At 35.2% G+C, this 239,572-nt stretch overlaps 1 protein-coding gene across 1 annotated transcript; it reads right to left on the bottom strand.

The window, feature by feature from the left end:
* Window positions 1-32,472: 32,472 nt before the first annotated feature.
* MPP7 (MAGUK p55 scaffold protein 7) lies at window positions 32,473-210,009 on the bottom strand. The gene is made up of 20 exons (XM_044678939.1): window positions 209,837-210,009; window positions 204,879-204,934; window positions 194,474-194,592; window positions 162,572-162,649; window positions 159,649-159,729; window positions 116,475-116,606; window positions 100,686-100,767; window positions 98,087-98,172; window positions 93,998-94,072; window positions 93,572-93,768; window positions 92,995-93,059; window positions 85,481-85,501; window positions 85,367-85,378; window positions 84,408-84,449; window positions 68,966-69,136; window positions 49,316-49,396; window positions 39,030-39,123; window positions 37,855-37,963; window positions 34,426-34,569; window positions 32,473-32,652 (listed from the first exon to the last, which is right to left on the bottom strand). Exons 1-20 carry the CDS (start codon window positions 210,007-210,009, stop codon window positions 32,473-32,475), a joined length of 1,998 nt encoding a protein of 665 aa, XP_044534874.1.
* Between the last annotated feature and the right edge of the window lie 29,563 nt (window positions 210,010-239,572).

The following is a 239,572-nucleotide window of genomic DNA, read 5'->3' on the forward strand; positions in this document are numbered from 1 at the left end:
CTCAAATATAATGATATATATATATATATATATATATATATATATATATATAATTTTGCAACCTTAAAAGATGAGCATTTGAATCCTGGTTCGATTACTTGTACAACCTTGGGCAAGTCTCTTCAGTTCTCTGCACTTCCATTTCCTCAACCACAAAATGAAAGTGTTGAATTCATTTATTCAACAGGCATTGAACTAGATATCTAAGATACATTTATGCTGAAAAGCCTATCACCCTGTGTATCTGAGATGAATGGAAAAATTAGCCTGGAAAAGTAGCTACAATAGCTTTTCTTTTAGATCCGCTCCTACTGGAGTACAAACTGAAATGAAAAGATGTCTGGGTTTTTTTTTTAAGATTTTATTCTAAGGGCAATGATGTGCTATGTACACTTGTCCCAAATATCGCACATCCGGATGACTTAGCCAAGTCTCTGGTATTCCTCTCAAGTTGTGTGCCATGAATATTATAGTGTTCCATATGGCTACATTTAGTCCCCTTATTTTTTCCATTTCCTTTTCTGGTAATAACCTAAGTGTTTTACTTGAAATATGGAGGCATTATGGTTGGGACAGTGGGAACTTCCAATTTCTAATAATGATATCATTTATTATTGAAAAAGCTGAGCCTAATTGTTTTCTTTTTCTTTAGGAATGTTTGTAGTATTATAAATGTAGGTCGTAATTGAAAAGATATTTCTAGTTGGATTTTGAGCTCTTTCTATTACTCTTCCTTTTCCCAAAGAAGCTTTGTTATTACATATTTTAAACAACCCCAAGTAATTGTAATGTGCAACCGATTTTCAACAGATGGTCTCATCTTCATCATTTATCTAATGAATTTATATTTAGCAGCAATTTTTGGAAGGAGATAATAGTGTTGTTGGAATTTGAGGTTTACTAAGTTATATTTAAATGTTTTGGAAGATTTTTATTCTTCCAAGTTGTGTTTAAATCTCTGTCTCATAAATTCATAATTGGTGTCTTCTAGTTTTCTTGGACCATTATTTTTATGTAAAGTTTCTGGGAAAGACAATTTTTATACCAAGCGCAGAACCCTAATTCTGTAGCTCTTTTTTGTCCATTATTCAGTTTATTAGCTCTTTCTTGTTCATTTTATTACACACACACACACACACACACACACACACACACGCATACACACACAGGGATCCTTGACCTTTGAATTGAGACTTGAGTACAGTAGTTGGTTATACATTTTAAAATAAACAGAAAGGAATTAGAATTTTTTTCCTATCGATGCTCACTCATTAGGCAAAAAACATACCATACCACATGAATGCAAATGTTGTTGTTCAATGATTTCAGTGGTGTCTGACTCTTCATGATCCCATGTGGGGTTTTCTTGGCAGAGATGCTGGAATGGTTTGCCTTTTCGTCCTCTAGCTCATTTTGCAGATGAGTAAACTGAGACAAAAAGCCCAGCTAGTAAGTGTCTGAGACTGGATTTGAACTCAGATTTTCCTAACTCCAGGTCCAGTACTCTATCCACTGTGCTACTTAGCTATCCTGAATAAAAATAGATTGCTATGAAAAACAAGTAAATAACTACTTCCTTCTGTTCTTTTGAAATGTATTCACTTCTGAAATACCAAATATATCCTGAAGCTTAAAAATTGGAACGGCATTTAGGAGAGTTAAGTGAAATGTCCCAAATAAAGATAATATGGTATAGTGGAAAGCTCTAGACAGGAAGTTTGGTAGCAGCATTGGAATTGGAAAAACATTGGAAAAAAAATTGGAAGGAGCATTCAAGAACCTCAGCTCAAATCCATACTCTGCTACCTTGTGACTTTATCTCCCTGGGACTTGATTTCCTTTACTGTAAAATAAGGGGTTGAGATTCTCATGCAAATTAGCAATAAATATAACAATAATAATGATAATTTATATTGTACTTTAAGACTTGCAAAGAACTTTGTATATTATCTCATTTGAAGTTTCAAATAGCTCAGTAATTTAAATATTAGAGGTATTATTACCCCCATTTTACATATAAGAAAAAGAGTGTCAGAAAGGTAAACTTACATGGCTTGTTAGTATCAGAGAAAATATTAGAATCTTGGTCTTCCTGATTCCAAGGCCAGTACTCTATTCACTACTTTTGTGAAAATTTAACCAATAAAAGTAGTAAAAATATACATTTCTAAATAAATTTTGTATTATGAAAAACATCTACTTCATCATTTTTTTCCTTTTTGTTTATTTTCAAAAATGTAATAGTCATTTTAACATTGTGCAGAAGCATTATAATGTACATTAAAAAGAACAAAAGTTTTAAAGTATTTTAAAGAATGTACTTCTATTTGATTATTCAGGGTGAATAAATGAATGCACTAAAATATCTTTGATTCTGAATCAGTAATTTATGATCATCTAAATGAGTTAGTGTCCTTACCCACATAAATTCCTCAGATTTATTAGAAATAAGGGGGCAAAATACAGATCTAGAATGCATGGGTTGCTACCAGAAAGAAATCACAGACATGGCATACTGGAAATGTCATTGCCAAGATAAAGAATTTCTATGTGAAAGAAGAAAATATTGCAAACAACTAGGAAAAGACAGACAACATACTATGGAATCCTTCCATGCTAGGTTATATATGGACAACATAAAGGAAAAAGTATACTATATAATTGTAGTTTGGTAGATTTAGAACTGGAAGGGACCTTAGTTGTCATTAAGTCCAATTCCATCATTTTATAAATGAAGAAACTGAGGCATAGAATAGCTAAGAGACTTACCCAGGATCATACATGTAACAAGTGTGTAAGGTGGGATTTAAATCCAGTTCTTTCTATATCCAAGTTCAACCTCTCAACATTACATCACACTGCCTCTCGTAATATGATTTTTTGAAAGACAAAAGGAAAATAGTTTGCAACAAGGAATAATCTATCCTGTAGGGTTGAACACTATCCATGGGACAATGACAATTTAATAGAATTAATAACACCCATATGCCAAGATAAGCATTTATAATGGAGAAACACTAAAAACATTTTTAGTAGGATCAGGGATAAAACAAGGATCTTCCTTCTCTCTTTATTTGTCTCTGGAATATTTGCTCTTGTCTCAAACTATTATTTAGTATTGTTGTAGAAGCATTGGCTATAATAAAATTAGAAGAAAATAAATTGAAGAACAAGCATAGGTAAAGAGTGTAAATTTATCTCTATTTGCAGATGTTATGATGATTTACTTAGAGAACCCCAGACATTCAAAAACCACAAAATTAATCTCAACAATCAATACTTTCAGAATATAACAGCATACAAAACAACCCCACAGAAAATCAACTTTCTAAAAAGACTAAGGAGAAAACCAAAAGAGAATTCCATTAAAAATAATGTTTAAATGTATAAAATATTTTGATGTTAATGATAGTGTTGACTTTGTTGTCTCTCATACATATATTATTCTCCTAAGAACTCTCTGACATAGACATTATAGTTATCTTCATTTTACAGATGAGGAAACAACTTAAAGGAGATTATTTTCTCAGCATCACCCAGTAAGTGTCAGACTTGAATTCTTCATTTCACTTCCAGCACTATCTGCTATAGCTCCTAGATCCTTGGTAGAAAGAGGGTAGACTAAAGATGTAGAATATTTCATACATCATTAAATGCGGTTTTCAACAAACCAAATATTAAATAAAGATAGTCCAACTAAAGACTATAAAATAAATTACATACACTATCTCATTTCATCCTTACAACAACATTGTGAATAAGGTGCTATCGTTATTCCCATTTTATAGATGAAAAAACTGAGGCTTGGTGAGGGCAAATGAGAAAAATTACATGATAAAAGAGATGAAGGGGGATCCTATGTAGGTTTTTCTGACTCCAAGTTAAACACTGTATAAGTTACATCAAGCTAATTCTTGAGTGGTGTGTGAGTGAGAGGAAATTTATATGAGGAAATAACTGATGAAAAAATTATTGATAAGAAAGCTAAAGAGTAAATTACTTATTCTCTATGATACTTGAAGCATCTTCTCCTTCCTTTTTTGATTAACATCTCTCCAGCTCATGGTATTCTATGTTAGCAAAATTAGATTTCTTTTGCCACTGTTTAGTCACTTATGGGGCTCTACTATACTTACCTAAGAGACAAATACATCTTTCTTTCAATTCCATTAAAAAAAACCCGACTTGGTGAATTTATGATTCACTGCTGGAAGACAGAAGAGATTTCAATAAAATGAGAATAAAATTCTTTTCACCTTGCTAAGCAAATAACTCTTTCAGCACAAATCAACACTTTACTTTGTTTAGATCCAGCCCCCATTTTTTAAAAAACAAGGCAGTGGCAAACTATTACATATGGATACCCATAAAACCACCTCCTCTGCTTCCAGACCTCTTTAAAGTTTCCACCAGTCTGCCTTCCCCACTGACCTATTACTCAGAAGGAAGTGATTTTATGATTTTGTGTGTTGCTTAGGTCAGTGTATGGATTTATATTTTTGCTTTCAAAATAACTATATATTGCAAGTGATTCATCTCATATACCAGTTAGTACTCAATAAATCAGTCGCCATATTCCACTAGAGAGGAAATCAGTTCAATAAGTCTTCCATTGTAAAACTCCCTGCTGCTGAAGTATGTGTCAGCTATATTTAGCTATCTTTTTAAGTGCTTCTTTAGAGTCCGAGTTTCTACAGAACACATCCCTCATCCGTCTCCTGGATATATGCCCTCAGCTTCTGGTGTATTGATTACTCTCTTCTCCCATCAGCAATAGACTTCCTCCTTTCCTATTAAGGAGATGATCTCTGAGCCTTTTTACCCCAACATTTCCATCAAAGAAATGATGGTGTTAATGCTTCTGTGGTCTGGCCACTCTTAGATGCACTCACTCTCAAAGCTCTGTATGGGTAGAAAAGAGATGCTATCTAAGAAAAACTTGATTTTTAATAGTGTGAATAAAACATTATTATGATGAATTTCCATTTATTTGAGATTGTGACTCCCTACCTCACCCAGACTAGAAGTTCAGTGACCACTCCTAGGTTTAACCCCAATACTGGCCAGCACTGACCTGATTCTTTTTTTTTTTTTTTTGGTGGGGGGCATTGTTTTTTCCTAGCCTTAGCTTGTTCACTCCCCAACTTGGGCAGCCTAGTGGACCTCTATCTCCCAGGATCACACCATTATGAAACATCTGAAGAAGGATTTGAATTCCTGATTCTATGTCTTATATTCCATCTACTATATTGCCTACCTGTTTTTGTAGAGAGATGGGGAACCAAGGATGTGGTTGTCTCGTGAATCAGTTTTACTTAATTCTTTTTCTTTAATAAATAATAATAATTCAATGATATGTAATGCTTTAAGGTTCCAGAAGATCACCATATTGCTACTGGACAGTATAGACACTTAATGGATTGTAATTCTACTGGAGCTCAGAACTCCTGTACTCAAGCAATCCACCAGGCTCCTCCTCTCCAGCAGCAGGGACTATGAGTATGTGCCACCATGGCTGGTTTAATATTTTAATTTTAAAGGAAAATATTGTATCTCTACTTTTAATTTGACCTATGATTCCATGGATTTAACATTAGGGGCTAAGTGATTCAATGGATAGATAACCAGACATGGAAATGGGAGGTCCTGGGTTCAAACCTAGCCTCAGGCACTTCCTAGCTGGATGACCCTAGGCTAATTACTTAATCCTAATCACTCAGCCCCTATTGCTCTTGTATAAATGGCATCCCCCAGAAGTCCCTTAGTATTTCCCAAAATTCCCTTTAATCTCTCCTGCCTCCATGTTTACATGGTCATGTTATTATTTTATAAGTTCTATAGCTCCTCCCTCTTTCTCTTTTGCTCTTGGGATCAGGCTGGTTAGTACCTTTTAGTTGTTTTTTTTTTGTTAATTTATTATTAATAAAACTTTATAAAAATATATTTAGTTCTTGTATATCTATTTTAATCTCTACATTTATGTCCAAACACAAAGGGCTAGAATTCTCAAATATTTTTAAGATAGATTTTCAGTTAAGTTAGTAAGTTTTTTCTCTGGTCACGCCTGCTCGCCTGCTTTCCACCAACCCCAAGCTGCTGCTTTTTGCGTCCATCCCCTTAAACCGGCATTCCTCACCACTCCTCACCCAGCCTGCAGCCTCTGCTTGCCACAACTAGTCCCACCACATGAACTTGCCATTCCAAGCTGCTTTTTTTTTCAAGAGGGTAACATATAAAAATGTTTCTACCCAATCCCTTCTCCCATCTCACGTGGGTTTTCCAGCCTGCACTAGCCATTTTTTAAGCCTAAATCTTAAACTGACCAATGGGATCCTGGCTGAGATAGAGTTGTAACTTAGGATTTTTTCACAAAAGGGAATTTCTCTGCAGTCTTTCTTTTGAGGGCAGAGAGACTAAATCAGTAGATTTGAAGTAGAAGTTTTTTGGGATTTTTGTCTCTACCTTTTGGCCTGTCTTTCATATGCAAATACCCTATTGTGTAATTTTGCCTTTCTCCCTTTTTACTATAAACAAACTCCATTCAGCCTTTTTTTTTTTTTTGAGGAATAATGCTGTTTCAAAGCATGCTTGAAACTCTGAAACAACAACTCTCTGAGTTGGTAAAGTTACAAAGTGCAGTTTGGATCTTCTTAATTCTTTTCCTGGGATTTTTTTGTGCTGATTGAACTCCTTGCAGTTGAGAGCTTGACTAATCTTAAGATTCAGGGGAGAAATTCATCTCCTCACATTTTGGCATTTTGGTCTACCCAACCTCTACACCATACCCATTATGAGGGTCATCCACACTATGCTCAGAGCAGAATTCTTTCTCACTATGATGAAATTCAGAGCTCTGACAAATCAAATCTGAATGGTTGATTTATACGGAGGAGAGAAAAGAACCTTAAAAGAGATCTGGAAGTTTATTGCTTACTAATCATTCTCAGCTTCTCCCCTTAAGATAGTAAACAAGTCTATTCTGTTTGGTAAAAAAGTTTTTGACTGCCCTGCCTGTACCTTGCTATTTGCTTATATTATTGTATTTCCTGGTTTCTTTAAGGTTTAAATTTTTTTAGGTTTATCTCTATTAATCAAATTAATATCTATTCTGTCATATGATTCCTTATCTGTACCATTTCCCTATAATTTTATTGAACAACATATCATTGTAAAAAGCCCATAAGTCTTAGGTATCCTGGATTTGTCATCTCAAATATCAAGGTCACATGTTGCTTATACAGCCTTTTCTTCCTTTTTGCCTTTGTTAATTGTCCCATATATGATTATGAATGGACTCTTATCAAAACTGGTTACAGCCTATATAAAACTTTGGAGAATATGATGACTTAAGAATTTAAATTTTAATTTTAAGGAGTCTTAAGAAATGACTTCAGATATCTATTAGTTTCTGAATGGATGATATATATAATAAAGAATACTGTATTAAAGGCAGAGAAACAAATAGAACTTCCTACCAAAATTTTGTATATATAAAGCAGGAAGCCAAAAAGAGCTCCTGAATGCATGATATTTTAACTCTTTAGTTTAATTTACTTACACCAGAACAATCAAAATTTCCCACCAAGGTTGAAAGATTTCCTACAGCTATAGATTTGTGACAAGTATACATCAGTTCATAGGTTTTTTAAATATCACACAGCAAGTGGTTATATAGAAACTCATGTGAATCCTATATAATAATGGGTTTATTTGCTATTGTCAATAACTGGGCTATTGTGAATTTTGGGAATTTGGTACTTTATTTGAATGTGCATTATCTACTCTACTATCGTTTTTATATATCTGTTATCTTGTAAAAATCATTTACACTCACACAGTGATTCATCGCCAAGTTTAAAAAGGAAATGGATCTCATTTTTTCATAAAGAACCTTTGTATTCTATCTCTCCTTGGCTGACACAGTGTGTCACTGATTCTAAGCTATATATTTTTGATTTTTAAAACATTTTTAATTATTTTTCCTTGTCTTTGCAATATAGTATTTGAGTACTTTGAAGTAGATATAATCAATATTAATCTTTTTTTTTATTTTGCAGTAATATGTTTTAAAATACATTTGTTCTAATATTAATGCATACCCAAAAAACTTTAAACTATAGAATGATGCCATTGATTGTTTAAAAAATTATGAGACTTTGCTTAATAATTCTGTCTGATTCCAGAGCAAGAAAATATTTAAAAAGCCATTGTAGGGGGCAGCTGGGTAGCTCAGTGGCTTGAGAGCCAGGCCTAGAGACGGGAGGTCCTAGGTTCAAATCTGGCCTCAGACACTTCCCAGCTGTGTGACCCTGGGCAAGTCACTTGACCCTCATTGCCTACCCTTACCACTCTTCTGTCTTGGAGTCAATACACAGTATTGACTCTAAGATGGAAGGTAAGGGTTTAAAAAAAAAAAAAAAGCCATTGTACAATGCCAAAGAAGCACAAAGCTACCTGCACAGTGCCAATCAAATACAAGGTCAAAGAGATCAACCAACTCTAGTGGGATTGATGTAATTTTGAGCCAAGACCAGAGGACTTGAAGTTGTTTGGGGTTTGAGGTTGCAGCTGTTCTGACATATGTCAGAGGCAGGTCTTCCTTTGAACCACATTCTTTCAAGCATCTCACTTTGGCTGCCATTCTGGCTCCTATAATCTAGTCCCTTTTCTGTTTTTCATTGGGTAGCAAACTTTCTGTAGTCCTGGCTACTGATTGGGTAAGTGTATAATTGCTTAAATTAATTAGGTCCTGATTCAAGGACCTGTTATAGTTTTATTTTTCCTTTACTTAGATTTTTTTAGACATAAGATTTTGACATTTTATATTTCATCTACAAGTTATTTTTTCTCTTTTATGTGAGTTTTTTGATGTTTTTATTTCTTTTGCAATTGATTCATATACCTTATGACTTGACAATGTATCCCTGTGTGATTCCTATGTGTATCCTTCTATCTTCCTCAGGGGAAAATGTGTTATTATTCTCCTCAAAGGGGGACTATGTTATTACTGTGAATTTTTATTTGAATTTGACCCTAATTTAGAACAGAAGACTACCTCCCAGATTCCATAAGGTGCCATGAAGATGCCTGCAGAGACCACACACTGCACCAGAAGATCCAGAGTTAATTTAAGATATGGTGAATTTGAACTTTTTGGGGGGGGTGGGGTTGGAATGTATTCATCTTGAATGTACACTCTTATGCCAAAGGGAACTGCCATCTAATTGGTTTATTGTCAATGTACTAACTTTGGTTTTATTCTTTTTCTCTTTTATTTCCCTTTTATCCCCAAGTTATTGTAATTTCCCTTTAGAAACTGTAATATTGTATCTACCTCTAGTCAAAGTTATAAGTTATTTATGTTTAAATGATCCAGTGGGGAGACTAGTCTCCCAAAGGATCACAGGGGGGGTATGTATAAATGGAGATTTTGAACCTTGGACTGCATCCCCCATAAGTCCCTTAGTATTTCCCAAAATTCCCTTTAATCTCTCCTGTGCCTCCACATTTATATGTGGTCACATTATTATTTTATAAGTTCTGTAGCTCCTCCCTCTTTCTCTTTTGCTCTTGGGAGCAGGCTGGTTAGTACCTTTTAGTTAGTTTTTTAGTTAATTTATTATTAATAAAACTTTATAAAAATATAATATTTAGTTGTTGTATACTCATTTTAATCTCTACAGTCTTCTGTATTGGAACCAATACCCAGTATTAATTCTAAGACAAAGTAAGGATTTTTTAAAAAAGCCTATTAGAGAAGAGGTCAATCATTGATTTAATATTTTATTTATTCTCAGTAGGTGCTGTTTGAGTTTTAATAGTGTTTTGTGATCATTCATAATTCTCTTGAATCAGGGAATACAGTATGTTGGTTAAGTCTCCACGTTGTCCAAGGCTGGTTTGATGAGTATGACACACAGATCAAAGAATTATTAAAGTGAAATAATTGGTTCTTAAAGATCTGGAATGAAAATAACCCTAGGTTTAGAGTCCAAGTTGAAATCCTTACTATCTGCCATTTATTATGGCAGGGTGTTCAGGAAGTGACTTCCCCATCCTGGACCTCAGTTTCCTTATCTGTAAAATGAAGGACCATAGGATCATAGATTTCAAGCTAGAAGGAACCTCAGAGTTCCTTTCATTTTTCAAAAAGAGGAAATTGAGAACTTACAAGGCCAAGTGAATTGACCAAAGTCACATAGGTAACAAGTGAAACAGCTGACATTTGAACTCAGGTCAGATGAGGCCAAATTCAACCACTTTCCATGGCATCTATGCTGCTGCTGACACTGGAAGAGAGACTGAGGCTGATAATTTTGTGTAACCTTGCCTCAATTAAATCCAATTTATATACAAGACATCACCCCATGGTGACACTTGTCATCTTTGAAATGAAGAACAATAACAACAACATGCTATGCTACTTAAGTTACTTTCCATCTCTAAATTTATAAGGGAAGGATTCCACTCCTACCACAATCAAGGAATCAGTTAACAGAGTAAACTAGGTATTAAGAAATTTTCCTATAATTTCATCATAATGTGAAAATGAGCCCCAAACTTTAAATCATTGGATGAAAGGTGGATGATTTCACACAGAAAACATCTTGGGACTGGTTGAGAAAATCAGGTCATACATACTTCAGGCTCTCAACCTAGACATTATCCTCAATTCCTTACTCTTTGCCACCCTTATATTCCATCAGTTGCCAAGTCCTGTCAATTCTACCTTCACAACGTCTTTCTTATAGCATTTTCTCTTCTCCAATATTGCCACCATCTTGGTATAGCTCCTCACGAACTCATGCCTAGATTGGATATTTACAAATAGACTTCTGATTTGTCTCCCTGAATCACTCCATTCCAGTCCGCTGCCTATTCAGATAATCTTCACAATAATCTTCCTAAAGTGTAGATCTGATTATGCCACCTCCTCCCTGACTCAATAAATTTTCATGGATTTTACTCCAGGATCAAATATAAAATAGTTTCCATTTTAAAGCCCTCAATAATCTACCTTTTCAATATCTTCATGTTTTCTTCCTCTCAAAGTATTCCATGGTCCTTTGATGTTGCCTTCTTGCTATTCATCACACAGACCACTCAGTCTCCAGTTTCTTTTCATTGGCTATCTTCATACCTTTAATACTTTCTCTTTTCATCCTAGGGTCCTGGTTCCTTGACTTCCTTTAATCTAAGCTAAAATTTTACCTTCTGCAAGAAGTATTTTCCATTAAATCCTTAAAAAAACAACCTTACTTTCATCTTAGAATCAATATTGCATATTGGTTCCAAGGCAGAAAAATAGTAAGGTCTGGGCAATGAGGTTTAAATGACTTGCCCAGGGTCACCTAGTTAGGAAGTATCTGAGGCCAGGACCTCATATCTCTAGGACTCCCTTCAAGCCACTTAGCCATCTTGCTGCCCCACCATAGCCAATTCTTAATGCTGACTAAGTGACCTAATCCAAATACAAAAATAAGCCTATATAATTTGACAAAATGAAATTAATCCATAAAGGAGCATTGACCTCCTTCTGTATGACAGGTCCTGAGTTAAAAATTCAAGAAATAAAGTCAAATGTGAAACAGCCCCTTCCCTCCAGAAACTCACATGAAGACCAAACTTAGAAGGAGACAAAAAAAACTAGATTCCCTGCAAATACTGAAGAGCCTCAGAGCTAAGAAGACCACAGTTAAACCAAACACTAGAAAGTTAAGAGTTTGACCCTATATTTTGGATCTCGGACACCATTGAAGAGTAGAATGACTCAACCCCCATCACAGAGGAGTCCTGAGGAAATGTAGCAAATGGTGAGTGATTATCCACTTTCTAAACTAAAGGAGAATTAGGAAGTGTGAAGGATAAAGGGTTTAGGCCCTTTGGCAGTGAGGACAGGTGGTGCTGATGATTGGCTGGTACCTCTGCCATAGCAAGGAGGTGGATGCAGTCAGAAACCTCTGTGCCTGCAGTCAGGAGCACCATCTGTGTAATTTGTAGGCTCATACAGAGCCAGGTTGGTAGCCTTCATGGTGGCAAATTGGGTCCCTCCCATCCAGGGAAGCTTAGATGGATTCCCTTGTACTTATGGCAGGTATCCCTAGTCATGCCAACCTCATAACTCAATGTTTGCCCTCTCTGACTCAAATGTTTAAAGGAGCTGGAAGGGCTGACTTTCTCAGACAATATTTAACAAGTTTGCTTTCTCTGATAGTACGAAAAAGGTCCACTTTCTCTGACCCCAGGTACATGTGAGTTATGGGCTTTCCGGTTTGTTGATCTGGTTTTATTCAGTTCTGTCATTATGCCTTAGAAAATTCAAGCATGTACTTAAAAAATACCACCTGGATGCTGTCCTGTTTCTTTCTGAAAGGACTGTAAGATCCACCAATACAAAGGATTTATGAAAGCTCTTCTGTTTCTCTTCCACTTTCCCCTCCCCACCTCCAACCTCTTTTTATATGTCTGCTAAGCTCCATTCCACACACCCCCTCAACATTACAGAATAAGCCACTGGTGGAATCACAAGGACAGAAATCTTTGTAAAACTGCAACCACTAAAATTGAGTTAAACCAACATTATACTCATTGTACCTCTTAATGCCCACATTCATTCCAAAGGAATTGTGAAATGAAATCATCAAAAAGTTACCAGCTGCACAAGTCTTTTGAAACTCTTCTGTCGTAACAGTCTGCCTTACCCATTACAAAAACATGCAAAGGGGCTTAAAGATAGTTTAACCAAAAGAATAGAAAGCGAGAATATCCAGGTGGCTTTTTAAGTATAGACTACAATAAAAACCAAATTCTCGGAAAGTATTATGCCAAAATGTAATAACTAGAAAACAAGAAGTCAGTTTACAAGTTGAAGTATAATCTTAAGTCATAAATAGGTGAAATGGGGAAGAATGCTAGGAAGGGGAGCAAAGAGGAAGAATTTATGAGTATTTATTAAAAGTGAGACAGCTTACAGGTTGTAAATGCGAGACAGGCTAAAACAACTTCAGGGATTGAGTCAATATTAGAACACCTTGCCGAAAAGTCATTAATTTACTGGAAACCAAGATCTTTTGGCCCTGAAGTATCCGTTTTCAAAGACAATGTTGCTGATAGCATCAACACATTTGTTGGCAAGATTAAAAAGACTGATGTGAACTCCTGTTCCTCAGCACCTTCTCAGAAAGCCTGCTCATGCTTGCAAGGTTTGAGATTATCCTGGCTTTCTTCATTTGTAGATTTTTTTTTCCTCTCTAGCTCAGGTTGCACAATATATTTGGTCAAAGAAAGCTGTCCCATTCTTGACTGGTTCCTTACCCTAGTGGTTGGGAAATGGCTAGCAACCCTTGGCTAACACACGTGCTTTCACAATATTTCACAATGAAGCCTCAGAGCAATTTTTGATCTAACTTGATTATAGTAACTGCTTCATCTCATATATATCAACTATCTTCATACTTTCATTCATCCTTAGCTTATGGCTTATACAATGGACTTCAATGGTGGCAGTCCTTTTATTTTCTTATTTATTTTTCAAGCTTTTAATTTTTTGGGGGGTTATACATATATTATCACACAAACATAATTCTATATTATTCATTTTTGTAAGAGAATAATCTTATAAAAACCAAAAACCCCAAACATATACTCAAATAAACAAGTGATAAATCATATGTTTTCATCTGCATTCCTATTCCAACAGTTCTTTCTCTGGAGATGGAGAGCATTCTTCGTCATGTCTCTTGGAATTGTCCTGGATCATTGTATTACTGTCAGTAGCAAAGTTTATCACATTTGATCATTCCGCAATATTGCTGTCACTGTGTGTAATGCTCTCCTGGTTCTGCTTATCTCACTCTGCATCAGTTCACATGGGTCTTTCCAGGTCTTTCTGAAATCATCCTGTTCATCATTTCTTATAGCACAATAGTATTCCATCACTATCATATACCACGATTTGTTCAGCCATTCATTCCCCAATTGAGGGGCATCCATTTGGTTTCCAATTTTTTGTAGCAGCCCTTTTAATAGTGGTCCACTGACTATGCCTAAAAGAGCGGGTGCTCAAAAAGCATTGTTGGCTGATGGAGGGTATGCCTTCAAGACAAAAGTCACTGCCCATTTTGAAGCTCACCTTTTCCAAGTTTTCCCAGACTAAATCCACCTTCTCCCACTCTTATTATTTCTTAACTCCATATCCCTTCAATATTTTATGCCTTGCAAATTATGTTAAAGTTTATTATTAAAAGTATATGCTTTTTAATATTTACTATTAAGTATTATTCATTTTATAGCCTTTATTGGGGGAGGGCAGCGAGAGGGAATTCGATTAGATCAGGGGTCGGCGACCTTTTTGGCCGTGAGAGCCATAAACGCCACATTTTTTAAAATGTAGTTTCGTGAGAGCCATACAGTGCTCACAGTGTGGCTCCTGTAACAGTGCCTGAAAAAAAAAACTGACTTTATGGCTCCTGCAGAAAGAGCCATACGTGGATGACCCCTGCATTAGATTATAAGCTTCTAGAAGGCAGTAAATAGTTCTTATTCTTAGAATGTTTTTTATTTTACTTTTAAGTGTTAAAAGACATCTTCGAAATAATTTGTTGCAGTTCTCACATTTCACAGTCAGCAATTTAGTTAAATAGTGAGGTCAGAAGCCAGATTGCCAAGTTAAAGATCAAAGAAGCAATATATAATGTATATAGCTTTCTCAAAATGTTTACCCATAAAGGAGAAGAGTGGTATAAGACAATAATACCTGACAGGGATGGATGAATCAGGTAGGGTTATTTTTTATTTATTTGTTTTAAGAATAGGAACTTCATAGGAACATTTTTAGATGGAATAAAAAGATCCAGTGGAGAGGGGAAGGTTAAACTCTAGATTAAGAATAAGGATCATAGAGAGCAAATCTAGAGAAGATAGGAATCAGATCAAAGGCACATGTAGAAAGGTTTGCCTTGGCAAGGGTAATGATCACCTTTTTATGGAAGACAAGGGTCAAGAAAGTAATAGTAGGAGATGTTACAGTGATGTGAGATAAGGAGGATGGAAGAAGAGGGAGTTCTTACTAAATGACTTCAATTTGTTTCTGTGAAGTGTTAAGTTGAGGTCATGAGATGCCATGAAAGGCTTGACAAGAGGTGAAAACTCTGGTCAGTGGGATAATGAATCAGTTAGGGAGGCTTTTACAAGGATTGCCGTGCTTCAGTGAGGGCTCAGTTGAAATTATATAAAATTAATTTGTAGTGGAACCAATCAACAGCATTTTGTGATTTCTGTAATTGTGTTCAGCAGCATACAAGTAAGAGTTGAAGGAAAATCATTTCAAGAGCTTACCCAAAGCCATAGACAACTTCATTAGTAACAGAGCTAGAACTCCCTCCATATCCAGAGCTTTTTCTACCTTAGTAACCTATTTCTTTTACATATCTATTCATTTACTCAATCAGTAAACTTTTATTAATCAGGCACTGAGCTAAGTGTTGGAAATACAAAAAGAGGCAAAAGATAGTCTCTGCCCCCAAGGAACTCACAACTAATGAAGTAAATTCCTTGAGAACCAGGGCTATTCACAAAGAAAACACCTAAAAATGTTTCTCGCATGAGTGAATGATTTGTAGTCAGTGCCAAAACACTTAAGATCTGCAGTGAGATTCCTATTTTGACAAGTTATTTGTATCTTGTAGAACCACAACTATGATGCTGTGATAGGACCAAGATTCCCCTGTTTTTTTCCTAATTGAGATTAGTTTTCCTTAAATGATAGCAAAGCTGCCCTTGGCACCTGATTTGCTTCTGATGCCCTCCATGCAGCTTCCTAGTTACCTAAGGGCATAAAACATTCCATCCATGTGGAGTTTGTGGGACCCCTTTGATGTAGTAAATTTCCGAAGACCAGTTGAGCCACCATATCCTATCCTGCAGACCAGACATTTCTACCTGGAGAAGAGTGGAGCTGTCTAGAGGAGCTTAAATGGCTCTATGCCTTTTGCATATCCTTATTACTTAAGGGCAAAATAACCCCTTTCTGTTAACTAGTCACTGACTTTTAAGAGTCTCATTTCCTCCCAAGGTGCTGGCATTAGGCCAGCCTCTAATAGACGCTATTAGGAGTATTCAAGAGGTCACTGGCATACCCCTACTATATGCTAAGTATGACTTTTTAGCTTTTTATTGTTGTTGGCAAAGATACTGGAATGTATTGTTGCCGTTTCCCTCTTTTTTCTCCTTCATCATTTTATAGATGAAGAACTGAGGCAAACCAGGTTAAATGACTTCCCCAGATAATAAGTAGCTTGTCCATAGATTGTGAATTGCCTATACACATAATTTCTTCCTTCCTTCCTTCCTTCCTTCCTTCCTTCCTTCCTTCCTTCCTTCCTTCCTTCCTTTCTTCCTTCCTTCCTTCCTTCCTTCCTCATTTACCTTCCCCTCCTCTCCTCATTTCTTTTCTCTCCTCCCTACTTTTTCCCTTCCCTCTCTGTTTCCCCTCCTTTACCCTCCCCTTCCTATTTTCCCTTCTTTCTTGACTTTCTATATCACCTAGGCTAAAAGTACAATGTCCACTGATGGCTTGATTGTGATCAGCATGAGAGCCTCGGCCCATTCTACTTTTTTCTTAGCTAGGCTGGTTTGTTGCTCCTTAGGCAGCCAAGTGACCCTTCCTTTCCAAGGGCTTGCTATATCATTGCTGAACTTAGCAGACACCCCATTGCAGCTCAGATTTCCCAAACTAAAGGGATTCAGTAGCCTTAGCCCCAACAAGGAACAAGGATCACTCGTGTAACAGGACACGTCCTTCTAATTTATTAATGTTCCCAGAGCAAGAAGTAGAAAGGGCAGGGGAAGGGAAAACACATATTGTATCAGGGCAGATTGTAAGAAGATAGTTGAGATAAAGCATGGTCAAGTATGGGGCTGGCTAGGCTGAGGGAAGTCTTGATAATCAGGTCAACAGTGTATCAGACTGGGAGTTCCAAAGTGTAGCTACTCTAAGATGTTCAAACGTGGGGCTGGCCAGGCTGAGTGAAATCTTGATAATCAGGTCAACAGTGTATCAGAGTGGGAGTTCCAAAGTGTAGCTACTCTAGGATGTGATCTCGGAGGGTCTGATTAAGAGGATAAAGCAGTGGCAAGACAGACAGCAAGAAGATGGTTGTATATTGAGATTTAGTTGTTACACAATTTTCTTTATACATGTTATGAAGACCTTGAAGGAACTGGTTGAAAAAGCAAGTCAGTTCTGTTTTTTCTAAATAAATTTTTATGGATTTTTTTTTAATCATCAGAATTCCTTCCAGTATCCCTTATCCTTCTGCTTCCCAGGGGACCATCCCATATAACAAATAATATTTGTAAAGAAGAAAGAAGAGAGAGCAGCTAAGTAGCCCAGTCATGAACAGTTTGGAAATCTTTTACCTCGAGTTGCCTAAATAGTTTGAGTACCACCTTATATCACTGGGTCGTCAGTAATGAGATTTCTTAGTTACAGAATTTTGAGTGTTGGAAGCAACCATCTAGTCCAGGGGTCGGCAACCTTTTTGGCCGTGAGAGCCATAAACGCCACATTTTTTAAAATGTAATTTCGTGAGAACCGTACAGTGCTCCTGTAACAGCGCCTGAAAAAAAAAATGGACTTTATGGCTCCTGCAGAAAGAGCCATATCTGGCCCTCAAAAGAGCCAGATATGGCTCGAGAGCCGTACGTTGCTGACCCCTGGTCTAGTCTAACACATATAGGAAAATAATTCCTACTATGATTTTCTAGAAGGTGGTCTTTCAGCCTCTGTTTGAAAACATCCAAGGAGGAAGAATCCATCACCTTGTGCACCAGCTCTGATTGTTTGGAATTTCTTTTTCTTGGTATCAAGCTTAAATTGATCTTTGTAATTTGTACTCATTGCTCCTAGTTCCATTTCCTGAGTTAAACTCATCCCCCACAGAATAGCCATTCAGGGAATTAAAGATAGTGATCATATCCCTACTGTGTTTTCTCCTTTTTATGTATGATACAGATGTCCAGTTCCTACAACTCACCTTCAAATGTCATGGACTCGAGCTCTTTTCACAAATCTGGTCGCCTTCTTCTGGACATTTTCCAACTAGTAAATGTGTTTCATTAATAGGGGTACCCAGAACTAAGTGTAATATTTCAAATGATTCTGACAAGAGCAGAGCACAGTGAAACTACTATCTTAAAATCAAGGAAGCTCTCTACCTTTTAATGCAAGCTTAAATTGAATTTGCTTTTTAAGTTGTCCCATCACATTGCTGCCTTATATTGAGTTTGTAGTCCATGCAGACTCTCAGACCTTTTTCAGAACTGCTAGGTATATTTTCTTCATATTATACTTGTAAAGTTGATTTTTTAAAATCCAGGTGAGAGACTTTGCATTTATCTCTCTTGAATTTCTTCATCATGTTAGATTCAGTCTTGTCATCATATTAGATTTTGCCTGTCAAGATCACTTTGGATCTTAACTGTCATCCAATGTTATTGGATTAATTAGATATCTCTCCCAGCTTTGTGTCGCCTGCAAATTTAATAAACTTACCATCTAGTTCATTTATATAGTAATTAGAGATATAGAGGATCTTGGGAAATAAAATGGGCAAATGAAAGTAAAAATTTCTGCACAAATAAACAGAATATATAGTAGCGAATGATCATAAATCTAATGTTAAACAGCACAGAGCCAAGGACAGATCCCATGGGAGATCTCCCTGCCAAACTGTGAATCATTAAGAACTACCAATTCTGAATCCATATCACTGTATTACTGCCTATCTTCTCCATGAGAATAGTATGAGATATTCTATGAAAAGGTTGGCTTAAAAAATCTAGGTCCATTCTATCCATAGCATTCCTTTCGTCTACTACTTTAGGAATCCTCAAAAAAAAACCAAAAAACAACCCATCAAACAAACAAGTGAGAGTAATTGAGCATGACTAGTTCTTGACGAATCCATATTAGCTCTTTTATTGTTTAAAATTATTTATTTTAAACATTCATTTAAAATTTTTTTGAGTTTCAAATTTCCTCTCTTTCCTGCTCCTCCTTTCCCATAGAGAAGATAAACACTATATTGATTATACATGTGAAGTCACACAAAAAGTCCATATTAGTCATGTTGCAAAAATAAAAATAAAAAACAAGAAAAGTAAAGTTTTAAAAGTATGCTTCAATCTATACTGAGACTCTGTCTGGAGGTGGTTTGGTTGGTATTTTTCATCATGACTCCTTTGGAATTGTCTCTGTTGTATTGAGAAGAACAGCCAAGTCTTTCATAGTTGATCATCATTCCAATAGTGCCATTACTGAGTACAATGTTCTCCTGGTCCTGCTTACTTCACTTTGCATCACTTCATACAAGTTTTCCTAGGCTTTTTTAGAAACCTTCCCCCTTATCATTTCTTCTACCACAATGGTTTTCCATCACAACCATGTACCACAATTTGCTAAGTGATTCCCAAATTAATGGGTAGTCTCTCAATTTTTAATTCTTTGCCACCACAAAGAGCTGCTATAAATATTTTTGTGCTTAAAGGTCATTTTCCTTTTCCTTTCATCTCTTTGGGATATAGACCCAGTGGTAGTGTTCCTTGGCCACAAGATAATGTACAATTTTATAGTTTTGGGGGCATAGTTCCAATTTGTTCTCCAGAATGGTTGTATTAGTTCACAGCTCTAGCACATCTTTTCCAGCATTTATCATTTTCCTTTTTTGTCACATTAATCCATTTGATAGTTCTTGTTCTTGTCCTTTGACCATTTGTCAAATTGGTGAATGGCTCTTATTTTTATACATTTGACTCAGTTCCCAATATATTTGAGAAATAAATATATTTGAGAAATAAAACCCTTTCAATCAGATAAATTTGCAGTAGCACTCCCACCCCCACTCTGACACTTTCTTGCTTTCCTTCTAATTTTGGCAGCATTTGGTGCAAAAATGCTTACATTCATGTAATTACCCCTTTTAAATTACCCCTTTTATCTCCCAGGATCCTCTATATCTCTTATTTAGCCATAAATGTGTCCCTTATCCATAGATCTGATAGGTAAATTTCATCACGCTCCCTTAATTTACTTATGATATCACCATTTATTTCTAAATCATTTACCTATTTTGACCTTGTTTTGGTATATGGTGTAAAATGTTGGACTATGCTGTGAGATGCTGGTATATGCCTAGTCTCTGCCAAACTGACTTCCAGGTTTCCCAGCATTTTTTGTCAAATGGTGAATTCTTGCTGCAAAAGCTTGGATCTTTGGGTTTATTAAACACTAGGTTATTTTTATTACTTTCTACTGTGTATTGTGTACTTAGATCCACCATTTTATCTCTTAGTCAACATCAGATTGTTTTGATGATACCTTTTTGTAAAATTGTTTGAAATCTGGTATTGCTGGATTACCTTCCTTTATATTTTTTTTCCCTTGATTCCCTTGATATTCTTGACCTTGTTCTAACTCTCTAAAATATTTTTTGGCAGTTTACTGGCATGGTAATGAATAAGTAAATTAATTTAGGTAGGATCATCATTTATATTATATTATCTCGGCCTATTCATGAGCAACTAATATTTCTCCAATATTTAGATCTGACATTATTAGTGTGAAGAGCATTTTGTAAGTGTATTCATATAGACTCTGTGTTTTTCTTAACAGGTAGACTCTCAAGTTTTTATATTGTCTGCAATTATTTCAAATGGAATTCCTCTTTCTATCTCTTCCTTCTGTGTTTTGTGGGTCAGATATGGAAATGTTGATGATGATTTATATAGGTTTATTTTAAATTCTGCAATTTTGCTAAAGTTATTAATCATCTCAACTAGTTTTTTAAAGTTGATTCTCTAGGGTTCTCTAAGTATACTATCATTTTATCTGCAAATAGTGATAATTTTGTTTCCTCATTGATTCTTTTTATTTGTTCAATGTCTTTTCTTGTCTTATTGCTATAACTAGCATTTTAGATGCAAAATAATAGTGGTGATAATGGACATCCATGCTTCACCCGTTACTATTAAGGCTTCTAGCTTATCTTAATTACAGATGAAACTTGCTTTTAGTTTTAGATAGATATTATGGGTCATTTTGAGAAAGGCTCCATTTCTTGCTCTGCTTTCCAGTGTTTTTTTTTAAAGTAGGAATTAATGCTATATTTTGTATTTTTCTGCATCTATTAATAAAACCGTATGATTTTTTGTTATTTTTGTTATTGATATGGTCAATGATTCCTATAGTCTCCCTAATATTAAAGCAGTCCTACATTCCTAATATAAATCCCACCTGGTCATAGTGTATGATCTTTGGGATATATTAATGTAATCACCTTGCTAGAATTTTATTTAAAATGTTTGAATCAATATTCATTAGGGAAATTGACCTATAGTTTTCTTTCTCTTTTTATGTCCTGCCTGGTTTAGGTATCAAAGCTATAATTATAGGGGTAGCTGAGAGGCTCAGTGGATAGAGTGTCCAGCTTGGAGTAGAGAGGATCTGGGTTCAAATCTGAACTTAGACATTTCCTAACTGTATAGCCCTGGGCAAGTCACTTAATCCTCATTGCCTAGTCCTTGCTGCTCTTCTGGTTTAGACTTGATACTAAGAAAGAGGACAAGAAGTTAAAAAAAGCCTTACATGTCACAAAAGGAATTAGCTTATAAAAGGAATAGTAAGATGCTTTCTTTACCTGATTTTTCTAATAGTTTGCATAATATTGGGATTAATTTTTCTTAAACGTTTAGTAGAGTTCACTTATAAATCCATTTGGTTCTAGCAATTTTTTTTTTCTTAGGGAGTTCAAGTATGGCTTATTCAATTTCTTTTTCTAAGACAAGGTCATGTAAGTATTGTATTTCCTCCTCTGTTAATGTGTGCACTTCATCTTTTTTGGCGAATATTCATCCATTTCCCTTAGATTGTCAGTTTTATTGGCATGTAATTGGATAAAACAACTCTTAATAATTTCATTTCATTTTCATTGGAGTTGCAATCACCCTTTTCAGTTTTGATACTGGTAAATTGGCTTTTTTTTTTAAAACCAAATGAACCAATGCTTTATCTATTTTATTGTTGTTGTTTTTTATAACACTAGCTGCTAGTTTTTTTTTCTTTTACTTACTAGTTTTTTTTAATTTTCAGTTTTATTCATCTCTCCTTTGATTTTTAGGATTTCTATTTTGGTGTTTAATTTGGGGATGTAAAATTTATTTTTCTTTGTTTCCTTGTTTATTTATTGTTGTTGTTTTTTTAACTTTCATGTCTATTTAATAAATCTGCTGTTTGTCTGATTCTAGAGACATAAATTTTCCCCCTAAGTACAACTTTGGCTTCATCCAACATATTTTGGAATGTTGTCCCATTTTTGTCATTCCCTTTAATGAAATTATTGATCATTTCTACCATTTATTCTTTGACCTATTTGTTCATAAGGATTAGCTAACTTTAGTTTTCAATTAACTTTTAGTCTATGCTTCTACAACCCTTTACTGAATGTAATTATTTTTACATATTATTATTATTATTATTATTATTATTATTATTCCTATTGACTCCCAGAGGAGCATAGGGCTGCAACCATCTCACGCCAATGGACTCTATTCTGGGCAACTTCCCCCAACTGGGCATCTCACGCCAACGGACTCTGTTCTGGGCAACTTCCACCAACTGGGCATATCTTTGCCAGGTCTGTTTTGGCCTTCTGACTTTTCTCCTCCCTGGTGGGTTCCATATTTTTTTTCATAGCGTCCTGACTGATGGGATACTGAATTGTTCTTTCCCAGAGTCTGGTATTGGAGATCTTTTCAGGCCATCTGATGTTCAAGATTTGATGTAGGCCTGGAGTTTGTTGGCTTTTGCCAGCACGCATCGTGGACTTTGTTGGAGAGCAATCTTCCAGACTAGGCGATCCTTGGTTTTGTTCATATTACATAGCCTGAAAAGGGTGTATTTAATTTTTCAGGATTTGTTAGGTTTTAATGCCCTAAAACATGGTCAGTTTTTGTGAAGGTGCCGTGTACAAGCTGAGAAAATGTATATTCTTTTTTATTCATATTGTTTTCTCCAGAGTTCTATCATATATAACTTTTATAAAATTCCATTCATCTCCTTAACTTCTTTCTTATTTAATATATGGTTAAATTTATCCAGCTCTAAGAAGGGGAAGTTGAGGCTCCCCTACTGGGATAGTTTTACAGTCTGTTTCCTCCTATAACTAATTTAAATTTTCCTTTAAGAATTTGGATGCTATGACATTTGGTTTAGTATTGATATTACTTTGTTGTCTATGATGCCTTTTAGCAAGCCCCTACCCCTGTGTCAAAGATCTTTCCTTCTTTCCTTCTAACTACTTAAGTTGTCTGGAGCAGGAAAAATGCTTAACCCCCAACCTTTTGTTGCCTCTCCTCCAAAATTTGACTTGATGTGTTAATTTTAGAGTTATTCGGATGGGAATGTTGAGAGAGCTCAGCAGCTTCCTGTATCTCTCCATGAAACTTTTAATCTAATTTTTGTGTGTTTGTGTAGCTCTTTGTAATCTCTTTTGTCCTCTTTAGATATTTGACAATCATTTCTTTAAAGACTCATCCTAGAGTTTTCCCAAGGACCAAAGTTTTAAGTTGACTGGCCTACTTTTCACAGCCTCTAATTCTCATCTGTTTTGAAAATCAGAATAGCATTTGCCTTGACCCAATTTTGTGCCACTTCTCCCATTTTCTACTTATTGACACTCTAGAATCTAAATGGAAATCAGTGAGTATTTAATGAACACATCGCTACGTTCCTGTCACGGTACAAACTCTGGTAGCTCTTAGTAAGGTAGAAAGGCTCTAGATATAAACCAAGGTAAGTCCTTTGTCTGAGGGCCAATCTAAGTTCAAAAAGCATCATTGCCAGGTTAGCTATGAGATGACAGATAACATTTTTTTGGCCCTACTAACTGGAAAACCACCAGAAATAAGTCATGGAGGACATGCAACTGTATGGGGAGACAGAACATCCATACTGATGAAGTCATAGATTCTCAAATTGGGGTTGTTTCAGCAAAGGCATAGTGACCCAGAAAAATCATGTCCTGCTTTAGAGGTCATTTCACACTTATTTACATTATAGGATTAGGAACTGTAAAATTATTATTTGAGTTGGCTGAAATCTATTCAAGTATGAACAGAAAAGATCATAAGCATATTTGGATTTTAATCCACTTGGAGCTGAAATGACAAAATGTGTACAGAAAATTATTTCTGCAATCTGTTTTGGCTTCTTAAAATGTCAGCTTGCTTTTGAAAGTATACAGTTGGAAATACATAAGACAATGTCAGATTTCATCATCTGGTAAAGACAGGCAGCTTTTTAACCTGATAATGGGAAAAGAAATCAACACACTAGGAATTAAAAAAAAAAATCATTCTATCATTCAGCTACTGGCAACCAGCCTGGAAAAGTTCTTCAGAAACCTTGATTGTGAAGAAAGGAATTGTCTTACATTATGCCTGTCCTCACTTTACATTTTGGCCTTTACCCTTGCCCCCCTCCCCAATTCGTTGTGTTTCAGATTTTCCAGAAGGTTTTTTTTCCAAATAACCTAAGTAGGCCAGACCATTCTGAGGGGTAAAAGTATATTTCACCAGTGCTTATAATAAACTCCATTCACACAGGACAAACAAAATAGAGTCAAAAGGCCCAGGTACTTCTTTTATTTTTTTCCTTGTGGTTTCTAAAATTTTAAATGGATAGATTGTAAAGGAGGGGGGAAGAAAACCAAAAAAATCTCCCATAAAGGAGTTATTCCAATGAATTTTTTTTTAAAAAAGTGATCTCTATCATGTGCATGCTAAGCCTTACAAGTATATTCTTTTCAAAGTGTAGAATGATCAGGAGAAAAAAAATATCATTAAAGGAAACCTATTACCTTGAGGAATCAAGGGGGGGAAAAAGAACTACTTGTTATAAAAATTTTTGCTTGGCTCAGATATCCAAAAGGTCTGCAGGCTCTCTCACTGTCTTACTACTGCCCCAAAAAAGAGGTTGTAAAATGGATTTGAGCATTAGAGGCTGGGTTCTCACCTTCTAATTCTTTAGGAGAATTTAGCCCAATGTTTTTCATTATAGTTGGTATTTCTAACCCATAACAGGAAATGATCGTCTACTGGAAAATGGCATGATTCTACCCCGCCAGCAGAAGACCTCAGTGTAACAGGCCACAGGTAATTTTCCATCTTGCTCAAATACCGACCCAATAGAGCAACTTTACAGGGTAACACCTTGAAAGGCTGTCAAAGGGCCTGCCATCAGGGCTGCAGACATCTCTGCAGGAAATTTATCAGTTTCACGCAGAGGCAATTATTGCTCTAAAACCAAGAACTGAAGTTTCAGGACAGGCTGCATTCTAAATTAGCTACCTATCAACCAAAAAAAAAAAAAGTGTGGAAAAGAAGGGAAGAGAGAGACAGAGATAGAGAGACAGGGAGAGAGAGAGAGAGAGAGAGAGAGAGAGAGAGAGAGAGAGAGAGAGAGAGAGAGAGAGAGAGAGTTTGGACAAGTGGGAGGACACAGTTGTCCCAAAGGCTTAGGGCTGTTTCAAAAAAGCTTAAAACTGTTCTAAGACTTTCAAGAAGCTTTTCCATACAACTGGTTACCCTGTGAATGGATACATTTTCCATAGAAAAATCACTTTTAGTTGAAAGGTGGTTTTCTGGTTTGTAGTTGTTGAGGCTTATTTAACCCTGACTTTGTCTTAGTATCAGTTCTAAGACAGAAGAGCAACAAGGGCTAGGCAACTGGGGTTAAGCGACTTGCCTAGGATCACACGGTAGGAAGTATTTGAAGCCAGATTTGAACCCAAGTGCTCCCGACTCCAGCTTAGATATCTATTCTCAGTATTATCTATCTAGTTGCTCCTAATAGAAGTTCTTAAACCAGTGATGGGCAAACTATGGCCCGTGGGCCAGATGTGGGCCCTTGCTCTATCCTACCATGTGACATTATTCCTAATCTGATGAATACAATGAGTAGGACACAATAGGATGGAACTTTGAAAAACTTGCCTTAGAAACAGACTGACAGGTGAGCATTTCCTTTCCTTTGGCCCCCTCTTTAAAAAGTTTGCCCATCACTGTCTTAAACAGTATCCTACAGTGATTTCTCCCTTTTTCTTGGATCAGATACAAATCTAAAAGTGGTCCAGAAAAAACGGGGCATAGTCCCAGAACGCTATAATATAATGTATATAATATATATTATGATGATATAATGCATATTTTACATATATGAAAAATGATGACGATGATGATGTAGAAGTGGGGGCTGAAGAATGGATAGAATTTGGCTATGATCATGGGAAGGACAGAGAATATTCCCAGCCAGATTGGGACACCATATGAGTAAAGGAAGGAAAAAAAAAAAAGGAACAGGATGTGTTCTATACTACAGTGTTCAGGTGTCAATAAGATTTGAATGACTATAGCAGAAAGTTCTAGTTGGAAATAAGGATATCTACACAGGGAGCAGCAAAGCTTTGAAAAACCAGTTTGGGTGGGAGCTTGATGGCATCAGGGAATCAGGAAGGAATTTTTGTTCTGGGTAGTAACCCTGAAAGTGGTGTTTTGGCAAGAATGGAAAGGACAAAATTTAAATAGGAGACAAGTTCAATGAGTATTTTGTCTTGTGTGTAGAGGTACTTCCATATAACCTAAATAAATTCTGATTGCTAGATGCCCAAAACATCGCATCTTTTTTTAAACAAAGTTTCACCCCTAGTTGGAAGGACTTCTATTCAAATCCTCCCCCATCTTTTGAGGTCAGATCTCTCCACTTCCATGAATTCCTCCCCAACCACTCCAGCTGGAAATGATCTTTCCTTTTTGTGAAGTCCTGTGGTGCTCACTGTTTCTATTCTACACGTGGTATTTACAGACGGTAATGATGTTGTAGTTATTTTTTTCATGTGCATATTTCTTATCTCTCCAGCTAGATTACAAACTCCTGGAAGGTAAGGACTTTTGTTGAAAGAAAAAATCTACCTCCCATAGCATCTAGGATGGTACCTTTCACGTGATAAATCATTCAAGAAATATTTTTTGATGCTTATATGTTTGGGATCCAATCAGGATTGCATTATTTCCACAAAGTAGATGACAAAATTCCAAAAGAGGCAGCTCTTTCAGGCTTGATAGCAAACATTATGAAAGATAGTTTTTTTTTTAACCCTTGTACTTCGGTGTATTGTCTCATAGGTGGAAGATTGGTAAGGGTGGGCAATGGGGGTCAAGTGACTTGCCCAGGGTCACACAGCTGGGAAGTGGCTGAGGCCGGGTTTGAACCTAGGACCTCCCGTCTCTAGGCCTGACTCTCACTCCACTGAGCTACCCAGCTGCCCCGAAAGATAGTTTTTTGAACTATTTTTAAATTTAAATTTTAAAATAAAAAATAAATTACTTTTGATAACAAAAACATTGTTTTGGATAGGAAGAAAACAAGTTCCATCCTCCTACAAAAAGCCTTACTGGGAAAAATATTGAACCACGCGAGTTCTGACTTCAACATATGGGACAATCTTATTATTACTTTGAGGTGCTCAGATCTGGTACTCAGAATCACTCCATTTTCCCCAGATGGAAGTTGTCCCTAGTAAAAATGCCTCAAAGACTCTTGATTGTGAATGATGATGGCTCTGAGGTTCCCCCAATCCTATAAATGGTGATCACAGAAACTACTCCTCCATGATTGGAAGGAATCCTTAGCCCTGCTGGCAGTTATTCTAGTATTATTGCTGGCTGCTCCCTGAAAGCTCCTATTCTCATTCCTGTGAGGTTAATGATTACTTAATAACTGAAGAAGTCACGACCTCTCTTTGGTCCTAATCTGGCTAAAATTTGGACATCTTTCAATATTATGTTTACCCATATGATGCCAGCTGAGAGTAGCAAAATTATTATAACCATGTTTATAGAAAGCTGGCTAGTCTCAGAGACTGGTTCAAGTCCCATTTCTGACAAGGAAGGACTGGGTGACCTGGGGCACTTAAATCACTTAGCTTCTCAGTGACTCAAGAAACTCTAAAACTAGAAATTGCAGAGGTGTCAATAACTATGGAATTACAGATCTGACCCCCCCCCCCAAATAAATGGAGAATATTGTCTCAAAAAATAATCCATGGAAACATTCTCCAGTATCATGAGTAATTTGCATTTCTTTAAACTAGAAAGCACAAAATACTTTAATTTAAAAATTTTTCCCCATAGTTACTTGTTTTTTGCCACAAAACCTTTATTTTGATAACAATTATGTTAATCTCATGTTAAAAGAAGCCAGGAGATAAATTCTGAATCTGAATTTGATCACTCAGCACCCACGATATAAGAAATGCTCTTAACTATAACTTCAGATCCAAGACTTCCCGATGCAGCCTTAATAAGTAGTTCTCACTCTGTATAGTCCATAAAACTATGCACAATGTGGGATCTTTACAAATGACACTTTTTTGATAAACACTTCCCTTTTGGGGAGATAAAACCCCAAATACATAAAATTTGGTGTTCATTAGAATTAAGACAATTGCTCAGCAGCTTTTGATGATGATTCCAAAGCCCCAAGATAGATGCCAGTTGTGTTTTTGAAGTAATAAAGCATAATAATTCAGAAGACAGCATTGCAGAAATTCCTGTCACTCTTCCCCCTAAGCCTCCCCCAAAATTACAGTTGAAACAAAGGTGGAAAGTATGGAAATTGGACTTAAAGCTTGTCACCTTTCACTGGTACCTGAATTCCCCTTAGAAGAACATCAATTCCTGCCCAACAAAGTCAATGGCGATGTTGTTCCAAAGTAGCAGGTAGAACTCAAGGTTGGCTTGTTTCTTCCCTAAAGAGATGGTCTTACTAACAAAGGAGAAGGGACACGAAGGGAGCAGCCTATTGGGGCAAAGGATCCACTCCTCTTACAAACTACTGACACCCACCACGAAAATCAAAACGCCTAGCACAGATATGTTGTGTCAATAATTTATTTTTCAGTGAGAGAAAGTAAATTTATATTTCAGTCATGGCATCAACTAAGAAATTGATGGCAAGTTCAAGTATGGTGCCGGATCCAACAGTACAAAATGCGAATGTCTGTTCCACTACAGCAATCAGCAAAGGACAACGAGATTCCAACAAAGTCAGACAGTTCTCAAAAAACTTTACCCACCACAAATCGCATATACTTTAACGTTAAAGTCTTCTCTTGTATTTATTGATAAAACCTTACTAGTCAAAAAGAAAAACGGAAATAGTGTCTTTATCTTGAGAGGCTTTTATAACAGCAGTGCAGATCAGAAAAGTGAAGGTCCTGCTACCATGATCACAAATGGCTTTTGTCATGGCAGCCTCACAGACACCAGAAGCTCTCCTATGTTGGCGGAAGGCCCCAGCAATAGCCCGTTCTAGACTACCATGGTGAATCAATAACTAAGGTAAATCTCTTCAAAATACTTTATTTCAAAAGCATGAATAAAATCGTGGCCAACTTTTTACTGCAGAAACTCTGAGTGCTACATATTCCGTCCTAGTAATGAGAGCATGCAGTCATGTGTACATTGTAGGGAAAGGACGTCTAGGAAAAATGAAAATTCGCTGGAGTTAGTGCCTCCTTCAGATTCCCTCTCACCCTCCTCCTCCTTCAAAACAACAACAAAATCTAGTATCAACTTGTCAGTCAGAGGAGTGTAGATTTTCCATCTTGCTCTTGGATTGTCTTTATACCAACTTGTTTTTTTAATGCACAGACTTTTAAAAATTTAATGTTCCCTGTGCTCTCTGTGCTGGCTGACAATCCAGCCTGGGAATTGGGATATGTCTGTTAAGCTACTGCCAAGAGCTACAGTGAGGCTCATAAAGCCATTGTCGTGTTAGGAGGCAAAATACAGAATCAACAGCCTCTTGCTACATGATGTCGGCAAATCCCTTGTGCTCTTCTTAGGTCCAACAAATTCGGATTAAATTTTAATTAAAGCTGTTTTTAAGATATAGGATTGTGGTCTAAAAGTAAGTATGCTTAACTGTCATTAGCTGACATTTTTTCCCCCCAAGTGCAAACCTTTTCAAATTGCCATCATCTTTAGTCATTAAAAAATTAGGAATGGGCTGCCTTCACATACAAATACTGCCTAGGTCGGACCCCAAAAGCAAACAGATCAGAATATATCCTTTAGGATATGTGGTGGAATTATTTTCAATTATCCATAAAAATAATCACTTTTTTTTCTTCAGATTTATAGTAACTAGAAAATCTGGAAGGTTTTCTTAGCAATAACAAAAAGACTGAACATGTACCAAATTAAAGCTTCATCCACAAACAAAATGACTTGGAGAATCAGGGCAATTATTTGGACAATGGTATTCTGAAAAATCAAATATTGCCTTAACTCACTGGATATTCTAGGTCAAATTTTGTTGTTGTTTGTTTGTTTTTTGGGGGGAGGGGTGGTTAAGAAGGTGAGAGACAGTCCTAAATAATACATATTTTATACAGATACACATGATATAAAGGACATTTTCATGAGTGTACAAAAAAAGAAAACATTTATCCAGAACTCCTGTTTCTTTCAAAGGCTGTCAGGGCAGCTTGAGCAGCATCAGGCTTAGTATCTATGTGAGCCCAGAACAGAAAGATAAATAATACAAATTTAGACAGAGAATTCATTGATCATTGTGATGACTTAAGGAAAATTTGTGCTCTAGCTATCTGTGGTGAGAAACAATGTGTCAAGTTTAGTAAATATTGGATGTTTCTGTCCTTAATATTTTGCTGGTTTCACTTGAAAAGCCTGAAACAAATACAGAGGGAAACCAGGCTATTCGACGAGCACTCAAAAAATAACAAACTGGTGGCTCTTTCCACCTGTCAATGACCCATGGTCAAATATTTACATGGAATGTTGAGCCTGATTTACAAAACCACCATTTCAACTTTTACTTTCACATATCTATTTTATGAATGACTATACTGACAAGGAATTTAAAAAAACCCTACTATCCCTTTTGACCCTTTCATAAATATATAAAGTTTCACTAAATTCTTTTTTTATATAATCAAGACATAAATTCTTCTTTACACATCAACATAAATAAATCATTTCTTATTCAAATATCACAAATATGGTGGGTTTTGGTTAGCAAGGTCTACGGCACTCTGTAGTTGCAGGGCAAATTTACTTATTTAAGTGATAGGCATGTTAAAGCTTTTTATTGAATTTCTGCCTATCAGTGGTAAATCAGGAAAAAGGGAAAAATCACATTTAATTTTTGTGTCTAATCACATAGTTTGTTCATTTACTTTTACGAAAATTGAAGTAAGTTGAGATGGAGTTTAATCAATATTAAACATGGATCTTTGTCTCAAAAGTGTAATAAAAGTTAAAATTAAATGTGAAGTTTTATAATTTAAGTGAATTGAGTGTTTTTAAATTAAAGTGTACAGTGATAAAATGCTCATAATTTTAAATAAATCAGTGCAACACATTTACTGTGTTTGCAACAATAACTTGTGTATATCTGGTTTTTAAATGTGAAACACTTCTCTAACATTTATTGGAAAAATCTGTAACCAACTAAATCTACTTTAAAAATGACTCCAGAATTTTTTGCCAATGATTTAAAAAAAAAACATTGTTGTTTCTTATCTTAAGATACCAATTAACTTATAAAGGAAAATTTTGTAGAATTCCATCTATAATATTAAAACAAGAACCCACTTTTCCTTATTAAAGCCTTTGTTATACCACCTACAAACATATGTAAAGTCTGTTCACAGCATGCAAGTCCTTCTCAGAATATGTTTTATAGTTCACCGGGCAATTCATTTATGAAAGAGTTTAAATATACACACTGTGAATATATGGTCTGGGTTTAAAAAAAGAACCCCCAAAACCTCAGACTTTCAGGGGACAGCAAGAGAACCCATCTTGATAGTTAGACCAGTTAAAACTGTGATGATCTATCCAGAAAAACTTGAGCTGTCCTGCTTGTCTCAATGACTGCAATTTAAAGTAATGATATTACCTTCGACTGCTAACATGCAAACTTTATGGCAGTGACCACATCTGAGACTATTGAAGCACTGATCTCCAATATATATTAAAGTCTTTAGCGACTTCTCTTTTAAACAAAAATTTAAACCTCATCGTGGATATATAGCTATATTAAAGACAACCAGATGTTTCAAAGCTTAGAACAGAGAATTGGGCAAAACTCCATTTAAATTAAATTTAGAACTTATATGCACACCTTAAGTCTGGTAAAGGACTTTAAGGAAGAAAATAATATCAGCTTTCAACTTAATCAAAATTGTAACTGCATTAGTGATATTGATTTAAAAAACAACCACCTATCAGTGACAGAAATTTAAAAGCCCTTTCACCAAAATGGCAACTACTTTCTTACTAATCATAAACCCTGTTAAAAGATGACTCTGAAACACCTTGTTCACAGTCTTATGAATGTAACCAGCTCACTGGAACCCAATATGTGTCTGTCTCCAATTTATCAAAAGTTGCTTTTAGCTCATTGTAAGCCACAGTGAGATCATCATTTACTATAATTTTGTCAAAAAGATGGCCATATTGACTTTCCATTATCTGTGCAGATTTAATCATTTCTTGAAAGTCTTCTTCCTGCAAAAAATATTTTAAAGAATTAGTCAATAAGGTAATTATATCCCTTCATATCAGTATTAAATATAGACATTCTGCAAGCATTGTATTTAGTTCTGAGTTAACATTCAGTACTGTTTAACTGCAATTTTCAGTAGCCATCACATTTCATTATATCTGAATCTCCTTGTAAAGGTCATTTTTCTACTAACATTCAGATCTTTTCCTTTCCCTTTTTAAAAAACATAAGTAATAAGTGATTAATACAAGAATATTTCTGATTAGAAATACAGGGAAGGAAAATGTTTTCAGCTGTTTATTCTAAAAATGTTTTGACTAACTGCATTACTTATACTCACTATTAGCAGGGGAATCATAACTAATTTTAAAGAACACTAACTTTACTTCAAAGTTTGGTACCTTTTCAAAAGGAAGGTTCTTGTTGCTTTCCTGTCTTCTCATGTCTAATTCAGTAAAGATTTTCATTTGCTTTTGCAAATAACAACAACAAAAAAACCCATTTAGCTTTTATATAACTCATGTTTATATAAGGAAATTTAAGTATACCAAATCCCAGTATTATGTTACCATATTTTTAAAACATGGAAAATGGTTTAAGTTATAACTAATTTCAGTGTTCATTTTAGTGCTACATAGGGTTTTGTAGCAGTAATACTGAACCATAAAATTTGGACATGGGCAGATTACGAATCAAAAATATTAGGCAATGTGAATTAGATCACGAAAACTACTAAACAGTGATGCCTGGATTTTTAGAAAAATCATTCTCACTAAGAGGAATCTTAAAAATCAGTGGTGGGTTTTTTTGGGGTCAACTGGCTGTAATAAATAAAGAATATATTTATGAAGTTTAATGAAAGCTTTGGTGTAGCTTTCCCCATTTTAATTTGTTTACTTTTTTGTTTAGGATCCAATGGCAGAACTAAAATATTGTGCTGAGGCAAAGAGAAACAATGAGTGGTCCTGCCAGAAGCCGCTGCAGAAATTATTGGTGAGAGCTTGTGTAGGTCCTAACTTGTATGTGGTTATGCTGCTGGTCAGGCTGTGGGTCTTTCTAATCCCACCTACAGGGCATACACACAGTACCAACATCTTTGCATATGAATGACAAGGATGTGCTTGACTTTCCAGCATTTCCCTACATTTCTACTGGTGTTGAATAAATAAAATAGTTGTTTTTCCAACTACAATTTTGGAGTACTCTCGTAGATGCCATTCTACTAAAGTTTTATGTCATTGTGATAAATCTGGTTGGCAATAGAAAAAGAAAATAAACGGCAAATTATAGTATTTTTCACCTAATTTGTCAACTTCTACAAGTAATAACAAACAAAAGCTTTATTTTTTTTTTCATTTTCCTTGTGAGCGGTATTAGCTTGGAAAATTTTAATTTATTAAGAGAGTTATAAAGTGTCCTGGGTAATTAAAAAGACTAACATCTACATAACAAGATCCTCAAAATGCATGCAAAGCCACGGTCTCAAATGAATACTGATCTTCTAAAAGAAATAATTTGTTCTTTTCACAGGTAGATTTTACTTTGTACTATGAAGATGAAATGGATTTGTAAAGTATATATTATAACCATCCCTGGAAGCAGGAGAGGCAAGAATTGTTTCATCTTTTAGCATCTATACTGAAGGACTCCTCCACATTTTTACAGAACTGAAGTTATATAATCTGATAACATTCTGTTCTTTCCAAAGCTGATTGCTATAGCACAAGCCCTCTGAGGGCTGCTCACACACTTCAGCGGACTGTTAACATACTTACTGTAAAGGGCTTTGCCGTTCCCTGGTCATCTCGACTTGAAATAATCTTTGCATTTCTTCTGGTCTCTCTCAGACGCTCAATGGATGGGGGTTTTATAAATATAACAAATGGTTTAAATTCTAGTGTTCTTAAATGCTTCACTGTCTGAGAGAAAGAAGAGATTGTGACCAGTTTGCTACATTTTAAAAATTATACCCTTGGCAAATGTGCACGGCAAGATGCAAAGGAGATAAACGCTCAAGTTCTTTTTCAATTCAAGATTACTTGTCTTTTAGTGCATCCAAATTGTTAAAATTCTGTTGGCTGAAAACCACAAGAGGCCTCTAAAAAGATGATTGAAAATCTACTTGGTTATGGAGAAAGACTCATCTTATAACATGTTTTTGGGGCAGCTGGATGGCTCAGAGGAAGAGACCTAAGGTTCTGGGTTCAAATGTGACTTCAGACATTTCCTACCTGTGTGACCCTGGGCAAGTCACCTAACCCCCATTGCCTAGTCCTCACCATTCTTTTGCTATGGAATCCATACTTAGATTCTAAGATAGAAAAGTAAGAATTTAGAAAAACAAAACAAAACATGTTCTGATTTGTGCACAATGCAAGCATCTAAGGCAGGGGTAGGCAACGTGCTCTCGAGCCATATCTGGCTCTTTCGAGGGCCAGATATGGCTCTTTCTGCAGGACATAAAGTCAATATTTTTTCAGGTGCTGTTACAGGAGCACCCTATGAGCACTGTACGGCTCTCACAAAAGGCGTTTATGGCTCTCATGGCCAAAAAGGTTGCTGACCCCAGCTCTAAGAGATGCTTTTCAAATTCGATGCTCCAGAGAAGCTCTTCATTGACTAGCTCCTTACTCAGGGAAAATTCAGTGTGCATCTATCTCAGTTCCTTGAAATTCCTTCGCAAGCATTTACATGTCTGTGTACAAGTTCCTGGAAGGCAATATTCTCTCTCTGGGCCACACTGAGCTCTGCACACAGGCAGGACCTGCTGGGGGTGATTAGGAGGGAGGCCCCCTGGCACTTTTTCACAGCCGCATGCCCAGAGGCACTAACAGAGCCCACACTCACCCACACAAAGTGCTAACAGGGACTGGCCAGGAGGGGTTCCTGTGGGGAATGGCAGATGGGCAAAAATGTCCGTGAAGGGGGCAATCCAAAGTGAAAAACGGGAAGGGAAGGGAGGTAGGAAGCGGGCCACGGAGGGCTTTAAATGAGGATGGGGGCAGGGGGGTTGTGATGCAGCTGGCTCTGTGTTCTGAGAAAAGCCCTTGGAGGGAGGAGATGGACAGCAGGCCCAGGAGGGTCCTACTGCTAGGGTGCAGGCAGGAGGCCATTAAAGGCAGAGGCTTCCCGAGTGGAGGGAAGGAGGGCAGGCCCAAAGCCATTGCTATCCAAGAAGGGGAAACTTTCATTCCCGCAGCCATGCTCCTCTCTCCCTGCTCTCCTTCTTATGGCTGGGGGCACCCCTGTCCTACAAGGCACCAGGCTTGGAACCTGGCTGCTGTCGGGCCCCTCCCTCCTTCGCACCTCCCACCACCAGCTTGTGCTCAAGTCCTGCCGGTAGCCTGGGGTCCTCCCTCTGCATCTCCCCGGCCTGGCCCTCCACGTGCTGGGACCCCTGCCCATCCCCCACTCCCATTGGAGCGGACTTCCCAGGTGCGAGCTCTCGAGTTCCTTCAGGATCAGATGTAAGAGCCCATTGTCCTGCCAATCGTGATCTCCGCCTAAGTTCCCTCGCCATGAGCCCATGTGACCCCGGCATTAGCCCATGTGACCCCGGCATTAGCCCATGTGACCCCGGCATTCCGTTCTCAGCCCGCCTTTACATCCGCCATCAGAACGGGCTCCTGGAGGCCAAAGCTGGCTTGGAGGGTCGCTTCTTTGTCATCCCGGGCCATAGCACACCCTGCACATTGCTGACGCTGACTTAAACCCCCGAGGACCGGCTCCTTATGGCCTTATGGGAGGGGAGGGGAGGGATTAGGGATGGACACACGAGTAGAGACAGAGGCACAGACATGGTGCTGCCTCAAAGCGCCGAGGAGTCACTCAAGCGCAAAGTACAGAAGCCGCCACACTTCAGTCTGGTGGGAGGCTAGTACGGAATGGGCAGCTGGAGGGAAAGTCTGAGATGGAACAGTCAGCCAGGCACATAGAGAACCATTGGAGATTTACATGCAGGGAAATAACAAGCATTTTTATGTCCCCAAGGGCAAGAGGAAAAAAAAGGATACCTTAGATTCCTTTTTCTTAAAACTAAGTATTAGTTACAAGGCAGAAGAAGGGTAAGAGCTAGGCAATGTGGGATAAGTGATTTATCCAGGGTCTCACAGCCAGGAAGTATCTGAGGCCAAATATGAATGCAGGACTTCCCCTCTGCCTGGCTCTTTCCATTGAGCCACCAAGCTGCCAGCCCATACTCCTTAGATTTTAGTATTTAATCAACAGTGATCCATGAAAAAAAAACACAAACACAATTATATGGTCATTGAATAACTAAGCTAATGTGACTACATTTTCCTTTAAAAATATATTGATCCAAATGCCTATTGCAGGTGTCAGTAAATTCTGATAGTATGCAAAAGTTCCTTGAAAGTAAGAACTGTGTGTGTCTGTGTTTTTAAAATTTGTATTCCCAGGACATACTACAACGTCTGCTGAAGAGTTTATATTTTATCCAAAGGACAAGAGCCACTTAATAAATGCCTGTTCATTGATTAATTCACCACAAAAAATGAGAATAATACTCTTCAGCTAAACGTTTTGTTTTAGATCATAACATCTCTTAATAGCACAAAAATAAATAGCAAATAGGGCTGAATTCCACGGGAAAACCAAAACACCTTTCATTTACTGCACTATTTGTAACATTTAAAAGAGTTAATTACTATATGAAAAATTGATTTATTTTTAAAGGTTGGAATTTGCAAATCAGGCAGCTAGGTGGCATGGTGGATAGAGTGCCCGGCATAGAGTCAGACAAATTCATCTTCCTGAATCAAATCTGGTCCCTAAAGCTTCCTACATGTGTGACCTTGGGCAAGTTTGCCTTAATTTCTTCATCTGTAAATGAGCTGGAGAAGGAAATGGCAAACCTCTCTAGTATCTTTACTAAGAAAGCCTCAAATGGGGTCTCAAAGAATCAGACATGGACTGAAAAGCAACTAGAGGTATAGAAGCCAACAAAAATGGACCAAAACACTGAAATTATGAAAGCTGATTTTCGAAACTATTAATCTAAGAAGTTTGTTTTTAAAATTAAAGTTTTCTTCATTTATTTTTAAATGTTTCTTTCTTCTCAGACAGGCTATAAATGGCCACAGAGAGTGTGGAATACAAATTCAAATGATACTGTTAAGTCTCTATTAGTTTTTCTCCTGGAAGCCTGACATGAAGGGACACTGAAAAGTGTATTGCTTACTTACATGTGGTTGAACATCCAACAGACAAACTTTGTTTTTAGCCAGAACAGAGCGAACAGAATCTATACTTGTGCCATAGTAGTTGTTTTTATATTCTCCATACTCAATAAACCTGTAGGAAATCAGAAGTAGAGCTCCATCAGGCGTATTCCCAATTTTTCAAAAGAAATTATACTTTGCAAGATATAATTCATATGTAAAAGAGATTTTTGCTGAACATATGTGATTTTTGCCATGTTTTATAAAAAGAAACATTGCCAAGTACTTCAGCATGTCAATCTTAAAAAAAATCTTCTATTTTACATTTTCAAATCAGTAACACCTGCTTGTATTACAGTTAAACAGAAAAAAGCACTTTCGTCCAACAGCACACTAATGTTTTCCATCACCTCCTTTTCTGAACTAATGCAATGTAATAAAACAGTGGATAAGCTAAACAATAGAAACTACTGAAATTTCACTGCATGCCCCAGAATATCCAAACTCAGCTTTAGAACGAGAGGAGGAACTAAGATGGTGGTTAATGGAACCAGGGCAGCTGATTATATGCTATAAAAATACAAACAGTTTGCCAAAGAGAAAGGAACATTTTGAAGTTTCAATAAAATCCCACAATCCTGTTTTAAAACACACATTGCTCCCTGAAATATTTAGGGTCAAACAGTAAAATTGGTAAAAAAAATATTCAAGTAAATGGTGCTACCATAATAGTTTCTGTAACTTAAATCTTTGAAGAGTAGAGAGTGCAAGAGAATAAAGCAAAAAGTCAGGTTGCAGGATCTTCATGTAAGCCACGAATTTAATGAGAACAGGAAGTGTCTGTTCAGAACCTAAATATCCTAGTATAAAATTTAAACACACCATTGTAAAGGAATGCTGTCAAAAATGTAATATTAAATGAGTAGGAAGTATATAAGATATTAATCTCCTCCTCTAAAACTGTTCTTATGCTTTTAATTTTATAAAATACATTAAAAATGTATAACATAAGATATTTTGGGGGTACGTATTTTCATTTTTCTTTTCAGACTATGAAAAATCACTTATTGAAATACTTTTTTTAGATTTCATGTTTTGAAAATTAAAACAAATTTCAAATAGAAAAAAGATTTGGTTATCAAAAATGAAAAATAGTATTAGTCAAGTGCTTTTAGACTTCTAAAAATTTTTATACATACTTGTTATTTTGTACATCTGTCTCAAACAAATGCTTGGAAATGAAAATATATTCAACACCATCACTTTCTTGGCTTCTTCTTGCTCTGGTAGTGTCTGTAATTTAATTAAAAATAGTTTTAGATAAGGTCCATATTATTCACCATCAGAAAACACACACACACACACACACACACACACACACACACACGCTCAGAATTGACTATTTTCCTTAAACAATCAATTGACAACTGAAAATGGAAGCATCGCTAATAAAAAAAGAATAGTATATTTTAAAATATAGTAGTTTCAATAATTCAGATGCCATTATAATGGTATTTATAACAAAATATGATTTTTGAATCATTTGTATGGGTTTGAATTTTAAATTTAATGAAGTAACTTAACTCAATAAGGGAATAAAGATTACATAGAAGGAGACAAGGGCCCAAGACAAGCCATAACGAATGCATAGGCCAAGAGAGGGAGGGCAGGTGGACTCTAAATTATAGTTATACAGCTCAAAAGGACTTCAGAGACCTTCTAGTCCAAACCCCTCATTTCAGAAGTTAAGGAAACCAAGACCTGGAGAAACTAATTGACTAACCCACAGTCATACAAGTGGTAAATAACAGAATAGGGGTTTGAATCTAAGTCTTTTGATTCCGGAGTTAGAGTTCTTCCTGTTACATTAAGCTGCCCACCAATCACACAATGATCCATTCTTTTTCCTTAAAGCAAATCACAGACCTTTAGCACAGCCATGTTCCAAGTCCTTAGTTAATAATAGATATACTTAAAGTTAAGACTATATTTCTTTGAGAATAATCAAGAACAGTTTTTAGTATTTCAGACTAACCTTTCAGTTAATTCATGTCAGTAAATTTTACTAATGGGAAGAAATACATGAAACTAACCTATAATTTGGCACTTCAGGAATGGTGAATTCTACACTCAGATTTGCAAGTAAAATCTAAACAATCATTATTTATTTGCAAAATATGACACTAAAGGAAAAGACCACCTCTAGTAAGAATCTTAAAAATGATGCAGACAGTATGCCTGGATTTACCAAAAGAGAATTTATGTGAAAATGGTCATGTTATGTTAATTGCTACCCATATGCAAACATTTCAATTTGGCTAACTCTAAATAACTCAAAATTCTCACGTCTGGTATAATTTTATACATTATACAATTTTGTTTCTGCCTAAAAAGCAGGTACCACAGAGATTTTTTTAAATATGCTTTTTAATGTCAGGAATCCATTACAATCCCTTTCCAAAAATTTAGGTCTGGTAAGATGTGGTGTGGAGGAAGGCTCAGAGCAAAAGCCTTCACTAATTCAATGCAGGTATCTGAGGCATAAGTTGTCACAGTGGCAAATCAATGGTATTCAGTTCTGTGAGGTGACTTAATTCAACAAATATTTATTGGTTACATAATTATATATTCTCCACTAAAGTCCTATCCATGTTCCATGTGGTGGTGTGGAGGTGCTCCTGGGTTCTTGAAGACAAATCAGCAGAATGGAAGTTTTAGCAATCCCTTCCAAGAAAAAAGCAGCAAGAAGGGGCCAAGGGGCAGACTTTATGTCTTACATCTGAAAGCTTACTAAATTTGGAAAGGGTTGTCACTAGGTTAACTGCAGGGATTATATATTTTTCTGGCCTCAGAAATTCTACAAAGGCACTGAAAGGACTGTGTTTTGCATCTCTGTAGATAGAGAAGGCCTACATCAACAGAATCAGAGATCCTTGAAACAATTATGCCCAAGGATCTGAGTTTATAACTTAATTAATGAAGAGACAGAGAACATTACAAATGTAAAATGAATAATTTTACCATATTAAATTAAAAAGGGTTTTGTACAAATGAAACCAATGTTACAAAGATTTTCTGAAGGGAGACAACAACCTGGGAAAAAATTTTTGAGAAAACGAGACCTTTAAGTCAAATTTATAAGAATACAAATCATTTCTCAATTGACAAGTGGTCAAAGGATAGAGATAAGCAATTTTCAGGTGAAGAAATCAAAGCTATCAATAACTGTATGAAAAAAATGTTCTGAATCACTCTTGATAAGAGAAATGCAAATTGAAACAATGCTGAAGTACCACCTCACACCTATATGACAATGGCCAATATGACAGTAAAGGAAAGTGATAAATGTTGGAGGAGATTTGGCAAAATTGAGACTCTAATGCATTGCTGATGGAGTTGTGAACTGATTGAATCATTCTGGAGTGCAATTTGGAACTATGCCTAAAGGGCTATAAAACAATGCATAGCTTTTGATCTAGTAGGTCTGTATCACAAAGAGACAAAAAAAGTGGGTGGGAGGGGAGGTAAGAACCTATTTGTACAAAAATATTTATAGCAGCTCTTTTTGTGGTGGCAAAGAATTGAAAATTATGGGGATCTCCATCAATTGGGGAATGGCTGAGCAAATTGGGGTATGTGATAGCGATGGAATACTATTGCGGTCTAAGAAATGATAAACAGGATGATTTCAGGAAAAGCTCGAAAGACTTACATGAACTGATGCAGAGTGAAACAAGCAGAAGTAGGAGAATACTGTACACAGTAACAGCAATATTGTACAATGATCAACTGTGAAAGACTTGGCTACTCTCAGCAATACGATGATCCAGGACAATTCTGGATTGTCCTGATCTATTGTCCTGAATATGACAAGGAACACTAGCCACCTCTAGAGAAGATCCATTAGAATCAGAATGCAGATCAAAGTATACTATTTTTCACTTTAGTTTATTTGTGTTTTTATTTTATGTGAATATTCTCTTAAAACAATGAACAACATGGAAATATGTTTTGCATGATAATATATAGATCAAATTGCTTACCATATCTGGGTGGGGAGAAGAAAGGGACAATTTGAATTTTATAACTACTTAAAACATATGTGGAAAATTGTTATTACACATAATTGGGAAAATAAAATATCTTTTTAAAATGAAATAAATAATAATGTAAATAATAATATAAGAAATACCAAAAAAAAATGCTACAACTTATTTTATAATCTGTCAACTGGATAGTGAAAATAAAAGCTGAGTTTGAGCTATGGAAGAATGATTTCCCTAAAAGAAAAATCTATGAAAATTATTCTCTTGCTTAAAAATATTTCTCAGAAATCTTCCCCAGATATTCTCTAGATAGAGTAAAATATATAGATTATTAGACTTTTAAAATCCTATGGCATAAAAAAAAACCAAGATATTTTGGTTACCAGGTCTACTTTCTTTTTCTGAAGTGGGATATTGGGGAGAATACTGGGTTGGCGATTTCTTCTGTGGAGGCAATGCCTGGTGTGGAAATGTCTTTTAATGTTGTCTATTACTTAAAGTATTTTAGAATTGTCCAAGGCACAAGAAGTAAGCTGACTGGCTGATGGCTGATAGAGTTCTGATGTATCCTAGGTAGGCCTTAACATCAAGTGTTCCTGACTCAAAGACCATCCCCCTACAATATGTATACAATAGCATAATATATGCTAGGCTACCACAACTCCACTCTATGTGGAAAATTCAAATCCTAAGATTCTTAATGAGACAGATAGAATAAATATATAAATAAAGCTAGATAATAAGTGACAGTGAGGGAAGAGTCTAAAGATCGTGATAGTGAAGAGGAAATACACTAAAGTTTAGGAATTAGGGGAAAATGAAGCCATGGCTTTGTACAAGGAATAAAGGACAGGGGAGAATGTACAGAAGCCCGAGAAATCTCATCTGTTGAACAGAAGATCAAGCAAGCATAAAGTAGCAAATGAGATCACAATTGTCCTCCTGTTAATACCTGATGCATAGAAATTCTATGGTCTCAGTATGAAAAACCTTAGGGTTTTGTGGGGAGAAAAATGCATTAGACAAACATCAATATATATGGGATACAGTTCATTTTCACATCATTAAGCCACAAATACGATCCTCCCATAAGCAAAATGTTCAGTAGAGTGGAAATACTACATTGGATTTTGTATGAAAAAGTCTTAAGTTTGAGACCTAGATCTGATACTTATTATAAGGAGCTGAGTGGCCATTAGCTTTGATGAGTTTAAATTTCCTTATCTATAAAACAGGGATGAGTCCCCTCATTTGCTGCCTAATTCACAGAATTGTGAGGATCAATTCAATTTAATAAACGTTTTGTAAGCTGCCTTATAATTTATTAAAAGCATTCAAAACTAAATTATCAATATTTTTGCTACACTGCATACCAGAATTTACACTTGATTTCTGTAACAAATTCAGAACATTCAGATAGTATATACTGAAATGTCTTTAACTCATAAAGTAATAATAACAATAATGGAAAAGGAAATGGAATGAAAATATTATGCGCCTTTGGTCCTCATTTCCTTTTTATGCCAATCCTATATAAATAAAAAAGAAAAATATCTTAAAGATAATTCAGGATACTACCAGAGCAAGCACAGGGCAGGCACTCTCAAAAGCTCATGCTTATTTATTGAACCATGATTTCATCTAACTTGAGAGAAAACCTCTTTGCTTTTTAAATTATACACAATCCATAAGAGAATTAAAATGGAGGAATCAGATGTAGTAGATTCAGTCTACTTGTAAGGGTATCTATCTTTGATTAATTAAAACTTCTGATAAAATTTTCAGTGTGTGGAAATTATGAAACTAAAATTTGCATCAAAGCTATGGATTAGTCTTTAAATGATGACTATAGGGCATTTGAAAAGTAAAAACTATCATGTATGGTCTCCCAAAGACATTCTGGGAGAACTGTAGTCTTTTATACTCTAATTTAACCAAAATATTTCACAGAATTGGAAAAAAAAATCAAAAATATGTTGTTACATGAGAAAGTATTTGCTAAAGATATTGGAACAAGAATGCACTATTTGACATAAATTGCTGGGAAAACTGAAAACTTGGCAGAAACTAGGTATAGATCAACATTTTACACTATATGCTACAAGTCAAAATGTGTATATGATTTAGAAATAAAGGGTGATATAAACAAAAAAGGGAAGCATGGAATTGTTTACCTGTCAGATTTAATGGATTAGGGAATAATTCATGAATAAACATGAGAAAAAAACATTAAGGTTTGTGCACAAATAAAACCAATGCAGCCAAGATTAGAAGGAAAGTAGGAAAATGGGGGGGTGGGGAATTTTACAGCAACTTTCTCAGATAAAGGTCTCATTTCTCAAATATATAGGAAAACCGAGTCAAATTTTTAAGAGTACAAGTAATTCCCCAATTGATAAATGATCAAAGGACATGAACAGGCAGTTTTCAAACAAAGGAATCAAAGCTATCTATAGTGATATATGAAAAGATACTCTGGATTACTATTAGAGAAATGTACATTTTTATAATAACTTGAAGTACTTACTACCCCATATTTACTAGATTGATATTTCAGAAAAGGAAAATGATAAATGTTTCAGGTGATGTGCAAAAATTAGGACACTAATGCACTGTTGTAGTAGAGTTGTGAACTGGATCCAGCCATTCTGAAGAACAATTTGGAACTATGCCTAAAAGGCTATAAAACTGTATATATGCCCTTTGATTCAGTATTCCACTATTAGGTCTGTAGCCCAAAGAGAACAAGAGAAAAAGAAAAGGACCAATATGTACACAAATATTTATAGCAGCTCTTTTTGTGGTGGTAAAGAATTGGAAATTGAGTTGACATCCTTCAACTGGGGAATGGCTGAACAAGGAGAATGCTGGAGAGTATTGTAATGATGAACAATTGTGAATGCCTTCACTATTCTCAGCAATACAATTATTTAAGATATTTCTACAAAACTTATGATGAAAAATGCTATCCACCTCCCCAGAAAGAACTGATGGAGTCTGAATGTAGATCAAAGCATACTTTTTAAAAGTTTCTCTCTCTTTTTCTATCTCTCTCTGAGGGGAGAGAAATTGGAACTCAAAATTTTAAAAAACAAATGTTAAGAACTGTTTTTACATGTAACTGGAAATTTTATATCTAGCTATCTAAATAAAATTTCTGAAAAAACAAAGTATTTGCTTTAAAAGTCCCAAATTATTTATATATTTATGTAAATGATGTAAATTCATATCCATTCATATAAATGTCATAAATCACCCTTAAAAGTCTCAGTTGCAAAAGACTTGTGATCTTGCTGATGGAGATACTTCCTCAAATACCTTCTCATTCAATGCAACTCTTACTTATATCCTTCTATAAATCCTCTACAAGGAGTCCATCCAGTGTGCTGGGGTATCCTTTTTTGATCATGAGTTATAAACCTGTGGGTTAATGCCTTGCTTTTGGAAAAAATATTTTAGTAACTGTATTTCAAAACAGTTGTTTGTAATCCTATATATTTTGTTCATTTAAAATCATTCTGAGATGGGGTCCATAAATTGGATCAAACTCTCAAATGGGTCCATGAGACGCAAGAGTTTACAGAGGAAGGGGTCTGAGTTACACAAAAATTTAAGAACTTTTGCTCTGGATTGACTCTGATAAGGAAAGAAGGGCTGGAAAACTTTGTGGTGTTTTTAATATAAACAAAAGATCTCAACAAGCTAGGATGACAGACAATTTAAAAGTTGACATGGTTTTAAAAAACCACAATCTGAGAGGTACAGGATAGGGAAGGAATGGTTATTCCAAAATTTCTATGAAAAAGATAAAGTGATTTTAGTAGTCTTCAAGCCAATATGAGTTAATAGAGTGATGACATGCAAGCTTCAACCCTTGCCAAAAAAAAAAATTTTTTTAAAGCTAAATTTTTTCCTTCTTTTTGCTATCTCCTAATCTATCATTAGCTTTAAGAAAAGTTTTGCTGAAGGCTTTTAAAATATATATATATATATACACATATATATNTCTGAGTTACACAAAAATTTAAGAACTTTTGCTCTGGATTGACTCTGATAAGGAAAGAAGGGCTGGAAAACTTTGTGGTGTTTTTAATATAAACAAAAGATCTCAACAAGCTAGGATGACAGACAATTTAAAAGTTGACATGGTTTTAAAAAACCACAATCTGAGAGGTACAGGATAGGGAAGGAATGGTTATTCCAAAATTTCTATGAAAAAGATAAAGTGATTTTAGTAGTCTTCAAGCCAATATGAGTTAATAGAGTGATGACATGCAAGCTTCAACCCTTGCCAAAAAAAAAAATTTTTTTAAAGCTAAATTTTTTCCTTCTTTTTGCTATCTCCTAATCTATCATTAGCTTTAAGAAAAGTTTTGCTGAAGGCTTTTAAAATATATATATATATATATATATATATACACATATATATATATATTTGCCTGATCTTTATTTTTTCATTTTTTACCAATTAAATGTAAAAACAAATTTCCACATAAGTATTCTGAATTTATATGATCCAAACTTGAGCTAGCAAGCAATTCAATCTGGGTTATACATGTATTATCATGCAAAACATATTTCTATATTGTTTATTTTTTAAATGAGTAATCTTATAAAACCAAAACTCTAAGACATACACCCAAATAAACAAGTGAAAATTTTTACTTCAACAGTTCTTTCTCTGGAGGTAAACAGCAATCTTTTTTATAAGTCTCTCAGAATTGTCCTAGATCACTGCATTGCTAAGAGTTGCTAAGTTGATCATTCCACAATATTGCTGTTACTGTGTACAATATTGTCTGGTTCTGCTTATTTTATTCTGCATCAGTTCATATAGGTCTTTCTAGCTTTTTCTGAAACCATCCTGTTTGTCATTCCTTACAACACAATAGTAGTCTATCACCATCATATACCACAATTTGTTCAGCCATTCTCCACCTGAAGGGCATCCCTTTAGTTTCCAATTCTTTACTACCACAAAAAGAGCTGCTATAAATATTTTAGTGCAAGTAGGCCCTTTCTGCTTTCTTTTTATCTCTCTGGGATATAGACCTAGTAGGGGTAGTACTGAATTGAAGGATATGCATTGTTTTATAGTCCTTTGGACACAGTTCTAAATAACTCTTCAGAATGGTTTGATCAGTTCACAACTCCACCAGCAATATTAGTGTCCCAATTCTGCCACATTCCCTCCAATATTTATCATTTATTTTCCTTTACAATCATATTGGCCAATCTGACCTCAGAGTTGTTTTAATGTGCATATCTCTATCAAAAGGGAAAAAACAAACACTTTTCTAGAGTTGACTAAGAAAAGTATCCAGATTATGGGAAAGATGCTTATATTCTTGTACAGATCACATCTATATCAGTGGTGTCAAACTCAAATAGAAATGGGACTACTAAGCTATATGTAAGAATCCCTGCAGGCCACATATTTTCTTAGAAAACCATATATTAATATTATCTATGTTCTAATACACTTACTTTGTTAAGTCTTTCCCAAGTATATTTTATATGGTCCCCTCATTTGAATGCTGTGGGCTGCTTGTTTGACACCTCTGACTTAGAGTACTGTTTTAAATTCTGGTTGAAGCATTTAGAAGGCACACACACAAGCAGAAATATTTCTTTAAAAAGATGAACAGGATGATAAGAGGACTCAGGATTATGGAATATGAAGACAGAATGAAGAAAGTAGGGGACATCTGGCCTGCTGAAATGACAGTAGTCTTAAGGAGTTTAAAAGGCAGTCGTATGAAAGAGGAATTAGAAAGGGTCAAGAAGGCAGAGCTAAACATAATGGGTAGAGAATTCATGGAGCAGATGACCCCTACTTCCTGAGAGAAGTGATAAATTGATTGATCCAGAGTGCAAATTGATAACATATTTTTTTGGACACAGTCAATGTGGGAATTAGTTTGCTTGACTCTATGTGCCCATTATACATCCTTCTCAATAGGGGTAAGGGCATAGAGATGGGAAAAAGAGAAGAAACGTTCTTGATAACTGAAAAAAATACAATTTAATTAAAAGAAAAGAAATAAAAGAAGCTACAGAGAGGCAAAGGCTTTCTGTAACAATTAGAACTGTCCAAAAGTGGGCTAGGCTGGCCTGAGACATGGTGTTTTCTTTTTCATTTGGGTTCTTCAAGGAGAGAGCTGCATAATCACTTACTAGGAATGCCACAGAATGGATTCTTGGTAAGATGTAGGTTGGGCTAGAAGATCTTTGAAGTTCCTTCCAATATTTAGATTTCATCACTTTATGATTTCTCTAAAAAAAGAGCTGATCTTTACAATAATTTCATAAAGTAAGCAATCACATCTTCTAAGAGAGAGTTCAAATTTAAACATTTTTACATCCTATGGAAATTTTGTAATTCATAAAAGGAAAATAATTTGATGGTTTTATTGAGCATCCATAATGAATTCATGCCTTACGACTTTTAGAGCTGCAAAATTAGAGATTCATGCTTCATAAGGCAGTAGGAGACCTATATGGACTAAAAATATTTGAAATTGCCAACCCAAAGTTAGCCTTGAGCCATTTCCCAAGTTCACTAATTTCCCAATGCCTTGGTTTTCCTTGGCACCAACTAAGCTATTAGAGAGGAAGGAAATAAATGTAAAACAATTTTTTAGACCAACCTTTCTATTGTCTTACTTCTAATCAGCTATGTGGTAGAGAAACTGACTTGAGGAAAACTTGAGGAAAGATTTTGTAATTGTCCAGGTCGTTTTCTTTTACCTTCCTGTAATGTCAGCTGCCCTGGAATTTATGGCTGAAAAGGATTTTAAACAATTGCTTGGAAAAAAAGTAGTAATAGAATAACAGGGTAAAAAAAAATACCCAGAATTTTAAAATAAATATGAACTCTTCCACAATAAGAGAACATTACTAATGGTAATATATAAACAGTATTTTTTATTATTGGTAGTACTAAAACTACTTGAGAAAGCCAAAATTTCAATTTAGCTTTTTAGACAGCTTTCTTAACATCAACATATTAAGTAGTCAAATGACATTTATTCTGGAGATAGAAATGCTTCTAACATCACATTTCATTTGTAAGAATGCCTGTGAAAATAACACAGTTGTTATAAAAAATAGATGTAAAAATATGCTGAAAAGAAACTACCACATTTAGAGTCAATGACTTAAAAAACTTTATTTAGCACCATTTGCCAGTCTGTTAAAGAAATAATTAAGATAAGTCTATATCACGTGAAGTCTTTTTGCTCTTTCTGTAGGTTTTATTCTTAAAATAGAAATCTGGTGAAATACCTGAAAAATTTTGGATTTTGCCCAAGGAAATGATTTGAAATGAGATTTTATTTAGAAGAAAACTGTAAGTATATTTGAGTCTAGAAAGTTAGTGTAATTAAAGAAGCTAAGAAAAGACTTTTAAACATTCATTACAGAGAAAGAATACTTACGTGGCACTGTCACACCATAATGTTGTGTATCGCTAATCAGTAACTTTCTTTTCAGTTCATTTAATCCTACTCCCACAGGCCCTGAATAAAAATAACAATAATAATATAGTCAGCCAAAGCACCAAATAAAAATAATTTCTAAGATTAATACTAGCTTAAAAGAACATGACAAATTAAACAGGGGTAAAAATCCATCTATTTTTATTTTTTTTAAACCCTTAACTTCTATGTATTGGCTCCTAGGTGGAAGAGTGGTAAGGGTGGGTCATGGGAGTCAAGTGACTTGCCCAGGGTCACACAGTTGAGAAGTATCTGAGGCCGGATTTGAACCTAGGACCTCCCGTCTCTAGGCCTGACTCTCAATCCACTGAGCTACCCAGCTGCCCCCAAATCCATTTATTTTTGCTGATTAAAAGCAATGACTACTCCCTCAAAACAAATGCTGTGAATATTTGTTTCAAATGCACACAACTCACTTAGGTCACAACATATTCTCAAACGAATGTTACTCCTGAGTGCTTAGAAGAGTTATGTTTTTGAAAATATTTATATAATTTAATTGCAGTTAATAGTTCATATTTTTAATTTTTTTAAATTTAAATTCCAAGCCAAAGGAGAACTATGAATCCTCCTTTAATTAATGGTACTATATTCAACTGAGGTTATATACTTTAACAAGTCACTAACCACATTTGAAGAGTTTCTCCCCTTCAGGGACCTGGAAATTTTTATGTAGCTCAAAGTACTTGTATGCATATATCTTAGGTCTTTGGTTCTCGATAGAATTGTATTTTCTATGAGATACAATGAAGGACATGGAACATCTCTGTTCCTTACAGAACTTGAGATATATACAAATAAAGATACAAAGTAACATATGTTAAGTTTTTTTTGTTTTTGTTTTTGTTTTTAAGGCTAAAAGGAATTTAATGAAGAGAAAGATTACTTCCAGTTGGGGTAGTCAAAAGGTTCATGGAGAACATAAGATCTGAGTTGAGTCTTTAAAGATGTCTAGAACTGATTGGCAGAAGGAAAGAAGGTAAAATTCCATGTTGGAATGAAGAGCTTAAATGATCAAGGCACATTTGGAGACAATAAGTAAACCATTGGGGTTGGAATGGACGTTTATATAGGGAAGATAAAGCAGAAATGATAGAATAAGGTGAGAACATAAGAGGCCTAAAATACTACAAAGAACGGGGGCAATCTGAGCAGGTAAGTGACTTAATTCAGGTGGAAGGTTATTAATAAAATACTAGACTGGTTAACACTGGAAAAAAAGAGAGATCTTTCCACTACAACCTACAGTTCTGCAATAGGGTAATATACATCTAGTTCATGGTGGTAGCAATAAAGACATACATTAAGAGGATGACAGTAAAGATGTAACAAAAGAAAAATCAACAGATTTGGGGAAGAACATTATCAAAGATGACTCAAATGTCTTCAGACTCAATAAAAAGAATGGGAGTATCATTACTAAAAATAAAGAAGCCAGGAAAAGAGTCTAGTTTGGTGGTTTGGGGAAAATTAGGGGAAATATTTTTTGTTTTAGGAAAACTGGATTGTAAGTGGTATCAAGATACCCAAATGAAAAAATCTAACTGGCTGTTGGGAATAAGGCCTGGACCTTGAAAGGTTAGGATGAGAAGGACAGAGATGAAGAAGTTACCTATACAGACATAACAGTTGAAGTTGTGAGAAAATAGATATGATTAATTTAACTCAAATTTATTAATCATTTACTGGGTGTCTGAGGATACTATGAGATGAAAAGCATTATGACATATACATAAATAAGTATTATTATCTCAGGACTGGGGAGGAGAAAAAGAATAAAAAAACTTCACAGAGGAGGAAACACATAAGTTTGATACTAAAGAGAAAAAATCCAGTTAGAGCTATGGAAAGAGTATTTTGGGGGGGGATGGGAAACAGCTTGAACAAATGGGAAAGTATCCCCCAGTCATCCAGCTTGGCAGCAACAGAGAGAACAGTAAGGAGAGTAATGAAAAATAAGGTTAGAAAGGTAGTTTTTTGGAGGGTGAGGGAGGTCATATTATAGAAGGCCTTAAATGCTTTGTGGAAGGGAGGGAGTCACTAGAGGTTTCTGAACTGGAGAGGAACATGGTTACACTAGCCTATCGATGGCTCATGTTTATAGAATACATTATGATTTAAAAGAATCTTCATGTTATTTCATTTGATGTTCACAAAGATCTTACAGTGTAGATAGGGCAAGTATTATTAACCTCATTTTACAGATGAGAAAGTTGAGGATCAAAGAAGTGACTTGTCCACTGTTAAGTGTCAGAACTAGGTTCCAGCCAAATCCAATGAATGTTGTTCCCTCCAAACGCCCACCCCATTCTGTCATGCTATAGAGCTGTGCAAAATGATGGCTTTGGAGAGGCTGGAGTCAGGAAACCAATTAGGAAGTGATATATTATAATTTAAAGGGAGCAATACAGATTGCATACTTTTGAAAAGCCCTGACTACCCAGTCAGACGACCTGAGTTCAAATTCCTATTCAGATACTTACTACCTTATATAATCTCAGGCAAGTCATTTGGACTGCATGTACTTTAGTGTTCTCACCTGGAAAAAGAGGGGATCTTGGGCTAGATAGTCTTTGACTATCCAACTCAATCCTCCGACTCTAGAGCTATGATCCTAAAGGCGAAATTCCTGAATGAAGTTGGTGAGATGGGGATGAATGCAAGAGAGAGTGTGGAAGCAGAATCAACAGGAATTGGGGTAAAGGGAAAAAATGAGGGAAGAGAAAGAGAGGAAAAAATTCAGAGAGAATACTGGGGAATACCAAGAGTTAGGATATTTTAAATGAAATGCTTAGTCTTTTTACTTTATTTAAAAATTCTTACTCTTACAAATAAATAGTAGCAGTTTCTGAGCAAAGAGAACAGAAAATGATTACATGCCATTAAAATAATTTCAGCAATTCTAGGTAATTTTCTCTAATGTAAAAAGCAAAGTCAGACAAAACCCAAACTTTCATACATCTATATTCTGTCTTGTTATCACCTAGGGAACCCTAGGTTTTCTGCATTTGCCAATGGTTAATTTTATTGTCTCTACCTAGGGGACTTCCTCTTTTTATCTTATCTTTGGGATTTAACTCAATCTCTATATGCCTGTTCTTTAATCTTCCTCTACTGTGGGTCATCCAATTAAATCCAACAAATATTAAGAATTTATTACATTAAAGGCACATTAACGCTTGCAATTGGCTGTTTTTCAGAATGCAAAATACTCAATACTAACTAGAGATAGGTAACTCTTCAACCTGATTTATGAAGACGTTGGATGAGCTCACTAAAAGACATTAAGCCTTTTATTGATCTCCAAGTACTTGGCCTCTCTCATTTCCCCTGACAAATTCAAAACTGCTTTGTACCTTTCTTGATCTATTTAGTCTTAGGACAAAATCCCCCACACAAGAATATTATGAGTTAATTCAATTTAAACACATAGTAGTATATTCTTAATGTAACAATGATGAAAATAATGTATTATTATTTAATCCCACTCTTTATATATGATTTACTGTCTCAACCTCTAGAGTGTTAATACCTACATGCTTAGGGAATCTTAAGATTACTCTAAACCACCTAGTTTAGATATGCTGTGCCTGCTGACATGAAGTTCTTGCATTCTGATGTACTTTAAGCAAAAAAAAAAAAAAGTTGCCATTTGATCATTTTCTTAGGAAGGACTTTTAGCAGTCATATGCCCAATCAACATGTTTTACAAATGAGGAAACTGAGGCTCAAAGTGGTTAAGTGACTGGCTTGTGGTCACACAACTAGTGGGACATAAACCTCAGCTTTCCTGGCTCCAAGATCAGCACAATTTACACTCTCTGTAGAGCTTTCATTCTGACCTGGATTCATTAAAATTATTTTATTCCAGGTTTCTATATACATGCTATTGCAAGCTGTTATAATATTTGGGGGGGGGGGAGAGAGAGGCAGTGAGTCCAGGCTAATTTTGCTCATCTTCTTGGATTCTATTAGTAAACCCTATAGTGCCTCTATGGAGGATACCCAACGTAGAGTTTGTATTTTCAGGTATTTATATTAGAATAAAAGTATATATGGCAAATGTATACATTTTCCCTGACAAGGTCTATCAGTCAGTTTGTCACTAAGTATTAAATGTATAAGTTAAATTAAAGTTGTATACTTTAGGTATTATTTTTATAAAGTTTATTATCTGACAAAATAGAACCATGTAACTAAGTTTTTCTACCTGCTCAAAAAGCCTGCTCCACCAAAGCCCATGACAGGAAGGAAAAGAGCCAGATACAAAACTCCACCCAATTTATGTCCTGTCTACATCAGCAGGTAATGACAGGAAGTGAGTGGGGGTACTGAGAATACTAGTTTTGCTGGGGATCGCAGCCCTACTGGGGATCATAATTTTTAGGGTAACAGATTCCAATTTCACAATCCCCTCGAGATCCTTTGGAAGACTAGTCTCCCCCAATGGATCATGTAAACATAACCAACTTATAAATTACAATGGTTTGTGGACTTATTAAAAATGTAATGGATTGGGGGGTGCAGCTGGGTAGCTCAGTGGACTGAGAGTCAGGCCTAGAGACGGGAGGTCCTAGGTTCAAATCCTGCCTCAGACACTTCCCAGCTGTGTGACCCTGGGCAAGTCATTTGACCCCTATTGCCACTCCTTCCACCAAGGAGCCAATACACAGAAGTTAAGAGTTTAAAAAAAAATTTTTTTTTTTTAAAATGTAATGGATGAGACGTCCGAAGTGATTTTCACTATTTAGTTCTTAGCTCCACATGAAATGGGTGGGATATATTGGAGACAGGTCTGTTACACTGTTACAGTCTCATACCAGAGGGAGTGAGGTGCCCAAGCAGCTTAATAACCATGTAATGGGTTATAATCTCATCTGGGAAGTGTGAAAGATTTTTCCTGTGAAGTCTAGTAGCTTTGAAATGGGTTTTTAATATATGTAATTCTTCAGCTTACTCTATCCTTCCACCAGAATGATCTAAATTCTTGGTGACATTTTAGACTCAAAAGGTTTTCAACATAAGTACAGAGGTTGGTGTTTTGTTTTTTTTTCTGGGCTCCTCTGCCAAATTTTGGAATTACAGCAGTAATAGACTTTGTTAAAATATCTTTGCCAAGGTTGAAAGATTGTCTATATCTGAATAACTTGTGACAAGTATCCATTAGCTTCTAAGGTTTAAAAAAAAAAATGTCACATAGCAACTCATGTAAATCCTATATGATAGTGGGTTTGTTTACTATTGTCATTAACTGGGCTATTATAATTTCGGGATTTTGGTACTGCTGGAATCTGAATTAGCTGTTATACTACTGTTTTGAAAAGCTGTTAACTTGATAAAAATCATTTGCACTCACACTAGGAATCATGACCAAGTTAAAAAGGAAATGGACCTCATTTTGGCATGGGAAACCTTTGTATTGCATCTCTCCTTGGCAAAAAAAATGCATCACTGATTGTGAACTAAATATTTTTGATTTAAAAAAATGTTTTTATCATTATTTTCCTTGTATGTGCAATAGAGTATTTGATCTTTCTTTTTTCTCATTTCTTGTACTTGTAAGTATATATAATGTGATATTGGAAATTTGGAGGCCCTTGAACTAATCTTGAGGTCTCCAGTCTAAACTTCCTATGGACATTTAGACTCTTAAAAACTACATTTCCCATGATTCCTCTTGCATAATACAGATGGGCAGGAAGTGTAAATTATATAAACAAAGGTATAAAGATTCAGGACAGAATTTGGTACTTCCTCTTTTCCTGCTGAAGGCCAGGTGGGAAGGTATGGCGCAGCATTTGAAGTAGCTTTTATCAGGGACGTGGCTTTAATTATCAATATGGCTTTCAATAAAACCCTTATATATATATATATATATATATATATCCATTTTATTTCTTACAATAATCAATATTAATCTTTTTTGATTTTGTAGTAATTAGTTTAAAATATATATTTACTCTAATATTAATGTATACCCAAAAGCTTTAGACTATGGAAATCTGCAATTTATTGATAAATATTATAGGATTGTGATTAATGTTTGTGCCTGATTCCAGGAGGAAGGAACAAAAGAGCCACTGCAGTGCCAAGGAGAGAGAGCTAGGGCTTGCTCTCTCTCGCGCTCTCGCTCTCGCTCTCTCTCTCTCTCTCTCTCTCTCTCTCCCCCCCCCCTCCAATTTTCCTTTATCTATATCTTTTCCTCTTATTTATAACTATTGTAGTTTCCTCTTAGAAGGTGCAATATTGCATAAACCTGTAGTTAGAAGGTTTTTAGAGGTATAAGATGATTATGTTAAATGATCAATTGGGGAGACTAGTCTCCCAGATGATCATGGGGGGATTGTGAAGATGTGATTAAATCTTCCTTGCCCATTTTTAGATTTAATCACCAGAAGGCATATACACTCCACTTATCCTTAAGTGGGGTAGGTCTGTGACCCACATGTGCAATAGTGGGTGACGAATAAGAATCAACCGACTACTTCCTGGACAATCCTAAGCAAAACTTTAGCTGTAATTGGTCCACATAAAGTGGCAGGAGGAAGACACAGGAAGTGATGAAAGGAATGATCTTTAAAAGTGGCAAGAACTTCCTGTAAAGAGGTCTTTCACCTTCAACTTGACCCTGGAGGAGCTCCAGCTGAGGACCTTGGACTGCTTTTCTATTTTCCCTTAGAACTACCATATGGGTGAATGAACAAGACTGACTCCTTTCCCTGGCTTGTTCTGGAGGTACTAGCCTCTGGAGAGGCCCCTCATCTTGGAGGAGGCTTTGTGGCTAAACCCCTTGTTTAATTTACCTCTGGGCTCCTTTTGCTGGGGCCTCTTAAGCCCTGCCTGGTTTGGACAGGGCTGGAGTAAATATCTACTCTCTTTGAATTTCATTACTTTCACTCTCTTTTTATAAATAAACTATCATAAAAAGTCATTTGAAATTGAGTAATAATTCCTGGTGACCACACTTTTATAAATTTAGTCCAACCCTTTTATTTTTATCCTTTACATCCTGGCCCTTTAGTAATTTTTAATCTTTATGTAAGCATGTAAATAAGCACTGTTCTAAGCCTCAGTGATCCAAAGAATGGCAAAAGCCACTGATGTTCTTAAGGAGTTCACAGAGTAGGGGAAGAGGCAACCTGTAAATAACTATGCACAAATAGGTTATATACAGAAAAAATAGGAAACAATTAATAGAAGGAAGACACTAGAGATAAAAAGGACTAGGAAAGGGGGCAGCTGGGTGGTTGAGTGGACTGAGAGCCAGGTCCAGAGATGGGAGGTCCTGGGTTCAAATCTGACCTCAGATAATTCCTAGCTGTGTGACCTGGGGCAACTCACTTAATCCCCATTACCTAGCTCTTACCACTCTTCTGACTTAGAAGGTATACAAGGTATTGATTCTAAGATGGAAGGTAAGGATTTAAAAAAAAAAAGGACTAGGAAAGGCTTCCTGTGGAAGATAGGATTTTAGCTAGGATTGTACTACGGAAAATGAGTCCTCAAATTATTGGCATCTTAAATTTGTTGCTAAAACCTGCTTATTAAAAGATAATTTGTTCAATATGGAAAATTCTAGAAAATTAAAGGAGTCTGATCATTTTTGGGGATGAGGAGTGGGGTGGAAAGCATAAAAATATCTAGGTTTGTCAAACAATCTCATTTTTACAATAAGGAAATCTCCATTGTTAGACTTGATGTTAAAGATGCTAGGAGACAGACATACCTAAGAGAAATAAATATAATTCTGAAATTTCACCTCATACCTAATAAAGGAAAATTATAATTGTTGGGTGTGCTGTGGGAAAAAGTTACACTGATGCATTGTTGGTAGCCTGTGAACATGTTACAACCACTCTAAAGAGTAATTTGGAAAATACTCAAAAAGATATTCAACTGTGCATACCTTTAGACTTGGCTATACCACAATTAGACCTACACTCAAAAGAAATTTAAAAAGGGAGAAAAAGTCCTTTACGTACAAACATATTTATAGTAGTTCTTTTTCGTTGAGGCAACAAACTGAAAACTAAGAGGTCGGCTATCAAATGAAGAATGGCTGAATAAATTGGACTTTATGAATGTGAGAAATGAGTAAATAAATTATTTTTTAAAAACATGGAAAATAAGACTTACGTGAACACATGCAGAATGACGTAAGAAGAACCAGAAGAACAATTATTAACATCAATATTATAAAAATGAACAATTTAGAAGAAATCTATAAACTCATGAAGAATGAAATGAGCAGAAACATAACACAATGACAAAACTGTACAAATGCCTGACAATTTTAAGAACTATGATCAATACAATGAATTCATGATTTCAAAGTAGAAATGATGAAACAATGCTATACATTAGAGAGGTGATGGATTTAGGGAGCAGAATTACACGTGTGTGTGTGTGTGTGTGTGTGAATGTATTATATACCTAGCGCATCATTAGAGGAATCTGTCTTGCTTCGTTATATACATTTATTTAAAAAAATGTTTTCTTTTTTTCTCCAATGATGAACAAGTATGTGAGAAAATTGATTTTTATTAATTTTTTTAAAAAATAGGTAAGTTGAGGGGCATGAATTGTGAAATGTTGCATATATTTTCACATGAAGTCATTGAATTACTAGTTTTACTTTGTTATAAGACATAGCTCTTGAAATGAGAATAATCTATAAAATTTGATCATATAAAACAAAATAAAGAAATAAAGCTTTTAAAAATATATACTGAAGGGGGGAAGAAACTTCTCCATACCAGACATTAGGTTCAGGATAAGCTCAATGAACTTCCAATGTTGTAAATAAACCAACCAAGCATTACAAGTTGTGTTTGATATTATGAAAAATTTATAAAATGTGTGGGTAGTGTAAGGTTTTTTTAAAGTAGTGTAAAATTTAAAAAAATTAAGTATTTATTAAGTGAATATTAGCAAATTGATTTGTGACTTCAGAGATCTTTTAGTCTAAACCCCTAATATTACAGATACTAAGTACTATGTTGAGAAAGATATAAGATATAGTCCCTACCTGGGTAACACTCATTGCAATTTGGTGGGAGAAATGACTTATGAGAAACAATGGGAGGGCAATTTAAATAAGACAGTACACAGCTAAATTATCCTGATTTGCATGATATTCTAAACAAATACGCCATTCACTGCCTAAGAGACAGAGACAGTTGATTTACTGTACACTATTTCAAATAGCTACTAGTTCTATACTAAAGGGAAAAAAAATTTACAACTTGTTTCATAAGTCAGAAGATGCTTTCCTTGTAGTATTATTTTAAGATAACACTGTATGTAGGTCACATGCTTTTAGGCTGTGACAATACTTTAAAAAATGTTCATGTTCATTTTATACCCAGAGACAAGATTATTAGTAAATCATCTGAATCTCTGAATTAAGTTCTTATTTATATTTACATTACATTTTAAATCAAATATTCTATCACCACTAAAGCTGTTTTCCATTAACATATGTATTTTCCTACTGCTTAGCCCAGAGTCTGACACATAGTTTGCTGTGAAACAAATGCTCACTGACTGCATTTCACACCTCTGACATCCATATTCAAGCTTAGTCAAACAGTTAATCTAAAGATTATCTTTGCAACAGAGGCCTAAATATATCCCCATTCATGAGTTTAACTTTCATTCCTATCTAGAATCTAGCTGGACTTTAGTTTTCAGGCACTTCATCCTCTCTTCCTCTCTTCCCCCCCACCCCTCTCTGTCTCTCTGTCTCACTCCTTCGTTCATGCTATTATTCCTACACCAATTTCTATGTTCAAACTAGCTTTACATTTATTTTTTTAATTATATTTTTATTTTGAATATTTTCCCATAGTTACGTGTTTCATCTTCTTTCCCTCTCCTCAAACTCCCCTAACTCCGCTTAGCCAAAGCACAATTCCACTGGGTTTTACATGTATCATTGATGATAGCTTTATATTTCTTAAATGATTAGATGTCCATCAATTCCCTTAGAAGATTACTACATTTTCTAATTAAGTTCACTAACAGAAATCTCTCTCAATGTTTACTATGAATTTTCTTTTTTCTTAATTTTGTCGTATAAATTCTAGCTACAGCCACTTGGGCAACATTAAATACTTTCTTTGTTTCTTTGGGTGTTTAGACCCATTAAGATATTTGTAGATGGCTATCGTATTTCCCTACTAGTTGTCACTTGGCCAAGTTCTACATATTTAGTTCTTTCAAGCTTTCCTTATAAGTCAGTCCCTCTGAGTTCTTAATCATCTTTATAGCTCTGGTCTGAATGCTGTCCAGTTTGTCTACATCTTACCACTAGGAAGGTGCTTACATCTGAACACAATGCAACTAAGGAACCTCATTTAAAGCCAACCTTTTAATAGTCTATGAATTAATCCACTAGTACATGTGTACTTATTAAAGTATAAAATAACCTAATTACCAGCTTCAATCTACTGAGAAATGCATGACACTTGGATAATTAATAATTAGAGTTTTTTTTATTTTTGATATTCATTACTTTAATTAGTAACCCTTTAATGAAATGCATGTCTTATTTTATATGATGTTTAGAATTAGGATCACAGGAGTACAGTATATCTAAGTAGTTAACAAAAATAAATTAGAACAAATATGATTTTATAATTTTAATCTAAGAAATAAGCATAGTGAACATCTAAAATCAGATTCTTTTAGCCTACATAATTATCCCCTAAATGAAAGGTGTACAGCTTAGTTCTATTTATATATAGACTGTCTCAACAAAGGTAGTGGTGGGGGAAGGATTGGGGAGTTGGAGGACTGTTGTATACAGGACAATCTTTTTTCTAACTAAAAAGAACTCTGCTGTCTGTCATCTTTATTGCCTCATTTTTTACACTATCCTGAAAAAATATAGAACTGGAATGTTTTGATTGCTTCATTTCCAATTTTTTTTCTTTTTCTCCCCTGAAAATTTGTAACTGCTTATGCTTTGTGACAATACTTAATTATCACTGGCAATACAAGTACATTTTACTAGTATTTTATTACTACATATTTCCTGAAAGTAATACAAAATTTACAATCCTGAGTTTTCTTCCCCACCCCCAAATGTGGCCAAGAAAGGTGTGAATATTTTTCTGATAATTAAATTCCTGGCCATACACATTTAAAAACAAAAAAGGGATAAAAGGGTGAGAAACTGCCCTAAGACCAATACCTAGCTTAGCAATGTGAGTTGTCAGAATTTTGAAACTAATTTGATGAAAGTTTTGCTTTTAATATCAACTTAAATTCCTTCCAACAGAATGATACACTGCTATTTGTGAGAATAGTTTAACTTAACAGTCATTTATAATTAAGGCCTAATAAAAACTTTTATTTTTAAAAAGAATCATAAGGAAGCTGATGTAGAAAAATATTTGTAAAGGAAAAGTGTAAATACTAATACACTTTTCTCTAAAGGCTGAACCAGACAAATCCAGGTTACTTAATATTTTTTAAGTTTGGTGAGTTAGCATTTTTAAAACAGCATAATGTGTAATATCCTGATTATGAATAGGAAAAATGCTATAATCATCACAATCTGAAAAAATTAGCATCTATAGGATATTGTTATTGCTGGGATAACATCATGATAGCCAAACATCAATAGTTTTATCACAATGCTAAGATTTTGGACAAGACTAGAACCAGACTTTTTATGTAACTTTAATTATCTATTGACAAAACATTTTTTAGTTGGGAACAACTTTAACAAATTCTCTCCTAATGTTAAGTAATATATCATAGTATAACATATGAAACACTTCTTGCTGTTTTTATGTACCATCTATCTTAGTGCTTCCTAGAAATAACATTAATGTGAGCTGAGCACAGGAAAATGAATGCTACTGGCATACTTGCAGTTTAACATGTGCTCACTTCCAAAGTACCTGTGTTGCTTAACACTGCTAGTTTTTCCACATTTCACACAAGACATTTTTATGGGATTGGCCAGACTTAAGCTACTCTTAATATCCAGAGGAAAACATCAGAATTACTGAAGTCTGCAATAAATTTCTGAACTGCTTTTGTTATTGAAAAAGCACATTTTCTTCATCTGATTTATTGCAAACCAAATCAAATGAAATCTTTAGGTATTCCACAGATCAGACAGGTGTAATCTGTTAAAAAAAAAAAAAAGTTGGCTTATCACACTAGGTCTGCTCTATTTGCTGATGCAGGTGTAAAGTTAACTCAACCATATTATTACATGTATTTGACCCAGAATTATACTATGATCACACTAGTAGGTGGCTGAAATTTAGCTCTGGCAAATGACAAATCCATTCATTGAGCTAAATTTAAAGTTCTTTGGACTCAAACTGTACAAAAATACAGCAACAAATTTGTTCATAACAAATCCAGATAGATTTCCCTTATTTTGCTTTTATACTAGATGAAATACTCTGCTAATGAAGCATCAATTTATATACTAAGATAAAATGAAAGAAAAGGAGTCAGAAGCTTTCTGAAAGAACAAAATTCTTCCAGAGTTGCTATTTAGAATGAATTTACAGTGTATGTGTTTTCCCTGGATAAAAAGGTTCCCAGCCACATTCCACCTCTGTTTTAGAGGCATAGACAGGCAGAATGTGGATCAATTAAAGGGAAAAAAAAAAAACAAATTTGGATCTATCAGTGAATAGAAAATGAAGATAAAAAGAAGAGTTAGTGAGGGGGTACTTTAGAAGACAGGAAATGTTGTGGGGTGGGCTATGGAGTGCTAGACATGAAACAGAAAGGAAGCGATCCTCATCTTGGACACTTTCTCCCTGTATAACCTTTGGCCAGTCACTTAGCTTCTGAAGTGTAGATCAAGGTCTAGCAGGTTATTATGAAGCTCAAATGAGGTAACCCACAGAAAGCACTACATAAATGTCCTCTTTCCACGTGTGGAATAAGAGAAAAAATGAAAAGGGGGCAGAAGCATATCTAGCTGGATAATTTCTTACTACGTGTTTATCAGTTAACGTGGATTTTGATCATAAACCATGATGGGGTTGATAGCTGGGTGGCACAGTGAACAGTGTTGGACTTAGGAGTTCAAATCCTACCTTGGTCAGTTATCAGAGAAGTCACTTTACTCTTCTCAATCTTAGTTTCTTCATTTGTAAAGTGATTACTGTACCTATCACATTGGTAATAATGAGGATAAAAGCATTTTGTAAGGTTTAATGTGCTATATCAGAGCTCGCAACTATTAAATCTTTAAACTACATTCTGTGATAAGAACTTATAGATCATATAATCTTTAGTGCTATTTCAAATAAAGTTTGAGAATACTAAATTGATTATAGGCATTTAAAAATTATGAATCCAAACTGCATCCAATTCAGTTTACTTTAATATTTTCACTAGTGGTGAAAAGGCAGCATTGTATAGTGGGCTAAAAGATGATCTTAGGGTCAGAAAGATCTGGGTTCAAGTTCAGCCTCTGACACTTCTTGGCCAGACAGCCCTAACCTCTCCAATTTTCTAAGACCAGAAATTGCAGAGAAGGTGCCTACCTGCTTTGGTAGAGGGAGTTTCCTCATCTAGGAATTCTCTCTTCTATCTAAATCACACATCTAGTCCTTATCCCTATTTCTTTTTTTTTTTTTTAAACCCTTAACTTCTGTATACTGACTCCTAGGTGGAAGAGTGGTAAGGGTGGGCAATGGGGGTCGAGTGACTTGCCCAGGGTCATACAGCTGGGAAGTGTCTGAGGCCGCATTTGAACCTAGAATCTCCCGTCTCTAGGCCTGACTCTCACTCCACTGAGCTACCCAGCTGCCCCCTCCTATTTCTATAATCAGTGAAATAACATCAAACTTTGTTATAAGAGTACTCACATAATCATAAGATTTTTCAGAGTAGAGTATGACTATAATCTCTTTAAAAAAAAAAAAAGAACCATTACCTTTCCATCTTAGCATCAATACTGTGTATTGATTCCAAGGCAAAAGAACAGTAAGGACTAGGCAATGGGGGCTTAAATGAACAGGATATGACATATGGCCTAAACTTTGCAGTCAGCTAGGACTGCCAGAGGGTGGTACTGTGAAAGCAAGGCTCCAGGGGGCAGCTAGGGAGCACTGTGCATGAGCACGAGCCCTGGAGTCAGAAGGACTTGGGTTCAAATTTGGCCTCTGATCGTGTTACCCCAGGCAAATCACTGAACCTCTCAGTGCCGTCCTAGTAATTCTCGAAGACTACCAGTAAGATATCAATCTGAATTGGTCAAGGGAGTCTCTTACACCAATGAAATCACAGACCCAGGCCTCATCTCTATCTTTACCTGTAATTTTTGTTAATCATAAGAAAGAATGAGAGTTCACTCATGAATGTGTAGTTATTTAAACTAACTTTAAAAAACAATTTTCATGTAAAATATGTAATCACAAGATACAAGTGGAATGAATGCAGAAGAGTATTTAATGTTCAGGTAAAATATTTTAAATATACGGAAAGAATTTTTTTTCCCCTTTCATGCCTTATAAACTATTGGAATAAGTCACAAATTTTCTCAAAACTCACAAAAATAATCTTAGGTTTGTTATTTACTAGCTTTAGCAAAAAAGGTATACTGATATTTTTATTTTTACAAAAAAGCTTTTTTTCAAAGCAATATTAGTATTTCAATTTTTACAAAATGTTAGCTATAACTAAAAACAAAAATTCAACTTATGGTACTCAATATCTAACAAATTATGGTATTTCCTTTGTGTACAATATACTTCTTAACAGAGAAAGAGATTTCACTGAATTTGTCATGGGACAGTCTGTGGCAAGAATGCTATTAAATTTAAAAAATTTTAAATTGTTTAGAATGGGATATTTCCAAAACCAAAAGAAAATTAATAATTTGGATGAAAGTTTAAGGTTCCCCATTGTCCTATCTTTTCCCAAGTTAATACTCAGTCTATTTTGATTTCTTGAATGTTAAACTGAGCTGTGAAAATTATATTTATAGGTATTATATATTTATATAATATAGAATGATGAAGAAAGCAAATAGCACTGCATTTACTTGTTCAATGGCATTTGTCTGTTTTAAGACTTTTTCCTAGCATTTAAATTTTATTAATTGTTATAGAAATTATTACCTCCAATGTTCCCATGAAAATAAAGGATGCAGGGAAAATAAATTGCAAATAAGGGAGTCATTTTTCGTATTTGCTATGAACAAGGTAGGGGTTTTACTTAAAATTCACTGAATGGACAAAGGCCCCAATGGCACCATAATTCACAGAATGACAATTATTAATTGAACTAGAAGTCTTCAATGTCTGATGACTCCTGTCAATTACTACCACACAACTAATCCAACTTCCCCTTTTGTTTATATGTCATAACTAAGTAGCTAAATATGAGTGGTCTAAATACAAATGCTGACACTTAGAAAATGAAAACTTTCCTTGATTCAGCAAAAAATATCTACTCTAGATACAACCTAATAGAAAATATGGATGGATGCCTGCAGATTTCTAACTACATTTACACATCACAAATGCAATGAATTGGAAAGATCAGAATCATAAGCAATACATTTAAAATACCCTGTATAAACATTATGAGTTCAGACTTAACAGAAGAAAGCAAATATATGTAAGTTTAAAAGATAGATTCATAAAATAAGTCCAGGTGTCACAGGATTAGAATGTATAATGTAATGCTCTGCAGAATACCTGGAATGGAATAAAAAAACACTCTAATCATCACTCTCTGACAGTCTAAGGCTGACATTTCCAAGTCCTACATTCATACAAGTCATTCCAGATCTTAGCAGTCTTATAAATCCTTAGCTCATAGATTACCAAAAAGCCTGCTTTAGTTTCCAACTTTGTAATATTATTTTATATCTTCTAAATTCTATGAAAGCAGATGTTGTTAGCTGCATAAGTGAGGTTATTAATTTCATAAGTAAAATGAAGCTTATAATGACATGTGAGAAATAGCCAAAGAAATTAGGATGAGACCCTCTATTATATTCAGATTACAATGTTAATGTGGAGAGATATTCAAGGCCCTCCACAATAGTGCTTCCAAACACAACAGAAACATAAGGATCCCTGAGGACACACCCTGAGTTAGAAAAACACATATTAACAATATCTATGATCTGTTGTATTTTGAGGGAGGGGAAAACTATTTCCCAATTACATTTTAATGTGGTTCAGGCCAGACTCTACTGGTTTGGGCAGTATGCTTCCACGGGCTAGATATTTGCCATTTGTGTTCTGTAACTAGGGATTACCATAACCTTTCTCATTTTATTATCCACTTCCTCATACTCTATGCTTTAATTAGACAATGTTCTGTCTCTTTAGCATAAATGACACTCTCATGCCTTTGCTTAGACTCTTTCTTCTACCCAAGAAATCTTTCCCTTCATATATTGGCCTAATAGTCTCCTATCTGTTGGTTAAGACCAGCTACCAGAGAGACTTTTATAGGTATTACCCACTCCCTCTTCCAGGAGCCATGCACCCCTTTCTGTCTGCCTGGGCAACTCCACCCCACCTTGGTTTCCATCTCTCACTCTCAGAACTGTTACCTAAACATAAGTATTATTGCTTCTAGAAAGTGTAGGTAGATGGGCATAGACAGGGAACTACTGGTCCATCTCCATCACTCCCATGCTCCTTGCCACCACTTTCTGGGGAGGGTTCACTACCTCTACTAGAAAGAGGCCCATTTTCAGGCAGGGCCACACCACATTGCACCCCTGACTTTTCCCAGCCTTTTTCTTTTCATCAGTTTTTTTCCAGGAACGTCTTTAATCTAGTTCAGAGCACCTTTGGAATTCATACATCAGAAGCCCCCTCTGCGTCCCTGAGGCCTCTCTCTCTCATTGGCTGGTTCCCGAGAACCTCCACTTCAAGGTGGAGGCTCAGGCCAGTCATGTCTTCATTCCTCTCCAGGCTTTATGCCTGATTTAGTCCTTTTCTAGAAGCTCCCTCTTGTTTTCAACTCTTTTGTGTGCTCTTTTTCCATCCAAATGCAAGCTCCTTGAATAAGTTAATAGAGACATTTATTAAGCTTCTACTCTAAATAGGCCAGGCACTGTGCTAAGTGCTGTGTCCCCGCCTTCCAGGAGTTTATAGTCTAATGAAGAAGAAAACAGGCAAACAAAGACATGCAAAGCAAGCATTCCGCAGGATGTATAGGAAATTTAGGCAATAAAGCACCAGAATTAAGAGGGGCTAGGGAAGGCTTCCTGTAGATGGTAAGATTTTAGTGAGGACTTTATTAAAGGAAGCCAGGGTAGTCAAATGTTGGAGCAGGAGGGGGGAGAACATTCAGGTACGGGGCACATCCAGAGAAAATGCCCCAAACCAAGTGTGTTATTTGGAATTTTTGGGGTTCCATTGAGAGGTATTTGGGGCTCATTTGAGTTTTAAATATTTAAATATGACAAACTTCCTATGGACGTTTAAGGACTCAGAAACTACATTTCCCATGATTCCTCTTGTAATGGAGGTAGACAGGAAGTGTGATTACATAAGAGAATGATATAAGACTCCTGAGGTCATTGGAGGCGGACTCTTTTTGGTACCGGTGCTTCAGAAGGAGCGGGGCGCATGGTCTATGGGGAGAAGGTATGGCGCAGACTTTGAATTAGATCTTAGCAGGTGCGTGGTCATTCTTTATTTTACCAATATGGCCATAATTAAAATATTAATGCTTCTTTTAATATCAGTCTATATTTATTATAATTATAACACAAGTGAAGGAGTGTCACTGGATCTAAGAGTATGTGATGCAGAGTAAGGCAGAAGACTGGAAAGTTAGGAAAGGGCCAGGTTATGAAGGGCTTTGAATGCCAAATAGAGTATTTATTATTTGCTCCTGGAGGTGATGGGAACCCCTGGAGTTTACTGAGTGAAAAGGAGGAGGGGAAGATCTGATCACATCTGTGTTCTAGGAAAATCACTTTCGTGGTTGAATGGAAAGTGGATTAGAACAGGGAGAGACTTGAGGCAGGCAGACTGACCAGCAGCTATATCAGTCATCAAGATGGGCAGTAAAGAGGGCCTGTACCAGAGTGGGTGACAGTGTCAGAGGAGTCTGGGAGCTGCAAAGGTAAAAATGATAGGCTTTGACAACAGCTTGGATGGGAGGGTTAGGGGGATAGTGAGGAGGTAAGGATGACTCCAAGATTGTGAGCCTGAAGGGAGTAGAGTGATGCCATCTACTGTAATAGGGACGTTGGGAAGGAAAATGAGAAGTCCTTTTTGTACATGTTGAGTTTTTGTTGGCAATTGGACATATAGTTGAGATAGACAACAAAGAGGGCCAGCAAAGATTGGGCAAGAAAGGTAGATTTGAGAAACATCAGCAAAGAGATGGCAATTAAATCCATGAAGGCAGGTACTTACTGTCTTTCTACCTGCTTGTGCTTGTATTCAGTTCTTAGCACAATGCCTGGCGAATGCTTAATGAGCATTTATCTACTTCTCTTGGTAATATGTTAATTTTTTAGAGGGAGAGAGCTTACCTGTATTTTCAGATGAGCACATTAATGCTCTGTGGGAAGATCTGTAAATTTGTCCAAAGGTTTGAGAAAATAATTTGAAGTTGTTACTCCCCTCCAAAGTCACTAAATTATACTTAACCTTTGATCTAGTAATAGCAACACTAGGCATTTTCCTCAAGTTGGTCAGAAATACAAGGAAAGGTCTAACATATATGAAACTATAGTAACATTTTTTTATAGTAGCAAAGAATTGAAAGAAAATGAGTTTCCATAGGTGGGAGATTATATCCATAGGGATACAATCCTAATGGAATGTTATTGTGCTACAAAATGGGGAATATGAAGAATTCTGAGAAATTTGGGAAGAGGAACTGATAAAAGAATGAAGTGAGCAGTGCTCATTTACACAATGAATATAATAATGCAAAAGAAAACAAATGAAAGACACCAGGACTCTGAGCAATGCAATATCCAATTATGACTTAAGTGAACAGTAATGATATGAGCTTTTTGCCTCTCAGAAGAAAAGTGGTGGAACATGGGTATGGAGTTGGGACAAATATTTTCAGATATGGCCAGTGTGTTGATTTGTTTTACTTGATTGTACTCAGACATTACACAAAAAGTTTCTATTAAGCTAGAGAAGGAAGTTTTGGGGAAGTGACGATATTATTTTTAAATTATCAATAAAACACTTAAACTCTTCTTTATTAAAAGTAAAGATTATATTTGAGAGAAATCACTGAAAAGTGACAGCAATGTAGAAAAGAATTTGTGAAACTTTTTTCAAAAAGGATCATTACATTTGTTCTAAGGATTAAAAAAAAAAAAACACAACCTTATTTGCCATATATCAAAAAGCATTAAATAACTAAATCTTCTAGGTTTAGAGAAAAAGTTGAGAACAAGTTAAATTGAATATTTGCTTAAAAAAAAAAAAAGAGGGTCATGCCTATATGTAAGTAGCTTGATGCCAGGAATTTGTTTTTTCATTTTTGTCTTCATATGCTCAGTTCTTGGAAAAGTACCTTACTATCCATAGGTGCTTAATAAATAAATGTTTGTCAAATTTTGTTCATTTCTTCAGAATTAGATAGAAGTAAACTTACCAACCAAAACAACTAGTCTGTATTTCTCATTATTTTGTCGTCGATAGGGTGAAACTTCTTCATATGTTGGGACATCTGCTGTATCATATTGATCACTCTTCTTGCATTCATACATAGACTTGTTTGTCTTCTTATCTTTTCTACTAAGACGAAAACTTCTTCGAAAACCAGCTGTAATTTTAAAAAATCATTTTTATTGTAAAGTACAGGAAAAACTTCAGATCCAGGAAAAGACCAATGACTACATTGTTACAAATATGTCTGACAAGAAAAAAGCAACATTTTAAATAATCTCATCCAAAGGACTCTTTGGAAGGATTCATGCTTCATTTATTTATACAATTTACATAGACACTTAAATGTTATGTTAGTCTTCGAGTCATAGAACATCTTTTTCAGTAAACCAGTACACCCAAACAACTTAATGAACCAAAGGAAAAAATACTTTAATAAGTAGATTAGCCCATTAATCATGGCTCTTATGTTTAATATATCTGATGAAAAAGGTTTTACATATAAAGAAAAGGACTTCAAATATTAACAGACATAAAACCCCTTTTCCATATATCCTAAATTACTAATAACATCACTGTGGAATGGGTATAATGAATAATTTCAGAGGAGAGAATCGAGAGGGAAAGTGAAGTCTTATAATGAGCCTGTGGCTGAAAGAGAGTACAATTATACAAGTTTAGAGAGCATTGAAATCATTTTAACCTGTGTAGTGTGCTCTCATCACTATAAAGATGATCTTTAAAGTACACAAAAGAAAGGTTACGAGTTATTTAAAAGGACCCGTGTGTCTCCTACAATATGAACATTCAGAAACTTTATGCTGAGGTTCACTGAATCAAAATAAAGTCATGGACAGACTGATGGGCTGAGAGGGAGGAAGACGCGAGTTTAAATTCTGCCTCAGACACTTGTTACCTTTGTGACTTTGACAAATCACTAAAACTATCACAACCCCAACTTCCTCATCCTTAAAGTGGAGATAAGATACATAATAATGCGGGAAGCCATCAAACTCGTGACATTTAGCACAGCTCCTCACTAGTTCTGAAACCCATATGGCAAGTGCCAGTAGGATGGTTATTCAAATCAGTTTCCCCTATGTGACTCTTTTTTCACTAACATTCCCTTTTATTGAAATTATTATCATCAGTATCCTTACTCAGCCCTAGGGAAAACACAGAAAAACAATACAGGCTAATGTCAAGGCCATAAACAGACCTCTCACAAACCCCTAAGTAAACCCCTAAATAAATAAATCCCACCTTTATATGTTATAATCCAGAAATTCCCCTAGAATTTACTTCACAACAAACCAGCATATAGTGAGTTAATGTTAAAGATTTTAAAACTCTAACTTAGACTCTCATACACAAATGCCTGCAAAAACAGACCAGAACAGTCTCCACGTTTCCTCCTTTCCTGATTCGATAGTTAACAATGGATGATAAATGGAGAAATTGCCCTCAAAGGTTGGTAGGTCCCATTCCACTGACTGGACTGCTTTCTCCGCCCCATAGCCAAGGAGACAAACACACCTTGAAAAGTTGTTAGTAACAAGGTTGGTGTATGACTTGTTCACTATCTTCAAGAAATGGTGTATGTTGATTATGGAATATCCATACCAACCTTGTATCTAACCATAAGAAAAGAAAAGGCATAAGTCAGTGATTCCCAAAGTGGGCACTACTGCCCCCTGGTGGGTGCTGCAGCGCATCCGGGAGGCGGCGATGGCCACAGATGCATTTATCTTTCCTATTAATTACTATTAAAATTTAAATAATTAATTTCCAGGGGGCTAAGTAATATTTTTTCTGGAAAGGGGGTGGTAGGCCAAAAAAGTTTGGGAACCCCTGGTATAAATAAAGAAATCAGCAGATGGCACTAGGACAGCCTCTGTGAATACCATCTGAATCTCTGGCTGTGCTCATTCAACTGAGCTGATGCTGCCACGCCCCCAAGTTTCCTGTCCAACAAAAGCAGGTCTTTCTCCTATAGTATGAACATTCAGAAACTTTATGCTGAGATTCACCAAATCAAAATAAAGTCATGGACACACTGATGGACTGAGAGGCAGGAAGACACAAGTTTAAATTCTGCCTCAGATATTTGTTACCTTTGTGACTGACAAATCATTAAAACTATCAAACCCCAACTTCCTCATCTGTAAAATGGAGATAAGATACATAATAAGAGATAAGATAATGCCTCACAGAGTTGTTAGTGTCAAATGAATTAATATGCAAAGTGCTTTGTAAACTTTAAAGCTTCATGCAAACAAATAAAATTTCTGGTCAACTTCAGAATATACAAAATATTTTTTTTCTTGGAACTAATTTACCATTCTAAACAGAAAACAAAATTAATTTTTCTTATTGAATGTAAAGAATATTTTACTGGTTGGTGTAAATTTAAGTTTATATGAATAGAAGATAAGAATATTCAATATTATGCCTTAGTCTAGACCTCAAAAAAAAGTACTCAAAGGAAACTTTATGTGTATTTTTTTTTAAACCCTTACCTTCCATCATGGAATCAATACTTTGTATTGGTTCCAAGGCAGAAGAGTGGTAAGGGCTAGGCAATGGGGGTTAAGTGACTTGCACAGGGTCACACAGCTGGGAAGTATTTGAGGCCATATTTGAACCCAGGACCTCCTGTCTCTAGGCATGGCTTTCAATCCACTGAGCCACCCAGCTATCCCTCTTTATGTGTATTTTTAATTATCAATGATTAAAGGCAAAAGCCATAGAACTTGAATAAGGAATTATAATCTAATATATTCAAATGAATTAAAACAAATACAACAAAAACAAAGATATCTGATTTATGCAGGTATGGCGCAAGGATTTTAATTTTGGCCCAAGAAGAGTAATTTTTGGTTTAAGAGATAATCAAGTGGTTTGGGGCAAAGATTTATGCATAAAACAGTTTCTGAAGAAAGACAGCTATCTCAGTTTGACAAGGTGATTTAGGAAAACTGCTTTGGCTACATAGACATTTGGGAAGACATCACAGAATTAGGATGGAAGGGACATGTTAGAAAGCTTCTCTATATACCAACTTTACCAGTTGGAGGAAATGAAAAGTAATTTAAAAATTAAGTGGAAATGAATGTGGAATTTGACAGGAAAAATTAGACTGGGGAAATTAAGAGGAAAAAATGATTATCAAAGTATTTTAAACAACAGGAGGAATGGCAAAAAGGTAAAGTACTTGAAAGCAGTTTCTCATTTTGGAGGCAATAAAATTACTCTGGATATAAGAAAACAAGATTCTAGAGATGTAAATTGGCATATATAAGGACAGTGGTAATATGAATATAAGACATAAAATTGAAGAAGGAAGGAAAATGAGAAGAAAAGGAAAATATGCATTCAAAAATTCTCTTTAAAATGATCAAAAATTGCATGCATGTACTTTGTCACTTTTTCTTGTCCTAGTACTTAAGTTCCTTAAAGAGTTCCTACTCTTGTAGATATCCTACTGATGTTCAAACTAAGGCATTTCTGGCAGCCACGCTTTCTGGAGCTCCAGCAGTTTATCCTTTACAAGATCATGGGAGTTAATCTTGGAAGGGCCTATGAAGATATATCTAGTCCTATTCTCCCATTTTAACATGAGAACACAGAGAACCAGAGGTTTTAAGTGACAGACCTAGGTCAGGAGATCAGTGACAGAGATAGGACTAGAATATTGCGCTCTTAAACCCAGGTTCAGTACTCTTTTTCTGCTTTCTGGCAGCAGGAATGGGAACCGAATAGAGGGTTTCTAATCTACAGCTACTATTCTGACTCTGGGGGAAAATGAAGAATGAGGGAAAAGAATTATAACCACTCTCAAGAGTTTAGGAAAATCATGAACAAAATTATTACAAAATCAGGTAGATTAAAATTTTTATTTATATTTTATATACTTATGTTAATTTTTAAAGCACCTTGTCATATTTAATGAGATAAAAATTAGTTCTTTAAGTGGTTATTCTATATCCTTCTACAGTAGAAGTTAAAACCCTAAAAGAGTTGTACCACATGCCCAACATATGACACTTTGCTTCTACTCCGAAATAGCATAAAGAGTTAAGCATTTCTTGTTAGACCTAGTTGAGCTCTGTGATTAAATAATTAAAATGATTATGTCCATAAACTGAAAATGAGCAGAGTTCTCCATAGATGACCCTGAGTATACAACCCAAGAACCACATAATTCTATTCCATCTCAAGTAAGAAATTCTTAGTGGCATCTGGCTTGAAGAAAAAAAGAGTTCAATGTAAGAATGCAGTTTTACATAAAATATATTTTCCTTATATTTCTTTCACATTTTTATAATTTATAATTGGCTCAATGTTTTTTGGACAGTATTTTTCCATAGTGCTTACCCACAGCTGCTAGAAATTTCCATTTTTTTGAAAGAAGAAAAAATAAAAAGGAATGGCACATTTACTTTATTACAATAGGAGAGTGATATTACAGCACAACTTCAGCTGCAGATCAGCACCATTAATCCCAAGCAGACATAAGAGATTTCTCTTTCCTAAAATGTTTTTCCATTAAGAATAATTTATAATAAATGTTAATTATTTGGGGGGGTTACATTTTGTTTTACAACCTTTTTGCTCACTTAAAAATAACTTTAAAATTTCACAGAGAAGGAAGGAAAGAACAAGGTGATCTTGAATGCTTTAATTGGGTTGAGTTCCTTAATCACAGTAATGAATAACAGGGATCAAAGCCCATCCTGGAGGCAAAATAAAATATTTAGTTCAAGAGTAGGGTATGCCGGACAGATCCAGTGCTGTGACTGGCACCAAAGGAACAAAGTCTAAGAATAATCAAATGTCACACTGGAATATTCCTAACAGCAGGAAGAACTGGTGAGGCCTTTAGCTTTTCTATTTTGAACTACTATTGTAGTATTGTACCTTTTTAGAGCAGCATTGCGACTGTTTGGAACTAAAAATCTATAATGTTTTGGTAGGATTTTGTTGACTCAAATTATTTGCCAATTTGTTTATTCAAACTTGCATTTGTACCTTCAATAGGTTTACTGGAAGCTTATTACATTAAAAGATAATGAAAGATACAAGGTTGTAAAGGACACTCAAAGTAGTTAAAATATAAAGACGATAAATGTGTATACACAAAAATTTATAATACAAGGAAATTATCTATTGAACACCATCACTAGATACTGAAAAATTTACTAACCAATATCAAAAGGCACACCTGTGTTTAGTCTATGAAAATCAAAGACAGAAAAGGAGGGAGGAAGGGAGGGAGGGAGGGAGGAAGGAAGGAAGGAAGGAAGGAAGGAAGGAAGGAAGGAAGGAAGGAAGGAAGGAAGGAAGGAAGATAAAGACCACCCCCTAAGCAACAAGAGTCAAATGAATAATTTTTCATTTAAAATTGAGAAGTCTCTGGAAGCACGCATTTATATAAACACATACTACTGGAGGCGGGGGGAAAGAGGGGGCAGATTTTCCTTTGTTTTCTATTCAGGAAAAAGGAAAAGGAATACATTTTTACCAATGCTTTAAAAAATAAGTTATTCTATTACGTCTGGTAACAGTTCTTTTAGATATCTAATCTTTTAAAAGAAATCTTAGGCAAGATGTAAAGGAATATCATTATTAGACTTTTAATGTTTAAATATCATACATGTTTAAGCATCATGTAGGATGCATAATCAAAAATAAAAAGCAACTTGGACAGTAATTTGTGTTATAAGTGGACATTTTTACACATATAAGACTCCACAGTTTATTCCCTCAGACTGCATGACTCCTGAAAAAATGAAAATCGTAAAAAATTTTAAATTCCTCTTTCAATTCCAGGATCTTTCCAAGCCAATTTTCTGTTTTATTTTGCAGTGGAAGATCATAACTGTGATCAAAATACAACTGCCAAAAATGTGTAAAAAAAAAATTACTCATCTCTAAAATAATTTGATTCTTTTGGTGAAATAGTAAGCATACTCTAGTTTTAAACAACTTAGTGCCTGTCACGAAAGCTGGAAAATTCAAGAAATGTTCATCAAAATTCTTATTTTAAAATATTTATATGAATTTATCTGGTCATTAGTAAAAAAAAAATTCCAAACAGATTTAAGTTATTATGGTGCGTTGCCACAGTAAAACATTTAAAGTTTCAATATAAAAATATTCTTATTGCATTCCTTATATACTGTCACAATAACAGAGTCCTAAAAGATACAAAAGAAATCACACAATGAAAAACAAGTTACAAAGAAGCTTATGAAATACACGATAACACTATTTGAGATATGTGGCTTCCAAGATGCTTAGCTTCTATCCTGAAACTACTCCATGGAAGAAATATTAAGTAAAAATATTAGTAGTAGCAGCAGAGGGAGGAAGAGGAATGAAAACCTGTGAAGAGAGTGTAAAGCTAATGGAAGAATGTGTTATATGCAAGTCTGAACAAATTAAACATCTGAAGAGGCTAACTAGCTTCATTACTTCCTATGTACACACTACCAAAAGACAGAAATAACCAATAGAGTATAATGTTTTGACATAAATTAAATTTCTGAATGTGTAGCACACAAAAACATCCTCAAAATACCAGCTAGTTCAAAAGCTCTAGTTTAGTGTAGAAATGTAAAGAACAAGTATTCGTAAACTACAAATATCTTAAAATCTTATTAATTTTGCTCTCACACTAGTAACAAAAACAGAAACTCAAAAGGTCTAATGAAGTGTTGGAAACTACTATATCATCTAGCCCAGTGATGGGCAAACTTTTTAAAGAGGGGGCCAAGGAAAGGAAATGCTCATCTGTCAGTCTATTTCTAAAGCAACTCTTTCGAGGTTTCATTGTATTGTATCCTACTCATTGTATTTGTCAGATTAGGAATAATGTCACACAGCAAGATAGAACATTTCAGAGGGTTGCACCTGGACCGTGGGCCGTAGTTTGCCCATCGCTCATCTAGCCATTTCAGGAAAAAGAGGAATAAATGTAAATATATGCAGGCATGCACAGGTAAGCATAGACACAGCTCCAAGTAGAGAAAAGTTTCAATTATAATAGCAAAAACTGTCTTCACAGCAGAGCAGAGTGCCATCAGATAGCCATGACAAACTGTAGGAAAAGTAAATCAGATGAGAAGTCAATGAAGCAATACCTTCCCTTGCTTAAAACCTTCAAAATGAAGGGAAAAAATCCATGGTATGTTCATGCAGAATTAAAGTTTTAGCAAATTAATTTGAAAGTATAGTGGTTCTTAAATACATATTTTCTTCAAATGACAATTTGCTAGGCAAACACTGGGTCTTAGTGTCAGAGGAAAAAAATTCCACATAGTATGCCAGACTTTTTTAATTTATCTAGAGGAGGAGCTTTTCTAGATCAAGAGAGAGCTGGTATATTGGTGAACAAATTTCTCTGCATATTTCCAAGTAAATTCTTTTAAAAAGTAATATAATATCTACTCAAAGGTAAACAAAAATGCATTAAGGAAAAGATTAAATATTGTGGCAAAATGAGATAATCATTTATTCTAGTTCTTAGATGATTATAAGCTAAACAATTTGGCTTCTGACTGAATATACTAAAGGACAAAATTATACCTAGCAAACTAGCCTTAAACTATGAAAAAAAGAATAAATAAAAATATTTTAGAAGGAATAACAAGAGAAATACCTTATGTGTACACATATATGGTAAAAATAAACCAGTTAAACACAATGAAGACATAGAATGAATTTAAAGCTTTTAAAACTGATCTTGTATTGAGAAATACAAAAGCACTTCCAGTGGGAATGAGGTTGGGGAAAAGTTCATATGAGAGTAAAATTCTAAACATAGTTTATATGGTGGTATTTACTTATTGGATTAAAATTAGTCTAAGTACAGGTAAGAGAAAGTACCATTTGATAAAATGCTACAAACACATAGCAAAACATCAACTCCAAGATAATCCTGGATTCAAAGAAAGTATAGTTAACAAAAAATTCCAGTGATCACTATTTCCCCAAACAACCCATTGTACTTCAGTATGGATTGAATTGTTTTAGGAAGTTTTTCCTTAAATTAAGCCTAACCCTACCTTTTAAAAGAATGTTGATCTATTGCTCCTACTTATGCCCCCATGGTACCACATATCTCCTCTTAGTTTTCTCTAAGCTAAACAGCCACAGTTCTTTCAATTGACATGGGATGAATTTGAGGTCCTTCACCTTTGCTTCTAATAAAACTCTAGGAACACACATTTTATATTAAGATTTGCCTGACTTCTGTACTAGCAACAATGCAATGATCCAGGACAATTCTATGGGATTTATGGAAAAGAATGCTACCCACATTCAGAGGAAGAACTACAGGAGTGGGAAACACAGAAGAAAAATAACTGCTTGAACACATGGGTTGATGCAGACATTACTGGGGATGTACACTCGAAATGACCACACCAATGCAACTATCAATAATATGGAAATAAGTCATGATTGATGACACATGTTAAAACCAGTGGAAATGCACGTCAGCTATGGGGGGTGGGCATGGGGGTGCAGGGAAAAGTAAAAATATGAATCACATAATCATGGAAAATTTTTCTAAAAAATAAAATATTTAAATCTAAAAAAAGTTTTAAAATTAAAAATAAATTTAAAAAAAGATTTGCCTGTAATCTTTTAACTTTTTACTGTACCAAGCTATTGACTCAATTCAAGAACCACACTCTGTCAGCTCTGTGTCCTGATTTTTGGTTTAGAACATGACATTGACGATTATCAGGAAATTTCCTGTAAGATAGGACTGTTCATTGATTGAATTATAACAAATTCTCTGCAATGAAGAATCCCTTACTATCTGTAAATGTTGGATATGTAAAAAAATCATTCTAAATTCAAAAACTCTTAATAGTGCAGAAGAGAAGAGATCTTAACAGTTCTACTGTTTTGCTATCACAAAGTAATTACTTTCTAATTATTCACCAAACACATTTGGGAAAAAAATTAAACTTGATTTTACAAATTCATGGAGGAAAACCACAACCCGATAAACCAAAAATAAAGTACAGGGCAACTTAGGCCAGGAAATAAGGTGTGAGGAAAAGGGTCCAAATAGAAATTCTCTCTTCAACATCCATAACAAGTATATATCTAGCTTCCTTTTATTATTCTATTAAAATTAAAGAAATATTTTCAGTGAAGGGGCAATAACTACTTCAATAGGTAGAAAATTTCACATTTGATGAGCTATAATAATCAGTTATAAAGAGAAAGCTGTGTTGAATGGATATAGAGTGGGATCAGAGTCAGGTAGACAGGTTAAAATCAGGCTATGTGTTAGCTGTATGGGTTAACTTCTATGTTCCTAAGACAACTTTCTAGACATTCACTGAGTCACAGAATTTCACATAAAAAAATGCTTGTTGATGGACTGACTTTATAAGTGCCTACTACGTGCTAGGAAGGCACCAGCATTAATGGAATCATTGAGGGTTTCTTGTCAAAAATGAGATTTAGCTGGGACTTGAAGAAGTCAGGGAAATGCTAAGGAGATGAAGAAGGAGAGCAATCCAGGTAGGAAGGACAACCAATGAAAATGGCTAGAGTTAAAAGAGGGAGTGCTCTGTGAGAAGAGGAGGCAGGAAGCCAGTGTCCCTGGATCACAATGCACATAATGTGCAGTAAAGTAGAAGGCCAGAAACGTAGGATGGGGCCAGGAGCTCATGTATGCTCTTGGAGGTAACAGGAAGCTACTAGAATTTACTGAAGGAAGGGATGACGTGACCAGACCTCTGCTTTAGGAAAATCCCTTTGGCAGATGAGTGAAGTCCTTGCTTAAGGCTGAGCCTTGAAGGAAGCCCAGATTCTGATAGGAGCAGGCAAAAAGGGAATGATGATAATGGGGAGGAAGAGGATGCTAATAAGGATAGTTATGTTAATAAGAGATAGGATTTCTTTAGAACTTTAGGGTCCGCAAAGCAATTTAACATAGATGATCTCACAGGAATTCCATGAGTGAGGGGATAATCTGTATAAAGGCACTGAGCTGGGTGACAGCATGTCTTGTTTGGGGAATAAGGTGCGATTAGACAGAAGATGTCAGTCAAAACCACACACTTAAGAGACAAGTATCAAACAAACTAATCTGTATTTTACCTCTAATTAAGCTTCTTGCACAAAGGAGCAACATGTTTAGACTTGCGCTAGCACTGCTTTTTGGTACCAAGCAAAGCCAGTCTGCTATCTCCATACATGTCATACATACTTCAAGGTCGAGATGATAGATATTTCATAGCTCCTAAGTTTTCTTTTTCCCATTTCTATCAAAAGAATGTCTGGTAGGTTTCTAGTCTTCTCACAATTTTGCTTGCTGTCTTCTGTAACCCGCCTATGTATTGCCGAACAATGTGACATCTAAGTAAGAACACAACTCTCTTGAGAGAATCTGATCAGGAAAGCCAAGTAGGATGGTTACCTTCCTTCATTCTAGATGCTGGCCCTCTAAGTGAGGCAGCCCAAGAGCCTATTAGCTTTCTTTTATTGCTATGGAGTTCCATTGTTGATTCATTTTGTACCTGCAATCAACAAAAGCTCTCAGTCCTCCTTGACATTAATTATGCATCCTTCATCCTATATTTGTACTATTGACTTTTTTCTTTGAAGCCAAATGCATTGACATTTAATCCTACTGAACTTCTTGTCAGATAGGTCCCTCTTTTAAACCTTTCAAGATCTACATGAATTTAGATTCTGTTCACAATCAGTGATCCTCCCAGCTCTGTCATCTGCAAATTGGAGAAGCATGCTATCTATTTACTTCATGTAAGTCATTGATAAAAAAAATTTTCAACAGTGCAGGGCCAAGGAGAAATCTGATTCTTCTACTAGACTTACTTTTACGTTGAGTAATTAATTAATTATTATTTTGGTGTGGTTACTTAAGTTTCAAATATATTTGACACTATCATGTTACTATATAATACATACTATTCTCTCTCAGTTTTGCCTACAAAGATAGATGGAGCCAGAAAGATTTGGCTAAAGGCTTTGCTTAAGTCAGGTACACTATGAATCATATTCTCTTGATTCATTGGTCTAATAAGTTAAGAAAAAAAAAGTGTGTGTATAAAATAAGGATTATAGAGGACATCATATTTGAATTGCATGAAATTGAAAACGGTTTTGTAAAAGAAACTAATGTAATTTGGAAAAATCGAGAAGCAGTTCACTGGAAAAAAATCTTTGTATTAAATATCTGATATGGGTCTGATAGTCAAAGATATATAGAAAACTTAAGAGGAATATATGACTAAAAACCATTCCCTGACACACAAGTGGTCAAAGGATATGAACAAACAATTCTTGAGAACTCCAATAATATCTATGTGAAAGAATGTTCTAAATCAATTAATATTAAGGGAAATACAAATCAAAACAATTCTAAGGTTTAACCTCACTCCCAATAAATTGGCAAAGATGACAAAAGATAGCAGCATACAATGTTGGAGGGGTTATGGACAGATGGTAATATTTATGCACTGTTGGTGGAACTATGAACTGGTCCAACAATTCAATTCTGGAAAATATTTGGGAATTATGCTAATAAAGTGACTAAAATATCCATACTTTTTGATGAAGAGATCCCATTGCTAGGCCCCCAAGAGATTCAATGATTTAAAAATACTGTATCCTTCACCTCTGTGCAAAATCAAAATATTTATAGCAGCAGAAAGCTGTAAGCAAAGTAGATACCCAATGAGGAAAGTCTAAATAAGTTGGTAATATAGAATAGAACAAAACTGTTATTAAAAAAAAAAAAAACAACAACCAACCTCCCTCTATTCTTTGCAGAGGTGTATAACTATGAGTGTGGAAACCAATTTGAGATTTTTTGATGTTGATTTTTTTCCATTTTAAAATTTTCTGTATGAGATGACTCTCTAGGTGGATAGAAGAGGAAAAAGATACATTGGAGAATATAGATATTTGTTAGTTAAGTAATAGAGTGCTGGGCCAGGAGGCAGAGATCTAAGTTCAAATCTGACCTCAAGGCATTTACTAGTTATATGACCCTGGGACAAATCACTTGATTTCTGTTGGTCTTAGTTTCTTTGACAGTAAATCAAATCACTTAACCCCCAATGTCTAGCCTTTACCACTCTTTTGCCTTGGAACCGAGGTAAGGGTTTTTTTTTTTTTTGTTTTGTTTTTTGTTTTTTTTTTTAAACAAGGTAATAGAAGACTAGAAGGGTAGGAGAGGGCCAAATTATTTTAAGTAAGTTTGAAAGTGCTAGGAAATCCCTGTAGTTTACTGAAGAGAGGAGATGACATGTTCAGATGTGAGCTTTAGGAAGATCAATGTCAGCAGGAGGAGGGGGAGAATAGAGGCAGAGGCACCAGGCAGCAAACTCCTGTCATAATTAAGCCTGGAGGTGATGGCGCATTGGAGAGGAGGGGGAAGGTAGAAAGACAAGACCCGGCAAGCACCTGGAAGCCAGAGCCGAGTGAGTGAGGGGTTGGAGGACACTAAAGCCACAGGCTTGGATGCCTGGCAAGATGGGGTGTCCTTCATGTCTAGAAGAAACTTTGGGAGAGACAGTGCTGGCGGGGGAGGAAAGACAGTGCAGGCGGGGGAGGAGAGGCGAGAAGGTGCCAAGTTCAGCTCTGGATCCAGTCCCCTATGTGGTTTCTGGCCTGTCTGGAGCTCAGCTGTGCTGCTGCCTGGGGGTTTTTCCCAGCACCCCTTGGGATAGGTGGACCTTCAGGACAGAGCCTCTCTTCTTACCTCTGGACTTCTCAAGAGTACCTTTGCTTCCTCTAGTTTCACACAAAAACCTGCCTCCCGGCTCTTCTGACCCTCCAAGTGCTGCACCCCATTTATCTCAGCACCCAAGCATCATTAACTCACGATCCCCAGGCAAGGTGTACTCTGGCCTCTCTTCATTCTCAAACCCTGAGTTCTGCAGGAAGTCTGGCTTCATCCTCCAACTGCTGTTACTGTTGAGCTATTTTTTAGTTAAAAGCTAGCTCTCATTCTGCTTCCCTACTGACTAGTAATTTAAGGTAGCCAGCCATCACCATGGACACCTAATAATGTACTGTTACAATCACATCATTAATAAATGCTCCAAAAGGATACTAAATGTTATCTGCCCAGGTTTGGAATGGTTCTAGCTTGTTTTTCTTACCGTGTCTCTTCTATCATTGACCTATTCCTCCCATATCATATTCACAGTATCATACTCACAGCCTCCAAATTAATTTTCCAAGAGTATCTGTCATTTAAGGAGAGTATCAGAGTGAAGGCCCAATGCCCTACCCACTGTACCACCTAAATGACTCAAAAAATGGACTAAAAATCTTTCAGTATTTCTAATATAAAATACAAACTGGCATTTAAGGTCCTCATTAAGGTCTTACAATATGGTTCCTACCTACCCTGACAGCCTTATTTCATATTTCTCCTCATCAGGTATCTTATACTCTGGCCTACTAGTATGAGACTCAAAAAGAAATGAGGCTACTAATCCATATATAAGGATTCCTGTGGGAAACATATTGACTTAATTTTAAAAAATGTTATTTGTTTCATTGTATTTTATCAAATATTTGGGCTTACTCAAGCATGTTGGGGAATCACCTCTGTTCCAGCCAAATGAAGTTTTAATCCAACAAATATTCACACTTCTGTCTCTATTTATTCATGAACTGGTCCATGCCTGAGAACCACTAGTCCTTTTCTGCCTCTCAGAATCTAATTTATCTTCCTTCACGACTCTCTCTGTGTATCAGGTCAAAAGCTATCGCTGAAACCCAATTTAATGATGCTTCTCTTCCTTCTCAAATTATCTCATATTTATATCTGAGCATATGTTTCAGTTCTCCCTTTCCCGGGTGATACAAGATCCAAGAACTGTTTCTTCTGGACTTTTGTGTCCTTAGTACCTGGGATAAGTCCTTGCAATATTAATCAATTTGTAGATGTTAATGGATTGACATCATTTTTTCTATCCTCACCACTTTTTTTCTGTCCACATTTAGCTAGACCTAGGGAAGAAACTGAATCTTGGAAGAAAAACCAGATAAAAACAACCCACTTTGTTAACAACAATTTTACAATAACTATTAAGTCAAAAATAAGTTAAAATATCTCCTATCAAGCAAGGTCAAAGAATTTATGATGGTTATTTTTCTTGCTGCTTTTTTCCTTACTTCTAGGCAAGAAGATTGTTACTTATCAGATGTCTATTTCTTAAATATAGTGTGACTGGGATGTTCCATCAATTTTTACCTCTCTCTAGTATCTTCAGTATCCCTTTGTGTGAAGTCCCTCCCCTTACTTTACATGCATGCTCAGGTTTCACATAAACAAACAAAAAATATTACTGGCCCAATTCCCTTGGTCCAATTATTATTCCCTTGCTTTCAAATCATAGAATCAAGGGCCTACAAAGGACCTCAGAGGCCATTTAGTCCAATCCATCCCCAAACATCAATCCTCCAAAATACTGAACCATTCATCTTGCCTGTGCTTGAAATCTTGCAGTTGAGGGGAAACCCACTAATTTCAAAAGCCCATTTTACTCTTGGACAAGTCTAATTATTAGGAAATTTCTTATGTCCTGACTAATGTTCTCTGTAACTTCAATTTCTCTCCCCTAATTTAGTTGTTCAGGACCAAACTTATAATATATGATAGCTCTCTTAATCACTGAAAACAGCTAACATATTCCCTGAAAACCTTTCCTTCTCTAGGCTAAATATCTCCAATTCCTTCAGCTGATCACCATATGGAATGGTCTCCAGTTCTTTCACCATGTAGGTTTCTCTCTTCTAAATAGTTTCCACTTTGTCTATATCCCTTCTTTAATATCCATTTATATTTATATTTACTTCTCTAAAACATCTGATGGCAAAACTGGAATATTTTATCACTGCCAAATTCTTACAGATACTATGTTGAATTTCTATCATTTTTTTAAAATTAGGAATGTAGACGGGCAAAATCACTGATTAGCTGGGGAGGGAAAAAAAACATAAATTATAAGAGGTCTTAAAAATTTCAATATAACCTTGTAATTTTTAAAAATTTTATTTGAACACAGGATACTATAGATACAATAAAACTTCTTGGCACAAATATATTTTTTTCTTCAATCTACTCTTTACAGCTATTTAGAGCTTTTGTACTCTGAAAATCATAGGTATTAACTAAAATATGGTGAGTGAAAAGGTTCTGGAATAGTAACAAATGTAAATTGTTAAAATCTTTTATGTCAAATCCACTGAGCCTGTTTTTATATAGTTTCATGCTCTTTCATTCAACAACAGGACATGCAGATGTGTTTCTTAGCTCCACCCCCAAAACAAAACAAAACAAAAACAAGTGTACTAGTAGTTCTAGAAAAAAAGCAACTGAAAGAAAAAAAAATTTTCTTTCATATCCAATTGCTCACCTATATAGGTTCCACTGTGGTTACCAGCACATTCAGCATCTTCTAGAGTGTAAAAGCATACAGAACAAAAGCCAAGAAATAAAGCAGAGGGGTTAGATGCCCAGCCACAGATGCAAAAAAGGAAAAATTTAAATAAAATAATAAGTTTCTTAAAATAACCATGTAAAGCACAGCATAGAAAAGCCCTTATCATAACACTATTTAAGCATAAAAGATGTTTTATAATCTCAATTGGAAAAAAATTTAAAATTATCATGCAAACTGATGTTTTGCAATTTATATAGTATTTCTCTGAAAGCAATCCTACTGATTTTAAAGAATTGCTTTCCTTTTCAAATTTAAGAGAATTTTGGCACTTAAAAATTAACTTTCATAAATAAGGGTTTTTAAAATCATGAGACAGCAATTATATTTTGGCTCATTGGATTAGACAGAAAGAGCATGATTATAAACACATCTTTTCAGTTAATATTACATGTAGTGAATAAAAACTTAAAAGACAACACGTTAAAAAGTGAATATTTTAATGTATTTATAGGAAAAGATGAAATAATCTACAATAATCTTGTGCTAATATTCTAGTGAATAATAGGCCTAGAAAAAATAAAACTAACACATAAAATGTATTTTAGCTTTAAAAAAAATCAATGTTCTTGATGACTATATAGGTGCAAAAAAAATTAAATACTCATAGTATATTGACTAATATTTATTTGTGAATATTTACCCTTTCCCTCAGATATAGGACAAAAGATTAGACAGAAAAAATTTTCCAACTTCTTTCTAAAAACATAAGGATCTACCCTCAATATGCTTGGTGTTACAAAGATAATATAGAAATTGTATATGTATAACACAATAATCTCCTATAAACTTTGAACCATATTCAGTTTAATCCCAAACATATGTTCACCAAATAAAATTACTGGGCTATGCAGGGAAACTTTTTATACAAGTACCTTCAATTTCCTCTGAGAAGCACAAAAAAGAAAAGGGAAGGAAATGATTAAATGTGCTGAAATACAATTAAAGAATGAAGATGTTATAACTAGAAAGAAAAAAAATGCACCTACCATACTCAACTGTTTCCTCATCTTAGATGAGCCAAAAAGGAAGACAAATGTTTTTAAATTTTCAATCATCCAACAAATATGCTGAAGTTATATAAAAGCAGGAATAAGAAAAAATTTTAATGTTCTAAAAAGACTGTAGAGCTTAATAATAAAAGCACAAATTTTTATATGGAATATATATAATGGAATTAGCCAGAATAAAATAAAATAAATGAGATGCCCTCATAAGGCTTCTTCAAAATATTTATCAATTAAAGGAGACTATAGGATTCCATTCATTGCCATTTGGCAACTTTGGTTATCAGGAATTTCTGGGTGTAAAATTATAAGAAAATTATAGTTAAAAATAATGAGTAGCATTGTAGGAGCAGAGAGTCCAACCATTTCATTTTACAGATGAGGGAACTGAGGCCCATAGTAGTTAAGACTTGGCAATAGTCATGAAAGTATTAAGTATCAAAGTCAGTGTTCTTTATACTGTTTGTTGTTCATGCTACAGAAATACACACACACACACACACACACACACACACACACACACACACACACACACACACACACACAAACTTAATATTCTTGAGTATCCCAAACATTTAATAAAATACTAAAAAAAGTCAATTACTCCAAAGATCAAAAACTAAAGAATTATTTTTACTGTAACAGTTTGAGTTTGTATATTGTCAAAAGGAAGACAAATTGCAGTCTACAATTCCCAAATTACTAATATTAGAACTATTAGAAGTAATACAAGTAAGTAATCAAGTTTCTCTCTGGCCTGCAGTTGTGGGAGCCTCTAATAGGAGGTTACAAGTGAGTTGGTCAGAGGTCAGATTTGGTCATTAAAGACAATAGTACACAGTAGGACATGTGGAGACAGGAGAAGATATCAAATTAACAATTCTCCCTTCCTTTGACTGACAATTGTACTGCCATGTGATAGAACAATGAATTGCTTGAGAAAATGAAATGAATGGTAACTCCTAGTAAGTATATTCTTTTGGGAGTACCTGTCCTATTAGTCAGTCAAGATCCCAGATGGATCAAACTGGCATAAGTAAATTACCAATTATACTTAATATTACAACATTAAAATAATTTTTCTTTTACCTTTTAGAGAGCAATAAAATGCTATATTAGCATAAAAATTAGCTATTAGGGACAAAACAGAATTGGTTTTTGAAGGTTAGGAGCTCCAGACCCAAAGGCGAAAAGAAAAAGATATGCATGTTCAATAAAGCAAATTTAAGCACTTTTCATTTTTGTGCTTTTTTTGAAAATCATGCCACAATCATCATGATGAAGCAAATCTTATTTTCCCATAGGAAGAGTGCTGTATTCAAAAGTTCTCTTTTGAACTAAAGATTCAATATCAAATAAATTAAGGATACCCTCAACTATTTAGCAGAACAAAAGATATAAGAACTAGAAAATTCTATTTAATAGTAAAATTAGAATTTAATGGACACAAATATATTTTTTGCATTGAACACATCCCAATATACTACAAAAATATGCCATGTTACATAAAAATAATGCTGCTTTATTACAAGTTTGACAATTAAATTAGAGCACTATGTAATGCACTAGAATTTTGCTCTTTATCTCAGAACTTCTCTTTTAAATTTTAGGATTTAAAAACTGAATGCAGTATTGGAGTAATCTGGATGGCCTAAGGTAGTTTAAAGAAGTTGGTCATGGATCCCAAATCTAAACCCATAAATGGTCAAGGACACAAGCAATGATTTCTCAAAAGAGAAAACACAAATGTCTAATAATGGAAAAATTGGAGGTTTCAAATTACCCTCTTACAAATAGTTAACAGCAACAAAAAATACCCCCCAAAACTCTAAAACCAAAATATGAAGAAAACCTCAAGTGGATTTACAAAGTTAAACTTAATTCTCTGCCCTTGAACCCAATGTTCACTGCACACACCTTTTCCAGCTTATCAGATCTGTGTAACTTGTGTCTAATGTCTTTAAAACAATCCTCTTGTTTTCCACTTGCTAATTTTGTAAATTCTTATGAGAACACATTTTATGTCCTCAGGTAAGCATCTCATTTTTAAAAATTATGCTGCTATTGATCCATTACTACATGGGAAAGTCTATATTACTTCAATATAATAGACTGTTAATTCACTGTTATTAAAATTTATATTACTATGGTATTGACAATAAAAACAAAGAAATTGATAGTACCGTTTATTTCATTTCATGGATACTATCAGAGCACTGTAGCCAACCAATGTCTATGACAGCAAGAATGAAAAAGCCATTGCCCATGGAATTTACTGCAATGGTTGTAGTGTTTACATTCCATGTTGAAAGATACATCTGGCATTATTGGACAGTGGAGTGATTATTTCCTCTAAAGTTTCTATCGTCTGTCTGGGCATATAATGTTACTTATTTGAACAGAGACCATACTACTCAGAGTCATGCTAACAGGTCAAGATTAAATATTCAGTTTCCATATGGGCCCATAGTTTCTCAGATAACAAAACAAATGAAAATAATTTTAAAAAGAATTAAATTAAAAATCCAAATTATTTCCTGGTCACCAAATATACAGTTAATTCTGATAAATTATTTCATATGTACCCAGCATTGGTCACAAATAGGACTTCACCAAAGAATATATGTCTCAGACTGAACCATCGCAAGCATGGAAAGTCACAGTGCATATCCCTTAAGAGTGACTCAGAAGCAGCATCTTCAGTTGTTTAGGACAACACTGAGACTTAACATAGAATGAAGAAAATCTTTCCTTTTGCTCTCTATTAGTCTATCTCCTTCTACCCCAAAATGTTTTCTTAGAATGTATTTCAACTGGTCCAACAATGGAAAAAAAAACTTAACTGAGGTTATTTCTTCTCAAAGAAAGTTACATACTACACAAAGATATAAATACACAGCAATAGAAGAACAAAATACTAAGTAGACAAACCTGACACTATATTCTAAATGGTCATTTATTTGTGAATTAACTATATGCGTGAGAATACAAATGATCTTAAGCCAAGATGCTGGCAGCAGGGAGCTGAGTAAACTTGAAAAACCTTATTGCAACAAGCTATAAAGTCCTGCTTTATATTATACTTAAGTGCTTAGTCTTCCAAAAAATTGTTAACATGCACAATACATTCATTCTTTTACTGAACGTTTAAATTCTTTTGTTAGCAGAATGTGGTCTTCAATCCACAAAATGCTTGTCTTTGGATAAACTGGGTTACATCTTGTTTGAATGAACACCATTTGGCTGCAGTTAAATATTTCCTCTTACCCATGTGGTGCTGATCACATATGGTTAAATCAAAACTAAAATAAGATATTTTATGTTTTTGCTTTTGAATCCTCATAAAGTCAATAAAGTGATGCTTTTGTTATAATAATTCCAGAAGAACTACATTTTGCAACAGCAACTCACAATGAACATTTTGAGGCACCATATTTATAAATTTTTTTCATTTTGATAGTTTCCTTTATTAAGTGAGCTAAGGACTGAAAATAAATCCATTGTAGAATTTTTTTGCTCTAAAATATACCATATGAAAGTTGTATATTTCTTCCTGAAGACCACACATATTGGGGTTTAAATATAAAGTATATGCTTTTAAAGAAAAAATGTTTATACTATAAGGAAAGTTAAGTCTCATCTGATATAGTACTTACAAATTAACATGTAGAAACAAAAATAATATTTTTTAGAATTTTCTAAGTAATCAAAGAAACTAATACTTCTTTTAAAAAAAAGGATAGATGGATATGTAACTTTATAGACACAAGTGAACTGTAAAAACAAATAAACTTCAGTAAGGCAACCATAAACAATGTATTTTAAATTATATAAAGCCCAGGAACATAAGCCGCCAAGTTTTCCATCTTGAAGAATTTCTACATGCTACTTGAGACATAGGATATGCTTTTACTCATTTCCAGAACACAAGTTATATCTTTAAGTAACACACTTCAAGCTGGTCCTTTCAAAGAACATTATTACCTCACTGTCTACAAGATTGGCTATAGCCAAACTCTTTAGTGAGTTATCATTAAATTGCTAAAATAAAATCTAAGCAGAAATGTGCTTGAAACACTTTTCTTTTTGGATAGCCAATTCTTACTTTCTCCAAAAATTCAATTCTTTTGGAATACCAAGGAACACATTTCTAAGATTTAGGCTTGTTATACTTTTTAGAGTCCACAATAAATTGCAAGTAAAATTCTACTTTAGATACAAATTTGTCATTTTTATAATTATATCCACTCTTTTTTGCACAAAGGCAAAAAGGAGGAACAGTTGATTTTATACTTTACTGACTTCGTATTCGTAGAGTTGCTAAAGACACCCTTATATTTAAATATTTGGACAGGTGGAACCTAAAACATCCAAATGAACCATAGCAGAGATTATAATACCTGGAAATACAACACAGGCAATAAGCTGATTAGTCATTCTTTACTTTTTACTGCTATGTTGATATTATTAATTGCATCATCTAAGTAACATAATTTCCCAGTTTATATAGGATTTAGCAGCCAAACTTTAGCTGAAAGTGATATATTTAAATCAGAAAATTTTGGATCATCTTACTCATAAAACAAATGGCATTTCAGACTTAATGGCACTGTTAATTAAAGCATATACACACACAGATACCCACACATATACATATGTGTCTCTGTGTGTGTATATATATAAATATATATGTATATATATATATATATGCATGAATGTGTGTATATATATACACACAGAGATAAAGCTAGACCTCAATATTTACATGCAAAATATATAAAGATATAAGTAGATATCATTACAAATTCATTTTTCAGAAACTTTTAGGCATAAACAACACAGAATCATATCCCTGCCAATAATTATATAGTATATACTTTGAAGGATTTTAAAATCTCTAATGAATGTTTTCAAATGTAATAAAAATATTCCATGAACAATGGGCATGTTTTCATATTACTATACCAATTATGAAAATGAATAAAAGGTATAACATTATGTGAAAAAGGCATGATGTTAATATATTAATTACTGCTAAAATTAGTACTTCAAAAATTCATGTTGAAGGACATGAGAACATTTAGTAAATGAATATTTAAGAGAAGGTCTCACTATATGAAAGTAAAATATCAACTGCAAAAGTTTGAAAATTAAGAGTTCTCAAATATCCTTATCAATAATATAAACCAGTGCAGAAGTTGTAGCAGTAGGTTTTTGGTTAATTTATTTTTAATTTTAAGAAAGTTTGGTATAGAGTAAAAACTTCTGGTATTCTACTGTAGGTGGACCTTCCTGTTGACATTTATAGAAAATCTCTAAGATTATCAGCAATTTGAGAATAAAGATAATTTTTCTTACCTGTTTATTGTTTTTAATTAGATACATTTTCTGTGTTCTGCATAAAGTGGGCACTCAACAAAGGCTGAAAAGACTTACTTTTACTCATCCTGACTGCAAATGATCAAACAGAATAAGATCTATATTTGATAACAAGGGAGTCCTCCAAAGAAACATTATTAGGAAAATAGTAAGAGAATATAAATGATATTCAAAAAGGAAATATGAGAGCACCAGAGGCAGCAGGGCACCAAGAATAAGGCAGAGTAATAATACTGGATCTTTATTCCTAATACCAGAACAATGAAGAAGTAAAAAATAAGATACTGAATAAAATCACATATGAAAGGCCTTCATTATTGACCTTTCTCTTTCCCAATTATACTTGATATTATATTTACAAACTGATGATTAAGTCTATACTTTTTTAATGATAATTTGAACAACTAAATGTTATCAAAGCTACATTAAAGATAAGGAAAATCAGCAAATATCTGTTAATCTCTAGATTTCACACTAATTTAGATCTAAATGTAAATAGATACTAAAAATCAGGTTTGTTTTCTAATATAAAAATATATCATAATTCAGATACCAAAAACAAGTTAAAATTTTTTTGATGATGAAACCTTAAGAAACCTTCCGGCCATTTGATTTACCTTGGTACCAACAGCTTTCCAATGTGACTCAAAAGGTAAACAAAACTGAGGCCCTGAAAGGAAGAGAATTCCAGTCATGATAATTATGTTAAAAATTCTCTTCTATTTTGTTAGCAGGGCATTGCTTGATGACCAATTTCCTGAGATACTACTTAAGAAGTTATTTCTAAAATTTAAGTTAACCTTTTGTTCAGTGGAAAAACAAGATGTAAATCAAAAGTAGTAGGAATGCTTAATTTAACTTAAAACATTTAAATGTTTTTGATTTCAAAATACATATGGCAGTGGATAACAGGTACTTTTCCATTTGGCTTTAGAGGAGCAAGGAGAAGCAAACTTGTATATCAGTGCATTTAATTTTTAAGCACTTTTTTACTTGTGCGATTTCTATTTTAAGGTATGTAATTTCATTCTGTCTAATTCTGAGGTCCCTTTGTTATCAGGAGATGAGAAAAAAATGAAATGATACTTAATGAGGTACTAGTGCAAAAATTCTGGGTAGAGAACATATTTACCTCCATTTGTTTATTATTTCACCTCAAAATGTGCAACTGCTATTTTGAAACAAAGATTTTGGACTAAAGGCAGGGCAGGAAGTACACGATTTGGGAGTAAAGAGACATACATTCTATACTTTTCAGCAGTCACTTTTACTAATTCAAAAAATATAAAATTAGTAAATTTGGGTTTGGAAATTGTCAGAGGTCAGATCTAATCTTCCCATTTTATGGATGAAGAAACCAAGGCTCCAAAAGGTGGTATGCTCAAAGCCACATAGGTAGTTGGGTACAGGACCAGAATCTAATTACCTTGGCCTCCAAATCTAGCACTCTTTACTATATCACTATGATTTTTCATTATTTTACTATGAAGGGTTGGATATGATTGAATTATGGTCAGTTATTAGAAATAGGAAGAAAGTTGGGAAAGATTAGTAAGGAAAGTATGTATAAAAGTTATCTCCTAAAGAACCCCGGGGGGCAGCTGGGTAGCTCAGTGGATTGAGAGCCAGGCCTAGAGACGGGAGGTCCTAGTTTCAAATGTGACCTCAGACACTTCCTAGCTGTGTGACTCTGTGCATGTCACTTGACCCCCATTACCTAACCCCCCCCCCGCAAAAAAGAACCCTAAGGCTTTTTTTTTCACTTAACCTATCAGGAAATACCAATTATACCAACACCTTTGTAAGAAATTATATTTTATAGAACATCAAAATTCAAAATATAAGTAAATATTATTGTTTAAACAAAAATTCTACCTTTATCAGTTATTCTGAAAGGCACATCCTTTCTTCACCTACCTCTCCCACTTGCTACTATTACCACTATAAAACTTCAAGGATAAATAAATACTCTCGGAATGAATATCACAACTGAAAAAGGATTCAAAGAACAGGAGCTCTTAATTTGCTACCAGAACTTGTTTTTAAAAGTCAGAAATAATCAGCAAAGTATAGTCTCCCTTCACTCCTACATTCCCCTTCCCCCTCAACAAACTTACATGATTTCCGGTTCGAAACTTTCAGGGGCTGAAGTAACACTTCTGGTTGCCTTACTGCAAATCTCCTGAAAATGGGGAGAGAAATATAAACAAACTCATTCACTTTCACTATATATTGAAGATAAATAAACATAGTACCAGAATATGAAAATTTTTAAATAAACAACTTGTAGTTACAAACAAGAAAAATAATACAAATTATTCAAGTTGAGAATTGAAAGCCACCAAGTTAAAATTTTATTAAATAAGATAAAGTCTGGAGAATTTACTTTTACTTAGTATATCATTATAATTCTGATAATGATGTGGTATTTTCCACATGATTCTACATTTCCAATTGAACAAGAAATAGCTGTTCATCTTAAGTTATTATATATTAATACTGGATTAAGCAAATCTAAGCTACAAAGACAACAACATCCAAACTGAGTATATAAGATCCTAGAAATGATTTCTGAATTTACAAAAAAAATTTTATTGAATTAACAATTCATTCCAACTATGGAGAAATAATATATTTCAGAGAAAGCTATAGGGCTTAGTATAATAAGAACAATTGTGTCCCTCAGTAGCTCACCTTTCCTGGAAATGTTTTGAAGGGATCAAGCCTGCTCTGGGATTGGCATCACCTTCATGTTTGGCTTGCCACCAAGTTGCATCATCCTGGCTCATGATCTGAAGGATATCTCCCTTTTTGAAAGAAAGCCCAGCTTCTTTACATGGAATTGCTTTGTCCTCAAAAGGATCATAATCAAACAGAGCTTTGATATACATCTGTAAAAAGGAAAATATTTCATTTGAATATTGTTTGAAATAGAGGCATGAAATCGGTCACATTGTTCTTGCTCTGATTTTAAAGCCAGAATAAACTAGGAAAAATATAAACAAATCATAATGCAGATTTGCTACTCAAATAAAATAACATGTCATATGAAATGTATTGATCTCAATAAGAAACTTTCCGCCTTCCCCTCCCCATCTCAAGCTATAAAGTAGTAATTACCTTGCCTTCTTTAGATGGTACATCCTCTTTGATGCTTGGTATAATTTTAAATGTAATTGCACCCTGAGACTGAGCCTAATAAAGAAATGAAAGAATTAGAAGTTTTAAGTTCTTAGGGGAAAAAAAAAAAAGGATGAAACAAAGAGGTATTACACAAATAAAATCTAAGAGTTTGGGCTTTAATACTTTGTTTTGCCGTAAGTAAGGAAAATATTTTTATAGAAATTCATAACAAGAAATATATTAAAGATTTCCAAAAGATAAAAAACACTGACCATATCACCCCACCTGTATCTACTCTTCCATATGTGAATTACTGTTTGTCTGACTACTTTTTAATCTTGAAATAGCTATAAAGTATAAAATATTCTCAACTTATAAGAGAAAGAAAATATTGAATGTAGCTAAACAGTGAGTAAATTTAATATTATTGAAAACAGCAAGTAAGTTACATAAAAGTTAGTTATGGTGAGCAATAAATCTGAGAATCAAAGACTCACTACAATTGAACAGAATCCACAAAAGCTCAGTGATAAGCATCTACAATATGTCTCATAGTTGTTATGATTACATCTCATTAAAGTAAAAGTGATCGTATCATCAATGTTGAGAGTTCAACCAATATGATTTCTTATCACCAAGGAGAAAAAAAATAACACAAATAGGATAGGTATTGTTGTGGTACACAGTATTTCTATAACAGGACTTTAAAGAATCATTTGATTCACAGGATTTTCATAATTGAATAAAAAGTGTTTTGATTTCATGAACCTTTTAAATGAGGCATCCCAAGTTTAGATAAAAAAAAAAATCACAAATGATGGTATGTGATTACATGATACTACTGTATTAAATATTTCAAGTGAATCAAATTTTAAACAGTCAGCAAATATTTCTATTCACTTCATATACATTTCTATTGAATTTTAAAATAATTTTGTTACTTATGTGAAGATGGGATCAACTCTCTCCTTGTCTATTTTTTTTTAATTTAATCAACCAAAAGTGAAGACACCCCTACTATTAAGTAGGAGAGGTTCACAAACCACTTGCTAAAGTTAGATACAATTCCAGAAGTGACTGACTGCCTCTTGGGCAGTGTTAAGCAAATTTAAAGACTACTATTGGTCCCCATAAAGTGGAGGAGAAGGTACTAGAAGTGATGTTAAAAAAAAAAAAAAAAGTCTTTAAAAAGGGCCTAAACTTCCTATTAGGAGGTCTTTGAGCTCTTGAAGGATGGTGGACTGGGGCTGCAACATGGAGTTACTACTTGGGTGAGTGAAAAGATGACTCCTTTCCTGGCTTCTAGAGACATTAGTTTCCAGAGAGGCCTCCCCCTTCTTGGAGGAGGCCACATGGGTGGAACCCGTGTTTTATTCACCACTGGGTCCTCTGACTGAGGGTCCTCTGGCTGAGGGCTGACTATTCCTACCTGGGTTAAGCCAAGGACTAGAGCAAATATTTAGAGTGTTAGGTTGGATATCTTAGTAAATAAAGCTGCTAAAAGTCATTTTGACTTGACCTATATTAATTTTTTTAAATCAGCAACCACATTCCCTTATATTTAGTCCAACAATAAATTTAATCCCTACAATGATTGTCACACAGATGATGGATGGACTCCATCAAACTGGTTACAACCTGTATACAACCTTTGGAGAATTTAATGACGTATGAATTTAAATTGATTTTAAGGGGTTGTCAGAAGTGATTTTCAGATATCTAATAGTATCACTACCTCTGACTGACCATTTGCCTACCTTTGAGTTATTTGTAACAAATGGTAAAGGGTCCATTTAGTAGTTGAAGTGAAGTACTATAGCACTATTGTATTCCCCACTTCCACATTTATAAAAATGTAATGGATGAGACATATAAAGACATGCCTTTTATGGCTGTTACAGTCTCATCCAGGAGGTGGGAAGGTTTTCCTAAGGGGCATAGTATCTCTGTATGGCTCTGGAGAGGGAGCATTATCCAGGTAGCCTAGTAGCTTCCAGATGATTTTTATAATTTTAACTCTTCTGCTTACTCTACCCTTCTACCAGAACGAACTAGATTCTTGGTGATGTTTTAGATCCGAAAGGTTTTCATCAGAAGTACAGAGGTTTGTGTTTTTCTGGGCTCCTCTGCCAAATTTTGGAATGATAGCAGTAATAAACTTTGTTAAAAATATCTCAGCCAAGTTTGAAAGACTGGCTAAATCTGGAGAACTTGTGACAAGTACCTCTGAGCTTCAAAGGATTTTCTAAAATGTCACACAGCAACTCATGTGAATCCTAATGACAGCAGGCTTGTTTACTACCGTCATTGATGGGCCCTTCTGATTTTGGTAATTCTTTGAATCTGCATTACCTGTTATACTACTGTTTTGAAAAGCTGTTACTTGGTAAAAAAAAAAAAATCATTTGCACTTACACTGTGGACCATGGCCAAGTTAAGAAATAAAAAGAACTCATTTTTGAGTGAGAAACTTTGGTATTCTGCCTCTCCTTGACAAACACAGTGTGTCACACTGATTGTGAACTATATATTTTGATTCTTTTTAAAAATTTTATCATAGTATGAGTTTTCCTTTTTCTCTCATTTTTTGTACTTGAAGCAAGTTACCAGTATTAATGGTTTTTTGCACTACAGTAAGTTAAAAATGTCCATTAGTTCTAATGTTAATGCATAACCAAAAGCTTTAGACTATGAAACCTGCCGCTGATTGTTAAATATTATGGAGCTTTGATTAATGATTGTGTCTGATTACAGGAGAAGGGACCACAAAAGAGCCATTATACAGTGCCAAGAAGCACAAGGTCAAAGGAGACCAACCAATCCCGATGGGATTGATAAGAATCTGCACCAAGACAGAAGACTTGTTTTGGGGTTCGAGGTTGTAGCTGTTTGACATTCTTCTGACGCGGGTTTTCCCTGTGCCACATTCTGACAGTACCTAAGTTTGGTTACCATCTTGGCTCCCACATCCCTGAGAGCAAAGGTAAAATCAAACAAGGGAATTCTACTCCCCATTTGCTGCTAAAACCGAGTCCCTTTTCTGTCTTACAGAAATGTGGCAATTTTCTGTATTCCTGACTGCTAAATGGGTAAGTACTGGTCCTACAGGCTTATGAGACATGAATCACTTTATTGGGCCCTGATTTTAGGACCTGTTATAGGCTTATTCTTGCCTTTTCTTCTATTTGGTTGTGTTTTTTTTTTTATGTTTTTGACTTTCTTTTAACAAATGATTCACATACTTCATAACTCAGCCATGTATCCCTGAGTGATCTATGTGTTTGTCAACATCCTCTTCAGGGGAGATCGTATAATTGTAATATAATTCTAGTTTGATAAAAATTTTTCTTGTTTGAGAGAAATTTTAGGGTAAGAAACTTGCTACCTCCCTGTCTCCAGAAAGTGAACTGTTTGGAGAAGGCATCATGGACATGCCTGCAGAAACCTTACACTGCACCAAAAGATCCAGAATGAACTTTGGGATGTAGTGAAATTGATTTATGGGGAGGGTTGAACACATTTATTTTGAATGTACACTCTTATGCCAAAGGGGACTGCCCCCTAATTGTTTTTTTGACGATGTGCCTAACAATCATTGGTTCTGTTGTTCTCTTTCACTTCTCTCTAATCCCCAAATTATTGTAATTTCCCGTTAGAAGGTACAATATTGTATGTAACTCTAGTTATAAATCTTTAGAGATGTAAGGTGGTTATGTGTACTGATTCCATGGGGAAACTAGGCACGTAAATCTGGGAGATTTCTATATGCTCGTTTTCCATGGGAATCACAGAGGGGATTTTGTAATTAATTTCTGTACCCCTGAACTACAGCACCCCACTTTCCTGTTCATGTTGCATGCTGACGTAGGGAGGATATAAGCTTGGTGTAGCCCCATCTCTCACTCTGTTTCCTGTAATTGGAGCAGCAGCCAGCAATTCTCTTAAACAGGTAAGGAGAGCTTGGCCACATAGTCTTATTTTTGTTAGATAATTACCTTTTTATTCATTTACTGCTAGTGATTATTAATAAACTTTATAAAATATAACACTTGTAGTATTGGACATTAATTTAAATCCTACACTTACCAAAATCTGTATTATTTCCTCAGGTCTCTTATCTTCTACTGGAATTCCATTTACTTCCCTGAGTTCATCACCAACATGAATAAGACCTAGGAATCACCAACTTTGTTAAAATTAAAAAGCATAGTAAGATAGATAAAGAAGCAAGCTTTTAAAGCACCCAAGCAATTAGGGCACAATCATAATCTTCTAGCACTTTTAAATTTGAGAAAGGTATACCTGGAGGGGATTAGTCAAAATGGTAAGAGTATATGCCAGGACTGAGTTAAACTCCACCTAAATGTCTCCTCCAAATAACTTTTTTTTAAATGCCCCAAATCAAATTTTGGAGCTACAGAACTAAAAAAGCTCCCTCTGATAACTTAGAAGGTCTGAAGGAATGGTCTTTAACATCAAGATGGGTATTGGGCCTGGAGTGTGGCAAGACCAGCAATAGCTTCAGGAGCTCTCAGGCCAGAGATGGTAAGGAATTTGGACAACTAATCAAAAATTGATTAACGGGTACCCTTGGTAACACTGGGTACTTACTGGCAACTCATTTGCCCATAAGCAGTTCTGGGTCACAGTTCTAAGACAGAGGAGTGTTTGTTCTTGCAGAGGAAGGAAAACAGTGGACACAGGCCCAGTTCCAGGACCAAGAGGAGAACTAATACTTGAGGCTGCAGGGAAGCAGGGACCATTCCTAAATAAAAACCAGAGATCAGACCAAAACAGTGACTACTACCTTGGATGTACTAAAAACTTCTTCTAAAATTAGTCCTAAGCTAAATTAGCACCCAAAAAAAAAAAAAAAAAAAAAAGGCCAGATGCTTAGGAGAGTACTTCCTCAAAGCCTGATGAGAAGAGCCCAACTTTAATAAAGCAAAGATATACCTAATTAAAAGAGATAAGCAAGTAAAAGGTACAAAAGAAAATAAGAGTATCAAAAGAATATCAAAAAATATAGTAGCAAGTTTCTCAGATAAAGGCTTCATTTCTCAAATATATATGAGGAATTGTGTAAGTTTTTTTTTAAATTGAGCCATTCCCAAAATAAAGGTCAAAAGATATTAATAGGCAATTTTCACAAGAAATCAAAACTTTCTAGTCACATGAAAATACACTCTAAATCCCTAAGCATAAGATGCTTGTCCTTTGTTTTAAAAGGGACAGGATGGTATCTTAACATGCCCAAATTAGATCACTATTGATTAGAGAAAGGCAAATGAAAACATCTTTGAGGTACCATCTTACCCCTATGAGAAATGGCAAATGCTGAAGAGGATAAAGAAAAGTAGATACATTAATGAACTGTACATCAAATAGTTAAGTAACATTGTGGAGAATAATTCTGAACTATAAAGGGTTATAAAACTGCGTGTCCTTTGATCCAAAAATAGTACTAGGAAATTTGTATCACAAAGAGATCAAAGGAAAAGAAAAAGAACTTATGTATATTTTTAAAAATTGTAGCAACTCTTTTTATGGTGGCAAGAATTAGAAATGAACGTCTTGCTCATCATTTGGGAGATGGTTGAACAAGCTGTGGCATATGATTGCAATGGAATACTATTGTGGTATAAAAAATGATGAGGGCAATGGTTTCAGAAAGACATGGCAAGACCTATACAAACTGATGCAAAGTGAAGTGAGCAGAACCAAGAGTACAATTTCACAGTAATAAAAACGTCCTAACGATGAAGGGCTTGGCTCCTCTTATCAATACAATGATCAAAGATCATTCCAAAGGATACCCTATGAAAAAATTCTATCTACTTCTAAAGAGAATATATGGAATATATATTCTGAGTGCAAATTAAAGTATAATTTTCTATTATTCTTTTTTGCAATATGGCTAATATGAAAATATGTTTTATATGATTTCACTTTTATAATTGATACATATTGCTTGCCTTTTAGTGGGTGGAGGAGAGTTGAGAAGAGAGTGAGAGAACCTGGAACTCAAAATTTAAAAAGAAACGAACGCTAAAAACCATGATAAAATAAATTTGAAAAAGACAAAATGGCACACCTGAAATTGCCAGTGTCTCAGAAGTAAGAGACCAGAACAGAAATAAAGGCAGTGGTAGAAATGACAAAAATTACACTTTGGCCTTACGTCAAGTAAAAGTTATTATAATTCCCTCCCTCCTTGTCTTTCTCTCTCAAAGGATTTAAGTAGGTTGCATTCTTCAGGTATTTGTTTTTATAAAAAACTAATTTTCAGAAACATAGAAACATTTAGAGAATTAGGGAATGTTAGATCACATTGTATAGCACAAATATTTTTGAGTTGGGAAACAGAATCACCAAGTTAAAAGTGCCTTGAACAGTCAGATAGATGGCAGTCTCAAGATTTGAAAACAATCCTGCTCCTAGGCAGTAATGTATGATGCTTTCTCAAAGAAAGATCTTTAAGTGTTGTGAGCACAGCTCATCATTTATTTATATACAGCTTGACAACGAGCAATGAAAGAAATAAAGATACTGATGTGATCTAGTTCCAAATGACTCCTAAATCTTTTCCACAGTGCAGCTTTCATTTCTTTGATTATCTATAGGTAACACAGATACATTATGCAAATGCAAACCATATCTTAGTTTTACTTATATGAAATCTTACCACTTCTATCTGCAGCTCCTCCTCTCATAATTCTAGCCACAATGATTGCTCCAGTATGTTCATCCTTTTTAATGGTAGCTCCCTAAAAAAACAACCAAAAAAATAGGGAAGGGGGAGATAAAGGGAAAAAAATCTTAAAATAATTTAATCTGTATAGAAAAAACTAAAAGAATGTAAAGAAAAATTATAGACTATGTTAGAGATAAGAAATGCTTATTATTAAAAGGATAACAACCATGACATTAATTTTATTTTTATTATTTAAAAATTTTAATAACAAATTTCCACAGAAGTTTCCCAAAGTTATATGATCCAAATTGTCACCCCCCACCTTCCAGAGCTGTCAATCAATTCAATCTGGGTTATACATGTATTGGCAGGCAAAACATATTTCCGCATTATTAATTCTTGTAAGTGAATATACCCAAATAAACAAGTGATAAATCATATGCTTCCATCTGCATTTCTACTCCAGCAGTGCTTTCTCTGGAGGGGGATAGCATTGTTTTTCATAAGTCCCTCAGAATTGTTCTGGATTGAATTGAATTACTGTTAGTAGCAAAATCTATCACATTTGATCATTCCACAATATTGCTACTGCTGTGCACAATGCTGTACTGGTTCTGCTTATTTCACTCATATCACTTATTTCACACTTTCGAGCTCTTTCTGAAATCATCCTGTTCATCATTCTTTATAGCACAATAGTATTCCACAATTTGTTCAGCCATTCTCCAGTTTAAGCACATTCCTTTAGTTTCCAATTTTTTGCCATCACAAAAAAAGTGCAGCTATAAATATTTATGTACAAAGAGGTCCTTTCCCATTTTTTTTTCTTGTTAGCAAAAAATACCTAGTAGAGGTAAGTTAAAAGAATAAAGAGAGGGATATATATGTTCTTCTTTCTTTGTATCTCCTACTATGCTATCTCCCTATAGATCTTCCTTCTAGATATTAGAGGATGGCTGGTATATAGATCTTAGGGATAGTATGAATGGAGGGATCAGGTGCCCAAAGCTTAAGCCAGTTACAGTTGGTGAAGGAGGAACACCCACTCCTCTCACAATAGCTATTGATTTGATCTATCCTTCATGGACTAATGCAGAGTGAAATGAACAGAACCAAGAGAACATTGTACACAGTAACAACAATATTGTGGAATAATCAACTGTAACAGACCTAGTTATTCTTAGCAATATAATGATCTAGGACAATTCAGAGGGACTTGGGAAGAAGAATGCTATCCACCTCCAGAGAAAGAACTGTGGGACTTGAAAATGCAAATGAAAGCATATGATTTTTCAATTGTTTAGGGTTTTATGGGTTTATGTTAGGGGGTTTTGATTTTATAAGATAACTCACAAAAATGAACAATATGGAAATGTTTTGCATGATAATACATGTATAATCTAGTTCAAATTGTCTGGCAGCACCAGGAGGAGAAAGGAAAGGGAAAGGGAGGGAGGGAAATAAGTTAAATCATATAACTTGGGAAAATTTGTGTGGAAATGTGTTACATGTAATTGGTAAAAATAAATATATAAGTATTTTTAAAACAAGACAATTCCAAAGGTTTAATTATGAAAAATGCTACTAGAAATAAAAATGATGCACCAGATCTGCGTGCATATTGATGTATTTTTTTGCATATTCTTAGTTTCTTGTTTTTATTGTATGAGGGTTTTTTTTGGCAGTATGGGTAATTTGGAGTTATGTTTTATACAGCTACACATGTGTGTGCATGTGTGATATTGCTTACCTTCTGGAAGGAGAGAATATGAAACTCAAAAATATTCTAAATTAATTTTTAAAATGTTTAGAAAATATATTCCTTTAAAATTTCATCTTATTAAAATTTATTAATCTTCTAGCCTGTTAAGATTGTTTTGAAATCTGATTTCAACATTCAGTATATTTATCTTTTTAATTTTTGTATTGTTTACACACTTAAAAAGCATGCCATTTCTGCTTTTATCCAAAACATTTATAAAAATTATAAACAACACAAGGATTAATACAGACATCTGAGACATTTTACTTGAGATTTGCTTTCAAGTTGACTTGGACCCTTCAATGATTTAATTCTTGAGTTCAAACTAAAACTTACTCTGAATTCATGTAACTGTACTATCATTTAGACCAAATCTCTATATCTCTTCCACAAGAAAGGTATTAGAGACTTTGTCAAATGCTTTGCCTAAATATAAGCATATTATATCTACAGTATTCCCCTACTTTCTCATGATAGTTGCACTGTGAAAAAAATAAGTGAAATCACACTGGCATGATCCATTCCAGATAATGCCATGCTGGCTTGATGATTATCACCTGAAAAAGTATTAAAGGCTTATTAACTTGTCAGGCATTCATTATGCTAGATGTTAGTAACACAAAAATTAAAATGCAACAATCCCTGAACTGGTGAGCTATAATTCTTTTGGGTGAAATATGATAATCTGAACATATAATCATGATGACAGTACGTATAATGGGTGAACATGGCTAGAATGCAGACTACATCAAGGGAAATAATATGTAATAAGCCAGGAAAGGTAGATTAAGAATCAGATTATGAAGGACATTAAATTGCCATAAAGAGGATTTGATCATTTAACCAATTTACTTTTTGAACAGTGAAGTGATAAATTCAGACTTGTCATAACACTGAGACAATTAAGTGAAGAATAAACTTAAAGGGAGAGACTTGAGGCAAGAACCTACTGTAATCGTCTAGGTGAGAGGCAATGAGGGCTTGGATTAATGTGGTGGCTATATAAAATGAGAGCTTCCTTTTTATAGTAATTACTTTAAATTTTTATCCTCAAGATATTCTTGTGACATTAGAAAGTTGGGTGATGTTATGTCTATCCTTATCCACAGTATAGTTTACAAATGAGGACAATGGATGTTTACTGGAGCCTAGAATAAGGAAGGTATACGATTCCTTTAGCCCAGGGCTAATACCATAATACTCAGCTACTGTCCATTCAGAGGAAGACTCATAAGTTGAGATGATAACAAAATATGACATGACAGATGGGTTACTCAAGCGTCTTCTTAAGACCACTATACACAAAGGGTAATAATAGTGTCTACTATTCTTATGCTTTAGAATCAAGTAACTTCTTAGCTGGTCTAGGATTATTCTAATTTTCTGTCATGAGGAAGAGAAAACTTTCACAGAGCACGTTTTTCAACATTCTTATTTTATGGAGCAAAAGCAAAGTCTGGATGCTCACAGGCTAATGAAACTACTGGTTTGTAAGAACAACACATACTAGCAGCTTTTTTTTTTTTTTTTTTTTTTTTTTTTTGGCAAGGAAATCTTGAAAAGGCATCCAAAAAACCAGCAAGGGATTGGAAAAGTCATCCATACTGCATCAGTTCTGAAATACTGCCCTTAGGTGGGGTAGAATTCACACCATAGTAGAATGTGGGATTTTTCTAAAATTTGCCAATAATCACATTTCTATAATTAAAAAACAGGTACAATGAAACATAAAAGGCCTTGCTTGACTCTTCTAATAGACATATTTGTATGTGTGGAATGCATTTCTGTGGAATGTATTTCTGACATAAGTAAATTTGGTTACATTAATAGTAAGAAACAAGTTGGCAGGAACACTATTACTGTGGCACAGAGTTTAGAGCACTGGGCTTGGAATCTATTAGACCTAAGTCCAAATCTTGCCTCAGTCACTTGCTAGCTTTGTGGCCCTAAGCAAGTCTTTCAAACTCCCTCAGTCTTTTTCTTCATTTGTAATTTAGGAATAACTGTAGCACCTACTTTCAAGGATTATTATGAAACTCAAATGAAATATCCTAGGTAAAGCACTTTGCAAACCTTAAGTTGCTATGTAAATGTTAGGTATTATTATTTGGCACATAATTGGATCAACAAAAGATCTAAATGAACATCAAAAGCAAATTTTAAAAAGCAAATGAGATGCTTTTCATTAGATCAACAATTTAATCTGGGCTCAAGTCAGTATGGAACAGAAAATCTACTACTCTGACTGAAAAAAACCTGCTAATAGTTAATCCATAACAGTATGATATGACCCCATAATACTAAGGGTCAAAGCATATAACTGTTACTATCTCTGGTGTTACTTTTCTATCTATTACATTAATTACACTAATAGAGTTGTCAGACTTCTAAAAATATTAAATACCTGGAAAAAGAGCCTGATAGAAAAGAAAATAAAATTGAAGCAATTTTTAGGGAATTTTAATGGACAATTATATTATCATTTACTAGTATGCCACCATCGCAAACTATAAAAGCTATTCTAAAAATAAAATAGAAGCTATTATGTCAGATGGCTATGAGGTTCCAAAAAGATCTTGATAAATCAGAACATCCTCTTACCATCTTCAATAAGTTTAGTACTTGACTCATGGTCATTCTCAACCTCCTCATTACAACCTTCATACTAAGAGATTTCAGCATACTGACTGATCATCCCTAAACATTGTAACCTCCCAACTCTTCAGCTAATTCACTGAGCAAGCCCTTTCCTTCACTGCACCTTGGCACCGCCTAGACACAGCCAGCCAAATCTTTGATCTTGCCATCACCCCACAAATGAGCCATTACTATGTGCATGAACTCTGAAATTCCCTTATGTGATCACAATCTATTTTTACTCTACCTCTCTTTCTGCCTGGCACCACCAAATCCTGTTTATAATTCTCCATTTCTTTTCCAGGTCATCACCCCTACACTAGCTGGACTCTCTTGCCTTCATGATCTTGACCTCTTGTTGCAACAGTCCAACTCTATAATGGTTTTGTATGTTGAATCTCTTGCCCACTTACATCTTGCCATGCCAAACCTCAGCCTTGCATTACTCCCTTATCTGCTGTCTGCTCCTATTCCCAAGTTGCCTGAACAATGCTGGCTGTTCTTCCAGATACTGGAGTGATCTGCCATTTCCTTTTCTAGCTCATTTTACAGATGAGGAAACTGAGGTTTACACTGTATTGCTGTATATTTTTTATATACTTAAAAAATAATTCTGAGAAGGGGTCCATACACTTTCTAGACTGCCAATTTGATCTAGGTAGGCTGAGATGTGGATAATTTTGGGCCTCTGAACTACATTTCCCAAGAGCCCACTGGATTTCTGTCATTACACACTGACATAGACAGGGGGATAAAATTGAGGGATCTAGCATGGCTAGCTCTCTTTCCTTCCAATGGCGGGTTGGAGCTGGGAACGTGGGCTGTTTGAACAAGTACATTAGCCACGAGCACATAGTTTTATTTCTAACTTATTTCTTTCTTTACTTCTAGTGATTATTAATAAATCTTATAAAAACATAATATTTAAAGTTATTATTTTATATTCATATTAATTTTTACAATGGTGGCAACCACTGAAGTTGGAGTAAGAATTCTAAATTTTTTAAGATGAATTTTGCAAAGCCACGTTTCTCCTGCCATGGCTTTTCACTCTCCCCCACACCCAAGAACTCCAGAAGAACTCCAAACTTTCTCCAAAGCTGCTGCCCTGCTCCTGCCATTTTTGGTTTTTATTTTTTCTCTTTTTCCCATTTTCCCTGGCCACCTGGCTGCTTTCATTTGAGGGGCTTTTCTGGAAGCTCTTGGCCAAAAGGGAAAAGCCACTTCTCTTGCTGATCCTCTTGGCTTCTGATTCAGCCACCTATCCCTGCGGTTTCACCGGCTGCCCTGTCCACCCCACCCTGGAAGCGAAGACTCCTGCTGCTAACTCCCAGCCGCCTGTTTTTGCCATTTCTGTTCCTGATCCTGTGGATCCTGCTGCTGTTGCTGATTGTTGCTGCTGAATCTTTTGAATACAAGCTGGGAAGTTTTAAGTATAAATCCCTTCACCCTCCAAGCCCCACCCCCCATGTGGGTTTTCAAGCCTGCTCTAGCTGCTTTTCTAGCCCCTACCCTAGTTAAGTTTCCATGCTCTGCCAGTGGGGGAGGGGACTGAGATAATTACCGCAAAGGGGAAGGGGAAGGAAGGTTACTCCTCAAAACAGGAAATAGGGGGCAGCTGGGTAGCTCAGTGGATTGAGAGCCAGGTCTAGAGACGGGAGGTCCTAGGTTCAAATCTGGCCTCAGACACTTCCCAGCTGTGTGACCTTGGGCAAGTCACTTGACCCCCATTGCCTACCCTTCTTCCACCAAGGAACTAATACACAGAAGTTAAGGGTTTAAAAATATTAAAAACAAACAAACAAAAAAAAGAACAGGAAATAGATTTGCAAGCATAGCTCACTCTATGAAAGAGTAGTACACTACCTATTTCAAACAGCTCCTAGTTTTAAGACATTTTTTCTTTCTACTATACCTAAGTGCACTGATCCATGCAATTAGCTTGAATGGTCCTGAGATTCAGGGGAGAGATTCATCTCCCTACACTCGCTGGCCATTTGGGTCTGCCCAACAATTTTATGAGATTTATCCACACTATGCCCAGTGGGTGTATAGGGATCTTATGAATCCTATTTAATAATGGGTTTGTTTGCTATTGTCAATAATTGGGATATTGTGAATTTCTGTACTTTCCTTGAATGTGCATTATCTACTATATTACTGTTTTTATAAATCTGTTTCATTGTGAAAAATCATTTGTACTCATATAGTGACTCATGGCCAAGTTAAAAAAGGAAATGGATCTCATTTTGGGGTGAGAAACCTTTGTATTCTACCTTTTCTTGGCTGACACAGTGTGTCACTGATTATAAGCTATATATTTTTTATTTTTAAAGTATTTTTATTACTTTTTCAATATAGTATTTGAGTACTTTGAAGTACATATAATTAATATTAATGCTTTTTTGATTTTGCAGTAATATAAATTTAAAATATATTTGTTCTAATATTAATGCATACCCAAAAAGCTTTAGAGTATAGAATAATGCCATTGATTGTTTAAAAAAAATAATTATGGGATTTTGCTTCTGATTTGCCAATGATTCTGTCTGATTCTAGAGGAAGAGAATACAAAAAGGAGCCATTGCACAGAGCTAACATAGTGCCTAGTGTTGTGAGGAAGATTAGTTGGTAATTAATTATTAAGGTTGGACCTAGCAGGAAGGGCTTGAGCATTCCAAGATGGAATGAAGGAGCAGGAAGTAGGGCTTGTTCTCTGAGAGAGATTCCATTAAGTGGTTGGCACAAACTGTTGCTAGCCCTGGAGATCTCAGAATTAAGGACACCCTGCATCCTGATTCCCTGGGATCCTGAAGGGTGGAGGTTTCAGCAAGTGGACAAGACCTGCAGAGCAGCACCAAGTGGAGGAGGAGTTTGGATTCTGGTGGACAGCATCTCAAGCACACTCTCTCTACTTGGATACCATGGACCACCTTGGCTTTTGACATCCTGTGATCATCTGTGAATTACCGTGAGGACCCTCAAAGCCACCCTCAGGCCTTTAGCTGTGCTGGTCAAACCTGGCTGGAACCAGATTTGAAGCAGCCTCCCAGAGACTCCAGTGCTGTTCCTTTGGGCCCTGCCTGCTTAGATCACTAAGATTAGAGAAGTCAAGTCCTCCCCTTGCCCTGTGGTTTTGCCCTTTAGGTTTTAGTATAGAATTCCCTATCCTACCTTTATTTAGTTAAACATAATTAAGACTGTTAAAACCTTTTACCTTGCCTGCTGGTTTCAAAGACTCTGGCCTAGTGGTGAGCTGGGTGACAATTGGCCAACAGCCATTCTTGACAGTTAGCAGCAGCTTAGCTGTGTACTCTGGTCTCCCTATCCTGGTCCTGTCTCTCCTTCAACCCAGTGTGTGTGTACCCACAACCATTTAGGTTATATTTAACAACCCTGGTGCCCATCAATCTTTTTACACTAGAAAGTACAAAGGTCAAAAAGACCAACCAATACCAATGGGATTAATTTTGAGTCAAGATAAGAGGATATGAACTTGTTTGGGGTTAGAGATTATGGCTATTTTGACATATGTCAGAGGTAGGACTTCCTCTGAACCCCATCAAGCACCTCACTTTGGCTGCCATCCTGGTTCCCATAATCTAGTCCCTTTTCTGTCTTTCATGGTGTGGCAAACTTTCTGAAGTCCTAGCTACTCATTGGTTAAATGCATAATTATGTAAATCACTTTAATTGGGCTCTGACTCAAGAACCTGTTATAGTTTTATTTTTCCTTTTACTTATATTTTTTAGACATATGACTTTGATATTTTATATTTCATCCACAAGTTTTTTCTCTTTTATTTAGATTTTTTTATATTTTTGATTTTCTTTTTACATTTGATTCATATACTTCATAACTTAGCCATGCATCCCTGAGTGATCCCTGTATTTGTCACCATCCTCCTCAGGGAGGGGAATGTGTTATTATTCTCCTCAGGGGGGACTATGTTATTGTTGTGAACTTTGATTTGAATTTGAGCAATTTTAGGATAAGAAAATTGCTACCTCCCAGAATCCAGAAGGCAAACTATTTGGAGAAGGCACCATGAAGATGTCTGCAGAAACCTATGCTGCATCAAGAAGATCCAGAATGAACTTTGAGATGTACTGAAATTGAACGGTGGGGGGTTGAATGCATTTGTTTTCAATGTACACTCTTATGCTGAAGGGGACTGCCCCCTAATTGGCTTTTTGTTAATGAGCCTAGCAATCAATGCTTTTGTTCTCTTTTCCTTCTATCCTTAAATTAATTTAAAAGTTGGTTATGTTTATAAGATCTATCAGAAAGACCAGTCTTCCTTGGATCTCAGGGCGGGATGTGTTATTGGAAATTTGGGGCCTTTGAACTACATTTCCCAAGAGCCCACTGGCTTTCTGTCCTTATGCACAGACGTAGATGGGGGATAAAATTGAGGGATCTAGCATGACTAGCTCTCTTTCCTTCTGATGGCGGCTTGGAGCTGGGAACGCGGGCTGTTTGAACAGGCAGATTAGCCTTGGGTACGTGGTTTTATTTTGTTACTTATTTCTTTCTTTACTTCTAGTGATTATTAATAAATCTTATAAAAACATAATATTTTTAAAGTTATTATTTTATATTCATTTTAATTTTTACAGGCCCTAATATATAACAGATACTCACCAAAGACTAAAAACAGGGAAGAATGAATTGGGAGTTGCCTGCTGCATTACATCCAATGACTATGTCCTATGGTTGCCTCCTTGGTTCACCTTGCTTCCCAGATGAACTATCCATAATGGTTTTGTTTGGCTGTCTCATTCTCTATAAGTTATTATTCTGGATGATTCCCCCCCCCTTTATACCTTTCCATGTATATTTTACATTTTTTGGTAGAAAATTATGTCTTATATAGTCTTGACAGTGAAGAAGGAGGTAATTACTTTTCAATTATGTCAACTAATGACTTAAGGGAAAAAAGCCAAATCATGTGATGAAAAGTGATTAAAAGGATTACCTCTGCCTCCTGGGGTCTTTGTTTAGTTACAGAATTTCACTACATTCTAACTTTTCTTATATTTATTCCTCTACAAAAAAAAGTTAAAGGAAAGCAAAGGCCTTCTGGTAGTAAATACAGGGTTTCCTCTACAAACATATTGCCATGAAAATTTAGACAATTAATTTTACAGGTTAAAAAAATTAAAATGTGCAGTCATTTGTTCTTAAGGAATATTCATAGGATTCTGGATCTAGAGTTGCATGGGGGCTCAATAGCCATATAGTCCAAACCCATCATTTCAGAGGAAAAAAATGAGACCTGAAGCACCTTAAATGACTCACTCCTTGTCAGATAGCATCAGAGACTGGATTTCAAGCCCAGAGGCTATGACACCAGAGCCAATGCCACTTCCAAAATATGATATGTTCTAATACAAAACTTCCGTCTTTACACATTTAGTGATATTGCTGGCTTAAAGTGATAGACTCAGAAAGTTATATGTCAGTCTTCCATTTTTTTTTTTCATTAAGACTAAAACAGCCAATTTTTGCTCATTATATTAGGTTTTTCTTTAAATAATTTCTCTTAAGGGAAAATTTTAAGTTAAAATCTTTGACATTCTGATGTATTGTAATAAATTCTCAACCAAAAAAATAATTAACTATACTAATCAAAATTATAAAAGACCAAAGTGGTACAATTTACATGTAATTTCCTTTTTTTTCACACAGTTAAACTTTTAATTGTATTCTGTTTGGACTCAATAATAAAACAAACTTCTTACTGATCTATCAAAATCAACGAAGAGACAACATATTTAACATGTCTTAAACCAGTCTATTCTGTATATCTATAACATAAAGGCACCATTCCATTAGTGGTGGCAATACAGTAACAACTGAAAATTTTTAAGCATTTAGTTCCTTTTATCAATGCCATTATCAATATAGTACCCTAACATATAGAATTCTCTCTACAGAACTGATAAAGTAGAGTACAAATTTAGGATGTGCTAACTTCAGATGCACATTTTCGAAATTGTAAGTAATCCTGAGATTCTCCACTGGGCCATCTTTAGGTAATTTGTCAAATTCATTCATTATTAAATGAGCTACATTCAAGTAAAATTCTGTATATATAGCACAGTACTGGCAAAAAGTATTTCTGGGGGCAGCTGCCCTAAAAAATTTACCTCAAGACTATTCAAGGCACATATTTTTCCCAAAACCTGCTCTTAACTGCTGTTAATGCAGTTTTAAAAAATCCATCTGGATGAATACATTTTTAGTCATATTTAAAGAAAATTATACTCACTATACATGTTTTTCCTTGTAAGAGCACAAATAAGGAATAAAGCTCATTTGCCACAAACATCTACTTCACAAAAAGTTGTCTGTAGGGATGAGGGGTTGTTATTTTTTTTTTTTAATCACAGAAATGTAAATTGATTCTGATAAATTCATCATTATACATTTTGCAGTGCTGGAATAAATTTAAAAGTAATAGTTACATTTGTTTTAAACCCTTATATTCCATCTTAGAAAGAATATTGTGTATTGGTTCCAAGGCAGAAGGGACTAGGCTAGAGAGATTAAGTGACTTGCCCAGGGTCACACAGTTAGGAAAGGTCTGAGACCAGAACTGAACTCAGGACTTTCTGTCTCTAAAGCCTGACTCTCAATCCACTAAGCCATATAGTTGCTCACTGATGGTTACATTTAATCATTTAATGCCATTACTAATTTATTCTAAATAGTTTTTTTAAGAAATCAACTTTATGAGAAGCATAAATTCAAAATATAACAGATTGTCCTATTTACCTTCAGTATAGTGAAGATTTATATATAAGACTCAGAATTCAAATACTAATTTCTACAGGACTTTCCCAGCTTATTCTTCTTAACCCTCCAGCCTACTATTAATGCCTTCTCTGTGAGACTATCTTCCAGTTATACTGTATTTTGTATGTATATAGTTATTTGCACATGCCTCTCCCTTTAGAAAATGAGCTCCTTGAAAACACGGACTGTGACTTTTGTTCTTCTTTCGATCCTCCAGGTTTAGTACATTGTCTGGCATAAAATAAATGATTGCCTGAATTATGTGTTCTTTTAGCAAATACTATCGAAAGTACTAAATATGGACATTTTTACTTTATTCAGTTAAAGAACTTATAGGTAGTTTTGATCACATATATTTTACAGGGAGAGATAATCATATACTTGATACTGAATGAAATACAATATATAATTTAAAGAAATAAATATTACATTTATGTAAAATTCTATTATAAAACAAAAGAGCACTATGGCACATTATTAGCTGGTTCCTATCCTCCTAAGGCCCCCACCATTAGCATATTGTAGTAAAACCCTTTGCCTTTCTGAACCAGATGGTGACAAACCATCTGATACTTCTGAATTCTGCCAGCCCTGGCTGTTTGGAAAGGAGAGTATATTTTCCAAGGTATGGGAATGTCTATGATATAGTGGTACGGTTCTTATTATCCAAGATTATCAGGCCTGGTCTTGAGACCTCTCCTAGAATTGTAACTATTCAATTTAGCTGAATCTCAGGGTTTTTTTCTGGCACTTTGATAGCTTTAATAATTGTATTTAAAATAGCATCATGCTACTGGTAACAGCCCCCACTCAGATAAGTACCACCACAGTGACAAAGGATATGTTGGAAGAGTTTCATTTGAGGCCCTACATGGATGACAGTCCTTGTTTCCAGAGCCAAATCTCCTGTCCCCATTAAATAGGACACAGTTCAGAAGTTTGGTTGTGTGAATTAATTGGTATTCTGCTGATGAGATACAAGATCCTTCTCTCACAAAAATATTTGAGACCACGATCATTAAGGTAAAAGAAAATACTTCACCCTGATCCAACTTGCTGACTGATGTTTAAAATAATATCTTATTGAATTATCACAAATTCCTTTCTACTCCTTCTAGGGCCAATAGACTTATCATTTTTCTATAGAGCCAAAACATTCAATTGAGATTTTAGCTGACAATCACTGAGATGCTAGCAGTTGCCAGAACCAGATGCTAGAAGCTACTGTGCCCTCATATTTGAATTTTTTCTTTTATAGAACCATTCTGAATAATGGCCAGATCCTCTGGTTGAGAGACAGGTTTATGTTCCTCACTATATCATTAAAAGAATGGAACAGTCAGCACAGATAGGCTGATGCCAGAAGTTTTATCCCATGAACCATCTGCTATATCTGCTGCTATGTCTAAGAGAAAGAGATTCATCTTCTCCAATTTATTGGAGAGATACAGAGGCTCAATATTTACTCTTTAGAGAAAATGTGGCCAAATCTTTGTATCTTTTAAAATTGTTCTGACCAAGAGTTTGAAGGCACTGGAGGAGTATGCTGTTCTTATGATGGAATGGATGCAAACTAAGATGAAAATAATTACTGCATCTATTTTCTGCCAAAGAACCAATTTTGCCTCATTCACAACGTCTAGGTCTATAGTTATATTAGCTATTGCAACCTTGGCAGAATTTGCAGTGTGGAAATCCATGGCAAATCCAAGGTAAGAACAGGTATTTCCTTTAGTCATTTCTGAGATTCTCTGATTTTGTATTTGTAATCATATGGCAAGCACCTCTGCTTCTGATCATCAATCAACAAGGATGCTCATTTGATTCCCTTAAAGTGTAGTCCTACACAGATGGCAACCAGTATTTTAGTCAAGGCACCTGGAGTATTAGCAATCATAGCCAAATCACCCATGTATGCTAGGACATTAATTTTCCAATTGTACAAATCATCCCCTATTTTTTCTTTTCTTTTCTTTTCTTTTCATTTCTTTTCATTTATTTATTTGTTTGTTTATTTTTTGCTGTGCTTGTTAGGGCTTGTGATATCAATTCTAGTACTGCTAAAAAATTATGGGGTCAGGAGGACATTTCTGTCTCATCCCCGCCTGCATGCTAGTGCCTAGTGTAAGATCATCTCTTGTGTGCTTATTTGTCATGTTGTGTCAGTAGAATCTTTCAGTTAACACTAACTTCCCCTTTGTGCGAATCTGACATCAGTTAAAAAGAGCCACGACATCCCACCCCACATATTTTCCTTTTATGCTTGGTTTCTTCCAAGATGAAATGGAAAAGGAAATGATGCCCACTGCCATGAGGCATGAAAGCCCTTTGGACTCCTGCTTATGCTTCCTTTTATTATACACCAATTGATGAGTCTTTTAGAGAAGACAGAAACATAGCTCTCTTAACCCATGGTATTACCCATGGGAAAATAGGCCTGTGCCTATCACTTTTCTGTAAATTAAAATAATTGTATATGGATGGTACTCCTTCATGATGTAACTTCTGATGTGACAATATTCAAAATACACAGTAAAATATGTCCCTCTGGAATTGAACTTCTTCTTAAACCAATATTTAATGCTGTCTGGTCCTAGTACTGTTTTAATCAGACCCATACCTCAACTAGTGTAAGGGATCACAAAATAGGCTCCCTGAGTCAGGGGGAATACCATGCTTTGATATTATATGTGTGTGTATGTACATAATGTGTCTGTGTGTATATTTCCCAGATGCTTTCTGCATTCTTTAATCATACAGAATATTGTCTGGTATCTAGAAGAGCAAAAGTCAGTCTATCTCCATGGTGCTCTTTTAAATATTTGATAAACAACCATTCTGGATGGCAATTTGGAACTATGCTCAAAGGGCTTTAAAAGACTATCTGCCTTTTGATCCAGCCATAGCACTGCTTGGTTTATACCCCAAAGAGATAATAACGAAAAAGACTTATACAAAAATATGTATAGCCTTGCTCTTTGTAGTGGCAAAAAATTGGAAAATGAAAGAATATTCTTCAATTGGGGAATGGCTGACCAAACTGTGGTATCTGCTGGTGATGGAATACTATTGTGCTGAAAGGAATGATGAACTGGAGGAATTCCATGTGAACTGGAAAGACCTCCAGGAATTGATGCAGAGTGAGAGGAGCAGAGCCAGAAGAACATTGTACACAGAGTCTGATACACTGTGGTAAAATCGAACATAACAGACTTCTCTACTAGCAGCAATGCAATGATCCAGAGCAAGGCTGAGGAACTTATGAGAAAGAAAATAAAGGCACATTCAGAGGAAGAACTGTGGGAGGAGAAACACAAAGGAAAAACAACTGCTTGAACACATGGGCTGATGGGGATATTATTGGGGATGAAGACACTAAAAGATAACTATCAATAATATGGAATTAGGTATTAATCAATGATACATGTAAAACCCAGTGGAACTGTGCATTGGCTAAGGGGGGTTAGGTGGATTTGGGGAGAGGGAAAGAACATGAAACATATAACTATGGGAAAATACTCAAAATAAAAATAAAAATATAAAAAAGTGGAAAATAATTATCAAAATAAATAACAATACAATAAAAGTAAAAAAATAAATATTTGGCTAAATCTCTGTGTCTTTTATAAAATTCTGAAATTGGGTCACAGATTTGACATTTAAAATCTATAACCAGTGGTATATGATTTTCTTCATTAAAATCATCTTCACTTGAGGCCACTGGCTCAAAGCTGATCTATAAAATATTTTCCAAGTCAACAGATAAAAATTAATTTTAAAATTTACTAATGACTCCTAATTTAATTCCAGTAGTTTAAATTCTCTTCTTAATATCTTTACCTAATATTTTAATCCTACCCATGTCACTAATAAAAAATAAGCAACTTTTCCTACTTAATAACCCTTACAGAATATCCCTATATATTCTTTCACAAATACTTTCCAGACTTTTCAAAGCTTTCTAGTTCTTAGTCTGTAGTAAAATTCATTTAAAAAATAGCATTTTTAAAATAATAAAATCAATGACATTAAAAAAAACAATCTAGTGACATGATATCATGGTAGGAGGGAAAAGGATAATCAAATCGGATGCCAGTTAAATAGCCTATAGATTTCTAAAAAGTGCTAGTAAACATAGACAATAACAAGGATGTGAAGCTAATTGCTTGATTTTTTAAGATATCCATCAATCACAATTTTAAGTGTCTGGTTTTAGTCTAATGGAAAAGCAAATGTCTCTAGGAATCAAGAGACTAGTTAAATTCAAATGCTCCTTTTTCAGTCTTCTTAACTGTGTGACCCAGGAGACATACTATAAGCTTTCTGAACCTGTTTCCTCATTGATAAAATTGTAAATAACAAAACCGGTACCATTTAAAGTTGTGAAAAAAGTGTTTTGCAGCCTTCAAAGCAGTAGAGAAATGAGAATTATGATTATTTTTTTAGAAATTACATAGTTCTAAAGAAAATATAGCATAGCAGCATTAAGTCAAAATGGGAAAAAAGAAAACCACCTTTGGAGCTAACTTTTCCATGAGCTCTGTTTTTATCTCACTAATAAATTCTATGACAAACTTACCAGTGGTTCTTTGTTTTTGACCAATCTGATGATTTTTACTGAGTCTTCCTCATCATCAATATCATCAGGCATAGGAGGTAATACAGGATCATAATTCTTTTGGGCCACAGTGTCATGTACAGAGAGTAAAGCCTACAAAAATTTCAAAAAAATTATTTAAATGTTAGTCGGATGTCAACTTTCAAGCAGAAAAAAAAATACCACATTAAAGCAAACTCCACAAGAAACAAAATAGTTTTAAATGAAATTTTATTGCAATAAATCATCCTAAGACATCCACCATGAGGGTTCTGGAGGGTTTGGTTCCCTATAGTTTTCATAGAATCATAGATCTAGTGGAAGAGACTTTAGAAGTCATCTAGAGTGTAATAAACACTTATATAGTAACAGTATAATAAACTTTTTCATTCATTATTATTGATTCATTGTGAAATAAGTCCACTTAACCAAGAAGTTAAGGAACTAGCATCAGGTCACATAGGTAGTAAGCAGAAGGTGGGATCCTGGTCTTTTGGTTTCTAAACCAGTGCTTTTTTCTACTGTACCACACGATACTATTGAGAACTTAGGTATACTTCCTTAAAGAGACATTGTAAGTTCTCTCCAATCAAATAACATTACAGATATGGAGTGTTTTAAAAATTTGGGCAAAGACTGGGGTGAGGAGGCTATATTGAAATAACATATTAAAGACTTTAGTGACCAAATTTCATTTCCCACTCCCCAAATCCAACAAAGCATCAACAGTATGGAATAAGCTATGGTTTGGAAATACCCCAAGAACCTTAAATTCAATATTATGTGAGTTAATCTTAGATGCCATCCAAAAATATTTAAAAGGAATACTAAAAGTCAAATGGTTTATTATAAGTTGTAATTATATAAATTTGTATAGATAGCCCCTAAAGACAATTTACAATTCAGCTCCAAAATGTTTTAATTATAGGGAGAGGTATACAATTCAAGTATTCATTGTAAAAGGATTTAGCCAAAAAAAATCTACAGCTTAGGCTAACGGAGGACACCAAATGGTAATGTCATTAGGATCTGTTCAGCTCATGATCTACCTTTTGGACCACAGCAATACTCCTGGACACTCTAGGGTACAGCACGTCCAGCTTGGGTTTCCCAGAGTCACTCAGGACATAGCAATACCACCTACTAAGAGCCAGGGAAAAGGCAGTCTATGCCAAGATCTCACGGAGTGTGGCAGAGGGTATTACAGGGTGATGGGGGGGGGGGTGTCTCTTTTCTTCAGCTGATCTCTTCATACTCACTGATACTCGACACTCAGCCTTGTCCCATTACACAACAGGGAGGACACCTGTACTCCCTTACTCCCCCATCCAAGGAACATTCTTCCTCAAAATAACTGATGGCTTACTTCAAATCTGTTTGATCCTTCCACTGTGCCCTTTGGTACTTTTAATGCATAGTTCACAAACTTTCTTTCATTTTGGATCTTTTCCTCTCTTACATCTATGTCCTAACATAACTAGTCAGTTGATAAACATTTATTAACTGCTTACTGTGAGTCAGACACTATGCTAATGCCTCAAACTGGCTTTTCCTAGATGATGATAAGTCCCTGGCTATCCTTACCACTGCTGGTTCCACATATTCACCCCACTTTTCTCTGAATCCAAGTCTTGCACCTTATCCACTTTGCCACAGTGTCCAAAAGGGCTATTCTGTATTTTTTCAAATGTTGGGCATAGTGGCATATGCCTGGAGGCTGGTAAAGACCTTGAGCTTAAGGATTCATAGCAGCAAGGGACTCTAGGCTAATGAGATTTCTGTACTACATCGGGCACCACTATGGTGAGAACTTTGGAGCAGGTGGCCACCAGGCCACTTAACCAGGGGCAAACTGGCTCAAGTCCAAGAAGTGGAATAGAGCTGTGAGTAGTAACTGTAATTCCAGTCTGGCCAAGATAGTACTAAGTCTCCAATATAAAAATTAGTTTCCTGAGTCACCATGGCCCCAAAATTCATCACATAGTTATAAGTTGTTGTTGGTTATAAGCTTCTAAGAAATACAAATGATTGTTGGTTTTAGTAAAGTCTAGGCCAGTGATGGGCAAAATTTTTAAAGAGGGAGCGAAAGGAAAGGAAATGCTCATCTGTCAGTCTGTTTCTGAGGCAACTCTTTCAAAGTTTCCCTCATTGTATTCATCAGATTAGGAATAATGTCACAGGTTAATAGAACATTTCAGGGGGCTGCATCTGGCCCTCGGGCCATAGTTTGCCCATTACTGGTCTAGGCAAATCCTATGGTTTTAAATCATAGAAATTCTTTGTTAAATTTAAACATTATTTGAAGTTAATTTTAATAATTACATAACTGAAAAGTCAGGATACAATTCCCATAAAGAAAAAGATAAAGGAAAAAAACAGAAATTCAGTATGCTTATTATTTTATACACTCAAACACTGCTAATAATTGCATTTTTGTTTCATTAGAAGGAAAACAATGTGATTTAAAAAGCAACATAGTATCATAATGCCCCTGTGTAATTATATATTTCAGAAACCATATTTGTTTCTGTATTTTATTTGAATTCACTGATATAAAATATGAAATAATAGATTTGTTTTAATTAGAAAAATACTTTAATATTAATATTTTATTAATTATTAATTAATAATAGGCATTCTTTGATTTTGTTTTTTGTATCAAATAAGCACTTTCTTGTGATTTGGTTCCCTTTAATAAGGGTCTACATTAATAATTTTTCAATTCAAAGGAAAAGAGAGTAGGAGATATGAAAGAAAGTAATTAAAAAGACCTTTTCCACACAACTTAAATATTTTTTTAATGTTGGTAAAGAAAGTTCCCCACTGTAACAATGAGTCTTATGATATTGTAGTCAGTTATATTTTCATCACAAGATAGTGCCAAGTCAGACTTCTAACATGAAATTTTAGTAAACCAAGGTCAAAGCCATGAAAATATTCCAGAACTAATTACTATTGATTAGCTTTGAGGGAAAACAGGCACAAAAAAATTTAATTCATACTAAAGCCAAGATACATAATACATACATAGATACATATATGCAAAAACAGAAGTCTGCTGATAATATGTATTAAAAATTGCTTAGAATTTTAACCATTAATCAAGAAAATACAATAATGTTACAATATGTTGCACTTCTAAGAATCATATTTTAAAAACCCATATGTTTTAAAAACCTCTCCTTTGTTGTCTCTCAGGTACTTTGGAATGCTATCTGACTAATGAATGGCTTTTATTATTTGCAAATCAGAAAATGGGAAAAGGGTTGAAGGGCAGAGGGATTTTGGGGTGCCCTCTTCGCTACTGCTATGGGGGTCCATCACTTGGGTGGGATCCCTAGTGGTTCCCTCATCTAAGCTTCTCCCCTCGCTCCTTCTCCTTCTGTTTCTCTATTTCTATCCTTTCCTATAATTTAAGGTTTGACTGTAAAAGGCTCTCTCAGCAAGGTTGGGGAATGGGAGAAGGAGACTAAGGGATCGCTCCCAAGATGGAGTCCAAATTTAGCTGACACAATTGTTGAAGCCTTGATGGGTGAGATGCAAAGGAATCGTTTTGTTCAGGGAATCAGAGTTTCAGTTTCCAAAGAATGATCCTCAGGAAGCCCTCAGGACTGGATCTAAGCTGGGTTGTCCTCCTCTCTCTCCTCCCAGTCCTCTGCCCTAAGACCTCTCCTCTCCTTCTTCCCCAGAGACACTTCCCAGAATTCCTTCTGGTCTCAACTGTCAGCAACTATCTCAGGCTCCTTTTGTCCCATCCCCCTTGCATAAATCCCATCCTTACAATATGAAATTGAGCAAATTTATTCAGTGAGCTAATAATGAGATCAAAAGTAACATGAGGAAAAATATTTCAAATAAGGAAATCTCATTTAATTTTAGTAGTTCTATTTCTCACACTGTCCTAAAAATTTTTCTTTAAGCAACTCAGAACAAACATATAAACATCATTTTACAGTACGTATTAATTTAAAAGAATGTCATTTAAAACAATAATCTGATGAACTGGAAAAATGCTGCTATTTCAAAATCCTCATGGTCAAATATAATCAAAAGGCACCAGAGGGCAGCTGGGTAGCTCAGTGGATTGAGAGCCAGGCCTAGAGATGGAAGGTCCTAAGTTCAAATCTGGCCTCAGACACTTCCCAGCCATGTGACCCTGGGCAAGTCACTTGACCTCCATTGCCTACCCTTTACCACTCTTCTGCCTTGGAGCCAATACACAGTACTGATTCCAAGACTGAAGATAAGGGTTTAAGAAATAAAGAAAAGAAAAACAATATCTAGCTCAAGGCAGTATTCATTTATCAAATGAGTAATTGTTATAGCACACACAAAACAAAACCTCTGGATAAATTTCAATATTAATATTCAACATTCTTGATTACATGTAATTGCATACTGTTGTACTTTTTCCTCTGTATGTGTGTGTGTATTGTTCTACGTTAGTCTCTCTGCTGTACTTACGCTCTTAGCAGGCAAAAATTTATAGTTAGCTAATATTCATCTTATAGTCTGTTTTCCTGTTTTGACTAGAGTAAATTTGAATCCCTCAAAATACAGATTTCCTTTCCAAAAAGGGCAATTCCTAAATGGAAATCATACATCTACTGACCTTAAGTGATGAATATACCTGTTGTACTGAAGAATTTCAAGGAAATAGAAAATGAGACATGTGATCATCAGACCCACACAGTCTCCTGGCTTAAAACCCCGTAGAGTCAACTCCATATTATAGTTGTTCTGCAGGTCCATAACAGTAAGCAACATGCTCATAAAACTGGATGAAGCTAATTTATTCCTCCAGATGGAAACTTAACAACACTTCCCTCTCCCCTCTATTGTGACCTTTTCTTTTTCGATATATGGTTCCTTATATCACAGAAACAGCTTACATTTTACCAAGAAATAATTTTTGACCAATAAATCTCATAAAGCTTCTTCATTCTCCCAGTTTCTAATAGTTTATTTCACAGAGGGGATAATGTGAAAAAAGAAATGATTGGAGACACCTAAGGTATTCAGTGCATTGAGAGCCAAGCCTAGAGATGAGAGGTCCTGGGTTCAAATCTGATCTCACACATTCCTAACTGTGGCTCCCTGGGCCTATTGCCTTCTTCTTTTTCTCATTGCTCTTCTGCCTTGGAACCAATACACAATATTGATTCTAAGACAAAAGGTAAGAGTTTAAAAAAATAAAAACAAACCAAAAAAAAAAAAAAAACCAAGGCAATGACTGATTTTTGGAGGTGGAAAAAGGGATGATATGACAAAGGGCCTTCATTTGGCAGAGGAGGTAAAGGCCCCCAAGAACATAATCAGGAATGGATGAATGTTGTAAAGAGATATAGGGAAGAAATTCCTCCTCAAAAGATCTGAATTTAAATCCCAAGCCATTTAACCTTCTCTGACCTGTTTCTTCATCTGTAAAATGTAGGACAATATGGCCTCTCCAGAGTTCCTTCCAGCTATAAGTCTATGATTCTGCTTTTAGAGCATAATCAGACAAATCTGTCTGCTAGAAAAACTTTATAATAAGTAGAATAGCCTTCTGACTTAAAATATAATAGGCTATGATTTCTACACAAGTTGGACTCCACGGAATATAAACAAAATGTGTCACTTTATCTACTGAGCTTGTCCTGCCAAAAACAAAAACCTAGAATTCCCCAATGAAGATGTTTGGTAAACCATTACTTCTTTTTAAAGCCAGAAATTGTAGGTCACAGGCAACCTTTGGTTTCAATTGGGTTTGGATGTATTTTAAAGGTATTTCTTTAGAACAGATCCCTGGAAACCAAATGGGATCTATCATCAAACAAAAGTAGAATCAAGACTAACTCACTGAATTTGATGAAGATTTTTCTCTAAACTCAATGCTGAAAAAAAAGTATCAAAAAGGAAAACTTTCCTATGGCTTTATTTATATAAAGAAAAAAACTGGCTGGTTTGGCAAAGACAATGAAAGAACATTTGAATGAATCATCAAGATGTTAACACTACAAACTGAGCCTAATAATTCTATTTATTTTCATATATCATTTAAAGATATATGAAAAATCATTGTTAATAATAAAAAAAGAAGGCACTAAATGCAAATATGGTGAATGATAGCTCTCTGAATACCTTAAAAATGAGTCAGTGTAGACAAATACTTTCCCCAAAAAGTGTTTAAATTTACAACTTAAGCTTTTAATCTTAATTTTGTTTCTACAAAAATCTGATTTGAAATACATATACTCCTTTGCCTCCCTGAATTATCATATTACACTATTAATTTAGATAATGATGGAATGTGCTAGAAGGGGAGAATGATTCCACTTTTTACTTTAGTACAGCATGCAGTGAATGCTTGGCCCCTGACTTTCAAACTCAAGCTAATGAAATGCAGTGCGTATGAACTGTTAACATTTCCCCTTAAAACATTATATGTAGCCAGCGTGATAAATATGTAAGTGCCCTCTGGTGTGAGTATTTCCCATCCTTTGTCATCTTTACCAATTTGCTGGCTTACAAGTTGCAATCTCAGAATAATTTTGTTTTGTATGCCCCTTACTATTGATTTGGAGCACTAAAGATGGCTAACTGAATTTTTTTCTTCTGAGAAGAATTTGTTCAGATTCTTTGACTACTTATTCATTAGGAAATAATTTGTGGTCATGTTACTGTTAGGTGACTATCTAACACTTTTAAATAAAAAGTTTTACTTATTTTAGAGGAGGGAAAGAATAATGGCTATTTTGTCAGAGAAGCGAAAAAAATCATCATAATAGTTCTATTTCAATTTTTTAAAAGCTGCTTTTTTTATTTTGTTGTTGTTCAGTTGTTTCAATCAAGTCTTACTCTTCATGACACCATTTGGGGTTTTCTTGGCAAAGATACTGGAGTGGTTTGCCATTTCCTTCTTTGGCTCATTTTACAGATAAGCAAACTGAAGCAAGTTTCTGAGGCCAGATTTGAACTCAGGAAGATAAATGTGCCACCTAACTGCCCTATTAATATTTTGGGGGACATATCAATTGAGTCATTTTTCTGAACTTGGGCAAGTTTCTTACACTCTTTGGCTATCTAATCCCTCATTTGTAAAATCTAGGAAGATATAATTAGGTAATAAGATCAATTCAACTGAAGTTTGAAACTAGGAGGGACTTCAGAGACCATTTAATCCAACTCTCTCACATTACAAATCAGTAAATTAAGGCAACTGAGAGATTAAAACATTTGCCAAAGGTCACACAGATAAGAGCAAGAATTTGAAGCTAAGTCTTCTGACTCTAAATCCAGGATACTTTGAACTGAACCACAATGCTTCTCTGAGATGCTGTTTATAATAATTTCTAGCTTTAAAATTCTATTTTCTATGATTAAACATTTTATATTTTCACTGAAAAAATTAAATATACATTTAGATTTTTTAAACTAAGAATAAAAAATTCCTTCCTCTCTAAATCTGATGTAATAAACAAAGGAAATTTGTCAGTTATGTTAAAATTCATTTAATATAACAGTTAATGGAAGACACAAAATACATAAAAATAAAATGTGATCTCAATAATATTTTAGAGAATCACAGGTAAATAAATCATTTCTGAGTAGACTAGAAAAGTTAAAATAGTCATGAGAAATATTCAAACAGATAAATATTCCATAAATAAAATCCAACTTACAGAAAAACATTTTAAAGAAAATTAAAGTTCTTGTTATAAAATATAGGTATTACCATTAGAGCAGGCTTTACCAAACCATCAATTTGACATTATTCACATTGATTAGATGTTACTGGCAGCAACCAAAAAAAGGGAATCTTTTCAGTATGAACAACATGTTAGGAATATATTTATTAATGATGATTTATAAATTAACACTAGGTTAATACAATGTTCAAGGCTCTGAGGGGAGGATAAATTTCCCTAAGTCATAACTATCAAAATTATTTAATCAAGTTTTCATCTGAATCTTTTTAATGTTACGATTTTTAAAAGATTCAAATCAAACAATTTGAGCTTATAATGGCATACATTGTAAATGTGGGTCTAAATTTAATTCTGTTTTCTAGTTTTCTTAAACATTCTTATCAAACAGGAAACTCCCAACATATATTCTGACATTTATTGAACATACTGCTATTGAATTCAGTTTTATTTAGTCTGTTCTATTAAACTACTCTTGATTGCTGTTTTAGAGTAAAATGTGAGGTCTTGAAGTTCTAGTGCACTTTCATTCTTTCTCCCCACTCTAATATCTGGTGAAATTCCAGTTCCTCCAAATAAAAATTAACGTCCTGAGGAATAAGGCAGAACTAAACAAAAAATTTGAAGTCCAAACACAAGATCCAAGAGAAGCTTAAAAATGTAAATAAGGACAGAAAAAATTTAAGGATGTATTAAGATCAAAATGTTTATATTTCTACATGGAAGAAGGATATCTATAATTCTCAAAAATTATTCTTAGTAGTAGAGCATATAGAAGGAATATACTTAGAATTAGGGTGAAGAAGTAAGTTGATTGTTATATGATGTGCATGTAAATGTGATAATATGAAATATGTATGCATGATATATATGAATATGACATGATATGTAAAAAAATCAAGGGGTGAAAAAGAGGAAAGGAAAAAAAGGAAGGGAAACATAGAATGGGGTAAACTTAAAAACATAAAGAGGCATGAAAAATCATTATGGGAAGGGAAGGATAAGGGTGGTGACGGGAAATGCTTAAACTTTGCTCTCATCTTAACTGGTCCAGAGAGGGAAAAACAAATATACTCAGTGGAGTATAGAATTATATGTAACCCTACAGAGGAAGTAGAAGGGGAATAAGAAAAGGGATGGGGGAAGTAACTGAAGGGATGGGGATGTGTGTGTGTGTGTGTGGGGGGGGGGGTGATAAAAAAACAAAATACTAGTGAGGAGGGAATAGAGCAAGATCAAAAGGGGAAAATAAGATGGAGGGCAATACACAATTAGTAATCATAACTCTGAATGTGAATAGGATGAACTCACCCATAAAATGAAAGAAGATAGCAGAGTGGATAAAGACCAGAATCCTACTATCTGCTGCTAATAAGAAACACATCTGAGGGGCATATGGGTGACTCAGTGGTGTGTTATTTGGAATTTGGGGGGCTCATTTTTAGATATTTAGATATATAACAAACTTCCTGTGGACTTTTAGGAGACTTTGAAACTACATTTTTCATGATTCAATGGGTTTCCCGTCTTGACGTGAACGAACGTAAAACGTAGCTTAAATTGGGAGGTAAGGCTTGAGACTTCTCTCTTTGGTGACTTGTGGCTTTTGGTTTATGTAGGAGAGGTGACAGAAGGAATGGTAGGCGATTTGAATTAGATCTTAGCAGGCACGTGGTTGATTTTATTCTGCCAACATGGCCATAATTAAAATATTACTTCTTCTTTTAATATCAGTCTCTTTTATTTATAATTACAACAGTGGGTTGAGAGTCAGGCTCAGAGACAGAAGGTCCTGGGTTCAAATCTGACCTCAGACACTTCCCAGCTGTGTGACCCTGGGCAAGTCACTTAACCCCCATTGCCTAGTCCTTATTACTCTTCTGCCTTAAAACCAATACCCAGTATTGATTCTAAGATGGAAGGTAAGGGTTTTAAAAAAAAACAACAACACATTTTAGGCAGGGTAACACAGGTAAAAGGCTGGATCATAATTTATCATGCATCATCTAAAGTAAAAAAAAAAGCAGGAGTAGCAATCATGATATCGAAGCTAAAATAAAAATTGATCTGATTAATAAAAGAGACAAGGAAATTACATCTTGCTAAAAATTAATATAAAAATGAGGTAATATCAATACTAAACATTTATGCACCAAATGGCATTCAGATTTCTAAAGGAGAAACTAAAGGAGCTTAAAGAAGAAAAATATAGTAAAATAATACCAGTGGGAGATCTTTACCATCTCCTATCAGAACTAGATAAATTGAACCAAAAATTAAATTAAAAAAAGAAGTAAGGAAAGTGAATAAAATGTTAGAAAAATTAGAGTTAATAGCTATCTGGAGAAAACTGAACAGGGATAAAAAGGAAAAGACCTTCTTTTCAGCAGTACATTGTACATACACAAAGATCAACCATGTACTAGGACATAAAAACATTGCAAAAAAATGCAGAAAAGCAAAAATAATAAATGTAACTTTTTCAAATCATAATATAAAAATTATAATTAATTAGGTTCATGGAGAGGCAAATTTAATTTTTCAAAGCTGGTGGATCAAATGAAAGTAACATCCTGTGAGTTCAAATTAAATAGCACTAAATCTCAAATCTAAAACATAATTCATCAGCTACACCTCTCTCCCCTAACTCTTCCTTAACTTTTTGTTTAACGCCAAAAGCCAGAGGTTCAACACCCTTGTGTCATCCTCAATTCCTCAAATTCATCACACAGGGCCAAATTTGTTGTTGAATTGTGTCATTTATACTTTCATGTCTTTTGTATATGTCTCCTTTTCTCCATTCACACAACTTCTACAAAAATAAAGGCTCTGTTGTCTTCTCTCACCAAGATTTTTGCAAACATCTTCTCATTGGTCCCTATGCCTCCAGTATCTCTCAAATTTAATTTATCCTTTGCTTCACTGCCAAAATGAATCTCCTACACTTAAAAGTCAGAATATGTCAACCAACCGTGCCCAAAAAGGCACTGGTTCTGTGATCATAAGATCAAACACAAAAACGTTTTTGGCAGTTTAAGATTGTCAAAGTCTAACTGCTTCTTTCCAGTCTTCTTATCATTTATTCCCCTCTGTCTACTCAACAATCCAGCAACATCGCCCTACCATTGGTTCCTCCTGCAAGGCATTCCATCTCGCCAGTTTTTGTCTAGAATGCTCACTCTCCATCTCCTAACTTTTCATGACTTACAAATTTATCTCCAATCACCTCTTCTCCAAGAAGCCTCTTCCAATTCCCCTTACTGCTAGCACTTTCCTTCTAAAATCACCTTCCCCTTTCCTGTTTCACATATACGTAGGTATTGGGATATATACATTTGAATGCAAACTCCTTAACTTAATGAACAGTCATTCTGCCTTTCTTTCTATTGGCAGCACTTAGCACCGTCCTTGATCATCAGTACATGTTCATCTCTGCATGCAGCCTTTCCTAGACTTCTTTTCCTTGGATTTACTTTGCTTATAGAGAACAAGGATTGATTTGTTTTTGAGGTTTTTTTTCCTCCTTTATATTCCCCTTACCACTTACACCAGTGCCTAGCAAACAGCACAATACATGCTTGTTGACTGGCCAAAAAAAAACAAAACCTGTAAATTAATTGTTATCTTGTCATTTTTATTACTAACATGACCTAACATTAATATACTTTCATTATTTAGGTTAATCTTTATTCTTTTGAGAAATATTGGCAAAAGTGTGAATTGGTCCAGCTATTAGAAAGCAATTTTAACATTTGCTAAGTAACTAAAATGCCCATATCTTATGGACCCAGAGATTCCATCATTAGACATAAATTCTAAACATGTTCCATATATACTAAAATACTGATACAAGTACTTTAGATAACCACACAAAACTGGAAACACAAAGTACACTGAATGGAGTATGGCTAAACAAACTATGGAATAAAAAGGGAATAGAATACAACTCTGCCATAATAAATAACTCTGAAGAATATATAGAAGCAATCAGGAAGATTTGTAGAACCAATGCAAAGTAGGTGGAACAAGGAAAAAAGTATATACAATGATCATAATAATATAAATGAAAACAACAATAAACAAATATTCTATACTTGTGGTGATTAAGGTACTACTGAGGAAGAAAAAAGAAAATTATACTTCCTTTAATTCATTGGTTTGTGGGAGAAAAGTAGGAGACTAGACTCTGGGTATGGAATACTGCAATCCTTTTCAGGCATCATTAATATGTTGATTAGTTTTGTGGAATGGCACAGAAAAAAAAACAAACCTTTTTTGTTCTTTGTTAAAAGAAATGGTTCTCTGGTCCTGGAGAAGAGAGGGCCTGACTTGAAAATCAAGATCATTTTAAAAATATAACAATAAAAAAGATTTAAAGGATGAAAAATTTAAATATTTTCTTATAAAAGTCTGGTTTAGAGAAACAAATTCCAATCAAAATTTTTTTAAAATGGAATGTTTAAAATCCAAATTTGTAATTGCTTCAGTTTTATCTAATGTATTGGGAAAAATATTTAAGAACAAAAATATTTCTTCTTTAGATGAAGTTTTCTTTTTTTTTCCCCAAACCTTTACCTTTATCTTATAATCAATTAATTTTAAGGCTTCTGCCTTATATAAGTGGTGTGTATATGTGTGTGTACATATATATATATATATTTACATATATATATATTAATAATAACTAGGCAGTAGTGGTTAAGTGATTGCCCAGGTCCCACAGTTAGTGTTTGGAGGTCACATTTGAACCTAGGACCTCTTGTCACCAGACCTTGCTCTCTGTCACTGAGAAACCTATTTGCCCTCAAGGTTTCTTTTTTTCTAAGAAGTTAAATTCTTCAAATTAAAAGCCAGAAAGGCTAATAATAAACACAATACATCTTGTCCTTTGAAAAGCATATTTCAATACAAATAAGCCTTATTCTTAAAAAGTATACGTAGCCTTTGATAATCCTCAAATGTTACTATATTAAACAGCTGTGAGTCACTCACTTGAATTTAATTTCTTGCCCATATAGTACTGACTTTAGAATTTTATGCAATGGTTTGGAAATAAATTTAACATAGATATAAATCATAAATAATCCAAAAGCATGTAGAGACAAGACATTTCTTTCTGCTTAAGGAGGTGATTATAAGCTAGGAGGTCACCATCAATTAAGAGTGAACTTATTACAAAATGTAAGTTAAATGGTTTTGATTATATTAAACTAAAAAGCTTTTGTACAAACAAAAGCAATGTAGTCAAAATCAGAAGGGAAACAACAAATTGGGAAAAAATCTTTATAACAAAAAACTCTGACAGGGGTCTAATTACTCAAATATACAAGGAGTTAAATCAATTGTATAAAAAATCAAGCCATTCCCCAATTGATAAATGGGCAAGAGACATGAATAGGCAATTTTCAGGTAAAGAAATCAAAAGTATCAATAAGCACATGAGAAAGTGTTCTAAATCTCTAATAATTAGAGAAATGCAAATCAAAACAACTCTGAGGTATCACCTCACACCTAGCAGATTGGCTAAAATGAAAGAAAGGGAGAGTAATGAATGCTGGTGGGGATGTGGCAAAACTGGGCCATTAATGCATTGCTGGTGGAGTTGTGAACTGATCCAACCATTCTGGCTGGCAATTTGGAACTATGCTCAAAGGGCTATAAAAGAATGCCTGCCCTTTGATCCAGCCATACCATTGTTGGGTTTGTACCCCAAAGAGATCATAAATAAACAGACTTGTACGAAAATATTTATAGCCATGCTTTTTGTGGTGGCAAAAAAACTGGAAAAGGAGGGTATGTCCTTCAACTGGGGAATGGCCTGAACAAATTATGGTATATGCTGGTGATGGAATACTATTGCGCTCAAAGGAATAATAAACTGGAGGAATTCCATGTGAACTGGAAAGACCTCCAGGAACTGATGCAGAGTGAAAGGAGCAGAGCCAGAAGAACACTGTACACAGAGACTGATATACTGTGGTAAAATTGAATGTAATGGGCTTCTGTACCAGCAGCAATGCAATGACCCAGGACAACTCTGAGGGATTTATGGTAAAGAACGCTACCCACATTCAAAGGAAGGACTGCAGGAGAGGAAACATATAAGAAAAACAACTGCTTGAACACATAGGTTGAGGCGGACATGATTGGGGATGTGGACTCAAAACTACCACACCAATGCAACTATCAACAATTTGGAAATAGGTCTTGATCAAGGACACATGTTAAAACCAGTGGAAATGTGTGTCAGCCATGGGTGAGGGGAGAGCGGGGGTCGGGGGTGTGGGGGAGTGGTGAAGGGGAAAGTAGGAGCATGAATCATGTAACCATGTTAAAAACGAATATTAATAAATGCTTAAAAAAATAAATTCCAGACACACCTTTAAAAAAAAAAAGAGTGAACCTACTGATGAGATAAAAGTTCATAATGAATGTTTGGCAATTAATTCAGAGTAAGGTATGCTGTAGAGGATACAGAACTGGCCTCAGCCTCAGAAAAACATGTTTAAATCCTCACTCTGACACATATAGAACTAGTTTCAAAGTGCTAAGCAAGTCTTTTAACCTCTCGGAGGCCCAAGCAACTACGTACAGCTGTTAAGTTTCAGAACAGTTGCCCATTTGGATTCATAGAGTGAGTTTCTTCTTTGGAAGTTCTGTATATCAGTGAAATCACATTGACAAATGAATCTTCTAGGAATGAACTCACAGAGAGATATAGCAATAACTGAAAAGCATATAGGTACAGTTCAATACTCCTTTAACACAGAATACATAAATACTTAAAGTGAATTATTTATTGTTAAGTGCTGGTTCCAAAATATATTATTTAATATCATGTTACTGAAAATTTAATATTAAAGTAACTTATGAAGTAAATATAATTTTCTTTCCCTTTCTGTATCTAGCCTCACATTTCTCTCCTTTTTCTGTCTTCTTCTTGAGCATCCTATGATCTTTCATCAACTACAATGTAGAACTTAACCACAGCTCTTGTAATTTGTTAAATTAATTAAATAGACTTACATGCTCCATTATTTTGAAAATTATATGTAATTAAACATGCTCTCTGCTTATCTTCCTATAGGCAATCAAATGAATACTTCTGCCCATGCACTCTAGCCATCTTTTTTCCATGCTACTGGCCTCCATCTTCTCTATTCTTTTCCTATCAGAGCACACCAGTTTTCATCCTTGGCCCCTCCAAAATGCATCTGGCTCATCTTTATGCCATGTCACAGCACTCTGCCCTCTTTGTCTGGGTACTCCAGCATGCACCCTGCAGCTTTTGTACTCTTTCCTAGTGAGTCTGTAGTCTAAGTGTCCTCACACATTTCAGGAGATATTCCAGTCATTTTCTATTCATGCTGTTGGAGTAAATGGTAAGTGTATTCATCAAAAATGCACATATCCCTTTCTCAAAATCCCAAACCTCATTAGATATATTTTAACTTGGACTCCTACTGATTTTTTCTTTGGATAGTTCAGTGATTGTCAAGCAAAAAAAGGAAGATATCTTTACTCAGCACTTCCACATAGATTCTCATTTGATCTGTAGCTGTTTCTTAGAATAGCTCGGTCACGAAAAAATGAAAAATAATTTATTAAATATACAGTATGTGTCAGGCACCAGGCTAAGTGCAGGAGATAATGTAGAAAGCAAAACAGTCCCAGTCCTTAAGGAGTTCACACTTCTAAGAGGAGAAGATAACACATGTATAACAAAGGTAGGTTGGGAGGACTGCTTTGGACTTTCTGAAAGTCAGAAACAGTGACTGGAACCATAAATTAACTGAATTACATGTCCTTTCCCAGAATAATAAATACAGTCAGTTCTACTATACAGGAACAGATGCATTACCCCAAAGCACCAAGTTATGCAAAAATCAAGCAAAAAAAAATTGTTTATGGGGAAAATGGGGTTAGGGGCACGAATCTCAAGAACTTTACCAGTGATACCTTTGGGGGAAAAAAGAGAGAAATCTAATAAAAATGGTAGCACAGTTTCATACATGTTTAATGACTTAAAAATACAAAAATACTACAATAAGCAGTGGCTACATCTTGCAGGCATGGGCTGCTCCTCAGCATGGATCTGGCATTGTGGAGTTCAGACTGCAGCACTGGGTGTCTAGCTGGAGGCCAGGAAGAAGGTGAAATCGCATTCAGGTGACTGTTGTTTTCCAGTTGCATCCAACTCTTTGTGACTCCATTTAGGGTTTTCTTAGCAAAGATTCTAGAGTGGTTTACCATTTGTTTCTCCAGTTCATTTTACAGATGAGGAAACACATGGACTTGCCTAGGGTCAAACAGTAAGTGTCTGAGGCCAGATCTGAATTCAAGAAGATGAATCTTCCTAACTCTAGACCCAGCCCTCTGTCAACTCCTACAGCTGAGGAAAACATTGACAAGTCTTTCCTGAGACCTTCTGCATTCACAGCTACCATTTGATCAATGACCAATGGCATGTTACTTTGACAAAGACTCTAAATTTGGTTGTGGAAATATGGAAGCTTATGAGTTAATGTGAAGTGGTGCAGTTTTGTGATTCCTATTCTTCTGTTGGAAAAGAAATCTAATTTTTCTCTGCCTGAGATCTTTGGTAATTTGAGTTTTTCTCCCTCGTATCTCTCACTTTCTGATTCTTTCTCCTTTGTGGGGAGATGTGCTGAAGGCTGGAACTCAAAGTTGCCTCAAGTTCACAACAAATTGACAATTACTTTTCACTGGCCTCAATCTCTTGCATCAAATGACTTTGGTTGGGAGAGGGGTTACTGGTCCAAGCTAGAATCTGGTTCTCTTCAGTGTATTCCATTGCCCCAGAAAGAATGTGGATCTACTTTCCTATAAACCCATCTTTTTTGCATGGGGTACTGCAGTTTTTTTCCAGAGAATGATGAGCTGAGAGCAGGGACAAAGAAGGTTTTTCTGGCAGAGATGGCAGAAACAGCATAGAAATTGCTGATTGGATACTGAAGCATTAGCCCATACCAGCAGTTGTATGGCCTGGCAGGACAGAGGTGGGAGGTGCTGATAGAATATTAATGATAAGAGATTGCCTTCTCTACTTATTCATCAGACTGGGACTAACTTAGTGAGTCTCCTGGATAACTTGGTGTGGAGAGAGAGTTGCAGTTACTTGACTAATTGTGCATTAATGTTGGAGGAAATTTTTAAGAGTTCATGAGTATTTTTAAAAATATCTAGATCTACTATTTTGTTTCTCATGTGACTACTAGTCAATTTTTGTTAATGATCCTTGCATGTTTGGTGAGTTGGTACTGAAAAACAGGTATCATTATTTAGTAATTATACTCAATTACAATCCAACCTATTCTAGTTGGATCTCTATATTACTGTGATAGTTATCTCAGCTATAAGTCATTTAAAACTGCATCTATTGAGGTAATAATGTGATTTCTGTTAGTTTGATTGATATGGTCAACTATACTGATAGTTTTCCTAAAATTAAACCAGCTTTGCAATTCTGGTATGCATCCCACCTGTTTAAACTAAATAATCCTTGTGATACACTTGTAGTCTTGTACCAATATTTAAGATTTTTGCATCACTATTCATTAGGGAAATTGGTCTGTAATTTCCCGTCTCTCCTTTTGGTCTTCATGGCTTAAGTATCAGCACCATATCTGTGTCATAAAAAGTACATGGTAGGATTCCTTTGCTTTTTTTTTTTTTTTTTACCAGTTTCTATGGTATCAGGATTAATTCTTTAAACTTTTGGTAGAATTCACTTGTGAATCTGGTGCTGGCAATTTTTTTCTTGGGGAGTTCACTGATGGCTTATTCAAATTCTTTTCTAAGGAGGGATTTTTATTTTAAGTATCTAATTATTCTATTTCCTCTTTTGTTAATCTAGGCAATTTACATTTTAGTAAATATTCATCCATTTCATCTAGATTTGCAAATTTTATTTTCATATAATTGGTCAAAATAGCTCCTAATGATTGCTTTAATTTCCTCTTTATCAGAGGGAAAATCACCCTTTTCATTTTTGATATTGGTAATTTGATTCTCTTCTTCCCTTTTTAAAATCAAATTAATTAATGCTCTATCTATTTTATTCATTTTTTTATACAACTAGCTCCTAGACTTTTTATTAGTTCAATAGTTCTTTTACTTAAAATTTTATTAATTTCTCCTTTGATTTTTAGGATTTCCAATTTAGTCTTTAATTGGGGGTTTTTAATTTGTTTCTTTTCTTTTCTGTTTTTTTTTTTTAAGTTTCATGCCCAATTCATTGATCTGCTTTTTCTCAATTTTATTCCTATAGGCATTCAGGGATATACATTTTCTCCTGAGTACTGCTCTGGCTGTATCCCATAAATTTTGATATGTTGCCTCCTCACTGACATTCTCTTTGATGAAATCAGCAATTGTTTCTACAATTTGTTCTTTGACTCTCCCATTTTGAAGAACTGGATTTAGTTTTCAATTAATTTTTACTTTGCCTTTCCATGAACCCTTATTGATTATAATTTTTGATGTATTATGATTTGAAAAAGTTGCATTTATTATTTCTGTTTTTCTGCAGGTGGCTGTGATGTACTTATGGCCTAGTTTACTGATGACAAACCTTTTGGAGACCAAGTGCCCAAACTGCCACGTTATCCCTTACCTTACCCCAGGCACAGGAGGGAGGAAGTGTTCCCACTGGACTGCTAGGCAAAGAGGCAGGTCATGTGAGAAATATCCTCAGGTGCACATGGAGAGGAGGAACTGAGAAGACCTCCCCCTCCTGCACACATGCCACAGGCTCGTTTTGAATAGGTACCATGTGCTACTGAAAAGAATGTATATTCCTTTTTCATTCCTATTCAATTTTCTCCAGATATCTATTAAATCTAACTTTTATAAAACTTCATTCATGGATAAATACCTATGCAGTCAAATCTTGAACTAGTTTTTTAATATCCTCTAATCTTGGACAAATTAATAGACAGACCCTTTGAGTGAAGTGAATTTTGGGAATAGGAATTCCAGTTACACCCAAGAGGAACTTTTAGGGGGAATGACTTCTTTTGAATAATAGTTCTTTTTCTCACGTATATAATGAGAGGGCAAGAAGCAGCTACATGCTAAGTGGGTGAAGGACCTGAGTTTAAATTCTGGCTCTTAACTGTGAAATTAGAATCATAGTTCGAAGAGGTCATCTAAGTCAACTCATTTCTGGACAAGAATTCTTTCTCGAACATTTCCGGAAGTCTATCTACTCCAAGAAACCCTGAAGTCTTTACCATGTATATACTCCTAACCTTGATGTCCTCATATCACTAAAATCCATTGATAAATGATAAGTCGGTGAGTGACTTCTTGCACCTCAAAATGGCACAAGTCTGCCAGGCAACAGAAAAGGCAGGGGGAGGGACTGGTAATAAAACCCTATATCTACATCTCCTAGTCTAATCAAAGAGTAAGGAGTATAAGTAAATGGTAGCCTGCAAAAGGAAAGCATCAAGAGACTTTTTTTCCTTTGCAAAAGCTAGGAAGAGAGCTAGGAAGTTCTATAATGCTGAGAATAGTAGCTGTCCACAGCTATCAAAACTGTATAGTCCAGTACCAGGAGCTCTTGAGGTTCCTGAAACTAGATCCTGTAGATCCAGTTCTGAACTTTTAAAAATCCAAAGAGGCCTAATCTTAGGATGTCAGTGCCAAAACAAATGGGGTCCAAGATAAGACCCTAAAGAAATAGTCAAGAGCTTCCGGGACATAGCTCGTGGGACACATTTAAAGGAAAAAATCCCATTTCAGGAACTAAATCTGGAGAGATGAATAAATTAAAGATGAAAATAACAACCAGTATCAAATCCAGTGATCCTCAAGATGAAGGAATCAGCAAGTCTCTACCAACTCTACCTAGAAACTTAAAGGAAAAAATAGATTTTCCAGAAGAATTTCATTAATTCTTAGAAGGAAGAGATAAAAAGTGAAATAAGAGTCCTGGAGGAAAGAATTAGAAGTAGAATAAATAGGTTAGAAGAGCATGTGGAAGACCTTGCCCAAAAAGTAGAGTTCTTGCAAGCAAGAATAGATCAAACAGAAATCAATGACTCTTCAAGACAGCAAGAAATATTGGAACAAAATCAAAAGATTGAAAAACTGGAAGAAGAAAATGTACAATATCTGGTAACAAAAACAACTGATTTGGAAAACTGGTCAAGAAGAGATAATATTAAAATTATTGGGCTCCCTGAAAACACCGATATAGTAAAAAGCTTGGATACTGTATTTCAAGAAATCATGAATGAAAACTGCCCAGATTTATTAGGACCAGAAGGCAGAGTGAAAATTGAGAGAATTCATAGATCACCTCCTATAAGAAATCTCCAAATGAAAACTCCCAGGAATATCATAGTTAAGCTTCAGAATTCACATATCAAGGAGAAAATATTACAAGAATCAAGAATGAAACAGTTCAAATACCAAGGATTTACAATTAGGATCACACAAGACTTTGCAGCTTCAAAAGTAAATGAGAGGAAATCTTGGAATATAATATTTAAAAAGGCAAAAGACATGGGTTTACAACCTAGAATAATTTATCCTTCAAAACTGAGCATAATCTTGTATGGGAAAAAATGGACATTTGATACAGTAGAAGGATTTTCAGGCATTTTTGATGGAAAGACCAGAACTGAGTATGAAGTTTGGAATAGAAACATAGGAGTCCAGAGAAATCTAGTAAGAATCCTGTTATTGTGAACTGATGCTGAGTGAAATGGGCAGAATCAAGAATTTAAACTGATACAACAATAAAGAGAAACAATGCTGAAAATAATGAAAAAAATGGACAACTGTAGCAATCCAGGTATACATTAATTGTGATATTATTTTAAGAAGTATTCAAAAAAAACTTAACTCTTATACTGCTAATGATTGATCTCTGTAATCTTGAGTCAAATTGTCAAATCCCTAGCCCTTCCCTAAGGCTACACCCCAGAAGAGAGTCAGTTATCTCAGTCTCCTTACTTTTCCTTCAATGATCAATTAACATAGGTATCAAACATCAGTAGATGCCTTAGGCCATATCCACCCTGGATCCTGATCTTAGCCCTACCTATTGTTTCAGGTTTTGGCAGTTTGCATTTTATGATGATTACTTCATAATGTTAATGTAACAGGCCACCAGCCTCTCCCCTTCCCCCCATACTGTTGTAACCCCAATAAAAGTGACAAGACATCAGTTGGCAAGAGAGCTCTTGACCATCAGAGCTTACTCGCTGTCTGTCTACCTTATGCCAAAACTTTCTGTGTCTGCGTATCTTTATTCTCGCCTTATGTTCTCTTTCCATTAATCCTTAACCCATTTTCACTCAGTCCTTGGTTCACCTTTTCTAAGTGTCCAACCCACTAGGAATCTTCATGAAGCTGCTGGACAGCTTCAACAACCAAGTTTTGAGACAGAAGAGATGGACTCAGGATGGATAAATAGACCTATATTTTTTGACAGTTTTGGAGGAGAAATAAGGTTCATGAGAGTGTTGGTTTAGCAAAAATGTCTTAATGGCCATTGCAATATTTGTAAATTCACACAAGGGAAGAGAAGTTCAAATAGCATGACAAATGTTTTGAATGAAAGTTTAGAATTTTATGCTAATGGTATAAAACTAGCCCAATTTTTTGTTTGCATATTTTGTTTTTGTTTGGAAATGCTGTTTAATGGCAATAAAAATTTTTAAAAACCCATTAAAAAAAAAACTTCATTCATTTCCTTTACTTCTTTATTTTTTGGTAAGATTTATCTAGTTCTGATATGGGAAGGTTGAGCTTCCCCACTAGTATAATTTTACTGACTATTTCCTCCTTAAGTTCCTTTATTTTCTCCTTTAAAATCTGGATGCTATACAATTTAGTGCATATATTACTGATATTAATTCTGATTTTAATTCACTGATATTAATTCACTATACTACCATTTATCAACATGTAATTACCTTCCTTATCTCTTTAAATAAGATCTATTATTTCTTTAGCTTTGTCTGAGATCATGATTGTGGCTACTGCTTTTTTTTTTTTTTTGTCTCTGAAGTCCAACAGATTCCGGTCCAGCCCCTTACCTTTACTTTGTGTGTGTCTACATGTCTCAAATGTTTTTTGCAAACAATATATGGTAGGATTCTGGTTTTTAATCTATTCTGTTAGGCACTTTCATTTCATGGGTGAGTTCATTCCATTTATATTCAGTTATGATTACCATCTGTGTATTCCCCCTTCATCTTGATTTCCTTTTTTAATCCTGCCCTTTCTCCTTTCACACCAATATTTTGCTTTTAATCACTCCCTCCATTGCCCCTCCCTTATATTACTCCCTTTCCACCACCACTTCCCTTTTTATTCTCCTCCAACTTCTATATGGTCTTGTCAAACAACCCACCAACTTCTCCCTCCCTTATATTACTCCCCTCTCCACCATCCCCTTTCTTATTTTCACTCTATTTCTGTATAGCTTGAGATTGGATTCTATACTCCAATGAATCTGGTTGTTCTTCCCTCTCTGAGCCAATTCCAATGAATAAGGTTTAAGTATTATCCATCACCACTCTCATCCTCCCCTCCACTGTAATAGTTCCCCCTACATACCTCTAATGTGATATAATTTACCCCATTTTACTTAGTGCAATCCTTTTTCTCACCCCTAGATTATTTTCAATGTCATTCTAAACAACTTACTACCACATCATCTGTCTCAGCATATTTCTAACTTCTATAATAATGATAACAATTTTCAAGAGTTATAACATTTGAACATAATGAACTTCTCTACTAGCAGCAATGCAATGATACAGGACAATCCAGAGGAACTTTTGAGAAAGAACGCTATCCACATCCAGAAAAAGAACTGTTGAAATAGAAACACAGAAGAAAAACATGATCGATCACATGGTTCAATGGGGATATGACTGGGAATGTTGGCTTTAAATCAGGGGTCGGCAAAGTATGGCTCTATCTGCAGGAGCCATGAAGTCAATTTTTTTTCAGGCGCTGTTACAGGACTGAGCACTATTACAGGAGCGCGCACTGTGAGCACTGTATGGCTCTCACAAAATTACATTTTAAAAAATGTGGCATTTATGGCTCTCATGACCAAAAAGGTTGCCAACCCCTGCTTTAAACGATCACTCTATTGCAGATATTAATAATATGGAAATAGGTTTTGAACAATGATACATGTAAAACCCAGTGGAATTGCTCAACTCTGGGAGCAGGGAGAGAAAAGAGGGAAAGAACATGAATTGTGTAACCACGGAAAAATATTCCAAACTAAATAAATGAAAAAATGAAGGAAAAAAGTTATAGATACCATCTTTCCATATAAGAATATAAACAATTTGACCTTTTTGAAGCCCTTAAATTTTTTCTCTTATTTGCCTTTTTATGCTTCCCTCGAAGTTTGTATTTGGACATCAAATTTTGTTTAAGTCTGCTCTTTCCTTCAGAAATGCTTAGAAATCTATTTTATTAAATGATAATACCTTCCCTGAAAGAATATAGTCAGTTTTGAAGGGTAGGTGATTGCAAATCCAATTCCCTTGCCATCTGGAATATCATATTCCAAGACTTCTGGTCCTTCAATATGGAAGCTGCCAGATCCTGTGTAATCTGCCTTGATATTTCAATTGTTTCTTTCTGGCTGTTTGCAGTATTTTCTCCGTGACCTGAGAGCTCCTGAACTTGACTATAACATTCCTGGGAGTTGACATTTGGAGATTTATTGCAAGAAATAATCTGTGGATTCTTTTAGTCTCTATTTAACCCTCTTGTTCTAGAATATCAGGGCATTTTGTGCTTTGTTTCTTTTTTAATATAATTTTTTTGTAATATGATGTCTAGGCTTTTTTTTTTTAATCATTACTTTCAATTAGGCCAATAATTCTTAAATTGTCTCTCCTGGATGTATAATTGAAATTTAGAGGTCTCTGATCTAAACTTCCTGTGGAAGTTTTAGGTGTCTTTCAAACTATTTTTCCCATGATTCCTGGCTTATGTAATGACATAGGCAGTTATGTAATGATGTGGACCAGAGGTTAAAAATGAGTGGCTGGGCTTGCACTCTTTTTTACCAGCTGAAGCAACATGGTGGCTGAGGTAATGGTGGATCTGACTCTTAACATGGCACGTAGCTTCATTATTCTAATAGCTACCAATAAATCTTTTAATATCTTAATACTTTTAAATCTATCCTTTTATATCCATTTTATTTCCTACATGGATCTATTTTCTAGATCAGTTGTTCTTTTCAATGAGACATTATATATTTTATTCTATTTTTTCAATATTTTGATTTTGTTTAATTGTTTCTTAAAGTCTCATGAAAACATTAACTTCTATTTGACCAATTCTACTTTTTAAAGAATGAATTTCTTCCAAGACCTTTGGATCCTCCTTTTCAAATTGTTCCATTCTACTTTTCATCATTGGATTTTTGAGCCTTTTTCCAGTGGGCCAATTTTGCTTTTTCAAGCTTTTCTGTTATTTTTGCATTTCATTCATTTCTTTTTCCTGTTTTTCTTTAATCTGTCTTATTTGATTTTCAAATTCCTTTTTGATTTCTTCTAGCATTTTGAAGTTTTGCATGTGGTTGCTTATATCTCACCTTTCCCTATTGATTATGCTTTGCATTTTGTCTCCTTAGAAATTTTCTAGGGTTAAGTGCTTCTTTTGCTATTTGCTCATTTTCCTAACCATTTTTTGGCTGTGGACTGGGAATTCTGAAAGCTCTGATTCTGTCTCCTCTGCTGATAGCTTGTAGGGCTAAGCACTCTGAGCTATTTTGCCCTGGGTCTAGGACTTCACCACAGCACAAATTTGAAAGTGCCAAGCTCTATGGACTTCAGGGCCTCAATGCAGGGTGGTGTCAGGGTCTATTGTTGGTATAGGTAGGGTACCAGGATCCCTTAGTTGTCTTGTGCCCAGGCATGGATTCTGGAGCAATGAGGGAACTGTGGTATTCAGGGAGTTGGCCAGCATTCCTCTGTTTGCAGTTTTGCTTCCAGTTCCCCCTTATCCCATAAAAATCAGCTCTCTCTCTGCCTATCTTTCAAGTTGTATTCAGCTGGAGAGCCCCTTTACTCTGTCTTCCTGTTGGATTTTGACTCCTGTCATTTCAAGGTGTTTTTTATATATTGGTTTTGAAGGACAGTAAGAGTGGTTTCAGCTTTTGCTGCTACTAAGCTGCCATCTTGGCTCTGCTCCCAAGGTAAGAGTTTATTTTTAAAAATGTTTGGAAATAGCTGGTATCTACATCACCTCATCCTCCTTTTCAACACAACTCACTATGTACTTCTTTAAAAAAAAAATGTTAAGGCCCAACAGTTGAATTTTTAAATGTTATGTTGAGAAAAATCTGGAAAGACTTATATGAACTGATGCAAAGTGAAGTATGAGGAACCAGAAGAACAATGTATATGGTAACAGAAATATTATACGATGTTAACTGTGAAGAATAAACCATTATCAGCAAAGCCAGTTTCCAAGATAACCACAAAGGACTCAAAATTAAAATGCTATTAACAGCCAAAAAAGGAACTGCTGGAGTCTGAGACAGATCAACACATCCCATATTCCACTTTATTTTCTTTTCTATCTTTAATGCATTTGTGATATGTGTCTTATTTCACCACATGAGGTAAACAAATACATACTGCATGAAAATACTGATGTAACCTATATCAGACTATTTAAAGTCTAGTGGGGGGAGGAAGAAAATCTGAATCCTAAAATATCAGAAAATAATTGTGAGCAGTCATCAAAACGGTATGGTACTGGCTAAGAGACAGAAGGGAGGATCAGTGGAATAGACTTGGGGTAAGTGATGTCAGCAAGACAGTATATGATAAACCCAAAGAGCCCAATTTTTGGGACAAAAATCCACTATTTGACAAAAACTGTTGGGAAATTTGGAAAACAATATGGGAGAGATTAGGTTTAGATCAACATCTCACATCCTACACCAAGATAAATTCAGAATGGGTGAATGACTAGAATATAAAAAGGGAAACTATAAATAAGTTAAGTGAACACAGAATAGTATACTTGTCAGATCTCTGGGAAAGGAAAGATTTTAAAACCAAGCAAGAGTTAGAGAAAATTACAAAAGGTAAAATAAATGATTTTGATTATATAAAACTAAAAAGCTTTTGTACAAACAAAAACAATGTAGCCAAGATCAGAAGGGAAACAACAAATTGGGAAAAAAATCTTTTTAACAAAAAACTCTGACAAGGGTCTAATTACTCAAATATACAAGGAGTTAAATCAATTGTATAAAAAAATCAAGCCATTCCCCAAATTGATAAATGGGCAAGAGACATGAATAGCCAATTTTCAGGTAAAGAAATCAAAAGTATCAATAAGCACATGAGAAAGTGTTCTAAATCTCTAAGAATTAGAGAAATGCAAATCAAAACAACTCTGAGGTATCACCTCACACCTAGCAGAATGGCTAAAATGAAAGAAGGGGAGAGTAATGAATGTTGGAGGGGATGTGGCCAAATTGGAACATTAATGCATTGCTGGTGGAGTTGTGAACTGATCCAACCATTCTGGCTGGCAATTTGGAACTATGCTCAAAGGGCTATAAAAGAATGCTTGCCCTTTGATCCAGCCATACCATTGTTGGGTTTGTACCCCAAAGAGATCACAGATAAACAGAGGTGTGAAAATATTTATAGCCATGCTTTTTGTGATGGCAAAAAACCAGAAAATGAGGGCATGCCCTTCAATTGGGGAATGGCTGAACAAATTATGGCATATGCTGGTGATGGAATACTATTGTGCTGAAAGGAATAATAAACTGGAGGAATTCCATGTGAACTGGAATGACCTCCAGGAATTGATGCAGAGCGAAAGGAGCAGAGCCAGAAGAACATTGTACACAGAGACTGATATACTGTGGTAAAATAGAATGTAATGGACTTCTGTACTAGCAGCAATGCAATGACCCAGGACAATTCTTAAGATTTATGGAAAAGAACGCTACCCACATTCAGAGGAAGGACTGCAGGAGAGGAAACACAGAAGAAAATCAACTGATTGAATACATGGGTTGATGAGGACATGATTGGGGATCGAAAATACCACACCAATGCAACTATCAACAATTTGGAAATAGGTCTTGATTAATGACACATGTTAAAACCAGTGGAAATGCATATCGGCCAGGGGAGGGGGGAAAGTCGAGGGGTGAAGGGGAAAGTAAGAGCATAAATCATGTAACCATGTTAACTTTTCTAAAATATATTAATAAATGTTTAAAAAAAGATAAAAAAGGCTACAGCTGGCACACTTGAGGGTTATAAAACTTACACCCTGGAGCAAATAGGGGGTCTCAGATTATGAGGAAAATCTAGGATCCTATGTGGTGGGTTGGGTCCCTTTAATAAATAGTTATTGGCTCGGAAAAAAAAAATAATTGTGAAAAATTGTTTCTACATGTAACTGAAAAAAATAAAATAAAACTAAAAAAAGGTATGTTGATTTCATGTTATCATTGGGTAACATCTTGAGGCACATATGTACTTAGAGCAAAATTCATCAATAAGGATACTTTTAAGGACTTAAATGTATCTGTGATCTCATTTATTCAGGAAGTCCCATCAATAATAAAAATTCCAATCCATTCATACCTGACCATCCTGTGCAATTCTTATCAATATTCTGTCATAAAAGTGTCACATTGAGTTCTACCAGACGAGCTGGAGATCCTCCTCACTTTCATTCAGGAGGGTACCAGAAGATTATTCTCAACTGTCTGCCGATCATCCCTCACTCACAAGAAAAATTCATTTCCTCTTTCCATCACATAAACCCTTATTAACTTTTACTCTGCATCTTCTATGAAATTCCTCATTGATTACATATTATAGATCTCTTCACAATTATTATATGATTTTCTACTGCTCTTTATGTGGGAGTAATCTTGAGTTCTTTGGAGGCAAGATATTCTAGGTTTCAGGGCAAGCCTAAAAAGCAAAATTAAATAACCTCTTTGCCTAGCTTTCAAACCCCTCAACAATTTAGGATATAGATTCACTGACATGGTATCAATAATCCAAAATACTTTGAAGAAATATGTTTCATGACCTGCTGTACCTGATTCTTCATTTAGGAAGATGAGTTCTACATACATAACAGAACATGTCACCAAGTAATTATAATGTGCATTGTGCTAGATCCTGGGGACAAAAACACAAGGAATAAAATAATCCTTCTTCTCAAGGAGCCTTCCATTCCATCAAGAGAAACAATATGAATACTTATAAGGTTAAGGGTAGTTAAAGGTTGTAGTTAAAGGTTGACTATAAAGTAGTTAAATAGAAGAAAATAAGGGAGAGCAGGCTTCAGTAGCTGAGAGGTCAGAAAAGGCTTTGAGTAGGTGGTCCATGAGCTGTGGAGTAAAGAAAGAGTACAATTCTATCACTCAGAGGTAAACAGGGAGACCGTTCTAGGTATGAAGGACAGCCAAGGCAAAGACACAGAGACTGGGGACTGAGTGCCACGGATGAGGAAAAAAATAGAAGCCTATTTGGCTGGATCATATCGTACTGGAGAGCAAGTAACATATAATGAGGATACCTTGGGGTCAGGTTGTGAAAGTCTTTCAAAGCTAAACAGGAATTTATATTTTATCCTAGAGGCAATAGGGAGCCACTGGAATTTACTGAGTAAACAGGACACTAAAAATACACTATGATCTCATGTCTCTCTAGATTTAATCTATTTCCTAGGAGTAAAGTGCCAACTCTCTTTCTTTGACTATTAAATTCCTATTTATTCTTTAATGCATGACTCAAATGCCACCTTCTCCAAGAAGTCTTTTTTGATATATCCTCCCACCTGTTGGTAAGGATCTTTTCTCTTACACATTAGTAGCACATTGTTTATTATTGTTATTTTGTTCTTAGAACTTAGAGTGTTCCAGTACTAAAGTTGAGTTCCTTTTGTTTATTATCATTATTTTGTTCTTAGAACTTAGAGTCTTCCAGTACTAGACTGAGTTCCTTGAAGTCTAAGTGTTCATCTAACTTTTTACTTCCTCAGGTTTAGGCAGAACTCTATACAAAATAGGGGAATGATAAATGCCTAGAATAAATTAATAAATAATTGTATCACTAAAATTTACAACAAAAGAAAAACAATGGTATTTATGTACTTTAGAAAAATGCTTAAGTTGTAATTATGTAAATATACAAATACAAGAAATTACAAAGTTTAAAAGGAAAGTTCTGGGGGAAAAAGTTGCATAGAATTTCCCTGTTTTTATAAAGGTACAAAACATAATGGCAAAATGGTATTAGTTACATGCCTCTATGAATTAATACACACAATTTGAAGAAAGATGTTTCATGACCTGTTGCACCTGATACTTCATTTAGGAAGATGAATTCTGCATACAGGGCACGCAATGTTAAAAGCAAGTAAAAAAGCACTGTCTCAGTCAACGAGTTTATATTCTAAAACATCAAAAGATTAAGATCCTATGACATAAGATAGTGTTTCTTTAAATATTATCTATATAATTCAATATACTACGAATGACAAATGGGCTAAGATTTATGTAACAGCAAAGAAAGTGTTTAATGGCTAAGAAAACTGTTTCATAATGCTAGAAAATTTGTTATTTATACTTGACTCCAGTTCCTCCTTTTACTAGCTCCATTTTGAACAGATCTATACCCAGTTGGTATATATGCCAAATCCTAATAGTCAGTGACTTTACAAAATGTTTGATGTTGTTCTTTATAATGTTATTACTCTCTTTATTATTTCTGTCAAAAACATTTCAGTGATTATTTACTTTTCAAAACCTGTAGTTAAGACAGAAAGACTTTTCCAAGATAAAATTATATGCACCTTGTTTCACTGTCAAAAGAAGACAAGTTCATGGACAAGGACTTTTCTTATTTGTAATAAAGAAAGAACAAATGCTGTACTTGAAATTAGGAGACCTGCATTCAAATCTGGGATCATTAGAATGTAAACCCTGAAATAGTTGAATTATGGTTGTTGATGTAGAGGTGAGATACCAAGACTTAGGATATCCCAGTGTGGAGGTCCAGACAGACCTTCATTGGGCTCAGCATGCTTCTCTAACTCTTGGGCAGTTTACGAAACAATTCAGGGGTTTATTTTAAAAACAAAGTAACTTGGAAGGGAGGATTAGGGATAGGATGCCCTACTCTAAAAGGTTTCTAGCTAAATCCAACCCCCTTTCTAAGACTCCTGCAAAGGAGTGTCTTCTGATCTTCAGCCTGTCTGTCTCTACACTGTCTGTCTAGATAAACCTGGATAACTAACTGAGCTAATAATCCTCCCAGATAACATTTTGTTAGATTTATAGTCTCTCAGAGCAGTTAGGCTGATCCCTGTAGTTGTTCAGGGATCAAATGTCTTCAAGCCCAAGATGGCTTCAGGCTTCTCACAGACAGTTACTGGCTGGCCAGCAAAGATCTTCACAGCAGTTGGGAACACTCTCTCAGAAAACAGGTACTTGAATGGACCACAGGTATGCGGGATGAATCACAACAGGATCACAGGATCTGAAGCTTCAAGGGAAAAAGACTCAAACCTCCTCCTCAGCTTGTAGAGATCTCAAGAGTAAGGAAGTTATCCTCTTTAGGTTTTCCCTCAAGAGGAAGTCCAAAAAGGCCCCTTGGTGCTCTCTGTGTCCTATTTTATAATGTACCCAGATTCCAGAAGCAGTTCTGTGGTTCCAAGGCATGTGGCAGTAACTTACACACTGCTCTCTGTGCAAAATCTCTCTCTTACCTGTTTCTCTCCTTTCCTTATAACAACCCTTTAAGGGAAGAAAACTATATATTTCCACTTCTGTTATGTTTTCCCAGTCTTAGCTCAGTACCAGAAAGCTGATACAGGCTTGAGGAAGGCTTATTGACTCTATCAGAGCTGTGTGCTTAAGGGCAAGTGACTAAATCTTTCTGAGCCTCAATTGAGGGAAGAGGAGAGAGGGGAATATTATTTATGATTGAACTACTCGTTCTCACAAGGCTATTAATGGTCTCAAGTCATGGGATTTGAAACTATAATAGGATCCTCAGAGATCAAGAGACTGTGGGTTCTTCCACCCTGGAGGAATTCAAGTAGATGTTGGACAAGCATTTTGCAGACATATTACAGTGAGTTTTCTTTGTGTGGATTGGACCAGATGACTAATGAGGTCACCTCTAATTCTTCAATTCCATGACCAAGTCCAAACATCTTGTTTTATAGAAATGAAAACTGAGAAACCCAGAAAAGTCTATGCCTAAGGTCATACACCCAGGTATCACACTCAGATCCACATATTCAGCAGTGCTTTATCAAATATCCATGTGGATTTCAAGAAAAGTATTCAACAAATCTTAATGTTGGACAACTATTACCAGTACAATCATTAAAGCAGTGCATCTGTGACCTCCTCGGCATATATAATAAAGCAATGACTACCCCTTACATAAGTTAGCTCATCTAATAATCATAATAATTCTGTGATATAAATGAAACTGACTCAGAAGAGTGTTAAGCGAAAGGGTTTTACTAACTCCAACACTAGTTCTATTCATCATACCAAGTCAGAAGTAAAAGAAGAAAAGTAAGCTGAAGAAACACCAATAATCCTTCAATAAATACTAAGAGAAAACCATGACTGGATTGCTGATACCCTAAAGATATTAAATGAAAAAAAATTAAACTTTTAAAAATCTCAAGCAAAAAAGGCAGTGAGGGGAGATATACCAAAATGGAAAATAACACATACATAAGGTAAAAATGTCATTGGAAGGAAAAACAAAATTAATGCAGCAAAGAATAATGGAAGTAGAAGAACATCCAAGAAGATAAAAGGACAATTGGAAGTAATACAGGAAAAAAAGTTCCTGATCAGATGTCAGGAATAACTGGCAATCCAAAATATATTAAAAAAGAGAAGACTCTGAACACTATGTTATAAGAAACTGTCCAAGTAAACTTCACAGAATCATCAAGAACAAAAAGCACTCTTTAAATAGAAAGAACTCACAGGGTTCCAGCAAGGAGAAATCCAAAATGCAGCTCACCAAGACACATAATCTCCAAGTGTCAAAACTACAGAGATAAAGAAAAAAATTTTTAAGCCATAAAAGAGATTGTATATCAAAAGGAACTGTTCATGATATTCCCAGGCTTCTCAATAAGAAAATGAGGAAGAGAAAATCTGAAGAAACATAAGTATGAATAAAAGACAAGGTCATGGATGCTAGAACAGCTTCTCAGAAGACCTATGTGTTCAAAGAATAATGGGATTAATACAGAAAATGCATACTTAAAATAATAATAATAATAATAATAATATTTTTTAAAAATTCATCCAAACACAAAATTTTACTTAGGAAAAAAAAAAGGCTAGTGAAGATACTTAACAGAAAAGACCTAAGAAATACCAAAATGCTCATCTTCTTCATTGCTTTCTCATGATTCCCCTTGTTCCTTTTATAATTTCCTTAGTTGTCTTTGATCCAGCTTCTCTTTAACTCAAAAATAAGAATTAAACAAGTATCTGGACCTGGAAATCATTGTCTTTTCAATTTTCCTCAATTCCTCTTCAATTTTTCTTTATGTATGTGCAAAAATATACATATTCATACACACATTAGCAAATATTCATGATGTGTATATGTATTCATATATACACACGCATATAAAAATTGTGACTATTTACATATATGAATTTCAGATATATTGATACTTGAAGAAACATAGAATAAATGACCTGGGGTGATATAAAAAAGTATACAATGAAAAATAAGACTATCCTCAGTCCAATTACAAGAAATCCTTATTCAAAGACAAATAAATATGGTTTCCATTAAAGCAATTGCCACTCAAAAAGAAATAAAATTTGATGGGAATATAAAGACCCCTATTCTGAATTATACTATTAGTTAGATGCAAGAGTATATACTATATTGAGAAATCTTGATTTCAAACTAAATGAATGGGGGAACCCAATGCAGAGGGGTGTATGACTGGAAGCAGCACCCTGAGACTGTTACAAGAGCTTCGGGCAGAGGAACAAGCAAGGGGACCACCAGGAGGCTTGACCCTGAGAACAACTAGACCTTAGACCTCAGGAGCCTAAAGAGCTCAGACAGACCCTGAGCGTGAGGATAAAGCTGAGAGGGCGCTGGGCTAACAATGGCAAGCCAGAGACAAGAACCCCAGAAGAGAAAGATCAAGAAGAAATCTTTAACGCTCGACAACTTTTACACAGAAAAAATCCAGACAATAGAGCAAACAGCAGAGGAGAACAAACAAGTAATCACATCCAAACTTTCCCAAAAAAATGAAAACTGGTCGCAAGCTTTTGAAGAGTTCAAATCTGAGATTATGAGAAAGATGGTAGAGAACTGGCAAGAAAATAACAGTTTAAAAGGCAGAATTTTGCAATTAGAAAGTGAGGCTCAGAAATCAAATGAATTGATAAGCAAATTGAAGACCAGAAATGACCAGCTGGAAGCCTTGAAGAACCAAACAGACCATATTCAAAAGGAAAACCAAAAGATTATAGCTGAAAACCAGTCACTAAAGGCTAGAATTGGGCAATTAGAAAAAGATGCCCAAATCAAAAGAATTGATAAGAAAATTGGAGACCAAAATCAAACAGCTGGAAAACAGGTTGGACCAAACTGAAAAGGAAAATCAAAAGAATATAGCAGAAAACCAGTCTCTAAAGACAAGAATTGGGCAAGTAGAAGCCAATGATCTCTCAAGACAACAAGAACAAATAAAGCAAAGTCAAAAGACTGATAAAATAGAAGGAAACTTGAAATATCTCACTGAGAAATTGACAGATGAAGAAAAACAGGTCTAGAAGAGAACAGGTCTTCCTGAAAAAAGCAGAAATTAATAGAAATTTGGACTCCTTACTAAAGGAAATTATTCAGCAAAATTGCCCTTAAGTTCTACAAGAGGGCAATATAGACATTGAAAGGATACATAGATCACCCTCTACACTAAACCCTGAAAAGACAACCCCCAGGAATATAATAGCCAATTTCAAGAACTTCCAAGTAAAAGAAAAAAATTTTACAAGAAGCCAGAAAGAGAAAATTCAGATATCAAGGAGCACCAATCAGGATCACACCGGATCTGGCAGCCTCCACACTACAAGACCGCAAGGCTTAGAATATGATATTCAGAAAGGCAAGAGAACTGGACTCCCTTGTGAAGTGACTCCTGGTCTCTCACCCAGCCAGGGAGACTCAGAAGAGGGGGTGACACCAGGGCTCTGTCTCTTGGCTAGGAAGCAGCAGGAGAGAGTTCTGATTAGCAAGACCATGAGATTCTGTGCCTTTCTTTCTTCAACTCACTTTCACTATCTAATAAAAAATTATAAATTAATAGTCTCCAGATAATTATAATCCTAACACAAAGATCACTGATCTTTGGAAAGAGTCATTTCAATTGAGTTGTGATATTGGAAGCCAGATTACAAAGGGCTAAGGATAAATAGGAGAAGAGGAAGTAAATAAAGATAAGCTTTTTCAATGAATCTGGCAGAAGTGGAGGAGAGATAGAGGATAACAAGTTGTGAGATAGAAGGATCTTATGAAGGGAAAGACATGCTGGTAGTGGTGGTTGTGATTTTAAAGATGAGAATTTGGCCTTGGAGGCAGCAAAGAAATAACTGATTGACTATAAAAGGCTAAAGATTTCAAAGAGAGGAGGGATAGCAGAGGATACAATTGTGTATCCACAGAGAATTTCACATTTTCTCAAGTTATGAATGAGTAATGTAATTAAGTACTTACTATAAACAAAGTACAGTGCTTAATATAAAAACATTAAATTAAGACAGCTTCTGCACTCAAAAAGCTCACATTCTAATGGGGAAGACAACACATACTAAAGGCTTCAGCTATAATTCTGGAATAAAGACTGTCCTAAGGATACAGGAGGAGAGATAGCAAAGTTTCTCCTTTACTATCATTCTTACTGATAAAATCCTCTCAGTTTCTGATGTTGAAACTTAAAATCAATCCTAGAACTTTGAGGCAAGAACATTCTTTTCTGGTTGTTCAGCAGACCTGGCTGTAGTAGCTCCTGGAATTGCTTCTCAGATTGATGGCTGTGGTGGGCACTGAGCTGGAAGCACAGCTATTCTCTAGGCTCTTGGGTTCAGAATCCTAGGCTAGTTTTATCAAGGTTGGAGGGGAAATGGTGTCAAGGAGGTGAGGATCAGACTCCTCTGAAATATGCTGTCTTATGTTGCCTCCATTAGGGTGCTCTGCTGCTTTGATTAACCTCTCTTTGTCTCAGATTCTTCATTTGTACAATGGGATAATAATAGCATCTACATTCCAAAGGCTATTTTGAGGATCAGATAAGAAAATGTTTGTAGAGGGCAGCTGGGTGGCTCAGAGGATTGAGACTCAGGCCTAGAAATGGGAGGCCATGGGTTCAAATTCTGATCTGTCTAACTGTGTGACCATGGCCAAGTCACTTAACCACCACTGCCTAGCGCTTACCACTCTTCTGCCTCGGAACCAATACATAGTATTGATTCCAAGATGGAAGGGTTTTAAAAAAAAAAAATGTTTGTAAAGAACATAGCACTTGTAAGGGTGGAGCTAAGATGACAGAGTAAACCAGAACAATTCCAGAGTAACCATGAGAATCCTCTCTTGCCAAGGTTAAAATATCGACACAAAATGGATACAGGAGTGAAAGAACCAACAAGAAGTCAGAGTGAAACAACTTTCAAGAAAAGAAAAACAAAAAAGGTAGGCAGAGAACATCTGGGGCACTGTGGTAAGAAGGGAGCAGAACCAGCAAGAGGCTGTAGTAGGAGGAAAGAGCAAGCCAAGAGCAAGCCACACACCCCCACCCCTCATATGCTGTCACAGGTTCCAAACTTAAGCCCAAGCCAACATCCAGATCCTCAGATCCTGCCTGGGCAAATAGTGGTCCAGGCCAACTCACATCCCTTGAAATTTCAAATCTGTGGAGAAGTCCGGAGTCACAGCCCATGGCAATCTGGACTGAAGAGAGCTGATCAGTGTGGACCCAGAGCAAAGCCAGGAATCCCTGTCTGAGCTTGGGATGAGGACACAGTTCACAGTATGAAGTAGCTGATAGTACTAAGGGGAAGCCCTGCCCCCATATTTTTGCCCAAAACTCAGAGGGGAGCTCCAAGAGAGGACAATCAAGGGTGTCCCTAATTGGCTGAAGAACAGAACAAGACCAAAAGCATATACCTAAGCCCAAGGCTACAATTTAAGTGTTTCCTGACCTGATCAAGATCAAAGTAAGACCAAAAGCTTACAACTAAGCCCAGGGAACGTCTTTGAGCTATCAGGATCTCAAGGATCAACTGAATCAGCAGGAAGAGGGGGCTCTCAGACCTCTTAGCCCTCAGACCAACAATCATCCTCCAAAAACTGAAACTGGTAAAAACTCAGAACATAAGCTGAGAGTAGCATTGAGGAAGGACTAAAGTTTAAGAGGGTACCCCAACTCCCTAGAAAACAAAGCCTACCTATAATTAGATAGGAAAAATGAGCAAACAACCGAAAAAGCACCTAACTCTAAATAATTTTTATGGAGACACAGAGCAAGGCACAGAAACAGAAGTTAAAGTAAAGCAAATACATGCAAAGTCCAAAAGAAAAATATGGATTGGACACAGATACTGGAAGATTAAAAAAAAATACAATAAAAGAGGCAGAGGAAAAGTGGGGAAGTGAAATAAAAGTGATGCAAGAGGAAATGGGCCAATTGTAAAAGGGAAACCAAAAATGTGATAGATGAAAATCAGGCCTTAAAAATCAGAATTGACCATCTAGAAACTAATGATTTCATGAGAAACCAAGAAACAATAAAGCAGAATCAAAGCAATGAAAAAACAGAGGAAAACATCAAATATCTTATTGAAAAAACAACTGATATAGAAAATACATCTAGGAAAGACAATTTGAGAATTATTGGACTACCTGAAAGCCATGATCAAGAAAAAACTTGAACATCATATTACAAGAAATTATCAAATAAAACTGCCCAGATATAAATTCAAATTGAAAGAATTCACAGATCACCTCCGGAAAGAAATTCTCAAATGACAACTTCCAGGAATGTAATAGCCAAATTCAAGAGCCACCAAGCCAAGGAAAAAAATCTTCAAAGTCAGAAACTTTTCAAATGCCATGGAGCTACAATCAGGATCACACAAGACCTAGAGGTTTCTACATTAAAGGATTAAAAAGCATGGAATAGGATATAAATGAAAGCAAAAGATTTGGGTTTACAACCCAGGGTCACTATCCAGCAAAACTGAATATAATGTTTCAGGGGGAAAAGTGGACATTTAATAAGTTAGAAGATTTTCAAGCATTCCTGAGGAATAAACAAAGAATTTTAAGTCCAAACACTAGAAACAAGAGAAGCTCAAAAAGGTAAGAAAGAGAAAATTTAAGGGACTCATTGAGGTAAAAATGTTTATATGTTTACATGGAAAGAGAATACCTGTAATTCTCAAAAATTACTCCTAGTAGTAGAGAAGAAGAAATTTACCCAGAAAGAGAGTAGGGAAGTAGGCTGATTATGATGATATGATATGTATAAATGAGATATGAAACAATATGTATGTATAATAAGTATGCATATGAATGAGGCATAAAAAAATCAAGAGCTGAGAGGGTTGCACTGAGAGAAAAGGGAAAGGAGAGATAGAATGGGGGGGGGGGGATTATGTAACATAAAGAGGCATGAAAAATCAATATAGAGAGGAGAGGATAAAAGAGGTGACAGGCAATGCTTAAACTTTACTCTCAGAGAGGGTAACTGGCTCAGAGAGAGTAAAACGAGTATACTCAGTGGGATATAGAATTCTATCTTACCCTACAGAGAAATAGACGGTGTAAGAAGAGGAGGTAGCAGATGGGGGGGGGGGGGGAGGGGAGAGAGGTGGGGGTGCGCGTTGCTCTAGTATCCCCCTTGACTTGATGGTTACGGGTCAAGACTATTCACACCACCCCTTCTTACCAGGGAGACTTTCAGGGTTGTTTCACAAGTGCAGGTTCCTCAATATGGATAAATTAGGGATGAGAAGTTAGGAGGAGATGTTATCTACTGAATGAACTCCAAAGGAACCCCTGCAACTGCTCAGAGCCAGGTTAAATTAACTCAAGCTTCTTCATTGACAATAGCAGAAAGCAGTGTAAAATGGAGCACAATCCACCTTCCTCCCACAACCCACGAAGATGTCATCTCCCTCCCAAATCATTTGCTGTACAGATCTGGCTTAAATCTCAACAGGGGTTTATTCAGGTATAAAACAATTCAAGAGGTAAAGGAAAGGAATATCAGTAAAAAAGGGTATAGGAGATTCTCTATATCCTAATATCAGTCTTTCCCAGAGTTGGGAAGTAACAGAGATTTCTTTGGTAGTTTCAATCTTAGTTAACTAACCCAGACCCCAGTAAACTCCTATCCTAAATTCTGTATCTAGGTAAAAGAAGGAATGTTTCAATCAAGGTTCAAGTAAAGTTGGTTAGCCCTCAGGGGCCAGCTCTCTCACCAGAGTCTGGGTTCCTTGGCCAAACTTAGCAACTGCAACATTGTATCTTCTACATTGTTCAATGAAGTTAAAGGATCAATTGGGCTGGTTGCAATAATTGAAGATCTCTGGGAAACTCTCAGAATTGGGGGTTTGAGGTACTCCAGGTCCCAAAGGATCTCTCCTCCCACCTCCCTGTCCCTCCAAGTTGAGTGAAGAGATAGTATGTTCACTGGAATCTTCCTGCGATCCCCAGCTCTCCTACTGTCATTCTTCCTGGGTTCTCGAAAAGCAGGCTTGCTTGACCTTTTTCAAAATCTTACCTAGTCTGTTACAAAGGGGAATAAGACAAGCAAAAGGGGAGGAAATTGGAGAATGGGAGAAGAGGGGGAGTGGGTGTGACAAAAACCAAAATACTGTTGAGGAGGAACAGAGTGAAAGGAACGTAGCAGGCTCTAAAGGGGATAAGATGATGGAGGGCAATTCACAGTTAGTAATCATAATGCTGAATATGAATGGGCTGAATTCACCCAGTAAATGGAAGAGGATAGCAAAGTGAATTAAAAACCAGAATCCTAATATATGTTCTTTGTAAGAAACACATTTGAGGCAGGGTTGACACACATAGATTAAAGGAAAAAGGCTGGAGCAGAATTTTATTTTGAATCATCTAAAGTAAAAAAAGGAGTAACAATCATGATATCACACAAAGCCAAAGTAGAAATTGATCTGGAAGATAAGGAAGGAAATTACATTTTGCTAAAAGGTACTATAAACAATGAAGTAATATCATTACTAAACATTTATGCACCATATGGTATAATATCTAGATTTCTAAAGGAGAAATTAGAGAAGTTTAAGGAGGTAATAGATAGTAAGATCATACTAGTCAGAGACCTCAACCTTCCCCTTTCAAAACTAGATAAACCAAAAAAAATAAAAAAGAAAGAAGTAAGGGAAGTGAATGAAATGTTAGAAAAATTAGAGTTAATAGATAGCTGGAAAAAATTGAACAGGGATAAAAAGGAAGAACATAGATAGGTAGCACAGTGGATAGAGTGTCAGGCCTGGAATCATAAGGTCCTGGATTCAAATCAGGTCTTAGCCACTTCTTGGCTGTGTGACCCCAGGCAAGTCACAACTCCAATTGTCTAATCCTTGTTGCTCTTCTGTCTTAGAATTAATATTAAGATACAAGGTAAGGGATAAAAAGAAACTACTACTGGCACACAGTAGATGCTTGTCCTCCTTCTCCTCCTCCTCATCATCATCATTGTTGTCATCATCATCTCTGATATAGTTTGATCTAAGTTTCAACTCTCTACTAGGAATCTTTATTCAGTTGTCACAAACTTAACATGTCAAAACTGAATTTATCAATTTCTTCTAACGTCCACACTTCTATTGATCATATCATAATGCATTTTTAATTTCTCAGGATTGAAACCTGAGCGTCTTGTATCTTTCTTCTCTTTATCTTTCAATAAGTTGATATCATCCAATTTGTTCATAAGTCCTATCAAATTTAAAAAAATAGTTTCTCCCTATCTTGCCAGACTAGAAGAAGTAGAGGAGCTACTTAACCCACTCTAACTAGAACAGTCACTTTGACATGCTCAATTTGCCAATATGAGCGAGCTCACCCCTTCTTAGTCAAGCCTCCTGGTGTGTTAGTTGGGGTGGAAGGTCCTTCCCTCGTTTCTAGAGGCTCATCACCGTAATCTCTTAACTTGGTACAGACATCCTGGAAGCCCAGAATTCAAGAAGTCTGCCAGCCTAAATCTCCAATGTCACAGTCTCCCAGTACTGACTTTGTCCTACTACCATCAGATCCAAATCCAATAAAATCTACTACTTCAAATTTCATTCAGTTGTCCCTTGTGCAAGCATTTTCAAAGCCTTCTTTTTAGTTTCTCTAGAAATATTAAGAAGCAGCATTACTCTACTCTAAAAAGCTCTTTCTAGACTCCAAGAAAATTTACCTTAAAAAACTGGGTGACAAGTTTAAGACAAGAAGGTTTTTCTCAGGAAAATGGATTAGGGATCTTATGCAGCTTTTTAACAAAGAACTTTAGGGGTATTGTGAGGAAAGTTAGTTAGTTAATTAAGTATTAAGGATGTACCTAGCAGGAAGGAGCTGGAGCTGGAGAATTCTAAGACGGAATGAAGAAGCAGGAAAAAGGTGCTTGTGCCCTGAGAGAGAGAGACTCCATTAAGGGTTGACAAAAACTGTTGTTAGCCCTGGGAGATCTCAGAGCAAAGGACACCCTGCATCCTAATTTCCCTGGGATCCTGTGTGGTGGTGGATTCTAACAAAGAGGAGAACAACAACAGAGAAGCACCAAGAAGAGGAGAGGTTTGGGATCTGGTGGACAGTATCTCAAGCACACTCTTTCTTCTTGGATATCTTGGACCACCTAGGGTTTTGGCATCCTGATCATCTATGGATTACTGTGAGATCCCCAAAGCCACTCTCAGACCCATTTGCTGTGCTGCTCAAATCTAGCTGGAACCAGATTTGATGCAGCCCTCTCTGTGAATCCTGCACTGCTACCTTGGCCCTGTCTGCTTAGGTCACTAAGTTAGAGTAGAGAAGTCCTCCCCTTTGCCCTGTGGTTTTGTCATTAGGTTTTAAGTTTTAGAGTAGAAATCCCTATCCCACCTTTTAGTTGAATATAATTAAAACTGATTAAACTTTTTACCTAGTCTTTTGGTTCCAAAGGCCCTGGCCTCGTGGGTGAGCTGGTGACAGTTGGCCAGCAGCCATCTTTGTCAGTTAGGAGCAGCTTAGCTGTTCTGGTCTCCCAGTCCTGGTCCTCTCTCTCCTACAACCCAGTGTGTATACCCACAACTATTTAGATTATATTTTAAAATCCCTGGTGTCTCCATTATTTATAATCTGTTCTACAGTTGGCACCCCAGATGGAACCCGAACCCACAATCCCTGGCAGCTGGGTAGCTACGTGGATTGAGAGTCAGGTCTAGAGATGGGAGGTCCTAGGTTCGAATCTGGCCTCAGACACTTCCCAGCTGTGTGACCCTGGGCAAGTCACTTGACCCCCCCATTGCCCACCCTTACCATTCTTCCATCTATGAGCCAATACACAGAAGTTATGGGTTTAAAAAAAAAAGATTTATATATATATAAAGAACTTTAGTCTAGTTTACATCATGACTACTCCACCAATTAGAACACCCTGGGACCCATTCTTCTCCATGGAAAAAAATAAAGATATCTATTGAAGGAAATAAGTTTCTTCATTTACTCCAGGAATGATGGGATTAGTCCACAAAGAAATGAGATTGTTACTCAATAATTCTGGAATGTTAAACTAAATCAAAACTTTACATATTATAATTTCTTACTCAAGATTACTACAAAGGGAAAATTATCACATGCAATTTGAAAAAATCTTTGACTATTAAAAAAGATTACTATAAAGGTTACTTGAAATCATCTTGAGAGAACATCATGCTGGAGGACATGCAGAACTATGTTAAATATGGACATCAATCTCCAGGCTAGAAATATTTGGCTAGCAGATTAATGTGAAATTATTTCTTGTAGAATTAAAACAAAAAACACAGAGTATGGCATGGTATTAATGTTTTTTTCTTTAATACCCTAAAACATTGATACCTAGACCTAAAGTTTTCCACTTTCCAATCAGCCCCCTCATACTGATTACAATCATCTATAAACCTGAATGTGTTAATGTACAAATCTGTTATAGTCATATTCTTACTCAGAAACTTTTACACTTCCATACTACATTACAAGTTTCTTTAAGCCAATGATTATGGCACTTTTCATCTTTGCATCTCCAATACCAAGTATTACACATAAAAGAGATATTATAAATGTGTTAGTTGTACAATTCATAAGTAGTTAAAATCCACATAACAATTAAGTTTTAAATGTAATACTAGTAGTGCTAAGTCTCCAATGGGTAGTTAAATAACTTCGAAAAGAATGGATATGTGCAAATTTTCCATTTCCCGTCAGCTGCTCTGCTTTTTTTTTTTTTTTTTTTTCCAGTTCTGGTACTGAATACTTGAGTATCCTAAATTGCCTTTCTCCTCTGACTGAAGGGCTAGAGGGAAGGGCAATAAACTCCTCCCAAAGCCTCCCTTTATAGAGGGCTCAGAATCTTCTGTCCATTTCACCCTTTCCCCACCACATACAACATGCCCCACATCTGGTATTTTCTGGTGCACCTCTCCACTCCTCTTTTAGCTTCTTTTATGTATTATCTTCCCTCATTAAACTGTAAGATCCTGAAGGGAAAGCACTGCCTTATTTCTTGTTATTTTTATCCCTAGTGCTTAGAACAATACCTGGCAAACAGTAGGTTCTTAATAATGTTTATTGACTAGTATATGACTGTTCACAACAAATATTTGATTAATTTCTTTTAAAATAAAAGATGTTTTCCAAAACTTTTGCACAGTTCTATTACCTGTGGAACAAAAAAATTTTAATGATACCAGTCAATTTGTGGAGAGAAGGGGTATAATATAAAACATTATGTAAAAATATAAGTCTGTAGAAAGATAGGTTCATTCTTTGAATGGCCTAGAATATCACAAACTTCTCAAGTTAAAAGTAATTTAAGCAAAATTATTAGTTTTTGTATTTAAACAATTAAAAAATGAAAAATGATGATCTTGAAGTTAAACTATTTCCTTTATACATCTTTTTCTTCCATAAAGTCCAACTAAAATCCAGAGTTCCTAATTAAGTTTTTGTTAAGTTTGTTATAATACTCTAATCCAAAAGTAATAGACTGTAAGCTATTAACATTTTTTCTCTCTTTAAAACTGAATTTATTTGAAAGCTGCTTCTTGAGGCAATGAAATCTGCTCTGGTATGGGAAAAGAGACTTTTTACATGCATATATCAGGTATAGCACATCCTCACCTTGAGATTGGGTTTTGACAGTAATTTCAGCAGCTCTCGGATTTCACTGTTCAATTGCTTGTTCTGTAGCTCCTCAGCTAGCTGTAGGGGAGATTGAATTGACACCAAGAACATTAACAAGGACACTTTAATCCAGGGTGTGAAAACTCAGAATCTCTCTCATTCAAAGTTATTACTTTACAGTATGTTTAAACAGAAGCCAACATGATGAAAAACAGACTATCAATCATTACTCTTCTTTTCAGGTCCTCAGCAAATCAATTTAAGCCAAGCTGTTAAGTTCAGTTTCAGTCAAGTAATCATATCTGGCAATGGTGCAGCCAGATCACATACTGATTTATTGCAAGAAAGGCAAATCCCAGCACTTTATTTAAGTGAATGGTCCTTTGCATGCAGACAAAGGACTACTTGTAAAAAGGACTGGATCAAACTTTGACACTGTCTATTAAAAAAACAGTTTCTGAATGAGGTGGTGAAAACTTCACTGCTTCCAAAAACCCACAGAAGCAGTGCTATTTAGAAATAGGGTAAGGAAGGGCAAGGATAATTAAAGACCTAAAATGTGTGGTTTAAATAAAAAGAATCCCAGCCTGGAGCTTAAACCTGTCCCAGAATCTATTGTTTAAGAATCTTTGTATGATTAAGTCATAAACAAATTTATTTCCAGATATTTTGCTTCTGCAAAATCATGAATTTTTTGATAATCTTAAAAAAAGTAAAATTTAGCAATATTATTCCAGAAAGACTCTAGCATAATGGAATATGCATGAAAAGAACATATATGATATATACCATAGTTTAAGTAACAAATGTTCCTTAAAATATAAATTTCCAATTTAATCTGAATTTCTCTTTTAAAAAAGTTATCTAAATAAGTGCAATATCCTTCCTGAAATCGCAGAAAAAGATAAAATACCTTTATAACAGAGATGATAACTAAAAGAAATACACATACTATAGTGAAATTCATTTTACTTTTTCACAGCAACATAAAATTTTCTTACTAATTATTAAAGAAATAAGTATTTAAACTATAAAAAATGAAGAAGAGGTTCACTATACTCTTTAAGCATGTAAGTCAGTGATGGCAATCTGAGTGGTGGAGAGGGAGAAGGGAGCAGCCCCCTCCAGTACGCATGCCATAGGTTCACCAACACAGATCTAAGTTGTAACCATACTTCTACCTTTCACATCTTTCCAGTCTTATCTCAGATTTTCCATAGCAGTTAATTTTTAGAACTAGTTAGTGTAACTATCATGTATATTAAATTATAATATCAATATCTTACTCCACAAAAAACTTTAAAGTCTAAGGGCTGGGACTATCTCTTATTTAATTTTATAAATTCTCTAACACTAAGTATATTCACAGACACTGAGCATTTAATAAATGCTTACTGATGAATGAATTTCATGACATATTGGTATTTTTATTGAAAATTACCTAATATTTTACTTTAAACACTTTCATATGAAACAAATAGTACCACAGCTATAAGATATTTAAAGGTTCAAATTATATTTCCATTTAAAATTTTTGATTACCTTTAAAAGATTATGTCTACAATACTGCATTAGAAAGGTACATGATGAGCTGCAAGATCTTTACAGAAGAAAGAATTTATTTTAATATTATTCACCTTAATTTCAAAAAGCCTTTTTTTCCTGCAATATTGTGAATTTTGTGGTAGTAGATTTAGGTGAGAGAGGGCCACAGGAGGAATCACTTGACTATTGGTAAATAAACTGATTATCCATTAATTACCAACTTGATTTCTTATAGGTGAAAAACAGAAATGAATAGTTTGTTGCCAAACAATGTCACCATTAGGAAAAAAGAATCAGCTATATGGATTTGAACTGCAATTACTGATGCTTTATATGTATATATATTATATACATTTAGGTAATATATATATTACCTAAAATTTACAAACCTAATCATAAATATTCTGAATGTTTTTCTCTAGTATATGTTTTTTAAAAGTTTAATTATACTTTTCCTAAAAAGCAAAACCTTTTTGATCAGTAATAGCAAGCCAAATTTCATTCAACTAATCAATTAAGCTACCAAGTAATTATTAAGCATCTACTAAATCTCAAGCACTGCAACTAAGCTCTGGGTATATAAATAGAAAAAATGACAGTCCCTACTCTCAAGTGACTTATACTATAATGGAAATATTAATTACTTCTCTATCTAACCTAGTTCATCATCATTCTTAACTTAGCCAGGTGTATGTAGAATTTATCTAAATCCCTGAGTAAAGAGGAAAAATGCACATTAAATCCCTATTCTCCCCCCATCTCCCACACCCCTTTTTAAGTACAATTATAGTAACAGGAAATTAACTATTCCATCAATACCTATGTATTTAGTATTTGGTCATGAAGGAAATTTAGAAAGCTATAATATCCATAAATCACTACAGTGCTTTATAATGGGCAATCCTTTTTTACTTATTTTGTATGCCTCGTTTCTATAGTGTTACCCGTCATTTTTCTTGCTCTGTCAGCAATACAGCCATCTCATTTGTCTTTAATTTTCTAAAGCATTCCTCTTGGCTGTGATTTTATCAAAATACTCATACTTGACAGTTTTGACTTTCTCAAAATACTAATAGTTGACAGTTTCTTTCTCTCTATAGAGTTCCAACACTATAAGTTATATTACGTAGTTACCAAAAGAGAACAAGAAGGTATCTCGGAACTATGTTTTTAGAACAGAAAAGTGAATAAAAATTATTGTACAGTAAGCAATATGCTCAGCGATGACAGAACCTTTGGAAACATTTGTAAATTTCTGTGATTCAGCTCAGAGGATTATACTCATATGTTTGCACTAAGATGCTGACTTAAAACTGTCCCTGCTAACAGTTTTTTGGGAGACTTAGTACCAGTGATCTCAGAAAGGAACACTTACATCATCTGCCAAGGCTGCTGCACCATGGAGGATGGGCTCAGGATTCTGTTTCTCATAGTAGTGTAACTTTTCATGAATCTATAAGTTCAGTAAAGAAATGTTTGTTTGTTAGTAAATGGCCCATGACAAGTAAATCTTGTACGAATGAGTCAATTCAATGTTTTGAACAAAAGAAATACCTCTACAGAAGAACAACACTTTAATAAATGTAAATGTAATTTATCTTCAAATGCTGGTAGAGTATTAAGAACATAAAATCAGATGGAAAAAAATAAAACATCCAGGATATAAACTAACTCAGAGAAAACCTAAAAAATTTTTCTAAGTTACATATTTCTTAGCATGTTATTTCAAGTATCCACAATATTTTATGAAGCTTTGGAGAACATGAATGATAAATATATAAAATGATATTTTAAACCTATTTTAAAAGTGAAATAACAACTTGATGCACATATTTTGACTGGGCTTGGTATTCAGTAGAAAGTTCTCATTAAAATTGTTATTTTGAAAAATTGTAATATTGATCATTTGAATACTAGTTCCATGAAGAAGCAATAATTATTTTTCACAAATTTTCATTTTTATTTTTCTCAACTATAAAAATTTGAAATATATTTGCCTAGAGTAATAAGACAGAAGAATAACTAAGATCTAAGAACATACACTAAAATTTAAAAATATAAATCATTGTTAAAAGCAACAAAATTCAAAGTTGAGTAAGAAAATGTTTTAGTACTCAAGAAACTTTAAAACAACAGTATATCTTCATTCTTTGCAAGTCAGTATATACACAAAATCCCTTCAAAATTTAATGTTAAATTTTAAGTGACTAAACTTTAATATGTGTAGTACTACCTAAAAGTCACTTCATATATCTGTTCTTAAAGATTTTCTGTTAATTATTTGCTACTAGCCTCCATTTGTACAAATTTAAAGAGAATTCTGCATACTCTCCATGTGAATAACGTTTCTAACTTCACATTTCTTGTGTTTAGTTGATGACTATTCCTTTTCTGGTTAGATAGACTTTAATTATAGTCAGAGTCTAAAAATAATTCTTTTAATATTTGGACAAAATCAAATTTTCTTTATAAGGCAGTACGGGATATAAGAAAATCTTAATAATCTCTGGCAATAAAGAACATAAGCACAGTAAGGAGAAAAAAAATTGAAATCATGATGATTTTACCAGAATGGGATGGGCTGCATTAGTTTTTTTTCTTTTCTTTCCTTTTTTTAACCAAAATACTAGAAAGTAAAATTTATCTACATGAAAATGAATTATAATCCAAGACACAATACAATGAAAATAGAAAGATCTGATAAGCTAATGTAAAGTTTCTTAATTTTCAAAAATGAAGACATTGTAACTAAACTCTTCCTAGATTACTCTTTTTCTAAAGTTGTCTTTTACTGAATTTTAAAAAATAACCTTGAGTTTTCCTTTTATTATTAGCTGGTACTACCTCCACTGCCTAAACCTTTTAAATCCTATTTAGAGATATTGCTATTTTGAAATCTTTTTTTCGTATTTTCTATGCTTCAAAATTGTTACTAAAAGTCTTAAATTTCCCACATATTTTACCTCACTGCATTTTCTTTTAAAGGAATTGCTAAGAGAAAAATATTAAAATAGATGTTAAGAATGTAGTGTATATAGTGGGAGCACTTTAAAAATACTACTCTCTCTATCATTTGTTAAAAGGATAAATTGAAGAAAAAATTACTCAAGAAACTTAAACATATAAAGCATGAAAATGTATTGAAATATATTAACCCCAAATATTGGTACGCTATGAGACAGGCAGGTGGCTCAATAGATAAAACACTGAGCTTGGGGTCAGGAAAGCATGATTTCAAATGTGACTTCAGACACTCACAAGCTGTGTCACCTTGGGTAAGTCACTTAATCTCTCTTTGCCTAATTCACTAGAGAAGGAAATGGTAAGCCATTCCAATATCTTAATCAAAAAAACACCACATAGGCTCATAAAGGCGGGGACACAGCTGAACAAATTCCTCTAATAAAAGTGAACTTTCCATAGAAAACAATTTCATACAGTAGGATCTCATTTTATGTGACCGATATGTTTCAAGACCCTTCAAGTAAGTTAAAAATCATACAAACATACCTAGGTACTTTACAACTTTTCTTAGGCCCATCAGAGCTAGAAGCAGCACCACTACTCTTTGGGGCCATTAACTATATAGTGTTTGTGACACTTTTAATAACTAGCATTAATGAAACAAAGCACTACTCTTGAAATGCATACAACTTTTAACAAGGGAAACTTCTGGACAAAGACTGATGCAGATGCTAATATTTGGCACAAAACAATGGAATGACTCACACTAAGACTTCTCACAGAGAGAATGAGCAGGACTGGGTGAACTGCTAGGAGACTTTACGCCACCTGGGAAAATATTGTATTTTTCTGCCTTTTTTTCTCTTGCCAACTGCATATACCTGAATCTGCTTGTGTTGAGTTTGCATAAAATGTGGTCCTACTGTATCAATTTCATGACAATTCTAGTCTAGCAAGAAAAAAAAAATAACTATGAGTTCACACTATCAAATTTTGCTGTTAAACAGTATATTTTGAAGTTAAGGCCCATAAGTTATGGGATGTCTAAATGAGTATTAAATGTAATACAATTTTACTGGGCAATAAGAAATTATGAAAATTATTAATATAGATATAAAAAAGATAGGACACAAAAGTAAAATAAGGAGAACTAGGAAAACAGTATGTACAGTGACTACAATGTAACTGGAAAGAAAAAGAACAATAAAACAGAAATCAAATACTGGGAAATTTATATAATCTTGCTTACCCCAAAGGAGATATATAAGTAGGTGTTACCCTTGCACTTCTCTGCAAAGGTGGGGGATAATGGATGCAAGACTATATATTATCAAACATTTTAATAAGTTACTAATTTTGCAGAACTATTTCCCTACTCCAACATCCCCCTACCTCTGCTCTTTTTCACTGTTTTATACCTGGGAACATCTAAGGAAGAGGGAACAGTGAAGAATACACTGAAAAATATAGATACTATAAAAACAAAATGTAGCAAAAAGAAGGAAATTCTGTAAATCAAAATACAAACTGGAGAAGACAATATTATAGGTAGCTAAGTGGGGCAGTGGACGGACAGTGGTGTTCTTGGAGACAGGAAGACCTGAGTTCAAACCCTGCCTCTGATATCAGCTGTGAGACATTTGGCAAGATACAAGCAAATTAACTTCAATTTCTTAGGGACGATAATTCCATTCTGAGAACTGACAGGATTGCCTAGGGTAATATTGCAACGCAAGAAACCCTGCATTTACATACCTCTCTCACAGGGTTGTCCTGAGTGAATGAGATAACATATGAAAAAACTTTGCAACATTAAATTATAACCATTATGATTATACAATAACAAAAAAGAAGTAAAAGATGGCTCTGCAATCTGATGAAATTAATAAGCACTTAGTTTTCCTGCTTAAAATAAAAATAAAAATAAAATTGAAAAAATAAGAATGAACAAGGTGAAGTCACAACAAATAGAAAAAATGATCAGAACCTACTATACAATTATATATAAATCAAATGGAAAATCTAGAGGAAGCAGAGGCTTAACTATAAAAATAACAAACTAACAGAACAACAAAACAGAAATCTCAACCCTATTTCTGTAAAAGAAACCAAAATAGCTGCAAAGCAACTACTAAATCTACCACTCTATCTACTGTATCATCAAGCTGCCTGTTACTTCTGGGAAAAAAATGAAAACAAACAAAAATTATATTTATAAACATATACATATTATATATGCTCCAAAATTTTCAACTAAATCCTGACAGACAATAGCAATTCATTCAAAAAATTATTTCATACAACCAAGTTGCAATTATATCAGGAGAACAATTAGTATAATAATATTATGGAGAGATATGTGTTAAATAGATTATATCTAAAGTCATGAGTTAATATCTGTAAAGGTAAAATTCTAGGAGCATTTCCAATAAGATAAAGACTGGAGGGTGGGGGAGAAATTGTCATTGTTTCCACTATTAATTCTAGTAAAGCTTCCTACAGAAATAAGAATTTAAAGTGCTTTTTTCTTGATTGAATTAATATATTTATTTACCATTCGGTTATTATGTATATTTTATATTCTTGTAGATAATCACATTGTCTTCTTAGTTCCTAGTTTTGTTGGCATTTAATTGTGTATAATGGGCTCCAATCATGACTATTCTTTCTTATGAATTTTCTGTGCTTTTAGCCAGTTTATTATCTTCATTAGATTTTCCTTTTTATTCTTTTTTTTTTTTCATTTTTTTTTAAACCCTTGTACTTTGGTGCACTGTCCCATAGGTGGAAGAGTGGTAAGGGTGGGCAATGGGGGTCAAGTGACTTGCCCAGGGTCACACAGCTGGGAAGTGGCTGAGGCCGGGTTTGAACCCAGGACCTTCTGTCTCTAGGCCTGACTCTCACTTGTAGTATACAGAATTTGGGGTTATAGTTTTTTTTCTAGCTTTGGCTGAGTTCCAAAAAGCTGTTAGAGGTTTTAGAATCTTGAGGAGAGGGAGTTGACTGGATCTTCCATGAAGGGAGGAAGTCAATGAGCGAGCTCTTAGATTATCTAGCTTCAATATTGAAATTTAGCCTAGCATTGATAGATTTACTTAAGAAATTATTATTTTAAATAGACCCTTTATATCTTCCTTTCCCAATACCACCCTGCCTTCCCTCCCTTACCTTAGTGGCTGTGGAGTTTATAAGGAGAGAAATTAGAGAGGAGTTAAATCTGTGAAGAGTTATCTAATTGACAGCATTATTTATAATTTAATCAAATCACCTTTATTTCTTTAGATAGCATTTTGTAAGATTGAGTTTAAGGCAGGTCCTCACTCAGATTCCAGCTTCACTTCCCTTCCCCCCACCTGAGGTTCCTGAGATAACTGATAGGGTTTTCCTTTAATCCACCTTCCTAACCAACATCCTTCAAACTAAATAAATCCTTTGTGTTTCAATAGTCCTATTTAGTGTAATTTGTCTGTTAGTTAACAAGAGGGAATAAGAGGGAAAGAGAAACATACTCTGGGTTTAGAGGGAAGCTGGGCATCCATCTTGAAGGAAGGTGTTACTTCAAAATAGGTCCCTTCCTGTGAAATTAACTAAAGCCTGTTTGTTAATTTCAATCTAGTCTATTTCCCTCAGCTTGTGTTTGAGTCTAAGTCCCAGTCTGTAAGCCTGCTGTGTTAGCCTGTTTAGTTTAACTTCTTTCTCCCAAGAAGATCTCTGTTTCCCTTCTGTGTTATACTCCTGACTTCAGTCCTATTATACCCTGAATCTCCTTTAATCCCAGCCTACCTGTAGCCTAATTTATCCATTTACCAAGTCTCCAACATCCTCCTTTCAATTCCCTTATCCCAAACACCTTTCCTCAAATTACCCCTATAACACACTCCACTGAGCTACCCAGCTGCCCCCTTTTCATTCTTTTTAATCAGATTGATGAAATGCTTAATGATGTTGTTAACCTCTTTATGTAACTAGTCTTCAGATCTATGTAAAAGTTGTATGTTCTTTTGGTTTCTCATTTATCTACATTGTTATTTTTTCAAGATTTCCTTTTTTGTACTTATCATAGATTTGATGAATTCTCAATTTTTTAATTAAAAAATGAGTTCTTTCAAAATTTTATTTATGTAGAATAATTGAGGATATAGGTCCTATGAAAACTACTATTTCGGCATCTTGGAAATTTTGGTATACTTTTTCATAAGTTGTATTCCTCACAGATGTCATTTCCATGATTTGTTCTCATTTAACTTCATCTGATCCTCACAACAACTCAAGGAGGTGAGTGTTGTTATCCCATTTTACAGTTAAGAAAAATGAGGCAGTGGTTAAGTGATTTGCCCAAGAGCACATTTCTAATACATATATAAAGAGGTATTTGAACTCAGTTCTCAGTTCTTCCTGACTCTAGGTCCAGGTCTCTATCCACTACATTATTTGGGTGCCTCAAAAAGGTGGAAATATAGGCAAAATAAAAATCAAAGATAATAAAATTTGTTTTCTTTAAGTAGTAAACTAGAAAGGAGATGTACAATGTGTAACTGTAGCAACTCTATACTCTGGTCAAAGGAACCTCATTTCAAGGATTCTGAGCCAGAAATCAGTTTTTGGTTGCTCCCCACCCCCTAAACTTTTTATAGTCTTATTAGAGGAAAGGTGTCTAAGGGAAAAGCCTCGCTTGATCCAAATAACTTGTTGTAGTGGCAATTGAACTTTCCCAGGGACTCTCAGTCCTGGCATGCATGCTCTCAAGTTCACTTCACATTAGGCCAGTGTTTGACAGATGCAATTCTTTCATTGAAATAACATACTTCCCATGTCATGTCTTCAACTAAAAACCTTCAGTCTTTATTTCCTTATTATTTGACTTAAGAATCTTTTACATCCTTCTCATTTGCTCAATTCATTACCAAGTCCTACCATATTTTCCTTTCTATTCAGCAATGCAGTATCTTATGAATTTTTTCTTTGCAACACATTGTAGATACCCTGCACTCTGTTCCTGCCTTTCCTTCTTCCTCAATCTAAATCCCAGCATAGAGAGGTAGTATGCAATAGTAGACAAACTTAGACTAAGGGAGATCTGGATTTAAACTCTCTTTCACTTACTAGTTTTGAAACTATAAGTCTCCCCAATCTTAATTTAGTCTCCCATAAAATGAAGACTCTTATATCTGCCCTACTTACTTATAGGGATTGATGCAAAGCTCAAATGAAATAATTTAGGTGTTTTGTGTACTTTAGAACACCATATAAATGCCAGTTATCTCTATTATTTTGATGAATGAAGTCATTTAAGCACACCTTCATCTCTCTTTTTTCTAAACTTGAAAATTTCTTTTGTATTTCATTCAATCGCTGGCATGCTGCTGGTTGATATGCAGTGTTAGAGGGAGGAGAGATAGGTTTATGATGTATCTTATGGTATTTCCATTAGCTGGGAAAACCATAAAGGGCCCTTTATTCACTACTTTGGACACCTACAAGACCTCACTTACCCCATCTAGCAAATGATGTAAATGGACTAGATGACTTGCCAGATCCCTCATGATTTCTACAATCTAGCCAAACTGGCCAACTCTTCCAAATCAGATTGAAATGATCCAGTCTCCTAAACCTGGAATGGACTCATCACCTTCCTCTAAAATGTATTTGTAGTATTTGCTGAACTTCCTGTCTTTCTTCAGGGTTGAATCTCCATTACAAAGCTTTTTTCCCCTAGTTTCCCTTCCCTCCCCTACCTCCAAAGTGAAAAAGATCTCTCTCTTCAAATTTCTCATAACAGCCTTTGTACTTTTTATCTTATCTCTGTTCTCATCCTCAAGCAGCATGGTGTGGCAAAGAATGCTGAATTGGGAGTCAGGATACCTGAGTTTCAATTTGTAGTTCTTCCCTTTATTGCTTATATGACTTTGGTTGAAGCTACTTTGTTTCTATGTAAAATGAGAGCACAAGACAAGATAACCCCAGTTTTCTCTGTCAGATTTCAATTCATGATTTTATGATGGCTGCTCACCCCCATCCACACCACTTCCCGACATTTACTTAGAATATAAACTTCTTGTGCACAAGGACTAATTTATGTTTGTAATTTGGGCCTCTAAAAGCAATACCTTCCAAGGCAATTAATAAATGTTGAACAGAATTCTAGATTTAAAATCATACAATTCTAATAACTAGCACAGAGTTAAAATGTTTAATTTACAATGGATCCAGTATAAGGAAAAAGACTTGTATAAAAATATTCATAGCTGTGCTCTTTGTGGTAGAAAAATTGGAAAATGAGATGGGATGTCCATTGATTGGAGAATGGCTGAACAAACTGTGATATATGATGGTGATGGAATACTATTGTGCTGTAAAGGATTGATGATCTGGAGGACTTCTATGTGAACTGGGAGAACTTCAATGAACTGATGCAGAGTGAAATGAGCAGAACCAGGAGAACACTGTTCACAGAAAGTAAAATATTATGGAACAATTCAATGTAATGGATTTTGCTACTAGTAGCAATGCAACGAGCCAGGACATTCCTGAAGGACTTATGGGGAAGAATGCTATCCACACTGAGAGAAAGGACTATGGGAGTTGAAATGCAAAAACAAAATATATGGCATCACATATCACATGTATATATGGGTATGTGATTTGGGGTCTAGTCTTTATTAAATCACTCTATAGCAAAAAAGAATAATATGGAAATAGGTATCAAGTGACGATATTTGTACAACCCAGTAGAATTACTTGTCGGCTCTGGGAGCGGGGAAGAAAGAAAACGAATCATGTAAAAATGAAAAAGTATTCTTTAAAATAAATAAAATTTAAAAAATAACTTATAATGCCTTGCTATTTGAGTACATTCATTTAAAGCTATCAAGATTCAAAATTATCAAGAAATTACCAGAACCTGTTATCAAAAAAAGTAACTGCATCACATAATATGACAGGCGGTAGACATGAAAGACTTGATATGTGGGCACTGGCACACCACACATAATTTAGCCACCTTGATAAACCAAAGTACAGAAATGATGATTTGACTAGTGTTCACACATTTTGGCAGTTATCTTCAGGGTCTCCTTAAACATTTTCTAAAGAATATTTCAGCTTTAAAATTCTATGTTTTAAACTATCTTCTGTAATTACTATGAACTTAGAGCAAAGAATTGAAAGATTGTTTTTATTTTAATTCCTGGGGAAAACTTAGTTTAAATTCATTCTAAATCTGAGAATCATAAAAACAAACCAAAAAATCCCTAATATTTAAATCTACCATGAATGAACAGTCTCTTGGTTAGTTATCTAAGTTATGTCCACAATGCCATTTTTGCCTAAGAATTATACCTGCGCCAAGTTACACTCCAAAGATATGATTCTAGATTAAGACAAGTACTATAGATTCAAGGTCCTCAAATCTTTTCTCACTCAAATTGATCTACCACTCAGCTGCCAAAATGATTTTCCTACAAAAGTTTGACCATGGCTTCTTCCTACTCAATAAATTCTACTGGCTCCCTACTATAACATCTAGAATCAAACACAAAATTCTGTTTAAAATTTAAAACCTTTAATAAGATGACCTTTTCCCACTTTTCCTGGTTCTCTTATGTTTTATTCTTTTCATACACCCTGAGATCCAGTTACAATGGTCTACTTGCTATATTATACATAAGATATTCTGCTTTCTAAGAGTCCATTTGCATTAGTTGTCTCTTATGACTAGAATGTTCTCTCTTCACCTATGATGTCAATGTTTGATGACTTCCCTCAAGATTCAGCTTAATTTGAACTTCCTTTGGTCATTCCAGTTACTTCCCTCTAAGATAACTTCCAATTATATCATGTCACTTTTATTTATGCACTTATTTAAGGTAGCAAGGTGGCACAGTGGACAGAGTGCCAGGCCTGTTGGAGAAGGAAATGGCAAACCTTGGTAGTATCTTTGCCAAGAAAACCCTAGAGAGGGGTTATAAAGAGTTAGAGAGAACTACAAAACAACTAAACAGTCATCAGACATTCGTGTATGTGTCTGTGTCCTCCATTAAATTCAAGTTCTCTAAGGAGATCATGTTTGTGTCTTTCTTGGTATCCCCAGGACCTAGCATAGAGCCTGGCAAATGAAAAATTAGTTAATAAATGTTTGTTGAACTGACCATTTTTATAGAAAAAAAAAAAAAGAAAGCTTTTGTTATCCTACATCATTTTTTAGACAGTAACAAAAACTTCTGATGACTTGCTTATAGGAAGAAGATCCCTAGGTGGTCAGAGGAAATTTAGACTGAAGCCAACCAAGTCATACTTTGTTCCAAATAAATCCTGCTTCCAACTCTTCAAGTCTAATATCCTAAGTTGCTACCATATGAAGCATTTTCACTATTCACTTTTTGATTTCACATTCTTTCTGCTTCTTTCACAGTAGTTTCCAAACTTGAATTAATCTATAAAGGCTCTAAAAATATGTATTTATTTATATAGCAAAACTTGACCATGAAACAGGAATTGTAAAACTATGAATTAATGAAAAATAATAATTTTCATAGATTTAAAATCCTAATATAGTTTCATAGTAGGATGTAAGGAATTCTATTTTTGTTTCCCAGAACAGGTGATTTAGCTCAGTTACTACTGTTAATACTGAGCATTAACAATTTCAAAGAATACAGAGCTAAAAGGAAAGAATTTAAATGTTATTCTCTAACGATGACTTGACAATAGCTAAACTAAATCAAATACTTTTCAATACTAAGTTTTTTTAAAGAAAGAGTTTACAATTAATTTCATAAAGTCCAAAAATAAGATAAACAAATGGAGACTGGAAAAGGTGATCAGGAGAGATAAAAGGAAATAATGTCTTTGGTCCACCCAAAACAATGAAATATAAAACTATCAATGCATGTTGACACATACTATATCCCTATCCCATCATTTCCAGAAACTATACATGTTCTTTAAGGTTGAGGAATATTTCATTTTTTTCTCTCTATATCCATAGCACCTAGCATGCTTCACTGTACATACCACAGCAGAAGCTTGATAGATGAAATTTGAATTCAGTTTTTAAAAATTCCAATATAAGTATAGTTACCTCAAAAGTATACAAATATTAGTCAGTCAAAAAAGCAAACATTAAGTACTTCCTGTGAGCAAGGCACAATACTAAACACTGAATATACAAAGAAAGAAAAAAAATGACTACTACCCTCAAGAAACTCACATTCTAATGGGGAAAACTATAAAAACAATTATTGGATTGGAAAGGTAGGGAGGGCCCAAGTTATAAAGGCTTTAAAAGTCAAACAAGAGGTTTTGATAACAATTTAGTGATAATAATAAGTGACTAAAATTTAAAAGTCAGAATGAGATAGTCTGAACTATTTTTGAAAAAGACAGCTTTGGGATCTGAGTGGAAAATAGACTGGAAAGAGGAGAGTCTTGAAATCTAAAGACCACCTAGAAGGCTATTTTGCAATAATAGTTCAGGACTGAAGTGATAAAGGTCTACAACAGGGTAGCAGAGTCAGAGATACAGCCCATATAAGAGAAATGAAAATAAAATCAAGAGGATCTGATGACTGACTGGATGTGGAGACAGAAGAGAGAATAAAGAGTTGAGGTTGGTGTCCATGTTGAGTCCAAAATAGGGGCATTATGAAGAGGGGAGATTCAGGATGAAAGATAATGAATTCAGTTTTGGACAAAATGAATTTAAAGAGTTTTATAAGATATCCTATTCGAGATATGTAATAAGTATTCAGAGATGTGAGATTGGAGGTCAGGGAGAAAGGTTGAATTCTATAAACATCTAAAAATCATTAGTGTAAGAATCATATGTGAATAGACGGGTGCTCATGAAATGACCAATCAAAATGACAAAGAAATTGAAGAGAAGACAGCAGAGGATAGAGTCCTCAAGGACAGCTAACAGTCATGGCCTGGACGAAAACCCAACAAAGGACACTCCCCTCATTGGCAAAAATGACAAAAAATGGCAATAGTCAATGCTGCAGGTGTTGGAACAAAATGTACACTAATTATACTTATTATTGCGTTGATAGAATTGTGACATAGTACAAATATTTTGGGAAGTAATATGGAATTACACACAGAAAATGACTATGTTGTCTCTACCTTTTGAACCAAAAACTCTATTACTGAGTTTAGCACAAGGAAGCCAGTGATGATAAGAAGGTCCCATATTTTAATAGCATTATTTTTTGTAATAGCAAAGATTAGAAAATAGATACCTACCAACTAGGGAATGGTTAAACAAATTGTGGCACATAAATGTATTGATTATTAGTGTGCTGCCAAGAAATGATGTATGTCATGTAAAACCCAGTGGAGGGGGCAGCTGGGTAGCTCAGTGGATTGAGAGCCAGGCCTAGAGACAGGAGGTCCTCGGTTCAAATCCAGCCTCAGACACTTCCCAGCTGTGTGACCCTGGGCAAGTCACTTGACCCCCATTGCCTACCCTTACCACTCTTCTGCCTTGGAACCAATACACAGTATTGAGTCCAAGACAGAAGGTAAGGGTTTAAAAAGAACAACAACAACAACAACAACAACAACAACAACAACAACAACAACAAAAAAAAAAAAAAAAAAAAAAAAAAAAAAACAGTGGAATTGCTCGTCTGCTCTGGGAAGGAGGAGGGGAGGGAAAGAACATGAATCATGTAACCATGGGAAAATATTCTAAATTGATTAATTAAATAAAAGGTTTTTTAAAATGATGTAATGTAATCATTTCAATAGAAGCATGGAAAGACCTATATCAACCCAAGTGAAGAAAACAGAGCCAAGAAAACAAAATACACAGTAAATACAATAATATGAATGGAAAGAAAACTACAGATCAAGAAATCAAAAGTGAATGTAACAAAAATATAATCAAGCAGGACTCAAATGAAGAGATATGAAGGCACCTCCAAACTATTTCTTTATGGAAGTGGAAGATTCGTAAGTATGAGTAAGTTTTTGAATTTTTTCAATGTATCAATCAGTTGGATTGAGAGTTTTTTACCTCTCTTAGAAATATTACTTGTAATAAGGAATGATTCTCTGGGATGAGGACCAAAGTGGGAACTGAGGAGGGATATTTGAGATATTGGTGGTAATTCAAGACACAGAAGACATCAATAAAAACATTTTTTAAAAAGAATATACCTCCAAGACAAACATTAATTTTGTTATTACATGCCCCATTATAGATTTTATTAACTAAGACAAGGAAATAAATAAGGTCATTTCAGGTCCTGCAAGCCTTAAATACAGAAAAGCCAACATGAGGAAAACATCTTGAACTAAAAAAGAGAAAACCCATGAACCATGAATCTCAAGAAAAGGTACTTCACCTCAAGGGGTTTGTAGTTCTTCATCTATAAAATAAAAATGACCTGGATCATCTCTTAGGCTAATTTGTGTTCTAACATTCTATAACAATATGAGTATTTTAATGTATTACTAGTAGAAGACATTTCTTTATTTTTTTCTAATGCAAAGAGATATTAAACTTATTTTTTACAAAGAAGAGTTAACTCAAAATAATAGAAATTCATATTGGAAAAGAGCTTAAAAATCATCTTGGTTCACAATCATCCCCCCATCTCAAACACTCTCAAATGCCATGTTTAAAGATAAGGAAACTAACAGGCAGAGAAATGAACAGCTAGCCAGCAGCAAAAAACCAGGACAGTCTTGTTCCACCAAATCTTAGTCACGGTTATGTATTTTATTTTGGTCTGAATTTTGCTCTTTTTATGTATAGAGTTATACTATCCAAGTAATGAGGCAAGGATGGAGAATAAAGAAGCCAGAGCAAAGGTCAGCTTTTCTCCCTTGTGCAAGGTAAAGGAAGTGTTCTAATCAATTAGCGCCATCTAGTGGAGAAGATACTGTAGGAGGAAAGTTAAAATAACTCCTTGAGGTAGATGAATATATATTTTTTAATTCCTAGATACATATTGCTCACTTAATTAACATCTGTTCGAAATTAAAACAGATGGCAGAACTACTAAGGGGAAGTCAAGGAAGTAAAAGGCAAACCAACAACATTATATTATACTCTAATACAAGTAAAAAGTTATCTCTTAATTTAACAACAACAAAACCCTAATGATTGCAATAAGTCGGTTTCTTCAGAAAACAATCTTTAAGCAGATGATGTACACAAACTTCATGAAGGAAAAGCTAACAATTATACATTATTGTTAATTTATGATTTTTTTATTGTTCCAGTAAGAACTGATTTTCCTCATATTAATAAATAAGGCATTTAAAAAATTATAGCTAAAATCCTTTATAATATTTGACATTTTGGTAAAGTAATTTAAAAGTTTTAAAATAGAGTATAGAAGTTTATACACATAAAAATAAACATGAAGGAATATAATCATTTATAGTTATTATACTTTAACAAAAATGAAACTTAAATTTAAAAATATGAAATTTATTAGTTAAGATTTTAATTAAAAAAAAAATCTGCCTCATGTTAAAGTGCAGAATATGGGATGCCTTAAGTGATATTTACAAGTTTAAAGCCTCTGACTACCCAGAAAATAAGACTCAACTTCTTCTCCTAATAGGAAATGTGAAAATATTAAAGGATTCCTACTTAGCTTTTATAGGTGAAAACAAGAACATCTCCCTCAGTGATTAGTTTGTAGAGTGTGATAGAACTGAAAAGGTTTCTGCCAGCAGATTTGATTTCAACAACCAAGTAAAGCAAAAATAAATATCATCACCTCTTCCTCTATCTTAAGTCTTGTCACTTGATAATATGGCATTTCCCTTTATGAAAGAGTGCTGAGGGTAGGTGAATAAAGAGAACAAAATAACGTTTCATAAACCTCACAAATAAAAAAACAAAATAAATTCCTTAACTTGACAAATTAAAAAAAAGCTTGACAAATAAAAATGAAATACTAAATAAATGTGTGTTCACTTTCAAAAGAATTTTAATAACTCACTTCATTCTGAAATGTAATATGATGAGATGAAATACATTTGCTTTCTTCAAAGCTAAGTCAATCAAATATGATTTTTAAAAATCTGCCTCAAAATACATATATATGATAGGAAATGAAAGATATTTCCTATTTGATTCTGATTATATTTAGTAATTATTCCCTTTTCTGCTACAGTTAAAAGAAAAAGACTTTTTAAAGTAAGAATCTATGGCTAGAAAAACTCAGAGGAAAAAAACTGCAAACAAACCACAAAAATAAATCTTTTTTAGTGTTTTGTTTAAAAAATAGAAATATACATTCTCATCACTGCTTTTTAAAAAATGCAGAAATAAAAATTCAAAAGAAAATAGCATTGTGAATTGTCAAGCCACAAAAATTTATGCCAGAAAAGTATCCTTTTTTAAAAAAATGGAAATACATGCCCAAGTGATACTAAAAAGAATGGAACAGACTCCAGCAAGTAAAATTTAACATGGACACTAAGAGCTAAGGAAAACTGACAAACTGCCAAAGAGAATGCTAAGTAGACCAAAGAACTAAACTTGAAGAACAATCTTGCCCATAAAAAGGTAAAGATAAAATAATTCTAGAGTAGCAAAAAAACTATATATGTGTGTATATATACATATATCATATCGCAAACTAGATAAAAAAAATTTCATCCAGGATTGAGACACTTTCACAATCATAAACAGACAGCAGTTCATAGAATAAATGTACATCATACACCTTTTCGTTACTTCATTTCCAAAACTTTTAGTCACTTCTAAACTAAGTAAAATTTCATATTAAGAGAAAGGGAAGTGGGCAGATGGGTGATTCAGTGGATTAAGAGCCAGGCCTAGAGACGGGAAGTCCTAGGTTCAAATCTGACCTAGGACAACTTCCTAGCTGTGTGATCCTGGGCAAGTCACTTGACCCCCATTGCCTACCCTTACCATTCTTCTGCCTTAGAACCAATGCACAGTACTGATTCTAAGATGGAAGGTAAGGGTTTAAAAGAAAAAGAAGGGAGCAGCTGGGTAGCTCAGTGGATTGAGAGCCAGCCCTAGTGATGGGAGGTCCTAGGTTCAAGTCTGGCCTCAGATGCTTCCCAGCTGTATGACCCTGGGCAAGTCACTTGACCCCTGTTGCCTACCCTTACTACTCTTCTGCCTTGGAGCCAATACTAAGTATTGACTCCAAGACGGAAGGTCAGGGTTTTAAAAAAAAAAAAAGGAAAAAGAATACTGCAAAATTTAAAAAGAACAAGTTTGGACCCAAAGAAGGAACATAAGAAGATACTATGGGCATGAAACATTGCAAATATTGTCAGATTTGGATTTTTGCTATGAGGGGTTTTATTTCTATTCTTCCTCTTTTACTTTTTTCTTTTTCTGATATAGGATGATTTTCTAGAGTCTGCCTTCCAACCTCCTCATTCAAATGAAAGTGTTCTCCCCAAAGCTCCTACTGCTCTTTTCATTGCCAAATCAAATGGTTATTTCTTAATCCTCAATCTTCCTGATAACTGTCAATTATCCTCTTATCCCTGATAGTCTTTTTTCTCTTGGTTCCTGTTCCTTTCCTTACTGGGTCTCCACCTCCTTATCTGCCCTCTCTTTAGTTTACTTGATCTTTGTTCAGGTCATGCCAGGCTAATATGGGTATTCCCCAGGGCTCTCTCCTAACTTCTCTATTTCTGATAATAATAATAGTAAAGAACAGCTAGCATTTATATAACATTTACTGCACCAGGTGCTGTGCTAAATATTTTACAAAAATTATTTCATTTGATCTTCGCAACCTTGGGAAGTAGTTGCAATCATAATTCCCATAATTGAGCAAACTCGGGCAGATAGTGGTTAAGTGATTTGCCAGAGTCATACAGCTAGTAAGCATCTGAAATTGGATTTCAACTCAGAGTGTCCTGACTCCAGGGCACTTGGTGATCTCATCAGCTATCAAGAAGTCAATTAACATCCCTATGCTGATGATTTTCAGATCTGTTTATTAAATATTAACCTCTTTCTTTGATTTCCTATCTCCATCTCTAACTGCCTATTAGTCACCTTCAACAGGAGGCCCTGCTGAGATCTTAAATTCAATTCTAAACTCCCCAATCAGTGTAGAGGACCCCACTATACTCCCAAGTCCCACCCAGGTCACTTCATTTCTCATTTTTACCCCACTCCCATACACAACTCACATCCAATCTGTTGCCCAGTCCTGCCAATTTTATCTTTATAACATTTCTCAAATAATACCCTCTTTTCTCCCTTGACATGGCCTCTAACCTAGTGCAGGTTCTTATCACCAATGCTAAAACAATTATGTACAAAGAAACATATTCAGTATAATTTGAAGATAATGAAAAGAAAGAGGCACTAGTATTAAGGCCTATCAGGAAGGCTTTTTGTAGAATGTGGGCTTTTAGGTAAGACTTCAAGGAAGCCAGAAAGTGGAGATGAAGAGGCAAAAAATTCCAGAATTCGAATATATAGCTAATGAAAAATGCATGGAGCTCAAGAGCCAGGCCCAGAGATGGGAGATCCTGGGTTCAAATCTGACTTCAGATATTTCCTATCTAGGCCTGGAACTCAGAGTGAGTAAGGGAGGTGAGAATAAGAGTGAAGCACTACACCTAAAATAGTGAGCCTCAGTGACTAGGAAGATAGCTGGGCCCTCTACAGAAAGAGTGAAGTTTAGAAGAGGAGATTTGGGATAAAGATAATGATTTCTATTCATTTAAGATGTCTACTAGACATCCAGTTCAAGAAGTTTAACATGCAGCTGAAAATATTTATTTTTCCAAAGTTTTCTTTAGTGTTCCATTTCTCTACTTGTTGCTATAAAACACATGAATTTGAATCAGATTTGTCTTTGGTTAACATCAGGAGAGAAGTTAGTGTTGGATAAACAGATATGAAAATCATCAGCAGAGGAATAATAATTGACTCCCTGGAAGTTGATGAGATCCCTAAGTATTAAAATAGTATAGGAGAAGAGAAGGAAGACTAGGAGGGAACCATGGGGGACACCTCCAATAGCAGATATGACTTTAACAAGCATCAAGCAAAGTAAACTTAGGAGAGGGGAGATGGAAAAATCAGGCAAGAGTAGTACCACAGAAACTTATGGAGAAGAGAAAATCAAGGATCAGAGGATGATCAACTGTGGCAAAAGACTGCAGGGATATCAAGAAGAATAAGGACTAAGAAAAAGCTATTAGTTTTAGTAATGAGGAAATCGGCAATAACTTTGGAGGGGACACTTTCAGTTGATTAATGAGAACTTTAATTGTAGAAAACCTTCTCAAGGAGTTTAGTCATAAAACAGGAGGTTTAGACATGGGACAAATAGCAAATTGGGATGGGCAGATCAATGAAGGGCTTTCTGAAGGAGGTGTAGGATAGATAGGAGCATAATATGAGCAGTAGTCACTACTGTAGCAAACCTTATAATGAGACTGAAGATATGAGACAGTGTTACTGATAGAGGGGACAATATGCTGGAGAAAACAGGATGAAATGAGATCACTTATGCATGGATAAGGATTAAGGTTGGGAAGAAAGGGAATCTCTTCAAGTAAGAAGGATGAAGGAAGAGATAGCTAAATAAGGATGTAAGATGGTAGGAAGAAAGAAAAAGAGGGATCTGCTGGCAAACAGACTTAATTTCTCAGTGAAATATGAGGCAAGATTTTGAGCTAAGACTATAAGTGAAGTGAGAACTTAATGAAGGTTTGACAAGGAATGAAAAGGTTTAGAAAAGCCACTATATCAAGCAGGTCTTTGAGCCGATTACAAAACAATAGTTTGCCTTACACTGATGAGGGCCCAGATGAAATTATGTAACATAAAAGTGGATTTCTTAGTACAGTTTCCTGATTTTCTTCAGCTTCATTCAGCAGTTCATGAGCAGAAGTGAAGGAAGCAGATAGCAGAATGTAAAAAGGGTAAAAATTATGGTTGGACTAAATATTTAATAAGGTGGTCACCAGGAATTTAATTAATTAATTCCAAATGATTTTTTAGCAATTTATCTATAAAATAAAGGGAAAGCATGAAAGTAGAGAAATGAGAAGAGGGCAGAGTAAGAGGTCTAGCTTAACGAGCTAGACTATGTGCTCAAGCCCTGGCTTACTCAGGCAGGGCTCCAGTAGCCCCAGCCGGAGGGCCTAAGGGTCAATTAACAAGGGTTTTAGCCACAGGCCTCCTCCCAGACAATGGGCCCCTCTGGAGGCTAGTACCTCCAGGGAAGCTAAGGAAGGGAGTCAGCCTTTTTTACTCACCCACATGGTAGTTCTAAAGAGAAATATAAAGCAGTCCCAGGTTCTTAGCCAGAGCTCCTCCAAGGTCAAGTTGAAGGTGAAAAGACCCTTTTCACAGAAGGCTCTTGCAATTCCTTTTGTCACTTCCTGTGCTTTCTTCCCATTAGCTAAAGCAGTGATGGGCAACCTTTTGAGCTTGGTGTGTCAAAATTCGCCAAAAAAACAAGCATAACTCAGGTGGTATGTTACTTCGAGAAAAAAACCATAATTTTGTGATATTTATAGTTTAAATAATAAAAATGTATAATTGTAATATATAACTGTATTTAATAAACCAAAATAGGTAAATTAATAGAGGTAGAATTGTCATCTAATTCACAGTGTCTACACTACACTGCAGCAAATGTTTCATCCTCGGCATGTGGCCCCATACTTCTCTATATGTGGCCGCGTGTCATCGAAAATAGCAAATGTGTCAGAATTGACACACATGTCATAGGTTTGCCATCACAGAGCTAAAGTTTTGCTTAAGACTGCCCTCTGATTCGTCACCCACTATTGCACACATAGGTCCCAGACCTCCTCCACTTGAGAATAAGTGGAATGTGTACACTTTTAGTGATTAAATCTAAAAATGGGCAGGGTAGAGTTAATCCCATCTTCACAAAAAGTAATCCAACACCTAGGCTTAGCAGGGCAAAATCAGTGATAAGGAAGCATGGCCTTGAGTGAAGACACTACATCAATAACTAACATATTTTAGTGCCAAATGACCAAACATAATATTAGTATAGAAGATACAGCAATAAGTTTAAAAGTTTATATACTTTTCCAAGATGGACTTATAGCAGAAATGGAGAGACACAAAATTAGGAAAATTATTAATAAATCCATACATATTAAAAAAATTATCACATGATATATAAGTAAATGCAAAAGTTTTTGAACAAATATGGTTCTTTATTTTTAAAAATTAAAAAGAATAGACCATTACTATTTGTGATAAATAGTATTTAAAACCAAGACATGCTATATGTAACAGAAGAACACTATAAAGACCTTTCTGACAAGATGGAATCTAAAACCAAAAAGTTCACAATTAGTATTATTTGATTCAGTTCTAGAAATAATAGCTATAGAAGATAAAAAAAAAAAAAAGAAATTGAGAAAATGAGCACAGTTACAAAGAAAACAAAATGATCATCTTTTACAGATGTGATGATCTTAGGAGAATTCCAATCTATTCAATAAAAAAGCAGATATAAAATAGATCAATGTTAACCTCCAGTCTTTTTGACCAACAAAATCCAGAAGGAAGAGATATATACAAAATTTATTTTCAAATAACTTGAGTATATGCAAAATCTCTGTGAGTCCACTTAGAAGGTCACATAGGAATTAAGAGCTATACAACTATAAAAACATGTTTTAAAAAATAAAGCCAGACTTAAATAATTAGACATATTAATTGCTCAAGGTTGTACTGTGCCTCCACAATAAAAATAACAATCAGTAAGCACTAATTAAGTTCCCATCATGAATCAGTCACTACAGATAGAAGCACAAAGGATTAAACTAAATAATCCTTATTTGTACTGAGCTTACATTATGATAAGAAAAGTTAACAAGTAGATTAAAAAATAAATACAAATGTAAATAAAATAAGTAAATAAAGTGTAGTTTGAGAGGTAGCAAGTGGAATAATAAAATCTCCATGCAAAAGAAGGCCTGAGCTGCATCTTAAAAGAAAAGGAATCTACAAGATAAAGGTAAAGAGAGAATACTTTGGAGAAGCAGGAGAGCAGAGAGGAGAAATTTTAACTAAGGTCTTATCCATTGTACCACCAGGGCTACTCATTACTAAAGAGATTAAAAAGAGAGAGAGAGAGAAAGTTTTGACTGACCTACAAAATAATTAATAGCAACATTTTATTATTGTAACAAAGAAGCAAAAGTGGGGCATGGTTTAACAAATTAGAGTAGATGAATATCAGTAGGTAAACAGCTTAAGAAATTATGGCATATGAATATAATTTAATTTACTGGCCATAAAAAATGACAACAGATTCAGAACAAGGTAGACGGATTCATATGTCCTATTAGAAAGTAAAGTATTTAAAACTAAAAAAAAGAATGTACTGAATAACTAACTAGTTAAAGAAAAAAGCTTTGAAAGACTTAAGAATTATAATGCATTGCATTAATACAATGATTTAATAGGCTCCAATAGACAGCACAGTCTCAATAGAAATGACTGTGTATACTTTGCATTTGTACATCTGAGTTATTTCACAAATAGAATATAAGTTGATTAGGGGCAGGAACTGTTTGACTTTTCTGGCTCACCTCAGACTAGCACAATGTTGCATATTGCAGCTACTTAATAAGTTTTTGTTAAATTAAAAGGTAGACAATCATAGGAATGAGAAATCTCTGCATCTGTATCCAAAAGGTTCTGAACTGGGTAGTAATCAATTTTCTCCACAACAGGATAAGTCTAACGGTATTGTTACCTGGGTCTTCAGCCTCTAGTAAAATTATTCTAAATCAGTTCTAAGTTGTGTAGTGCTTACAATCATTTTGTAAAATATATTCTAATTCCTATGAAAATGAAAATGCAAAGCAAAAAAAGTCACTCAAATTACATACATTTCAAGAACTATTAGGCTCTTAACATGATATTTATGCTATTAACAGTGACTTAAAATGTAGACTTCAAAAGAACATGACTTGCCATTTATGTGAAACCTCAAAAAGTATTTCAGTGTGATTTGCAAAAAAGGTTTCATTCATCTACCTTCAGCCTCATGCATATAAATCATACTTCCAAAAGAAAAGACCACATATGGATGCTGTTTAGAGAGAACATATTACAAAGGTAATAATTTTATTTAGAGGCTCAGGAATTCATGTCTTCAGAAGGCTCTGCATGTTTCTGGGCCTGAAAAATGTAAACTATAGTGTAAGACAACCTTTCCTACATCTCCTAAAGAACTGGCTTTCATTGGCCAAAGCCAAGGGGCAATGGATCATTCATATTGTCTGGCATTTTCCCTTTTCTTCCTACCCAAGGTAAACATCCATTTTAGACATAAGTAATATAACCTCCCCAAAGGGTTTATTGTGTGAACTTGAGGCTGCTGGCTCCCTTCGCATGGACAATATAATTTTCTTTAAAAGACTACTCCACTGAGAAGTATCTCTTGAAATACTCTTCCAGATTTGAATTGGATCTTAAATGATGTAATCACCACCTCCTTTCTTCTGATAAAATTCTCCAATTAAGTGAAAAGAAAGTGGGGAATATAAGTATTAGTAAAAGTCACATTTAACAAATTCGCATTTTTCAAATAATATGAAGAAGAATAACAAGTCCAAAAGAATCAATTAAAATAGGTTAGGAAAATGTAAAAATAAAGAGTAGGCCAAAATAGAGCGACTATTATTCTTCTTGTTGGCTTCCTAGAATTCCTAGCTTAAAAATATAAAGTTTAAAAACAATGGCCTGGTAGTCAGGAGAATTGGTTTATAGCTATAGTTTGGGCAATTAGCTATTTGTAAATTGAAAGACGTATGGTCTGTTTCCTTACTCCAATCATCATTTGAGTTCTATCTGTAAAACAATATGCTAGGCCTTGGAGAGAAAAAGGGAAATGCAAGAGATGTGATGAAAGGTAAAATCAATGAGGTTTGACAAATTACTGAATGTGGGGATGTGGTAAGGAAGAGAGAAGAGCTGAGTATGACCATGATACTGAAAATATAGGCAACTGAAAAAGATGGTAGTATCCTCAGTAATAAGAGGGAAACTTAGATAAAGGATGGCATAATGAGGGGGAAGATAATAAACTGAGGAAATGAGGAAGATAATAAATTATTTTAGACATGTTGAGTTGGAGATGACATTGCATAGTTGAGACAGAGGTGCCCAGCACATTGTTGGTAACATGGAACTAACACTCTGTAGAGAAATTAAGGATGGCCACAAAGATTCAATAGTCATCTCCAAAGAGATAAGTAAGCCCATGGGGGCTATTGAGGTTATCAAGAGAGAAAGTATTGAAAAAAAAAGAGTACCCAACATTGAACTTTGGAGGACTACCATATCTTATGGAAAACAGAATTAAGATTATCAGTTAAGAAAGAATTTTTTTCTTTCTTTCTTTCTTTCTTTTTTTTTTTTTTTTTTTTTTTTTGGCTAGACAAATAGGAAAATCAAGAGAATTTCACAGAAACCAAGGGAGAAGAAAGTACCTAAGTGAAAGAACTTATTGACAATGTCAAAATAATGTCAACAAAAATGAAGACTCAGAAAAGGTCACTGAATTTAGCAATTAAGAAATTCTTGGTAAGCTGGGATAAAGAAATTGTACTTGAGTTAGGGAAATAAACTAGACTGAAACAGAAGACAGCAAATGGCAATGAGAAGAAATGAATGAATATGTGACTCTGTCCAAATTTTTACCCAAAAAAGAGGAGAGACATGGCTCAAAGGAAAGATATGGTTAAGTGAAATGGTTTGTTTTTCTGGTTTGTTTTCTTTTTAAACATGGGAAAGAACAGTGTTTATAAGTAAAAAGGTAGAATCCAGTATATAAGGAGAGAGTGACAATCACAAAAATAAAGGGATTGATCAGTAAAAATAAAAGGATGGAACCAATACATAAGTGAAAAGGTTGGCCTTGTCAAGGAGATTGGTCAAGTCTTTGTAAGAAATTAGACCAAAGAATGAACGATGTAGAATGATTTCAATGTATGGACTACAGGAAAATAGGAAGCTAAAAATGGATGGTCTCTATTTTTAATCAGAGAAGAATAAAAGTTTATCCACCAGTAAAATAAGGGTACAGTTGAAACAAAACTACAAGACCTAATACAAGCAGTTTGCTGTCTAGCTACTGCTATCTCCAGTATATTCTTGTTCCACCAGGAACAGGAAACCTTCAGACTAGAATTTCCAAAAATTCTATGCCCCCAAACTCCTTTATTGGGGAATTAATCCACTTAGCTTTAGAATTTGCCCTGTGAAGTTGCCATGATTAGACTGAATTAAAACCCCAGCCCATCAGCCCTCTTTCACTCATCTGAACCCAAACTCTCAGACCATACTTCATTCTATTCAGTCATCCACCGTGAATACAGACAGCAAAATTTCCTTGTCATCTACCTTAGCACCATGAATAATACCCCACCCATACCTGCTCTTTAACTGGAGCTCAAGGAACAATAATAGAAGCAATATTGCATTGCTAATGAAAACATGTGACAATCCATTACTTTATAGCTCTACTAATAAGCTCAGTAACTACATCAAAATTCTCTTCCTTGCACACTACTCAATGACACATTTTTATTAAAAGTAAATATAAATAGGAACTTTTATTTTTTAAAGATTTTATGTATGAATAAAGGGAACTTAGGGATGTGAACTTTCTTCTCATCCAACCCATCCCATTAGTATGGCTGAAATGCTCCAAACAGAGGTCACAGATTAAGAGCCCTAGAACATGACCCGGAACTAAGGAATATGAGTCTGGGTCAAAGAGACTTTGATTGGTATCTGAGATGTGACAGACCAGCTGAGAGTCAGGAAGGGATGTGGAGAAATGGGCTATAAAAGATGAGACTGTAGAGGAGATTGGGGGCTTGGGCATGAGTTTTCTGGGATTGATTCTTCTACTCCATTCAGTATTTGTGGCTTGGGCAGAAGACCCTCGTGGGCTAGTAGAACTCTTGCTCCGAAGAGACTACTGGACTTCCACGTGGAGATTGGAACCTTGTTAGGGAGCGAGCTAAAATTCTATGGATCAGACTTTAGAGTGGTAGGCTAGGAAATAATTTTCTACTTCCTTCCTTCTTTATTTCTTTCCTATAATATATTTACATTACATTAAATTGTTAAAAGCTACTATCATCCTCATGACTTAAGAATTAATTTTATAAATGGTGACCACCACAAATTTTTTTACTAATATTATTTAACAAAACCAATTTCTAAGTATTACATGTAGCACCTTAATAATTACATATTACATTTATTTTCATTATTACACCTGATTATGCCTATTTTATTTCTGAGAGTTGTACACTTGAGAACCAAAAACAAAAACTATTTCAAAGTTCAATTTAACAAATATTTATTAGCCTGGGACAGTGTTATGGATTCAAAGGCAAGAGAGAGACAGACAGAGACAGAGAGAGAGATGGATAGATAGAATTATCTCTCGAGATAAGGCTCTTGAGGGCCTTAATAGTCTATTGTCAGAAACAACTGTTACAAGATTAGGGAATTTTAGTGCAATTTTAATTTGTATGAAAAGGATCTTAGGATTGTAGTGGACTCAAGGTCAATATTAGTCACCAATATTATATAACTGCCAAAAAGCTAATGTGATGTCTGGTTATTTTAAGAAATTCACTGAGAGCCAGGCCCAGAGATGGGAGGTCCTAGGTTCAAATCTAGCCTTAGACACTTCCTAGCCATTGTGACCCTAGTCAAGTCACTTGACCGCCATTGCCTAGCCCTTACCATTCTTCTGCCTTAAGATGGAAGGTGAGGGTTATTTTTTAAAAAAATTTTAAAGGAATATCCTTTGTGACACTGTACATCTTCCTGACTTTTTAGTTTGGAAAATGAAATCACAAGAAGCATAAAACATTTTAATTAAATAAGAATGTGTCTGTCAGTTAAATCAGAGCACAATTATCAAAAGTATATAAACTGGAACAAGTTTCACTCTAATGTTTTTTGTTGTTGTTTTCTTTTTTTTAAACCCTTACCCTCTGTCTTGGAATCAATACTGTGTATTAGTTCCAAGAAAGAAGAGTGGTATGGGCTAGGTAATGGGGTTTAAGTGACTTGTCCAGGGTCATACAGCTGGAAAGTGTCTAAGGCCAGATTTGAAACTAGGACCTCCCATCTCTAGGCCTGGCTCTCAATCCACTGAGCTACCCAGCTGCCCCCTCGCTCTAATGTTTAATCACTAAGCATTCTTAATCTTTTTCATGGCCTGGTTTCCTTTGGCAGACTAGTAGACATCTTCCTACTCTATGGCTTCCTTCTTAGAATAATGTTTTGTTGTCTACATTCATAAGTAAATGAGATAATAAATTTCATTTAAATGTTAGTGACAATAGAATCAATTTTTTTTCCATCCAAGTTCAAAGAAAAAAAACTTAGGACTTCAAGTTTGAAACTGCTCTTAATGGATTATCAGCTTCTAACATAATCTTGGTTTGTAAACCATCTTAAAATACATACTGGGTAAATAAATTTATCTTTAATATATTCAAAACATCATATGATTTACATTGCTGCAGTATTTGTAATATTTAAATATTCAATTTGTCCAACTTGGTAAATTCCATTCAGGCATCCGTTCCCCTCTTCCCCTCTAGATTAATCAAGATCTACTACCCCAGAGTTTAATTAGCCTAAAAAGGATTTTTTAATTGATGCTTTTGTTTATAATGCTGTTATTTTCTCTCACATACTCTTCCTACCCCAATAAAATGCTCTTTTATTTAAAAAAAGAACGTTTATATAAAACAAATCAACATATGGATCATATCTTAACAGCACAGACTTCATTCTGTACCTGTAGTCAATCCATCTCCTCCATCAGAGGACAGAATTCTGGCTCATCATGTAGTCCTCTGGAGTCAACACTAATCACAAGTCCTGATTTCAGTTAGTACTGTTTTCCTTTACCTTTTATAATCACTGTTTATCTTAATCAGTGCCTTCTATAAGAATGATCTGTTTCAAAAAATATATATAAAATACTATGCTGAAAAGATCATTTGGATGCTTTGAAAAGAACTTAAAAAACTGTTCCAAAGAAGCTGTTTAACCCAGCATCATTATGGACAGTGGGGATGCCTAGCTTTAATTTTAAGCAGATTCAAAGTTAGCCATGGCTTCAGAGAGACTTAAAAATTATCCAAAAGATGGTGCATCAGCCTGGATAAAAGAAGGTCCACCTCAAGTCACTAAGCAATACCCTTCTTTTTCTACTACTGCCAATCTATAAATGACTGACAGGTTCTCAATACCAGATGGGTGATTTACTATGGGCCTATACAGAAAGAGTTCATTCATTACTTTCAACATCAGATACCTAAGCAAAACTAAAGAAATGAGACAAACACTAATTATTGAATTTCTCTACATACTTGTGGAAAAGCACAACTTACATAAAGTCAACAGTCTTTTGCAGTATATGGAAAATAAGAATACTGATGAAGCCTGAATGCACCTTTTAACAAGTAAAAATAATAAACAACTGAACAAAGAAGATTTACTTTCATTTAATATGCACTGAAACTTGAATAAGAAAGCAGTTCAATTTGTCATCAAAGGCAAGAAGTAAACTCAATTTCTATAACAGTATGGCTGGTACTACTGATATTTTGTATTATCAGAAGAAAACAAACCAGAATGAATAGAAAGCATACAACAGAGTGAGGAAGAAGTGTGTTTCAGTCCCAATGAGCAGAATGAAAAAAAAAAAAAGTATTTGTTATGTGCCAAATATTATGCTACGGACTGGAAACAAAGGTAGAAAGCAAGACTTGCTGCCCTCAAGGAGCTTCCATTCTAATAAGGAAAGATAACATGAGGGGAATGGTGGACAAGGAAGGATATCTTTATTTTTATAGTTACAACAGTAGCTCCTTTCCATGAACAATAGCCAATTTGATTACTGTTCTGTAACTGGAAAGCAGGGTAGGAAGGAGGAAACATAGGTTCAAGATGGTGGCTGAGGAGTGTCTAATTGGAGACTAAAGCCATGAACTCCAAAACTTCCATTTCAGGAAGAAGCTCAGGTCAGAGCATCTCTTCATCTCTCACTTGAATGCACTACTTTGGGAAGTTTTCTTCCATGCCCTTGCACCGGCCACCTTCCCCACCATTATCAATTTCTCTATTGGGTGTTGTCTTCCTAAATTGGATTATAACTCCCAAAAGGCAGTGACTGCCTTTTATAAATATATGTATTCCCAGTAATTAGTTCCTGGCACATAATAGGCATTTAAAAAACATTTATTAACTACTAAGTGAAATGGCATGTTAGAGCCAAGCCAAATGTAAAGACCACCTAAAGCAACCACAAATGAGGACTGAGAGGGCCTCAGTGTGGAAGTCTTTGAGGTGCTAAGGTTAAGTCCTCTGTGGGATATCAAAGGACCCCAAGCCTATACATGGTACCAGAAGACCTGGCTTCATGTTCCAGTTTTGCTGTTACTAGTCATGGAACACTATGAAACTTACTTAACCTACAATATGTCAATTTTCATATCTATAAAACAGAGATGATAATATTTGTACTCCCTAGCTTGCCACCTTATTTAAGAGTCATGTATTTGATTAATGAATCTTAAAGCATTATACAAAAATAGACTACTGCTGCTATGATGGTTCAAAACCAAAAACTCACAACCTATAATGTATTTCACTGATATCATGTGGTGCAATGAACAACATATAAATCACAAAGTCCAAAAAGTATGGAAAATAAAATATGGTTCCTTCTTCAGAGAAGGTATTTAGTAAATGTTTGCAAAATAAATAGGAACAAATAAAATAATAAATGAGAACTCTTATAAGAAAGAAAACTACAAATTATATTCAAAAGAAAAGATGAATTAGAATAAATACATTCATAATTTCTCCTATATAAGGGAAATTTTGTATGCACTATTCATGTTACTCCTTTAGGGGTTGTTTATGTGAATTTTTAAAATGCCCTCCCCTCCAACTCCTCCTTCCTGAACCATATCTTCTAGGTATAATTCTGTGCATGATCTCCTATGATTCAAAGATTGGTAACAACAATAATAGCTAACATTTATGTAGAGTTTTAAAATTTTTACTGTACTTTGAACATACTGCCTCATTTGACCAACTCAACAACCCTGTGAGATAGGTATTATTTTATTCTCAGTTTACAGATGAGTAACTGAGGCTCACAGAGATTAAGTAATTTGCCCACAGTTAAGAGGTTGATGTAAAGGGCAGAATTTGAACCCAGGTCCTCCTTGTTCCTAGTTCAGTTCTTCTACTACTAAATTATGCTGTAATAGTCACCAATAATAATCACTGTTCATTTTATTGAAGAGGTCATTCACATGATCCCAAACCCTCAATTTTGGAGGATTAACAGAATAACCCTTAACTAATCCCACTGGAATAAAGTTTCTTTTCCAAAAAAGAGCTAATATCCTACCATTATTTCAATACGTCTGTATTATTGCACTATTAAGAAGATCCTAAAGAAGATCCATGTGTCATCTGTGATAGAATTGACTATCTGTGCCTCTTACTGATAACTAAAGATATAGGCCTAATTATTTTTAGATAAATGTACTACTGACCAAAAGGTTTTCATATTAAGTTTATATTAAGATTTTCTCTTAATATATAAGAATATTCTCATGGTAGTTTAACAAAAAATTTATTCACTTATTCAAATTGAGATTTAAGCCATGAAAATTTCAGGATAGAGAAAAATAAAGTCTAGTATTTGGTCACTTCCAATTAACAAACCATTATCTTCACCTACCTACAAAATAAAAATGAGTTACAAAAAAGACTTTAACTCATTACAAAAGTAACTTTTTAAAGTAAAGTGTATTATATTCTGTGGAGATGTATGTACCACAACTAAATGCTATCTACCAGTCTTAAAAATGGAGCCTTAGCATATATTTTTTCAATATGTAGCTTTTCCCAATTATTTGAAGCTAGAACCTCCAAAACTCACTTTTTGCTGCTCCTATTTTTTGCTTTGTGTGCTTTAAAATGAATAGGGTCACCTAAAATGCATTTAAACTCTATTTGATAAATGTGGAAGAAAAGGGTATTAAGAGATGGTATATACCTTCATATATGTAATAGATCAATAAATTACCTTTACTTAAAAGCAATTTCTAAAACTAAAAAAAATTTTAAGCAATTTACTTGGTAATCAATTAAAGATGATCTGCTTTCTTTTTTAAAACTGCAATATTTTCCAGATTTCACTATACTATGCCTTCATTACAACTGCAATTATTTTCTTTCAGTGTTTGATGTATTTTTGTTGTTTTGGAAGTAGTATGGCATCACCAGATAAATAAACAATGGGCCCTGGAGTCACAAGAAGCTAGTCTAGCCTCCCATATGGTAGCTATGTGACCATAAAGAAGTCACTTAACTTCAATGCCCTAGGCTACTTTCTAAAACTAAACTTGCAGATAAATTGATGATCTGAATTATTAGGAGTTTCTATACTGGTAGTGATCTCTTCCAATGATATCAAAGGTCTGAACCTGGCAGCATGTATATGTTCCACTAATACTTTGCTTTGTTGATTCATACATCATAAACAGATAATTGTTTTCCTATTCCAGGCTGGGACCAGTAAGACCAATTTAAACTAAGACAATTACTAACAAAAAGTTTCACTTCTTGGGGCAGCTAGGTGGTTCAGTAGATTGAAAACCAGACTAGAGAGAGGAAGTCCTGGGTTTAAATCTGTCCTTACACAATTCCTAGCTGTGGGACTCTTGGCAAGTCACTTAAATGCCCCATTGCCTAGCAGCCAATCTTCTGCCTTGGAAGCAATTACACAGTATTGATTTTAAGATGGAAGATAAGAGTTTTTAAAAAGTTTCATTTTTTTATAATTAATACACTTTAATAGCTACCACTATCTACAAACCTCTTCCCCATAGCAATTTTCTAGTTTTCAATGTCCTATGATAATGAACTGTCTGAATATTGAGTTAAAAATAAATATCATATAACATCCTTTTTCCCCAGAATGATTCAACTCTTTCTTTTTTAAGTATTTATATAACTATACTTAATTCTTTCTATTTTAATTTAAAATCAGTTTCAATAAGTCAAAAGATGTTCAACTTCAATATCTTTTAAAAATAAACATTTTTAATATTAGTCAAAGTTTCCGCATAGCCAAATGAAAATCACCTTCTAAAATTCTCTAAAACGAAAAACACTCATTGCAAAAAAACATCATAGTACTTACTATATGTATAAATATTGATTAAAGAATTCTAGATAATAAGAGCCTAATAAAGCATCACTTTCTTAAGAGCTAATTAGCCTTTTTGTCAAAAGTTAACACTGCTCAAGAAACAAAACAAAATAATTTAATTTACAAAACAGAAAAAAACTGCATTTATAATTCTATCACAGATGGATAAAGTTATCCATTTTCAAGTGTTATTTCTCAATTCTAAAGCTCTTCTAATAACTGAAAACCATAACAAATTTTTCTGAATTATGCGTAGATTCAGATATTTCTGTGGCATGGATTACTACAACTCCTACAGAATCAATGGAGTCCTCTAAATTTCCCTTCAGCTTGAGTTAAAACTCTGAGAGAACTCAATTGATATTTCCAGAAGCATGGGTAGTATATTTTCCAGTAAGCTACTTGATTTCCTTTTACTATTTTAAGCAGTTTGACCATTACCAGGATCGCTTTGCATACTTATGTGTCAAGGTTTGATTTCTGGTTCCTGATCATTTTCATGGCAAAAACACTTCAATGAAATCATCTCCCAAACTGATTTTATTCATATTAACTGCAATATGTTTTATACAAAATACCACTTTCAGTGGAGGAATGCCAGTAAAAGAAAGAGCTTACTAGAATTTCAGTTGATTTTGTTAAAGGAAATTATTTTAAATTAATGTGGCTACAGAACTGTTGCCATACTTGACCTCAGAAAATATATTCCTTCTAATTTTTGCTGTGAACATTTATTTATTTAAGCTAAACTCCAGCTCCTGAATGTTGACCATAAAGAAGTATAAAATTTCCTGCTATTTCATACTCTTTTTCTAAACAAAGGCAAACATATGTTTGCTGCATTAGTATACGCTGCCAGAACATCACTATTAAGTGAAATCATCTATGTATTTTTAGTGGAATCTTTAACAACTTCCACCCGTCAGAAACTCGGTGAGTTTAAACAAGGCTGTTTTGTTTTCAAGGAGCAACAATCTGATCGCTGGTTTACTAGATGGCGCTCAAAACATTTTTCCATATGCTCTTCTCAAAGAGAATCTGACTTCAGTGTGGTTTACCTTCACCAGTGAATGAAGGCTTTTTTCACCAAACATATCCCAGAGGAAGGTTAGGTCTTCCTGGCTGTCCACATGTGGCTGCAGCTGGGCTGGCAGGGCAGTCAGCAGCTCATACAGACCTATAAAGTGAAAATAAAACACAAAGTGTAATCTAAGGGTGATCTCATTAATTTTGTTTCACAAGTCTGTCTGTGTAATTGGCTGCCTGACGCATGTCATTCTAACTGGATAAAAAGTCTGGGCCACCAAGCAAAACTTTTGTTTAAAGATGCAGAAGGAAGCATTCTTTTTAAGTTCCTAAGAAGCCTGTAAAAATGCAATAGCTTTTACCTTGTCAGAGTTGTCAAATTTTTCTAACCATTTCTGTTTATATAACCCTACAGAGAAAATATGTAAAGATTTTCAAAGAATTAAAAGGGGAGAAAAGCATACATTCCTTTTCTTAATCATTATTACATTTCCTCAATGTTAGCCAAGGTGTAAAATGAGTCATGAATAGGAAAAACTTCCTTAAAAGAACAGAAAATGGAAAGGATCATCTATATTAAAAAGAGTTTGTGGTTTGTCTAAACATTTCTTGCTAATATACTGCTTTGCTTTTAAAATATCACTCTTATCTAGCAGCCAAAATAAAGTTCCAAAAATCAAGAAAAAGGAAAGAATCCGTGGCTCATCATTACAACAGCTGGCTGTCAAAAGTCCAAGGAAAACATGTGGTTAAGTTTGACTTCAATACTCAGGCTTGCAAAAATGTATCCCATATTCCCTGAAAGAGTTAAAGGAGTTGCTGCCCCTAGTTATTGGTGGCATGCCTCACTGGAAGTCTCCTAGGGACAGACAGCAGCACAGTGCTCCACAGTAGCAGAAACTATCCATCATGCACAGAGGCCATCACACTGCTGTCCAAGAAATGTAGAAACAGTGCTCGCAGGAGCCCTGTTTAGGGAGGTAACCTGGCATGGGATGATATCAATTCATAGCACATGTTTAATTTTCCAGTGGGATTACTTGGGGTAAAAAGGACAAAATGCCTATTTCTCCTGTCTGCTGTCTACAAAAACACCAATAACCTCCTGGGGTCTACTATTCAGGGTATAGCTATTATTTTTAGTCCAAATAAGTGCTGCTGTTCATCACAAAGACAGCTTTATAAGATATTTAACTAGTAAAGCATATTATGGTAAATTATGTATTAATGACAACTGTGTCTATAATCAGTATAAAATTATAATTAAAATATTCTATTATCAATAATATTTCAAATCACTGAGGAATTAGGGAAAACATTGGAGTAAATGCTGAAATTCAAAGATTAGGTTAAGTATAAAGTTTTCTTTTATCATTGGTTTTAAAATCATAATATGCTAGAAAAGGGGAGGATTCCTTCAAATGATATTTCTGAGGTCCAACTGTCTATGGTAGACTATGTTCATTCATTTCCTACAATAATCTTGAATTCTTTTCTATGGTAATCTTGAATTTAATTAAATTGGCTCTACTTTATACTTCAAAAATTTTATGTATAAATATGTATGCATAAAAAAATAACAGAGATATAACTCAAAATACTACAATTCTACATTATAAAACACCCAAAGATCATGAGTTCAAACTAAATTGTTGGCATATAGAAAAATTTGATTAAAACAATCTACTAGCCAACTAATAAATATGGATATGTGTATTATGCAGGTAAGGAGCAAGAATGATTATTTTGATAAGCAACTTAAGACAACCTTAAAAGGAAGTAACATAGATATAAAGGGGGAAGAGCTATGAGCGAGGTTCAGGAAAATTAATCTATACTAATACTAAAATTAATAAACACTACTACTAAAAAAAAGTCAGAAATCCCAACCAATAAGTATTTGCTAAGCCTTTATTTGCCAGGGATTGTGCTAGGTCCCAGGGATACAAGTACAAAGAATGAAATAAACCCTACTCTAAAGAAGCCTACCTTCTAATGGAGAAGAAACAAGCATGCATGCACACACACAATCAATATAAAAATATACAAAGTAATTAAATACAAGGTAATTTCAATGAGAAGACATTAAGTAATTAGTGAGATCAGGAAAGGATTCTCATAAAAGATGGTATTTGAGTTATCTCATTTCTCTCTCTTAGGAAGACTCTAGAATGTGGAAACAATGAGGGAATATACTCCAGACATGAGGAATAGTCAGTGCAAAGGAAAGGCATTGGAACCAGGAAAGAGAATGTCCTACATGAGAAACAGAGAGAAGGCCAATTTGGATGGATCTCAGAGCAAAGATAGGGAAGTTATTTACAATAAGACCAAAAATCTAGGGTAGTATCAGCAATGAGAAGCCCCCAGAATTGATGGAGTATTGTAGTCACATGGTCACTTCTATGTTTAATGAAAATTAATTTAGCAGAAGAATGTAGAGAATGGTGAGAGACCCGAATCATGGAAGCTGTTGAAATAATCTAGATGAAAAGTGATGTGGGCACAGAGTAAGGTGGCAGTCCTAAAAGTGGAGAGAAGGGATTCAACTCCAGAAATGTTGCCAAGGTAAAAGCAGCAAAATTTGGCAACTGACTGGATATATATAGGGCATAACTGAGGACAATGACAAAGTTATAAACTTAGGAAGCAAAATCCCACTTTTATCAGTAATCACTCTTCTGTTCAATAAACTTCAGTAAAAACCACTCATTTATTTGTAGTCACAAAAGTATATTTATTATAGTTTACTTTATGCAACAGCTATGTACCTGAAAAGCTGTATCACTATTAATAAATATCCATGCCTACTGTGTATAAAGGAAGGAAATATAAGATTATAAGCCACCAAAGACAATCTACCTATCTGGATATCCATAGAAATATCCAGATAGATATCCATAAGATATCCATAAGAAAACAGATAAATAATGCTATAAAACAGTGTGTGGTGCTACATGAATGGTATGGACAGATAGGTATTTGGGGAAGGGAATCATCATTGAGGGTAGAGCCCACTAATTAAGTACTTAAACTCCTTAATGAAGCTCTTAATGAAGTGCTCTAAGATTTTTTGGACACCCTATTTCAGCTAGGCTTTAAAGGTGGGATAGGACTAAAGTAAGAAGAGTGGTGAGAGTAAAGATGTTGAGATTTGAACAGCAAGTTCAGAGGGATCAATGGGTCTGTCAATCACATTTTTAAAAATCTTGGAGATTATCTATTTTGGATATATGTATCTTGCCAATTTCCAATAGCAGGTGGTAATCACTATTATTGGTGATATCTGTTTTTACCTAGAATCATAATAAAGTCATCAAAGGACTAATCTATTACACATTCTTTCTATTAAAAAACAGTAATTACCACCCAGCCATACCACTGTTGGGTTTGTACCCCAAAAAGATAATAAGGAAAAAGACATGTACAAAAGTATTTAAAGCCTCGCTCTTGGTGGTGGCAAAAAGTTGGAAAATGAGGGGATGTCCATCAATTGGGGAATGGCTGAACAAATAATGGTATCTGATGGTGATAGAATACTATTGTGCTAAAAGGAATGACGAACTGGAGGAATTCTATGTGAACTGGAAAGATCTCCAGGAATTGATGCAGAGTGAAAGGAGCAGAACCAGAAGAATCTTATACACAGAGACTAATACACTGTGGCACAATCAAACATAATGGACTACTCTACTAGTAGTACTAGTACTACTACTGCAATGAGGCAGGAGAATTCTGAGGGTCTTATGAGAAAGAAGGCTATCCACATAAGGAGAAAGAACTGTGGGAGTAGAAACACTAAAGAAAAACATATGATTGATCACGTAGTTCGATGGGGATATGATTAGGGTTTCAATGTTAAAAGAGCATTCTAATGCTAATATGAATAACATGGAAATAGGTTTTGAACAATGATACATTTATAACCCAGTGGTACTGCTTATCAGTTCTGAGAGGGGGGAGGAAAGAGCAGGGAGTGGGGAATCATGAATCATGTAACCATGGAAAAATATTCTAAATTTAAAAAAACAGTAATTACCAAAACTCAACAAGATTATATTTTTATTCAGTTCTTTATTTCTTCTTTACCAAATGGAATTTGGTAAATGGAACCATAGTACCATTCTTAAAACTTCTTCTAATTCTTCTGAATCTACCTGCCCCATCCCATCACTGTTTTAACAGATGATTCTCCCTCCTACTGATTACTCCTGAGAACAGTAAGTCCACATAAATCCTATCCTCTAAATCTCAAAACTGATGTATCCTTATTTTCACAACCCTATCTTCCTCCTCTTCTTTTATCTAAAATTCTTTTTGTGCAGTTAAGTTTATGCTTCTGATACAATCACATCTCACCATACCCAGGAACTCAATCTATCAATCATCAACTTTCTCTATTGCATCTACAGTCTCTCTCTTTTTCACTGGTTCCTCTTATAACCATTATATGCTTACTTAATCTCTATGCTCAAAATAAATTTTCCCTTTATACTGTCATCTTTCAAGCTGTCATCTCTCTACTCATTTTCACTCCCCAGAATTCTAGGCAATGAGCTAACTCCAACTTTTCAAAATAAATTCACTCAATTAAAGTTCAGTAATAACTACAAGCAATGCACTATACTAGGAACTGTGGGAAATACTAAGATAATTAAGATATGACCTGTACCCTCAAAGGTTTTATAATGATGATGATGATATTTACATTTTCATAATGTTTCAAGATTTGCAGGGCATTTTAAATATATTAGCTCATTTGAGCATCTATGAAATAGGTACTATAATTATCTACATTTTACAGTTGAGAAAATCAAGCCTGAAAGAGGTTAAGTGACTTATACAAGAACACATAGCTAGTAAGTATCTTCATACAAGACGGAAACTGGCCCTTGAACATAATCTATGAGGCATAGAAGGTACAGCAATAAATAAAATACAAATTTCATTTTTTCTTTTAGATGTTATAGTATTAAAACATAGTCAATCTGGGAGGTTAAGGTTTGCACATCATGGCACCCAGAGGTATTGTGACATCCATTAAACAAAACAAAACAAAAAAATAGACAGGAGGTCCTAGGTTCAAATCTGGCCTCAGACACTTCCCAGCTGTGTGACCCTGGTTAAGTCACTTGACCACCATTGCTGTGAAAACAGGTAATGGAGGGCACCAGGGATGTTACAATAAATCTAAATAGTTGTGGGTACACACTCTGGGTTGTAGGAGAGACTGGACCAGGATGGAAAGTCTAGAGTTCACTGGATTAACACAGGAATGGCAGTTGGTCTTAACTGTCACCCAGATTTCCCTAGGCCAGAGTCTAGAAACAAGCAGGCAAAGTAAAAGGGTTTAACATGTTTAATTATGTTTAACTAAAAGGTGGGGAAGGGATTTCTATACTTAAAACCTAATGACAAAAGGGGAGGACTTCTCTACTCTAATCTTAGTGATCTAGCAGACAGAGCCCAAAGGAGCAGTAATGGAGTCACTGGGAAGCTACATCAAACCTGGTTCCAGCCAGGGTTTGACCAGCACAACTATGGGTTGAGGGTGGCTTTGGGGTTTCTCACGGTTATCCACAGATGATCTCAGGATGTCAAAAGCCAAGGTATCCAAGTAGAGAGGGTGTGCTTGAGATGCTGTCCACCAGATCCCAAACTTCTCCTCTTTCCTTGGTGTTGCTCTGTTGTTCTTGTCCCCTTGCTAGATGCCACCACCACACAGGATCCCAGGGAAATCAGGATGCAAGGTGTTCTTTACTCTGAGATCTCCCAGGGCTAACAACAGTTTGTGCCAACCCCTAATGGAGTCTCTCTCAGAGCACAAGCCACTTCCTGCTCCTTCATTCCATCTTGGAATGCTCTAGCTCCTTTCTGCTAGGTACATCCTTAATACTTAATTACTAACTAATCTTCCTCACAACATTGCCCACCCTTACCACTCCTTCCACCTACAAGCCAATACACAGAAGTTAAGGGTTTAAAAAAAGAAGTCACTCCCTGGGATTTCTCCCTTGTATTTAAAAAGTATTTTGCTAAATTAGTCTTTATAGCATAATCTGCCTCAAAGATGTAATAAATATATATTTTAATGGTCATTAAAGTTTTTAAAACGACAATGGAAAGAAGAGCTTGAAAATAAGTTTACTTTCCCTGAAATAACAAAGTTACAATGTAATTGCAAAAAGAATGAGCTTAACTAGGAGCTATATAGTCTGTCAAGTAAGAGGAGTCTGAAATGACCTTGAATCATCAAGACTACAAGATTCAGACATAAAATCTGAAGTAAATAAAACAAAGGAGAAAAAGAAGACATAATAGAAGTATTACTTATTTGCTGAAGTGTTTTAAATTCAATATGATGTAAAGGACTACATCAGATGACAATGCATCTATGATTTACTGAACAATTCTGGATTAAATAACTTCTGAGGTCCCTTCTAATTTTGAGATTCTGTGATTCTATAATTATATGCCATAAGCTTGTAGAATCTAAATTTGCTTAATTAAACTTGATACTTCAAGGAGACAACATAATCTATAATCAAATGGAAATTCACATCAACTAATCAACAATAATTTATAAGTCTACTATGTGCTAGGCACCAGGGTTTTAAGTATAAAGAATGAAATAATCTATGTTTGCAAGGATCTTATACTATAATGAGGGAGATAAGTAAATGAAAAAATATATACAGAAATATAAAATCAATGAACATAAATACAAGCAAAATATACTTGTTAAAGTGGAAACCAAAGAAGGCTTAGCAGCAGCAATGACAATTAAGTTAATACAGACAGGTGCAGTAAGCAGACCAGAACAAGGAAAAAATAGAAAATCTGATGCATAACCAGACTTGTGATAGCATAAATAAAAAACATGTAACAGAGAGATAACGAAAATGCTCTGAATACATAAAAGAGGGAATGAAAAGCAAATAATATAGTTATTTATGAAACAAACCTGCCATTTTTCCAAAGTAAAGTTTAAAAATCCTAATATTTAAAAAAAAGACACTAGGACTTTTGGGGCCCCGAGTATTAGAATAACTGTAACACTGTGCTCATTCTGATGAGGACATTAGTGATGCTTCCCAACCTAGCCATCTACTCTAACTATATTACCATATGGCCCACTTACCATCAGTAGATTATGTTCTGTTAGGATAATATCAGTTTATAATTAGCAAAGTGGAACAGCGGGTGGTGATTGTATTGTCTAGATCAGTGGTTCCCAAACATTTTTGGCCTGCCGCCCCCTTTCCAGAAAAAATATTACTTAGCCCCCTGGAAATTAATTTTTTAAAAATTTTAATAGCAATTAATAGGAAAGATAAATGCACCTGTGGCCATCACTGCTCCCCTGGATTGCTGTAGCACCCACCAGGGGGCGGTGGTACCCACTTTGGGAATCACTAGTCTAGAGTGAGACCATCTCCATGGTCTCATGGTGTTATGAGGATAAAGGGAAGGGTTAGGTCATAGAACTCAAGGAGTCTGAGGAACTGGGAGTTTGAAGAGTTTGAAGGAGCTTCTATGTACATACCAAAGTTCCCTAGTGCAAGAGGAAGATAGTGAGCCAGGGGCTGATCTTCCTTATAAAGGAGGGAGAACTATTACAACCATCATAACTTGTATTAAGAGGAAAACATAAGCTTCTTGCAGGCAGAGACTTTCTCACATTCATATTTTAAATATTCCTAGTGCTTTCAACAATGCCTGACACATATAATAAATGTTTAATAAATGCTTTTGCACTCATGTATCCTGCCAGTTTACTAGTCTTACAAGAATTGATAAAACATGAGTGAGAGCTCTAAGTTTTATCCTAATCACTTGTTTTACAAACAGATTCCATATGCTCTTTTAACTAAAAGAATAGTTTCAGGTTATTAGAAGGATGATGAAACTATTCAAATGACTAGCACAAGGAAAAATGAAAAATTAAATAATACACATCAACAATTCCCAAAGCATAAATCAAGTATAAATGAAATAGAGAAATAGTAATGATGTTTATCAAATAACATTGGACACATACTCAAAGTACATTTTGCTCCATAATGAGATTTTAACTGCATGACTGAAAATGAGTGACTGTGTCTCAACCTCTCCTGTCACACAGCACACAACCTGGGATTGCATACAGCATATAAAAACAAATCAACCAATGACTTCATATTATTAACTTTTAAACAATCCACACTTTATCACTGACCTACTAAATTACATAATTTATATTAAAATTAATTTCACTCAATACATTTTTTCACTTTTTAATTCACTAAAAACATTTATAGGACACCAAGAAATTTCCATGTGATGAAACATTTTGCACAGTTATTAACATAAAATGAGATACATGAAGAGGCCTATTTATCAATAGTATTTTTCACTATCATAAAGGTTGTCTACTGCAGAATTCAAATCAAAGCAGGATTTCCTAATATATGCTGAAGTCTTTCAAATGTTCTTATTTGTAAATAATTACATACCAAAACTGGCAGCTAGGTGGTACAGTAGATAGAGCACCTGGCTTGGAGTCAGGTTCAAACCTGGCCTCTGACACTTACTAGCTATGTGACCATGGTCATTTAATTTTGTTTGCCTCAGTTTCTTCATCTGTAAAATAAGCAAGAGAAGTTAATGGCACAAACCACTCTAGTATATCTGCCAAGAAAATCCCAAATTACTAAAATAAATAAACAAAAAGCACACCAATAGTGTAGCAGGTATCTGTAATCACTTATAAGAATTTGGTCTCACTATTCACATCGGAAGAAACAAACAGATTAAGAATGTCCAGGCCATGATATGCAACATGATAGCCAATCCATGAAGCTGGTCCATTAGTACATATATTGTGGACAAATCTTGCAGACATCCATGAACTAGGCCCAGAATAAGAGAGGAAGACAGCAGAACACATTGCAATAGATTAATGCTCAGTGATTTTTAGAAGACCTAAGCTTGTCTGTAAAACAAAGGCCTCTCTCTTTAAGCTCATTATTTCTGTAGCGATGCTATAGAGCTCCCAAGGAATATAACACTCTATGAAGAATGAAAACTGTGGATCAATTAAAGATCAATAAGAAGCTACATGATAGGAAGTACAAAGATATAAACAGCATAGAGTAGATGCATGGAATGAAAGAAAGCAGATCATATATTGAGATTGGTTTTTTAACTGATTGTCAGTCAATAAGCTCCATTAATCATGAAATGTCAAAACATAGAGAAGTCCCCTTGTGAAGGATTTGAGAGAACAGAGACAACAGTTCCAGAAGATGAAAAGATGTAGATGTGATGCGACTTATACATTGCTCCTGTATATGAAATCATATATCCACTGAATTATTAGGGATAATCAGGATAAATTTTACAATGAATGGTAATTAGAAAAATGAGAATTATACTGGAAAACACTGCATAGGCAACTTTTCTAGGATCCATCTTATGAATATCATATCATCACTTTCTATGTGAGAATGCTAGAGACATCCATATGTGCTCAAATATTTAATGGCACTGAGGAAAGTATTATATATAGGTTGTTAACACTTTTTTAAGGACTGCACTTCTTTCATATTGATTACCTATCATTCATTTCTATTCACTAAACTCAGAACAATTTAGTTTGATCTAAAAAATCTTAAGGAAATACATTTAATACTAGAAAGAATAAATTAATACTCCAAAGAGAATATTCTTTTTTTTAGAATAAAGTATTTTTTAAAAATCAGAATCAAAAAGAAACAAAATGTTTCCCAGTTCCAAAAAATTGTTTCCATAATAGTTTAATATTCTATATAGGACAGTAGATTCTAAGAGAAAAATAAATGGCTAAGAAATTGATGAAAATGTTCCCGTAGTGAACCATACACTCTGCCTGCAGAATCCAGATGCTCAACATTCTTGACATCAGGATGGAAAAATTTACTGTTAGTCTAGAGAAATTTAATATCACCATTCTTGTCATATCCTTCATAGCTTCGTTATTAGGACAAGTCTGGAGAAGCTATAACCAGTGTTAAATGAAAAAAAAATCTGTTCTCTGCGTTCCATCATTGTTACATATTATGAAACAAAATTCTGAGGAATAGTATAGAAAAGACACTAGGAAAAAAAAGATTTATATTCATTTAGGTTTTTTAACTTGTTAGTTTTGCCATTTGTATTTCATATCACATAAACCAAAGAAATTTTACTATAACTAAGGGGTAATAAACACTAAAGAACATACATCTAAGCCCAGAACAACACTGTAAAATTTTATTGTATTAATAAAATAGGACAAACCAACCCTTTAAATTTTCCACTTTGTCAAAGGTAAAAAATCAGCAGTGCTCACTGCTGTTTACAACAGGCTTCAATTTTTTTATTTAAAATATATTTTAAGGCTTTCCATAAGATTACAGTATTCAAGTGCTTTAATACCTTGACAAGTATACACTATTTTGACATCATCTATTACAACAAATTTAAAAAGGTATCTGATAAGAAAAAAATTGGAAAACGTTTAAAAAAAATCTTCCTACAATTTACTACTTCTTAATTTATTTTTATTTTTTTAAACCCTTACCTACTGTCTTAGTATCAATACTGTATATTGATTCTAAGGCAGAAGAGCAGAAAGGGCCAGGCAATGGGAGTTAAGTGACTTGCCCAGGATCACACAGCGAGAAAGTGTCTGAAGCCAAGTTTGAACCTAAGACCTCCCATCTCTAGTTTTGGCTCTCAATCCACTGACCCACCTAGTTGGTCCCCAAGATATAGTATTTCTGAAAGGTTCTGTTCATTTTAAAGCCTTAGAAAAATATCAGTACAAGGGGCAGCTGGGTGGCTCAGTGGATTGAGAGCCAAGTCCAGAGATGGGTGGTCCTGGGTTCAAATCTATATATAGTAATTATATACTAGGTGTCATCTAATCTGGGGGAAAAAAAAAAAAAAGCCAAACTATGACACTTTTCATTACCGAATCATTCAGATCACTCTTTCTGTCCACTGATCCCTCATTTTGTACTTTAAAACTAATTTTTTAAAATGATCATAGAATTGTTTCATTCCCTATTAAACCCCAACTTAATAGATTTTATACATCATCCTACCCTGTCAACACATTTTTGGATTCTGGCATCTAATGTGTTTCCTAGTACCTCCAGCTTCATAAACATTTACATGACTCATTAATGATAATTCTGTAACCAATCATCTAACCAAATCCAAATCTAACTCTATCACTTGTACCACATCTTGCCATCCTATCCACATGCAATACAAGAAACAATTAAATGATTTGATGAAATAGAGTTAAGTTACATATACAGTTTGGGGTGTGTGGGGTGGGGTTGGGAGGGTGTAGGCCTGGACAGACAGAGATAGAGAGAGATTATACTGGTACAGTCTGTATTTAATAAAGCCATGTTCATAGGTTACAGATTAAAGTCAAATTTACCAACCTGTAGCATACAGAGTCCACGTTCTTCCTCAATATTACAGTTGACATTCATACATCACTAGTCTTATGGCAAAAGTAGCATTCTTCAGTATTTTCCAAAGGTAATTGACTCATATATATCAGTTATGATAGCTGGTGTGATAAATAATGGCTCAGTGACCATACCTATCAGTTATTTCAGTACTCTGGGACTAGTTAATCTTGTCCTGGTGACTTATCAAGGTAGTTAATTGTTCCTTTCTTATTACCTCATTTATCTTGGATTTTTAAATCCCTGCTAATCATTTTTGTTTTATTCTTCCTAAAGATACTGTACATGTTTCCGAACATACCATTCTTCAATAACATGGTTATAATACATGCAAATAAGTAAAAATAAAAATAACAAAAACCCACTATAAACATATCCCACTATCCCATCACAAAACTCAGCTGCAGAAGCATCATTTTTTTCTGTCTACTTGTCAACTTTTGCTATAATTTAACAAAACCTTGTTCAAATGTAATAAACTTATGCCTATCTAATACTGTGATTGACAGTCTATTATAGTACAGTATAGTGAAACACAGAGCTGGACTTGAACTCAGCAAGACCTGAGTTCAACATGACCTTTGTAACCAGGGGCAAAGACTTACACCTTTCTTTGCTTCAATATTTTCATTTATAAAATGCAAATAAGAACTATAGTGATCGACCTTCACAAATTCATTACAAGGCTCAAAAAAACATCATGTACACTTATGATGAAATAAAAATGTAGCTGCTGTGAGTTCTTGTTACCAGTCAACAACATGAAAGACAGCATAGTTACACCTGACCCTGGGGGCACATGAGTCTTGGGTGCAGCAAACAATAAGAAGAGTATTTATGTTAATGTGGAAGTACTATGATTACCTATCATAATCTACATAAAGAGATTCAGAGCTCACAAGTTAAAAATATGATCAAAGTATAATCTAAATACCTAAATATGATCTGAAATATAATTTAAAGCCACTGTAGAGTCTCGTTAAGATGACAATCAGAGAATGTTTAGGAATAGAATGTAAATTAATTGAATGTAAATAGGGCAACCTTAAGTTATATGGAAGTTCAGAAGAGAGAGCAAGTCTACTTTTGTCCAGAAATTGGAACAAAGAGAAGATGATATCAAAAAATTAAAATGCTACATCTTCACAAACCAGAATACTAGCTGTTTACTTTTATTCCATCTTGCATTCCCTTGCCTCTTTATATTTGTGTCGGCTATTCTCCATGCCTAAAATGTACTCCCTCATCATTTCCATCTCCTAGAATCCTTTCCCTTCAAGGTCCAACTTAAGTAACACTATGTTCATAAAGCTTTATTTGTTCCTCCAAGTTGAAACTATCTACTCCCTTCTCAAATTTTCTTAGATGACTTAATCTGAATTTCTCTTTTGCTCTTCATGACATCCTACTTTTTATCATATTTCTGTTCATATTACATAGCTCCCACTATTATATTATGAACTTGTCATCAGGAGCTATTATTTTTCATCTTTAAATCCCTAGTGCCTTGCAAAAAAAGGGAAAGCGCTCCCTCTCTATTTCACAACTACTTTAAAGTCCCCATTACCAAGCACTTTGTTATTTAATTGGTTTGAAATTATCACATCTTTACTGAATCCAATTCATTAAGGATAATAAAGTTTTAGATTTAAGAATATAACACAGATAACTTGAATTTACAAATATTGGATATAACACGTAATATTTAATTTTAAATCTTTTAGTATTTGTCTACACATAACTTCTGGCATTCTAAGCTAAACTAATAACTTGTTTCTACCTCATATTGTAGGAAAACATTCTAAATTCTTAAAAGTTGATGTAATAATAAGAAACTGTGACATTTTCATTATACATGTACATGCATACATAAAGTGCATTTATTCTCATTATCCTCATAACAGATTTGCAAAGGAGGAACAATTATTAGGAATTCATAGACAAAACAAAACAAGACCATCAGACACATACAAATACAGTGATTTGAAATGGGTCATAATTAGTATATTGTGTAATTAGAATCTGCTACCCTAAAAAAAAAAAAAAGGATTCCAAGGACTCCGCTCTCTTTCTGTAGTTACATGCTGATATAGACATAAATTCTGTAGAGTTCCGTCTCTTGCTCTCTTGTCTTCCTGTCTCAGGGGGCTTTTTGAGCAGCTGGGGGAAAAAACCTCAGTCACGTGGTTCTATTTTGTTAGATAAAAAACTTTATAAAATATAATACTTTTAAGTAGTAGACATTAATTAAAATCCTACATTTATTGCAACCACAGAAGTGGGGTTTAGAACCCTTAATTCTCTGAGTAGATTAGTTTAAAAAGAACCACATTTCTCCTGCTGTGGCCTCTCTTCAGAGTTTTCCCTGCTACTGCCGATCCTGCCTCCCTCCCTAACTGCCTGAGTGGTCCCAGCCCAGCTACTGGTGCCCCCTGCTGCTGCTGATTGCTGCATCTTTTAGGACACAGAAGTCCTTGGATTCACTCTCCAGGGAGCTGGGAAAGTATAAATCCTCCTTTCCCTTACATTGCCAACACCCGAATGCTTGCTAGCTGCTTGCCTTGGAAGTGTGTGTGTGTGTGTATGTTTCTCTTAGGCAATAATTAGCATCCTTTAGGGCTTTTACCTGAGGAGACACTTCTACCCTCTTAACTCTCTGTCCACATGGCAGGGAAATCAAGCTGCTCCCTGGCATTTTTATCCCTGGAGGGACAGGAAGGAAGAATATTCTTCCAAACTACAGACAGGAAGAAGAATTGCAAGCATGGCCCAGTTCCCTGCCTATCTCAAACAGCTCCCAGTTTTAGGATGTCCTTTCTTCCTGCTGTTCCTGAGTGCACCAGTCCTTTTGATTAGCTTGAATAATCCTAAGATTCACAGGAGAAATTCATCTCCCTAAACCCCCTTGCCATTTGGGCCTACCCAGTCTCCACAACACATCCAATATGGGACTCCTCCACACTGTACTCAGTGCGGAATTCTCCCTCACTATGGGAGATCCCAGAGGTATGACCAAAGGTTGTTGAAAAAAATAGAGAAGGGGACATATATGAGATATTGTAAAGGAAGAAATAATAAGACAGTAACAGATTCTATATGTAAAGTACATGTTAATGAGAAGTTTAAAGGGATAACTGAGATTGAAAAGCCTGGGTGACTAAAAGAAAAAAAAAACAATACAAGAGAGGATTTAGGATAAGAAATGAGTTTTGTTTTGGTCATGTTTTGCCTAGCATACCTATGGCAACATCCATTTTTAAAAAGGTAATGGGCTTTAATCTGGAGCACATTAACTTGATTTCTAAAACTGTTGATAAATGTATTTCAATAGAACTGGTTTCTTTTGTAAATCTATGTAATTTACTTTATGCATTTAAAAACATTATTCTGAAAAAGGGTTCCTAGGATTCACCAAAAGGCCTCCCCACTCCATTTCACACCCAGCTGCATTCCTTTGGATTAGACTGTCATATTTCTAAAAATCTCACTATTAGGAAATTCATCCAAAGAGTTCACATTAGTCTTTGTATTCATACTACATCATTACATCATTGCCCTCAGAACAATCTAACCCATCTGGTTGGAGAGTGGAGCAAAGATATAAAGCTTCCATTTAAAGAGGGATCCCAGGACAGTCATCTCTTTATTTTTCCACAAAAAAAAAAAAAATGAATTCTTTAACTCTTCATATAGAAAATAGAAATCCCTAATTTGTGAAGGCAAACACTGAAAAAAAAAAAAGCATTAGAACAAAGTGCTTAAAATGATTTCTAATTCAGCTATTTGTCTTGTGATGCTGCTAAACATTCTTAACACCAAAAAAAATAACAATTCATAACCTGGGATCCTCATCTTAACACAAAGATATTCAATTCAGTTGGAAAGACTTACTTCCTTTGTAATCACTTGAGCTCTTCTAAAACACTGTAGTACTCGCCAACAAGGTTTAGCCCCATGTTCTCAGGTGGGATGCCCTGCACATGCTGCATATAGCCAGGACAGGCCAACATTACATAGGAGATAACAATGAAGTATTTGGAAGTTTTCAGGGCACTAATTACAAATTTGCAGTCAGGCATCGACCTAGTGTGTCATAATAGCATATACGAAAAGAGTTAAGCAAATTTTTCCTCTCTAACTTATATCTGAAATTGAAAAAAAAAATCTCTACTGTTCACATTTTGTAATGGTGTAGGTTTCCCACCAGGCTACAATCCTTTGGAATAAACTGTGTCAATGTGTCCTTCACTGTCCACCCCCCTAGCTCTACTTTTTGGCCTCTTTTTGTATGTTGTCCTCCTCCCTGAGACTTTTAACTCTTTGAGAACAAGGACTTTTCCCCTATTTGTATCCCAAGCATTCAATTAGCCCACAGGCCTAACACAGGGGTCAACAACCTTTTTGGCCGTGAGAGCCATAAAAGCCACCTTTTTTTAAATGTAATTTCGTGAGAGCCGTACAGTGCTCACAGTGTGCGCGCCTATAACAGCGCCTGAAAAAAAATTGACTTTATGGCTCCTGCAGAAAGAGCCATACATTGCTGACCCCTGGCCTAACAGCATAGTAGATGCTTAATAAATGTTTATTTGCTGAAAAAATAAATATTAACTGAAGTAGGTTCATGACCCCAAAGGATTTAAAATCCTCAGTATTGTGGGAGACAAGAGTCCAGGACAGAGTTAGGTAAATGCCCTGAATGAAGATCTAGCAAAGCAAACTGAAAAAAAGAGTAGTCAGACAGGCGGGGGAAAAGGAGAGGAATCCGGAGAGAGCAGGATCACAGAAACCTAGATAGGAAAAGTTATCCAGGAGGAGATGGTGATATACTATCAAAAACTACAGAGTGGTCAAGAAATATAAGGATTGAAAAAAGGATATGAGACTTGTTGGCAATTTAAAAAATCACTGTTTACTTAGGAGAGAGTAGTCAGCTGAAGGATAAGACCAGAAACCACATTACACGTGGTTGGGAAATGAGTAAAAGGCTAAGAAATAGAAGCACCAATTGCAGATAACTTTTCTCAAGTAATTTAGACATGAAAGGGAGGAAAGAGATATAAATTTAGTGAACAGGAATAGCTACATCAAGTGAAGGTTTTAAAGGATGGAAAAGAAAAGACAATGTTTGAAGATAGCAACTAGGAAACTAAAAATCAGAGAGAGTAGAGGAGAGGAGACAATATGCTAGAGAAGATAAATACCTATGGAATCAAGGCAACATTTGGAGAGGTCTGGCTTAGTAAGAGGGGCCATCTCTTTATGTTAGGTCAAAGTAAAAAACAGGGAATGGAAAGATATTTGAATAAGAGATGAGGAGGGAGTTCTTGGAATGGTCTCAACTTTTTAACTGAAGTATGAGGCTAGACCTTCAGCAGAGAGCATCTGCATGAAGTGGGCTCTGAGGACCCTGAGAAGAAAAAATTAAGTTCAGAACAGCAGCTGGTAAGAATGGGATAGAAAACTGATTTAGGGAGGTTAGGGATAAAGGATTATCTTGATGCAATGAGACCTGCTGAAATTACGTAACATGAATTTGTAATGGATCCAATCAACAGTTTTGTAATTTCCTCCAATTCAATGCAGCAGTAAATGAATGGGGGTCCAGGGAAAGGGGTGTTAGTAAGAGTAAACCAGAGCCCAAACTGGAGTTTATTAAGGAGTGACATATGATAGGATCACATTGGTGAAGACGTCGCACGTGTACAAAGCTGCCACTCAGGGAGCTGCTCCATTCTCCCTCTTCCTAGCATCCAAGGGCATTTTTTGAATGCCCTGGCCCTTCTGTCCAGCCACCCAAAGCAAGCCCTTTCTCCCTCATCTCTCTCGGGTAATGCTGGGTCACAGCCAGCTTGAATTTGTCCACTGGGCACTGAAAGACATTAAAGGTTCACCAACTACTGCTAATAGGATATGAAGAGAGGGACTCAGGTGTGGATGATGGTGTAGAGTTCAATAGATTGATTTACTGAGGAATTAAGAAGGGGAAGGTAAGATATATGAATCATGGCCCAGAAAAGAACTAAGGGTAGAGGACATAAATAGTATGAAGAATAGAGTTAGAACTAAAAAAGAAAAGAAAAAGAAAGAGAAATTCCATTTAAAATAAATGTAGACAATGTAAAATAATTGGGAGTTTACCTGCCAAGATAAACCCAAAATCTAAATGAACACAATTACAAAACACTTTTCACACTAATAAAAGTAAAATCTGAACAAGGTTGAATAAAAATGGGAATTCTACCTAAATTTTTATAGTTCACCCCAAAAAATAACAAAATTTATCTGAAAGAGCAAAAGGTCAAAATTATCAAAGAAATAAATGGGAAAAAAATGTAAAAGAAGATAGCCTAGCCCAGTGATTCCCAAAGTGGGCACTACTGCCCCCTGGTGGGTGCTACAGCGATCCAGGGAAGCAGTGATGGCCACAAGTGCATTTATCTTTCCTATTAATTGCTATTAAAATTTAAAAAACTAATTTCCAGGGGGCTAAGTAATATTTTTTCTGGAAAGGGAGCAGTAGGCCAAAAAAGTTTGGGAACCACTGGCCTAGCCTTACCAAATATCAAACTGTATAATATAGCAGTAATCATCCAAACAAGCTGGTACTGGCTAAGCAATGGAGTGGTGGATCAGTGCATTAGATTAGGTACACAATACATAGTAGTTAATGACCTCAGTAAACTAGTGTTTGATAAACACAAAGATCCCAGCTTTGGGGATAAGAACTCACTATATGACAAAAATTGCTCAGAAAAATAAAAAGCAGTTTGGCAGAAACTGCATATGGCCCAATATCTCACACCACACACTAAGATATGGTCAAAATGGTTATTTGATTTAGACATGAAAGGTGATACCATAAGCAAATTAGAAAAGTATGTAACAGTTTTACCTGTCAGACCTATGGATAAGGGAAGAATTTATGACCCAGCAAGAGCTAGAGAGCATTAGAGTATATAAAACAGATCATTTTAATTACATTAAATTAAAAGGGTTTTGCACGCGCGCGCGCGCGCGCGCGCACACACACACACACACACACACACACACACACACTGCAGCCAAGATTAGAAGGAAAGCAGAAAACTGAGGGGGAAAATTTTACATCAAGTTTCTCTGATAAAAATCTCTAGATTTTTGAGTTCTCTAGATAATTGAGTCAGATTTAAAGAATATGAGTTATTCCCCAAATGAAAAATGGTCAAAGGATATAAACAGTCAGTTTTCAGAAGAAAACAAAGCTATTTATAGTCATACAAAAAATGTTCTAAAATCACCACTGATTAGAGAAAATGCCAATAAATACAACTCTGAAGTACCACCTTACCCCTATCAGATTTGACAGAAAAGGCAAATGATAAATATTGAAGGAGATAGAAAATTAGTACACTAACACACTGTTGTGAGATAATCCAAACATTCTAGAGAACAATCTGGAACTATGCACAAAGGGATTTAAAACTGTGCATATCCTTTGATGAAGCAACACCACTACTAGATCTATATCCCAAAGAGATTTTAAAAACACAAAGAAAGGAAAAGGATCTATATGTACAAAAACATTAATAGCAGCTCTTTTTGTGGAGACTAAGAAGTGGGACTTGAGAGGATGCCCATCAATTGAGAAATGGCAAAACACATTGTGGCATAAGACAGTGATGGAATACTATTGTGCTATAAGAAATGAAGACCAGAATGCTTTCAGAAAAACCTCCATGACTTACACAAACTAATGCAAAGTGAAGTAAGCAGAAGCAGGAAAACTCCTTTATTCCACTATAGCTATACAGAGACAGCCATAACTTTGCCATCTGTCACCTACAAGTCTTTCAATTCTCCAGTCATAAACTCTGAAGTTCTTTTACCTGATCATAATTTTTCTTCTATTTTATGACGTTTAGCTGTGGTTTTTAAAAATATTTATCTTTTTCCAATTCCGTGTAAAAAGTTTTTAGCATTTTTTAAAAAATTCTTTGAGGGGGGCAGCTGGGTAGCTCAGTGGATTGAGAGCCAGGCCTAGAGACGGGAGGTCCTAGGTTCAAATCTGGCCTCAGACACTTCCCAGCTGTGTGACCCTGGGCAAGTCACTTGACCCCCATTGCCTACCCTTACCACTCTTCTGCCTTGGAGCCAATACACAGTATTGACTCCAAGACGGAAGGTAAGGGTTTAAAAAAAAAAAAAAAAAAAAAAAAAAAAAAAAAAATTCTTTGAGTTCTAAAATCTCTGCCTTTCTCCCTGCCCTGCTCCTTGAGATGGTAAGCAATTTGATCTATGTTATATATTTAATGTGCAGTCACACAAAACATTTCCATATTAGCTATGGTATCCTACTACATAGTCAAATATCTCTCATTCTTTCTGAAGCTGGGGATAAACACATGCATTCCTCTTTTTTTTTTTTTTTTTTTAATCATCCTGGGACTCCATTCTAGGAGCATAGGGCCACAACCAGTAGGCAATGGGTCGCTCAGGGTCACCCAGCTGGGAAGTGTCTGAGCCGGGACTTGAACCTAGGACCTTTCGTCTCTAGGCCTGGCTCTCAATCCACTGAGCTAGCCCAGCTGCCCCTACTTTAGGTTGCAGTTTCTTTAGCAGTTGTAGTTTTTACAGGGTGGGGTTGCTAGCCCCACGCCCAACCCTCCTCCTTTTTCATCCGGGCTAGGGACCATCCTTGGCCCAGGAGTGGTAAGGGTGGGCGATAGGGGTCAAGTGACTTGCCCAAGGTCACACAGCTGGAAGTGTCCGAGGCCGGACTTGAACCTAGGACCTCCAGTCTCTAGGCCTGGCTCTCAATCCACTGAGCCACCCAGCTGCCCCATGCATTCCTCTTAATTGACCCTTACTGGTACCAGGAACTAGTACCTAACCATGGTATGATAGTGAAAACTAAAAGTGAAAATATATATAAAGAAGTTGGCAAACCTTAAAGCACAATATACATGCTAGTTGCTATTATTATTATTATTCATAGCATTCATAGAATGTTCTAAAAATGTTGTCTGTCTATAATAGTCGGAGCTATGTAATATGTAATATGACATTATAGGGTGAAGTCTTGACTTGTCCATGACTTGGATTTAAGTGAGGCAGAGTTACAAAAAGCAATCAGTCTCATTCTCTCTTCCACAATCATTAAAGTCCAGTGTCATGACAAAAGAATATCAAACATAGTAAAGGATTAAAAAAAATTATACAAACATAGTCCCAATGCTTAAGCAATACATAATCTAGTTGGAGGCAGGAATAAAAGGGCTAAATATTATTGTCTGATTTCTGATCAACAGAACCTACCAGTGCCAGATCTCAAAATGTAATACAAATAAGTAGTTCTCAAAACAATCTTGTACTGATAAAAATAGAGAGATTAATCAGGTGAAAAGATTCAGTATGCAACATATATAATCAAATGTATAATACCCTAACAGTTGATAAAGATAAAGACCCTAGTTATTGGGATAAGAACTCATTAACTGAAAAAAAACTTCTGAGAAAATTAGACAGCAGTGTGGAAGAAATTAGATTTAGATCAACATTTCACATTTTATACAAAAATGACCTCCAAATGGGTTTAATGAGCTATATGTAATAGGTCACATCATAAACCAGTTAGAGAAATATGGGGGGGAAATATCTATCAAATCCAAAAAAGTTCATGACCAAAAAAGGAATAAAGTAATTGATCAATGCAGCAAAGATGACACCCTCCAAAATAAAACAAACCATAATTGTTACAGGGGCTGTGAGAAAAGAGACTGATAACTATTGGTAGACCAGTGAATGGGTACAACCATTCTAGAAAGCAATGTGGAATTATACACAAAATCATATTAAATTGAATGTGTCCTTTGGCACAGCAAAAGATCAAAGAAAGAGGAAAACGCCCTATATGTACAAAATATTTATAGCAGCTTTGTCCCCCATGGCAAAAAAACTAGAAACTAAAGGGATGGTCATTAGTTGAGGATGACTGACTAAACTGAATGTGATAAAATATTATTATAAGAAATAACCAAATAGAAGACTTTTTAAAGACATGGAAAGACATATGAACTTTTGGAGAACTTTTACAAACTAATGAATAATGAAACAAGTAAGAAAGTTGTATGAATTATGATCAATACAATGACTTTCATAATTCCAGATGAACAATGATGATGAAACATCAACTTCAGAGGTAAAAGCTTTAAGATATAAAATTACATGCTCAGACATACTCTCCCTCTCCCTCTGTTTGTTCTCTCTCTCTCTGTCTCTCTCTCTCTCTCTCTCTCTCTCTCTCTCTCATACAACCACGGAGAGAATATGTTTTGCTTGACTATGCACATTTGTTATGGGGAAATAAAATAAATTTCCAAGTTTTTTGGGTGTTTTTTAAAAAACTCATTAGTGAGGAGTGTAAGAGATGTAGAATGTTGCACATACTTTCAGAAGAGGTCACTATTATTAGTTTTACTTAATTGTTTCCTTTTAAATAAGATTCTTTTCATTTTTATATCAACTGGGACACATGGGACACACTGGCACAGGACTGTTCAGTATGGCAGGTCCACATCAAAGAAGGCACGGCTCTCTATGAGCAAAGCAGAAAGTAGCTCAAAAGAAATGTGTGATGGGGGCAGCTGGGTAGCTCAGTGGATTGAGAGCCAGGCCTAGAGACAGGAGGTCCTGGGTTCAAATCCGACCTCAGACACTTCCCAGCTGTGTGACCCTGGGCAAGTCACTTGACCCCCATTGCCTACCCTTACCAATCTTCCACCTATAAGTCAATACACAGAAGTTAAGGGTTTAAAATTAAAAAAAAAGAAATGTGTGATGCACAAATTTAGAGAAATCTCCAACTCAAATATTTGTACAGACTTTTTTTCCCAACCTGTGGTAGATTCTGAGCTCATATTGGTTAGATCAGCCACAGTCAAATACATTGTACAATGACTCCAACATCATGGCATCATTTTAGTCCTCTTAAAGTATGAAGGTCAGCAACCTTAACCCTCTCAAAAGTGGTAGCAATCTATAAAAGAAGTATGTCAGTACTCAATTTCAAATGGAGTCCTTAGAAACTCTACTACATATAGTCTTATGAATTACAATGTACCCTAAAGAAAAAAAAAGAATAAAATGCCAGGATTTAGGATTTGGCTTTCAAAGAATGAGAAGCTAGCTGATTCTGGCCACATAAAGTTAGATGAGTATGTCGATCATTTCTACATTCACATGTACTAGATTTAGCAGATCCCGATTGTTCTCAGCATAAAAGAGCATCAAAGAAGTGTGCTATACTGCCAAAAGATTAGTGGTTCTTTCCAAAAGCAATGATTTAACACAAAAAATAATTCCAAACAAAAAATACAAATCTTACAATTTAGCAAATGAATGAGAAAAGAGCCAGGCCAAAGCCACAACTGAGTCTTCTCTGTTATTAGTTGATGGCAAATCCCCAAAACAGAAATCACTGTACTTACCAAATTTAGGGGAGAAAAATGGAATGATTTTTTTAATGTGCTGATTTTCATATAAAAAAATGCCTGTGCTGATCTAGTATTTATAGAGCACAGAATATTGAACGAAAGAAAAGATACTCATCTTGTAGACTCAGTGCAAAGCCTAGTGGAAAACTACCAGGGTCTGCATGACCTGTTCTACCAGCACTGCTCATCTTCTATTACCTCTCACCATTTTGATCACTGTAAGGGGACTCCTCTTATTTACTATTCTACCTCAAACCAAATATTTGCACTGTATTGGTCACTACAGGGAAAACAAAGAAACATATTAGACTTTACACTTAAGAATCTCAAATTTTAGTTAAAATAATAAGACATAAAAAAAAAAAAAAGAAAACTAGTACCATACGGCAGTAACAAACGAGTGTCAAATGAACGGTACAGAAAGTGTTACATAAGTCTAAAGAAGTATCAAGGAAGACTTCATGAAGAAATTGGGATTTGAGCTATATATGAAAAAGAGGAATAACATTTGGTTAAGTGGAAGGCTACAGGAAAGGCACTGTCAAAAGGAAGAACAGAATGAGCCAAAATGAGGAGATAATATGCAGTTTATTCAAGTGAACAATCTAGTTGGGATAGAGATTTCATTTATAGGACTAATGAGAAATACAGTTGAAAAAACAGATTGAAGATATTTTGTAGCCTATATAACACCTCGAATTTTAACTGATAAAATTGAGCCATTTCTCCAAGTATAACAACATCATTTATTAATAGGGTCAGGCAATCTATTAATAAAGGGTAGGTCAATCACAATGGTTTAGTGATGAAAGACCCCAAAAGGAGGCTGACAATCTTATGGCAGGTGGTATCTTTCTTCTGATGGGTTGACAGTACAACATTTAGACATCTCTTGGCAGTCCTGATTGGGAATATTTTAATGAGGAGGTAGACTTGGAAATCTCAACTCTTCCCCCATTATTTCATCATAGGGAGAGGATCCCCAAAACCTCACTAATAAGTTAGGGAAATGTGGCTGACCTGCCCTTCTCTGGTACTTTTAAGAAATGGATCAGGGAATGTCAAGTAATTTATGAAACATAGTCCCCTCTAGCAATTATTAACTACAAAAATATAAGTTATATCAATCAGATTTTCACTGGCTATTTCCCCTAAACAGACCAAGTTATCCTAAATATAGATGAGATACCTTGCAAGGACAAAGGCGAATTGTTTGGGGAGGCCTTAGTGTGTTTCTAGATTAAAAAAAGTAGAAGGCTCAGAACAGCCTTAACAAAATTAAAGGTCTCTTTCTGGGTAAATATGCCTTAGGGCCTGGGAGTGATTCCCTTTACTCATTTATGCCTGACCTTCAGAGGCTGGAATCTGAGATAATGAATGGTTTATAGAAATATTTCTTATAAATAATATAATACAAAATTAAGTTTCCTCACCTCATAGAAGAGGCTACAGAGGGATAGGGCACTGAGGGATAGGGAAGAGTAGAGCAAAGGGAAGACAATGACCATTTTTAAACATAATATTATCAAATTTTCTTAACTATGTATTTCAGGAAGAATATTTTGGCAATAGAGAGTCCTGTAAGTGAAAGAATGAAATACTTCAAAAGAATTTCATGGAAGTCTTGGTAAAAATTCTAGAAAAATAAGGCCAAAAACCAAAAAGCAACTATAGGTATGACTAATAAAACAAAAGAGAATAAATTCAGGTACCTTCACTGGTATAAGTGAAATTATCGTGCTTTTCTGGTACATAATTCTTCATTTATAGTATCAATCAGTTATTATGATAATGATCAGTGAGGAAGCTATTGCACGGGACAAAGAAAGAAGTGATAAAACATGAACTAGGGTCAAGGCAATGTAAAGGAAGATGCAAATGAAAGAGATGGTACCTAAGGAAGAATCAACGTCAAACTGGAAAGATTCGATAACTAATTATATAATTTGGGAGCTAGAGGGCAAAAGAGAAGGGAGTCAAGTCTTAGAGTCATCTTTGAACTTGGATAACTATTAGAAAAATAAATACTGACAAATAAAGAAATATGAAGAGAAAGTTACTTTCTAAGATGAAACCAATAGTGAATTTAGAATTTTCTGAAAATTTGTTTTTCTTTTCTTTTCTTTTTTTTTTTTTTTTTTAAAAACCTTACATTCCATCTTGGAGTCAATACTGTTTATTGGCTCCAAGGCAGAAGAGTGGTAATGGCTAGGCAATGGGGGTTAAGTGACCTGCCCAGGGTCACACAGCTGGGAAGTGTCTGAGGCCAGCTATTTGAACCTAGGACCTCCCATCTCTAGGCCTGGCTCTTAATCCTCTGAGCTACCCAGCTGCCCCCCTGAAAATTTCTAAGGAAAAAAAATTGGAAAATATTTGCTTTATAACTTGAATATTATTGTTTCGTAGTTTTCAGTTATACCCAACTCTTCATGATCCCATCTGGAGTTTTCTTGGCAGAGAACCTAGAGTGGTTTGCCATTTCCTTCTCCAGCTCATTTTATAGATGAGGAACCAGAATAAAGCAACTTAAATTACTTGCTACAGGTCACATAGCTACTAAGTATGTGAGGCCAGATTTGAACTAAGGAAGATAAGCTTTCCTCACTGCAAGCCCAGTACTCTATACACTGTGTCAACTAGCTGTCTCTCTATTAGCCTGAAAACAAAATTTAAATGTTTCAAGAACATCAAAGTGTAGCTTCTACATGAATATCTTTTCAGATATGATATTATCTCAATCTTAGAGTCAACATAATAATTTGGGACACTTTTGAAATACTTCAAAAGAATTTCATGGAAGTCTTGGTAAAAATTCTAGAAAAATAAGGCCAAAAACCAAAAAGCAACTATAGGTATGACTAATAAAACAAAAGAGAATAAATTCAGGTACCTTCACTGGTATAAGTGAAATTATCGTGCTTTTCTGGTACATAATTCTTCATTTATAATATCAATCAGTTCTGGATTATACACTTTGCAAGTGATACTGACAACCAGATGAAGTCCAGAGAAGGATAAAAGAATCTGGAATTACGTCAAACAAAACAGTCCAGAAAAATGAATTTATTTAGCTTAAAGAAGACAAAATATTTATCATTACAAAATATTTTAAAATCTAGAAGTCAAAAGGCTGTGTTTACTCCAATGTTAAAACTATAATTAATGGCCCAAAGATACACCTAAATATGAAGTAAACCTTCTAACAACTAAATCTATTAAATAATACCAGGTAATGTTCTAATTTTTCTTATGAGTTCTTGGGCTCCCACTCAAAAATTATATAAACAGACTCTGGAGGAAAATCTATTAGGCATGCAATAGAAAGGACAAAGTTATCTAACATATATACTCCTTCGTGAGACCACCAGGTTAAAAGATTAAAATGTAACTTGGAAATATTCAACAAAAAAATAAAAATAAAATAGAACAAACATGTTAATAGATGATTTTCTAAGTCAATATGTGGCCCACAAACATCCTTATGTATCCTTTAGTGATCTACATTTCTATTGTTAAAGATATTCATAAATGGGATGGGAAGCTAGAAGATATAACTGCTAAGATCCAATCTAATATTAAGATATAAAGTTTATTTCTCCCATCACGTTCACAAAGCTAGACTTTTTTTCTCCCCAAATTATAGAATTCCAGACTGTAAAGAAAATCCTAGAACTGATTTAGTTCCGTTCACTATTTAATGAATGAGTGAAAAAGTGTTTATTGTTTTCTATGAATCAAGCACTGTGCTAAGCACTCAGTAAAAAGAAAAAGTAAGATAGTCCCTGCTCTCAAGGAGTTCACACTTATATTTGGAGAGACAACATACAAAAGGAAGTTCAGCTCTAGGACAGACTAAGAAAGACTCAGGAGTCTTTAAAAGTTTTACAATGGAACAGATGGCAATGCCCAGCAGTCTTAAACTACATCAGATAATGGTTCTAAGGGTCTGCAGGAAAAAGCAGCAGGGCAGGTGGTAAGGTCAAAATTATTTTAGGAAACAATGATAAGGAAAGGCTTGGTAGTCCTTCCTCTCATAGGAAGGAATGGAAGTTGTTAACTCCCATCTCATCTATAAGGGGGAAAATAAGAAACCAGGGTTTTGCAACTTTGCAAACTTAGCAAAGGCATGGGTTTGGAAAAAAAAAGGGGGGGGGGGCCTGGTCACACACACGGAACTGAAGGGGCAATTCCAGAATCTGGGGAAGATATAAAATGGAGGACCAAAGATTATTTGAGGGTCTGTTTTTCCTGTTTGGCCAGGAGAGTAGAGAGTCCCCCTCCTGTGGCAGTTTATTTATGCCTATACAGGAGGTGACTTGCCTTTCCTGATAACCAGAGGTCCTGTAGTCCAACTAGTAAGAAGAAACTGAGATCCTCTCCAGTTACCATTTCTCCCAGATACCTTGTGAGCTCCTGATTACTGATTCCTGAGAAGTTTACTGACTAAGTATGAGTGAGAACCAGACCCTGAAAAACCCTGTCTTTGGAACAGAGGCCTGCAGCCATCTTGGCCTCTGAAGAAGTTTTCAACCCTTCCTACTCCGACAAACTTGTACCATGACTATCCTTAACTTGAGGCCCAGTCAGCTCAGTTTAAATAGTTAGTCTGGTTTTTTAAGAGAGATCAGAGTAGTAAAAGTATAGCTTAAAGAACTTGAAGACGGTTTCATGAGAAGCCTATAGAAAGGAGGGAGGAATATCTAGATTTTAGAGTTAGGGACTCCTGTTACCCTGGTCCTCCATCATTTCCTTTTGATTGACTATAAATAAACTACTTTACTGGTTTAAAAGGAAAGTCAGATAGCATTGTGGCTTAAGAATGACTCTCAGGCCTACTCAGGCCTAGAGAGTGATTTCCTCTGAATATTAACAATTCTACAAATTCCATTGAGTCATTTTACCTATTTCACATCTAAGGCCTATGAGCAATCAAGTAGTTCGGGTAAAAGAAAACTCTAAAGCACGATGAAAACCCCAATGGTGGGTAGTCTCTCACTAGGGTGAATTCTGGGGCATAGAAAGGAATAAGGAGAGGAAATAAAGAAGAAACATCAGTGATATAAATGAAGAAGAAAGGAAACAGTTTAAAGACTGGAAAGTAGCTTATTCAAATACTCAGATGGAACTATGAGTTCATCAATGTTGTTGTTTACTCCATTGATGCAAATTTTAGCAATTAATTTCTACTAATCCTATGTGACTTTCAGTTCTCCCTTAAATTCATCACAGTGTCCAAATAAGGTACTGGAGGCCTTCCTCACTTTCTCTAATTTTCCCACCACTTCCTGTTATGCTCTGGATCTCAAAATGTCACCTGAACTCCTAACTGCTGCCTTTTACCTATTCAATTAAGGGCTCAAATCATTGTCTATTTGCAGTGTTGATTAGATACAGTACATAAAAATGGAAAAAAAGCCAAAAATGGTACATCTAATAGCTTATCATAGCTGATTAGAAAGAGGCTTAAATTTCAAACTAAGGACTTTGGACTTTATTTTAAGCAATAAGAACAACTGAAAGTTTCTAAGCAGGAAAGTGACATGATTTAAAATGTGCATTGAGAAGCCAATTCTGGTGGGATAGATTGGGGGAATCAGGATATGAAGAAAGTGGGTCAAAGTTATAGTGACATTCCACTAAAGAAGCAATGGACTCGGTGATTATGGAGATCTCATTGATTACAGAGGTGTGTTGAAGGGGAAGTAATATTTCAGGGCTATTTCTGAGGTAGAACCAAAAATATTTATAATGATGGCAGCCACCATTCCCTCAAGTATACAGATATGAAAAAGAATATCTTTGATTCTTTCCTCATGATTACCTCCCATTCCCTTCCACTATTTTGTCAGTTGTGATTATTTGTCACTACAAATCTGACACTTCTCCTTCCACTAACCCTGACAACACCTAATTTTCTTTCTTAGTCCATCTATTTTATTTTATAGATTTAAATATATCTGAGACTAGATCTATAAGCTTGACTAGACTGCCAAAAGGGTCCACAACACAGAAACTGTTAAGAATCTTATCTAGATCAATGGTAATGAAAACTTGTACCAATACTATTGAAAAGAGGTAGTGACATGTGTCATGGAATAGAGATATTTGAAAGATGAGGTAAGAGTAGTACTAACCAAACTGTTGTCCTTCTATAGCAACATTAGGAAACGTTGGGCTACTAATGAAATTGCTACCCAATTTTTTTTAATCATAGAAAACACACAGAAATGGGAAAACATAACCTATAATCGCAAAATCCTTACCTTTTAAAGGTACACTAAACAGGTCAACCCTATCTTTTGGAAATAGAATTCTGTTCTATTATTAAAAACATAAAATAATTTTTCCCTTATAACTCATAAAAAAGGCTAGAACAAGACTAGAGTCAGTAACCAAGTCAAGAAACATCTATTAAACACTTCTTATGTGTCAGGCACTGTGTTAAGGACACAAATACAAGGAAAAAGGAGCTTACATTCCCATAGGGAAAGATAGTACATAAAAAGGAGTTGAAAATGAAGGGTAGGAGTGTTGGGATGAAGTCCACAGAGGGGCAAGGATGCTGAAGCATAGTGGAAATGTCCAAAAGAGTAAGACATTGTCCATCATGATAAACAAAGTGGATTACAGAACTCGAGGGACAAGGCAGCTGAGGTCTGGTGGCAAAGTCTAGAGAATGAACCATGATTGATCTGGGTCATTTCTCAAAATGGAGGCTGTGAGAGGTACTCACCAATGGGGGGGAAGAGTATTTCACTTTAACAATTCCCTTAAAAGTTATATTTAAGTAGAAAAACTACATATACAGGAATGAATTTCTTAGTTACATAATGAGATATAAAACTAACATTACAAATTTGTGATGGTATTCAAACAATCAACCTTTTTCAAAACTGTGTATTATAATTTTCAGTTTTTATCTGTGCTTAATCCATTACAGTTCTAAACCAAAATGTGAATAAAGGATACATTATTTCAGAAGAAAGCTAACTTTGAGATAAACTGTATTTTATATAATAAAAATATTTTTATAACACTCTTAACAACCACAATTCCAGCAAAAGCCTTAACTGTCCATTATATCTTCAATAGAACAACTACATAAATAGAAAGAGGAAAAAAATGCCAAGAATTAAAGTGTGAGGACAGCTAGCTACCACAGTAGATAAAGCACCAACCCTGGATCAGGAGGAACTGGGTTCAAATATGGCTCCAAATACTTCTTAGCTATGTGATCCTGGGCAAGTCACTTAATCCCGACTGCCTAACCTTTGCCACTCCTCTGTCTTTGAACTGATACTAAGACAGAAGAAGGTAAAGGTTTAAAAAACAACTGAAGATTGGCATAAAGCATTGAAAATAAGCAAATGACACTGCAGATATAGTTAAAAAGATTAACTACCAAAAACACATCATCAAATTTTTAGTGTGAATGAGTGTGTGTAATTCAATGAGACATGAATTTATTAACTACCCATCATGAAAATTACCTCAGTTGTTTAGCACAAGGACTAAGATCTTCATATATTACTTAACACAAAGCAGACAAAAGTTTAGCCAATAGTAATTCCAGCTAGCTGAATATACATTGATCTCTTCTATGTAAAAAGAAGAGCTGCTAAATTATATTATTTTAAAATTTTACCTGTCAAATTTAAAGGACAAGATAAGGACTTTCTCAATTGTAATATTTTATTTCATTAAACATGTGAATGTAAATTATAAACTAAAGGCATTTGGGTCTATAAATTTATCTTTGGAATTTTTTTTTGCAAATCTCACAATTTACTATTTAATGTTAAAACAATCTAGTATTTATCTACATAAAAGATGTTCTTTATTTTACAGTTTGGTTTTTTATTACAGGGAAGATTCACATACCTGTGTCACTTCCAGCCCCAGTTGATAAAGCTGGCATGATTTATTTTGCAGTTTATAACAAAATGATGAAATTCTCCCCACTCGCAAGGAAGCAGTTAATTTCAGTTAAACTTCTTGGGGTTATGTTTTCTAAAAAAGATTCTTCCAATTTTTAAGACTTCCCTAGAAGAGACAGAAAGAGATTTTGTAAAATTTGAAGAGTACTAAATTGTATAATGAAAATTTTTATTTCAAATTAACATAATGAAGAGTTCATGATTTATAAGAAATGCTTTCCTTGTGACAACATTCAATTAAATGAGACATTTTTTATTTGAAGTTGGATTTTCAATTTTTAAAACAAAACACAAAAACTCTTTTCTTAAAAGGGTATTTGGGGAAAAGAGAGGGATTAAATATTTTCCTGCAGAGAAAAGGCAGTAGTTAAGAGTTCGGGTAACATTTTGGGGTGTAGGAGCACAGCAAGAAGAGGTGGGGATTAGATGAAAGATTTGAATGAATTCTGTGAACAAATGCTAAAATGCTATTGTAAAAACGGCTCCTTCAACTACTACGAAATTCAAGGATTATATTTCTGGAAGTATAAAGGATATAGATAATTTAATTTTTAGAACTTGGTACCCTTTTTATATAAAACTATCAAGTTATTAAACTGAAGACTTGTTTTCCTATGTCTTTAGTCTACTAATACACCCTCCGTCAATATTTAAAAGTTATATAAAATAGATTAAATTATAAACTATACTTCTAAAATAACTTAAGAAAACACTTTGTACAGAGTGTTCTAAAAGTCTTAGTGCTAGCTTAAAACTGCATTTAAACTTTTTTTGGGCCACTTGTACAGTATAATCCATTAATATACACCACAAAAGTAGTTTAAATATTTTTTTTGAGACACACACATACACAAAAGTTTTCAAGTAATAAAATGTAAAAAAAGAAGTTTTTAAAATTCCAAATTAAGACTAAACTGACCTAACACTTGAGAATTACCAGGTGGTTAAAGTTAAATCACTTTTCCCCCCCAATAATGGAATATGCAAAACTTTTATATTTATAAAAAAAATCAGATGGGCAACTCTGCTATGTATAGATTTTAATTATTTTTTATTAAATTATGACAATATACACATTAACAGTAGAGTTCATTTCAAAAGTTTATTTTCAATTTAAGTTTATATTAATAAAAGCAGGTAAGAAAAGTTTAAAAAAGGATTTTTAAAATATGAACCTTTTACTAAAATTTAGCATTTAGCCCACTACTTCACTCTCCTATACTTTCGAGTTGATTATATTAAAAAAAAAACTTGACTACTAAAATCTGAGAACAAGGCAAAATCTTTCTAAATGTTAAGTTCCTAATTTAGCTCTTTTAAGAAATTGAAGGTGGGGAAGAGTTTGGAGAGAAAAGGCATCATTTAAATGTTTATCAAAATAAAAAGTTAGCAAAATCTATCATGGAATAAATTGTCCAATAACTATAAATATTTTATTTTTATCACATTATAAAAACTGATGTAATAAACAGACACAGTACAATCCATATAAATGGGCACAGGGAGAAGAGTGTTTCAAAGAACATGAGCTTCAAGAACTTAAACACCCTTTTTAGAAAATAAGAAACAGCAAAAGACTTCATTAGATGACAATTTCTTAGCTCATTCTCCAAGCTAATATTAAAGAACAACTCTACCTTCACAACACAGTTAATATCATTTGCACACAAATGTAAGAAGACAAATAATTCATACTGAAATTCAAAGAAAGATTTTTTTAGACTTAAGAATCCAGGAGAGTTAGATAAAGTAACACATTCAAATCGGTCAAAGGCATGTGATCCACTGAGTTAACAAGAGGCAAGATTTGTTGTAAGAGAATTTTAATTTTTAATAAGAGAAAGTGCATGAATTCAAACAGTCAAACTTCACTTAGGGAAGAGTTAGACAATCAACTTCCACCCATCTTCTCAAGATGAGGAACTTACATTAGACATTAGTCACATACATCATATACCTTCCTTTTATGCACAAATTTTAGGTTTTATCAAGTGAAATAAAAAGATATGATGCAAGTAGCTTTTTTCTAAAAATGTTTATATTCTACAATAGCTAATTAAAAGGCTTAAGCTTCAGTAAAAAAATTTTCTGAGCTGCAGTTTGGATGACCAGCATGAACTCCATATATCAAAAGGTCTAGATACCATTCGTTTTTAAAATTTCAAAGTAAAACACAATATTAAAGTTTTCACAGTCTTGTTATTTAAGAAACATACATAAAATATAGTTATCCCCCCCAAAAAACCTACATATACATTAATGAAAAAGAAATGGTCTGCTAAAATCCTTAACAAGTAAAATTCTTAATATTTGCTGGAAAGGAGGAAAGGGAAGGGGGAGGTAACTTGCAAATTAAGCTACATTTTTGCAGTGATTATGCTATTTTCTTTGGCTAAATTTATTGAAAATGCTTTGGAATTTGTCAGAATCTAGCCATAAGTATTACTGACTGCTGTATGGAATCGATTTGCTGAAACACAGAAATACCAGCTGTTACAGTACGTCCTGAGAGGGATTACCGAATATTCTTAAACTGAAGTTCAATCCATCTTTCCATAAAAAGTAGACCCAAATGCCAGGAATATAACAGCAGTATCAAGTGCACCTGAGGCATTTACAATACCCAATAGGACTGTTGGAATCTCTCTTTAAAAAGGCTTATTTTTGAAATTTCATTATTCCAGTTGTACCTTGCTTCTATATATCACACTGTATCAGATTTTTCTGGCATCTCTCATTTGGAAACAGTGAAATATGTGAAGGTCTATGATTCAACATCGAATTTCCACAAGGCCCCTAGTAACCTCTCAGGCTCCTGTGGTACTTCTGACATCTAGTGGTCAAATAGAGGAGATACATGTACTTTGTTTTGGTTTAGTTTGTGTCAAAGCCTCATTCAAAAACAAAAATTTCATAAAGTTTTATATAATTTAAGTGAGACGACTAAATGCTAACAATTTCCAAACAGTGAGTTCATTTTCTTCACTACACTGCATTTTAAAACATGCATTTAGTTTAGAATATCAAATCTTTTTACTATGAAACATACATTACAAACACAGTAACAAGAGTAATATCTATGAACATTTGAACTAAAAACTTCTATTAAAGGGATAGTTTTTCATAAAATATATCTCTGGCTTTTTAAGTCCTTTTGTATTACAGCATGGCCCTTACATACATCTACCCCCTCCAGTTTTTTAATACCCTATTCTCATACATAGTCTGCAATCCAGTGACACCAAACTCCAGGCTGTACCCAATTTACCCCATCTATAGGCTGTTTTCACAGGCTAACCCCCATCATTGGAATTCTCCTAATCTCCATTGTAGGTTTCCTTATCTCCACTTCCTGGACTTAGTCTTAGCTCCAGTCCCAACCTCAGCAAGAAGCATTTCCTAGGTGTGAGATTATCTATAATTTATCTTTTACTTCTTTTATTTGTAAATAGTTGTTTCCATATTATCTCTCCCACTAAACTTCAGGCTCCATGAAAGCAAGGACTGTCTTTTGCCTCTCTTTGTATTCTTAGAACTTAAAACAGTTCCAGGCAAATAGTGAGAAGCTTAATCAAAGCTGGTTGAATTAACCTGACAATTTACAAAACTACATGTCATCCCACTATTCAAACTCCAATGGTTCCCTCACTTTCAGGAACAAATATAAGTTTGTTTGTTTGTTTGTTTGTTTGTTTGTTTTTTTAAACCCTTGTACTTCGGTGTATTGTCTCATAGGTGGAAGATTGGTAAGGGTGGGCAATGGGGGTCAAGTGACTTGCCCAGGGTCACACAGCTGGGAAGTGGCTGAGGCCGACAAATATAAGTTTTTGATTGGCATTCAAAACCCTCCATAACTCACCCCACATCCCACCTTACTTGTCCTTCCCAGTGTTCTTACACCTTACACAGCACCCTCCCCCAGTCAAATACTCTGCAATCCAGTGTTGAGGGCTTTTCTTTGCTGATCCTGGAACAATACACTCCATCTGGACTCCATGAATTTTCACTGGCTGTCCCAAAGGCCTAGAATTATTTCCCTCCTTATCACTTCGTTCTGGTACAGGTGGCTACCCTGACTTCAGGTGTCAGCTAAAAGCTGCCTTCTCCAGGAAGACTTTCCTGAAACCTCTTCATTCCTGTACCTTCCCTCTATTGATTATCTCCAGTTTATCCTGTGTAGAAGGTGTTTGTACACAGTTGTCTCCCCATTAGATGAGAACAGGGATTTTCTTTTTACCATTCCTGTATGCCCAGTACTTAGCACAGTACACCCCAGTTGATAAATGATCAAAAAATATGAACAAGCATAAAAGGGCCAGGATTAGTTAGGTGTCACAGTGAATAAATTGTCAGACCTAGAGGTGGGAGGACCTGGGTTCAATTAACTCAGACACTTCCTAGCTGTGGAACCCTGAGCTAGTCACTTAACCCCAACTGCCTAGCCCTTATACCAAGTACTGATTATAAGACAGAAGATATGGGGATTTTTTAAAGGAAAAAAAAAAAAAAAAGAAATCCAAGGCATTGCTAGCTATATTTTTAAATGTTCCAAATAATTAACAATTTGAGAAACGAGAATTAAAGTTAATGAGTATTTATACCTCATACCCAGCAGATTGACTCTTCTGCCCCCCCCCAAAAAAGGAAAATGAAAAATGAGTTATGGGAAAACAGGTGAATTAATACATGGTTGGTGGAACTAGGATCTAATCCACTGATGGTGAACCTTTTAGGGACCTCGTGCCAGACCCTGTCCCCCCCCCCACTTTGGGAGGGGGAAACCAGGCTCCCAGCCCTAACCCCAGCCACCTCCTATGACCATGGGGACCCACCCCTGCACCAAGTCAGGGAGGGGAACAGAATGATGGGGCCACAGAGACTGAGGATACTCACTCTGCATTCAGGGGACCAGGGCTGGCTCCCAGCAGGCTCCTGCCCTGGGGAACCTTCCTCCTACAATTACAGGGACCCACTCCTGTATCCAGCCTTCCCCAGGCTGCCTATTGGGTTGTGACCCACATGGGGGTGGAAACAGGGGACAGAGGGAGCCCAGTTAGCTTTTGGGGGCAGGGTCACCCCCCCCCCAAGACTGGCAGCTGGCCAGGAAGGAAGAAAGTGGAGATCTTTTAGGGGGTGGGGCTGGGCTGGGCAGTGGGAGAAAAGACTCCACCCTACCCCTGCCACCACCTGTAGCCCCTCATCCCTGATTGGGGGAGGGAGAGGAATGGAGAGGGAGGGGAGCAACTGCCAGGACTGGCGCTGGTGTGCCCACAGAACTGTCTCTGTGTGCTGCCTTTGGCACACGGGCTATAGGTTCAACATCACAGATCTAGCCATTCTGGAAAACAATCTTGAATGATGCTCAAAAATGTTATTATTCTGTGCATATCCTTTGACTATGCAATATTACTATTAGATCTGTACCCCCAAAGAGATTGATATGATTCTCTTTTTCCTACCTTGAGTGCTTGTGGAACAAGAAGAGTGCTCTGTTTACTTTTGTCAAACCCCCACCTTGGATTACGGTACCCTTAGGACAGAATTCTTTTTGCTTGCATTTTTAATTCTAGGACTTAGTGCAGTGTCTGGCACATAGTAAGTTCTTAATAAATGCTTGCTGATTGACTGAAAATATTACTAAATAATATATAGCCCATTTTCCCATGTTCCCAGCTCCCTCTGCCCCCAGTTCCCTCTCCCACATGGGTCGCAGCCCAATAGCACAGCCTGAGGGAGGCTGGATACAGGGGCAGGTCCCTGTGGCTGTAGGAGGCAGCTTACAGTGTTTCAAGAAGTCAGTCACAACTTATTTCTTCTGAGGTAGCATAATGGAAAATGGCTAAAGGGATTTCTATCAATGGTACATACCCTAACCCTCTCAAATATATAAAGTAATTGATTTTATTTATAAACTTATAAATCTTTTAAGTAAGTTATGTTATCAAATATTCTTTTTAAAATCAAGTAAAAGTGACAGATTCCCCAAAATTGAGTGGAAGCAAAAATTAGCTATTACCCGATTTCAACATTTTCTGGTTGTTCGTTTAACTAAACTGTTGGCTTTAATTAGTTATTAATTAGCTATCTAATCTAATTAGAAACAGAGATGTAGACCAGAACAAGGATTTTTGCCCTGTCCCCTTTAATGCAAGGCCAAGGGAAAATCGCCATAGGCTCTTTAAAGAAGATTTGCATGTTGGGAAGGCAGTTTGAGAACTCTTGGCTGGGCTCTTTGAACTCCCTCTCTTGAACAGGTTGCTGGAGATTTTTCTCTTGGACTATCTGTTAGTGATTTTTGTGAGAGTTAACTTAGAGAAGTTTATCTCCTTTGTTTTAAGATGAATAAAAACATGAGCCAGAAAGATGAATCCACCACCATAAGATTATACAAATAAGTGGCAAAAGTTGAGATGTGATGCCAAGATCTCTGACTGTATAAGCAACACTCTTTCCCTTATACTAGCCCAGAACCCTAATCCAAGAACCTTGGGAAGAAAACTGATTCCATCCCAGTCATCATCTTAGAAAGTATCCCTATGGAGATACAGCCTTCCACTGCTCCCAAAGCTGCAGAAAACTCTTACAACCAAAGTCCTTAGCATTGAAAAATGGTTGAATATTAAAAAAAAAACCACCCTATTTTATTAGTGGAAATATCATTAAAGGATAGACATTTGCCATCTGCTTCGCATCTTTACCCTGAAGTCCATATGTACTTCATTAAAACACAAACTCCTTGAGAACAGGGAATATCTTAATTTTTCTATTTTCATATCCAGCACTTAGCACAGTGCTTTGCACTGTTTAAGGACATAGAAATAAATGCTTTTCTCATTCATCCATTAAACTCAATAGTCACACCCTAATTTAAAAAAGTCACAGAGTACTAGAAGTAATGAGCACAAAACATTATCAGGAAAAATTAAATTGACTCTATCTTTATAGAAAAGAAGTTACCAGGCAAAGAGGAAGTAAAACATTATCAGTCAATAGCTTCATTAATTACTAGGATACAAAATAGATCCACATAAGTCAGTTTATTTCTATATAGAAGACAGACACAAAAAGGAAGGTCCTACTCAAAAATCAAAAAGGTATACAGGATATACAGGAGTCCAAAATACCGAAACACACTCAACATCTGCATAAATACAATAACAAATACTCATTGAAAAAATAATTTAAATACTGGAGGGATATGCATGCTCCTGGTGGGATCATGTCAATATAAGGAGAATACTACCTAAATTCATTTACAGATTTAGTACTGCCAACAATACTTTACAAAGCTAAACAAATATAAAAGAAAAGTCACTTGGAGGAACAAAAGTATCAGAATATCCAAGAAAAAAATGTAAAAGTAAGAATACAAGGAGAATATAGCACTTCCAAACTACTAAGGGTGCTAGTTTAAAAAAAAAAAAACAATGGAATAGGTTAAATAAGATATGAAATAAATGAATTCCAGAAATTAATGTAATGATAATATAAAAACACATTGCCTAGAATAGAAACATGTACTTATTAAAAGTTGCCAGGAAAAATGGGGTGCAATTTAGATTTAGACCAACATCTGACATCTTATGCAATAATAAATTCAAAATGGAAAAGTAGTCTAAATATTAAAAGTAAACCATAAAAAACTGACAGTTATAAAGGATCTTTTGAAACTATGGGTAGGAAGTAAACTCTTAACCAAGCAAAAGATAAAGATAATTCTGAGATAAAATAGATCATTCTGATGATGTGAAACAAAAGTTTTTGATACAAATATGATTAAGGTAATGAGAATAAGATAAGCAGTAGTGGGCTGGAAGAAAGGCTTGTGTCAATTATCTCTGGTAAGGGTCTGATATACATGATACAGGCAATTTACATAAATATATAATAAAGCCATTCTGACAAGCTATCAAAGAATGCAAATTCTCAAAGGAATACAAACTTAAAAAAAAAACTTAAAAAATTAAGTAGCCATATTTTTAAAAATCGCTAATAATAAAATAAATGGAAATTAAAATAAGTCTGAGGTTTCACCTCACAGCAATTTGTCAACAAAGACAGGAGAAGGGGCAGCTGGGTAGCTCAGTGGATTGAGAGTCAGGCCTAGAGACTGGAGGTCCTAGGTTCAAATCCGGCCTCAGACACTTCCCAGTTGTGTGACCCTGGGCAAGTCACTTGACCCCCATTGCCCACTCTTACCACTCTTCCACCTATAAGCCAATACACGGAAGTTAAGGGTTTAAAAAAAAATAAAACAATGACAGGAGATGGAAATAATCAATGTTGGAGGGATTGTGGACAGGGACACTGATGTACTGTTAGAAAAGATATAAGTAGGTCTAACCATTCTGAAAAGCAATTTGTAATTATGAGAAGAGAGTCTGACTCTAATGTATAATTCAGAAATCCCATCACTAGTCATTTGGGAGACAAGATTTCACAAAGAGGTCAATTACAAAAAAGGAAGGCCCATCTTTTTAACAGCACTTTTTTTGTAGTAGGGAGGTAGATACTGGGAAATGTAGATGATATAAAAAGATAGCCAAAATTTTATTTTTCTTTAAAGAAATCATATAGCAAAGAATTGGAAATCGAGAAGTTGATTATCAATTGAGCAATGGCTAAACAAGTTTTGGCATATAATTATGGAATATTATTGTACTATAAGAAATGACAAGCAAGATGATTTCAGAAAAATCAGGAAAGTCTTACATGAACCGATATAAAGTGAAGTGAGCAGAAACAGAACACTGTACACAGGGCCAACAATATTTCTTGATGAACAACTATTAATGACCTACTTATACTCACCAATGCAAGTGTTCCAAGACAATTGCAGAGACTCATGAAGAAAAATGCCATCTGTCCTCTGAGAAAGACCTGACAAAGTCTGTTTGGAGACTGAAAAATAACTATATTTCATTTTCTTTCTTTTTTCCATTTGAGATTTTTTCCACAAAATGACCAATATGGGAAAATGTTTTACATGATTACACATATAAAGTCTATATCAGATTGTTTACTGTCTCAGGGAGGGAAGAAGACAAAGAAAGAAGAGGATTATCAAAAGAAGGGAAAGAATTTAGAAATATGAATGTTAAAAAATTTGTTTGGGGGACAGCTGGGTAGCTCAGTGGATTGAGAGCCAGGCCTAGACATGGGAGGTCCTAGATTTAAATCTGGCCTCAGGCAGTCCCCAGCTGTGTGATCCTGGCCAAGTCACTTCTAGGGCAGAAAGAGAAGTTAAGGGTTAAAAAAAAAAGAATTGTTTTACATGTAATAGAAAAAATAAAATGCTATTTTAAAAAGAAAAATAAGAAACCATAAACACATAAAGAACTAGTTAAACAAGATTATCTTGCATTGAATTGAAACAAAATTTAAAAACAACCAATATTAAAAAAAAAAAAAAACCTGCTCACACCTTTCTAGATATCTACCTTCATCAATAAAGCTAGCTGATTGTTTGCAGTGGGTGGGAACACGGCATTAAAAAAAAACAAAAAAAAACAGAAGCTACTAGTTACAGTAACAATTATTGCCAAATCAGCAGTTTATTTGCAGTCAAATTGGTTGGTTGGAACAACGCCAAAGTAAATTCCAAATACAGAAAAGAAGGATAAAGATAACATTGTGTCATTACAGAAGCTCTAACCAGATCTAACAAGTTTTTGCTCTGAAAAGTATGAGGGAGCCCCAAAATATTTATTGCCATTTGAGAAGTTAAACATGAAACATCAACATAAAAAGGCTGAAAGGATACTTTAACATAGGATACTTTAACAAGTATTTGTTCTCCTAGTTAAGCAAGAAAGCAGGACAGTGAAGGACAACACTGATCAATTGCAAAATATTCCAGATGATCAACAAAGTAGAAAAAAAGTTTGTTCCATTATTTCCCCTAATTACAGAGAATGATTGAAAATAATCAATGTTGCCTCACAAAACAAAGCAATTAAAGATACAAATAAATATATTAAAAACTTGGCATAAGAATTAGTTAATAAACAAGATCATCCTGAAAACATTTGTAACTGAAAAAGGATTCAAAACAACAAACAATATTAAAAAGACCTACTCACACTTTTCTAGATATCTACTTTCATCAATAAAGCTAATAGATTGTTTGCAGTGGGTGTGGGAACACTGTAAATGGCAGATTCTTTCAACATATTGCTAAATTTTGCTAAATTTTTTTATCCCACTAATTTTTTATTTTACAAATTACAAAGTATAGATATCTGATTCTATTCATAATAAGGAGTTATTGGAGTTCACTGAATACAGAGAGCGATGTGTTTTTTAGGAAAACCAACTTGGGGCTCATGTGATAGCCATCAGAATAGTAGAAGAATCGAAGCATGACAAACCAAATAAAAAATTATTGCAGCAGTTAGGAAAAATGTGAAAATTAGACCAGGAGAGGTCCTGGGAGACAACTGGGAGGACAAAGAATTGAAAGTTTTGGTGTGGACCCCCTGTGCAATTTAAAATTCTACATATATTTTATTAGATTTATCCACTGAGTGCTTACAGTAACTAGAATAACTTTTGCCTCCCCAAAAAAATTACAATCATTATAGGTCAAAACTCAAAATATAAAATAATTATGAATATTTTATATAGGATATTCTATAATGAATAAAGGAAGCAATTCAGCAAGATTTTATGTGCTTACTACTATCTATAAGACTTCATACTTAATTCCTGCATTTTATAATTCTATTGAATATAAATAACATTTTTTAAAGTTTCAACAAGAGATTGATGACTGTGAACCAAGCAGCTGTGTTTGGTATGGCTGTTAAGATCTGAGATGGACTAGGTACCATGGCATAAGTTTTCTTCACATGGTTATTAACAGCTCTTAGATCTTGTACCAATCGCCATTGAGTCTTCCCATCAGGAGTTAATGTGGCTTTCTTCACAGGTATGATAGGTCTGTGAGAAGCTATATCTTAAAATTCCTTGTTGTAAAAACTCTCTATGATGGGTTTCACACCTTCAATAGCATCCTTGCTCAACTTAAACTGAGGAATTCATGGTGGTAATCCTCCCTTAACTTCTATTCTCACTGGCTCAGCAGACAAGATTCTGCCCACATCATTTGAATTTTTAGCCCATACATAGTCTGGTATGTCATCAGGAACCTGATAAATACTGTCACTTTGATGGTATTTTGGTTCCTCACTGCATGGGTCTAAAAACAAAATGGGATGATGTTTCAGAGATCTGTTAGGTAAATGAAGATAGATCTGCCCATCTCGTTGGCATTGGAAGGTAGTAGCTAATCAACATAAAAGATCCCTCCTGACTAGAGTAGAAGGACACAATGGTATCAACAAAAAACTGTGCTCAACGGTGAGAGGGCCAAGTTTTACCATTTTGGCCTTAAGCTTTGGGACTCATGCTAGCCCCGATGTACGCCTCACTCTAAAACTGCCCTGATATTTGCATCCTTCCAGAACCTGACGGAGAACAGAAATTGTAGCCCCAGTGTCCAGGAGTACGTCATAAACGACCCCCCTTAATTTCCAGGCTAAGTAGGGGTTCCCTGTGGCTACTAGATTTAACTGGGACTAAAGGTAATAGAGAATTCTCAGTAGACTGCGTGCATTCACTTTGGATCCAGTCTTGCATATGGTTTTGCACAAGCACTTCCTCAAGACTTGTGTTGTCACTAAAAACAGAAACTTCTGCAGCACAATCAGAAATGTCTGTGAGAGTCGTTGTAGAATGTTGGACTAGGAAGGAGCTGGGCCTCTCTCCCCCACAGCAGTGTGAGAAACCTCGGAATTCTGATAATCAAACTGACTTAAGGCTTAAGCAGTGGAAATATCAGTACTCCTAACTCCTCTGTTGTTTTGAGCTTCACAGTCTTCAAGTGTAGAAATTTTCCCATCAGTTGTGTCAGGGAATGTTTGATAGGTATTTTGTATTCCCTTCAACACTTCTGGTTCATCTCCCAACTCAAAGACTGATTGGAGTTCACCATGCAGCCCTGCTGTTAGAGTGACTGATGGTTGATCTTGGTTATTAGCCTCAGCCACTGAACAGGACTCAGTGATGTTACTACTGAATTCATTAGTTACATCAGGTAACAGATTAAGATTCTCTCTCTCTCTCTCTCTCCCCAGCCTCCGGGTGAAATTCAGTAGCTAAGGGATTGAGAAAACTAACCAACGAATTCTCTGTATTACTGCTCTCACTCAGTAACACAGTGCCCTGCTCTTCAAAAGTCAGGCCTCGGGTTCCGGGTTAAGATGGCGGCAGAGTAAGAAGCAGCTCTTAACCTCTCCTGACCAAAACACACAAAACTCCTCAAGGGGACATAAAAATAAGTCCAGACGAACGGAGGAACCCCACAACAGGGCACAGCATGGAAGGTACGTGGAATTGAGGCATTTCCATGCTATAAAGGGGTGAAACAGCTCTCACTAAATTGCGGGTTGAGCAACCACCCCACCCCCACCCCCTCCACACACAACATCTATGGCGCCGAAGCCAGCTAAAAAGAAATAGAGCAAGTTTGGGGCACCCATCGAATCACTGGCAGCTCCAGGGCCTGTTCCTGAGAGCAGCAAGATTTAGGACCCCAAAAAGCTAACGAACGCACACAAAATTTGAGCGCGGGAGCAGGACGCGGAGAACAGATGCAGGGCGCAGAGCACGGGCTCAGAGCGCAGGCACGGGCGGAGGCGTGGGTGGAGGCAGACACAGCCACAAGCTAAAGCTCTGAAACCCTGAGTGGGGAACCAATGCAGACGGGTATACGACTGTGGAAGCAGCTCCCTGAGACTTGTAAAGAAACCTCCTGCAGAGGATCAAGCAAGGGGGTCCACCAGGGGGCTTAACCATGGACAGACCCTGAGCGCGAGGATAAACCTGAGAAGCTGCTGGGCTAATGATGGCTACCCAGTCTCTGGAAGTTCAGAAGAGAAAGATTAACAACAAGAAAAAGAAGTCTTTAACAACTTTTACACAGAGAAAATCCAGACAACCGAGCAAACAGAGGAGAACAAACAAGCATCCGGACCCTCCTCAAATAAGAAAAACTCCTCACAAGCTATGGAGGAGTTCAAAACTGAGATTTTGAGGAAAATGGAAGAGATCTGGCAAGAAAATAACTGTTTAAAAGGTAGAATCTTGCAATTGGAAAGTGAGGTTCAGAAACCAAATGAACTGATAAGCAAATTGAACACCAGAAATGACCAGATTGAAAACGAATATCAGAAGATTATGGCCGAAAACCAGAAGATTATGGCCGAAAACCAGAAGATTATAGCCGAAAATCAAAAGATCATAGCCGAGGCTTCCGGGTTAAGATGGCGGCAGAGTAAGAAGCAGCTCTTAACCTCTCCTGACCGAAACATACAAAACTCCTCAAGGGGACATAAAAACAAGTCCAGACGAACGGAGGAACCCCACAACAGGGCACAGCGTGGAAGGTACGTGGAATCGAGACATTTCCAGGCTATAAAGGGCTCTCACTCAATCGCGGGCTGAGCAACCGCCCCACCCCCACCCCCTCCACACTCATCTATAGCTCCGAACCCAGCTAAAAAGAAATAGAGCAAGTTTGGGGCACCCATCGAGTCATCAGCAGCTCCGGGACCTGTTCCTGAGAGCAGCTAGACTTAGGACCCCATTAAGTCAAAAAAAGCACGCGAAATCTGAGCGCGCGCGGGAGCAGGACGCTGGGCGCAGAGTGCCGGCTGAGCAGAGGCGTGGGTGGAGGCAGACACAGCCAGGAACTAAAGCCTAAGTGGGGAACCAGTGCAGACGGGTATACGACTGTGGAAGCAGCGCCCTGAGACTTGTAAAGAAACCTCCAGCAGAGGATCAAGCAAGAGGGCCCACCAGGGGGCTTGACCTTGGAAAAAACCAGAACTCAGACCTCAGGAGCCAATAGATTGCGAATAAACACTGAGCGCGAGGATAAAGCTGAGAAGCTGCTGGGCTAATGATGGCTACTCAGCATCAGGAAGTTCAGAAGAGAAAGAATAATAACAAAAAGAAGAAGTCTTTAACACTCGACAGCTTTTACACAGAGAAAATCCAGACAACCGAGCAAACAGAGGAGGAGAACAAACAAGCATCCGGACCCTCCTCAAATAAGGAAAACTCCTCACAAGCTATGGAAGAGATCAAAACTGAGATTCTGAGGAAAATGGAAGAGATCTGGCAAGAAAATAACAGTTTAAAAGGTAGAATCTTGCAATTGGAAAGTGAGG

This window comes from Gracilinanus agilis, chromosome 5 (genome assembly GCF_016433145.1).
Source record: "Gracilinanus agilis isolate LMUSP501 chromosome 5, AgileGrace, whole genome shotgun sequence".
Classification (NCBI taxonomy): Eukaryota; Metazoa; Chordata; class Mammalia; order Didelphimorphia; family Didelphidae; genus Gracilinanus; species Gracilinanus agilis.

Coding starts and splice junctions, on each gene's coding strand:
- MPP7 (XM_044678939.1), bottom strand. CDS start 210,009: ATGCCTGACTGCAAATTTGTAATTAGTGCCCTGAAAACTTCCAAATAC. Junction 116,607..159,648: donor TGTCAAAACCCAATCTCAAG/GTGAGGATGTGC, acceptor AAATTTTTGTAG/GCTTTACTCTCTGTACATGA. Junction 39,124..49,315: donor TTATGGTGTGACAGTGCCAC/GTAAGTATTCTT, acceptor ATTAAATTACAG/ACACTACCAGAGCAAGAAGA.